The following is a 288358-nucleotide window of genomic DNA, read 5'->3' as shown; positions in this document are numbered from 1 at the left end:
GATCCCAGAGTCCTGGGATCAAGCCCCGAATCAGGCTCTCTGCTCATCAGGGAGCCTGCTTCCTCCTCTCTCTGTCTCTGCCTGCCTCTCTGCCTACTTGTCTGTCAAATAAAAAAATAAAATCTTTTTTAAAAAGAGTCTGTTACTTGGTTTGTCTTTCTCTCTCTTTTTTTTTCCTTTGCTCTTTTTTGTTGTTGTCTCTTAAATTCCATATAGGAGTGAAATCATGTGGTATTTGTCTTTCTCTGACTTATTTCACTTAGCATAATACTGTCTAGCTCCAACCGTGTCATTGCAAATGGCAAGAGTTCATTCTTTTTTATGACTCAGAAATAATCTGTTGTATATATGTGCCACTTCTTCTTTATCCATTTATCTATCGATGGCTCCTTGAGCTGCATCCATAATTTGGCTATAAATAATGATCCTATAATCATAAGGGTACACATATCCCTTTGGATTAGTATTTTTATTATTTTTGGATAAGTACCTAGTAGTGCAATTACCGGATTGTAGGGTAGTTCTGTTTTTTTTTTTTAAGATTTTTATTTATTTATTTGACAGAGAGAGATCATAAGTAGGCAGAGAGGCAGGCAGAGAGAGAGGAAGGGAAGCAGTCTCCCAGCTGAGCAGAGAGTCTGACTCGGGGCTCGATCCCAAGACCCCGGGACCATGACCTGAGCGGAAGGCAGAGGCTTAACCCACTGAGCCACCCAGGCGCCCCTAGGGTAGTTCTATTTTTAACTTTCTGAGGAAATTCCACGCTCTTTTCCACAGTGGCCACACCAGTTTGCATTCTCATTAACAGTGCACAGGGGCTCCTTTTTCTCCACACCCTTGCCAACACTTGTTTCTTGTGGTTTTGATTTTAGTCATTCTGACAGATGTGAGATGATATCTCACTATAGTTTTGATTTGCATTTCCCTGAAGACGAGTGATGTCGAGCATCTTTCCACGTATCTATTAGCCATCTGGATGTCTTCTTTGGAAAAATGTCTGCCCATTTCTTCTGGCCATTTTTAATTAGATTATTTGTTTTGGGGGGTTGTATTTGAGTTGTATCAGTTCTTTATGTATTTTGGATACTAAGCCTTTATCAGATATGTGATTTATAAATATCATCTCTCTTTCAGTAGATTGTCTTTTAGTTTTGTTGAGAGTTTCCTTCACTGTGCAAAAGCTTTTTATTTTGATGTAATCCCAATTGTTTACTTTTGCTTTTGTTTCCCTTGACTTGGGAGATATATCTAGAAAAATTTTGCTGTGGCCAATGTCAAGGAAACTACTGTCTATTCACTTCTAGGAATTTTACAGTTTCAGGTCTCACATTTAGGTCTTTAATCCATTTTGAATATATTTTTGTGTATGGTATGAGAAAGTCATCCAGTTTCATTCTTTTCCATGCTTGTTTGAATCCTTTCTCTCTCTCTCTCTGTCTCTCTCTTTAATGAGTCTGGCTAGAAGTTTATCAATTGTGTTGATCTTTTCAAGAACCAGCTCCTGGTTACATTGATCTGTTCTACTGTTTTTTGGGTTTGGTTTTTTTTTTTTTTTCGTTTCTATATCATTTATTTCTGTTCTAATCTTTATTTTCTTCCTTCTGCTAGGTTTGGGTTTTGTTTGTTTTTTTCCTAGATCCTTTAGGCATAATGTTAGGTTGTTTGAGATTTTTCTTGTTTCTCTCTCTTTTTAAAGACTAACTTATTTATTTTAAAGAGAGAGAGTAGGGGGAGGGGAACAGGGAAAGGGAGAGAGAAATTTAGCAGACTCTGCACTGAGTGCACAGCCCAGCACAGGGCTCAATCTTACAAGCCTGAGATCATGATCCGAGCTGAAACCAAGAGTTGGGTGCTTAAATGACTGTACAACCCAGGCACCCCAAGATTTTTCTTGGTTCTTACAGTACTGTATAAACCTCTCTTTTAGAACTACTTTTGCCTCATCCCAAAGATTTTGGACAACTGTGTTTTCATTTTTGTTTGTTTCCATGTGCTTCTTTATTTCTTTAATTTCTTGGTTGACCCATTCATCATTTAGTAGCATGTGATTTTACCTCCATGTATTTGTGGACTTTCCGGGTTTCTTCTTCTTCTTTTTTTTTTTTTTTTTAAGATTTTATTTATTTATTTATTTGATAGAGAGAGAGATTGCAAGTAGGCAGAGAGGCAGGCAGAGAGGGAGGGAGAAGCAGGCTCCCCGCCAAGCGGAGAGCCCCATGCGGGGCTCAATCTCAGGACCCTGAGATCATGACCTCATCCGAACGCAGAGGCTTTAACCCACTGAGCCACCCAGGCGCCCCTCCAGGTTTCTTCTTACGGTTGATTTCTGTTTCATAATGTTGTGGTTAGAAGATGAATGGTATGACTTAAATCTTTTTTAATTTATTGAGGCTTGTTTTGTGGCCTAATATGTATTCTGTTCTAGAGAATAGAATGTCTTATGTGCACTTTAAAAGAATATGTGTCCTGCTTTATTATGATGGAGTGTTCTGAATATATCTGTTAAATCCATCCGGTCCAACGTGTCCCTCCAAGTCACTGTTTTCTTGTTTATTTTCTCTTTATTTTTCTTTCTTTTTTTTTTTAATTTTTTATTTCTTTTCAGCGTAACAGTATTCATTGTTTTTGCACCACACCCAGTGCTCCATGCAATCCGTGCCCTCTCCAATACCCACCACCTGGTTCCCCCAACCCCCCATCCCCCACCCCTTCAAAACCTTCAGGTTGTTTTTCAGAGTCCATAGTCTCTCATGGTTCATTTTCTATTTGGATGATCTGTCCATCTCTGTAAGTGAGGTGTTAAAGTCCCTTACTGTTATTGTATGGGTATCGACTAGTTCTTTATGTTTGTTATCAACAGTTTCATGTATTTGGGTGCTCCCATGCTGGGTGCATATATTTTTACAATTACTGTATCTTCTGGTTGGACTATCCCCTTTATTATTATATAATGTCCTTCTTTGTCTTTTTCTACAGACTTTGTTTGAAAGTCTGTTTTGTCCCATAAAAATATTGCTATTCTGGCTTTCTTTTGACATCCATTTGCATGATAAATGTTTTTCCATCCCCTTGCTTTTAATCTGCAAATGTCTTTTGGTCTGAAATGAGTCTCATATAGACAGCATATAAATGAGTGTTGTTTTCTTATCCACTTTGTCACCCTATGTCTTTTGATTGGGACATTTAGTCCATATATATTCAAAGTATAGATATGTATTTATAGCCATTTTGTTACTTGTTCTGTGGTTGCTTTTGTAGTTTTTTTCTGATCCTTTCCTCTCTCTCTTTTTCATTTTGCTGGTTTTATTTAGTATTATACTTAGATTTCTTACTCTTTATTTTTTGCATATCTGTTACTGTGTTTTAATTTGTGTTTATATAGAACATCTTCTGCATATAGCAATCTGTATTTAACTGTTGGTCACTTAATTTTGAACTCATTCTTTACTCCTTTCCCTTCCACGTTTCAGATATTTAGTACCATATTTTACATTCTTTCATTTTGCTCTTAACTGGTTTATACAGATATGGTTTTTGTTGTTGTTGTTGTTGTTGTTTTGCTCTTGTGCTTCCTATTTTTCTTACTCTTACTTAATGCTTTTTGTTTTCCACACAGAATCCTCCTTAATGTCTCTGGTAGGGCTGGTCGAATGGTCATGAATTAATTCAGCTTTTATTTATCTGGGAAACTCTTTCTCTCTCCCTCTATTCTGAATGGTTGCCCTGCTGGATAGAGCATTCTTGGCTGCAGATCTTTCCCTTTCAGCACTTTGAATACATCATGCCACTCTCATCTAGCCTACAAAGTTTCCACTAAAAAATCAGCTAATAGCCTAATGGGGTTTCCTTTGTATGTAACTGCCTTCTTTTCTCTTGCAACCTTTAAAATTCTTTATCTCTATTTTTTTGCCATTTTAATTACTATGTGTCTTGGTGCGGACCTACTTGGGTTGAATTTGTTGGATATTCTCTGTGCCTCCTGAATCTTGATCTCTGTTTCCCTCCCCAGATTTGGGAAGTTTTCAGTTATTACTTCTTCAAACACATTTTCTGCCCCCCCTTCTCTTTCTTCTCCTTCTGGGATCCCTACAATGCAAATATTATTATGCTTGATGGAGTCACTGAGTTCTCTAAGTCTCTTCTCATTATGTAGTATTTGTTTGTCTCTCACCTGTTCAGCTTGATTGCTTACCATTATTTTATCCCGCAGGTCACCAATACATGCCTCTTCTTCCTATAGCCTGCCATTTACTCTATCTATATATTTTTAATATCATTTTTTGGGTTCTCATCTCTGATATATTATTTTTTATCTCTGTCAGTGGTGTCACTGATGTCTTCCACCCTTACTGAAGTCCAGTGGATATCTTTATAATCATTACTCTAAGTTCTGCATCAGGCGTATTATTTATTTCTCTTTTGCTTAGATCTCTCTCCTGCTCTAATTTTGTCTTGTTCTTTCATTTGAGACATATTTCTCTATCTCCTCATTTTGTCTACCTCACTGTGTTTGCTTCTGTTTGATAGGAAAGTCAGCTACCTCTACTGCTCTTAAGAGTAGTGGCTTTATGAAGAAGAGGTCCTATGGTGTCCTGCATTACAGTGGTTCCTGTTCCCCAGAACCTGGCACTTCAAGGGAGTCTCCTATGTGTGTTGCTTGTAACCTCCTGTTGTGTTTGATACGTTTTCCCTTTCTGTATAGATGTCTACACTGACTCTTTGCCTGTCATGGGCTGTGCTTGCTCTTTGTAATGTTATTGAGACCCAAGCAGTCTGGCTCTGAGGAGGGGTGACTGCAGAAGAGCTCGGTGGTGGGAAATAAATCTGTGCTGAGCCACCAGTCCTAGGCCAGATCCCCAAAAAGGCAGTGGCCACTGAGGCAATGCTTCCAGAGGCAGTGGCTGGGTGGGGCGTGCACCACATTAGCACAATATTTGCTCAGCCCAGGGCCGAGGCCAGCAGGCTTGAAGTAGGCAAGTCCTCAGTAGAACTTGTGGGTGGGACACACTGCTAGCAGGTTAGGAAGCAACTGTCTGTGAGGCACAGTCTCCTGAAGGTGACTCTGTGTTGATGCTGGGGAGCAGGGGAGGAAAATGGCAACAGCCAGCTCCTCTGTTTATGGAGAAGTCCCCCAACATACTCCAAAATCAGTATAAACAGATTTCCTTCCCATTGTGCAAGCTGTCATTTCTATGTTGCCTCTCCTTGGGTTATTGTCTTTTAAAGGGCCTGGACACAGCTATCACTAGTCCCAGAGTCAGCTTCTAAAGCTCCAGGCTGCGGGAGGCCAACCTTTGATGCCCTGCCATCTCTCCCTTGTCCCATTTGGCAACAGATACATCTATATGAGCTAATGCTCAAAAACAAATCCCTCTGGAGAAGAAAACCCTAGACTTACACCGTTACTACTCCCTGCTCCCTGTTGCAGATATTCCCAACCTCAAGAAGAATGTGATGGATTGAGCTGTGTGGGGGGTTGGTGGCAAGGAGGAAAATTACAATATAAAATTTAATATTTCTCATTACCAGTTGACAACAAATAAAGAATTCATTTACCATCCTGATAACATTAAAGAAAAACAATGACTTTTGGGATTCCAGTCAAGGGACACTTGGGTAGCTCAGTCAGTTAAGGGGCCAGCTCTTGACTTTGGCTCAAATCATGATCTCAGGGTCATGAAATTGAGCCCCATGAGGGGTCCATGCAGGAGTCTGCTTTAGATTCTCTCTCCCTCTCCCTTTGCCCTTCCCCCACTGAAATAAATTAATCTTTTTTTTTTTTTTTTTTTTTAAGATTCCAATGGACCTCTCTTCTGAGCAAAATCTGAGAGAGAGTAGTAAGATGAGGTACACTTCATTGTTGCAGCTAGTCTTTGGTCCATGGCTGATCTTCATCATTTCCCTCCTTCATTACCCATTTTAAATTTGCTTCACTCTAGCTACCACCTTTGCTAGTCTCTGTGACTTCCCTGGTGATGTGACCTAGAACCTCATCCCTGAAATACCTCAACAATGGTCACTATGCCCTTCTGAGGCCAAGGTTGCTGCACTAGTCCACTTACTATGAATTCTGATCTAGTGAATACCAGCAGGAACTCAAATGGATCACCTGATGCCAACATATTAATCTTAGCCCCAATGTGTAATTGCAACCTGCCACCACCTGAGGTTAGGGGCCAATGACCCTCCCCCCTTCTTTTTCCTGGACATCAGAAGGCCAAAGGGCTCAAGTAGTAGCCATAGTTTATAGTTCAGTGAGACTTTTCCTTGTAGACCCTTCCTAGTAGACTTGTTCCCCCTTTAGGGACCACAATCTCTAACCCTGCAGAGTCCAGATTTGTGGAGATGAGAAGCACAAATTCTCCAAGTAGTTCATTGAAAATGAAGGTAAGTGGGGTCTGCTGCCATTCTGTAGTTCTCAGTCCAGTATATTCTTCCTATTTAGGATGCAGCCACATATAAAGTTCCTTGATTCCAAATAACACATCTTGTATTCTTTGATACACTGTGTCTTGGAAGATGACACCACCCTCTAAAGTATTACCTCCAAGCTGGCACTTTAACTGTGCCTTTAGTAGTTCATTGCATTGTTCTATCGGCCCACCACAGTAGTGCAATATGTAATAAGATCAGTGAATCTTATGGTCATGGATCCTCTCCCACCCTTTCTTTGCTGAAAAGCGGGTCCCTTGATGCAATCAAACTCTTAATAAGCCCCAAAATAGCAGTTCTAGTAGAGATCCAGGAGGTAGGAAAAGCAACTCCATACCCAGAATATGTGTCTATTCCTGTATGAATCACTGAATCACTATCCCACTATAGAAGGGATCCAATGTAGTCATTTTCTCAGAAAATGGCTTATTGGTCTCCAAATGGCACCATGCATAGACTCAGTTAGCCAAAGATTCCATGCAGGGTCATGACCAAGTGTGTCTTTCACAATTATACATTCAGGGACCAGGAAAATGACCACAAGATGGATCTGCAGACCCAGTTTGCCTACTGGGGAACCAGACCCAACCTACCCACTGTGGCAAGAACTCCATGCATTTATTACCTGGTTCCAGTATGCCCACACTCTAACAGGACGCCCATGACGATGCTCAGGGGCTCCAGGTATATATGTCAACTAAGATTCTATGTCCAATAACTCTTGAAATGTTTAGGTGCCCAGTGCTTAGTTACCCAGGTAAATGATAATAGACCCCTCTAACAAAGGAATAGGAGGATCATTATTGTGTACACCTTCTGTGGTGTTACAGGATCATTCCTTCAACCAGTATATTCCAGACCCCAAAACTGGCTCAGGTCTAGAAAATGGGAAAGGGACTGTGACTTTTGTTATGAAAACTTTCCTCAGCCTTATGACCATCCTTTCTTGATTGACTACTATACCCCCAAAATTCATGCCCTCTTGGAACTTCAGAAAGTGACCTCATCTGGAAACAGGGTCTTTGTAGATGTAATCAAGTTACAATGAGATCATACTGTACCAGTGTGAGACCTTAATACAATGACTGCTGTCCTTATAAAGGGAGGGAAATTTGGACTCAGACACACATAGAGAATGCCATGTGAAAGTGGAAACATACATGGAGGAAGCCATGTGATGACAAAGGTAGATATCAAAGTGATGCATCAACAAGCCAAGGAACACCAGAGATTCTTGGAAACCACCAGTAGCTAAGAGAGAAGAATGAAAGAGTTTCTCCCTCAAAGCTTCCAGAAAGAATCAATAAACCTTGACAATATCTTGATTTCAAATTTTAAGCCTCTAGAACTTTTGAGAGAATAATTTTCTGTTGTTCTATTGTACCCAGTCTGTGGCTTAATACAGTAGTCCTAAGAAACTAACACACTATGCATCCTTGATTTATTTTGATGGTACAGATTTAGTACCCTTGTCACTGCTCATGCCCATGTCCCTAGTAATGATGTGTTCTATTAACCATACAGAACTCTCCAGATTAGCAACCCCAATCCCTTCCATACTTGCTATTCATTATAATAACTGTGTCCACCGGGCTCCTGGAGCTTAATCACTGGCACCTGGGCTCTATTGTTTTATAGTCTAAGATTTTGCAACCAAGGTGCCCCAGTTCTGTAACAGCATCTCCTACCGTCAACCCTGGCCTCCAGAGGAGAGTCATCACCAAATTTCTTGGTGATGCTTACATCCCTCCTACCAGTGAATTCTTCATGGTCTTGTTAAATACTGCTTCCTTTGAGCCTTAACATAACCATAGGGTGAGTTTTCTAACCTTTCCCAGTATATCCACCTTAGCATGCTGAATTCTCTGAGCTCTTGAACCCCTTTTTCTATTCATTGTCATGACAATTCTGACACTGCATCTTACTTAGTGTAGGTCATTGCTCATTTCATGCTTTAGGAGCCATACTAGCAATGAGTTTGCACCATCTCGTGGAGTTTGCCAAGGTGGCAAATCCTGTATCAGTAACACTCCCTCTTCCAACCTTATGTTCTTGGATCAGACATTTGGGGTGAAACAGAACTCCCTGCCTCAGGATCACCACCATCTTAGGTCCCTTCTGATAATTCCCTTGTTAAAACCCATTTCTTCTAAGTTAGCCAGAGTACTTTCTATTGTCTGCTCTGATCATTTTGCTGTTGTTGTTTTGCTTGGGATTTTTTTTTGTTTATTTTTCTTTTTTTCTTTATTTTTTGATTGATACATCTTTAACAAAGTTATATTAGAAAGGGAAGAGAAAGGAGAGACAGTAGTTGGAAAAGGGTAAGGTCAAGGAAGGGCAGAGAGTAAGGGTGTGTTCAAGGTATTTAAATACCATGGCAAGGTCCCTCACCCCACCATCAGAACAGGGGTGGGTAACTCCGTAGATGCCAGGCCACAGGGAGATCCATGTGTCTCCAGAGGAGGTCAGGGACACTCAGAGAGCATGGGAGGGGTGTGTACAAATGAGTGCTGAATTCTTTCCTATTTAACTACTGGTGTTAAAGTACTAGAAAGCCCAAGAAAAAGTACAAGAAAAACACCTGAGAACAAATATAGACTGGGGCGGGGGGGGGGGGGGGGGACTCACGTTTGGGGACTTGTTGAAAATGAAACTTTCCAAACCACTCCCCAAAGATTCTGATCCAGTAGGTCCAGAGTAAGACCCAGGAATCTCTTTTCACCAGTGCTTCAGGGGATTCTGAGAGAAGAGATCCCCAGAACATATTCTGAGAAAGACTAGTCAGAGGACAGAGAAAAAGAGGAAAGAGAACACTGTAGGAGGAGCAGAAGCAGGGTGCCAAGGCCAGAGAGTGGAGTCGGTGTGGCTCCATGACTTTCTTTCCAGGAGGAACCTGCAAACCAAGCAAAGACAAGCATGTCCTCAGTCATGGGAGTCCAGATTTGAGAATTTTCTGGAGCAGTCTCATGAAAGGAGGCAAGTAATCAGGGATTATGGAGAAAGAAAAGTTCAAGCTTCAGTCAGCTGGAGTGTCTAGACTAGGTAGGAAGGAAGAAAAGCCAGAGGGAGTCAAAAGATTGGGAGGAAATTGAGGATTCCACTCACCAGAAGTCTCTATGAGGCCAGAGTGCAGGTGTGGGAGAAGCTGGGGTGAGACAGAGAAGGGAGGAGACTGTGGTCAGCCTTGTAATGTGGAGCAGTTCTGGCTTATGATGGTCCTCAGAGTATGTTGTCCAGGAAATGAGTAGCTGAACTGGAAGAGACAGAGGAACGTGGAGATGCCAACATGCAGAAAATGCAATACTAGTGTGATGGGCTGGAAAATGGTGCCCCCGATTTATCTACGTCCTGTTCCCTAGAACCTGTCGAGGTCACCTAAAATAGCAAAAGGAGGCGATGGAGTTTTAAAGGTGTGATTAAAGCTCTTGAGATGAAGAGATTATCCTAGGTTATATGAGTGAGTCCCAAGTGGCATCACATGTGTCCTTGTCAGGGGAGGCAAAGAGATTTTACATACTCAGGAGAGGAGAAGGCAGTATGACCACAAATGTAGAGACTGGAATTATGTGGCCACAAGCCTAGGGATGCTGGCAGCCACTGGCAGCTGGAAGAGGAAAAAAACACATTCTTCCCCAAAACTTCAGGGGAAGTGTGTCCCTACCAACACACCTGCCACCTTGATTTCAGCCCAGTGATGCTGATTTCAGGCTTCTGGACTTCAGGGCTGTGAAAGAATAAATTTCTGTTATTTTAAGCCACAAAATTTGGGGTAGTATATTGCAGAGGCCACATTAATACAGCTAGGTTGCTGAGTATGTCATATGGCCATTGAAACATCATAGACTCACCATGGGTTGAGTCAGAAGTCTGATGATTCTGATGGAATAAGTAGAAAGCTCTGTAATGACATGAAGGAGAGGACAGAGTAGGTAGAATGAACCTCAAAGAGGAGGAGCTTTTAGAAGATGGCGGAAGGTAATTGTCTAGAAGTAGCAGGAGAAAGAGAGACGAATACCACCCTCCCTGGCTTCAGGATGCCAAGAAAGAGCACTGTCCCCTGCAGGCAGCTATAGGGAAAGACCAACCTAGAAACTGAACAAGTAGACTCTAGAGTTGACTTTTTTTAAGGTGTTAGGGATGTGGAGATAGGAGGATAATTTTTCTGCTGTTCTTCATTTCTAATTCTTTAGAATACCAGGTGCATTAAACATAAAAAATTTCAACTTAGGATTTAAGAGATCGAATACTGCAAGCCACATATAACTGGGACAATTATACATCTTCCCACATTGCAAACAGTGGCAAATCCAGTTTTGAGGGAATTGAGATTTTTACTGTTTGAGGAGCCTTCATTAAAAAAATTAAAAGAGGATTATCTAACATCACAAACACCATAAAATCCAGAAAAATACATATATTTTCATACTTGACTTTGTGATATACCTCCATCTTTCCTGTATATTTGTCCACATATTCTGAAAAGTTATACAATATTCATCTTAAGGCATACATAAGAAAATTAAATACATTTTTAAAATTGTCACTATATTATATTGAAGTATCATCACAAATCAATCAAATTATTCATATATCACATATGTTAAATATATGTAGTTTTTTTTTTTCTGGCTGTTTGTTGAACCAATCTTAATTTTGTGTGCCTTTTCATCTGGAACCATCAGATTTTAGTAGAGCCATGCACACTAACACCTTAAAGGTACAGTGCAACATTCCGGAATGTGCAAAGCATGCAACCTCACCTAAGATGTATGGACGGGTAGTAGTACTGCTACAGATTCTGCCCTACCATATGGTAATTCTCATAAATTTGAATCCCCATCAAAGGAGAAAATGTAATGTACAGTTTTAATTGTAACAGCATTATTAGAGAGCCATGCTGACAAGGAGAACTTCTGTTCTGACTAGGCTTTAATGAAGAACAAACTCTCCCTTCAAAATATTTTCTCATCTAGCTTTTTATTTTTTTTTTAAGATTTTATTTGTTTATTTGAGAGATAGAGACAGAGAATCTGAGCATGAGTTGGGGAGGGCGGTGGTGCAGCAGAGGGAGAAGCAGACTCCCCACTGAGCAGGGAGCCCAATGCGTGACTCAATCCCAAGACCCTGAGATCAAGATCTGAGCCAGTGACCTGAGCCAAAGGCAGACGCTTAACTGACTGAGCCACCCAGGTGCCCCTCACATCTAACATCATTAAAGACATTTCTAATCATGCTCCTTCTCCATGACCCACCTGCTATTTGTGTCAGACACTGCAGGGCACATCCACATCGTGATACTACTTCTAGCCCTGAAATGAATATTTCACAAAGTTGGGTGTGTGCCGCCCAGCGGGCAGTCAAAGTATTCCTAGAAGTCATTCTTTCACCAGACTACCTAAAAATAACTATACACAGAAGTGACTGCAAACCACACAACTCTATCCCTCTAAACCCAAAATAAATGCATCCCCAATTCACCTCCCCTTGCCAGAACCCCAAAATCCCGACAGTCATTTCAACACCCCTCAACTCAAGAGGAGGTGCAACAGGAACGAAGTCAGAGTGGAAATGGGCCATGCTATTTTATATATTTATTTATTTTTGCAAATTTTTCAAAAACCACAACCAGGTAACCACATTGCTAAGTTTTACTGGGCTTCAGAGGAAATCTGCCTCTGGTTGTAGGACTCAACATGCTCTATGAGGTCACCTTCTTGCCAGTAAACGGGCATTTGCAAAAACCTACCGTCATTCAGATTTGAGATCTGATCTACTGTAACTGAAGTATTTCTGGTTAGTCACATCCCATCCCGGCAAACTTCACAGGACAACCAGTCTTTTTGGCTGTCCTGAAATCTGGCAGGCTTTGGGGTCACTGATATACATGGGTCCTTAAATGGAACCTAGAAATGTTTGTGATTGTGAAAGCCTTGTTAGTGGTATGTGCATTGTCCTTCCAAGCTCATTTTGCATCTTTGTTTGAAGTCAGTAAGTCATGAAAACAGGAAATGGATACTGACCAGAATGAGCACCAGCTCTTTCTTTGCATCGGGTTCTTAAAAGAGTCAACTTTTGTCAATAGAAATGAAATGCATTGTATGAGAATGCAGCATGGGTGGCCAGGTAGAGTGTAGACAGTTGGCAGGAACAGATCATAATGACTTCAAAAATCATTAACTTTTGTCAATTTTGTTTCATCTTCTGTCAAATGAGAATGCCATCATGTCCTTATGGAATGCCTGTTCACAGCTGGGAGAGCAGAACCCAGAACTGCTGCTTTATAAGCCCGTAGGTGCACTTTGGGGTTAGTTAAAGTATCATATGCATCATGCGAGATTAAAAGACATGCTTCCAGTTATAAACCCAAGCCTTCTTCTTTAAAGAAAACTAAAACACTTGGGTTCTAAATGAGAAAAAAACCTAGAGTTGAAATGAATTTCCAGGGCTGGAAATGCAGGGTCTCTGGAAATAAGGGTAAGGACTGCTCAATGTCAGATATCACTATATTATTCTTTCTAAGAGAAGAAGGGACATGCTTTTTAAAATAAAAAAAAAAATGCTAGTTCATATACCACAGAGCAGGATGGGACACAAATTTCAGATTCCAGTCTTTGCAGAGAGACTGCCTTAGCTTTAAAATCAGCCTGGAAATGGCAAATCTAAAAAGATCAAAGTTTCTTATTATCAGTTTCTGTTCCTTCCAGGGATGACACTTTGTCTCCCTGCCTAGAAGCAGGAATATATGTGGTTCATATTTTTATTTTTCCAGATTTCATTTTCTCATCCTTTTAATCCTCCAAACCCTTCATTCTTCTTCAATCAAAATTTCAATGATAATTTCACTAATTCACTTTTAATGTTTCCCAGTGACCTTTGAGACATGACATAGCAAATCAGTATCCAAATGAAAGGAAATGTCCTTACTTGTATTCCAAAAGCCATACTTTGGTCCCTGGCCTCCAGAAGCTCACACTAATGGTGGAGAAAGTGAATGTGCTGGGGCAGGTGGCGGGGGGTAAGATACCACAAGAAGAACATCTATCACAGCCTGATTTGTAATAATCAAGATTGCAAACAACTTCACTGTGGAAAGTAACTTCAGAAATATGAAAATAATTAGTAAGCCATGGCATTGCCATATGGTAAAGCATCCTATAGCCCTTTAGATTAAGGTTCATGAAGAGTTTAAATAAGCTAAGAAAACGCCTATGTTTTAATATTAAGTAAAAAATGAGGACAAAATTATATTTGCAACATGGTCACATTATGTCAAAGGAAACGTAGGGCAAAACAGAACGAAATTTGATATAAACAAAATTTATTGTCTTGGGTGGTGAAATTACGGGTGACTTTCTTTTCTTTCTATTTTTCTGTATTTCAATAATTGTTATTTTTAGAATAGCGACATCTAACTTGACACTATTTTCAGTGTTTTACATATTTAATTCATTTAACCTCTCAAAATAGGTATATTGTTATGCCCTGTGTGTAAAAAAACAGACAAAAAAGCAGAATTGAAGTACATTTCCCATTATCACAGAGCTCTGAAGTAGTGGGATAGAGGTGTAGTATTTGAATTTGCCTGCAGGGCTGTATTGTCTCCCTCTAACAAATTTGTATTGCTTTCTATTGGAAGTCTTAAAATAATTTAAAAAAATAAATAGTCACATATAATTTACTGTAGAAATTCAAAGGAAGAAGGCCATCCAGCCTGGGAATCAGGGAAGTCTTAGAGAGGCCGAATGGGATTTAAATATGCACAACTTGGGGTGCCTGGGTGGGTCAGTTGGTTAAGCATCCCACTCTTGATTTTGGCTCAGGCCATGATCTCAGGGTCATAGAGAGAGCCCTACATTGGGCTCTGTGCACAGCGTGGAGTCCGCTTGAGATTCTCTCTTTTCCTCTCCCTTTGCCCCTCCCCCCTCTACGTGATCGCGCTCTCTCAAAATAAATAAATAAAATCATTAAAAATAAATAAATAGGCACTACTTAAAGGAAGGGCCTGTGGGAGGATGGAACAGTAGGAGCTAAGGCAGTCAAACTTGCCATTAGTGGCCTGCACACTATGAAGATGCACTGTTTTTATACCTAGTGTTTACCAGTGTGTCTTAGGTCACGTTCCATCTCCTGGGAGAGTTTATTCTGCTCCTGTGTAGAACCTGCTTTTTTCCCAAAGTCAAATGCCCTTTCAGAAAATGTCAACACTAGAAGGTACCATTCAAGCAAGTGTCCCTTCTGCACTACTCTTAACAGGAAACTCGCCTCTTTCCCTAAAGAACCCATTTCCCTTTCAGAAAACCATAATTAGTAGCAAGTTTTTCTTTATAGTTGGACTTACGTTTAACTCTCTACAACTTTTCCCCATTGGTCTGGTTTCCCCCCAGAAAGTATTCAAAGTAACACTAAAGGCACCTCTGTTCCAGGGTGCTCTGTTACTGGACTCGTCCTGATTTTTTCTTCTCCAAGATAAAAGTCTTCAGTTCATTCAGCAATGTGTCGTGTACTTGGTGCTCAGACTTTTCCCATATTACCCATTCTTTTCAGAAATCACTGCACTTGGCAAATGGTCCTGTTAAAATAATTGCCCAGAACTGAGCAAGACTCTCCAATGACAGAATGATGAAATGATTCCTAACTGTCACCTGGGCTTCATCTATTACTGTAAGCCAGTTTAGGAACCTCTGCACACCTTGCCTCATATTAGATGTCATCAACCAAATTTCCTGGACTTTTTCCATATAAATCTGTGTGCAAATAGGTATTCCCAAGTCTGTACTAATACAATTAATTGTTTCTCACCTAAAGAGATAATAATATGCTGGTCAGCAAACTAGAAGTTGGTCCTAGTATTTGGGTTAAAAAAAATATCCAATAATGAAATTTTATAGTTTTACTTTTCAGAATAGAATCAACACTAAATCATTTGGCATGGATCTTGAGGAAAAGATAGAGGTTGTGTCATGATGGTGCAGATACAGAGGTTGTGTGTTGGGGTGGATGAAGAATATTCTGGAGCCATATGGGAAGATTCAAGCAGATCTGCCTTTCTCTAGTAGGAGAGAGGAAAGACATACTCTTCGATCAAGAGCCTCCTGAGCCCGCAGAGAGCACTAGACTATATCCCGTTTGGTGAGGGGCAACATCTATCCCAATGTTATGTGCAAGTCACGGACACATGCTCACCAATGATGACAATGCCACCAATTCAAGGCAAAAGTAGGGGGAAGATTAGAACAATGCAATGACTTTTCATGAAGTTAGATGTAGTCAGCTTACAGGATTAGTCTTCATTCTGAGATTCTGTCCTTCTGACATGTTTGGTATTAAGTGTTCTTTCTTTTGTGAAGTCAATGGCTGAAACTTTCTTTTTTAACAAATGTAAATATTTAGCAAATGAAAAGGAAGGTAGAGCAGAGAAATAGAAAGAAAATGAAATCTTCCTGACATCAGTGTTTAGCTTTTAAGATCAGCTCGGTTGAACACCACCCCATAACCCTGCATAATCATTTTGTAAGCCCATAACTTTCCTTATTGTTTAAACCAATCTGAGTTGTATTGTCACAAGGCAATTGCAAGACAGTTGCAAGACAACTGGTACAAGACGCAGAGAAAGGGAATTCAATGATTGATTAATTAATGAATGATCTCGGCCAAGTTCTCCATGTGGCCTTTGAACACAGGCACAGTTCCCTGGCTTGTTTGGTTGGCAAAGCCCTGCACTAGTTACTTCCTTCTGCTTCCTTTTCTATGCCATCTTCCACCACCGGAGTTCTAGCCGCATTTCCTTGATTTGTAACAAACATCAGGTCTCCTATTACTTGAATAGCTTAGCCAACGTTGAAGCTCCAAACATTCATTCAGAGTCATTCATTTCTATTTTACCTTACCTGCCATCCACAGGATTCTCTTCTAGCCACAGGCTTGGAGACCGTGGGACTCCTTGTGGGACTCTCCCACAAGGTAGCAGAGACTGGCTGAACATAGCTCTCATGTTCTTCTCTTTTCTGGGCACACAGAGAACCTGTATTGTCTTGTTCCCCTTTTATTAGGGGTAAGCCTATAGTCAAGGTCTCTTAAAATATGGCTAGAAGTCTAAGGCCTTCAAGAGGTAGGGGTGTGTGTGTCCTCCACCCTCTTGGTCTCCTTCCACTGGCTGGATGCAGAAGACAGTGAGGCCACAGATGGAAGGACGTTGGGTCTTTGAATCGGCTCATGGAAGAGAGCTACCTACCAACCTGAACCATGTGGCTTGGTTTGCTGTCTGGGTGAGAACTAAACTGTCCTACCTGAGCCAACAGCCAACAGCCAACAACATCCTAACTAATAAACCTGACAGGCTCACTATCCGTCTCTGCCCACAGGCTTAGTTTAAGCTGCTCTCTCTTGGTTCTGTGTTTCCTTGGAGAAGCAACCTCTTTGATGGCCTGAGCATCCAGTTTTTCTCCCCATCAGTTCAATCAGCAGCTCCATCAATTCAATCAGTGCACCTTGCATAGGAAACTTGCCCCAAGGTAGTCCCCAGTTAATGTGTCCTCTCCCTGCTCTGTGGGGCAGAGTGGAACCTCAGAGATCAGCCAGCAAACTTCCTGAGGCTCTCTCTTCACTTCCGTGCATTCCTTCCCAAAAGCAAATGGAGTTAAAAATCAGACAGGGCTGGGAGAATTAAGAGCACCACAGCGGAGGCTCACAGAAGCCTTTCCACGGTCCTGGGCTGAGGTTTCCACAGCAGCATCGCCTGGGAAGAATTCTGTGAGACAGATATTCACACTCAGAGATTTTGATGTGATGTTTCTGAAATGGGTGGCAAAGGTCTGTATTCTTAATGTATCTTTGTGACCCTGATGCATCAGCCCTGTGCCAGACGATGGCGTGTCAGGGTGAGCAGCAGCGCTGGCCATACGAATAGCCAAGCATCCCATGATGGTCAGTAGGAGCACAGCAGGGAAGAGCTTGGGATTGGAAGTCACGTTTGGGTTTGAATCCAGGCTCTACCACTAACAAGTTACGTGACTGGTAAACTTCTTTAATGTCTGAACAGCCCTGAATTTTCAAGCAGGTTTTATAATGCCACAGTAATAAAACTTACATGAAATAATGACTATAAAGTCCCTGGCATAAAGAACAAAATAAATAATGGGGATGTAGGGTGGGTGGCTATGCATGTGTGTGAGAGAGAAACAAGTCTGTCCCTAGAGAGACGACAGGTGTGATGGCTTCCATGCCCAGAAAGAAGAACATCCTTCTCATGGATCTCCTGACCATGAACTATTTGGGGCGCTGGTTCTGTGCTGCTGCGGCTACTAGAAACAGACAACAGAGAGAGCTATTTTGCCCCTGAGATTTTGAATCTAACCAGAATTTGGGTTTTTCCCTCTCTCCTTCTTTATTTTTTTTTTTAAGACTTTATTTACTTATTCATGAGAGAAAGAGAGAGGGAGCAGGCTCCCTGTTGAGCAGAGAGCCTGATGCAGCAGGACTCGATCCCAGGACGCCAAGATCATTACCTGAGCGAAGGCAGACGTTCAACCATCTGAACCACCCAGGTGCCTATCTCCTTCTTTAAAGGAAAAGAAAGTGGAGCCCACCTCCTGCCCCAGTCTCTTCCCTGATCCCCTAAAGCATCCTTGTGCAGACAAGCCATAGGGAGGTCTCAGCACTCCCTGAGTACAAAGCAGGCCCCATTAAAGGCAGTTGGCCTCCTGCCCTCTGCTCTTCCCAGGGAGGGGTCCTCCGGCCTCCCTGCTTCTGGAAAAAGCTCTTCCCATCACCCAGGACCTCAGATACTTCTCCCTCTGGCCCATCCATTCTCACACTCAGCGCCAGGCCCTGCTCAACTGTAGAACATTCCTGGGCGCCCCACTTAACATCTGAGCCTCCATCTCCTCATGTGCCCAGCATCAGTTAATTCCCAGGCTTCTCGGGAGGAATGACGAGATGACACACGTGAAAGTGCTTATAATCGGCAAACGCCTCACAAGTGTCCCGCATTAACATTAACATCTAGCAGGAGCCCCGCCTTCTCTGCCATTCTTCGCCCCTGTCCCTCCCCACCCAAAAGAGGGTGAAGAAAGCTGAAGCATTCTTCTGCTCAGTTTAACTCGCTTACCCAAGTTTAAGTACAGGAAGCTTATGAACCCGCCTGAAAGCCCCCCAGCAGTCTGGTGAGTCCTCTCCAATGCTCAGGGAACTGGGAGAGCAGGGTTTTGCTACAAGAGGATTCATACTTATAGAAAGGGGTTAGAAAAGGGTTAGGAAAGTGATCCTAGAAGACCCTACTAGGAGTTTCCCAAACAGCTATGAGATTATGGAGAAAATGTCACCTTGGTTCTTGACCAGAGAAAAAAGCCTGGGGCTGGGGGGGGTGGGGGGAGTGGGAGCATCAGACATCACTGTGCCTCTGTTTCCTTGCCTGGAAAATACAAAGAATCCCAACCTGTCCTCCCCACTACTTCACAGGGGTTTTAGAGGGTGATACCAAATTATTACAGTCACAAAAACAACATTTAGCACTTACTATATATTAGACACTGTTTTCAATGTTTATGCTTAAATCCTCAGAACAGTTCCATGTGAGAGGTACTATTGAGCCCCATCTTACAGATAAGGAAACTAAGCATAAGGGGGCTAACGTGATGACTGTACAGTATTTGTGTGACAGCCGTGCAAGGTTCTCATGCCTCCCTCGGACTTGGGGCGGGGGGGAGGGGGGACTCTTCCTTCCCAGACCAGGCAGCAGAATGTGGGAGCCCCCCTGAGTGCTGGGAGGCCTCCCTCCAAACCCCCACTGTGCTGGGCCAAGGGCCCCCCCCCCCCCCCGCAGATGGCTAGGCTCGATGATTTCAGAAGGGAAGCACGTGTTTGTGACATTGGGAATTCTCCGAAATTATAATGAGGGCAAATCGCTTTGGATTCATTATGAGTCAGGCGCTGTGCTAAGTGCAGAACAGGCAGGGCTGGCTTTTTAAACAGTCTTGTGAGGTGAGTGCTGTTGGTATCGCCATTTTACATTGAAGGCTTAAAAAGCGTTAAGACTCCAGAGCAGCGGTCAGAGAGCAAGAGACCATGTGCCAGGCACCTGTCTCTGTAATTAAAGTTTTACTGGAAGACGGCTGTGTCCATTCATTTAAGTATCGTTTATGTTTGATTTTGCACCAGGGCGGCAGAGTCAAGTAGTTACAACAGATGCCCAGCAAGGCCTGCCAGTCTAAAATATCACTGAAGTATCACCAAATGATCACGTGGCCGGTTAAGAAAGTTACCAAATCCCCACTTTGGAACCAAACTGCCTGCCTTTCACTTCTGGCTTCGCCTCTTAGCAGCTGTGCAACCTGGAACAAGTTAGTTCACTTCTCTGAGCTCTGGCTTCCTCCATCATCTATAAATTGGGGAGAATAATAGAACCTACAGCAGAGGATTGTTGCGAGAATAGCCTTCATCGCTGGTTTGCAAACTACAGCCTCACACAGAATGGCTTGTCATCTGGGAGCTAGAAATGCAAATTCTGCTTCACCCCACACTTGCTAAACCAGAAACTCTGGGGGCCAGGCTGTGCTTTAACAAGCTCCCGGGTGATTCTGATGCCAGCTAAAGTTCCAGAACCACTGACATTGTATTGAAAGCCATTCCCCCAGTAAGTGCAAGGGTTTGCTATTATGATTTACTTTAGATTGGTATTTAATCCACCTCTGTGCATTTTGTGAGTTTGTCTTGGAAATCAGCCTTAAATTCATAAGCTCTTAGGAAGAGGAATAACATCTGACTTTTCTTTTGTATTCACCTAGTATCAAGCACACTTTGAGTGCTTATTCAACATTATTTGATTGGTCGAACAATTTCTAAAAATGGGGTTGTTTTCTGGGATCTATGAAGCTGAGGTGGCCTGGAGTACATGGGTGGCCCTCAGCAAATCTTTGTGTCCGCAGACGTTATGCACAAATGTTTGCATGGACGGGCATTTTTCTTGGTAGATGCCCTGATATTTTCGGCACATTCTCAGAGACTCCCCAGCATTTTAAATAGCACAGCTCCAGAACACAAGCAGCCACAGCTTAAGGTAAAGGACTGTAAGTGCCCTCGAGGAGCCCGAGGAACGAACACACCCTTTCCATGTAGCATGGGAGGAGCCTGAATGCAAAGATGGCTGCTTCTGTTCTTTCTCTATTTCCCTTTCTCCGCCCCTGCCCCAGCCATCTCTGCCCTCCTCCTCCTGGATTCTCTTTCTCCCTGGCATACTGCTTCTCTTCTTCCAGCTGCTAAAGAAAATGGGATAGACAGCTCTGCATCACATCATGGAGATGGCTGTTTAATTTGAGATGAGTGTTACGTTACTCATTGCTCAGGGCCCCCTTTGATCCGCCAACATTTCCTTCTTTTATCCCCATATACAGCATACATTAGTGCCCTGAATGCTTCCTGGTTTTGTTGTCTTTTAGAGGTCATCAGAGATTATTTATTTGGGAAAGCAGATGGATATCCTTTTTAATGTCAAAATAATTACTGTTTGGTTGGTCTGATAGTTTATTTACGCTTTCAATGTTTTTATGTTTACGTTGAAAGAGCATTGCGAAAATTATATTTTATCTGTTAAAGTAAACAGGATATGACAACCTTTTTAACCAATGTTTCTAGCCGAGGAGTTGGTTTATTAAAATGGTTAGAAGATAACAGAACCAATTGGGAACAGTCACTCGAGCTGAAATGCACAGCTGTATGCTTTCTATTTGTACAAAAGCAGGAAAAAGGCAGTAAACAGTGTTTTAAAGAAGGGGCAGTATAACAGAGTGGTGAAGAGTAGACTTGCGCTCTGGCTTGAAATCCCAGCAAATAATCCCAGAGAGAACGTGCCCTCTGTTTCTCTTTTCAATGAGTCACCACAGTTCATCTACCTGGAAGAGTTTCTCCAGCCACACACCTTTATCATTTGCACTTAGCAACTTTTATTGGTAAACTAGTTCTGGGCTTTACCAAAGAAGTAAAAGGGAAGAGAGCTCTCCTGGCAGGTTGCTCTAGGGATTAACCAATGGGGATTAACCAGCGGAGGCGGGCGGGACTCTTCTCGTTATTTGGACTTTACTCTTGTGCATTATATTAGTTCTTTATTTTTCATGGGACTGCAGCCTTCTGTCACAATTAACATGTATTACTACATGCTAATTCATTAATGTAGTCACTTCAGAGTGTTTCTAGCTGCTTTCCAGTTGTTTTGATAGAATACATGTGTTAGTTTAACCGCGGATCTTCTCTCTCAAATTCAAGTTATTTTCCCCTTTACTGTGGCTCATAGAGACACCTCTTTCTTCAAGATCTCATTTCTGAAAGGATTTCTCTAAACCCTTGGAGGAATGAATTTAGAAACGGTTGTATTTGTATGGTAGGTTGCCAGGTTTGGGGTTTGTTCTAAGTCTGTGAAGTCTTTGGATTTCCCTCTCCGCCATGGAGAGATGGGTAAGGTGATTAGAATCAGGCCAGGAAGAGAAGGCGGCCAGAGTCCATTATATTCCCAGAAAGTAAGACACAGTGGGGCTGCTTCTTCATTTCCCCCAAGTTCCCTGGCAGAAGCCCGGGGTCCCCAGAAAACACTTGCTGTCTTACACATGCTTGGCCCACGTGGCAAGGGATACACATCCCTACTGTGGTATGAATTCCTTGCGTGTATCTGACATTAAAGATCAGACAAAACTTATGTCTTACTATTATTACAACACCAGACATTTCAAAAATATCAACATTCAAAAGGCTGACTAAGCTGGGCACGATACTAGGCTATAATTTGTCCACCACTGATGAAATGGTAATGTAATTAGGGTAGAATAAGAGCATCCCAGTGAAATATAATCCTGTATGATGGAAATAGATACTTAGACCAAGAAAGGACCTTAAGAGGCCATTGAGGCCTCTTCTGATATTAAAAGCCTTAGAGAACTACATCAATTGAGAAAAAGGTTCACAAGTATAGGATATAGGGTACCTGGGTGGCTCAGTCATTTAAGCATCTGCCTTTGGCTTGGGTCATGATCCCAGGATTCTGGGTTTGAGCTCTGCATTAGACTCCCAGGTCAGCAGTAAACCTGCTTTTCCCTCTCCTTCTGCCCCCTTCTCCCTCTGCCTGCTGCTCCCCCTACTTGTGCACATACACTGTGTGTGTGTGTGTGTGTGTGTGTAATAAATATTTTTTTTAACTGTAGAATGTGGCAAAATAGAAGTACATGGCTGGTAGATATATAAGGCAGCCCAAACATGTTGGAGAGCAGCAAACTGGCAAAAGTCTAAAAAACGTCATGTTCCATATATTCCACTTCCAACAGATATATCTTAGGGGGAAAAAATCTCACAAAAAATCCCAAAGAGACCTGTAAGAAGATATTCATTGCCAATTGGTTTTACAGCCTAATACTGGAAACAACCTAATTTATCAAGAGAGACAAATCATGATACATGCATGCAGTATAATACTATAGAGCAGTTAAATAAACTGAGCAGTGTGAATCAACGTGAATAAATGTTGGAAACAATGCTGAGTCCAAAAAATAAGTTGCTGAAGGATGTGGGAACAGTGTGATGTCATTCTTACGGAGGTTAAGCTCTATACAGATATAGGCATACCCAGGAAAAGGATAAAGATACACAAGGGAAAAACAGACACCAACTTCACAGAAATGCTTTATCTGAAGAGGGGAACCAAATCAAAGGGGGAACAAAAAGAGATTTCAACCTCATCTGTACAAACTTAACAGCTTAAAAAAAATAGATCTGAAGCAAATATAGCAAATGCTACTGGAACAGGCACATGGATATGTTGGGTTTATTTTTTTTTAATTACTTGTGTGTTTGAATTATTTTAATTTTCTGAACTTTTGTACATATACCCTCTTCTATGGCTCTCCTAAGACAGCCTTTCCCTTGCATTCCATCGCCGTAACATCTTTTATCCTCCACTCCTGGTGTAGCTTGGATTTCAGAAGAAATACTTTTTTTCCTAATAAATACTTCCTGTACTCACATCCACTTGTTAAGGGAACCAAAAGTTATTTCCAAGATGAATTAGATCATCAGTGTCCAGAAGGAACCACTCTTCCACCAATAGGTCTCTTTCCTCTCACGAATTTTCACCATCGCAAGGACGACCTGACATCTCTCCATCTAATTTCATTAGTGAATTTATGGAGGGGCTGTTGGTCCCTCCATCTAAATCATTAATAACTCTGTCAAGTGTTTCCATCTCTTGGTTCCACCTGAGCTTAAGGAGGGAGAACTCCCTCTCTGTACAGACACTAAAGTTGCCACAATAGTTGTGTAGGATTGTCGTCCTGTTCACCCAACCTGTGCTTTCTCGAGATTAAAATGAAAACATAAAGAATATGTTGCACAGGGCGCCTGGATGGCTCAGTGGGTTAAAGCCTCTGCCTTCGGCTCAGGTCATGATCCCAGGGTCCTGGGATCAAACCCCACATCGGGCTCTCTGCTCTGCAGGGAGCCTGCTTCCTCCTCTTTCTCTCTCTCTCTCTGCCTGCCTCTCTGCCTACTTGTGATCTCTGCCTGTCAAATAAATAAAAAATAAAATCTTTTAAAAAAAAATTATATATTGGGGCGCCTGGGTGGCTCAGTGGGTTAAGCCTCTGCCTTCGGCTCAGGTCATGATCCCAGGGGCCTGGGATCGAGTCCCACATTGGGCTCTCTGCTCAGCAGGGAGCCTGCTTCTCCTCATCTCTCTCTCTGTCTGTCTCTCTGCCTATTTGTGATCTTTCTCTCTGTCAAATAAATAAATAAAATCTTTAAAAAAAAATTATATATTGCACAATGAAAATGCAACTTACCCTGGCTTACTCCAACCATGCCCTCACATCTTCTCTACAGCCAACCCCAACTCAAGAAACTTTACCTCTAATTCAAAACATCAGTTCAAGGTTAGCTGGATTTTTTAAAAAACCAACATTCAGGTTTTCTGCATAAAACCTTTAAGGACACTAAAAGGGAGAAAGGAAATAGATAAATGGGTACAGTGCTGCTAAATGGACAGAAATGAGGAAGTTTAGTGTTTGAGATGTTTACAAGTACCCATCCTTTTCTTTTTTTTTTTTTAAGACTTTATTTATTTATTTGATAGACAGAGATCACAAGTAGGCAGAGAGCAGGCAGAGAGAGGGAGGGGGAAGTAGACTCCCTGCCAAGCAGAGATCCCAGGACCCTGGGATTATGACCTGAGCCGAAGGCAGAGGCTTTAACCCACTGAGCCACCCAAGCGCCCCTATCCATCCTTTTCTATTTTCTAGTCCGTCCAAGAAGAATTGATGAGAGTGTTGAAAATTCTATGTGGGGGCAATCTGGAGTATAATGAATAATCTTAAAGATAAAAGCATAGGTCATTTAAAAGAGGGTAAGGTCAAAATTTTTGAATTAAGAAAATAAACCCCATTTCTGTTATATGCCTCCATAATTTTATAAGCACGCTCTCATTCATGATAAATTATTATTATTGTGGAGCAGATGGATGAATCTCAATCATTATACTATAATGGAAGATTAAACATTTTCTTAACTTCTATTCATCAAATTAAGTCTTTATACTCACAACAAAGGACAATGCATCAATGTTATCATTAGGGCTTTTTTAATATAACTTTAGCGTGAAGCATAAGAAGACATGATTAATGTACTGACAGAAGTAAATACTAAACAACATACATTAGTCTAGATTAGAATCGCTTTTTTAGTTCTCTTATTTTGTGGCTTCTCAGTCCTCTGAATCTTGTCAAGGAGAAACAGTCATCAAAATCATTCTACCCTTTTTTGCTAGCTGTCCTTTTTCAGCCGCATCTTTACTTGTGAAAAGTTACCTATTCCCTAAAGCTTTGGGGGGTCAGGGGGAGAGGGTTTCTGGGGAGGGAAAAGGAGATAGTATTTGTTCAGCCCCCAATAAGACAGGTTTCCCACCTGGTTGAGTTTCAGGTCACATTTAACAGACAGCAAGATCTGGGGGGGGATGGAGAGAAATCTCATGATCTATAGTCCCTCTGGTCTACCACACCCAATGTGCAAGATTGCCCAAACTACTCCTGATCCCAAAATGTATCTAGTCTTTACAACATCATCGGAAGAAGTTTCACAGTCTCCCACAAGCATGTATTCAACAGTGTGCATTTTATGAAGCACTCATTTGTAGAGATGGAGTTAAAGAATGGACAGCAGTAGTGCGGCAAAGAGCACCGACCTTGGATGGATAGGACCCAAGGTCAAAACCCTAATCTTCCACTCTGTGGACCACAGGGCTTCCCACATGTTGTTTAGTCCTTTTCTTTTTTACTTTTACTGATAACACTTATTGTTTTCTCTAACCAGATGTACATTAAACATCTTGCATCTAACACCTCATTTACTCATTAGGAAACTCCCCACTATATGTGTCTTATTATCCTCTCTTATACCTAGTGTTATTATCCTTGTTAATTTATAAAGAATTGAAATGCAATAAAATGGGAAGGCTTCAAGGAAAAAAATTGGAAGACTAGTTAACAAGCTCCATAATAGTTCAATAAAATATCAATAATTAAATATTTGATAACACAATAAACAGCATCAACTGTCAATTAGTGTATTGCCAGCACATTGTTTATTCAGCAGGGTGATCCCCAGTTGGGATATATGCTATACTTTAAACATGAAAGTAAATTTCTGTAGGAAATTGTCCCTTGAGCCCCACAACAATTTTGGAGGTAGTTTTTTCAATCAATAAAGCATAACAAAGCAGGGTGCTTTGCTTGAGGGAGAAAAACAATGTTCCAAAGAGGCTGCACAAAATAGAATACCCTGCAATGACTCTGTGGTTACTTCATCATCCAGAGAGAACTTTGTCCCACACCACAAGACACATTTCAGCCTTTCAAGAGCTGATGTAAGAAAGTTAGTGGGATGTTGTCTTTCAAGTACATGCGATACTGAAATCATTACTCCAACCTCTGACACCCAAATAACCCTAATATACATGAGTCTCTTTTTGATAAAGATCCAGAAGCCATTTTGGGTCTTGGGGCACCCTGAGTCCTCATTTCCCACATTAATTATCACTGAGCAGAACTGTGACTTCAGAAGCTATATAACCAGAGACAGAATTTTTTTTCTTAAATATTTATTTACTTATAGAGATAGAGTGAGTGGGGGGAAGGGCAGAGGAAGAGAATCTCAAGCAGACTCCCTGCTGACTATGGAGCCCAAAGTGGGGCTCAGTCTCATGAGATCATGATCCAAGCTGAAACCAAGAGTCAGCCACTTAACCGACTAAACCACCCAGGTGCCCGCCTTTTAACTTTACCTAAAAGATGAAAAATTTTGCTCAGAGATAAGATGTTATTGTAGAAAAAAAAAAAAAAACAGCCAGATCCTGGAATAAAACAGGCAAGGAAACAGGGCACCAGGTAGAGGTGGGAATCATCGCACACAACAAGTAGTTTAGTGGGGAGGCCAGTGAGCAAATTGTTGTGAAAGAAATATAGAGGTTGTTAACTGAAAGAATCTGGTTATAAAACAATATGTATAATATGATCTCTTTCTGTTAAAAACACACACATATATATACACATACATGTGTTGACCTGGAAGTACATCTGATTAAGGTGGAAACCAGAGTCACCCCTGGGTAGTGAGAACATGCTTCCATTTTCTGATTTTTTAGCCTGTATTTTCTAATTTTCTTCAATGCACAAGCACTGATTTTATAATAATTAAAAATTATGCTAAATTGATTATTTACTTGAAATGGATTGCTTTCTCTACACCTTTCATAGTCTTAGTTCACTGCTTCCCCTTCTTTCCAACATGGTCTCAACCACAGAGGAACACTAGCATTTTCCCTTTAGTTTGGCTATTGAAAGGGATCCCTGTGTTCTGTCTCTTCCCTGGCACACAAACACCCACTTCTAACTTGGACCTGAGATTGATTTTAAGCTTCGCTCTTAATGAGCTTTGTGGCCCAGACAAATGAATGAACTTCTCTTGGCCGCAGATCCTTCAACTGTGAAAGGTAGCGATCATACTTGAGGTGAATTAAGTAAGAAAATACATGTGAAAACATGGTACCCAATACTACAGTGTTTATGTAATTTCATTTTTAGCAGACACTTCTCTGCTATATTATTTAAGTATTTTAATGTGGCAGTTACATGAGGAAATTATTGCCTGTGGCTGCTGACAGGTTGAACTGCAAGTCTCCAGGACTATAGGAGCTGAAGCCTAAATATGATTTTTCACCGACAAAAACCACTGAAGCAGTTAGAGAAAAGGAAGCTGCAGTTATCCTCTTTCTTATTGTCAGGAAACAGAAATTTTTTTTTCCTGATAATCTGACAAGAATAGAGATAGGGAAGGAGATGAGAATAAAATGCCACTACCTTGGTTCACAAGTGGAGAGAGAAATACAGAAAGGTCCCAGCATTACCCTCACATATTATGGATGCTAGAAGAGATGATTGGAGAGCTCATCTGAATCTGTTGTCAGGAATCTACTGCTGTCATATACTGCCCCAGCCCTTTTCTATTGCCTCCAACGGTGTTCGCCATATCTGTGGTAGACTTGCCAAGTATATGACTTGCATAGAGAAAGTGAGAGAGAAGACACTTTTCTAGCTACTGGCCAAATGAAAGACTTGGGAAAAGAGATAAGTCTAAATGGATTTTCTTGTGAAATACTTTAGCATTGGCAATGTAAATCACATCTTCAGTCTCTCCTATGAAACCTTTAGTAAAATTTTCACAGGATGCTTTGGTGAAAATGGATCGTTTATATCAATTTAAGGAAATGCTGATTCCTGCCTTGAGTTGTCATGGGGTCATTATGGAGACCTCCTTTGGGGCCAGCCAGCATATAGCTCATTCTGCTGTGGGTGATTTTGAGGCCCTCCTTAGGGCCTCAGTCAAACCCGCCTTGGCAAATCCACACTGGTAACGATAGGATGGGAACACTTCCGTCACATGACTTTCATCATTGATTCAAGTCAGCGGGTAACCTGTTCAGTGCTGTTCAGTGATGCTACGTAGAAACTTTCAAGTTCTACCACTCATTCAGTCTGATGTGCCCCCCAGACCACACCCCTTGAACCTGAGACCTCCTGGTTCCATTCTTGCCCTTCTGCAACTGATCCATCATTACCTCCAGAACATAACTTTTTTTGTTGTTTGTTTGTTTGTTTGTTTTTTAAAGATTTTATTTATTTATTTGACAGAGAGAGATCACAAGTAGGCAGAGAGGCAGGCAGAGAGAGAGGAAGGGAAGCAGGCTCCCTGCTGAGCAGAGAGCCTGATGCGGGACTCGATCCCAGGACCCTGAGACCATGACCTGAGCCGAAGGCAGCGGCTTAACCCATTGAGCCACCCAGGCGCCCAGAACATAACGTTTTATTAAACAATACTGCCTAATCATTTGGAAATTAATTCTCCAATTGCCCTTTTTTTTAAATTTCAAGACTAACTATCACTTATGGTTCCAAACAATGCTTCTTGGGTTTCAACAAGCTACCATCTTTTTTCACAAAACTTCTTAGAGTTCACATCATTCTTCAGAACTGAATTATGTTCCATGAGTGGACTGAGCTAGCATGAGGATCAGGATTTGGTGCAATGAACTGAAACTCTTCCAAGTTTTTCAAAGAGACTTAATACAGGGACTTAGGATGTTTCGAACACTGGAAAGGTTCAAGGGGTAAAAGCCAGGGGGCCTTCACTAGACTGAGTCACAAGTTCCTGACACCATCAACATGATACAAAGATGTTTCAGCTACTGGGGCTGCCATGCTAAGTCCTCACTCTCAGAAAATGACTCCTAACTCCCAGGAAATGAATCCACATTCCCAGGAAATGAGCATCTCCACAGCAGAACATGGAGTCTAACTATTGCCTACGCTTGGCACTGGTAGAACTTTTGTCCTCCATATAGGAAGATAGCTGCCACCTAATGTCTTGTCTTCCAAATTGCATGGAAGTCCAGTTTGAAGACTGGACATAAATCACATGCAGAATCCTAGCTACAATGCAACCCACAAGACAATAGCTCTTAGCTTTCCAACTTCTTCAAATAGGAGGATAGCTAGTATAGAACATGGCTTTCAGTAAGATACAATCCAACAAATTGCTATGTTTTTCACTCAGTGAGAGATTTAATATAGGGAATTAGATTCTTTCAAACAAAAGAACATAAAGTATATTTCATTCTACCAAATATAAAATATTCATAATTATTGAAGTGAGGTTATGGGTAGACGGGGAGTTATTCTATTCTGGACTTTCACATGTGTTTGTAGGTTGATTTTCTTCTTTGTGTGTACTGGTGATTCTCCATTTGTCCCTAGTTCAGATCCACTCTCTTCCCTTCTCCACCCAGGTCTCTGCTTCAGGAAGTTGGCTTTTCTGGATGACATCACTTGGGTTCCCTTGCTGGTTATGGTTGGATTTGACCAATTTGAGTTTCCCACAAGAGGTCAGAGGGTACAAGAGGGAGTCCAGGTATTTCTTCTTTTCTCCCTCCTTCCTCTGAGTCACTTGGTGGACAGTGCCTGGGCCCTCTACTAAAATAGCTCCTATTGAGGGACTTTTAGTGGGCTCTTATAACACCCTGTCCTCCCTGTGATCATAGGGAACAATGGCTTCCTGCTGTTGCTGGTGTCTGGGACCTCAACATCCTCTGTTGCTTCCCTTATTCCTATCCCCATATTTGGAAGTTGACCTTTCATTAAAAACCATTTGAACTATCTAACTGGAGCTTTTCTGCCCCTCCATTCCCCTTAGCACTCTCCTGTCCTCTCATCTCAGATACAGCTCACCATACCCACAGGGCTCCATATCCTCCATATCCTCCTGCTCTTCACCTTTCCCTCCCCTGTCAATCCCCACACTACCAAGCGTTTGTGCATTCTGCTCAGGATCTTGCATTACACAAAATAATTGATAAATTAGTTGGTAGCATAACATTTTTTCCAAGATACCTTTCTCAATTTTAAGAAAAGGCAAATGGTATAATGCAGAAATACCAGTATTATGATAAACATTTCAGGCAAAGTTGGGAACATACTTGGAGGAAATCAGTCTATAGTGCCTAGAACCTATAAAGAGGCATGTCTATTTGTCCAGAAGCCTGGTCCTAAATAAATGATGAAATTTGATTTGGTATTAGATAAACAAAAATTCGGTGTTGTGTTTTCTTTTTTTTTTTTTTAATTTTTCAGGGTTTTTTTTTTAGATTTTATTTATTTGACAGAGAGAGAGATCACAAGCAGACAGAGAGGCAGGCAGAGAGAGAGGGGGACGCAGACTCCCCTCTGGGCAGAGAGCCCAACGTGGGGCTCGATCCCAGGACCCTGAGATCATGACCTGGGCTGAAGGCAGTGGCTTAACTCACTGAGCCACCCAGGTGCCCCACGGTGTTGTATTTTCTCATACCAAACAGATTTGGTATTAGAAAAACATTAAGATCCTTCATGGCAGAGGGTTTTTTTCTTGTTCTCCAGCACCTGCCACAGCATCTGACTCTTGGTAAAAATTGCATGTGTGAGGCACCTGGGTGGCTCAGTGGGTTAAAGCCTCTACCTTCGGCTCAGGTCATGATCCCAGGGTCCTGGGATCAAGTCCCACATCAGACTCTCTACTGGGCAGGGAGCCTGCTTCCTCTCCTCTCTCTCTGCCTGCCTCTCTGACTACTTGTGATCTCTGTCAAATAAAATTTTTTTTTTAAATTGCATGTGTGTTTAAGTGAAGCAATCAATGAGTAACCATGTAGGAGGCTGCTTGATTTCTTTGTCTTTCAGCCTCCTCATCTCCCCCACACCTGGGATTTTCTAGGGCACCATTTTATCATTGTTCAACAACACAGAACCTACATTTAGCCCTTGAAATTCTCATTGTGCTCTTGGATGTGTCTCTGCCCCATCTGGGTCTTAGTGTCCTCACTGGCAGAAAGCAGGGTCAGAGACCATCCAAATTAATGACTAAAACAATATTAAAAATGCTTTTACCACACTTTTTATTTGGTGGGTGCTTTTGCTTTGTTTGATTTTTATCAGGTTGATTGCTTTGGTAAACTGTGCGTTTGTTTTTTGGCATAAATATGGCATTTTGAGAAAGCATATGTTCCCAAGATAATGTCTCACTCATGTTGACATTAACCACTTTACAGGAATTGCCTGAGGCACCCTGCCCATGCACAAGTTTATCTTTCAGAGATATTTACCCAAAATGCACAAAAGAGTACACAAGGGAAGGCCAGCCTAAATTAGAAGCCATTTTTTTAAGTGCGGAGCAAAATGCTCAGTGACAAAATACCCTAACCAGAATCCTGGACTAGAATAGCAATTCTCGAAAACTGAGAGGCAGAGTACACTCCAGAACCATAAACAACTGCCAAGACGGAACAAAAATCTAAAACCTGAGCTTGTCAGAGTACACTGCAGTTTCTGAAAAGATAAAACAAATGTGGGAAACTATTAAAACCTCGATGAGAATATTTGTCTTTTACCATCAACTTTGTCAGAAGTAATGAAAATCCTCAAGCATCTTTAACTAGCAGTCAACAATCCATTCTCAAATAATAGAAATATTGATGTGCAAACCAATGTTATTAAAGACTAGGTTAATGCTATTAAAGACTGCCTTGGCTCAAAAAAATATAGGCATAGTAAAACTGAAAGAATAAAGTCCATATCCCCATAATAACTTTCTTTCTAAACCAGAAATAATTTGTGACCCCAAGCTAATGTATTGCATTTGAATAATTATGGCTTCTTCTAAACTTTTTAAATACTGCCCATTAAGTTGGGCAAGAAACTTAATAATAACCTCAGCTGAGCAGAGTTCTTACCTTCCTAATTCAAAGAGTTACCTCAGAAGTTATTGCTGAGTTGTGGCAAAATTAACATGAGAATATGAATGTAAGTCAAAGGTAAAATGCCATTCTTTTATTAAGAATTATGAGAATTCCTTTTGAGGAGGGAGCCATCTTGATTGGGAAAGTTTCTGCTTTGAGTAGGAGGCAGAAACGGTAATGCTTACCAACTCTGCTATGGTTTCCCTGTATTTCCTACCTCCTTACAGCTGGTGGAACCAAGTGGGGAATATTCTGACCAATGGGCTTTGGAGGTGACATCATGTGTTGTTTTGAAGTAGAAGCATATAAGAGTGCTTATGTGTTGAAATGGAGTCTCTCTCACCCTGAGTCCCTGAGAGGCTCTATGGAATAGAGCTCTTTGATGACCCATACTGAACATCAACCAAAAATGGGAAAGAAAAGTTTTGAGGTAGAAGCCTGTAATATTTTAGAGTTAATATGTCTCCTATCCTGACTAATACAGATTGGAAAACCAAATCTCAAAAAACTTAAGTGTTCACAGAACTGATCTGCATGAAGAATTTCCTTGTTAGGAAAGGAAAAAGAAAGAGTAATACAGGCAGGAAATGAAGAAAAGATGTGAATTATACATAAAATTTCCACCCTGTAACTTCCAAATCTTAAGAGAATACTACAAAACCTCACAAAATACTTGTTGTGAATGGATTACCAGTAAAGCAACTCATCTTTTCTCCAGACTGATGCAGCAATAGAATAGAGGCAAGGTACTTACTTTCAGAAACAGGATCACATCACTGGGCACACTTGTTTAATTTTCATCCTATGAAATAGGGGAATTGAGGTCCTCCTATGTCAAACTCAAGGGTCAAGGAAGCTTAAGCTTTCTTGTTTTGTTTGGACTATTGGACTAATTTCTACAGTCCTAGGAAAAGGTTTTTTACTCTAAAAAAGAATACTTTTACTAGATTCGTAAAATCCAGGCGGTCTAGTTTATGAACACAGAATCTCAGAACCCCAAGTTTGGAAAGAACTTAAAAGTCAGCTACTCTCACCCTTCCTATTCCCTCTTTCTCGGATAATCCCACCAGGTGGCTTCTGATCTCTGCTTAGACATCTCCAGTGGCAAAGATTTCACTCTCTTCTAAAGCAGCCCATTCCACCTCTGCATTGCTTTGACAGTCTCTAATTCTCCCTCACATTGATTTAGCTAACATCTCCATCCCTATAACTTTTACTCAATGGCCCAAGTTCTACCTCTTGAGGCATACAAAATAAGTATGATGTGTCTTTCATAAAATGGGTCTTCAAATGCTTGAAGGCAACAACAATCTTGTCTTCCTCCCTTTGGAAGTTATTTTTAGAAAAGCATTACCCCTACTTCTATCACCAAGCCTGGATGGAGCCTGTCCCTTTTCTTTTACTAATTACTCTGCCCTTCAGAAATGGGTTAGATGGCAGGAAGGGGGATTAAAGGGAATACAGATCATGTTAATATCATGTTAATATCAACTGAAGACCTAATTAAGCAAGATTTCTTGTCTGCTCATTACCTCCTCATGAATCTCACCTCAAGAGACCCATTAAATGGGTGAGAACCAGAGTTGCCTTTTGAGTAAATCAAATGAGAGCTGCCCTCGTGGTATAATTTGAGACTATGCCAGATTCCTCTGCCTCAAAATCCCAAACCCAATACAAAGCATTTGGTCATTATTTCGTCTTTGGATAACTGGGGTTTCCCTGATTCATCACCACATAACAGTTATGAAACAGTTTTCTCCCTGGAGCCCATTGACCAAGATTGGGCCTCCCCTTCTCTTTTGCTAATGACACTCCAAAGAGTCAAAGTCGAAACTGATATGGGTGATGCTGTACATTTGGATGGGGCTGAGATGAAGAAACATTTCTCCTCATTTACTACCTTTCTGACCTCGTTTATAACGTGAGACCCCAATAGAGAGGGCTCCACATGTCTTACTGAGTTTTCAAATGCTGCTTTCAGATTCTATTTTTAGTCCCTAATTTTCATCATTCTGGCAGAGCTGGATGATCCTAAGACACAGACATCTTGCTAACTCCTCCCCTTCAATCTCTAGGCATGTCTTTGTCCAGATTCAGGCTCCTCCTCCTCATGCAAATCAACTCTTAAAGATTAACTGACCAGGTCCTCTAGAGATGCCCGCACAAGTCTGAATTCTAGTGTAAAAGTAGCTTAGGTTCAAGTTGAGAGTTAGGACTGCGTGTTTCTGGCTCTTAAAGGTTTTTAATTTGAAGAAGATGAAATGCTAAGGCATACTAAGGCAGAGGATTCACAACAGGGTTGTTTTGCTGACAAAGCGCTTGTTCTACATAGCCCAAGGGTAAATGCCAATGCACCTTTAAAATGGAGTGGGGGAATTAGAAATAAATTTGAACATCCCTGACATAAAGCTTTTATCTCATATCCTGGCTCTTACCAGCTGAGTGACCAGGGGCAAGTTACTTAATCTCTTTGAGTCTTCATTTCCCTCATCTTAAATTGGAGACACTATCAATCCCGTTCGTATCACCTCCAGCCCCCTCACTTAAGAATTTTATGAGATAGGGGCACCTGGGTGGCTCAGTGGGTTAAAGCCTCTGCCTTTGGCTCAGGTCACCATCCCAGGGTCCTGGGATGGAGCCATTGGGCTCTCTGCTCAGCAGGGAGCCTGCTTCCCTTCCTCTCTCTCTGCCTGCCTCTCTGCCTACTTGTGATCTCTCTCTGTCAAATAAATAAATAAAATCTTTAAAAAAAAAAAGAATTTTGTGAGATAATATTTATAACTAGTACAGTGCCTGGTACAAGCTAAGGAATCAATGAATGTTAGCTCTTCTCCTTACCCTCCCCCCACCATATACACACTCATCTTCTTTCCTTTTCCTTAACCAAGAAATATAGAGACATGTAGCCTAAGAGGCTGGACCTACAACTTCAGAGGCAACAGAGGAAACAGCCAGCCTCACCCAAACAACAAGGATGGAGCCGGAAACAACAAGGATGACAGAGAGTGAGTGCCAGGCTCCAAAAGGAGTGACTACAACCACAAACCATAGGTCAGTGCTCACAAGCGCTTGGTGGGGGAGGGAGGGTGGTTCACGATTTTTTTGTTCACCCAGATGGAATGAAACACTAATAAAACATTTTTCCCCCAAAAAATAAGTTTATATCTGCGCATGTAGTATATTTACTTGCCTTTTTATTTAAAGAAATCCAGTATCTTTTACAAAATGTTAGCAAAATAATAAGAATATTCAATAGTGGGAGATACAATTAGGATCTTAGGATGGCTTCATACAAAACAATGCAACCTTAAACCAGAAGCCCTTTATCTAAATAGAAGCCAGCAAGTAATTAACCAGTAGGAATAGGAAAGGAAAAAGTTTTAATGCCATACCTTCCTTACTTGCCATTTTCCCCAGTGCGTCTTTAAAGCGGGGGGGGGAGGGGGCAAATTTTTGTTTGTTTTGTTGTTGTTGTTGTTGTTGCTGCTGTTGTTTTTAAATAAATAAAGCCAGAAGCTTCCCCCACCCACCCTGCTCTCTTGAGTGTCTTGGTAGGGAACAGAGAGGCTTTAACTCAGAGGGAAGGCTGCCACCTACTGGGCGACCACTAACATCCTCAGCATTTTCTGTGGGTTCTTTGAGGTCTCCCAACTCAAAATCCTCCCTTGGCCTGAAGCTGCTTTGTTAGTGACAGTGATAAAATCATAACCCGGGATACGACTATACAGAAACTTAAAAGCTACAGCATGAATTAATCATAGGACAACCTCCTACAAACTTCACAACAACACTTTTGCTTTAAGCATCAGAGAGCCTGCACTTTAAAGGGGGAGGGAAAAAAGCCCTTTCTCTCTGAATTTCTGTTGTGTTTTCTAAGGACCAAGTGCTTTAATAGTTGGTAAGTGCTGCTAATTGCTCCCCGGACAGCCCTAATCTGGCCATTTCCTCCCTGCCTTTTACTCCATAAATCCTTCCAAAGACTAATATATTGGTTTAGTATTCCTCAAAAGTACCCCCTTTGATTGGACTGGTTTACATGTTTACAAATAGTTTCTCTACACCTACCATTTGAAAGAGCCTGTTGTTAGAAAATCTTTTATTATTGATGCCTAGACTTATTGCAGCCCCAAGATCAACCCCCAAACCCTCTCTTTTTTCTTTTTTCTTTGCCCTCTCTCTCTTGCTTGAGAACATACCACCTTGAACTCGAAACAAGCAGAAAATCTGAGTTTTCTGCCTCCAACCAGTTCTATGCCTTAGGACAAATCACTGTGCCTCGGATTGTTCATTCACGAGACAGGAAAAAGAAACCAACCAGTAGGAATGATAATGGCTACACTTAATAGGTACGCAGCTCACAGCTGTGTCACAATGGAGCACTTTCTCCTAGAACCCCCTCCAGGAAGTAAGAATCATCACCCTAGAGAAGAGCGCAACTACCAAGGTTAACCACAGAACTGCGGAGGTAGAATTTGCACTCAGAGCTTCCAGTCTGTGGGGACTCATCCTGCTCTCTCCTGCCACTGCTCTTGAGCAAGAGAAGGGCTCGGGTAAGTGAACGCACTCAATAAGGGCAAAGCTATATGCAAATTCACATTCCAGAAAGAACAAATACTATCCTTTGAGCTGATAACTTGGAAAACCTGGCCCCTGACAAATACTCTAAGATGGAAACATTTTTGCCCGTAAGACCCGGCAAGCCAGCTGGATGGAAGGATGGACAGGTAGATAGATGCACTGATCGATGAAAAAGAGCTCTTCCATTTATGACTCCTCTTTTAGAAAGTTTGCCAGTTATTTCCAAAGGAACATGATTCTGGTTCTTTTTCATTTCCGGCTTTTTCCCCTGCATGTTTGCAGATTGCTTAATTACTTCATTGGGCTTTGGAACTCATACATTACAGATACATGATCATCTAAGTCATTACCTGCATATTTTCCCATTAAGAATAATTATAGCTCTTACCACCACTGCCCATGTACTTATGTCCTGCAGGCCTGGGCACACTGAAGTAATCATCTTTTGAAAATGATCTTGATGGGTGAGGGTTGTATGCACAATCAGTAATAAGCAAGATGAGGTGGGAAGATTTCCATCTCCTCCATTATTGAGTGGCTCAAAACATCACATTCCGCTTATGTCGTCATGGTGCCATGCAGGACGCTGGGGTGGTTTATGTTCTCCTGAAAAGTGAGTTAGCACTAAATGCAGAGACAAGACCCAGGGGATGCTGGATTGTATCTGCCTTTCCACGGATTAATTTTCTGAGCACGTACACATCACCCATTTCCTGGCTCAATTTCATTGTCTACAAAATGGGATTTATAAGATGCTTTAAAAACCTCAGATCATCAAATCTGAGATGGCACAGTCTTAGAGATGGGCGGGAGAGCTTTTTATACTGATTGAGAGCCTGTGTTGTGAAATAATGTCTCTTCCACTTTATCCACTCTGTAACTGTGGGCAGGTTCCTCAACCTCTTGGAGCCTCAGTTTCCACATCTGTAAGGAGAACACAGTTGTAGTCCGTGCCCCATCGAGATTCAGTGAGACCCCGCTAGTGAAACACTTTGCCCAGCTCAAAGGACAGGTGAAAGTCCTGTGAATGTTCGCTATGACTATTATCAGCAGGTCCACACTGAAAGAGTCTGGGGTCTGTTCAACAAAGCTCAGACAACACATCTAAATTAAAAACAATAATTGCCTGCCAGATAATACTCTGAAGACATTGTGAAGGGGTCACACACTATTTTAATCAGTGGTACATGAAGGGGTTGGATTTCAAAGGTCGGAGAGAGACAAGCTAGCAGATGTTTGAAAAACTATTAGATTATAACCAAGAAAAAGCTATTTAAATATCTGGTTAGTAAATAATCTACAACTGGTTTCTTGAAGAGCTCATTAATTATTCTTAAACTTTTTTTTTAAAAGTCTTTTGGGGTTTTTTTTGGTACAGCTGCAACGTGTATTCATTGTTATGTTTTTTACATTTTAAAGAAGCAATGAAAAGCTTCCATTAAAATTGCCTATTACCATCTAAAAAAGGTAATATTTTTGTAAATCATCCCACTAGCTCCTGCCGGTGGTCTCTCTCATATTACACTCCCCATAGCCAGTAAATACAGTGGCTCTGCATACATCCTTCTCTACATGCTGCTCTTTCTACTTAACTATGTATGGTAAAAAACTTTTTATATCACTTAATATTCTTTTCATTTTTTTAATGGTTCACTGACTCTTTATTCAGTTAATGTAATTTATTTAACCAAGCCCCAGCTTTTGATTATTTTGGTTTGTCCCCAAAAGGTTGTCATGAACAACCATGTAGCTAAGTCTTTAGATAAACTTCTAGAGGTGGGCTTGCTAAATCAATGAAAATACACTTTTTTAAAAAAAATAAACAGTTGTTTTTTTAAATTCCCATATTTTTACCTTGGTTTGTACCCATAGACACATTTTTTTTTTTTTTTTTTTTGGAAGCATGGACACAGTCCTCCACTCCAGATTATGCTGTGAGTTTCCCACAGTTGGGGAAACTGCAGAGATCAGCATCCCCTTCATGCAATGGATAAGCCTTGCCCTGGGAAAAGCACCATCGTGACGATGATATCTCCCCTGCCAGGTACATATGACACATCCTCATTGAACTAGAGTTTGTGTCCCCACTGGAAAAAATGTCTGTGTTTCTTCTGGGACAGACTGTCTTGGAAGCAGGTTCTGCTGGCCCTCCTCGGTGGTGCTATCAGTAGCAAATGGCCAAGGGTTCTGAGCACAGTGTCTCCCTGGGTCCCAGTAGACTAAACATGTCACATTTATAACCTTCTTAGCTGTGCTTCCCATAAGCTAGGGACAGCAGAAACTTGAGTGTCCCAGCCAATATGCCCAACTGAATACGATTATCTAAGTGTCCGGGTCTCTTGGTTTTCAGAGACACATTTGGTGTCACTGAAGTGAATAGGCTGCTGTTTAAAACTGTTCAGAAACTTCAACCACTTTTTTTAAAGTGATGTGAAATATAAGCTCCAATGTGCACAGAATATCTCTAGAAGGATACTCAAGCAACTGGGGACAAGGGTGGCCTCCGGCTGGGGAAAGTCAAAGGAACACAACTGGCTGAGAGACTTCTTTTGCTCTGGATTCTTTGTCCAGTTTTAATTTCTTATCACGTGCATGGATTCAAAAGGGAAATTTTTAAGCAAGAAAGATTAAGCCCAAAAGGAAGAAACAAGTATGCATGTAGATGTTTGCTCTTGGTGAGCTACCAGATTAGTAAAACATAAGCAAAACGAGGTGCATGAATGATTTTACAAAAAGGGTTATGAAGAGTTGGGTATTTAAGAATGCAAAGTCTGGAGTCAGACTGCTTGTGTCCATAATACAGCTCTGTCCCTTATGCGCTATGTGATCTTAGACAATTACTAAACCCCTCTGTACCGTGGTGTCTTCATCCATAAGATGGGGCTAAGTAAACTACCTGCTTCACAGTTACTTATATTCAATGAGTAAATATGTAAAAGCCCTCAGAACAGTAATGAGCACACGGCACCTGATCATTATGTATTAACGATCATTACTGCTCTGATTGTTGCAATTCTTCACTGGGTTTTAACCTTATTGCAGTGTTATAACAGCAATAGCAAAGAGCCCTCCCTAAGATTTGTAGACTTTGAAAATTGAAAGAGCAATTTTACTGGGGCACCTGGGTGGCTCAGTCGGTTAAGAATCAGGCTTTTGATTTCAGCTCAGGTCACGATCTCAGGGGGGTGAGATCGATCCCCATGACAGCTTTACACTGGGCATGGAGCCTGTTGGGGACTCTGTCTCTCCCTCTCCCTCTGCCCCCTCCCCCCTCCACCCTGCCAAAAAAAAGATAAGCAATTTTACTGCAAATGTCTGATTTTACGTTATTTATAACTAAGCAAATGGTCGGGGCTGGGGAGTGCACATCTTCCTTTTCATTAGTAGTGATTCTAGATTTGAGAATCACCCCCAAGTCTTTGCAAGAGTTGACCTAAACCATTTGGGGAGTTTGGTGTTTGTTTTCTTTGTGTGTCAACGTGATTTTGATTCTTTCTTCTTTTGGGCATGGGTGGGGGGGCAGGGGAGGAAGAGACAATGGTTAAACAACAAAAACTAAAGTTGCAGCCCCCATTTAACGCGATCGCCCCTTCAACAACTGTGTATTTAAGGAGCATATATTTTTTCATTTGCATTTCAGCATAATTAACATACAGTTATGTTAGTTTCAGGTGAACAATATGGTAATTCAACCATTCTGTCCCTTACTTGGTGCTTATCACAGTAAGCGTACTCTTAAGGAGGCACATGTTTTGAAATGAGTGTTTGCCTAAGGAAACCATTCACAAGATAGGAAGGCATTAAAGATTCCTGAAAACATTCTAATCCCACCCACTGTGCATAATGTGCTCAGTCATTGGAAATGTATTGCTGGCAAAGCAGATGATACGGTGACGGGGACAAGTGGACTCCGCTGTCACACAAGCCCAGATACATCCTTTTGCCCAATATCTTACTGAACATGATTCACAGAGTGCTGTTATTACGCCTGTTTTATGGGTGACCCCTGCCTCCTTATTTCAATGTTGTGCTCCCCAAGCTGCCAGCACCATGGGAGTGGGATCTCTCCTCCAGGATATAAGGTTCAGGCCATCCCAAACCCAGGTCAGATATTTAATGAGAATACAGCAGATGCTAGTTATAAGGATTCTCTTCTGAGGTCTTAGCAGATGCAGTACTGCGCCTCACGCATGAGAAGCCTTTGCTCAGCCAATCCCCAAATTCATCGTGAGGATATAAGACAGCATTGCCCCCAGAAACATAGGACTGTCTCAAACCCCTGGATCCCCCAAACCTTCAGGCATAAGAAGCCTGTGTTTTTTGGCCCCAATTCCTCTCTTCTCTCCTTCTTTGACTGCCAAAGGTGATTCAAATAAGGCCAAGGGTCGGATTTGGATCCAAACAATCAAGTCTGGATAGAAAACATTTTCTTTGCGTAAATGCAGGTTGTGTTAAGCTTAGAATTATGACTCACAGTGCTGCCTACGATGATACCTTTAAAAACAAACTGCAAATTGGCTTGTTTAATTTTACTAAATTATTCAAAATCCAAGCAGTATGAAAAATGGGTCCCATGATGAATGATCTGATAGACAGCCTAAGAACAGAGACAAATGTTGACACTAATATAACATTGTATGTTATGATACTTCCATAAAGATTACAAGTAAAAACAGAGACAAATGTCTACCCTGCTCTCCTTGGAGGACACAGACAAAATCCAGCTTCCTGGTCATTACAGTAGGAAGGAGCAAAGACTGTTCTGTATACCACAGAACCCGACCTTCCTCCTGCAGACTAGACATCTTCTTTGAACAGTGTAATAGAACTGTACAACGTAATTTTAAAGAAAAAATGTTTCAAATATTATAGACTTTTTGGGTAAAAGTGGAGCAAACTATATTTAAGCCTCCTAAATTAGAATTTGTCAAGACACTGTATCCAGACATTTCCAAAGCAATATGGGAGTGAAACACAAAGACACTGATGGATACAGATTAACTGATGGGATAATGTGCTTGTCATCAGCCACAAGTACATGGCATTACATTTCTGTCATACACCGGGAACGGCTAGGTTCGTGGGATGCAGTCTGTCTCAATGATATTAAGGCTGAGATAGCCCTCTGGGGTTTGTAAGCATTTTAATTATAGTACTTTTTTTTTTATAATTTTAACTGAGGTTATTATACAAACATTTTTAATGCATCCTCATTATTAGGCTAAGGAAAGAAATCTATTTCTGCCAACAGAGAGCAAATAAATCTTCACTATCTCTTTGGTCCACTAGTTTACATTTAGAATATCACACCTTTACGGAAAAGCTGTTGGAGACATATGCTTTCATTATTATCCTACAGTGATTTATCACTAAGCTCTGAACCAGGCGATATATCCAACTTACCCACTAACTGGTATCCTATTCCAATTACCATTCATTAACTCAAAATATGTTACTTTCACACAAACAACGCATTATTTTAAAAATCTTGTGCTCTGAACTGCCAATGAATATTTTAACATTTCTTTAGCTACTATTTATTGAAAACCTATCACATACCCAACATTGTGTTGCTCAACGGTATCTTTTAAGCTTCCCAAATATATCTCAAACTACTAAAATGAAAACTTATCCTCAAGAAAAAAAAAAAGAATTTGTGAGAAGTACCCCAGTGTCAGAATGTACAAATACAAGACTGTGGGTTTTGCTCCATGTGTGTGACCCAGAAGTCACGTGTCTCTCTGTGCCTCTGTTTCTTCACCTGCAAGAGTAGTAGAGGTTTTTCTTGACCTGATTCAGCTGTTAAGAGAAAGAGCTAATAAAAATTGTTACAAAGTACCATGAATATTGAAAAGTACATCATCACCATGATTAATAATAATGTATAAAGCTCAAATATTGAAATGACTCTCTGGCATCATTCCAAATCAAGAAATATAAGCTCTGGCCTTGCATAGTAATGAAGAGAAACAGTATGAGATAGTCTTATTGTACCAGTTCAAATGAACATAGTGATGAATATCTTTAATTACAGTGTATTCGGTAACAGTGTGTGTGTTCGTGCATGCGCACGCATAAGTGTATGTGTATGTGTGTGCGCGTGTGTGTGTGTGTGTTTTAAACTAAATGTCTTGCAGTCCTCTCCGTAATATATCTAGCATTTGAACAGAACCATTCCCAAACCAGGCAGACATTTATATATCTGTACCTAACCTTAGAATGGAATGCTCATTTTGATAGAGAAGATAAGCAGCTAGTGGTCCTCTGTTAAAGAAAGCTGGCTCTGATTTCGTAGGTCTCAAAATCTGTCATCCTAACGATAGCTGACTCCCCAGCACCTAATGAGAAAAACAAATTGCTTTTACTTTCCATGAAAGACATTTGCATTTAGAACTTTTTTTTTTTGACTCGTAGAAGGTTTATAAAGCATCCACTCAAACCGTTCTACCCAGCGTTTTTCACCTAAAAAGGTCTTTATGAAATCTTACAGTAAATTTAATAACCCTCTTCAATAAACATGAGCTTTTATGAGTATGACATATCTAAGTAGACTCAATGGTCTGGGCATAAAATCTGCATCAGTAATATTTTCAGGGCCGTAATATCCTACATATTAAGGGGGGAAGCCACATACAGAGCAGACTCCTGAGTAAGAAAAAAATTTAGTCTTCAAGTTTAAGAAGGCAACCGGTCAGTGAACATTTGGGTGACTCATTAAGTTAAATGTGAAATGTCCTGATGTGTACAATATCGAGCTTCATGATATTTGAACATTAGCATCCTTCATTTTCTTCCATTTTCAGCAAATGCCCATTATAGAAATAACTTCAGAAATGGCCTTCAGTGATCACTCATACTGGGTTTTTCAGGAGAGGACTTCACGTGAAGTGCTTCCGCATCTCCATTTCCTCTGGGGTTGAGGGGGACGAAATCTTCTGCTTGGGTGAGCCCTGACACGAACCCCATTGCCACAGGCAACTCATAGTTTTTTTCACCAGGTAAGCTACCAAATTAGGCATGAGGCTGGGGCCCTCATTTCTCCTCTTGCTGGTGTGGATCAGTAAGGAAGACAGGAAAATGCGAGTGACTTTTTTATGGCAGCTATATAACAAGAGAATGAAATGTCAAAGCCCTGGAAACTGCATCTTTCTTAGTCCTATCAAAGCTCATCTAGCTCCTGCTGATATCAAGACTTGCCCCTCACCTTCAACTTTGCCTCGTCAGCAAGTAGCAATTTGAAATTCAGCAACACAGACCAGTCCAAAAAGTCAAGACATCCTGATTAGGATTTGGTAGTTACCGAACATCTACATGAGCTAAGGGGCTTGGGCAAACCTTCAGAGCAGCCCACCGCACATACTAGCCACACTGAGGTAGCACAGTTCCCACGGTTAGAGGTACTCTTGAGAAGTTGTATGTAAATTTTTGCTTCCATAATTAATTCATACTTATAACACACCAAGGAATTGTGTTCTAAAATGCATGTTCTAAAGGGCTTGTGTTCTAAGTGAATGTTTTTAACACACTTTTTTTCAAATTCTTAAATTGTATCTTTTTCAAATCAATATTTGCAAATTTAAATTAAGGTTTCCTTAAAGTAGGATAGATTGAGATCGAGAAAACCCGAAGAAAACCACAGAATCTCAGTTTAGTCCTTATTTGTAGCTCCTCTTGTCCTCTCATTTTTTTTAACCAGAATTTCTAGACAGAACTAAATAGAGGAAAGAGGTCCAAGTGTCCGAAAAGCTCTCTTTCTTCTGTGTTTTTGTGGTCAGACTTCCTTTTTTCAAATCATTGGGGAATAAAGAATAAGGAGCAGAAAGTTTGCAGGTGGAAGAACCAGAGGTCAAATTAGACCTCCTCTGCTTTCGCCCTTGAACCACCCTTAACCGTACCTTCTCACGGCCCTGGACTCCAGAACTCAGGACACAGGAGCACTCTGAAACCAAAGAGGGACCTTCTCCTCCATACTTACTTCTTCCATCAACAACCTCAGACCAGAACCCACAGAATTGCCTGCCAACCTGCTCCTCCTGCTCAAGTTCCCCATCCTCACACGAACCTCCTCCCCAGCACTTGTCAGACATAGTGGTGACCCTTTAAGGGGCTTGGAAGGCAGGAGAACCTGGTTTGGTAGGACGCTCAGACAAAGCAGAGTTAGGCACCTTCAGAATGCGCCGGCCCTACCCCAGAATCTGTCTAGAGTCTGCACCTGAACAGGTGAAAATAAATAAAGAAACCCCCATCAAAATGGAGTCGGGAAGCCCGGAAGGGGGCGCTCTCACACACATGCCGCTCCTTACCGCAGGAATGACCTGCAGAAAGAAGAACTGTCTTGACAAGGGAGGACGTTTATTATATAGAAATTTCATCTGCTTTTAAGAATAAAAAGGAAGACCCCTCCCTGACCCCGCAACAATGGACTAAACACCGCTTGTAGCCAATGAGAAACTGCCACAGATTCAAACTCCTGTTCTCTTCAATGAACTTGTGTTCAAAGCCAGCCTCCCCAGTTTCCACTCCTCTTTAAAAGCAACTCCCTCTCCTTTGATCTCTGGGCCTGCCTATGGAGTACCTTCGTTTCCTTGCCCCAAGTTGCCCTACCTTTGTTATTTCCGAAAAAAAACTCATTTTGCTAGTAAAATAAGTATTTTCCTTTTAAAAATGACAAGAGCAGCAACAATGTAACAATTGGCCCAAAGGCTGACAAAGAAAACAGAAATAAATGAAAAAGGACTCCAGTTAATCAACAAAATTAATCAACAAAAATAGATCGTTATTCCTAAATAACCAAAAAATTAGCAAAGTGGTTCTTTTTATTAAAAAAAAAAAAGATTTATTTATTTATTTGACAGAGATCACAAGTAGGCAGAGAGGCAGGCAGGCAGAGAGAGAGAGAAGGGTAAGCAGGCTCCCCAACAAGCAGAGAGCCTGATGTGGGGCTCATTCCCAGGCCCCAGAGATCATGACCCCAGCTGAAGGCAGAGGCCCAAACCACTGAGCCACCCAGGTGCCCCAAAATTAGTGAAGTAGTTCTTAAACTTGATTGTGAAACTTGTTTGTTGGGCTTTCAGACATGCCTGCTGCCCACAGAGCACTGGAGGGTATCTGCTGGGATCCTTGCCAACCTGGACCAGGAACGCAATCTTAGTGCCAGAGAGCTCCCAATGATCATAAAGACTTTTCCTAAGGCCTGCATAGCTGTGCCTATTAAATGTTCTATTCCCAAGAATCAGTGAAGCTTACTGCTCCAAATTACTGCATTCTTAAAAGTACCAAATAAAATGAATGGGGTGATGATACAGAGAAAAGAAAACATTTAAGGGTAATGAGCAAAGAGCACTGAGCTTCATCCTAGATAGCGGAAGGTTGGGGGAAAGGTCAGTAAGTTGAACCCACAAATAATAGTCCTTGCAAATCCTCTCCTAATTAATCCTCATCCAGCCGAAATATACAAGTTTAACTTTTTCATTCTGGGTTTCTCCCCATATTTACAAGCCAGTGCCTCTCAACAGGAATGGAAAATACACCCATTCTAGAAGCTTCGGGACTGATTGTGCTCCTCAGTGTGCTCCTGCAGGACAGGGTGTGAGGGTGCTTGACAGTGTCCCTCTTCTTGCTGAGAACAATGGTGTGTGCTCATAGCACCAGAAGCCACAATCCTGAGATGCCTGGGTAGTTCAGTCGGTTAAGCATCTGCCTTTAGCTCAGGTCATAAATCCGGGGATGGAGTTCCCCATCAGGCTCCCCACTCATCAGGGAGTCTGCTTCTCCCTCTGACCCTCCCCCTTCTGTGTGCTCTCTCTCTCTCTCTGTTTCTGACAAATAAATAAATAAAATCTTAAAAAAAAAAAAAAAGTCCTATCACTTAGGACTATTGTCTGCGTTTTTGGTGCCCAAGTTACATGTATTTCATGGCAAAGCTTTCAGATTTGGTTTTGTTTTCAAATAACAGGAGTAGAATTGATCCTTCTAAAACAATGAGCTGACCTCAATTTTAAAAAAAGGTCTTACTTAGATCCTCCCCAAGAGTGTAATTGGTGATTTATTAGTAAACTTTGTCAAAAAGGAATTTAACCCAGAAGGTAAGTCCACAGCAGGGAGACGCTGAAAATAAAGAACATTCCAGAAGGCTCTCAGGCAGAACTTCCAAAGCAATATTCCAAGTGCATAATTGCTCAAGATAAGTATATTGGTAGTCAACTCAAGGCTTGGAAAACCTCAATTTGGGAACACTGCAAGGAAGTGCAGCTCATATTGCCTACCTGACACCCCTGCAGCACTGAGCTGGCCCCACCATGAACCAAATTTTCAGAAAATAAAGTAATACCTGAGCTTTTACATCACAACCCCATAATTCCAGGTCCACTCCAGCCAGCACACGCAAGATCTTTCCCTTTCAAACATTATCACATGAAGAATCAAAGATCTTTCCCTTTCAAACATTATCACATGAAGAATCAAAGAACCATGGAAAATCAGAGTGTGGGTGGCGGGTCAGTAGGAGGAGGAAGGGTTTAGACAGCAGCCAGATTATCATCACTGTGGTGTTGACCTGAAGAATTATAATAAATAACATTTATTACATGCTTTCTGTGAGTCAGACACTTTTAAGTGCATTACACTTTTAATCTATTTAACCTTCGTGTCAACCCCTCAAGGGACATGCTATTGCTAGAGCAGTATTATAGATGAGGAAACTGAGGCACAAAATGTTCCAGTAATTCTCTTAAGGTCACAGCTGGGAATCCACAGGTAGGAAGACTGTGGATTCCTCAAGAGCAGAGTCGATATTTCATTCAACACTATATCCCATGTAAAATACGAGTTTGTTGAAAAGAATCTGGCTGAATTGAATAATTCTAAGAAGGTAGAGGAGATTGCCTGGGGTTATAGACAGGAAAGGGCATCCTGGCCAACTGTGGCATGAGTAAGAACTGTGGCTACCTAATCCTAGCCAGGATTTAGGGTGGCGCATTCATTAGATAGCTTTGTGTTTAGAGTTCCAGGCCATAGGAGGTGCACATAATCTCCATCTCTTCTTGACACTGCCCTTTCTTGAATGGTGAGTAATGATTACAAGTATTAAGCAGTATGTCCAGCCACTGTGGGTTTATTTAAATTTAATTGAACAAATAGTTATTGAGCATGTGATCAAGGTGCTGCACTAGAGGCCACAGGTGACAGAACACATGCTCCTGCCTGGCCAGAGTTTAAAATAGAAGGAATAATGAACAGTTCCCACATCCAGGTGAGACCCTGAATTTGACCCCCATGTGGTAGACTGGATTCCAACCGCACTTTCCTCACACCTTCCCCTGGAGAGGAAGGAAAGTCTCCGTGTGGCAAACCTCAGCAATGGAGAAGCCGTGCTGATTCATGACAGCTGGCAAGAAGCCTGGGGTAGGGATGAAAAATGGTCCTGGTCTCCAGTGTCCCTGCTGCTAGAGCTGAAGACAGGCCTGTGTGGACTCCACTTTCTACGGTGCAAGAGGGGCTGGGGCTCATGTCAACTTTCTGGTCATGCAACAATGTGAAAGAGAGAAAACACCTCCGTGCTGAAGGCCTTTTACAACAGCACAAGCCTACAGCCATGGTTTGGAGAATTAGGCCCTGTTAGAGCAAATTGCAGCTGGGGCAATATGGCCACCCATTACTGGAAAAGCTCACACTCTTGAAGTAACCCATGAGGGCACTGAATTCTCACTTGAGGGAAGCTAATTTGAGAGGAGGAAGAGAGGCAAGGTTATCAGCTGTCCTTGGGGAACAAATCAGAGCATCAAAGCTGGAATTGGAGAACAGTTCTGATTTGAGAGGTCTCTGCCTCCTGTGGTCAGATTCTCAAAAAGCAGAGCCCTAAGAGAAAGAAAGGAGGTTCACTCATCTCTGGTAAAGGCTCCACCCTATAGAAACCAGAGGCCAGACGTGGAGCCAAGACCCACCCATGTGTCTTTAGGATGGGGTCGGGTCCCACATAGGACAGATCAGGGTCCATGACACCCTGAAGGTTGCAGGTATCCAGTGCAAAACCAGACGCACACAGGACTTCTCGGGACGGTGTAATGCAAAAACCTGCATCAGTTTTGATGGAGATGTAGAAGTCTCAGTCCCTTATGCCTCTGTCTGGAAGCCAGGGACACGGTCCATGGCCCTCTGTGAACCACTGAAGTTGTCTTCTGATGAAGGGCAGCTCATGCCTGCACATGGGGTGGAGGACACCTAGTATGTGACCCCTGACAGTGGAAGGAAAGCGACAGCCTCTCCCAATACCTGAGATGACAAGGCAGAGCCAGGAAGAAATACCCTCAAAAAGGCTCTCTAATTTTTAAAAAAGTCTTGCCCAGCCCCCTTGAAATAAAGGAAGACGAGTGAGATACGGATGCCACAAACAAATCTTGGCTTCTGTGGTACAATGGAGGAAAGATATCTGGTCTTTATCCCTGGTTTCTGGCAAAGAGTTTCTAAAATTTCTGGAATCTCTAGGGTGGGAAGAATTTCTTTCGGATGCTAAAGATTGAGTTAATCACCAGTGACCAATGATTTCATCCATCGTACCTATCTAATGAACCCTCCGTAAAAACCGCTAACCCACAGATTGGGAGGAGCTTCTGGGTTGGTGAGCACATGGAGGTGCTGGGAGGGGGCACCTGCAGAGAGGGCATAGAAGCTTCGTGCCCCTCCCTATACAACTGTCCCTACATTCCTCTTCCATCTGAATGTTCCAGAGATGTATCTTTTGCAGGAAACCAGTAACAGTAAGCAAAGCACTTTCCTGAGTTCAGACCTGAAGAGGGAGTTGTGAGAATTCCCCAATATACAGCCAGAATTCAGAAATTCAGGTGACAGCCTGGGACCAGCGACTGGCTGAGGGGGAGCAGACCGGACTGAGCCCTTAACCAGGGGGCTCTTTGCTAACTCTAGGCAGTTAGCATCAGAACTCAATCAAGTTGTAGGACCCCCGATTGGTGTCTCCAGAGACCTGGAGAATTGCTTGGTGGGGACCTCCCCCAACTTTTGTTGTCAGAAGTGATGTAAGTGCAAACTGCTCAGTTCAGGATCTCCTCTTACATATGCTTTAGGAAATTTGCATAAGAAATTAGCAAGAATGGAAATCTTTTTCTCATGGGAGAATGTAAGAGGAGAGTCAAAACGTTGTCCTCTTAGCAACAACTGAACAACTCAGAGAGAGAGGCCCCCACGTTGCAAATTTCCTGATTAGATTGTTTGGGACAGAAGCTGCTGGGCCCCCTTTCCTCCATCCCTGAGGACTCTTCTAAAAACAGAGGACACAGGTGTTGCTCAAGAGAGGTGGAGGAATGATGAGAGAAGGAAGCACAGAGGCAGTAGGGCGCTGGATGGCAGGAGGTACATTTACCCAAGTCATCAAGTGCTTTGCAAGACCCACTGATTTGGGAGAAAATTAAAGCGGCCAAGGCACTGAACCAACCAATACACTCAAATGCAAGAGGCAGAGATAGAAGGATGGAGCTAGAAAGGGATGTTTGTGGGGAAGGGTGTTCTGTAAAACACAGAAGTCCGGGGTGGGCAAAGCGGAAGTAGGCGGAGCCACAGGTATGTGAGGCCCCCAGAGCCAGGGAAGCCTCAGGCTTTCTGGGCGACCCATGCCTTTGTCCCCTCCTTGCTCACAGGGATGCTGCTCACCCCTCATCTTCCCTCTTCCCCGGTACTTCCTCTCTTTCACACTCTCCCCTCCCATTGCCTATCTCATTCCCCCAGCCAAATCAGCGCCAGTTCACAGACCTCTCATTCCCAAACATCCCTCTTTATATGGGAGGCCATTCACAGTGTCATCCAGATGTCCCACTCTTGTTGGAGAATTTCTTCATAGGCATCCAAACTGCCCATGAATGAAGTCACTCTGTTCTATTCCAACCAACTGACAATATCACACACCACACAAATAAGCTGGTCTACCATGCAACCTACCCACCTAGGGGGCTGTTCTGGGTTTCCAGTTAGTATCCATACTGCACAGAGTAATTTAAGATAAAGAATTGGATCACTACCTATCATAATTTGTCATTGTTAAAGAAGGAAAGTGATTGGATAAGTAGACAGGACAAATGCAGGCAAGATAATATTGACAGCACGTTGACTAATCAAACACCCAATCATCTTACCTGCCACTAGTGAGAATTTGGTTAAACATTTGGATGATGTACAGGCTAGCTTGCGGAGGGATTTGTTTCCAGGTAATTGGCAGGAACGGAAGCTCATTAAATTAGCTCTCATCTGACATGCCAAATGATACTCACAGTTGATCCGTTAGATCATCAGCAAGCAATTGTTTATCTCTTCCACGAGCCAGGATGACAAATAAGCAATTTTAGCCAAAAGGGTTAAGGCCAGTGCCAATCATTATTCACCCAGCAATTTAACTGATTCTGTGGCAATCAATACCATGCCTTGAAAATGCAGTGTAGCAGTTTCTTCCACACTGTGGGACCCTTTCTGTGAATATTCTGCCAGAACATAAACAAACAAAATACTAAATAAAGACAGGTCTCAAATGCAGTATTTGTCATCTGATTTTAAGGAGTGGAGAAATCAGTAGAGCTGGAGGCATTTACATTGGGCAGTTGCATAAGAGAGTTACCCCAAATTATTGGGGTAACCGATAAGAAATCATGAAAGGTGGCAGGAGAGAGATGGCAGAGGCTGGTTTAATGCCAACACCAAACTTATCAACCTAATCAGAAAGCCCAAGATAAGGATGGATAAAGCAGCTCTCAATGGCTACTTTCTGCTCTCCATTTCCATGCACTTAAGATCAAGGTGTCCACTGGAGATTAGCTTCTGGACCACACAATGTCATATTCACTTAGCTGATTGCCATGGCGGGCCCTTGTCCCATAATAGATGCTATTTCCTTTTTTGACCTTGCCTCCTCTTGCCTCAGGCTCCTGACGTTATGGCCAGAGTTGAAGCTGTTGGGACAGGACCACCCCTCATGGAACAAGTAACCAAAATAGAAAGAGTAAAAAGGAAAGCTACTACAAAGGAGGAGTTTAAAATCCCAGAACCACCGCCCAGAAACTCAGTCACCAGCATGCCACTTAGTGAGCGAGATAAACGCTAAGTGGGATAAAGGCACTGAGATGGCTCTGGCCCAAGTCTTGATTTCCCTCTCAGTGGAATAGGCAGACACGTACCTAGTTTGTGCATTATCTGGGTTTTTTGCTGCTTCTTCTCACCTTGACTGAGAGTTGTGGTCACTCAAACTACTTCATTCCATCTGGTCTGGGGCGTTCAAGAAACAGAAATGCAAGCCAATAACAGCCTCCTCGAATGTTGCCTGTGCTGATGAAATATTCAGAGGAAAAGAGGATTGAAGCTGTTGCCCAACATGAGGTTTTAGGGGCATCTCTCTCTTCCTATCCCCTGTGTTTTCCTTGGCCTCCCAATCCAGATAATCAAAATTTGATCATAAATCTCCTTGGTTAAGAGCCCTCCTTATGTATGATATGTTCCAGTAATCACTGTGCTAATCAAAATCCCTGAGGAAAAAGCAGTACGATAGGTCTTTAAAGCAATATATGTAATTAATGTGGCCATAATATTTATAATCTATATTCATAATTAAAATAATAAATACTCTACACAAAGCTCTTTCTCTGGGATCTTGTCAGATACTCAATGACAAAGGCCTTCCCTGAGTCAGTGGTAATGGAGCAATAGGAAAAAGCATGGGGACTGGCCAGATTCTCCTCACGGAGAGAGAGAGAAGACAAAGGGAGTGAGAGGGGAAAGAGTCAAGAATCATCCCAAGTCTCTGACCTAAATAACAGTAGATGAGGCATAAGTTGGTTTGAGACATGGGGTGCCTGGAAGGCTCAGTTGGTTAAGCATCAGCTTTCGACTAAATTCATAATCCCAGGATCCTGGGATGGAGCCCTGCACCGGGCTCCCAGCTCAGTGGAGAGCCTGCTTCTCCCTCTCCTCACTGCTCATGCTCTCTCTCTTTCTCTCTAATAAATAAATGGAATCTTAAAAAAAATAAAAAATAAAAAATCTGAGACAGGGGAGAGAGAGAAGTTTAGAGTATACTGAGTTTAAGATTCCAGTGGGACTTAGGTGAAGAGATCCAATAATCAGTTAAGTACTTAGGCCTGGAGTTCAAGAGAGTTGTGAGCCAGAGGATAGACTGAGAAGCTTACAGCACATGGTTAATGCTGGAACAATTATGAGTGAATGAGGGGACATATAAAGATATAACAGGGCAAAAAGCAGATCTCTACAGACACCACATTTGAGGAGCCAACCAAGGAAAATCAGTCATCCAAAGAAAGCTGAAATGGGACAAGAAACTAGTGTTGGGACAACCTCCAGAATCATCCAGAGGGGGTTCACAACTTTCTGGGGGGAAAAAAATCCCAGGCCCCCTACATTAATTAATAAACATATATCAATATCCAATATAATCAGGTCTCAACTCCCCCACCCCACCAATGGCCCCTCTTCTGCTCCTCTCTCTGTAAAAACCAAAGAAAGAGTTTCAAAAATGGATGATCACAGTCTTACTTTCTGTGAGTCAGATGAGAAGACTAAAAAGAAAAAAATTCCACTGACTTTGGGAAAAAAGGAGATTATTGGAAAATTCAAAGAATCAGTTTCCAGAAAATAATGAAAGTGAGAGCCAATTGCAACAGGCTGGGCAGTCAGAACGAGAAGAGGAGGAGAAAGCAAGTAGAGGGAGAGGGTTTTGTTCTTTTTTCTGTTTTTCTGATTAAAGACTTAAACATGTTTGCAGTCTGAGGAAGATTCAGGGGTGGGGAGGATTCTTTTAGAAATAAGTGACAGATAGATAGATGATAGAGCAAGAGGGAGAGATTGAGATTTAAAAATAAGCAATAGGGGCGCCTGGGTGGCTCAGTGGATTAAGCCGCTGCCTTCGGCTCAGGTCATGATCTCGGGGTCCTGGGATGGAGTCCCGCATCGGGCTCTCTGCTCAGCAGGGAGCCTGCTTCCCCCTCTCTCTCTGCCTGCCTCTCTGTCTACTGTGATCTCTCTCTGTCAAATAAATAAATAAAATCTTTAAAAATAATAATAATAATAATAAAAATAAGCAATAGAGGGGGAGAAAAGCAATGGATTAGCCTTGGAAGGGAAAAGGGCTCCCTCTTCCTGAGTGGCTCCAGGCGAGTAAGTATGATTGATGGAACCCTGCAGCAACAGGAGAGGGGGAGAGGGGTTGTCCGTGCTCTGAGGATTGGGAGAGAGAGAGTGGGCCTAGGAGGATACAAATATTGCCTTGTGTTTCAAAGGAGCCTGTTCATATGGGAAATCATGCATTTACAGGGACACCCATGCAGGCATCTATGTGAATACAGAAGTCTGGAATGCAGAAGCAGAGATGACCCGTGGTCCAATGGAGCCACACTGGGGGTTCACAAAGAGTATTTTGTAAAAAAAAAAAAAAAAAAAAAATCATGGCAGCGGGAACATGGAGAGTATTGGCAAGAGAGAAGTCAGCTAATATGCAGGGCTGCTGCTATCACTCTTGCTACTGCTGTTTCTACTTTGCCTGGCATGCATCCACGCAAGCTAGAACTTGCGTGAGTTCCCCTTCTCAGTAAGTTACTGCCAATGATGCTTGCCACCTGGTATGCCAACATGGTTCCCTTCTTTCCACATTCCCTCTCCACATTCTATCAACTCTCCTTTGTGTTCCAGTGGTAAGGGAGATTCTATGGGCCACCCTGGTTTTCTGACAGGCTACCAGGCTACGTCCAGCCAGGAAAAGGCTCCCCTACAGTGTAGAAATCATTGACTAGGGCACTTCCTGTGTCACACCACCAAGCATCCCTCTGCTGCAGCCACCTGGGTTTTACTGTCCAACCGTTTCAATCCCACTCTGTGTGGGCCAGGCTTACAAACAGAAGCAGACTATCAGTTGAGCCCTTAACAAATGTCTAATGGGTTATCAGCCTTACGCTAACAGTGGGATTGGCAAGGGGTCCTATAGAGACTGATTATTTCCTCCTAGGCTTGGCCATGATCCAGCCTTTACCTGACTCTCTGCTCACCCAGCAACCTTTGAATACAAATTCGGTTTCTCCAGTATCTTAATAATAAGAAAAGAATGCACTGGATAAAGAACACAGAATCAATCACTTGAAGTGCATTATGAAATATTAAATATGAAATAATGTGAAATATTAAATTATGAAATAATAAATTGGCATTCTGGCTTATACATAATTTTTTATGCATAGCATCACAAACATTTTTATAGTTCCTATGTGACACTGCATATCTGCTTTTCTCCTCCTTTCTCCCACAGGTGGACACTTGGGGGCCCAGCATCCTAGACATAAGCTGGAGATGGATATTCCAAGAGCTCCAGTAAAGGAGAGAGAAACCCCTTGTCCAAAGGCTGCATGCTTCGAAATGGTTTGAGGAGGTAATAAGGGGAGGGCATGAATTCTAAAAAGGTATATCAAGAATGATATAGCAAATGAAAAATCCAGAGAATATCCAGTGAATTCTCTATAGTTTGGCAGAGAGAGAAAATCAAGTATAAAGAAAAAGAGGCAGAATACAGGTAATCTAGACAGGAAAAGAGAATAAGAAACAAAACCTAATACATAGCCCAGAGCCAATGAAAGGACAGCTTCTGGACCTTTCCTTTCAATAAGTTACCTGTAGTTGGGGTCAGGGGATGTAAGGGTCCTGTAAAGCAAGGAGACAGCCTAGTTATCACAAACTTTATTTGTGTCTATTTTAACAATCCTAAAAGGTAAAAAAACAAAACAAAACAAAAACAACAAAAAGAAGAGAAAACAAAAAAAAAAACAAACGAACAAAACCCTTACCTATTTCCATTGTAGAAATGATAAAATTGAAGCTAAGTATTTTTTATAGATTTTTATTTATTTATTTGTCAGAGAGAGAGAGACAGAGAGAAAACAGAAACAGGCGAAGTGGCAGGCAGAAGGAGAAACAGGCTCCCCACTGAGCAAGGAGCCCAATGAAAGGCTCGATCCTAGGACCCTGGGATCATGACCTGAGCCAAAGGCAGCCGCTTAACTGACTGAGCCACCCAGGCATCCCAAAGCTAAGTAAGTGGCAGAACCATAACTCATATTACCATTATCTATCTGCCTTCAGTATTATGCTCTTACCACAATGCCAAGCTACCTAGGGCTTCCTTAAAGTACATCAACCCCCCTCAGCCTGAAAAATTCTCCATACACTGAAACCTGTCTGTATATCTGTAAACCTGAAAAGTTTAGGGCCACACCCCAGATGACTGTGATTCCATCCAGACACCCTCTCCCTATGAGGCATAGCCACATGGGGACATTTGTGCCATCAAGCAAACTCTAGGGGCTTTTCTAGGTACATTGTCATGTTTTCACTGACTACTACAAGGTACAGAAAACCTGCCTGGCCTAGGACAACATATAAATGAATTCAAAGCCCGGAGATCTCATTTAAACTATTGACTTTAATTTGATCCTTCATATAGCCTGCTTCCCTAATTCTTACTTCTTGTATACATGGTTGATAAGGTATGAATGAATCAATATCAACACATCCACCATAGTAGAAAATAAATCAAGAGAAATGTCAAATAAGCAGGGGTAGATATAATCACCTTTCTGTAGAGTAAAATACAGTACTATTATTATATATTATTATCACTGTTTTTAATATGTATTACTGCTTAATGCATTAGGGTAGAAAAGTAATCAGAGCTCATTGAAAAGTATACTGGCAAAAACCAGTAACAAAGCCTTTGTCTTTCCCTGGAGTTAACTAACAACTAATTTTGTTAAAGATCCTGGCTTTTCAATGGAAAAAAAATTGGTCTGTGAAAATTATTCTTTTTTTTTTTTTTTTTTTTTTTTAAAGATTTTATTTATTCATTTGACACAGAGAGATCACAAGTAGGCAGAGAGGCAGGCAGAGAGAGAGAGAGGAGGAAGCAGGCTCCCCGCAGAGCAGAGAACCCGATGCGGGACTCGATCCCAGGACCCTGAGATCATGACCTGAGCCGAAGGCAGCGGCTTAACCCACTGAGCCACCCAGGCGCCCTGTGAAAATTATTCTAATAAAAATTATCAAGTTAAGGAATAATTCTGCAATTCGAAACCAATAGTCAATGTTATATGTAATTGTGAAACAGTAGAGCATTTTCTGACAGCCAGTAGAGAACCACTAAAAGTTTTTTAAGAAATATGATGTGGGGATCAAAATTGATACCTTAATAATTTGAACTTTTGCGGTAGCATAAGTGTTAATAATGTGCAGTAGCATAAAAGAATGAATGAAAATGGAGAGAACGATGGAGGCAAGGATGCCAATTATGAACTTAAGTGTAGAGATTTCTGGGTAAAAAGGTGGAGCAGGTCCTACAAACACCTCTCAGCCCCATTTCACAACCTACCACTGTGACCTCAAAATATAAAACAACAGCAGATAAAATAAGAAGGGAAACTCTTTAAAAGATGTTGTTACATTCAAGATCGAGGTATATCTCTCCATGGACAAGAAACAGGAGGCAAACGAAACTCATGATGAGGTGTGAAGACAGAACAATTTCCCAGGTGCAGAAGAGGGCCAGGGCTAGAATGGGGTTGCCTCACCAGGAGCACAGCCTGAAGCCCCAGGTCTGCAGTATCTTCTCAGAACAACACCATAAGCTGCTCCTTAATGTAAGATCTGGTTACATAAACAAACACAAATAAAACCCAGAAGTTTCCACCCCAAATGGGTTTGCAAATGAAAATTTCAAAGCACATAAAGAAAACTCACCCCATCAAGAACAGTCAACAAACTCAAAGCACAAAAGAATTAACTTTTATTTTGGAAATGGAAACAATGGAACAATTAAAAAACAACAACAACAAAAAAACCCTGAAGATCCTCAGAAATGTTTTCTTCTAAACATTTTTCATCAGGATATTACAAAATAAAAACAAGAAGATATCATTCAAGTACAAAAATTTTTTTTAAAGATTTAGAAATCCTGGACAGGAACATATTTGCTCAATTTTATAATACTCCTCAGCAGATGGGTAAATGTAACTAGTCAGAGTCAAAAACAAAATCAGTGCATTTGTTGATAAAACTATGTGCAACAGCAGCTGAGGGTAGAGGTTAATAATTGCCCGGAGTGAGGTAATGATGACAGGAATGTAAAAATGAAAAAACATTCTGAAAACAGAAATAACTGGGCTACATTGCTGTGAGGTAGTAGTCATTAAGATTTAGCTCTGTCTCACCACTGAAATAGCCAAAGGTCAACTGTGATGATGACTACTCGAAATTCTTCCATTTGTGGAGCTCCGTTAATGCAGTTGGAATGTGGAAGAGGGGTGTTAAGTTTGAGGACTGGGTCCTCGGTTCTGTCCATCATCCACCATCTAAAGTAAAGTGAGTTTACAATAAAATTCTTCACCATTCAGGTCTGTAACAAAAAGAAACCTTTTATTGAAGTTTTATTTATTTAACTAATCTCTACACCCAACATGGGGCTCAAACTCATGACTCTGATATCAAGAATCATCTGCTCTTCTAATGGAGTCACCCAGGCACCCCCAAGAAATCATAAGGATCAAGTAAGTTCATCAGAACTCTCCTAATTATCAGATTGTTTTTCATTTAAGTCTGATTAAATAAATCTACAAATACATAGTTTGCCATAAATTATTTATTATATATTTATATATTTATTATATCATATGTATTTATTACATAAATATTGCTCTATTATTTTCTGTTATAAATTTTTTAAATACCCTCCATATGTCAATAGCTTGATTACAGAACAATGAGGGTCCAGACAATAAAAATTCCTTAAAAAAAAAAAAAAAAACTAACAAAATTACAGTTTATTTGAAAAGTGAAATTTTTCAGTAAGTATATGATAGAGTAAATAGATTCATAACATTTATGGTAAAACAAATTTTTAAAATAAAATTGAATTAATTACCTTGAATTAATTAATTAATGTAACATATGATCTTTAAGAGAAACATTTTTCCAGCTCTACCACTGAAAGCATCCAGGAAAGAAAGCAGTATTTTTGCCCACCAAACTCATGCACACCTGGGGGTACTCAGACTTCAGTCTCTAATATTATTGTTTACTACAAAGAACCAAAGTTCCTTTCAGGGTGATGATTCTATATTCTGAGGCAGGAGAAAATCAAGACAGGCTTGGAACATCTTATTGCTATCAGTCGGTAATTAGGGATGTTCTCAAGGACATCGGACAGTGAGTGTGCTGAAAAGATAGAAGGAACAGTTCCAAAGGCTTCCTGGCTGGTCCACCCCTGAAGGCCATCACTGGGGAGGACAGTCTGAGATGAAGGCAGAGAGAGAGCAGGAACCCAGAGGGCTCTCTGACTCTTAACAGGGAACTTTTTAGGGGGAGGTACCTGTCCGGCCTGCTGAAGAACCCCTCAAAGCATCCCACAGCACCTGCGCTACAGAACCAGCACTTGGATGGCTGATCCATCACAAAGATAGAGCAAGAACAAATGGAAAGGACGCCATCAGTCTTGAGATGGGGTTGGATGCAATTACAACAAAGACTGAGCACTGGAGTTAAAATGGTTTTGTACTCTTGTTCTTCCTTGCCCCTGCAACAGAGCACTAAGAAACAAGGAAGGGAAAGGGGTGTGTGATGGAGCAAATGAGGCAACGCAGACACAGTCGCACGCACGCGCATGCACACACGCGCTTGCTCGCGCTCGCTCGCTCTCTCTCTCTCTCTCTCTCCCCAAGCTGCTGGAGTCCCAAGGCTGATCTGTACTGAAGGAAGATGGATGCTTGAAATCAAATAGATTAAAGTTTTTAAATAAAATGGAGTAAATTTTAATAACCAAAATGAGACTCTTTTAATAATTAAAAGTGACTGAGAAGGCTGAGAATCAGTGGGAGCCGTTGTCAAGGCAGTTCACTATGCAGGAAATAGAAAGATAAAGCCCATGATAGCAGTGATTGGAGAGCAGAGCATTGTGATAGCAGTTTATAGCTCAACAAATTGAAATTCTTGAATCATACCACTTAAGTAAGATGTATAATTTGAACACTAGGAAAGTTTAAATAAAAGAGATTCACCTCCAGACCCACACACACACACATAAATCTTTGGACAGCACATAAAATATAACTCATTATTTAATAGTCTTTTATATTTAATAGTCATTTTAGACAGGTTTTTTTTTTTAATTAAAGAGGTTAATTGTGTCTACATTCCTGTACTATTTGAGATAGGTTGTTTACTATGGAAACTGCAACTGCAACTTATTTTAAAAACATATACAAAGTATCTTTGTCTAAAGATAATAAAAAGAAATTAAAGAGATACACACATATTTAGATTTTGGAATAAAAGTAACAACCATTTTCTTATGTCCATGTGTCGTTATAAGCCATCTTTTTACCCCCAACCTCAAAGTGATGAGGGCCAATAAGTTATCTTAAATATTGTCTTAAAGAGGTGCAGTTCTACTCAGCGTTGTGCCGATGGTTTCCTTTGGAACAATGGACGGACTGACACTCCTTCACATGACCTTCTTCAACAATAGAGTGTGGATAACGGGCCCCTAGTTCTATTTTAACATTGATTGCAATATTATGATTTTTCATTTGTTGCTTCCTTCCAAGGCATTTTGAGCTTTGATAAGCCATAATTGACATAAATTAACCTCATAAAATTAATGCAGATTTGCTGTCAAAAGTAAACACATAATTAAAATTTTTATACTAAATACAGATTCACTTTGTAAGCTCTTTGGAAATATATTTTAAAATGCATATTGGCAGCAGGGTTTGACTTTTACAAGTACAAATGCATCCTTTAATTATGAGAAATTGTCATGGATTTTACATATTGGATATATAATTAATAGACACATTTAAAATACTCTATTTAGAAAAAGCTTAATGCCTTGAGGGAAAAGGCAATAAAGATGGAGCTGAGAGTTGGTAGGGAAATTTGAAAAAGAATGAAGACTCCTGATTTGAGTGGCTCCCTCTACTCTGACAGAATGGCTGGGCACAGAGCCGCCAGAATCTGGTTTGACTTTTAAGTCCCTCATTTATAATGTGCAAGCCTGAGCAAGACACATATCTCCCTCAAGCTTTGGTTTCATCATCCTTTAAGTAGCCTACTTCATGGTGCTTTTATAAGGGTCAAAGAAATGACTGCACACCAGAATTATAAGAGATGATTATCATCATAATCATTGTATATAAAATATTCCCCCCTGAAATCTTAGCTACCAGAAGGTCTTTCAAGATATAGAAAACTTAAATCTGGAAAACTGTAGCCACCATTTATCAAATACTTACACATCAGGTATTGTGCTAAAAGCTGTATGGGTGTCTTCTCATTTGTGCCTTGCCACACCAGTGTTATCCCCATTTTACAGCTATGAGAAATCCAGATCCAAAGAGGGAAGTACCTTGCTTACAGTCTCCCATGGAAGCCCCACTCACCATATGCAAACTCCTCACTCATTATTAAGAACAAAATACTCAGTGAATTCTAAAGCTAGAAAGAATACAGTCTATTCAGGACATAGTCAATCCCCTTGCTATGCTACCGCCCCCCAGCAATGATGGGCAGGAAACTAGCCTGACTTTGAATTTAGGGGGGGGGGGGAAGAAGGGGAACCAGGAATCTCTCTCTCTTTTTCACCACGGAATCCCCCAGCAGACAGCAATGCTCAATTTGGTAAATATTTCATGTTATAGCCAAATTCCTGGAAAACATGTGCCACTGAAGAAAAATTCTTGTCTGGCAAGTCTTCACATTACTAACAGAGGAAGTAAAGTCTGGAAGATGAGACAGAACAGAAGGTGCTGGATCGCCCGCTAGCACAGAAGAATAGAGACATTCCCACAGCTCCTTAGTCCCAGCAGCCTGCATTTTCCATGTGAAGACACGCCAGGGGTAAGGAGGAATCAATGAAGGGCCTCTTCCTCTGGGAGCCAAGGATATGAGCTAGAGAGGGAGGAATGAGAGAATCCATTTCTCTTCTTCATCCTAAGTGACTAGTGTGGCAATAGACTCCGTGCCATGGGACACGCTGGGGAAAAATGTTCATTGCAGAACCCAGATGCCAAAGTGAGGAAGGAATAGAGCACTTGCAGCAGCCACATCTGGCTTTTTGGCCAGCTTTCCCCTCCGGGGTGCTGATTCTCCCTGCACCTGCTCCTTAATTGTTTCACTGTTACCGATGGACTAAGTTTTCCCCACTTTGACCACAAACTGCTCAGAACTTGGATAAACATGCCACTGTTACATCTCTTTCCAAGCCACTGTGAACCTTTCCATAGAAATCTATATCAAAAAAACTTTTAGCTTTGGGAGTTTAAAAAAAAGAGAGAGAGAAAGAAAAGAAAAAAGAAATTATCTATTCTGGACTACCGGCAGCTAAGTACCCCGATCACGCACACATATAATGATTTTGAAAATTGAGATAAAACTCTAACTTGTCCTAAAGTAAGCGCTCTCTTCCTGTAAGTGAGCCCAGGGTTCAAATGGTTAATCCAGTGGCTGTACAGTTAGGTAGACCCTTAGGAAATGTAACCTACAAGGAGGCTTCGTTAAAACCCTCACCTTGAGCAGAGCTTTTTGCACATCAAAAAAGTGAGATACATTTCATGGCTTTCCCTCCACACATTTTTATGCTACACCTTTCAGCAAAAGCTTTTACAATGATATTAAACATTAACTCTGTATGGGTTAATCCCAAGACACAGCATCAGCCTTAAGGTTAATAGTCCTTTTAATTAAAGGATAAGTCAGTTATTGAACACAGAAGCTAATCACAAAAGGATTACCACTGAAAATGAACATAGTCTGTGCAATTAGTCTGATAATTAAGACTTAAGTACTGGACAGAGATCAAAGTGCTTGTAATATGCAATAAAGTTCCTAGAGTTGTAAGGATATTCAAAATGTTAGCTTGTGCTTTATTGCACCTTCCATTTATCGCAGACCCATGATAGCAGCAAACACATTTCCCCAATGGATGTCAGCATGGGTAACTGTAACAGCTGTTACTACATAAGCCTGGTGTTTCTCACAATATGATTACTCTGTCAACGACGGCTGTAAAAGGTGGCATCTGCATTCATCAAACAGAGTTATCAATAAATGTAAAACCATACAACAATTAGAGATCTCAAAGGAAGAACAAATCCAACTAGAAAAAAAAATGTCAACCACACTCTTTAATTACTAAGATTGTTAATCAATAAAATGCCTTCATAACTTTTAATTAAAATTTTATTTGAGCTGGATGTTTGGAGAATCTGATTCTTTGTTTTCATTACATTTAACAGTTGCACTACAAAAATCCTAGTGGCATCTGGGAGCGGCCATCCCCTGGGGGACACTTTATATCTGTAATTGCATACTGTCACCTACAGAGGGTGTTAAGAATCCTTGTTAAAAATAAAGGAAATAGTTAGGAGACCTCTCACAGTAGCCATTATTATGGAGCAAATTATTGGTAGAGCAATCCAGAAGCTGTCAAGAAAGGCTAACAAAAAGAGGTGTGAGGAAATCAACCATTCAGCAATTCATCATGAACCAAAACTAGGTCTAAAATAAAAACTAAAAAGGTAAAAAAAAAAAAAAAAAAAAAAGGTATGGGTTTATGAAGCAAAGACATTGCCTTTGTTTAGAGCAATGAATAAAGATTAAGAGACCACTGATGAAGGATGAAAAGAAGAAATGATAAAAGAAAAATCAAGTGCTTTAATCACACTGATACTCAAACAAGATATAATGAGAACAAGTTAGAATTCCAAAGCTCTGTGCTGTATACATTACTTTATTTTTAATTTGTGTTCGTGAGAGGCTGTGTAATTTATGTATCACCAGCCCCAGAAGTTGCTTGGTGAATTCCCATACCTTCATGTCAGTCTCTTCAGGCTGAATATGAGCCTCACTGTTAATGTTTCTAAATGGTCTCCTTTTTCACTTATACAAAAAGAAAATTGATCTTGAAATTTTTCTCAATTGATTTTCCACTAGGATTTCATTTGACTCTCAGTTCCAGCTCAGGTAAGTAAATGAGGGTGACTATTGCTTATTTCATTGCTGAAATAATTAGTAATCTCTCCTTTCACACCTCTGAGTCAGCACTCAGAGAAAATATAGAATTTGGTTCTCAAAGGTTCACTCAGGGTCTTCCCTTCCTTAACCTCAGCTTGGTTTCCTAGATTCCCATATGAGTAAGAATGGTTGTGAACTATAGCCAACCATTCACCCAGTGCCCTAAAGGGCTGCCATCACCCTAATTCAGAGCCCGAGCAGATAGAATGCACTCTCTGTAGGGGTCAAGAGCAGGCTGCCCCAAGATGGGCCACTTTGGCCTGAAGATTATTTTGAGTCAAAAGCAATCAAAACCCAGCAGATTTAGGAAAAGCTCTTTACCTCCCCACCTCACCTGCCTAAATATACATTGGAAAAGAAGCCTGTACCAAAAAGAGAGCTCTTAAAAGACATTGTTTTTTACCTAAGAAACTGGTCTTTATAACAGGGCAACCTTTGTTTTCCAAACAACTCTTCTCACCTTCCTACTAATGCCCTTCCTCCCCTTTATATCCCCAAACCCCTACCTCTCTTCTTAGCTCAGGATGACATATATACCTCATTTTGCTTGTCTTTGGAGATTCATGTCTGTATGGATTTCCTGTATATGGGAAATTAAATTTTATTTTCTCCTGTCAATCTGTCTCACATAAATTTAATTCTTAGTCTAGATAGAAGAATCTTAGACAGAGTAAATTTTCTTCCTCCCCAACACCTCCATGTTTTTCTTCTCTCGGGAAAAGTTTAAGTGCAATCATCAGAGGACTGCTTGAAAGATCAAGGAACACTGTTTTCGACCAACAGGTCCCTGGTCCAATCTTTGTTCCAGCCATTGAAAAACCTTTATAACTGGGGTGCAGGGGTGCAAAAGCACATGGTTCCTGGGGTCCCAACCAGACCAAATTTGGTCACTTGCCACTGACAAGGGGTGGTGAGTGATGGTGAAACAAGAAAGGAATTTGTTTTAGCAAGACCAACACCAGTGAGACAGCAGACTAACATTCAAACACTATCTCTAAAGTGCTGAAGAAACTTCTATGTTTATATAAAGAAAAGGTGAGACATAGATTGGTGGGTACATACAGGTGGGCAGTAAAGGTCAACTCAGTCATTGTCTTGGATTCAATCATGCAGGGTCTTGCTGGCTCATCGCAGTCCTTATTGCTTGAGGAGATAGTTTTGGTTCCCATCACGGGATGCTTTGCCCACAGGGCCTTTTGCCTGAGTTAAGAGATAAGCTGGAAAGAACTTAATCATGTAGAAAGTACAGACTGAGCTCACAGTGGAGGTAGGTGAAGTCCTCTCTCAGCATGATTATACTCATGAAATCAGGGTCACATCTTAGAGAAAGAAGAGGAAAATAATAGTACTTCATACCTAAATAATGCTTACCAGATGCCAGACACTGTTCTGAGCACTTTATAGGTATTAACTCACTAAATCCTCACAGAAACCCTAGGAAATCAATTATTATTATTACACCAAGAGGTTAGGTCACTTGCCCATGTCCCATAGCACATAAGTGACAAAGCTGGAACTATGCATCCAGGCTGCCTGGTTTCAAAGATTATGTCCTTAACCCCTGTCCTATACTGCTTTTAAGAAAATAGCACTGAAAAAGATAAAAAACTAAAAGTAGTAAAATAAATAATAATAAATAATTAAAAATAAAATTTAAAATTTTTCTTAAATTACAAAATTTTTTAAAAATAAAGAAAGAAAACAGCACTTATTGGCCATCTACTTTGGGTCAAGCATATGCCAAACGTTTTATTTCTGTTTGCATAATTCCGCAAAGTGAGTTTTACAGATGAGGAAATTAACACTCAAAAAGGAGAACTAAAAATGCCTAAAGTCACACAATAAGCAGATTCAAAATCAGTTCAATTAGACTCTATAAACTCATATGACTTTATATGTTGTTTGAATAAGAAATAATCACTGGATTTTAATTCCACTAACCTTCAATGATGAATAAGCAAGAGGACTGGGGTGCCTGGCTGGCTCAGTCAGTAGAGCAAGGGACTTTTGATCTTGGTTGGGGTAGTGAGTTCAAGCCCCACATTGGGCATAGAGCTTACTTTAAAAAAATATAAATATAAAAATAAAAAAGAAAGGAAAGAAATCTTTTTAGTGAGCAGCTTTAAAGGTACCTGGATAGTTCAGTCAGTTAAGTTCCTGACTCTTGGTTTTGGCTCAAGTCATGATCTCGGAGTCGAGCATGGAGCCCCACATTTAGCTCCACACTCAGTGCAGAATCTGTTTTAGATTCTCTCTCCCTCTCCCTCTGTCCCTCCTGGTTGTGCTCGCTTGCTCGCTCGCTCTAAAATAAATCTTTGGGGGGATGGGGATGTTCCCCAGAGCATGGGGGATTGCCTTCAAACCTGACAGGAGGCCATGTTTTCACCATTCTCCTCAGGGATGAATGTTAGGGTTGTGGCATTCATGGTGATACACACTCCTCCCTACCAGATGAGTAAAATGAATTAAAATAAACAGGGAAGAAACAGGGATTTGCAAACCAGCAATTGAGCAACCCAGGATTGGGGGCGGGGGGGTTCATGAGGGTTGGTAGAGGGGGCTGCTCAAGTGAGAAAATCGGGTTCTGATACTCCTCTGTAAAACTACAATACCTTGCATAATATTAACCCTAATAATCATGTCTGGACTGGATGATAGACCTCTTCCCTCTCTCTCACAGCTTGGAGAGAGTCCTTCAAACTCTCTCTAAACCACGGTCTCAGTAGTCATTTCCAACCTGCTAGTGACTGCACTTTCCCAACTTTTTCTCCTGACGTATTTGACCTTTTTCCTGTTTTTCACTCCCTTTATTCCTAGACGTTGCTAGATTTTTCCCCCCTTATGTAGTCTGCATTTTAGGATGGGCAACAACTTTGTGTAAGTTCATGAAAATGTAAATTTCAGATACTGCAGTAGGACTCCTGTTTTCTTTCCCAAAGCTTAGTACAGCCAAGTGTGTCCTAGACAGCAGTCAAAACATCAATGGAAATGGGACATGTTTATGAAAAATGCTTTTGGCATACTTTGTATTTTGTTCATACCTACAAAGCAGGGAGATACTCAGCACAAGTAATTTTAACCACTTAATCTCATCTATTGTGTATAAATGGTAGTCATACTTAAACACCAAAGAGATGTTGCAAACCTTAAATGATATGTAAAAAGCATTGCCGACCCCCGAGTGTTATTTAATTTCTACATTTTGAGATGACTGAAAATGAACATGATTGAAATATGAAAGTCGTATTTTTTGAAACTTTCATTTTGCAAAGGTTAATTGACAAGCAGTTTGAGCAGAGGGAATGAGCTGCAAGTAAGTTTCCAATTACCAGAACTGGGACATAGACTTGGGAGAATGTATGAAATATATAAATCTTGAAATGTTAACAGAACTTCCATTTACTAGGCGGAGGAATGAGCAGCATGGATTTGAAGACATTATGGCTCACTTTATAAAGCTATAACTATCTATATAAAGATAAAATAAAATAAATATCTTGATCTAAATTTCAGAAAGAAATTCTTTAAAAATTTTCCATAGGAATCATCAACGAATAATAAAATGAGACTCCTTTTTTTTTATTAATGAAAACATTTGGGTACAGTAGCATGCCTGTGAATCTCCATATATTTATATATAGACACAGATATGTAAATTCACTGCCAAATAGATTAGCAAAATGCTAGTAGTATGGCAATCTGGGGGAGAGTCTATCTTGTTGCAATTTTTAAATTTCTCAATCCATCAGTTAAATGTAGATTCAGGGCACAGACTCATATTTCCTTGTCAAATAAATTATGTCTTACATCAAAGACCACACAGAGTCCTACTTAACAAAACAGGAGAATGTCTGAATAGACCATAAATGTGAAATATGAAAGAGAGCAAAATGAGACAGCCAATAAAATAAAAGATTTGTTAGCTAAAAACTACCTACAAAATGGTACTACCAACAATCAGAACTGGTGATTAAAAAAATATTCTTTTAAACTGATGCTAATTTTTTTTCCATGAGAAATGAGTTCTGGTGATAATGCAAAATGGTCAGATTGTTATGCATAAAAAGTTTTTAATTAGATAGCAAAGACTGAGATGGTATCTGCCTCTTTTCTGCTTGGATATCGAAACTCCATGTGCATATAATAGGAGAAAAGGACAAGAAATGTGCCTGATCTTTAAGAAATAAAAGGGTACAAAAGGATTATATCATTGTAAACTCATGGGTCAATAATATTTGTTTTATCAACTTGACATTTTTCCCTTTCCAAGTAATTTATAGCAATTAATTCTTATTTATAGATATGTTTTCTACTGTGGTTTTCTCCCACAGATGGCATAAAAAACCTACTCCCATCTAGAAGCCACTACTAAAGATGGTATTTGGTGTAATGATTTTGATAAAATAAAATTGTCATCAGTACTGAGATCGGAACTATCTTGAAATTTGACAGACTATAATGAATTATGATATAAATACATTATTTTGGGGCACCTGGATGGCTCAATTGGTTGGGTGTCTGCCTTCAGTTCAGGTCATGATCCTTGAGGCATGGGATCCAGCCCCATGTCAGACTCCCTGCTCAGTGGGGAGTCTGCTTCCCCCTCTGCCCACCCACCCATCACCCCTTCCCATGCTCTCTCATGTGCTCTCTCGCACACGGTCTCTCAAATAAATAAGTAGGTAAGATATATTATCTTTAACTTTTCTTTAAAAGAGCTTCATTATAACAAACCATAAGGGACTCTTAATCATAGGAAACAAACTGAGGGTTGCTGGAGGGGAAGAGGGGAAGGGAGTAGCTGGTGATACACTGTATGTTCATTAATTGAATTTAAATATTCTTAAAAGTTAAAAAAATTAAAAATTCATACATTAAAAAAAGAGTTTCACTACAATATTGAATTTCTTAGATATGTCTGACTACTAAAGGGTTTCAGAGGATTGGGCTTAACAGTTATACGAGATAATGCAGAGAATGTGGTACAGTACCCAGCCCATGGGAAGCACTCAAGAAAGTAGGGGGTCTATACTGATGGACTCAAAACATCTGAGAACTGAGTGTCTTTTTCGTCCAGGGCTCCATCATGTACATATTCATTTACTAGGGCTGTCATAACAAAATACCACAGAATAGGTGACTTCAGCAACAAGAATTTATTTTCTTACGTCAAAGATCTAGGCATTAGCAAGATTGGTTTCTCCTCTGTGGACTTGGCTTATAGATGGCCACTTTCTTCTTCTTCTTCTTTTTTTAAGATTTTATTGATTTATTTGACAGAGACACAACAAGAGAGGGAACACAAGCAAGGAAGAGTGGAAGAGGGAGAAGCGGGCTTCCAACCAAGCAGAGAGCCCAATGTGGGGCTCGATTCCAGGACCCTAGCATCATGACCTGAGCCAAAGGCAGACAGTTAACGACTGAGACACCCAGGTACCCAGCGCTTTCTGACCCTGTCTTCACATTATCTTTCTTCTGGCCACTGGCATCTCTGGTATCTCTGATTTTCTTTCTTCTTTTTTTTTTTTTTTTTTAAGATTCTATTTATTTATTTGACAGAGAGAGATCACAAGTACGCAGAGAGGCAGACCGAAGGAGAGGGAGAAGCAGGCTCCCCACTGATCAGAGAGTCAATGTGGGGCACAATCCCAGGACCCTGAGATTATGACCTGAGCCAAAGGCAGAGGCTTAACCACTGAGCCACCCAAGCGCCCAATTTTCTCTCCTTTTAAGGACACTAGTCAGATTGGATTCGGACTTACCCTAAAAGCCTCATTTTTCACTTAATCGCCACTTTAAAGGCACTGTCTCCCAAGGCAGTCATATTCGGAGGCGCTGAGGGCTAGGGGCTCGTTCACCTTAGGAATTCGCCAAGGATACAGTTCAGTCCGTAACAACAGAGTGAGATCAATTGTACACACCTCCCATCATGGGCAGAAGCTCTCGGGATCCATAGTGCCCAGAGATATGGCAGTTCTAGAGAGCACGTAGAGAGCAGAAGGGCTAAGGTGAGGGCATTCCAGCACCTTCTCTGGCACATTCCTCCTGTCCTGGTACCATTTGCCTTCTTTTCTGTACCAGCATCTGTGCATCTTTGCATTTTTTCTGCATCGGCATGAAAGCATCTGAGCCTTGAGTCAGATATTGATTTCCTTCAATGAATACTTTGTGAAAGTGAGTAAAATACGTAGCACTCTGAATTGCTGCCCGAGACCCCCCACTCCAGAGAACCTAGTTATGCCTAAAGAAGCTCTGGGTAATTGAATGGGGAGAGGCGGGTGAGGAGGGAAGATTCCACACCATGCTTTAAACCACCTGCTCGGGATTCTTTATTCTCCCCACTTGCTTCCTTACTTTTTTTTTTTTTTTTTTTTTTTTTAAACCAGTAGCTCTGTGCTCCTGGGAATGAAAAAAAAAAAAAAAACCCGAGTCAAGGGGTAAGGTGGGGAGGTGGCAATTCCAAACAAGGGTTGGGGGACAGTGAGATGGGGAAGTGAAATGGGGAATGGGAGAGCAGGGAGTGCCCCATATTTCAAGGGACCTGAAGAAACTCCAAAAACAGATACTTGGCTTGGCACAAGCCGTGTTCTTTTATCCTTGTCGTTTTATCCTGTGCAAAGGGTAACTGCAATTTACGAGAGGGTATTAATGTGCTCTTCAGGAAAGAGTCCTCTTTCCTTACCAGGATGTTAGTGTGAAGAAACACCGTCATAGCATAAAAATCATTTCCGTAGAATATGTAATTAGCTACAGCATGAACCTTAAGGAAAGGGAGGAAAACAGACGTCTCTTCCCTCCTTCCCTTCTCTCCGAGTTACAGGAAGCGGGGGTGGGGTGTGAATCTGCGAGTGTCTGTAATTTAAGCCCTGGCGTAATGCCTTGTGCAGTGCTCTACACTGTGTTCAATAAATAGATGTTGTCAACTGACAACCCCATTGTAGACTAACATTTGTTTCTTTAGCCAAATTCACTGTATCCGCAGAGTTCCATTGTTCTTTGGGGCTCTCTCTTCCTTAAAATGATGGATTGCCAAGTAATAAAAATGTTTTCACCTTTATCTCCCCTGCTCTCACCCCCTTAAGTTCTTCTTTTATTGCCAGGGGCCCCGGGTCAGCTGATGCATCCACTCATCTCTCATTGGCTTCCCGGTACCCAGCAGCTCAGAGCCACTCTGGTTTGAAAATATTGGCAAATCTTTCATTATAATTGTTGAGGTTTGTCGATGAGAGGAAATGTGGGCTGTGTTTTAATTGTTCAGAAATAATAGCATTCTGACTCGCATGAGCCAGAAGGATCTCCCCTGAGCAAAGACACCCCAGCTGTGGAAAATTAAGACGCAAACTCAGCATAAAACCAGGAAGCAGAGTGGTAGAACAGCTGAACCGAGGGGTTTCCATCTTTTTGCCTAAATCGAAATAAGTTATTTAGTTTTTAAAAACACCTAGAAAATTAATGGTTTGGGCAAATAACGCCTTTATCCAAAAAGGAGGTGAGTGGTTTCTCTTATCTCTCTACATACTATCAATTATCCTGGAGCTTTCTGCGACCCACATTCCTCTCCATCGACCAAACAGAACCTAAATTACACATAGCACCTGAGGAAAAGGCACTCAAAGAACCACAAGTTAGCATTTGTCTACAGGATCACAAGTAGTGTGAATATTCTTCGAGCTCGAACCAGAAAGATATTGCCCCAAAAGTTTATTGAAGAACTTTGCCCCTCAGAATCCAGTTTAATTAATTAGATGGGACCTATATGACCATTGCATACATACACCACATCTTCTCTATCCATTCATCTAGTGCTGAATATTTAGAGAGCCCTCATAAATACTTGTGGGAGTGCTGACCACACTGACTCCATGTTTGACCCTCCATCTTGGTCATGCCCCAGCAGTGACTTCTTTCAAGGCTATGCGTTCCAGGCCCCCTGGAGGTTAATGTGTGCCCTGATGGGGATGTGGAGGGCTTCTTCTGACCATCCCTAGAGTGGTGCACAGAAGGCACCGGTTTAGATAACTAGTAGAAATGACCAGCACACAGAAGGGTCTACTTTAGATAAATAGTAGAGGTCCTCTGACACACAGATGGTGTCACCTTAGCTAACTACCTTGTGACGTCACCACCATGCGCCTCAATTTATAAAACCTGATAATTAAGGTCCAGACTGGGTGGAGAGAGCCTCGGAGAATAACTGTAGGAGAACGGTTCCCACATGCCTGGATCATCGCCAGATGTGCCCCACCCTTGTCAGTAAGTTACCTCAAGTGAAACTCTGTGTAAACAATATGGAGTGGCTTGCTTCATTCTTCAGTCTAAACTGGCTTCTCAAAAATAAAAAAAAAATAAAATATAAATAAATAAAGTGGCTTCTCAGTCTGGAGGAGACTTCACTGACCCTCCTCCACCTTCTAACACTAATGGGGCAATTAACATAGGGGTGCTTGTATCTTTTCAAATTAGTGTTTTTGTTTTCTTCAGGTAAGTCCCAAAAGCAGAATTACTGAATCATACGGTATTTCTAATTTTAATTTTTTTTGAAGAAGCTCCACACAGTTTTCCAGAGTGGCCATGCCAATTTGTATTCCCACCAATCATGCACACGTATTCCCTTTTCTGTACATCCTCACCAAAACTTACTTCTTGTCTTTTTTATTTTAGCCATTTTGATAGATGTGAAGGAGTATGTGGTTTTGATGTGTGTTTCCTTGATGATGACTGAAGGTGAGCTTCTTTTCATACATCTGTTGGCCATTTCTGTGTCTTCTTCAGAAAAATGTCTAATTCAGGTCCTCTGCTCTTTTTTTAATCAGATTTTTTTTGGTGTTGAGTTGTATGAGTTTTTATATATTTTGAGTATTAGCCCCTTTTCAGAAATATTTGCAAATATCTTCTCCTATTTGGTAGGTTGTCTTTTGCTTTATTGATGCTTTCCTTCGTTGTGTTAAGGTCTTTTTACTTTGATGCAGTCTCATTATTTATTTCTGTTTTGTTTTTTTTTGTTGTTGGTGGTGGTGGTGGTGGTTTTATTTATTTATTTATTTATTTATTTATTTGCTCTATTTGTTTCCCTTGCCTGGAAAGATAAATCCCCCCCAAAGTATCGCTAAGGTTGATATTCAACATATTACTGCCTATGTTTTCTTTTAGAATTTTATGGTTTCACATCTCGTACTTAGGTCTTTAATTCATTTTGAGTTTGTTTTTGGTGTGTGAAAGTGGTCCGATTTCAGTCTTTTGCATGTAGCAGACTGGTTTTCTGACCACAATTCATTGAAAACACTGTCTTTTCCCCATGGTATATTCTTGCCTTCTATGTCATAGATTAACTGATAGTATAAATAGGAGTTTGTTTCTGGACTCTCTATTCTGTTCCATCGATTTATGTGTCTGTTTTTCTGCCAATACCATACTGTTTGGTTACCATAGCTTTGTAGTATAGATTGAAATCTGCGATTGTGATACCTCCAGCTTTGTTTTTCTTAAGATTTCTTTAGCAGTTCAGTTTTGGTGATTCCATACAAATTTAAGTATTATTCTAGTTCTGTAAGAAATACTATTGGTATAGATAAGGAGTGCATTGAATCTGTAGATTGCTTCGGGTAGTTTGGACATTTTAACAATGTTAATTTTTTCATTCCATGAGCATGGCATATTTTTCCATTTTGTGTGTGTGTGTGTGTGTGTGTGTGTGTGTTGTCTTCAATTACTTTCATCAATGTCTTATAGTTTTCGGAGTACATGCTTTTCACCTCCTTAGTTAAATTTATTCCTAGGCATTTTATTCTTCTTGTTATAATTGTAAATAGGATTTTTTAAATTTGTTTCCTACTTTGTTATTAGCATGCAAAACAGAACAGATTTCTATGTTTATTTTGTATCTTGAAACTTTACTGAATTCATTTATTCTAATACATTTTTAATGAAGTATTTAGGGTTTTCTATGTATAGTATCATGTCCTTTGCAAATAGTGAGTTTTACTTCTTCATTACCAATTTGGATGCATTTTCTGTCTGATTGTATTATTGTTGCTGGGACTTACAGTACTATGTTGACTAAAACTTGTGAAAGAAGAATAATATCTTTGTCTTACTCTTGATCTTAGAGCTAAAGTTTCAGCTTTTCACCATTGAATATGCTATAGCTATGACTTAATCATACTATTTTTTTAGCAGTAATTCTATATTAAAATAAATGAAAATTTGGGTACCTTATTTGTCAAAGTATTGAAGCCTATATTTGGAAACTCACAGGGTATAAAGAGCCCTAAAATCAATACATTATGAATATTTTGGTAGCAATATGCAATATGCAAAATATGCACCAATGTGCAAATTTTTACTTGGATTTACAATTTTATTTGAGTAAAAAACAAGGTTATGGATGATCTCTTTGTAGGATAAGACCTCACATAAATAAAACAAAATAAAAAGGTTATGGAGATTTCTTTAGAAATCTTTCTTTTAATTCACTTTAACAAAATAAGGTTTGAATATTTTGCTTTACAAGTATTTTACTAAGAAATATAATGTGCATAGTCTTTATTTCCAACAATGCATCTCCAGACCTTCCAGCATTACTTACAAAGAAAAACCACAAATACCCATTTTTTGTATGGCGTGAGTTCCACCTGTACGTACCTTGCCTTTATTTTTCAGTGGAATGAGAATGAATAATGGACTTCTTAATTTTGAAAAAGTCCAAGTCCCTTCTTAATCTGTCATAAACTAATGCAGAAACACATTTAAAACTTTTATCCCACCCCCATAGAAGAAGCCAAATGGCTGACATTACACTATCATGACAATTATCTCTGATAAAGTGTTTACGTGAGCTGAACTACTCTTTGTGTGACTTTATTTTGAAAGCTTCAACAAACACTTATTTTTGAGATAGTCAAAGCTTCAGTCAACACACGTGTAACTTGAGATGAGTTGCATTTAAAAGGATGGAGAACAGAGGGCCTGAATCAAAACCACTCACTGCAGAGTGTGAGTTTCAGAGCTGAAAGGGCTGGAGGATGTGTTTCTCCTTTTCCTGGGCTCCACCAACCCTGTGCTCGCTGGCACGTCTGTCCAAGCACACAGCTTGCTCACCCCCATCGGCATTTATTCTACTCCTAGGGGAGCTCGCTGAAGAGATGATATCTTCTTCCTTTTGTTATACAGCTGCCTAACTTTTCTTTTCAAACATGTTCAATAAATTGTGGGTGAATAAATAACATGGCTCTATCCTCTCTTGTTACAGACAATAAGAAAGAAACCAAGAGAAGGACAATGACTTGTGTTAGAGTCACACAGCTGATTGGTATGGGGACCCGATAAAACCCCAGATCTTTCACTGTTCATGCTTAGAAATCTCAGCTAGCGAGTCAAACCAAAAGTAGGACTGAAGTGCAGAAAATGGATTGAATATAGGTTGTGGCTCATGATAACTGATTTATATGGCTTTTTATGAAGATGCTGCCCTTAATATTATCAACATAATTTATTATCTTACTCCATGGAGATATCTAACATGGAAGTCTGGTGATTTAGAGCACAGTAGATTGGAATTCCAGCTGTGTGGCCTTGCTCAGTTCCTTGGTCTGATTTTCAGATCAATGTTCTCTGTAATGTGGATGGACAAGTAGCTATGCTTGGTTGTTACAAGGACCAGACAGCATAAAACACGTAAGAGCAGAGAGCTCAGGACCAGTCACATGCTTATCGACATAGCAGTCATTTAAAGTGGTCTGTAAGGATTCATTAAGCCCTCAAATGAATGAAAAAAACAGATCCCACTCAAAATTTACTTAAAACATGTAAACCTATTAATGCAGATCTTAAAACACACTCATGCAGACTTGTAGTTTTAAATACTTATATAGGTACAGTATATGTACAGACAGGGGGAAACAATTCTGGAGAAAAGTACAAAACATTAAGATGGTTGTTTCTGGATAGTGGAATTTTTATCTGTATTTGTATATTTTCTACAATAAGCATGAATAGTTTTGTAAAGTAAATTTAACATATTTTCAAACAGGAATATTGACTTTTATTTGGTTTTAAATCTTCTTTAAGGTAAATCCTAAAATTACTTTCATACACAAGCTATGGATAATGCCAAAGTTAGTGGAATTTTCCTACCAAATGCTGCTGAGGTTTTTGTTTTTCATTATTTTATAGTTATTTATTTCTTCTACATAATACCATGTGTCAGGTACTATTCCAAGTGCTTTATAAATATCAATTTAAGAAAGAGCAATAATACCCTATTTTGGGAGAAAAGTAGCTTAGGGTAGAGGCAAGACATATCTAGTTTAAAATCTTTTTGAAGGATAGTCTAAGTACTGTCTTTTAAAGGAAGATTAATGAAAAATGCAGGGCAAATGCAAAATTCCTGCAAGCTATTTTATTCATATGTACACAATGGCCACACACATAAAAAATGATCTCACTAAGTCCATTCTGCTAAGAAACAAATAATTATTTTTCTAAATAATTTGGACATGGTTTTATAAAGCATGATTTTACAAGGAAATCACCCAAAACAATGTACAGTACATGATAGGCACCTAACATATGCTCTTTTTCTCTCTAACCAAAGCTACAAATTGCTATTCTCTGAGTGAAATTCAAGTAGATAATTACAAATGTAACAAGAAGATTGGAAAGTAGTTCTCATTATCTCCCCATCTAACTCTTCTCCACACGCCCAAGGTCCCCGTGAAGCCAGCAGGCAAGAGTGGGTAGCTGTGAGGTCACAGAGGGGGCATAGCAGTGGGTAAGACTCCGGCTGGTAGTCAATATGATATACCTCTAGAATCCGTATAATCACCCTGAATAACACGGGCACATCATGGTAATATATGATGGGCTATCATTTTCCCTTGCTGTTCTTTATGTAGCTGTGATGACCATAACTCAACAACAAATTTGTCATAGAACCTTCAAAGAAGGCGGGGGGGTGGGGAATCAACGAGCTTGCATACGTCTGTTCTGGGAACATATGATTTTGTTCTAATATAAATCCAAATATATTCACAACCATATTTGCTTCATGTGTAGGAATGGCCCCTCTTAAATATCAGTGCTCCAAAGGTACCAAATTTGCCTGCTGTTCCCTGAATGTCATTCGATAGAAAGATGGCCTTAGCAGAGGAAGGCTGGAAACCTCTTGGCAACAGGGAGAACCATCATTGGTCTCCCTGAGCTGGGCACTGCAGAGAGGCTCCTGTGAGAGTCAAGGGACACCTCCCCACCTGGGAGAGACTAATCATTTTCCGACTAGCTCTAACCTTCATTTAGAAGATGTGTTCATGTTGGAAGTTTTAAACTCTAAGCATTTTTGATGAATGGAACAAGAGATTCTTGTTCTTAATTCTCCCCTTTCTGACATGAGCCTTGTCTGGGCCTGGCTAACAGCTACGCTGGTAAATATGTTCACATTGAAAAGAAGGTAGCATCCATCAGAAAGGATAAATACCCAACTTTTGTATCAGCATGGGACTGGAAGAGATTATGCTGAGTGAAATAAGTCAAGCAGAGAGAGTCAATTATCGTATGGTTTCGCTTATTTGGGGAACATAAGGAATAACACAGAGGACGTGGGGAGATGGAGAGGAGAAGGGAGTTGGGGGAGATTTGGAGGGGGAGACAAACCATGAGAAACTGGACTCTGAGAAACAAACTGAGGGTTTTGGAAGGGAGGGGGTGGAGGGTTGGGTAAACCTGGTGGTGGGTATTTAGGAGGGCACATATTGCATGGAGCACTGGCTGTGGTGCATAAACAATGAATTCTGGAACACTGAAAAGAAATTTTAAAAAATTTTTGTTAAAAGAAAAGAGGGCAGCACAGAATGATGAAACCATCTTCTGGAGGTAAAACAGAAGAGTTCTTCCAATGCCATATGAGAAAGCAGATGTCCTGAGAGAATTTTTCTTAAATTTCTTTAGAAATATCACCTACACCTGCTAGAAGGTCTGTCTAAGTTCAAAGGTTCCCTGAGCCCACAGAAGGACAATGATAAATAGAAAATAAGAGCTAAATGGGTGCTCAGAATTCACCGCACCTGATACCCACCCTCTCCACCCCATTACTAATAAGGAAACAGAGGTCCGGAAAAGGATCCCATGGCAGAGAGTGAGCTGGGCAGAGCCAGGATTGGGCACCTACTTGGCTTCTGTTGTAGCTTGCTGCTATTCCAGGACTCGACCTGCAGACTCCTACCTCAGTGCTCCTTATACAATGAGCTGTGTTACGATAGGAAACTGGGAGCCATTGAAAGTTTGTTGAGGAAAGAAATGACCTGGCCATCTCTATGTTTTAGAAGACTGATCAGGTAGTCCCATATGTAAACTGGATTAAAAGATCAGCATCAGCCCCCCGCCCCCCACCCATCACCTTAGTCCCAGGTAGATGGGAACGGGAACTGAGGGATAGAATGGAAGGGGAAAGATGTACCATCTCTGTCAAACCTGCCTGTCTTGTCTGCAGATGGCATGAGCCCAGAAGCCATCCAATGCCAGGTCCCTGATACAGTGCCTAGTGCTCTACAGAAGGGACACGGTAACTGCTGTGAAATGAACAGATGAATCAGAGGTAGAAAAAAAAAAGAACCAAGGACTGACTGGATAAAAGGAAGGCAAGGAGTAAAAGATGCCCTCTGAGTTTGTGGGCTCTATAGCTGAGCCAATGTTGGGGAAGTTGGAGGAGAAACTGGTAACGGGATCATCAGGGAGAAAAGGGAGTATTGGAGCCACCCAGGATGGACCCGGACAAAGCTTTCTTGAATCGCTGACCTCAGAGTGATTGGTGAAGCCCTAGGGTAGATGAGAATGGCCTGGAATTACAGAAACAGAAGAGGGCTGAAGCCATCAGTGGGGTTAATCCACACCTTCAGGGTACACCCGGCTGTAGCTTTTTAGACTCCTAGTTCTCTGCACAGGTTGATAGAACCACGGTGCTGGCATCTGGCAAAAACAAGAGGGCCCATCTTCAGACCCAAGTTCAGTGTCAGTGTGAGATTTTTAAACAAGAAGACCCAAATGTGTGCTTACCATATAAGTGAAAAAATTTCAACTTGAACTTTGAACTTGTCCAGAAATTTACAATCAAGAAACCTTAAAGAGTTTCTATTTTAGAATTTGTAGGAGCCCCTGGGTGTCTCAGTCGGTTAAGCATCTGCCTTTGGTTTAAGTCATAATCCCGGGGTCCTGGGATTGAGCCTGGTATCAGGCTCCCTGCTCAATGAGGAGCCTGCTTCTGTTCTCCCTCTCCCTCTGCCTCCTCCTCCTGCCTGTGCTCTCTCTAGCTGTCAAATAAATAAAATATTTGAAAAAAAATTTTTGTAAAAGTTTTGAATCGCTAGGTGAAAAAAATATTTAAATTTTGGAGTACATACTATGTTCAGGGGATGGTGGAGCATGATAATCTCTTCAGTGATTGGACCAGGTAGCAGACAAGCCCTGACGTGCCCCCTCCCCACCTCTCTGGGAGAGCTGTGTATGTTTGCATCCTTTCCGTGGGAGGCCTGGAATGTGGTCACCCACCCATGTCCCATGCGTGCTGTGCCTGCTGTGACCCCAGCAGCTTCTTCAAGTGTATCCTACAGCTTTTCTGCCACTTCCATCCACCCACCCAATGAAACAGAGGCCAGATTTTTGAAATGGACCATTTATATTAATGATTACTACTTTCAAAGTGGTATAATCCTAGAGCCATAAAAATCAAAATTCATAGACTGTTGTATCTAAACATGACCTACAAATGAGCTAGTTAAATCCCCCATGAGAACCAAGACTGATCTCCTCTCCAAGGACAGAAGGACTAGGTTTTTAGCCACAGCTGACATGCTAGGATCTGAGGCTGAAGTGAGCCTGAGCGTAGACCTGGTCTTCCTGCTGTAGAATGTGCAGTCAAGAGGATGGCACAGGGCAAAGGGGCTTGAGAGCCGCATCCTCACAGCTGTCAGACACAAGAGGACAGTTTCCAAATAGGAAGTGGGACCTGGAGAAGTGACAGAAGGTAACTGGACTGTCAGTGGGGGTATGAAGAGGTAGGTGGAGAGGTACAGACCCTTGTGGGTGGGAGCTTCTCCCCACAATAAGCCGGTTCTACCATGAGGGCTATCCCTTGAAGATCGATTTCTCCAGCCCTCTTATGGAACTAGAGGTAATTCCCATCACTGGTGAAAATAAAGAGTTTCAGCATAAAGATGAAGAATACAATAAGATCACTAGTGTTAGCTGAGCATATGGAACTCTGCGATTATTATAAAGAATAGAAATATTAATTTGCCAGAAATGAAATTGAATGTATCAGTTTGTGTTGAATATGTAAAGGTACCTAGCTCCCTTTTTTCTATTTGCTCATTGACCTCTCTACCCTCCTGTGTTTAGAAAGATCATTCACATATTCATTAGTTCACATTAACTCAGCAAATACGTATTGTTTGCCTAATGTGTGTTGGACAGTAGGTATACAATGGTTCACAAAATTGCATGGGTTTTTCAAAGAAAAATGTCAATCAACAACCAACATGAATTCAGCTCATTTCAGCATTTGCTCTTTCTTTTCCTAAAAGCAGTTCTGCTCTCATGGGAGAAGAACTCCCCCCCCCCCACCCAACCGCAAGCTCAGAGTATCTGTTTTTTTTGGAAAAAGAAGGCAAAATAAAAAGCCTTCCATTCTTGTATCATTTCCCAGATAGTCTGACTCCAAGAAAGCAAGAGTTCATAATCTGTCCCTTAGGAATATTCAAAAATAGTCCCCCTGGCTTATCTTTGCTTCCGACAGGAGCTGTTTATAATATCTCTATTTTCACTCTTCAGTTTGCTTGCATTTTGACATTATTCAGGCTTTACACTCTTAAGAGTAAGTCTTCCCAGCCTTTATCCATACCAACGTCTTTCAACACTTAGCCAACCTGTGGATGGGAATGTGACATTAACTTACTCTCCATGTGACCTCTGATATGGTGAACAGGCAGTATTTTTCTGCAAAAGGCATTTTCTCCTTACTAAAAGAAGAAAGCGAACTCCGGCTTCCTGTGGGCCAAGTCCCTTGTGAATTCTGAGAAGGAGAAAAAGGTTAATTGTGAACAGGTTCATGCATGTGTCACTTACAACTCACCACTGGATCCCTTCAGTCTCACACCCTTTCAGCAGTAGCTTTAACACACTGGGACCAGACAGAAGTTTTTATTGCTCTCTTCAATAAGACACAGGGTGAGTTTAAAGAAGGCAATCTTTAAGATTTATCCCTGTGTTCTGGAATAGGAGTTCAATAATTCCTTTAATCCATGTTGCCATCTCCTGTGGCCTTTTGCTTTGCTTTGGTCTTTTAACATCTCACCTTATTTTAATAGCAATTATCAGAACCTATATACTAATTCAACCTAACAAGAACTTTAGTAGCATGAACTTGGTATGAGCAAGGCGAGGCACTGGACCAGGCACTAATATTATACTTCATCATGATACCATATTTCACAGGCAAATGAACTGTTTTCAGTAACTACAATTTATCTTTAAAAGATCTCTGACAATAAATCAAAAGAGTTAATTGGATAAATTTTTCATAAGGCATTAGAGACTTATAACATCCCCTAACACTAGTTGAAGCAGTGGGCATGAACTTGCAAATGTAGCATAGAAATCGTGTAAATTTAGTGAACAGGATCTGTAGAGGTAAACGTCAAATTTTAAATAGAATTCATGGATGCCAAATTTCTTTAAACTACATCTATCCATCCACCCATCTGTCTATATCCACATCAGAATAGATATGTACGTACATAGACGCTTAAATACACTTTGTTCTTTCTGAGAATTGTCCTTGATTTTCTACTTCAAAAGGCACTAGACATGCTCCATTTCTAGGACATTCTGGATTAAGGCAACAGCATCACGTTTCTTGAAGTTTCACAAAATCTTTTGTACATATGCTATCTCTAGATAAACATACAAGACATCTGAACATTTCAATACTTGAAAACAATGTGACTCTTTACCATCCTCAAAGTAAGTCGACAGTAGCATTAGTCCTTTCTTCAAAAGCTTATCCAAAACCTAGGACCTCTACATTCCATGCAGTTGATCCTACATCTGAAATAATAGCCATCTTTAAAATCATACACTTAGTGTAATTTTGCAGCTCAAAGACTTCTTAGAAATCTATTAGTTTGGGGTGCCTGGGTGGCTCAGTGGGTTAAAGCCTCTGCCTTCATGATCAGGTCATGATCCCAGTGTCCTGGGATCAAGCCCCGCATCAGGGAGCCTGCTTCCCTTCCTCTCTCTCTGCCTGCCTCTCTGCCTACTTGTGATCTCTGTCTGTCAAATAAATAAATAAAATCTTTTAAATAAATAAATAAAATTGAATCCTTAAAAAAAAAAAAAAGAAATTCATTAGTTCATTATTTCTGAAACTTCCTTCCCAAAAAAAATCTATGTACTTCAACATGTTAATAGCTGTTTAGGGAAACAGTTTCTGTATTCAAATAAAGTTTGAAATGTCCCCTCTGGAGGCTCACAGTGCCCATTAGCATATAAAGTCTTGGCAGACCTATAGTAAAAAAAAAAAAAGAAAGAAACAAAGAAAAGAAAAGGGAAAAAAAATGAAAAACCTACTGGTATAAAGGAGTGGGACTTTCATATTTTATTCTCTATATATTTTTTTACTTTATACAAAAATATGTGGTATGCTAACTGAAAAAGAAATGAAGGTCTAGATCTCAGAGAAAGAAGAGAAATAAGAAAGATTTGATCCATTCCCAGTGCAGACTGCAACTGAAGGATTAAGTGGTTGTTTAAAGAGCATTTTTATAGGGTGCCTGGGTGGCTCAGTGGGTTAAGCTGCTGCCTTTGGTTCAGGTCATGATCTCAGGATCCTGGGATCGAGTCCCGCATCGGGCCCTCTGCTCAGTGGGGAGCCTGCTTCCTCTTCTCTCTCTGCCTGCCTCTCTGCCTACTTGTGATCTCTCTCTGTCAAATAAATAAATAAAATCTTTAAAAAAAAATAAAGAGCATTTTTATAAAGTTTTGTAAGGGGAGGTTCTATGTATCTCTTGCTGGTATCCTTAAGAATCACATTCCTTGTCAGGGCAAGAGAAGGTAGGAAGAAAAAAAGGAAAGAGGGAGGGTGAGAAGAAGGAAAGGAGGGACAGAAGGAGGGACAGAAGGACGGAGAAAGAGAGAAGACCTGTTGAATTTTTAAAACCTATTTCACTGTAGAATCCTTTACGCAAAGAGTTATCTACGAACATTAGTGGTGTGGTGGCAAATGTTTAACAACTTTTGGGAAAGGGAGGGGGCTGATTTGTAGCATTTACCTGTTTCCTTGGTGTAAACTCTCACCGTGGTCAATTTCAAACTGCCAACAGGGCGTCTGCTGTCTCACAAGCTTCTGGCCCTAGCATCTGACTCTAGCGTTCCTTGGAACACTTGGAAATGTGGAGCTGGCATATCTTCCTTCCCAGTTCTCTCTCCTATAAATATACATTTTAAAGATGAGCAAGCTAAGGCCTAGAGAGGTTATGTGACTGTCAGAATTATACAGTTAATCATTTTTACTGGTATCTAAACTCTAATTTCTAAATTCAATGATGATTCCTTGCTATCTAACATAAAATTTTACCTATGTGAGCAGAAAGTTAGTACTATAGAGCCCAGTAAGAAGGAAGACCCTTGCCTTAGACACAAGACTTGATATCTTTCCACTGCTCAGTTCCTCTGCCTGTAGATGGCATAATTTGGATAATACATGCATTTTACCAATATTTTTTAATAGTAATAAAACATGCAGGTTCATTTCTTCATAAATATTTTGAAATCTTAGTCAGAAGAGGCTGTATGATTTAAATGACATTCTGAAATTATTCATGTTTCATTCAAGTCTTGAAATTTTATGGATCTGAGCCTTAAACTAGAGGTTACTCTCCAAGTTCAAAGGAAATACCCTACTTAGAAAAGAAAGTCACCTCTCATTTATTTCAGCATTTTTGTTGTTCAGACTTTTCCTCTCAAACCACAATTCACTTTATATATTTCTACTTGACTCTTCATATTTTCAAAAGAAGGGTAATAAGATAAATGCTTTTAAAATATGGAATTGTTTTTTATATATATAGACACATATTTATAAATTTGATTTTGTTTGTAGAAGGTGATGCTCATTTCTTGGGCTCAAAGAATAGAATACAAATTTGCTTGTATTGAGAGTCCTTATACTTTGTAGCAGAGACATCCCTGGGAGCCCTTCTTTGAATGGATTTGTTCGGTAAATCCCAGGGTCTTCTCCGACCTGCTTTCACTGATCTTAAACAAATCTCTTAAAACTTTGATTTCCCTATTATAAAAAGAATGGAATAATAGTAATCTATGCTTCATGGGGTAGTTGGTCTCAACTACAGAGATTTTGAGAAGTGATCATTAAGTTTGTGAATTTCACTCTGACTTTGGCCATTTTACAGCATTTTGACTCTTTCACCAAAAGCTTGGTGAGAAAAAGTAAAGTAACAGTTTGTTTCCTTTAATTTATCCATAGATTGAACTCATTCAGATTCTACTTGTGTCTCGTCAGAGATGGGTGCCAAGTGTTGATGACAGTGAATAGTGATATCTTGTAAATATAATAATGAATTTGTGTTGCAACTATATTTACTTAATAAACAGCATCAATCAAAGGACAATTTTATAAACAAAGGCTTTACAAAATTCAATAAGCCACAGATATAAGATAAAAAGAAAAGAAGAAGCTTAATCAATAGTGGGAGGAATTAAAGAGTAAATGAAACTGCCTGCTGATTTGGGCACCATCCTGGGTGCCTCTGGTGGAGCCACTTTTACACCCCCAAACAATGAAATAATTAATGTTCTTCTAAGATCCCTTCCATAATGTTGCTTTCCTGATTTTTCAAAGAGTCTAATGGAATTCTGCAAACTTTCAGAGTTTTTAACTTGAAATCTTTCTCTATCTCCAAGTTTTCTTTGTGGTTGCAAAATAATAGGTTCCTTAAACAATGTGTGCACATCTTTTAGGAAGACAATGTCCTGAGAGTAACATACATTATCTATTCCTAATACCTAAGGAATATTCTGAACAAAACAGGAAACTGCGAATGCCAGTGAGGAGTCCAACGATTTGTATTCTGTGCTGCTCGTTGCTCCTTCCAAGGGAACTTAAGTAAGTTTGTCAAGCAGCTTGCAGGTGCAACTCATTTTTTTTTTTAATTTCTTTTCAGTGTTCCAGAAATCATTGTTTAGGGTGCAACTATTTTTTAAGAGATTTTGGTGAAAAGCCTGAAAATTATATGAAGTTGAAGAAAAATCATAATTAATATTTAAATAGAATTTTACTGTTTTCCTACATATAACCCTCACAACCACCATAAGGTGTATTATCCCCCATTTTATGCACAAAGAAGTTGAGAATTCAAGAATTTGCCTTATCCAGGAGAGTGGAAGCCTATGAGGGAAGTTTGGGACTCAAATACCAAATTCTGTGCACTTTCCACTACAGCACATTAACTCGTAGAAACGAGCTCTACTTTTGCTCCTACTATTCATTACTGATGTCAGTCAGTCCCCAATCCTAGTGAACCAGCAAAGGTCAAGTAAATATGTTGTCTCTGCATATTAACAATAGGGTTCTTTCCTCAACAAGGCTATATAACAGAGAGTGTGTCCTCTATAATTGGACAGTACAAGATGGGAATTCTGGCTCTGATGCTTAGTTGGGCAAGTTACCTAACATCTTCAGAGCTCAGTTTCCTCATCTGTACAATGGGGATAATGACATCACCTATTTTATACATTTGTTGTGAGGATTAAACAGGGTTAAATACAAAAAGCACTTAGCACATAGTAAGCACTATGTAAGTAAACACTAGTTTAAAAGCAATAGATTTGTGTTGCTATATGGTCGCCTTTGCTGACTAAAGGAATCCATCAGGCTAAAAACTTAGCCCATCCAGCAGAGGGAACAAATTAAATACATACGAAAATGCCATTGTCAGTCACATCTCTAACACCAAAAACATGTCTGGTAAATAGTACTGAGTATTAGAAAGTAGAGAGTATAAGTTATATGGAAATAAAAATATGTATAAACTTTAGTACTTGCAATTTGAATTTAAACATATGATCTCTAAGACTCCAGCCAAAAAATTCTATGACTGATAATTTGGTCCTAGTTACTTGAAATAATGAGTTTACCAAAGGGAATTACTTAGTTATCTCAGTATTTTCCCTTTTAATCTCTTAACATATACTGAGTCTAGTCAAGACATACACAGAATGTCCACATAAGGCCCATCACTTGGGGATTAACTGTTCACTCCTGTCTGCAGAAACGTAAAGGCCACCCCAGGCCACCAACTTAATTATATCCAGGATGCTCACCAGAGGCGAAAAGCCTCCTAGAACTGTTTTTCAATCATCATCTCTCCAACTGAGCTGGACCAGTGACACTAAAACCGGCAATTAAAAGCCTCAAGTTTAGAAATACATTCAGTTTCCCAAGTCCCCAAATGCCAAAGGTTAAGTGAATTATGTGGAGATAATTCTCCAAGGTCCCGAGGGAGAGTTCTGCTAACTTCAGATTGCTGGCCTTTCAGTCTTATTTTTCCCTTCCCAACTGATAGGCTTCTCGCAGTGGTGCTGCCAGTGTAAAGAGCAGAAAAATAAGAAAAGTTGCAGATGGAGAAAATAAAAAACTTTCAATATGTTTTCTTGGGGGAAGCCATGTGATCAGCGCGCTTAGCATTTTTGGAACACTGAAGGTTTTTTTCCTTCAGCTATTTGGGAGAATAAATGTGAGTAAATTTACACTCACCTCCTATTAAAAATACCCAAGATCTTTACTGTGTTGCTTTGCTACTTAAATTGGAGCGTGTCACCGGGCATCTTACTGTGGGAGACCGTAATGGGACCCACAACTCTCCTCCAGGCCGAATTAGAACCACCCATTACACCTCAAGTTGTGTGGTAACACCTCCACAGTGTTTCCAATTAACTTTGTAAGTTTTTAATCAGTGACAAATGCATCTTTGTAAATTCAATTTACCTTTTATTGCACTGCTATAAACCGTCTTGCAGCATTCCGGTACTTTGTGCACATTTTACTTGCTACTGACATAAGACAGCTGTTGGACCTACAACAAAGGCTAAGCTTTATGAGTTACCTGAATTAGGATGTAGGTGAAGTAATTAAACCCCAAAGAGAAAGAGGGGGGAAACAGATAGCCCTTCACCATCCACACACACCAATACACAGGCAGGAGCTCCTGAAGGAACTCAGAAGCTGAAACATTTGAGATTAAATCCCCAGAAATTCCCTCCTTTTATTGTGAATTTTAACTCCTCATATGTGGAAGGAGGTGCATAAGTGAAACGCTCGGGCACATTTTATTAATAAATCTATACCGCTATTTGTTTCTTCTTTAATCAGATTCAAATGTGTCCTGTTAAAGAGCCATGGGTGATTAGATCATAAATCTGAACGACCTTGAAGATGATGAAGGAAATGCTTCTCTGTAAAGCCATCATCATGCTGCCAGCTTCATCATTTACACATTTTTACAGGTGCAGAGAAAATGTTTAATTTCAAATAGCTTGCAAGAATCACTCAGAAGAAGATATTTTTTTATAAGCTCTGCAGATAAGAAAGCAAATGAACTAACTGCACTGCTTAAAAATATGCAATTTTTTGTTTTTGTTTTTGCTCCTAAAATAAGAAAATGGCAAAAAAAAAAAAAAATTAGGGGAAGGATTAGTATAATTACTTGACCCTAAATAGAGCTACTCTAGGATTCCAGCTTAGGTTTTGTTGTGTTTGAATATTACTAATGACACATTAACTCACTGCCCCTTGCTGCAAATTATTAACTAATTGTGAGTAATACGGTCATGAGACCTATCTTTTGTTACATATTTAATCAAAAGTCTGCATTTTTATAAAGGCAGCAGATTTATGGATGACATTTATGGTTTTCTCCTTAAGTACTGAAGAATTCCTTTGTCTTATTTTTAGATTTATCACTCAACCATGAGACATTTGACATTCAAGATGTAGATCTGCATCTTGCTATTATCACATTGAAAATACTGTAAATGTTGTAATTTGTCAGAAGTTTTTAGACGCTGACATTATTCCAATTCACTAATTGATTAATTTATTCATCAATTCATTTTTTTCATTAAGTACCTAATATCTACCTAGGACAAATAGTGACTGAAAATGTGGCCCTTACCCCTGCAGATCAAGGGTTATAAATTCAAGAAAAATTTCAGACCCATATACACTTATGTGTTATTTCTGATGTTTATTTTAACTTGATTCACTTTTCAGATGTTTTTAAAAATCAGCCATGACCTAAAATTTCTCATTGAATCTGTATGTTGTTACCATTTCTAAACCATGGGCTTGGGTTTCTTTGACCTTTACTGAAGGGCATACTCTTTAAATACGGTTTTGATTTTTCTGTATCATAGATTCTTTTGATAGCTTATGAATTCTTCATAATACATATACAAACTGGTCAAAATACAGCTTTGATTTCATGGTCCTATTTTCTCCCGTTCTTTATTACTTGCATTAAAGAAATAGCAAAACGCTTGACAGGTTACTATATAGCTGCTTTAGAATCTAGGAATTAGACATGAAAAGCACCCTTTTAAATTGCTGCAAACTGATCATTAGTTTCTCACCATTTCTTCTGGGTGCTCAAAAATATATGGCCAGATATAGAAGAGGAGTTTCAACAGATAACTATGGAGTTTATGTTCTTTACCCCACAAGGTGGGCGTCACCCAGTCAAAGTAACCCTCCAAGAGCAGAACCAGGGACAAAAGGACCCAGGATCCTGGCACAGCAGTCATTAGATGGGGAGGCCTTCAGAGGTTACTAAGCCTGCCCCATCCTCAATCCTTGGCCTACAGCTCGTGGAATCAGCCCCGGGATATTCAAAGGGGTGGAAAGAGAGCGAGATGGCTTCGAAGCTGCCACTTGTTGAGAGTCTGAAATATGCAGGCGTGGAGTTTGTCACAAGCACCCCACATGGTGGATGGGGAAGCAGAGGCTGAGGAATTGATCCAGAGCTAACAATAGCTTGGAGCTGGAATGCGCACCCATGTTGGCTGCGGATTTCTCAGGTCCGGATCATCCCGCAGCCAGTATCTTAACCACAGCACCCCTTCAAGCACCAAATGTCATACTGTCTCTGAAGCCCAAAGCCTCATTCTTTAGATTTTTAAATTCATCAATTATATCTTGAATAACAAATTTACATACCCGAAACCCATCCTAATGTGAAAACTAAATAATTATTGCTATATTTCTTTTTTTTTATTATAATGGATACCCTTTCTTTTTTTTAATTTTTTTTAAAGATCTTATTTATTTGACAGAGAGAGATCACAAGTAGGCAGAGAGGCAGGCAGAGAGAGAGAGGGAAGCAGGCAGGCTCTCTGCCTAACAGAGAGCCCGATGCAGGGCTCGATCCCAGAATCCTGGGACCAGGACCCAAGCTGAAAGCAGAGGCTTTAACCCGCTAAGCCACCCAGGCGTCCCTAATTATTGCTATATTTCAATGCTGTTTCCTTTCACTTTGTGCGGCCAAGCTATGTCTGATGGAGGCACTGTTATACATAGACATTGAAATTAAAGATCCCTTCGAGAATAGCAGAATCTGCCCTATTTTATTGCAAAACAGGCGTCTATTTTCAAAAAGTAGACTAATTGTCCTGCCCCCCCAACTGGGTTGTTTCCATTTTAAACCATCTTAGAACCAAAGCCACTTCACCATAATTTATGTTTAGCTTTTTAAAGATTTTATTTATTTTTTTGACACAGAGAGAAGGATCACAAGTAGACAGGCAGGCAGAGGGAGAGGGAGAAGCAGGCTCCCTGCTGAGCAGAGAGCCCCATGCAGGGCTCCATTCCAGACTCTGAGATCATGACCTGAGCTGAAGACAGCAGCTTAACCCACTGAGCCACCCAGGCACCCCTACGGTTAGCTTTTTAAAGAAAAGCCTTCTAACGTCTCTTGCATACAAAGAATTTTAGCATATTTTATGTGATATGCAAGCCATTTACATTAAAATTAATGTAAGACAAGATTTGTAAGTATTCCCTATTATTCAGTGATATAAAACTCCAGCTCTTGAAGTAATTAACTAGGGATCATTGGAAATTATCATTTTGGATCCTAGTCAGAGAACATTTTAGAGATCAATGAACATTGGAGGCTTCCAGACTCCACATTCCGCATTACACACTCTCCACACCCAAAAGAAAGAAAGATTAAAAACAAATTCCTCAGGTATTGTCAGTTTTTCTCAGGCATTCTTAGCACACTCATACGCGGGACCGGCCGCAACAGCTCAATCAATAGGGAAGAGTAATGTAATCATTGCCACCACGTTTTCTGTAATTCCTCATTGTGGTAGCAACAGCATTTCAATAATATTCAGAGAGACTATTTATGGTGCTTAAGGTAAGAGGTTTCTGCCATGTGTAGAATAACAAAAAATTCAGCACTAATATTTAACCCTTAGTGAGGAAAATTCTTACCATAAGTAATCTAAGCCAGACAATAGTCACAGGACACTGAACCACAAGGCTTTTGAGTGGGTAAAAGAGTACATGATGACCATTGATTAATCGAGGACCAGTTGAATACCATATGGTATACTTACACAATAAAAGATTATACAGTTGCTAAAGAAAAAAATGAGGACACATACTCATTGAAATGAGAAATGAAAATGACTACATACTCATATGAAAAGCTCTCCAAAGTATTTCATTGAGTGCACAAAGCACAACACAGGATAGTGTATATAGGAGGCTATCTATGTATAAAAGGAGAAAAATTAAGGATATACATTTATATTTATTCCTCTAGGCATAAGGAAATGGAAAGCTGTATATAAAAGAAGTAACATTTTTACCTGGGTGTGTGTGTAGTGCAGTGGCAGAACTGGGGCATTTGGGAGACATGAATGAGTCGAAGATGTTTATATATATTTATATATATAATTTTTAAACATGTGAATGTATTGCTTATTTGATCAATGAAAAGTTAAGTGATGTATGTACCATCATCAGGGAACTAGTTTAATAAATATGGTACATTCATAGAATAGAATATTATATGGCCATGAAACTGAATAAGGAAGCTTTTTATCTACCTAATTTAGAAAGATCTCTCAGATGTGTGATTGTGTTGAAAGAAAATCATGTACAGAATAATGCCCTTAATATGCTACCATTTTTGTGGAAGGAAGAGAAGTATTTGCTTGCATGTGATTAGTTAGCTCTGAAAGGACACACAGGAAATGAATAGTGGTGATTCCTTGTGTCGAGGGAAACAACTGTGTGGTGTGGCTTGCGGTTGGAAGTGAGACTCTTTGTTGAATAGCCTTTTTATGCTTTTCTCTTAACCACTTGAATGTATTATCTTTTTATAAAAAATTCAAGCATTTAATTTTTTAAAACAGCATTTAGCTCTAATGACTGCTTTTTTCCTAAAGAAAGAAAAGGATGAGTGAATAAATTGATCTTGGAATTAGAGAAAGGAAGAAAACCAAGCTGTAATTTACCAAACTACTCATTTGCCAAACTACTAATCCAACTACCGTCAAAGTACTAATATTTCTCCTCACTTCACTCTATACTAATTTGACTGGAGTGTACTGTCTTCATTTCAAACATAGCTTAATAAAATTAACTGGATTCATTTTTTTCTAGACATGTAAATAAATGTCAGGCTTGTGTCCCAACCACCACACCTCCCACTCCAGGAAGGGAAGACTAAATGGATTGAGACTGTGTAATTTAAATTTTACCTGGCTCATTATCACTTTCAAATAATTTATGCACTTTAAGCAGCTGCTTTTCTTCTCCTTATGTGTCAGTCATGCAAATTAACAACACCTCAACGAAACTGGCCTATAATAAATCAGTTTTTAAACTAAGTATTTCACAGGGTTATCTTTCCCTTTGCAGATTTTAACAGCTGTAAAGCACCCGCACTTCCAATTGGAAAGTAGTGGAAAGATCATGAGCTTATAGTTAAACAAATCTAGGGTTTAATCTTGACTCTGACATTTAGAAACTTCATATCCTTGGATAAATCATTTAACGCCTTTAATCCTCAGTCTTCCTTATAAGTAAAATGGGAATGAGAATGCCTATTCACAGCGCTGTCATTTAAAAAGACATATTAAATTGTTGAGTAGAGGGGCATCTGGGTGGCTCAGTAGTTAAGCCTCTGCCTTCAGCTCAGGTCATGATCCCAGAGTCCTGGGATCCAGCCCTGCATCAGGCTCCCTGCTCAGCAGGAAGCCTGCTTTTCCCTCTCCCACTTCCCCTGCTTGTATTCCCTCCCTTACTGTCTCTTTCTCTAGCAAATAAATAGATAATCTTAAAAAAAAAAAATTGTTGCATAGAATGCCTGATATGAGAGTGGTCAATAGTCCTGGTTTGCCTGGGACTCTTTCCTTTAGCATTGCATCCTAGTCCTACATCCTGGGAAAACCCTCAGTCTGTGGCAGATTAGCACAGCTGGTCACCCTATCCAGTGAAAAAGGAATATTTAATGTGAATTAAAACTTGGGTGCACAGACTAGGGAGGGCAGTTGCATCCATTGTAGGTTATTTTGTTTCTTGGGGGACTTCTGTGAGGAGGATACAAAAAGTCCACTCTGAAACCTTTAGACAACAGAAGCACATGATAGGCAAGGAAATGGGACTAGTGACTTGACTTGGGAAACAGACAACCTGGGTTTTAGTTCTGGTTCTGTTGAAGACCAACTGTGTGGCTTCAGTGCCAATGGGCTTTGGGTTCATTATCTATAAATGAGAGCTTTAAGCCAGCTCTTTCTTAGCTCTAAAAGTCTATTTTAAGAAGAGTCAGACATGCTCAACTTCTAGGAAAAGGTCTGATCACCACCAAAAGGAGATGAAAAAGCTCCATGTCCCTTGTCTCATCAGTCCCTCTGATGCTGTGAGCTTGCAGCAAGCATTATCTACTGACAAGAACTTTCTGCTGGATAGGAACAAGGTGAATAAGACCAGCCCATGCCCTCCACCCACATAGGACCAAGTAAGACTTACTCTTGCCTACCAGAATCTGATAAATCTCTGGCAAGAATTTGGTTACAAGGGTCTGTAAATATGAATGGAGAGTAGATGGCAACAGCCTGAATGGAAGGGAGAATGCTTGTGGTCTAGAATCCTAGGGCAGACAGACTACAGTGAGAGGTCATGAGGCTTGGTGAGAGCAGATAATAAATATTCCAGAGAGCTATTTTATTAGGGTCATTGAAATACCACCCAGACTACAAGTGGGGAAGAAAATCATGGCCTGGTGTCAGGAGGGGGAGGAGAGAGGAAAACCTGCAGTGGAACCAGATCAGGGCCAAGGAAAGACTTCTTTAGAGAAGAGGGGACATGTTTGCAAAAGTGATCATGTTTGGGAATATATGACAAATTTTCAACAAGGAGAACATACATAGAAAGTTTCACTTTGGAAAGGAGCAGGGGGGTTTCTTCTTTCCTCCCTGTGAGTATGGGAATAAAAGAAAACTTCAGAGAAGTAAGAGGTGGTAGAATTTGGGTTCCATGGTCTCAATCAACAGAATAAAATAACTTTCAATGTCACCATGCCACCCTTTTTAGTTAATTTAATTACCACCTCAATATGGTGACTTATCTTCATGTTTACATAATAAGGACAGTGATGTTCAATTAACAGGATAATTAATTTAATGTTTTGGTTAACTGAAGGTTTATTGAAGGTTTCTAACAGAAATTCTGCCTTGTTCCAACTTCTGTTTTTGGATCTTATAAAAATCTATTAATCTGCTCTCCTTTCTTGGTAATTAAAGCATAAAAATGGACTTAAAGCTAGGACCTATTGGATTTCAATTTTAAAATTTTTAATTATGAAAAATATGAAAAATAAATTATGAAGAGGAAAAATTTCCACATGTTCCCCAACCCAAATATTACTAATATTTTGGGGCCAGTAGTTCCTCCTAGTTTTTTTCCTAGGCTTTTTTATTTTATTTTATTTTTTAATTTTTTGACAGAGAGACAAAGAGAATACAAGCTGGGAAAGAGGAAGACAGAGGGGAAAAGAGGTTCCCGGATGTGGGAGCCCGATGTGGGACTTGATCCCAGTGGGATCATGACCTGAGCTGAACAAAGGCAGATGCTTTACTGACTGAACCACCCAGGCACCTCCCTTTCTAGGCATTTTTATTGTTATGGTATTATGCAAGTAATATATATCACAGTGTGTCTTTTTTCACTTAACCGTAAAAAAGTGAGAACTTTTTTCAAATTACTACAAACTCTGACAAGAATTCACTTACACTTATCACTTTAATATCTGCATTCCATGATGAGACTATACCATAAATTATTTAACTACTCCCCTATTTGGACATTTGGGTTGTTTTTAATTTTTCACTATTATATATAATGCAACAGCATGCAACTTAATAAATAAAAGGGGTTTTCCCACTTATTTAGGATTTTTTTTTATTTTGATTTCCCAGGAATAATTTTTTAACATCTTTTTATTTAGTTCACATACTATGTAATTCACTCATTTAAAGGAAACAGTTATTTTCCATATATTCACAAATCTGAGCAGCTATTACCACAGCCAGTTTTAGAGCATTTTTATTATCCCAGAAAGAAATCCTATACCCTTTATCTATCACCTCCCTACACCTCACCCAAGACCCACCTCTCACCAGCCCTAGGAAACCACTATTCCACTTTCTATCTATATAGATTTTCCTATTCTGGACGTTCTGTATGAATGGAACCAGGTAATATGTGGTCTTTTCCAACTGACTTCTTTTACTCAGCATAACGTTTTTAGGGTTCATCCATATTGCTATGGATACACGCTATACATAGCATGTATCCATATTGCTTTCCTTTTTATAGCTGAATAATACTCCATTGTAAGGATATACCATATTTTGTTTATCCATTCTTTTATTGATGGGCAATTGGGTTATTTCCTCTTTGGACTATTGTGAATAATGTTGCTATAAGCATTTTTGTACCAGTTTCTGTGTGTACATATGTTTCCATTTTTCTTGGGTATATACCTAGGAATGGAATTGCTATGTCATAGGGCTAGAGATACAAATTCCTGCTCAAAAGAGTTGAGATATTCACAAATGACAGTACAGACAAAGGGCTGATATCCAAAATCTATAAAGAACACCTCAAACTCAACACACACAAAACAGATAATCATGTGAAAAAATGGACAAAAAACATGAACAAACACTTCTCCAAAGAAGACATACAAATGGCTAGCAAACACATGAAAAAATGTTCATCATCATTAGCCATCAGGCAGATTCAAATCAAAACCATATTGAGATACCACTTTACACCAGTTAGAATGGCCAAAATTAACAAGACAGTAAACAAGTGTTGGAGAGGATGTGGAGAAAGGGGAACCCTCTTACACTGTTGGTGGGAATGCAAGTTGGTGCAGCCACTTTGGAAAACAGTGTGAAGATTCCTTAAGAAATTAAAAATAGAGCTACCCTATGACCCTGCAATTGCACTACTGGGTATTTACCCCAAAGATACAGATATAATGAAAAGAAGGGCCATCTGTACCCCAATGTTCATAGCAGCAATGGCCACAGTCGCCAAACTGTGGAAAGAGCCAAGATACCCTTCAACAGACAAATGGATAAAGAAGATATGGTCCTTATATACAATGGAGTATTATGCCTCCATCAGAAAGAATGAATACCCAACTTTTGTATCAACATGGATGGGACTGGAGGAGATTACACTGAGTGAAATAAGTCAAACACAGAGTCAATTATCACATGGTTTCACTTACTTGTGGAGCATAAGGAATAACATGGAGGACATGGGGAGATAGAGAGAAGTGAGTTGGGGGAAATTGGAGCGGGAGATGAACCTTGAGAGACTATGGACTCTGAAAAACAAATTGAGGGTTTTGGAGGGGTGTGGGTTGGGGGTTTGGGTGAGCCTGATGGTGGGTACTAAGGAAGGCACGTATTGCATGGAGCACTGGGTGTGGTGCATAAACAATGAATATTGGAACACTGAAAAAATAAAATAAATTTTTTTTAAAAATCTACTATCACACCAAAAAAAAAAGAGAGAGAAAGAGTTGAGATACATTTAAGTCTCCTAAGATGTATCTCCAAGTTGCTTTTCAAAAGGCTTTTGAATTAAGTTTTTATTCCGTTCTGTTTAATTCTTGCTGCTCCTCAGCAAGTTCAGGTCAGTTCTCAGGAGCAATGATGTCCAAAAATAACAGTGTAGGACAGTGTTGTCCAATAGAAATATCATATAACTCATTTAGGTAATTTTAAATCTTCAAGTGGACACATTTTAAAAAACTAATAAGAAACAGGGAACCCTGGGTCGTGCAGTCAATTAAGCATCCGACTCTTGGTTTCAGCTCAGGTCATGATCTCAGGGTCATGACTCGAACCCCACCTTAGGCTCTGTGCTGAGCACCAAGTCTGCTTGGGTTTCTCTCTCCCTCTCCTTCTGCCCCTCCCCTGCTCTCTCTTTCACTCTCTCTCACTCTCAGATAAATAAACAAATCTTTAAAAAGTAACAAGAAGCAAGTGAAATTAATTTTAATAATATATTTTATTGAACTCAATACACCAAACATGCAGTTTTTCAAACCATAACACATATAAAAATTATCACTAAGATATTTTATCTTCTTTATTCACATTCAGTTTCTGAAATCTAACATGTGTTTTATACTTCACATCTCCATTTGAACTAACCACATTTCAAGTGCCACGTGTGGCTTAGTGACTATCTAGGAATTTGCTTGACTCTATCTTCTTTGGAAGGTGGCACGCACTTACTTTTTAAAACATCTCCTCATTTGTGTCCCTTTCTTACCTGTATCTTTTTAATAAAAAAATGAAGCAGGAACAAAATTTAATGGACTAAAAATTCCTCCTAGATAGTGAATGGTTAACTAAATACTTACTGCTTTCACGTACCACTTCATATTTCTACCTGTTGAGTAATGAAGTGTAATGGGTCAGTGGGGGGGGGAAACAACTTTAAAAGGTCTACTCCTTCATTCCAGTTTACTTGAACAGACTCTGGAGCTATTTTTGTTTCTAGAATCTACATGATGTTGCCGAATGCTAAACACCAGTGCTAACATTCTCCCAAATTAGCAAATCATTTCTTATGCTGAGTCTTTAATGATGAAAGGAACAGGAAAGAAAAAAAAAAGGCAAGAAATAGATTTCTCTGTGCTATGCTGGTAAAAATCATGTTTTTCCATTTATTCTTTGCACAATAAAAAAATATTAGATCTGAGATCCTATATAATCCCAGGACACAACTTCCTGCCATGCATAATTATTTTCCAAAAGCATATCAGGTCAGAAATGAAGCAGAGAATGGGGGGAAAAAAGAGTCCATGGTGATCTACAGCAGATTTTTTTTTTACTGGTGCGAATCAGTTGGATAGTTATTACCACCTGGTACTGCTAATGAGCCTAGTTGGGAAAACAAAGCTGCAAACATTCCACAGCAGACTGCACTGTGGTCCAGTTCTGGGGAGCCTTTTGGGGTCTGTTGAGCATCTGAAGATATATTTGAAGGTGTTTTTGCCTATTATAAAGATTGAATTCTTTCTTCTTCAGTTTTAAAAGAAACATGTTGCTTAGAAAGAATCACCAGTTGTGATTCATCTGTGCTTCCATAACCTAAATATTTTATTGTATTCATAAAATAACTTTTATAGCTTAAATATATCTTACTCATTAAAAGCAATTTATTTTAATATTCTCGGAGGAAGTAGACCATCTTCTCCAAGAAAGTATTTCCACGACTAAATAAAATGGCCTCAAATCAACCTAAGTAAAGAGACAATATAGTGCGGTCATTCAGAGCAGGAAGTCAGAGTCCTAGATTCAAACGTGAACTCCACTTATCATCCAAGTTATTTTTCTGTGCATAAGATCCTTCTCTGAAAAAAGGAATAATGACAGCTATTATTAAGTTCAAGTGAGATAATGCATATATGGTACTTAACATAATGCCCATCGCTTTTCTTTATAGTGGGTTTTGGTGGGGGGAGGGGGTTGTTATTATTATTACATACATCTTATGGATTCCAAGATATCACAGCATAGAGAATAGCAAATACAAAGTCCAGGGAATAGCAAAGAATCAAGCACCAATTATTATACAACACAACTACTATGCTGTATCAGAAGAAAGCATGGCTAGCCCCTATGCTGTGAAAACTAGGGAAAAAAGGACTGGAGCTATGGAAAAAGGAAGCAGTGGGGAAAAATGAACGTGTTTATCAAGAAGATGCTTTACTCTCACACTCCATGTATTGTTAACTAATTCACTACATATTTATTGAGCACTAACTATATGTAAAATACTGTGGTTGCTATTGGGATTAAAAAGATGTCACCTGCCTTCATTAATCTTAAAGCCCGAAAAAGTGTTGTCTTTATCACCATATGTACCACCTGGCCTTGTAGTTCTTGGGTTACCTGTCAACCTTGGCCTCTTAATTATGAGCAGTAATGCTTCCTGATTCACATCTGTACCTCTGCATTGTGCACAGTAGCTGACTCGTAATAGCCACTCAATAAACATTTGCCAAAGTGACCTTCGTTAGCATGAGGAATGGAATCGATCATTACTGGATTTCCAACTGTAATAGATGAGCTCTCTGAAGGCAGAGATGCATACTTGTAAATGTCTTGACTCCAAGAAAGGTGGATTTTTGAGGCTAGGTTAGCATTTACACCACTACAACGGCATCATTATTAAAATGAGAGTCACTATGCCATGTCAAATTTCAGTAAGTTTCTTTAGTCACAGGTGCACAAAATACACAATTGCATTGCACTCTCATATCTAATTAAGGGAGATAAGCAATGAAAATGTCTCTCCGTTAGGTTCTTTTTCTTGAAGTTTGGAAAACTTTTTATTTTTCAAAGAGAAAACTATACATAAACTTTTTATTGAACCGTAAATGCTGGGATTTCGTCATTATTTTCCATTCATATTACCCTATTCTCTTCTTCTACTTAAAAAAAATAAAATTTTTATAATGAATTACTTTGAAAGGAAGAAAACCGATTACACCCTATGTGTGTCCATTCTAGTTCTCATGTGGAAGTAATGTGGTCAGTAAGAACAATTCATAATATTGTTGCTGTGTATTTGATGAAATTATATTTTGAGGAGTGCATCCTTTCTGATGTGAAATAAACTGTATATTGAGGTATTATTAACTTTGTTAGCTCGTGGAAATTTGCAGCTGATGCTTTGGTGGAGTGAGTGGAGGCAAGTTACAGATATTCCTAGTCTATTGAAGCTCGTTATAATTGGTAGTCTGGAATTAAATGCTCATCTACAGCCTAATCCAAGCGTGATGGCTTTCCATTAATCTGTGATGGGTTTTTATTTCTTTATTATGAGCTGAATGTGTAAATTCAAAAGGATTAACAAAGCCATCTTGGCACGATTTAATTCTCAGGCTCCCTCTGCTGGTAGTGAAAGGCGACAAATTTACAGAGAACTTATGAATGAGGGTAATATCACGATTCCCACAATTTTACCTTTTACATTAAAGCTAAATTTATTGTTGGACACTTGTGTAATAAACCCAAATTTTTTGGTTTACAGCTGGCCAGTTTTCCCACTAAAGATTAAGCGATATTTTTGTGGTTGAATTAATTAGTCTTTTCATCACAGAAAATTGCACTATTTTGTATTAAAGTAAATATTTGCCAGAGTTATACAGAGTAATTTATAACATCACTCATACAAATGATTACCAACAGCTTTCATAAGCAGAAACGGAACACTTAATAGAGACATACTAAAGATTTAGTAGCTACCCAAACTACTTTATCCTCTCCTATATAAAACCTGTACAACATAAAAACACATCCCACATACCGTCCAATAAAACAGTTACTTTCTGGGCCTTAATATCTCAACAGAATACATAAAAGTACATGACAATTTGGGAAAAATACATTCAACCTGCAATCCTTTGAGTCTGAGTATTTGTGTATATGGTGCTGTTTTAACTTTGAAAAGTACTTTCACATTTATCATCACATTTTATCCCAAAAACCCTTGAGATGGTACAAATACAATTATCCCTATTTAACAGGCAAAGTAACTGAAGTCAGAGAGGTTAAACTATTGGCCCCAAATTACACACTGGTTAGTGGAAAAGAGCCTTCAGCTCTTCCAGAAAGGTCTGCAGGCCTCTCTCTCAAGAGCTATTTAATAAAAAGGTATCAAGAAAATTATTTAAATTATGTAGTTTTTTATTAACCATGTTGTCTTGAATTATCTATCCATATTTATGCTTCACAATTCCCTATTCAGATCACCGCTTAATGAACCCAAATCTTCTGAGAGCTGTAGACAATTTTCAACTAAAGGTCCTGGCAAAGAAATAGAAGAGAGAAAAGAGAACTGTCAAAGTAGGGACCATTTAGCATTCTCCACTCTGCTGGTGCAGGAAGGGTGGTCTGTGTTCTCATGACCGAGTCCCAAGATCATTTGGGAAGTGATAAGTGTTATGCAACTGGTGCTCGCTTCGGCAGCACATATACTAAAATTGGAAGAGTTATGCGACTGTACAGAAATGTAACCTGGGTTCTAACTCGGTCAACTTCAAGATAAAAACAAATGAATACTCCAGTTCCCAGGAGTCACCCAGGCCTATAAGGCAGAGTCTTTCAAAACCAAATCACGAACTTAGCTTTTTTTTTCCATGCATAAGTGAACAACCTTTTAGCAAAATTTAATGACAGAGTTGAGGCCAAAGATTTTGGTCTAACTAACAGTCCTCAGTGAAATAGGTTTGATGGTTTCAGTTGAGTGCATATCATGAAAGCACTCTGGCACAATTGATAGGATGTTCATGAGGAGGTAATATACAGATCCACAGATTAAATTACTTTTCACCCCAAGAGATATTTATAGGGGCGATCTATCAAGGTTACAGAGAACAGCGGTGACATGACAGTGGAATGTTCCACCTAAGCTTATATGCTGAAACATAAAGACACCTGCAATTTTATCCTTGTTAACTACTGCAATTGACAACTTTTCATTTAAAAAAAATGTTTTGATACAGAAGTCAGTACTAAAGATTTATACTTGTTCTTTGAGTTGAATAAAAATGCAAAAATATCTGTTTTATTTTAGAAAATATCCTACCTGAGTCTTTAAAAAGATATGTAAAATTACTGTTTCCACAGCAAAAAAAAAAAAGCCAATTTATATTATTATAGAATAGGTGCTAGTTATATCTTAAAACAAGAAATAAAGGCCAGAAATATGAAATTATTATGTTTTCACAGCCATAAAATACATTCGATTGCAAATATGAATTTCTGAATAGAAATATTACCAAGCATTTTGCCTCTAGGAAAGCCTACCATGAAATCACCTCAATTTCAACTACATTTCAATGTTGGGTAACACAGATAGATAGAATTGTCATCTTCTACCTCACAAATTCTACTTCAATAACTCTTAATTGGAATGAAATCCGTTCCACCTGACCTTTAGATGCACACATGTACAAAATTGTCTTATTTCCTAGATCTTGTCAACAATTGAGAAAATAGACCTGTGCTTTCAAAAGTATAGTAACACTTCAACATTATCTCATTCACCTGATTACTTCATTCTTCAGGATACGGCAACCAAGGAAACAGAAGAAAAACAAAAACAACAAAAAAAAAAATCTAAGAAATAAAAATAAATCAGGCCAAAGTTGATCCACTTTATTTATGAGAAAGTTACTTGGCAACTCTTTTACAGTCTATTTACTCTTATTTTTATATATGTTCCAACAAGCTTGGTTACCTGGGAAGAAAAATATTGCTTAAAGTGGGCATATTGAAATTAAGAACAGCATTTTATGTATACCAGATACAAATCAACTGACCGCTTATGTCCAGAGAAAGGAAGAATTGTAAAATTGTAAAACACACACCCACATATACACAAATTTATGTTTAGTCAGTCATAATGTCAGAGAGAGGATTGAAATGTACCCTTTCTAGTGCATTATGAGCTAAAGCGCCTACGTTGCCTGCTAACTTACTACGTGGCTTGGATGGGGCTACCACAAACCCAGAGAGAGAGAGAGAGAGAGAGACAGTCCTGAGAAGATTTACTCCAGGGAAGGGAGTCAAGTTTCTTCCTGCACTCGTGATTGCAAACCTAAATTCAAAGGCCCAGCCAGAGTTTGTAACCAGCATCCACTTATCCATGCAGTGCCTCTTGTATAGCCTCTAATGCAGGTTCTTCTGCTCTACTTATACTTGGACACAGGAAGACTATGTCCCACCCCTCCTGAGCAGCATCCCGCAGAGTTGGGAATGAAGGAAGAGTTTCTCCTTTTGATATTGGAGCAGTCTGACTAGAGCAAGAAAAGGAGACTCAGGTTACAAGCTTGGTGACCAGCTGTCTTCCCAAAGTGATAAATCATGGTTAAAACAGAAAGCCAAATCAAATACTTCCTGTCAATCAGCCTTTCAATACTGTATAGTCCCATTTTTCTCTGTATAAGTATAAACTTGATTTGATGAAGTCACGGTTCCTGTGTTTCCTTGATTCTCTCTTGAAACATTGAGCTCAACAACAATAGAAATATTCTACAAAGACAGTGTCCTAATAGAAATTTCTAATTTTGAATGGATATCTTTGAGAATCTTTAAGCAAACATTTGAAAATGTCTAGGGAATTTAAAGCATCTCAAAGTGACCATTTGAAACCAGGTCTCAACCTTCTTAATGAAGATCCTTTGCTGCAAGTCCTTGAACTTTTAGTACCTGCTGATTAGAAAGCTACAGAGTGATGACAAACCACTGCCAGGTTAACAATTAATTGAATTTTAAATTAATCTGCATTTAATCAATCATAACATCTCCTATATTTAGAAGGTGGCAATAAAAATAGGTAAGAGACACAATGTCAAAATCCATTCACACACCTTTCACAGTAACTCTAAGGGCTCCTCAAACTAGGACCTACATGTTGGAAACAACTTCTTTAGAATAACTAAACTTATGAAAATATTAAGTAGGGCTCCTGCGTGGTTCAGTGGGTTAAAGCCTCTGCCTTCAGCTCAGGTCATGATCCCAGGGTCCTGGGATCGAGTCCCGCATTGGGCTCTCTGCTCTGCAGAGAGCCTGCTTCCTCCTCTCTCTCTGCCTGCCTCTCTGCCTACTTGTGATCTCTGTCTTCAAATAAATAAATAAATTCTTTAAAAAATATATATTAAGTAACTGAAGGAACATCTGACAATTTTGAATGTTGGCAGGTTATAATTTAGGCAAGAATCTGAAAAAATAGATCAAATTAAGTGTCCTCCCTTTTTTTAGATCAGTGCATTTTGAATATGAGTAGGATAAAGAAACGGAAAAAAAGAATACTTGACTGGCATTGAGACCAAAGTGCATTACATTTTAACACAGGAAGGGATGTCAATAAAAACCTATGCTTGTGTGAGAAAAATATTTGTTTGTTTGTTTCCTTTTTATCTTTTATTCTAGTGGGGGAAAGAGCCAGAAACTTTTAGGATAATTAAGTAGTAGAATCTTGTAGTGGCTAAGCACCCAATTTTCAGAGCTAAATAAACTGAATTTAACAGTGGGTCTCCGCCCTAACCAGCTATAGGATCTTCAGCTTCTTCACACCTATGATTCATGTGTAAAATAAGAATAGTACTACACTGGAGGAAATGGTGATAAAGGTTGAATGAAGTAACTATAAAGTACTTGGTACATAGCAATATCTCAAAAAATGGTGGCCATTATAATTCTTAGGGAATTTTACCTGTAAACAGATACACGAGTGAGCTATATTTTTAGAAAGTTATTAATCTTTTAGTATACATAAAGAACAAACTGCAAACAGGTCCTAAAGCTAGAGATCCGAAATGCCAAGAGAGTGCAGATAGGTAGGTATCCTTACTCTACTTAAGTCAATTCCAGGAGATGAGTGAAGGAGAGAAGGAATTTTTAGCACTGTTTATTTCGTGCTTGGGCTCTTTGCTAGACCACAGTTATACTAAATGGTATCTACACAGTTGGAATTATGGGGACCACATGCAGAAGAATTAAACAATTGTTTTGCTTTAAAAAAAAAAAAAAGCCCATAGACCTAAGAAAATGTCTAAGACAAGTGTAGATTATGACAGAGACATAGCATTCAGATCTTCTTACTGCTTGAGTGAAATTTATAGGTCTCATTTGTGAGAGGAAGCCAGGTTTCCATGTTTAAATAAGTGCATGTATCCCACTGCTGGGTTTAGAGATTGCTTATTATCAGAAAGGATCTCAGACGGGCTCATATGCTGATATTGCACTCTTTCTTTTTTTTCTTTTTAAGATTTTATTTATTTATTTGACAGAGAGAACACAAGTAGGCAGAGAGAGAGGGAAGCAGGCTCCCCACTGAAAAGAGAGCCCGATGCGGGGCTCAATCCCAGGACGCTGTGATCATGACCTGAGCTGAAGGCAGAAGCTTAACCCATTGAGCCACCCAGGCACCCCTTGCACTCTTTCTTTAATAGAACATTAATTGCTTTCCACCACTGCTTCAAAAAAACAAGTGGAAAAAAAAAGTGCGAATCACAAATATGTTGTGGCTCTAAGTCAGAAGACTGAATTTCCACTTCCCATTTCTGTATAAATCTGAATATTATGTATTTCTTTTACCTTGACAATAAATTGGTATAAAGATCTATTCATATTTGGCAGGGAGAGGGGGAGGATTTCTCAACTTAGAATTTCCTTTTTTCTTATAACTTATTAAAATACTTAGGAGCTAAACATTTAGCTTCCCATGAAATAAGGATTGTAACATCAAGAAAGTATCTTTGGCCCTTCAGGGATTTTCTTGAAGTCTGCAGAAAATCATTCTGATAGCACCTGAAGGATCAGGAGGGGATAGTTCAATTACAGTTGGGAAGAGCTGCAAGGAAGATCTGCACATAATTCTCTCAGTGCTCATTACCTCTGACTTTCTGCCTTAGCAACTGCCATGTACTACATCAAGCGTGTAAATGTTCTATGCAGAATGTTTTTTTGTCACAGCCTTTGGGCTCCTGGGGCACAGCCAGGCCTAAAAGAAAGTTAGCATAAGACATTTGGGACCCAGTTCCCTAACTTTTCAAAATATTGAGGTTTTAATCATAAAATGTGAATAAAATGATGAATAAAATATCTAAATGTACTACATAACAGTTAGGTAAATCAGACAGCAGTTCTACGAAGGATATAAATACTTCAACCACCTTCGTCTGGGTCGGTGTGATGGGTTGTTTCCCAGTATAAGGTTTAAGAATTCATACAGTCACCCATCAAGTTAAGCCCACATATCCTAGTCTCTCTCTGCTTTCCTGAAGACCTATAAGGTCTAGGCATTGTTCTAGCAAATTCTGTTTCCTCTTCAGGCTCCTATCTTTCTTAAGTCCTAACATAAGTATTTCCCATAAGCACTTATTGAGCTTCTACTGTATGCCAGGCACTAAGTATACATACGTATGTAGTCCCTGCCATTGGGTAGGTTACAACCTATGGGAGAGACCAAAGATAAACAAGTGGATACACAACTACAGATTGTGGTCCACGCTGTGAAGGAAAAAGTAGGAAGCAGTGACAAACAAAGAGGTCCTCTCTGGGGTAACATTCAAGCTACAGCCCGTGAGATAAGAAGTACCCAGAGTTTTCCAGGAAGTAGGAATAGTAGAAATGTGCTAAAAGGATTCGTGGATGTTCCCAGAACCCACAGAAGGCCAAAGTGGCAGAGGCAAAGCAGGTGAGGAACAGGGTGGAGGCAAGCTTGTTGGACAGGGGCTGGAGCTAGATCATGCAAGGCTTATTAATTTGGGTTTTCTGAAGTGCAATGAGAAGCCTTTGAAAGGTCTTAAGCAAGGGAGTGACATGTGTTTAGAAGACCTCAGTCTAGGGGAGCCTGGGTAGCTCAGTAGGTTCAGCATCTGCCTTCACCTCAGGTCATGATCTCAGGGTTGTGGGATGGAGGCCCTCATCTTCCCACTCAGCCGGAGTCTGCTTCTCCCTCTCCCCTCCCCCCAACTCGTGCACTCACTCTCTCAAATAAATAAATGAAATCTTTAAAATAAGAAAGACCTGTCTCCAATTGGCTGTGTGCTAAATAGACTGAAGGTTGTTAATACCGGAAGTGGAAAGACAAGTGAGAAGGCATTTGCAATTATCCATGTTTTTGGAGCAGCTCTCTTCATTTTGACTTCAAGAAAAGCTATAAATGCAGATGGAGGGTAAACTCCAAGACAAGTAAGCCCTGTGCTGCTAACCAAACTCTGTAATATTTATTTTTTTAATATTTTATTTATTTATTTGACAGACAAAGATCACAAGTAGGCAGAGAGGCAGGCAGAGAGAGGAGGAAGCAGGCTCCCCAAGGAGCAGAGAGCCCAACGCAGGGCTCGATCCCAGGAACCTGGGATCATGACCTGAGCTGAAGACAGAGGCTTTAACCCACTGAGCCACCCAGGTGCCCTGTCTGTGTAATATTTATAAATTGTATCCAACTTGTTTATTTCCTGAGCATCAGATTTTCTGGAGAAAATTGTTGACCTTAAAGAGTTATACAAAATGAGAAAATTAACAAACATGAAACACTAACATCATGCCTAGCGGAGAGTAAGTGCTCAAAAAATTATATTGTTATCGTTTTCCAAAAAATGATACCTTCTTATGACCCATAAATTCTCCATTTTTTTTCAAAGATTTTATTCATCCATTTGACAGAGAGAGGGAGACAGCACAAGTAGGGGGAGCTACAGAGAGGGAGAAGCAAACTCCCCACTGAGCAGAGAGCCCCATGTGGGTCTCGATCTCAGGACCCCGAGATCATGACCTGTGCTGAAGGCAGACACTCAACCAACTGAGCCACACAGGTGCCCTAAATTCTCCATTTTTAAAAATCATCAATACTTATATTTATAAACTTGTTAGGTCATAGAAATTACCATATTTGAATGGGTCCCTATCTTCATTTTTGCTTTTTCTGTTACATCTTGGAGTAGAGGCTGATTTGAAACAAAATGAATGGTCTATTTAATATATGAAAATCAACCAAGTCCTTAAAAATTTGAAGTATGTTCAGTTCCATCCTAGTAACAGTTTATTTCTGGTTTACATGTAAGATACATTGACATTCTCATCTTTGTATCTATACAAATGGAGAAATAATATTTCAAATGTGAATTTGTATCCTAATTTGAAACTCTATTTCTAGTTTTAATTATTCACTAAATCTGAATTATTTTTTATAAGTCAGTGTTTGTCATTTAATAACAGTATATTTGAACTTTACATAATGAAATTGTAAATTAAATATTAGGAGCCAAGTAATATTTTCACTCACTAATATTTATAATTAAGATATTGGTGTGTCTACTTTCTTACACCATACACAAAAATAAACTCAGAATGGATTAAAGACTTAAGTATGAGATCTGAAACCATAAAAATCCTAGAGAGGACACAGACTGTAATTTCTCTGAAGCCAGTCTTAGCAACATCTTTCTAGACATGTCTTCCAAGGCAAAAGAAACAAAAGCAAAAATAAACTACAGGAAAATAAAAACCTTCTGCACAGCAAAGGAAATAATGATACTGAATTGCAGGAACATAGTTGCAAATGACATACCTGACACAGGCTTAGTATGTAAAATATATAAAGAATTTATACAACTCAACACCAAAAAACCCCAAATAATCCTATTTAAAAATGAACAGAAGACATGAACAAACATTTCTCCAAAGACGACATCCAAATGGTGAAGAGATATGTGCAATACTCAAAATCATTCATCACTAGGGAAATGCAAGTCAAAACCACAATGAGATCTCACCTCACACCAGTCAGAATGGCTAACATCATAAACACAAGAAACAAAATGTGTTGGTGAAGAAGTGGAGAAAAAGGAACTCTGCTGCCGTGTTGCAAACTGGTGCAACCACTGTGATTCTTCAAAATTAAGAGTATAATCACCGTATGATCCAGTAATTGCACTACTGGGTATTTACCCAAAAACACGAAAAGACTAATTCGAAAAGATACATGCACCCCGATGTTTATTGCAACATGATCTATAATAGCCAAATTATGGAAGTAGCCCAAGTGTCCACTGATAGATGAATGGATAAAGATGTGGTATATGTATATTCCATTTGAATAATGTTCCATTATATATATATAATAATATATATATATATAATGGAATAATGGAACATTATGTTCCATTATATATATATAACATATATATATATAATGGAATAATGGAACATTATGGAATATTATATATATATAATGGATATATATATAATGGATATATATATAATGGAACATTATTCAGCCATAAAAAAGAATAAAATCATGCCATTCGCAACAACATGAATGGACCTACAGAATGTAAGGCTGAATGAATGAAGTCAGTCAGAGAAAGACAAATACCGTATGATTTTACTCATACGTGAAATTTAAGAAACAAAACAAACGAACAAAGAAAAAAGAAACAAACCAAAAAATGGACGCTTAACTCTAGAGAAAAAACTGATGATTACCAGAGAGGAAGTGGGTGACAGGATGGGTAAAATATATATAAAGGGGATTAAGAATTAAGACTAAGAGCCCTGAGTAATGTATGAAATTGTTGCATCACTGTATTGTATGTCTGAACCTACTACAACACTGTATGTTAACTATCCTAGAATTAAAATTCTTAAAATAAGTGAAATAAAACAAGCTTAGTGCCAAAAAGAGACAGATGTGTTTCTGTATCCATAAATGACTATTCTTTACAATAAAAAATATAAACAATATTCTGACTAACATTCTCTATGTTCTTTCTTAGTGCTTTAATCCATGTTCAATTTTTAGCTATATAAACAGAGTGGTATGTGACCTGATTGGGGGGTAGGGTGAAATTCTGTATTTGAGAATGTCGGAAGAACATCTGGAAAGCCCCCCAAAGTGGATTATGACCCAATCATAAGAGAAAGTCAGAAGAACCTGCAACCACACAGGACCCTAACCTGACAACACCCAATCTTTAGACTTTTCTCTGTGTCTTTTCACCCTCAACTGACCCACATGCAAAAAGAAAGGCCAATTCATAGTTGGGTAGATGTTTTAACCCAGGGCCAATAGAACCCTCTATAAATAATATGTTATTAGATTGATAGAATAGGAGTCAGATTAAGTGAAGATCTTACAATATAGAAAGATCTGGATTAAAACATTGTTGGTAATAGTCAAGCAGATTCTTGTTCTATTCCCCAGCACTAGCATGCCTGTTTAATGAAGGGCCATGTTTCTAACCCTGATTTGGGAATCAGAATGTCTCAGGTCAGCACAGAAATCCCCTTAACATCAAATAGGGATGACACATGGAATCAACAAACACTAAGAAAATAACCACAGCCTGGTTCAATCTTTCCTGGCAAACTCATGCAAAGATACTCCCTGATCTCTCCCTGCTCTATGTGATTTTCTCATGAAGAAAATATGGAAAAGCTTATATTTCTATCAGATTTGCGTAATTTGTTTACAAATTTAGGATGCAGGCTATATCTCAGAGTTCCAATAGTGAAGGCTGGGAATCACCTGATGCCACATTACCGTCTCGACCAACACCGTATATCCCAGCCTCTGGTATGCACCTAGCGCGCAGGAAGCTCTCGAGAAATAGCTGCTGAGATATTACTGCTTCTTGACATTAATGCCTCTAGGTTTCACAAGCGAAATAATCTTTCTATGAGGAATTTTTACCAACACATTCAGAGAACTAGAAACTTTGGAAGACTAAGCTGGCCCTGTCCATGACCACAAGATGATTGATCCAGGTCGTGAAAGAAAAGAGGTTGCCGAGGTGGCTCAGGCAGTTAAGCATCTGCCTTTGACTCAGGTTATGATCCTGGGGACCTGGGATGGAGCCTCGCATCCCTGCTCAGTGGAGAGCCTGCTTCTCCCTCTCCCCTCCCCACCCCCGCTTGTATGCAGGGCTCTCGTGCTCTAGCTCTCTCATTCTGTCAAATGAATAAATTTTTTTTAATATTTTATTTATTTGACAGACAGAGATCACAAGTAGGCAGAGAGGCAGGCAGAGAGAGAGGAGGAAGCAGGCTCCCTGCCGAGCAGAGAGCTTGATGCAGGGCTTGATCCCAGGACTCCGGGATCATGACCTGAGCTGAAGGCAGAGGCTTTAACCCACTGAGCCACCCAGGCGCCCCTAAATAAATATTTTTTGAAAAGAAAGAAAGAAACCAGATAACAGAAAACATGTGTCAAGAGAAAGGCTTTAAGTTTTTAGCTGACTTAATTTTTTACAGTAATTTTAGGTTCACAGCAAAATTGAACAGAGCTCTTGTTTATTGCTGGTGGGAATGCAAAACGGTATATCCTCTTTGGAGGATAGTTTGGCAGATCTGTACAAAACTAAACATATTTTTACTATATGGCAATGGCACCGCTCAGTATGTCCACACAAAGACATGCACACAGAAGTTTACAGCAGCTTTAATCACAAGCACCAAAAGTTGATCACAGCCAAAATACCCTTCTGAGGATGAATTGGACAAGTAAACTGCGGACCATCCAGACGGTAGCATATCATTCAGTGCTAGCAAGAAATGAGCTGTCAAGCCAGGAAAAGACATAGAGAAGACTTAAATGTATGATGCTGAGTAAAAGCAGCCAATCTAAAAAGGCTACATATCGTGTGATTCCCAACTACATGACATTCTGGAAAAGGCAAAACAATAGAGAGAGTAAAAAGATCAGTGATTGGCAGGACTAGGGAGAAGGGGGCATGAATAGGCAGAGCCCAAGGCTTTTTTAGGGCAGCAAAACTACTCTGTATGATACTGTCATGCTGGGCACATGTCATACGTTGTCCCAGTCCATAGAGTGTACAACACCCAGAGTGAGCCCTAAGATAAACTGTGGACTTTAGGTCATAGTGATATGTCAATGTAGGATCATCAACTGTAACAAATGTGCTTCTAGGCCAGGGGTCATGATAATGAGGATCTGTGGATGTGTGGGAACCGGGAGTATATGGGAAAGCTCTACCTTCTGCCAATTTTGCTGAAAAAGGTGATTGGATAAGTAGTTTGCTCACAGTGTCTTACCATTTGGTCATTGTTAACTTTGCTGAGTTCTTACTATGTGTCAGGCAGTTAAATAGCCTGTTATATTTAATCCTGAACACAACTCTGTAAAGTAGATATTATCATCATCATCCCTTTACAGAGGAGGAAATGAGGTTTGGAGAGACTGAGTAACTTGCCAAAGACCCCAGTGTCATAGCGGACAGAGCCTGCACTTGTCACGATGCCACGCTGTCTCAGCCACCGGCGCTCAATGCTTTGTCACAGGGACATTGGAACAGTGGGCATGACTAATAACCGTGACGGGATCGGAAGACGATGAGTGGTAATCTGGTTTGAAGCTATTTAAAGATCATATAGACTGCCGCCCAGTGAGAGATCAGGGAGTATCTTTGCATGAGTCCCTGAGCTTCCACAGTCTACACACCAAGAGACGTTCGCGTGTGTGAACGTTGAGGTGACATTTGCGATGGTCTTTCTGTCAAAGAAAAGGAGTCAAAAGTCTTCTGGTGGCAAAAACTTAAATAGATGCTAATGATTAATGCTCTGACTTTAAAAAAAGAAAGTGTTCTGCTTCTTCATGATGCCTAAAATAAAGTAAAATATGACTTTTTCACTTGTTCATGATTTATAGACTACCTCACACTGTGCCCTCACAGGGCATGTACAAAGGGAAGAATGAAATCATTAATAATGTAAACGACGCCCACATCTGGTTGATCCTCCCAGGTGAATGAAGCGAAAGCCTGATTTAACAGATGGACACTGCACTGTTTCCTGATGGTAAAATCACCAGATGTTTAGAGATTCCAGAAGTACAAAGGCAGAAGGAAGTGCGTTAATGATGAGGTTTCTGGCACACCTTTGAATTTTCTTACTTTTAACACTGCATTTGCTTGCACATAGGGTCTAGGTGCGTGAGTTGTGCCATTATTTGAATTTTAATTAAAATAGAATTTTACTCCAGAATATTTTATTCTCAAAATAGGGAACAAAGGAAATGTTCTTATATAGCGCCGCTGGACCATACCTAACGTTAGTCCAAGCTTGAAAAAAATGCAGGCGTTTTATTTATCATTGATTCTCGTTTGCAAAAGCCTTGGAAGGGGCCAAATATACCAGCCATTGTTGCAATGATTTGCCCAGTCCCTCCCTGGCTCTGCCTCCCTCGCTGCGGTCCCTGCTGCAGAGAGACAGTAGCTCGTTTGCCCCAGTACTTTACTAGGTCGTATCCATTATTTTTAAGCCTCTGACCCTAACAGGAAGGTGAGCCCACCATCACTCAAGAAAGGGAAAGTGTGGAGGTGGTCATACTGAGGAACTGGCATGAGGGTTTGGAAGTCAGCCGAGGCACAGGAGGGAGATTTTTTTTTCACGGTGGCTAAGAGCAGAAGAGCAAGGGCTGTGCAGAGAACAAGAGCTGGGCTTAAGTTCTGACGCAAACATTTCCTAACCACATGGCCTTATCTTCTGTCTTGGTTCTCAGTTTTCTCCTCCGGACAATGGGATCATAATGCACACCTCATAAAATAGTATTGATGATCAATGAGATAAAGGATGGAAACGCACTTTGCACGCCACCTGGCACAGTTAAGCTCTTCAGTAAGAAGAAACCGGAGAGGGGAAAACTGTGTATGGTGGATGGCTACGCACACTGCGTGGTAACTCATCCTTCCTCCCTTTTGCCTCAGGATATTTCCATTGTGATGCCTGGGACAAACTAGCTTCAGCTCATTTGTTCCAGACCTCTCTTGATCACTCCAGTAATCACAGCTTTGGGCCTTGCACACAGTAGAGTGAATGCGGTCAACGATGTTCTATTATCATCCTCAAACTTGCTAATTACTCCCACCATAAAGAAGAAATTATGATGGGATTGGAAGGGAGACAACCCATAAGTGACTCTTAATCTCACAAAACAAACTGAGGGTTGCTGGGGGGAGGGGGGTTGGGAGAAGGGGGGTGGGGTTATGGACACTGGGGAGGGTATGTGCTTTGGTGAGTGCTGTGAAGTGTGTAAACCTGGCGATTCACAGACCTGTACCCCTGGGGATAAAAATATATTATATGTTTATAAAAAATAAAAAATTAAAAAAAAGAAGCTGGGAAAGCAATATTAATACCAAATAAAGAACTCCAGCCATAAGATTTTAAAAAAAAGAAGAAGAAGAAGAAATTATGATTCTGGAACTACCACTTCAATAGCAAGCATATTACAATGTGTAAATGTATCAGATCAACAAGTTTATGTAATGTTATGTGTCAACTATATTTCAAGAAAGAAAGGGAAGGAAGGAAAAGGAGAAAGAAAAGGAAAAGAAAAGAAAGTTAGTTAGTTGGTTAGTTATTTAGTTAGTTGTTAGTTAATTCGTTCATGGCTCTGGACTTGCCCCACATGGGGCTTCTTCGGAATGGAGAACAGGCTGAGGGACCCCCCCAGCAAAGCTCTCCCTATGATTCCTCTTTCAGACGTTCAGAAGTTCGGCCTTCTAAGTCCACCGGAAGACAGAGACAAAGTGCAAAACAAAACCAAACAAGTAGCTTGCTCTAAGAAGCTTTGCTGTGTGCTTTCAGTGGGGCGGAGCTGCCCTGGGGTTGAGTACTAGGTTATCAAGTGATGGAAGGCAGAAGTACACCTTGGAAGAGGAAGGCCAAACCTCCCTTTTTTTCCTGTTCTCTCTCAAACTACCTGCTGGGTGACTGTTTAATTAGTGGGAAAACAGTGATTCCCAGAAATTATGGAGTCTTGCGTGTTTCACAAGGATATAGTTCCTTACATTTTTTTCCCAGCAGTATATACGACCATTTCCTACTATTAAGTACTAGGCTAATCTGAATATTAACTATCTGCCAATTTCAACACACCTCTCCTATAAACATTTCCTTCCTGGGGAGGGAGGAAACCCAAACGATGTGGTCCTGTGTAGTTCTTTAACTTTCTTTTTTTATGATTAGAGCAGAGCTTCTGATTATTTCCAGGTGTTTCAGATTTTCTCATGCTCTCCTTGTTATTTCTCCCCTCTTGGAGCTCTTTTGGCAATGAATGTGACCGTGAGGTCTAGAGCTATAAAGGATGTGTTCACCACTTCCCTCTCATGTCTGTCTCTTTATTTAACCACAAGTTCACTGTCTTTATCCATGTTAATTCCCCGAGGTATTCACACAGCATTTGTGTTGACTGCCTTAATTTTGATCTTCTCTAATCATTCCCTGCCAGATGGTAGTTAAAGTTTAATGGTCCCTATAAAAATAGTTCCCTTTCTTCTTTCATCAGTCATGTGTGTTTACTTAGCTAACTGCTGGATGTTCAGAATGAACACAAAGTGACCACCAACAAAATGAATTCAACAAACACATTGGCTTAATACTCTTCGTGGTAGCTAAAGATGTTGCCTGCCATTACCCACTCAGCCATTATCCTTACATTTTATTGTCTTTCCTCTTCTGTTTTTGTTAGTTTTCTTTCCTTTTTATCTCCCTTCTCAGGTTGTTTGATGGAAAGCCACAAGACTGTGAGGCCTGGCAGTCATCAGTAGGCAACAATTAAAGTGTGCGGACATGTCCAGCTCCAATAGCATGTAAGAGCTAGATAAATGATATCTGGCCTATCTGGAGAGTCTCCCTGGCCACACCCGTTAAGATGTGAGTGAGCATCGTTCTCTATGATTTAGATAAAGAAGCCATAACTCACAAAAGGCCACACAAGAGGCTAGGTTAGAAATTTGCCATTCTTTTTTTTTTTCTTTTAAGATTTTTATTTTTAGGTAATCTCTACACCCAACATGGGGCTCGAACTCACAACCCCGAGACCATGCATCGCACATTCCTCTAAGCTAGCTGGGTGCCCCAAACTTGGCATTCTTAAGGAATGAAACAAAAAACCAGCTAAATATAGCAAACTCATCTCTAAATAAATAGTACACCCCTTGTGTTTTTCTTGCCTCCTACTAACATTCCTGAGCTGACCAGTTCAGAAATGAGCGACTAAATAAGGATAGACGATATGCTATTTTTCAGACGAGGTAACTGAAATCAGTCTTATGACATGACCCTTGCCAGCCGACACACACATCTCTAGAAGGGTGCTGTCACTTAGATTTACATTAGATTTTTTAAAATATGTAGGAGCTATTTAAAAAATAAATAAAACTCGCCAAACAAAAGGTTAACAGCATTTTCAGAGCAAGTGTTCTGGGTGACTTTATATATTCACTCCACTTAAAGCCTATAAAATTCAGGACTCCAGGGCAGGGGTCTGCAAACTACAGCCTGAAGGCCAAATTCAGCACGCTGCCTGTTTTTGTAAATAATGTTTTATTGGAACATAGTCATGCTCATTCTTTTGCATATTGTTTATGACTGCTTTCACACTACAATGGCATTGTTGAGTGATTTTAACAGAGACGATATGAACTGCAAAGCCTAAAATATTTACTATGTGGCCTTTACAGAAAAACATGGCCAACGCCTGCTCTAGTTCTTTGAACTATGGCAATGCATGTTATTTCTACTTAAGTAATTACTTTCTTCTTATGATTCAGAAATACTATTTGGTGTTATCTTTAAATGATGCTGACTTTTTGGGTGCCTGGGTGGCTCAGTCCGTTAATCTTCTGCCTTCGGTTCAGGCCATGATCTCAGAGTCCTGGGATTGAGCCCCTCATCTGGTCCCTTGCTCAGTGGGGAACCTGCTTCTCCTTCTCCCACTCTCCCTGCTTGTGTTCCCTCTCTTGCTGTTTCTCTCTGACAAATAAATAAAATCTTTTTTTTTTAAATGATGCTCCTCCTCTCCCTCTGCCTGACTCTCTGCCTACTTGTGATCTCTGTCAAATAAATAAATAAAATCTTTAAAAAAAAAAAAAAGGGGGGGGGACACCTGGGTAGCTCAGTGGGTTAAAGTCTCTGCCTTCGGCTCAGGTCATGGTCTCAGGGTCCTAGGATCGAGTCCCGCATCTGGCCCTCTGGACAGCAGGGAGTCTGCTTCCTCCTCCCTCTGCCTGACTCTCTGCCTACTTGTGATCTCTGTCTGTCAAATAAATAAATAAAATCTTTTTTTAAAAAATGATGCTTTTATTTAGAAGATCTTATTTATTTTTGAGATAGATAAAAAACACGAGTGGGGAGAGGGGGTAGACAGGCTGTCTGCTGAGCAGGAAGCCCAATGCAGCTCCATCCCAGGACCTTAGGGTCATGGCCTGGGCCGAAGGCAACTCCTTGACCCACTGAGCCACCCAGGTGTGCCCAAATGATTCTGATTTTAAATAGCATTTCAAATGCAAAAGGATTCCAAAATGTACATTAATTGACTACCTGGAAAAGTTAAAAAGTGACAAATGTTCAACAACTTCTTGGTGATCTGAGAAGCACTTAATAACCACTATGCATTCTATAGGTGGTGGCAATCTAAAATATGAGCAAAACATATCCCAGCTATTAGTGAAGGAAAAAAATAACTGTTAGTATTTTTCCAGTTCTGCAATTTGGAGCAAGGACCATAATCTGTATCTGGGCTTTTGTTTCTTCATCTATGACTCAATGCCATGTATTAAATAATCTCTAACATCTCTGTTAGCACTAATGTTCTATTGCCCATATTCTACCAAAAGGTGTAATATATTCTACAAAGTGTAAGCGACCCTTTCCTCCCACTCCTTGCCCCCTGCCGAAAAGGAAAAAAAAAAGGTATCTAGACTCATGGGATTATAGTTAGTCCCAATTTTTTTTTTAATTTTAATTCCAATATAGTTAACCTATATTGTTGTGTTAGTTTCAGGTATACAATATAGTGATTCAACAATTCTATACATTACTCAGTGCTCATCATGATAAGTGCCCTCCTTAATCCCAATTACTTATTTCACCCATCGCTTTCCACCTCCCCATCTGTTTTCTATAGTTAAAAGTCTGTTTTTTGGTTTGTCTCTTTTTTCCTTTGTTCATTTCTTTCTTAAATTCCACATTGAGTAAAATCATGTGGTATTTGTCTTTCTCTGACTTTTTTCATTTAGCGTTATACTTTCTAGTTCTGTCCATGCTGTTGCAAATGGCAAGATTTCATTCTTTTATATGGCTGAGTAATATTTCATTGTATATATGACTATTGTAAATAATGCTGTGAGAAACATAGGAATGCATGTATCTTTTTAAATGTGTGCTTCCTTATTCTTTGGGTAAATACCCAGTAGTAAAATTACAGGGTCATATGGTGATTCTAGTCTTAATTTTGGAGGAAACTTCTTACTGTTTTCCAGAATGCTGTACCAGTTTGCATTCCTACCAACAGTGCCTGAGGGCTCCTTTTTCTCCACATCTTCGCCAACACTTGTTTCTTCTGTTTTTGATTTTAGCCATTCTGATGGGTGTGAGATGAAATCTCATTGTGGGTTTGATTTGCATTTCCCTGATGATAAATGATGTTGAACATCTTTTCATATGTCTGTTGGCCATTTATATGTCTTCTTTGGAGAAATGTCTGTCATGTCTTCTGAACATTTTTTAATTGGATTATTTGTTCTTTTGGTTGAGATCTATATAAGTTCTTTATATATTTTGGATATTAACCCTGTATTGGATGTGTCACTTGCAAATACCTTCTCCCATTCAATATGATTATTTCCTTTGCTGTGCAGAAGCTTTTTATTTTAATGTAGTCCCAATAATTTATTTTTGCTTTTGGTTTCCTTACCTAAGAAGACATATCTAGAAAGATGTTGCTACCACCAATGTCAAAAAAATAAACCACCTGTGTTCTCTTCTAGGACTTTTACAGTTTCAGGTCTCACATTTAGGTCTTTAATCCATTTTAAGTTTATTTTTGTGTATGGTGTAAGAAAATCGTTCAGTTCCATTCCTCTGCAGGTAGCTGTCCAGTTTTCCCAACAGCATTTCTTAAAGAGACTTTTTCATATGTATAGTCTTGTCTTTCTCAAAGAGCAATTGACCATTTAAACTAAGTTTATTTCTGAATTCTCATCTTTCCATTGATCTATGTGTCTGATTCTGTTTCTGTGCCCGTACCATATTGTTTTGATTAATACAGTTTTGTAATATACCTTGACATATGGATTATAATACCTCCAGTTTTGTTCTTTTTTTTTTTTTTTTCCAGTTTTGTTCTTCAAGATTGCTTTGGCTATTCAGGGTCTTTTGTGGTTCCATACAAACTTTAGGACAATTTGTTTTCATCTGTGAAAAATGCTGTTGGTATTTTGATAGATTCTGCATTGAATCTATAGATTGCTTGGATAGTATGCACATTTTAACAATATTTGTTCTTCCAATCCATGAGCATGGGATATCTTTCCATTTGTTTGTGTCATCTGCAATTCTTTCATCAGTCTTTTATAGTTTTCAGAGTATAAGTCTTTCATCGTTTTGGTTAAGTTTATTCTTAGGTATTTCATTATTTTGGTGCAATTGTAAATGGGATTCTTTTCTTAATTTTTCTTCCTGTTGATTCATGACTAGTGTTTAGAAATGCAATGGATTTCTGTATATTGATTTTATATACGGCAATCCTACTGGATTCATTCTAGTTGTTTTTTGGTGGAGTCTTTAAGGTTTTCTATATAAACAATCATGTCATCTGCAAATAGCGAAAAGTTTACTTCTTCCTTACCAATTCAAATGACTTTCATTATTTTTTCTTGGTTTGAATGTTGTGGCTAGGACTTCCAGTATAATGTTGAATAAAAGTGGTGAGAGTAGACATCCATATCTTGTTCCTGATCTTAGGAGAAAAACTCTTGAGTGTTTCATCATAAAATATGATATTAGCTGAGGGTTTTTCATATACAGCTTTATTATGTTGAGCATGTTACCTCTAAACCTACCTTGTTGAGTTTTTATCATGAATGGATGTTGTACTTTGCCAAATGCTTTTTCTGCATCTATTGAAATGATCTTATGGTTTTTATCCTTTCTCCAGTTGATGTGATATATCACACCAATTAATTTACAAATACTGAACCACACTTGCATCCCTGGGTAAATCTCCCTTGATTTTAATTAATGATTTTTTAATGTATTGTTGAATTCAGTTTGCTAATATTTTATTGTGGATTTTTTCACATATGTTCAGAGAAATTGGCCTGTAGTTGTTTTGGGGGGGTTTTGTTTGTTTGTTTGTTTTTTACAGTGTCTTTTATCTGTTTTGGATACCAGGGTAATACTGGCCTCATAGAATGAATCTGGAAGCTTTTCTTCCTCTTCTATTTTTTAAAATAGTTCAAGAAGAATAGGTATTAACTCTACTTTAAATGTTAGAACAATTCGTCTGTGAACTCATCTGGTCCTGTACTCTTATTTCTTGGAGCTTTAGGTTACTGATTCAGTTTATTGTTCAAAATCTGTTTGTTCAAATTTTCTATTTCTTCCTGACTTAGTTTTAGGAGGTAATATGTTTCTGGGAATTTATCAGTTTCTTCTAGGTTGTCTAATTTATTCACATAGAGTTTCTTATAATATTCTCTTACAATCCTTTGTATTTCTGTGGTGTTGGTTATTATTTCCCCTCTTTCATTTTTGATTTTGTTTATTTGGGTCCTCTCTCTCTCTCTCTCTTTTTTTTTCTTTTTAAGATTTTTTATTTTATTTATTTGACAGAGAGACATCACAAGTAGGCAGAGAGGCAGGCAGAGAGAGAGAGAGGAGGAAGCAGGCTCCCTGCTGAGCAGAGGGCCCAATATGGGACTCGATCCCAGGACCCCGAGATCACGACCTGTGTCGAAGGCAGCAGCTTAACCCACTGAGCCACCCAGGCGCCCCTCTCTCTCTCTCTCTTTTATGAGTCTGGGTAAAGGTTTATAAATTTTGTTGATCTTTTCGAAGAACCAGCTTTGGTTCTTTCCAAAGAACCAGCTTTTGGTTTTATCTATTCTTTTTTTTTTTTTTTTAAGTTTATATTTCACTTATTTCTACTCTGATCTTATCCTTTCCCTCCTTTTCCTGATTTGGGGTTTTGTTTGTTCTTTTTCTGGCTCCTTCGGGTGCAAGGTAGGGTAAGTTATTTATTTGAGATTTTTCTTGCTGCTTGAGGTAGGTCTGTATTGATATGAAGTTCTCTCTTAGAGCAGCTCTTGCTACTTCCCAAAGATTTGGGGCCATTGTGTTTTCATTTTCATTTGTCTCCATGTATTTTTTTATTTCCTCTTTGATTTTTTAGTAGACCCATTAGCTGTTTGTAGCATGTTATTTAAATTCCATGTATTTGTGCTCTTCAGATTTTTTCTTGTGGTTTATTTCTGGTTTCATTACATTGTGGTCAGAAAAGATACATGGTATAACTTTGATCTTTTTTAATTTGCTGAGACTTATTTTGTGGCCGAATATGTGATCTATTCTAGAGTATGTTCCATGTTCACTTGAAAAGAATATGTATTCTGCTGTTTTAGGATAGAATGTTCTGAATATATCTGTTAGGTCCATCTGATCCCTTGTGTCATTCAAAGACACTGTTTCCTTATTGGTTTTCTGTTTGGATGATCTATTCTTTGATATAATTGGGTAACGTCTACTATTATTTTAGTGCTATGGATTCCTTCCTCTATGCTTCTTATTAACTGCTTTATGTATTTAGATGCTTCCATGTTGGGTGAGCAAATATTAGTAATTGTTATATCTTCTTGTTGGTTTGTCTCCTTTATGATTATATAGTGTCCTCCTTTGTCTCTTGTTAGTCTTGTTATAAAGGTTATTTTGTCCAATATAAGTATTGCTGCTCCAGCTTTCTTTTCACTTTCACATCCATTTGCATGAGAAATGCTTTTCCATCGCTTCACTTTCAATCTGTATGTGTCTCTTTTTCTTAGATTTTAATTTATTTATTTGAGAGAGAATGTGAGAGACAGCATGAGTCAAGTGGGGGAAGGAGCAGCAGAAGAGGGAGAAACAGACTCTTCACTGAGTATGGAGCCTGATGTGGGGCTTGGCCCCAGAACCCTGAGACCATTACCTGAGCCGAAGTCAGACACAACTGACTGAGCCACCCAGGTGCCCCTCAATCTGCATATGTCTTTAAGACAAAAATGAGTTGCTGTAGGCAACATCTAAATGGGTCTTGCTTTTTCATCTATTCTATGGGCCTTTTGATTGGAGAGTTTAGTCCATTTACATTCAAAGTAATTATTGATATGTATATATTTATTACCATTTTGTTGCTTGTTTTATGGTTGTTTTATAGTTCTCTGTTCCTTTCTCCTCTTGATCTCTTCTCTCATAAGGAATTGGCTTTCTTCAGTAATATATTTAGATTCCTTTTCTCTTTATTTTTTGCATATCTCTTACTGGTTACTGATTTGTGGTTACCACCTGGGCTGTATATAGCATCTTCTGCATGCTGTGGTCTATGTTAAGTTGCTGGTCACTTAAGTTTGAGCCCATTTTTTGCTCTTCTTCTTCCCACATTTTAGGTATATGGTGTCATACTGTACATCCATTTCTTTTGTGAGTCCCTTGGCTGATTTTTACTTAGTGCAATATTTAAATAGCCCCTGCAGGAAGATTTGAATTCTAGATAATTTTGAGCTGAATTTCAAGGGGGGAGAAAGAGAAATGACACTCTGAGATAAAGAATTTCAAGTACTCTTATGCCAAATATTGCAGTTATGACTAGAAAATGGAAGACTTACACATATGTAAACATGAGGAAGTGTATCCAACACAGGGTAAATTAGGTATCAACTTTCCAAAAAGATTTTGAAGGGAAAAATGAGAAATTTAACTGATAACTTAAAAGATTCTTCTTATATTAATACCAATAAAGACATGTTGTAGAGTTGCATGCAAAAATCAGCATGAATTTTAAAAGTAAAATACAACCCTTCAAAGAAATTTTGTTCTTGAGGAAAGAGCTTTAGATTTCATGCCCAGAAACCTTCTCTCACCTTGTCCCCTCACACAAAGGGCTGCAGACTAATCATGGTCACTGGGGAAATTTAATGGAAAAGTTGGAGGGATTTTTCCTCTCAGAAAGTGAATTCTCATCTTCCAACATGAAAAAGATCATTTTTACCTTTGAGTCAGTGCACCAGAATTTATATTCAGACTTATTACTTGTACCATAACTTTTAAGTAGCTTTGAGAAGTTTATTCCATTGATACGTGTATAAGTGAACATTCAGATTTATAAATACCCAGGAGTGTGTGTATCTTGTCCTGATGTTTCAATAAATTACTATGGGTAAGCATTATACATCAACCAAATTATCTCTATGTTCCATTCCAAGCAAGGGAGGCAGTGGTAGGAGGTGAGGAGTGGAGTGGGGAATAAATAAGGAGGTTCTGCCCCTAACTTTCAGGTGACCTAAGTTAAAAACAACATTGGGCCATAGTGTCTTTATTGTGAATGAGAGGTTGGAACTAGAGGCAAGCTCACAATTTCCAAATGTGAAATTCTTAGTTAAGGTATAACTGCTATGAAAATGTCTTTTAAACTATCTTCCACTCACAAACCTATCTCTGGCTATTGTAAAAACTTACCATACCTTCTACATCTCCTAAATAGGAGTAAAAATTACTATTATTTTATAATTATACTTATTTTAATGATTCCTCATTTTAGTAAAGAGAACATTGACACCATGACCAATGCAGGTATCAGAAAAATAATTTGGAACACAGTAAGTGAAAAAAAGAAAGAGATGATTATATATCTAAAAGAGCTGCTATAATGAAACTCAAAAACAATAAGGCTTAAGAAACAAGGCAGTTTAATTCTCTCTCAGGAATTAGTCACAGGTAAGTAGGCAGCCCTGTTCCACATAACCTGACACTTTCCCAGGGGCTTCCAAGATCACTTTGGATGTTGCCATTCCAGCCACCAGGAGGACAGAGTCCAGAAGGCCAGAGCCAGGAATTTGTGAGAGACAAGTTGCTCACATGGCCTCCATCTACTTTCTGTTTGTATGAATTTCACCACATACCCACACCCAGCTACAAGACGGGGCTAGGAAATGGGAAAGCTCATGCTAGACTCATCTCCATTATTACAGAGGAAGAGGAGAGTGGATGTGAAAGGATGGATAATCCTTATGACCGCTGGAACGAAAGAAGCCTGAATGCTTCTTCAAGAGGCAAGTTAGTCTGTAGCTCAATGTATACAAAGTAGGTACAGATATATACATTTTAGTATTTAAATATTTAATATTAAAGATATGGAAAATAATCTAATAATAATAAAACAAGGTAATGATGCTCATTCCCACATTAGCAAATCTTAAAGTTTATAACTTGAAGAACCTAATTCTCTGCCCTCCTTTACCAGAGGGAACACACTTGTGAATTTAGTGGGAAGACTTCCCTTCTGGTTCTATTTTAATTTTGCTACATTTTAAATCAATAAACAATATGAAGAGCACCTGGGTGGCTCAGTGGGTTAAAGCCGCTGCCTTCAGCTCAGGTCATGGTCTCAGGGTCCTGGGATCAAGTCCCACATCGGGCTCTCTGCTCAGCAGGGAGCCTGCTTCCCTCTCTCTCTCTCTGCCTGCCTGCCTCTCCATCTATTTGTGATCTCTCTCTGTCAAATAAATAAATAAAATCTTTAAAAAAAATAAAAATAAAAAATAAAAATAAACAATATGAAGAACAACTTTGTGTTACATAAAGTGGCACCACACTGTACTATCATAATATAAATTATGGTCTTTAGATTTATCCATGTTAGTAATAAAAACTTCCTTTATTTTGACTGCTTTATGGTATTTGCATGTGTGGATATGGCATATTTCTGATTTTTTTATTATTACAAATATTGCTGCAACGAGCTTCTTTGTGTATGTGGGCATCTTTTTGTTGTTGTTGTTGTTATTCATTCTCCTTAACTAACCCACTCTTTCTTTTTTTAAAATTTAAATTCAATTAATTAACATATAATGTACTATTTATTTCAGGGGGACAGGTCTCTTAATTAATAGTAAAGCTGAGAACTAAAAAGAAGATGAAGGAGGAAGAAGATGAGGAGGAAAGGACATATACTCTAGGTAGAGAGTTTGCCTATAGCCCTATCCTTAAATAATTTTTTTCTAATTCACAACCATGAATCTTATCCAAATTTTCCTAACCAAAAACACTTGAACCTAAACAATGATAGACTATAGTTTGCAAGTCACCTGTGGATGCCCCTCTTTTTTTGCTTTGTGCTGTGTTGTGGTGTTTTGTTTTGTTTTGTTTTGTTAGAGAAAACACAAGCGGGGTGGGGAGCGGCAGGCAGAGGGGAAATCAGGGCTCCCGCTGAACGAGGAGCCCGATGCAGGACTCCATCCCAGGACCCTAGAATCATGACTGATTGAGCCATCCAGGCGTCCCAGATGCCCAGCTTTAAGTGGGTCTGCCCAACTATCTCTTATGGAACCTATTATAACACTTGTGTTAAAATGGGGACTATTCCTGTTGGGTATTACAAGATACAAAAAGGTTACACAATTGCATGATTTTGTCTAACTTTATGATGACATTTATGTGATTGCTTCTTGGCAGTGACCAAGGCCAGAGTCCCTCTGATAAATTAATTTCATTTTATACCCCCCTTAATCATTCTCTTCAGAGGCTCACGGACTTCAGAATTTACTTGTATTAATTCACCTCAATAAAAAAATCTTTCTTTTTTCTTTAGCTTCACATTTATTGTGCTTCTTAAAGTTAATTTTATCATAGGAACTTCTGAAATTACCAAAGTACAAGGATGAATGTCAGCGTGTCAGGGGTTTTTAAATGAATTCTGACAAGACAGAAAAGGTCAAAGCAGATTTCTTCAACATGTTCAAATGTGGTCCTGATTATAAAGATTTTTACAAAGAGTATTTAGGTTATTCCTTAAAATGACTGCAGTATTCTGTTATACTCGATGGATTAAATTTTGTCTGGAACACTCTTCCCTCTCAGGCCTCCAACTTCTGCCTTGCTCACTTGGTTTAGATGTCATCATTCACAAGAAGTGTTTCCAGATCAGGTCCCCAAAGATATAGTCAGTTGCCATTTTTTCTAACATCCTGTCCATACTCAGTGGTTACCTCCATTATTGCATTTATTACACTGTATTGTAATTGCCTGTTAATTTGTGCGTCTCTGTCCCTCTTCCCTAAAAGACCAGCTTCCTAGGAGCAAAGACTGAACCTAAAGTATTCCAGAGACTAGCACAGTGCCTACCAAAAAGTATCTACTATTCCTTTATTAAATTAAGGGACATTCTTCAAAACAATTGCTCTATATTCCATAAAAAAAATCATGGTCATTAAAGACTTGACAGGGGCGCCTGGGTGGCTCAGTGGGTTAAAGCCTCTGCCTTTGGCTCAGGTCATGATCTCAGGGTCCTGGGATCGAGCCCCGCATCAGGCTCTCTGCTCAGCAGGGAGCTTGCTTCCCCCTCTCTCTCTGCCTGCCTTTCTGCCTCCTTGTGATCTCTGTCTGTCAAATAAATAAATAAAATCTTTAAAAAAATAAAATAAAATAAAAGACTGAGATGCTGTCCCCAGAGCAGAGGAGATTAAGAAGGCATGACTCTGATCCTATATTGGATCCTGGACCAGAAAAATAGCCTTATTGGGACAGATGCCAAAATTTGAGTAAGTTTGCTAGGTTAGGGGCACCTGGGTGGCTCAGTCGGTTAAGCATCCCACTCTTAATTTTGGCTCAGGTCGTGACCTCAGGATCGTGGGATCGAGCCCCATCTTGAGCTATGTGTCTGACTCCATGCTCAGCAGGGAGTCTGCTTCTCTCCTTCTTCCTCTCCCTCTACCCTTCTGCCCCTGCTCTCACGTATGCTTTATCTCTTTCTCTAAATTAAAGAAATATTAAAGGACACCTGGGTGGCTCAGTGGGTTAAGCCTCTGCCTTCAGCTCAAGTCATGATCTCAGGGTCCTGGGATCAAGTCCCGCATCCGGCTCTCTGCTCAGCAGGGAGCCTGCTGCTCCCTCTCTCTGCCTGCCTCTCTGCCTACTTGTGATCTCTTGTCTGTCAAATAAATAAATAAAATCTTAAAAAAAAAGAAATTTTTTTTAAAGTTGGTAAGTTAGTTAATAGTATCATATAAAAATCAATTTCTTGGTTTTGACCACTGTACTTTGGTTTCATAAAATGTTAACTTTGGGAAGCTGGGTGCAAGGCATGAGAATTCTTTGAATGATTTTTGCAATCCTTTTTTGTAAGCTGAAATTATCTCAAAGTGGAAAGTTAAAAAAATTTTAATAGGAAAAATATGAATATGTTGACTCATAAATAAAAAGGGAGGGAGGGACTGGGGGAGGAGGAAGAAAAAGGGGATGAAAGCTAAAAGGTAGCTGGCTTTTGAAAGTATAAGCAGCGTAATAAATGAATATATTTGAAAGGTTTTATAACCGTAGGTGCATCAAACGCCATTTATTACCACACATGCTTAGCATTCTAATTGGGAGATGTTGCTCCTGATCACAACTTACACAATCCTTTCTTTGCTGTTTAATATTTTTTTTTAATATTTTACTTATTTATTTGACAGAGAGAGAGATCACAAGTAGGCAGAGAGGCAGATAGAGAGAGAGGGGGGGAAGCAGGCTCCCTGCTGAGCAGAGAGCCCGATGCGGGGCTCGATCCCAGAACCCTGAGATCATGACCTGAGCCGAAGGGAGAGGCTTTAACCCACTGAGCCACCCAGGCGTCCCTTTCTTTGTTGTTTATTCCTAAGCTTGGTTCCATATGCTTTCAATTGGATTCAGTTGGATTTAGCAAGCCCTGAGGGTCTGCTATGTGCCAGGCACAGTGATAATCACTGAGTATAGAGACATTGTGATAAGATGCCCCTGTTTCTCATCCTCAGAAAGAAACACAATCTACAGGGGAAATGGAAGCAAAAAGAAAACCGAGGGGCAATACAGTGAGACACGTACAACTATTCCCACGAGGACCAACAAGAGGCAACACCATGAGGGCATTATGCTAAGCGATATAAGTCAGGCGACTACTGTATGATCTCCTTACATGTGGAATCTAAAACGAACACATGCTTACATACAGAGAACAGACTGGTGGTTGCCAGATGCAGCAAGTAAGGAGGTGGGCAAAATGGGTGAAGGTAGTCAATAGGTACAAACCTCCAGTTATAAAATAAATAACTCCTGGGGGTGCTCTAGTTGTATATTTGAAAGTTCCTAAGAGGGGAGCCTGGGTGGCTCAGTCGGTTGAACCGTCTCATTCTTGATTTTGGCTCAGGCCATGATCTCAGGGTCATGGAACTGAGCCCCCAGTCAAGCCTTGGGTCTGACTCCATTCTCAGCAGGGAATCTGCCTGAGATTCTCTCTCTCCTTCTGCCCCTCCCCCTACTCCTGCATGCATATATGCACTCTCTCTCCCTCTCTAAAATAAATAAATCTTTTTAAAATCATTACTAAGAAAGTAAATGTTTTTTATTCCTTAAGTTTTACATAAATTCCAATTAGTTAATATACAGTGTATATTCATTACAGTGTACAATATAGTAATTCATCACTTCCATACAATACCTGCTGCTCATCACAAGTCCCCTCCTTAAACCCCATCACCTATTTCACCCACCCCCCCTCCCCCCCTCTGGGAACCATCAGTTTGTTCTCTATAGTTAAGAGTCCGTTTCTTGGATTGCCTCTCTCTCTCTCGTCCCCTTTGCTTATCTGTTGCATTTCTTAAATTCCACATATGAGTGAAATCATATGGTATTTGTCTTTTTCTGACTGACTTATTTCACTTAGCAGATAATGAGAGTAGATCTTAAAACTTATCATGAGAAAAAAATATGTAATCACAGATGATAATGGATGTTAACTAGACGTTGGGGTGATCGTTTTGGTACATATACAAATACTGAACCATTATGTTGTACCCTTGAAGCTAATATAATGTTTAATGTCAATCATATATCAATTAAAATCAGGAAGAGTCCATACAGAGAGGTGCTTACTTTCCTGGGAGGACAGATGCTACACAGAAGAGGTGATGCACAAGCTGGGTTTTGAAAAACAAATAGGGATTTGCCAGTAGATAAAATTGGAAAGAACATTCCAGACACAGCATGCCTGAGACCTCAGACTCAGAAAAGTGAGTTCAGCACAGCTAAAATGAAAGCACCCATAGAACCGGTTCTTTTTTTAGTAGCTTTATTAGGGTATAATTCACATATCATAAAATTCCCCCCTTTAAAGGGTACACTTGAGTGGGTTTTAGTACAGTCAAAAAGTTGTACAACCATCATCACTATCTAATTTTAGAACATTTCATCACCCTCCAATGAAACACCATACCCCTTAGCAGTCACTCCCCATTCCCCACACTCAGCACTAAGCAACCATTAGTCTACTTTCTGTCTCCACAGATTTGCCTATTCTGGACATTTCGTATTAAAGGAATCATAAGGTCTATGGTCTTTTGTGATTCTTTCATTTGGCCTAACATTTTCAGGGTTCACCCATTTTGTAGCATGGCTCAGTACTTCATTCCTTTTCATTGCCAAATAACATTCCAGTACGTGGATACATTGCATTTTGTTAATCTAATCAACTGTGGATGGACATTTGGGTTATTCCCACTTTGTGGCTATTATTAAGGATGCTCCTATAAACATTCACATCCAAGTGTTTTTGTGGACATAGGTTTTCGTTTCTCTTGGATACATACTTAGAAATGGAATCACTGGGTTAAACAGTAACTCTATATGGTTACGTTTTGAAGAACCATAACTGTCTTCTACAGTGTTGCTCCATTTTACATAGCCACTAGCAATATATGAGGGTTCCAGTTTCTTCCTAACTCCACAATACTTATATTGTCTATTTTTTTTTTTTATTGTAGCCATCCTAGTGAGAGTAAATGAGTATATTAACTTTCTAGGGCTGCTGCAACAAATTACCATAAACTGAGTGATCTAAAATAACATATATTTATCCTTTTCCAGCTCGGGGGGGTGGGGAGGGCTGGAAGTTTGAAGTCAAAACGTCAGCAAGGCCATGCTTTCTCTAAAAGCTTTAAGGGAAAGCTATTCCATACCTTCTCTTGGTTTCTTGTGTTGACAGCCATCCTTAGCATTACTTGACTTAATATATGCATCACTTCAATCTCTGACTCTGTCATCACATGAAATTCTCCACTGTATATCTATGTCTCTTCTCCAGTCTTATAGGAACCTACCCTAATCCAGTGTGACCTCATTCTGACTTAACTACATCTTCAAAGACTCTATTTCCAAATAAAGTCATATTCCTAGGTGTCAGAATTAAGACTTCAGCACATCTTTTAGGGGGACACAATTCAACCCATAACAAGTGGTTATCTCACTGTGGTTTGAATTCATATTGCCCTAATGGCTAATGATGTTTTGCATCTTTTCATGTGCTTATTAGTCATTTGCATATCTTCTTTGGAGAAATGTCTATTCAGATCCTTTGCCTATTCTTAATTGAACTATTTGTCTTTTTATTCTTGAGTTGTAAAAGTTCTTTATGTATATTCTGGACCCTTATCAGAGAGATAATTTGCAAATATGTTCTTCCATTCTGTGGTCTATCTTTCCACTTTTTGATAGTGCCCTTTGAAATACAAAAAAAATTTAACTTTGATAAAGTCCAATTTATCTATTTTTTTTCTTTGGTTCCTTGGGCCAGTATAATAGCTAAGAAACTGTTGACTAATTCAAAGTCATGAAGATCTATGACTATGTTTACTTCTAAGAGTTTTTAATTTTATTGCTTACATTTAGGTTTTTTATCTAATTAGAGCAAAATTGTGTGTATGGCACAAGATATGCATCCAAATTCATTCTTTTGCATGTGAATATCCAGTTGTCTCAGCACCATTTGTTGAAATAATATTCTTCCCCACTGAATTGTCTGGGCACCCTTGCCAAAACATGAAATGACCATAAGCATACAAATTTGCTTCTGAATCCTCAATTCTATTCTATTGATCTATAATCTATCCTTCTGTTAGCAATACACTGGCTTGATTGCTGTAGCTTTGAAATCAGAAAGTGTGAATTGTCCAACCTTATTCCTATTTTTAAAAATTACTTTGGTTATTCTGAGTCTCTTTCATTTTCATATATATCTTGGCATCAGATTATCAGTCACTGCAAAAAGTAGGGATTGTGTTGAATCTGGAGATTAATTTGGGGGGTATTGTCATCTTAACAATACTAAGTCTTTCAATTCATGTGTAGCATGTCTTCCTATCTATTGCAATATTCTTTCATTTCTTTCAACAATATTTTGTTGTTTTCAATGTGCAAATTTAACATTTATTTTGTTAAACTTATTTTAGGTATTTTAATTTTTGATGCCATTAAAAATGAGAATGTTGGGCACCTGGGTGGCTTAATCAGTTAAGCATCTGTCTTTGGCTCAGGTCATGATCTCAGGGTCCTGGGATGGACCCCTGCATGGCATTGGGCTCCCTGCTCAGCGGGAAGTCTGCTTCTCCGGATGCCTCTACTCCTGCCCCTTCTCCTGCTCTCACTTGCTCAGTCTCTCTCTCTCTCAAATAAATATGATTTTAAAAACATGAGGCGCCTGGGTGGCTCAGTGGGTTAAGCTTCTGCCTTCAGCTCAGGTCATGGTCTCAGGGTCCTGGGATCCAGACCTGCATCAGGCTCTCTGCTCAGCGGAGAGCCTTCTTCCCCTTCTCTGCCTAATTGTGATCTTTCTCTCTGTCAAATAAATAAATAAAATCTTTTAAAAAAAATAAAAAATAAAATGAAAAATTTTCTTAATTTTGTTTTCAGATTGTTGCTAGTATATGAAATTCAATTGATTTGTATATTAATCTTGTGTCTTGCAACTTGCTGAATTCATTTGTTAGTTCTATTACCCTTTTAGTGAATCCCATAGCATTTTCTATATACAGGTTCAAATTAAGATATTTTTGCCTTTTCCTTCCCAGACTGGATGTCTTTTATATCTTAGTCTGCCTAATTCCCTTATGTAGAGCTTCTAGTACAATGTTAAGTAGAAGTGGAAAGAGTAGACATCTTTGTTTTGTTTCTGCTCATAGGAGATAGCATTCAGTCTTTCACCAAGTGTGACATAATTGTGGATTTTTCATGGATTCCCTTTAACAGACTGAGGAAGTTTTCTTCTATTCTTAATTTGTTGAGTATTTTTATCATGAAAGATTGTCAAATTTTGTCAAATGCTTTTCTATGACTATTGAGATAGTCTTGTGGGTTTTGTCCTTTATTCTATTAATATAGTATATTACATTCATTGATTTTTCTATGTTAAGCCAACCTTGCATCCCTGGGGTGAAACCATCAAACAAGGTGACCCCACCCTCATCTACCAAAGAGATCAAGAGGAGGAGGAATAAGATCCAGACTGGGCCAATCAAGGTCCTGACTCCTGGAATATGAATCTTAAGCCATGAAATTCAAATCAGTGAGAACTGACCCGCACTTATGCCATGTCCCCAAGAAATTGTCCTCCTACCTAAAACCCAGACCTGTCCCAGTTTTTATCCAAACAGAGCCACACTGGGGCTAGAGTAAAATAAGTGAGGCACTCACCTGGTGTACAAAACTTAAGAGCATTCTAAAAGACTCAGTGATCTATTTTTAACTTTCTGTGGAGGGTCTGTACTGTTTTCCAGAGTGGCTGCACCAGTTTGCATTCTCACCAACAGTGCATGAGAGTTCCTTTTTCTCCACATCCTCACCAATACCTGCTAATTCTTCTGTTGTTGATCTTGGACATTCTGACAGGTGTGAGATGATATCTCATTGTGATTCTGATTTGCATTTCCCTGATATCAGTGATGCCGAGCATCTTTTCATGTGTCTGTTGGCCCTCTGTATGTTTTCTTTGGAAAAATGTCTATTCATGTCTTCTGACCATTTTTTAATTGGATTGTTTGTTTCTTAGATGTTGAGTTGTATATGTTCTTTATATATTTTGGATACTAACCCTTTATCAGGTATGTCATTTGCAAACATCTTCTCCCATTCAGTAAGCTGTCTTTTGGTTTTGTTGATTATTTCCTTCACTGTGCAGAAGATTTTATTTTGATGAAATCCCAATAGTTTGTTTTTGGTTTTGTTTCCCTTGACTTAGGAGACATATCTAGAAAGATGCTACTGCTGATGTCAAAGAAATTACTGCCTGTTTTCTCCTCTAGGATTTCTATGGTTTCCTTTCTCACATTTAGGTCTTTAATCCATTTTTAGTTTACTTTTGTGTGTGGTATAAGAAAGTGATCCAGTTTCATTCTTTTGCATGAGTCTGTCCAGTTTTCCCAGCACCATTTGTTGAACAGCCTGTCTTTTTCCTACTGGATACTTTTCCCTGCTTTGTCAGAGATTGATTGACCATGTAGTCATGAGTTCATTTCTGGGGCTGGGGTCTTTTGTGGTTCCATACAAATTTTAGGATTTTTTTTTCTAGCTGTGTGAAAAATGCTATTTGCATTTTTATAGGGATTGCATTAAATGTGTAGATTGCTTTGTGTAGTATAGACATTTTAACTGCACCTCTTCTTCCAATTCATGACCCTGGAATGTCTTTCCATTTCTTGGCATCATCTTCAATTTCTTTCATCAGTGTTTTGTTGTTGTTGTTGTTTGTTTATTTTTAAAGTAGGCTCCATGTCCAGCATTGGGCCCAAGATGGTGTATGAACTCATAACTCTGAGATCAAGACCTGAACTGAAATCAAGAGTTGGACACTTAACCAATTGAGCCATCCAGGTGCTCCTCATCATTGTTTCACAGTTTTCAGAGTACAGGTTTTTCACCCCTGTAGTTAGTATTATTCCTGGGTATCTTATTGGTTTTGGTGCAATTATAAATGGGGTTGATTCCTTAATTTTTCCTTCTGTTACTTCATTATTAGTGTATAGAAATGCAACAGATTTCTGTACATTGATTTTGTATCAGGAGACTTCACTGAATTCATTTATCAGTTATAGCAATTTTTTTATGGAGTTTTTTGGGTTTTCTGTATAGAGTAACGTGGTATTTACATATAATAGAGTAGTATTCAGCCATTTAAAAAAAAATGAAATCTTGCCATTTACAATGACACAGTTGGAGCTAGAGCATGTCATGCTAAGTAAAATAACTCAGAGAAAGACATATGGAAAACCATAAATCATACCACATGATTTCAGTCATTTGTGGAATTTAAGAAACAGAGCAAATGAGCAAAGGGAAAGAAGAGAGAGGGAGGCCTTCCAAGAAACAGACTCTTAACCATAGACTTTCTGTATACAAGGTCGATTTATTCAGATAATTAGAAATTGTTCCAAGAGAATGTTTCTTTAAGGTTGTCATGGAATAGTAATTTAGTCTATGAACTGCATGCTATCTTAACTGAGAAGTATATGAAAAATATACCTAGCATGCTGATTTCCTACTCATAAAACTCACGTGCAGATGATTCACAAGTTTTGAATAAATTGCCTTCCCAAGTTCTGTGTCCATTTCTGAGCTGTGTGCTGGACTCTTGGGTCACCATTTCTCAAAGGAATGATGTTATGCATGCTAGATGAGTCCATAGGCTCATTCCCCAAATCCTATTTGAAAATGGCCACAAATCTAACCTTGAAGATATAAAGAAATTAAAAAACTTTTCTTGAAAAATAATTATTACTAATAAAGTAAATAACAATTATAAAAAGTTTTTTCTTTTTCTTTTTCTTTTTAAAGATTCTTATTTATTTATTTAACAGAGAAAGAGACATAGCAAGAGATGGAACACAAGCAGGGAGAGTGGGAGGGGAGAAGCAGACTTCCCGTCAAGCAGGGAGCCCGACGCGGTACTCGATCCCAGGACCCCAGGACCATGACCTGAGCAGAAGCCAGACACCCAACAACTGAGCCACCCAGACACCTTTAATTTAATTACAAAACTTGCTTCGAGAGAAAGTATTTATATACAGAAGCTGGGGAAATGGTTGATGTGGAATTCCTTTGGAAATTGTGAAGGATACTTCTAGACACATTCAAGAGCTTTAGAGGCTATTGAGGCATTAAGCTGATTCTCTCATTTCTGAATTCACTTTTACCTGTGACTTTCTTCATCCAAGCAAGTGGAGATAACTAATAAAAATGGTTTTCCATCATCACAATTCATTATTTAGCTTTGCTTTAGCTCTTAACAGCCCCAGGTTCTTTTCCCTGGAATTTGGGTTACATAATGCTTCAGACCTCTGACTTTGCTTTTAAGCCCACTTAACACAGTATGAAATCCAGCCATAGTAAAGAGAGAAGTCTGGCTCTTCTCCTCTTTTGTTGCCTTTTCATTCTCTCAGCCATAGGTTCCCATGTCCAATCCCAGCATAATCAGTATGCTTTCTTAAAAGAAAATAATATTTTTGCAGTTCTTATAAATCAATGAGTTTCTTTCTCATGAGTCAACGGATTTCTTTTTTAGTGTTTTATTTTTTATTTTTGTTTTAAAAAGCACAAACAAAGGCTTCCTGATTGGCTTAGTTGGGTAGCATCTGCCTTCGGCTCAGGTTATGATCCCAGAGTCTGGAGTCCAGAGTCCCGGAGCCCCGGGATTGAACCCCACATCAATCCCTGCTGAGCAGAGAGCCTGCTTCTTTTCCCTCTGCCCCTCACTCTACTCATGCTTTCTCTCTCTCTCTCTCTCTCTCTCTGTCTCTCTCTCACACACAAATAAGTAAATAAAACCTTTTTTTAAAAAGCTCAATTTTTAACCTAAAAACCAACGTTTTCATCTAAAAGCACTCAAAGGTCTCATAGTCCAGGCTTGATGATGGGACGAATAAAATAATATATACACTTAGATTTAGAATCGCTGAAATTGATTTACAATGTAACTAGAATTCTATAGTAGCAACTTCCCCAATACCAACCTAACTTTTTGAGGACTCTTCTATATTTCAAAAATCAAATCAGATTCTTCAGAAAACTGGTGATTAAAGGGGAAGGGAGGGAGGAACCGAGCTCAGAAATAGTGAAAACTTAAAGAAAAATAAAGGGGGGAAAAAAACTAAAAAGAAATAAATTTAAAAAAAAAGAAAAATTTAAATAAATTAATGTAAAGACCACAAAAAAAAAAAGATCATGACATCTACAAACAAAGGCAGCTGATCCACACCTTCCGGTTGTAAAGCCCTGCATACTTAGAATCCTTATGAAAGGTTTCCAGCTCACCAAAGAGAGAGTGCCTGACTGCGAGCCAGAGTACAACGCTAAGGCCGATTGAGGGAGAAACATAAGCAACCATTTGTTGATTATTTTTTTTTTAATCATGCCCTCAAGCATCTACAGATGTAAGGAAGCATGTGGCCTCAGGCTGGAGCTGTTTGCAAACAGCAGGATTGCCTGGCCCAAGAAATGGCACTTGCTGTGGGGTAAAAGCTGCCCCCCCTACAACCGTGTTTGGTTCGCACCTATGCCCTGATGAAGTTGGCAAAGCACATTCTTCATGGGCATGCTGCCAGCCTAACAGATGGGCATGAATGTAACCCTGCCAAAAAAACAGTGTGTGCAGTGAGCTCACAACTGTGGTTAGATTCCTTTCCAAGGATGTTGCATCTACTTAAGCTGCCCAGCAAAAAAATTTACGACTTACAGGTCTTCCGATGGCATTAATGAATATGTAAATTAATTTTCCAAATTAGTAGCTCTCCAAGTGTGGTTCCCTGGACCAGCAGCGTTGGCACCATTTGGCCGACTCCTGGAAATTCAAGTTCTCGGGCTCTACCCCAGACTTGTTGAATCAGAAACTCTGGGGGTGGAACCCAGCTATCTGGGATTTAACAAGCCCCCCAGGGGATTCTAACGCACAACTCAAGTTTGAGAACTGCTGCTCTAAACCGTGTTCTCAAGTGTTTGAATTACTTGAGATATATATATATATTTTAATACCAATGCCTATGTCTTAGGCCCAGAGATTCTGATTTAATTGGGATGGGGTGAAGCCTGGGCCTCGAGAGTTTTTAAATCTCCCTCAGGTGGTTCTAATGTGCAGCAAGGTTTAAGAAGTTTCTAACCACTCAGAATACCTCACACAAGCTTTGAGGAGAAGGACTTCAGACCTTCGCAATCAGAGGTAAGTCTTTATTGAAAGAATGTTCTATATATCTCTGCTTAAATAATTCTTTGATCGGTCCCTCACTTTATTTTAAGCCCCTAGATAAAATAAAGTTTATGTAATCTGTGGTTTTAGGTAAAGCCCTATCTGCTCTGAGTCACTTTCGAGACAACCCTCCCTCACGGCACCATATTTAGTTTGCTCTGGATTTCAGATTTCAGGGCGCTCTTTCAATCTCGTTGACCTTGACATCTTCTAATGGAGTGTCTCAAAATTCTCATCTACTGGTACCTCACGCCTCTGTCTCTCTCAAATATGGAAACCTCTCCTTCTTCCGAAAGGGGAGGAGATCTGATATCCAAAAATGTAAGCTTCAGTCTACACTGAGATTTTTTTTTTAATTTTTTTTTAAAGATTTTATTTATTTATTTGACAGAGAGAGATCACAGTAGTCAGAGAGGCAGGCAGAGAGAGAGAGAGGGAAGCAGGCTCCCTGCCGAGCAGGGAGCCCGATGCGGGACCCGATCCCAGGACCCCGAGATCATGACCTGAGCCGAAGGCAGCGGCTTAACCCACTGAGCCACCCAGGCGCCCCTGCATTGAGATTTAAAAAAAAAAAAAAAAAAAAAAAAAAAGCCCCTTTAAGCTTCAAACTGACCCAGCATAACTGTAATACTGTAAGTATTTGAGTAAGAAAGGAAGAGTAGAAAAACTTGAAATATCTACCAATTGTCTATACTTTCACTCCCTGTTTCACATGAAGGTGCACACAGACACAATCATATTTGCACATCCTGGCAGGGTGAATGGGAGAGGCTGCTGACCACCTGGCCACTCTGAAGGGAGGGATCAGGATCTCACACACACCAGATTCACTGTTGGGAAGCTCTGAACTGATGACAATGTGGTGTCATCGATGAAAATGAGGCAAGTATTTGGTCTCCCTTCAATTGTTTAGCCACTAGTCTATTGTAAGGTGACGATGATGGCCCTTTACATTACTCCTGACTTTGCTGAGGTGCAACTTAACACTGAAAAGAAACAAAGGGAGGTGATAGGTTGAGGGCACTCAGCTTCCTGGGGCCGCATCTCAGTTCTGCCCCCCACCAGCTGCAGGACCTGAGCCAGTTACTCCATCATGTTGTACTTCAGTTTCCCTGCCCATCAAATGGAGAAATGGTAGTTCCTAACTCATGGGGTGGTTATGAAAATTAAATGGGCTAATGTATGAAAGCCCAGGGTAAGCTGTCATTAAGTGGTCACTATTCGTATTAAGAGTGGTTATATGTATTACAATAATGTTGTGTGGACTTATTGTGGTTATATGTATTACAATAATGTTGTGTGGACTTCAGCCTCATCTTCCTTGCCTCAGTCTCACCTAGCTCCAACAGATGGACCTAGTGAAGAACTGGCCATTCAACCATTATAGCAGAGGAGCACAACAAGGCATACCAAGTCCAGGGACATGGCGAGGTATGCTTTGCCCTCAAAGAACAAGGTTCAGGCTGGATTCAGCACAAAACCCCTGTGCTGTGGGTGGTTTTCTGACTTGGTGGTTCTTAATTCAGGTGTCTCAACAAGCTAGAAGGTGTTTGGAAGTATTTGGAAACATTTCTGGCTGTACATAGTTCAAGAATGCTACTAGCATTGGGACTTCTGGGGGCTCAGTGGGTTAAGCCTCTGCCTTTGGCTCAGGTCATGATCTCAGGGTCTTAGGATCAAGCCCCGCATTGGGCTCTCTGCTCATCAGGGAGCCTGCTTCCTCCTCTCTCTCTGCCTGTCTCTCTGTCTACTTGTGATCTTTCTCTGTGTCAAATAAATAAATAAAATCTTTAAAAAAAAAAAAAAAAAGAATGCTACTAGCATTTAGCCAGTGTTGCTACATTTCCTCAAATGAATGCAAATCAAAATGGCAGTAGCACCCACATTTAAGAAGAAAGTTAGAATAGGACCAGTTAGGCCCTGGCATGACGACTGGGCCATAAGTCATCCAGGAGACATAAGAACAAGAACTAAGAATGAGCAGGCCCATGGCATTACAAAGGGTATTACAAAGGAATACCCTTCAGATGAATATCTGTGGATGCCTTTACCATCATGACCTAGTCACCTCCTGAATACCCCCTACAGACATCAACATCTTTGGGGTTTAGGATTTCAACATATGAATTTGGGGGAGACACATTCAAACCACTGGAGATAGGAGCAAAATTAGGCAGGGATCAAGCTGCCTCAGCTGACTCTGTGGAAGCGTTGGAGCTAGAATGGTCCTTCAAAGTTGTCTCAAGTTGAGCTGAGATGTCAATGTCATTATATTCCTCATTAATCAATCACTGGACATGGGCTTCCCTGGAAAGGGTATAACCCTGGGCAAGGCCATTGTCCTTGTAAGGTTATTGCTGAAGGGGATGACAACTGAAGGTTGTCTGCTGAGGACACTCCTAACAGCTGGGCTAATAAGTTCCATTAAAAGAGGATCTGCGGGCGCCTGGGTGGCTCGGTGGGTTAAGCCTTTACCTTCGGCTCAGGTCATGATCTCAGGGTCCTGGGATAGAGCCCCGCATCAGGCTCTCTGCTCAGCAGGGAGTCTGCTTCCCCCTCTCTCTGCCTGCCTCTCTGCCTACTTGTGATCTTTCTCTCTGTCAAATAAATAAATAAAATCTTTAAAAAAAAAAAAAAAAGAGGATCTGAATGGCATGTATCAGGGATACTCCAAGTATGTAGAGTAACATGGAATCCAGCATAAGTGCCACAACACTGTCTTCCAGGTCAGCTTTCAGCCTGAGTTCCCTGAGCAAACATACATACATATAAACAAACATAGTCCCACGTTCAGTCTTGAAACAGGGGAGTTGCATTTTCTCAGAATAATGCCCACTTAGCCTTACTTGGAATGATCTGAAAGAGGGGTTTGGACAAAAAGCCATGGAACTTTTCCAGACTCTCCAGCAAAACACTGGTTGTAACATTCCCTGTTCTTGCATGCTCAAGCCCAGAGTTGGGAAGTTAGTATGTTCAACCTTCTGGCTTTGTTCCAGACCACTGGAATGCTAAAGAGAGACTAACATGGCTATGTTTAGGTGCTGCCTCTCTTTCTGCTCATCAGTCTTGCCTAAAAGGGACAAACTCAGCCTCCACATAAATTCCTGTCATAGAAATTCAGTTGGTAGAAATGGGCTTTGGACACCAGTTCTGGTTTATTCAGTGGTCCAGATCTCCCTTGAATGCATTTGTTTGGCCTGGACTCTATGAATCCACCCAGTTGTGGTCAATCTATTTTTTTCGCAGGGTCTGGACCATGTCCCTGATCCCCACATGCTCTCTGGCATCCTGTTTTCACCTGAACCAAAATTGTTTCACCCATTTGAGTTTCACCAGTATAGCTACTGCTCAGAGACTCTTACTATAGGATCCCGGCTCACCTTATCTAATGCCTTAACTTAGATTTTGTGATTTGGACTTCCAGCCCAGCTTCCTTGGAAACTGGGCAGGCCAGTCCCCCAAACCCTTAAAAGCTTAAGCTTACTCTCATCTCCTCATAGACCCACTGTTAAGGGTCCAGGATGAATGACCAGTGGCAACTTATATATTCTACAATGCTTTGAAGCCTCTTAGAAGGATGTTTCCAAAGTATTAAGTTTCAGGGGTCACAGTGCTACAATAATTCTATTTTAGCCATATGCACATGACAGAACTGAACTGACAATTGTCTTGGCTTTGTTTCTTTCCAGATCTTTGTCTTTCCCCCCACAGACAGGGTCATTTTCCTTCATATATGAAGGAAGTATTCCTCTAAACATAGCAACCCCTTTGCCAGAATATGGCAAAAGACCACAGCTCAACATCTCAGACCCCCTTGGGAACCTCCCACTCGAGTTTGTCTTCCCATCTGGTTTGTGTTCCTCAGGCTGTTGACTGATTACACACTATAAATAGTTTACACTTTCCAGGCTAGCTCTCCCAAAACTCTGGACAATCATTTTGTCATTTACAGGTTTGCTATATAAATAATATTCTAATCATTTAACACTAATACTAGTCATTCAAAAAAAAAAAAAGAACTCTGCACACATTCATACAGACAGAAGGTAGAATAGTGGCCACCAAGAGCTGCAAAGATGGGATGGTGGGCAGTTATTTTTTTAATGGATACGGGGTGCCTGGCTGGTTCAGTCAATAGAACATGGGACTCTTGATCTTAGGGTTGTGAGCTCAAGCCCCACATTGGCATAGAGCTTAGTTTAAAAAAAAAAAAATGGGTATAGAATTAGGAAGATGATAAAGTTTTCGAGATGGATAGTGGTGATAGTTGCACAACAATGCAAACGTTCTTAATTCTCCTTACTCTACACTCAAAAACGGTTAAAGCAGTAAATTTTATGTTATGTATATTTTACCACAATTTTTTAAGACTCAAAGCAGCACTATTATTCTCATATTATTCCTATTCTGGTCAGTTTGGTTGCAGGGGCACAAATATTCCCTCAAGCTTCCATAATTAATAGCTATTTACCGTAAGAGTCAGAATGGGTCCAAGATCACCGAGTAATCAGTGAACAGGGACCCGACTGGAACAGAAACCCAAGGGCCCTCAGAGGCAAGAGCTAGGACTCTTCTCTCAAGTGCTCCCTCACAAACATGCCTCAGCCTCCCCCTCCCCTGTTTCCCCTCACATGTCTTGCTACTCCTGGCACTAAAACCTGGATCCTTCTCTTTTCTACTTCTCGAGGCTGCTGCTTCATTATTGCCTCACTTTCTTCACGGTGCGCCTTCCTTCTACCCACATTTGACCTTGGCCTCTATTCTACATTATACCCCATAATCCTTTCTTATCAGTTCCTTTTGATACCCACCTCACATTTTGTTTCCCAGATGAGGTTCCCGTGAGTAAGCCTGTGATTAGTCTGATTGTTCTTCATCGGAGAGAGCTTTTTGAGCCAGGCCACCCCACAGCTGTTCTCAGTTTATAGTGGCTCTTTCCTAATACATATGGGAAACAGACTTATCTGGGACAGAACACAGCCACTTTCAACTCCCTCTTTGGCAGAGGTGATAGGCATAAAAGACACTGTGACAGCCATGTCCAGTACAACCTCATTTTCTATACTTTCTTTCGTTATGCTCTAGAGTAATAACCACTTCCAGGCTGAATCACAGCAACTGCATCTGGGTCAGTGACATCTCTGGTGTCTATTTCAGGGACATCTCTACTACGTGATGCAGCTACAGGCCACATGACTGACCTAGAGATTACATCAGCAATACCAGCAGAGGCCTCCCTTGCTCTAGAGATCACCAGTCATACCCACATCAGAGAGCCCGCCCTAGGTGAGTACACATGCAAGATCAAGTTAAAATACTTAGTTTGATTTTTGTGGCACATTTTTTTACCCCTGCTCATTATTATTATGTTCCTAATTTTGGCATAGCAATAATTCAAAAACTTTTTTAGACAAATATTTTTTAAAAAATTATAAAAACAAATAAGCTTTTTTTAAAAAACTTTTTTAGACAAAAAATTTTTTTAAAGATTTTATTTGGGGCGCCTGGGTGGCTCAGTGGGTTATAGCCTCTGCCTTCAGCTCGGGTCATGATTCCAGGGTCCTGGGATCAAGCCCCATATCAGGCTCTCTGCTCAGCAGGGAGCCTGCTTCCTCCTCTCTGCCTGCCTCTCTGCCTATTTGTAATCTCTGTCAAATAAATAAATAAAATCTTAAAAAAAAAAGGATTTTATTTATTTGACAGACAGAGATCACAAGTAGCCAGAGAGGCAGACTAAGGGGGGGCGGGGCGGGGTGGGGGTTAGCAGGCTCTCTGCTGAGCAGAGAGCCCAATGCAGGGCTCAATTCCAGGACCCTGAGATCATGACCTGAGCCCAAGACGGAGGCTAACCCGCTGAGCCACCCAGGTGCCCCAAATATATCATTTTCAATCAGCAAATTATTTTTAGTTCTTGGTTATTAAATCTTATAACCTATCTGGCACATTTGGCCTATAGCAAGTGCCCTAATTATTAATGTTTTCAATAGCACATAATCGTTTACTGTGCAGGCAACATGGTAAGTAAGATATCTCCAAACTTGGAGATAAAGAAGGCTATTTCTTGAGACATCAGATCTGGCTGGCTGAGTCCTGGAGAGCAGACGAAATTCATCAGCTGGCTCAACTCCAAGCTCTGCAGGGCTTGAAGCTTCTGGGCAGGGAAACAGGCAGAAACGCTGCATTGTGGGTGCCCCCAAGTGGGTACACTTTGATGTGCATGCTGAGGATTTTCTGGTCAGCTCCTTCCACATTAGTTTGTGACTGTGAAATATTTTTAAAGGTGAAGAAAGCTACTATTGTAGGTATGGTTTTCAGCATCCATCTCTTATTACATATTTCAGCTGCAGCAATACTTAATGATTCAGATTATCACAAATCGTTTATTTTTGAGCAAATATCTTATAGGAAAGTTTTCAAGTTATGCTGCCATTTAAAAATGTGGAACAGAAAAAGTGTGGACTTTAGTGTCAGACAAAACTTCACTTTGAACTCTTAGCCCCTAATGAATTGTGTATCATCAGCAACCCACTTCACATTTATAATCCACAATTGTCTCATTATTAAAATGGGAATTAAGAGTATTTGAGAGAGTACCTCCCTAATAAAGCTGTGTTTTAGATAAGACAATACATGTAATGTGATAAGGACAGTGTCTGGCACATTAAGTCCTTAATAAAGTATCATTTATCATTTTTTTCTTATAAACAATATTGTTTGATTTACATATGCAAAATAAAATATTTTTATTGAGATTATTTGAAATTCTAGGAGCTCCCCAATACCTTTTTGATTAAATTCATCTCTTGCTTAAAACAGTAATTTGTGACTTACGGTTGAGAACTGAACAATGTGTATGATTATGGCAGTGAAAAAGGGTGAGGTTGACCTGTATTTCTCAAAACTGTCCATGTTGTAACAGACAAAAAAGGGCTAAGGAAATGTTCTAGATTATAACAGGCTATGAGACACAACAACTAAATTCAATGTGCAATTTTGGACTGGATCCTGTATTAGAGGGAGAAAACTCTATAAAGATCTTACTAGGACAACTGATGAAATTGGTTTGAGACTGTAGATTGAATAGAAACACTTTATAAGAGTTGAAATTGGTAAATAAACTCTAATTATATAAGAGAATCTATTTTCATGGTTGTATAATTGACATATAATCTTATATTAGCTTCAGGTGTATAACATGATTCAGTATTTGTATATAGAGCATCCATCGTCTTGCTCTTAAGAAATACACATAGAGGGCGCCTGGGTGGCTCAGTGGGTTAAGCTGCTGCCTTCGGCTCAGGTCATGATCTCAGGGTCCTGGGATCGAGTCCCGCATCGGGCTCTCTGCTCAGCAGGGAGCCTGCTTCCTTCTCTCTCTGCCTGCCTCTCAGTGTACTTATAATTTCTCTCTGTCAAATAAATAAATAAAATCTTTAAAAAAAAAAAAGAAATACACATAGAAAAATTAAGGGGCATGATGCATGTAACGTGTAACCTACTCTCAAATGGTTTAGAAAAAATGTGTAATACGTCTGTGTGTATGTGTGTACAGATAGATGTCCATGAATATAGGTAGCTCTACACATAACGCTCTGCGTGTGTATGTGTGAGTATCTACAGACAGAAAAGTATAGAAAATGGTAAAAATCAGTGAATCGGGACAAAAAGTTTAAATTTAAATTTAGCTTAAAATTTTCTATATAAAATTTTGAGAAGGGGCGCCTGGGTGGCTCAGTGGGTTAAGTCGCTGCCTTCAGCTCACGTCATGATCTCAGGGTCCTGGGATCAAGTCCCACATTGGGCTCTCTGCTCAGCAAGGAGCCTGCTTCCCTCTCTCTCTCTCTGCCTGCCTCTCCAACTACTTGTGATTTCTCTCTGTCAAATAAATAAATAAAATCTTAAAAAAAAAAAGAAAATTTTTGAGAAGGGCATGTTGGTGTGGCTCAGTTGGTTAAGCTTCTGCCTTTGGTTCAGGTCATGATCCCAGGGTCCGGGGATCGAGCCCCGCATCAGGTTCCCTGCTCAATGGGGAGTCTGCTTCTCCTCCTCCCCTTATCCCCACAGCCCCCTGCTCATGTTCTCTCTTCCTCTCTCTCTCAAATAAATAAATAAAATCTTTTTTAAAATATTGAGAAGATAGTGAAGTAGTTCTCTCAAAAAATAACTGGTAGGGGCACCTGGGTGGTTCAGTCATTTAAGCATCTGACTCTTGATTTCACCTCAGGTCATGGTCTCAGGGTCATGATCTCAGGGTCATGACATTGAGCCCCAGTCAGGCTTGGTGCTGAGCATGGAGCTTGCTTAAGATTCTCTCTTTCTCCCTCTCCCCCTTCTGTCCCTCCTCTCATCCCTCTCTCTCTCTCCCTCTTGGAAAAAAAAAAAAAATCTGGTAACTATATAGTAGTTTGATACAAATCCACAAAATTATTGCAAATTATTTGGCAAATTATGCTACATGTTAAAGGAATATCTACTCTCTAAAGATCACTGGACTATATTAACTAGTTCTTTTTGAAATTGAGAATTAAGGTATAAATGTTTTACATGAGGAAGAAAAATTATGGCCTATAAGAGTTCAAAAGGACCTTGGAAATCACCTAGTCCAGACTTCTTTCAAAGACAGAAAATCATTCAAATTTCCTTAAAGACACATCACTCACTCTTAATTTACAGGATAAATCACTTGGTATTCATTTCCTGATCGTTTAAATTATATATAATTCATTATTCTGAAACCTGTAAATAAAGAGAAAGAATCAACTATTTATTCTGTCTTTTCTGTCCTAACCATGATATAAGGTGACAAAAATAGATGATATGGGAAAGTTCTTCTTTGTAGAATAATTCCAGCTACTAAATGAATAAGAAATGATAGAAAAAGATTATTGCTGTACTTCAATCCTAACAAATAACAGAGCTCAGAAATAATCATCAATGACTGCTAAAATTATCAAGTAAAAAGCTGATGGGGGGGGTGGCGCCTGGGTGGCTCAGAGGTTAAAGCCTCTGCCTTCGGCTCAGGTCATGATCCCAGGGTCCTGGAATCAAGCCCTGCATCGGGCTCTCTGCCCCATGGGGAGCCTGCTTCCTCCTCTCTCTCTTTCTCTCTTTGTCTCTCTGTTTCTATCTCCCTCTCTGCCTGCTTGTGATCTCTGTCAAATAAATAAATAAAATCTTAAAAAAAAAAAAAAAGCTGATGGGGAACTTTATAATAGATAAATCAAGCTGACCTCACTGATCAATTTTAATATCAGAAAAAAGACAGCCGATGTTTATTCTTCTGATCCAAGAGCATGAAATGTTTTTCCATCTTTTTGTGTCTTCTTTGATTTCTTTGATGAGTGCTTTGAAGTTTCTAGAGTATAGATCCTTAACCTCTTTGGGTAGGTTTATTCCAAGTTATCTTATGGGTTTTGATGCTATTATAAATGGAATTGATTCTCTAATTTCTCTTTCTACAGTTTCATTGTTAGTGTATAAGAAAGCAACTGGTTTCTGTGCATTGATTTTGTATCCTGCCACATTACTGAATTGCTGTATGAGTTCTAATAATTGCACTACTGGGTGTTTACCCCAAAGATACAGATGCAGTGAAAAGAAGGGCCATATGCACTGCAATGTTCATAGCAGCAATGTCCACAAATAGCCAAACTGTGGAAAGAGCTGAGATGCCCTTCAACACAAGAATGGGTAAAGAAAATGTGGTCTATATATACAATGGCATATTTCTCAGCCATCAGAAAGGATAAATACCCAACTTTTGCATCAACCTGAACGGGACTGGAGGAGATTATACTAAGTGAAATAAGCCAAGCCGAGAAAGTCAATTATCATAGAGTTTCACTTATTTGTGGAACATAAAGAATAGCACAGAGGACACTGGAGAATGAAGGGGAAAATGAAGTAGGGGAAACAAAAGAGGAGATGAACCATGAGAGACTATGGAGTCTGGGAAACAAACTGAGGGTTTCGGGGGTGGATATGGGTTAGCCTGGTGATGGGTATTAAGGAGGGCATGTGTTGCATGGAGCACTGGGTGTTATATGCGAACAATGAATCATGAAGCACTACATCAAAAACTAATGATGTAATGTAGGGTGACTAACATAACATAATAAAAAATTAATTAATTAATTAAAAAAGAAAAAAGACAGCCAGACATTATGTATCTCCTAAATGATGAACATAGGAAGTACCTAACACCACCTGTAAAGGCTATTTTAAGAAGAAAAAGAGCTGACCAAGCCTCTAGATACATCTACCAATTTGCAAGAAACATGCTAAATGACACTATGAGGATAAAATTAGCAAAATCCATAATGTGGAAAATTCCATGTAATAAACAACCAAGTTTCTTCAACTAATAAATTTAAAAGAAGAGAAACAGACTTAAAAGACATAGTATAGCTAATTACAATGCATAGAACTTGTATAGATTCTTCAATTAAGCCAACCAAATGTTAATATTATGAGACAATCAGGGATATCTGAACACTGACTGCGTATTTGGTGATATTAAGATATTATTGTTCAATACTTTAGGTACGATAATGGCATTGTGCCTCTATTTTTCAGGAAAGAGTCCTTATAGAAACTCATATTTAAACATTCATAATTTAAATGTTATGACTTCTGAAATTTGTTTCAAAATAACATGGAACAGATGGGGAAAGAAGTGGTTGAGAGGAAGAACAGAAGAAATGAAACTGACCATGTGCTGATAACTGTTGAAGCTGGGTGATGGGTAGGAATCAATATACCATTTTCTTTACTTAAGAATGTGTTTAAAATTTCTATTACAAAACTTTAAACATGACTTTTAAGATTGAAGTAGCTATGTGTTTACTGAAATCAAAATACTACTGATACATACATTCATCGAAAAATCAAAGTACAACCTGTTTGTTTTTTATTTTGGAAAGATATATATGTAATTTACCATTTTAATCATTTTATAAGGATTTTATTTATTTATTTGAGAGAGAGAAAGAGCACGAGTGGGGGGAGGAGGGATAGAAGAAGAGGGAGGAGCAGGCTCCCTGCTCTATCCCAGGATCCCAGGATCATGACCTGTGCCAAAGGCAGACACTTAACCGACTGAGCCACCCCTGTGCTCCTATTTTAATCATTTTTAAGTAGCTGTAAGTAGATTCACATGTGCAGCCATCATCACTATCCATTTCCAGAACTTTTTCAGCATCCCAAACAGAAACTCTGTACCCATTAAATGATAATTCCCCATTTCCCCTCCCCTCAGCTTCTGGTAGTCTCTATTCTATTTTCTGTTTCTATACATTTGTCTATACTAAATACAGTATATGGTTGCCTGGGTGGCTCAGTTGGCTAAACATCTGCCTTCAGTGCAGGTCATGATCCCAGGGTCCTGGGATTGAGCCCTGAGTCAGGCTCTCGCTCATCAGAGGGTCTGCTTCTCCCTCTCCCTCTGTGATCTCTCTCACTCTTGCTCTCTCTCTTAAACAGATAAAATGTTAAAAAAAAAAAAGCATATAAGTAGAATCATATAATATTTATCCTTTTGCATTATTTCACTTAGCATGTTTCCAAGATTCATCCATGTTATAGCATGTATCAGAATTCCATTCGGTCTTAAGCCTGAAAAATATTCCCTTGCATGTATATACTGCATTTTGCTTAACCATTCATTTATTGGTGGATATTTGCATTGTTTCCTCCTTTGGCTATGGTCAGTAATGCTTCTGTGAACACTAGTGTACAAGTCTCTGCCTGTGTCTGTACAAGTGTCTGCTGTGAACACTAGTGTACAAGTGTCTGCCTAAGTACCTTCTTTCAATTCTTTTGAGCATATACCTAGAAGTGGAATTGCTGATCATACAGTAATTCTATGTTTAACTTTTTGAGGATCCATTACACTGTCTTCAATAGTAGCTACACCAGGTGACTTTCCTACCAACAATGCGCAAGGAGTCTGGTTTTTCTACATCTTCACCAACAGTTGTTATTTTCCCTTTTTAAAATAATAGCTGTTCTAATGGGTATAAAATAGTATCTCATTTGTTTGCATTTCCCTCATGACTGGTGATGTTGCGTGTCTTTTCATGTGCTTATTGACCATTTTTATATCTTGTTTGGAGAAATGTCAATTTCTTTGTCCATTTTTTAATTGGGTTGTTCGGGTTTTTCATTGTGTAGTTGTAAGAGTTCTTTACATATTCTGGATATTAATTCCTTACCAAATGTGTGATTTGTAAATATTTTCTTCCATTCTGTGGGGTATCTTTTCACTCTCTTGACATTGTCCTTTAACGCACAAAATTTTTAATTTTGATCAAGTCCAATTTATCTATTTTTTCTTTTATTGCCTGTGCTTTTGGTGTCATATCCAAGAAATCATTGCCAAACCCAATGTCATAAAGATTTACCCTTATGTTTTCTCCTAAAAGTTTTATAGTTTTAGATCTTATATTTAGGTCTTCAATCCACTTTGAGTTAATTTTTATATATGATATAAGGTTAAGAGTCCAACTATTTTGCATGTAGTTATTCAATTTTCCTAGCACTATTTGTTAAGAACAAATCAAAACCACAATGAGATATCACCTCACACCAGTCAGAATGGCTAAAATCAACAAGTCAGGAAATGACAGATGCTGGCGAGGATGCAGAGAAAGGGGAACCCTCCTACACTGTTGGTGGGAATGCAAGCTGGTGCAACCACTCTGGAAAACAGCATGGAGGTTCCTCAAAATGTTGAAAATAGAACTGCCCTATGACCCAGCAATTGCACTACTGGGTATTTACCCTAAAGATACAAACATAGTGATCCAAAGGGGCACGTGCACCCGAATGTTTATAGCAGCAATGTCCACAATAGCCAAACTATGGAAAGAACCTAGATGTCCATCAACAGATGAATGGATAAAGAAGATGTGGTATATATACACAATGGAATACTATGCAGCCATCAAAAGAAATGAAATCTTGCCATTTGCGACAACATGGATGGAACTAGAGCGTATCATGCTTAGCGAAATAAGTCAAGCGGAGAAAGACAACTATCATATGATCTCCCTGATATGAGGAAGTGGTGATGCAACATGGGGGCTTAAGTGGGTAGGAGAAGAATCAATGAAACAAGATGGGATTGGGAGGGAGACAAACCATAAGTGACTCTTAATCTTACAAAACGAACTGAGGGTTTCTGGGGGGAGGGGGGTTGGGAGAAGGGGGGTTGGGGTTATGGACATTGGGGAGGGTATGTGCTTTGATGAGTGCTGTGAAGTGTGTAAACCTGGCGATTCACAGACCTGTACCCCTGGGGATAAAAATACATGTTTATAAAAAAATAAAAAAGTTAAAAAAAAAAAGAAAGAAGATACAAGTTTTTATTAAAGAAGATTTTAAACTATATTCATACACTTCCATGTAAAAAATGTAGTGAAAGATCTGGCAAGACATACACTATACTCTTTTTTTTTTTTTTTTTTTTTTGAAGTAGGCTCCACACCCAATGTGGGGCTCAAACTCATGACTCTCAGATCAAGAATCACATGTTCTACCAGCTGAGCCAGCCAGGCACCCCTATACTATATTGTTTGTTATGATTCCTTCTGGGAAAGAAAATAATTGGGGGAGGACAATATACAAGAGCTACAGTTTTTGCTCTATATAATTTGATATTATTTAGATTATTTATAAGCCTATATTCATATATTACTTATATAACTTTTAAAATGTAGTTCTAGTGTGGTATTTTTCCTGTGTGTCTTTAAGAGAAAGTTCATTGGATGTTGAAGCATGGGATGAGTAGGCCAAGGGTTGATATTCTGGCAAGCTAAAGATCCAAATTAAATAAAAGAACACAGAAGCAGAATTGCAACATGGGAAGGAATTAGCATACCTCGAGGGTAATGCTGTTTTGTCTGGATAATCTGGCAGTAGCAATAGCATATAGAGACAGTTAAGAAGGCTTGGTCTTAATCTTAACCTTCCACCTACCCCACAACCTCTCACCCTGATTTATTTTGTTTTTAGGCTCCAGCTGTATTTGGATAGCATATATTTTGCTGATATACATAGAATGTAAATGAAGACCTCAGAGGTCTCTGTGAGCTTTGCCAGAGCAAAGCAACCAGAGGTACAAAGAGGATTTTATGTGATGGTTTTTGAAGGCTGGGAAGTAGACAATTTGAGCCAGACCAAAGGGTTTTAGTAGCCGACTGGCAAGAAGACTGGGGAATAGGGGGGTGGAGGTGGGAGACAGGTTTTTAATTTTACATTAATTAGTATTTTATTCTAGGGTTTTCACCAAAGAAATATCTTTGGAAAACAGTCTCACAATTGTGTTTAATGAATGAATAAAATGTTTGTTGAATGAATGACACATGAATCTGAAGAAGAGATGAAGACAAGCAGACTAGATAAGAGTAGACTCATACTAGCAAGACAGTGGGGGAAGGAAAGAGAGGACTACACGTCGGCTTGCTGCTCATGAAGTTCCTGGACAAGACCCTTGAATGGTCAAGAGGTGTAAATACAGAAGTTTGTGACTTTTTCCCTCTAGGAAGCTATCAGTGAAACTAACATACAATTGGACTGACACTGCCTCCTCACATTTCCTGGCCCTCCCTCTTTTCCCGTTCTGGCCAACACCCTATCATTAATGACTCTCTTCTAGCTGCCCTCTTCCTACAGGGTTTTATATACCCTAAGAGCAACGTGGAAGCCAATCAGGAGAGAAATTCCTGGCTCTTCTAAAAGTCAGTGTGGTTTCTAAAGTGTTCTGTTACTTTATGCTCCACAGCATCTCAGCAACATTATATACCAACTTCCTTGCCTGCCTAGAGATACCAGTCTTTCATCTGATACAATTCTGTCCATTTCTTGGATACCTGGCTCTTTTCTTATCCTCCCAAATTTTGGGTGCTCAGGATGGGCCTGGTCCTATGACCTAGCCAGCTAGCTGGTATACCTTCTGTGCTCTCAGAGATCATGCCATCATCTGTCAGAGCACACCCCTTATGCTCATCTCCCTGGCCTTGTTCTAAACTAAGATCTATAATTAATGACCCTTCCCCTACAATCCCAGGCAGTTCAGCTGCCTGAATTCCAAAATTAAGTCCCCACCCCATCTTTGATTTGTCTCTCCAGAATTGATAACCTGTGCCTGGAATCAGACAAGAATCTGACTATATTAGTTTCCTACGGTTGCTGTAACAAACTACCTCTAACACTAATTAATTATTTTCTGTTTTGGAGGACAGAACTCTGAAGTGGGTCTTACCATGCTCCACAGAGTCATGATAATTCAAAAGTAAAAAGAAAATAAAGTATTACTTAGCATGGTGTACTTCTACCATGTAAGACACTATCACATGGCACTAAGGCTGGGAATATGGCCCTTAAAAACCTCACTAGGTCTAGAATAGCAGAAAAGTTTGATAAGCAAGAGTCCTCCCATTTTGTTAGTGTTGTGAAACTTCTTATCTCTCACCCATAAGCTGAATATCCAGGTCTGTTGAATATAGATGGATTTAACTTCTTGAAGGACATATAATTATAATTGATTGTCTTTAAAAATAGGGGTGAAAATGACTATGGAAAAATATTTTTTTTATTTTTTAAATTTTTATATATGATATAAGGTTAAGAGTCCAACTATTTTGCATGTAGTTATTCAATTTTCCTAGCACTATTTATTAAAAAAGAAGATACAAGTTTTTATTAAAGAAGATTTTAAACTATATTCATACACTTCCATGTAAAATAAATAAATAAATAAATAGAAATAAAATCTTTAAAAAATAAAAAAGAGGCCTTCCTGAATCCCTTACATATCTTTTTATATCTCCCTAACACTTTTAGCTACCTGCCGTTATTTGTTTGGTAAATAATTAGACTCTCTCATTAGACTGTAAGTTCATGGTGGCAAGGACTTTGTTTTGTTTATTGCTGCACACACAGAGTCTAGAATATGCTTGGCCCATTAATAGACACTCAGTAAATTCTGAGCAGAGTGGATGGAGAAGGGAGAGACTGTTAACTTTTTAGTCACATACCACTGTATTATTTGATAGGTTACCATTCGTGTGAATTACTTTAATATTTTAAAACCAGTACATTAGGAACGTTTTAATAATTCACAATCATTGATAAAATTTATACATTATCCCCTCTGTGGTACTTGAATTAATTAAGCTGAAGGGAAGCATTATTATTAATATTTTTAAAAGATTTTATTTATTCATTTGTTAGAGAGAGAGATCACACCAGCAGGGGAAGCAGCAGGCAGAGGCAGAAGCAGGTTCCTTGCCAAGCAAGGAGCCCGATGTGGTACCGGATCCCAGTACCTTGGGATCATGACCTGAACCAAAGGCGGATGCTGAACCAACGGAGGCACCCAGGTGTCCCAACATAATTACTATTTTTAAAAGATTTTATTTTTAAGTTCTCTACACTTAACATGGAACTTGAACCTACAGTCCCAAGATGAAGAGTTGTATGCTCTACTGACTGAGCCAGCCAGGTGCCCCAAGGAAGCATTATTAAATGCTGAATTTCAGTTCTCAGTGATGGGCTTGGATGTAGCCTTACATAATGCTTTTTAAAATTATACTTGAACTTTAATCTGTCTGTGGAAAGCTATCCATGTTTTATTTTTTATTTTTAAAAAGAATTTACTTACATATTTTAGAGAGAGAGTGCAAGTGTGAGTGCGGGGAGGAGTAGAGGGAGAGAATCTCAAGCAGACTTTCTGCTGAGCCCAGGGCTCAATATCCCAACCCATGAGATCATGACCAGAGCCAAAATCACCAGTTGGGCGCTTAAACAACTGAGGCGCCCAGATGCCCCAAGCTATCCTTGCTTTAAAGCACTGTGTGTGTGTGCATGTATGTATACCTTATTTATATCTTGGATGGCGTTTATTGTATGTGATTGTAAGGCATTATGTCACTTTCAGGTATTTTTTGTTTTTTTAAGGTTTTATTTATTTGACAGACAGAGATCACAAGTAGTAGGCAGAGAGGCAGGCAGAGAGAAGGGGGGAAGCAGGCTCCCTGCTGAGCAGAGAGCCTGACGCGGGGCTCTATCCCAGAACCCTGGGATCATGACCTGAGCCGAAGGCAGAGGCTTAACCCCACTGAGCCACCCAGGCACCCCAGAAGGCCTCTCTTAAGAAGATACTTGAGCAAAGATTTAAACGAAGTGCAGTTGTAACCCAAATGACTACCTAGCAGAAAGGTGGTCCAAGCTGAAGGAACAAATGTGCAGCTCTGTGAGGTGGAATATGGTTGGCATGTTGGAGGAACAGCAAAGAGACCAGTGCACATGAAGCAGGGTGATGAAGGAGCTATCTTTTTATCCACCTATAGAAAGTCTCTGAATCTACCCGGTGTAGTTATGATACCAGTAGATGCAATTAAATTCATTTGTTTCATTTACTTTCCCTTTTTAGGGATTTTTTTAAAAAAATTTTTTAAATTGCTTTCATAAATGGTTTGCATCTTTCCAAAAGTGAAGTATATTCAAAGAAGTCTAGCTTCTATTTTTATTCCCTCCAGCCTGTTTCTTTTCCCATGGGTAACAATCTATGAACCCTCTAGTTTTTAAATACAGGAAATACATTTGTAATTCCTTCCATTTCTTTTTTTTTTTTAAGATTTTATTTATTTATTTGACAGAGATCACAAGTACGCAGAAAGGCAGGCAGAGAAAGAGAGGTGGGAAGCAGGCTCCACTGCTGAACAGAAAGCCCAACACAGGGCTCGATTCCAGGACCCTGAGATCATGACCTGAGCTGAAAGCAGAGGCTTAACCCACTGAGACACTCAGGTGCCCCACCATTTTTTTTTCTTTTTTTTTTAAGATTTTATTTATTTATTTACTTGAGAGAGAGAGAGCTCAAGCAGGGGGAGGGGCAGACAGTGGGAGAAGCAGGTTCCCCGCTGAGAAAGGAGCCCGATGTGGGACTCGATCCCAAGACCCTGGAATCATGACCTGAGCTACAGGCAGACTCTTAACCAACTGAACCACCCAGGTGCCCCTCCTTCCATTTCTTAGATAGGTTAACATCCACCACCCCCACCCACCTTCGGAGGTAAATGGTAGCATAGTATAAAACTACTGAATGTCTGAGTCTGTGTGTTGGCCTTGCACAGGGACCCTGTTAATCTTCTGTTATTATAGTGCCGTTATAGAGATGTGCTGCAGAAGCAACACTAAGAGAACTCTTACATGGGTAAGAGTTCAGAAGCTGGACTCTGCTGGGAGAGAGATGGCTTCAGTAGGTGCACCATGGGGAAACATGCAGGGTCAGTAGTCACCATGAAGATACCAGGTACCTACAGAAAGAGCAAGTGGCTCAGGATGGACCAAAGGCCTTGAAAAAAGAAGTGAAAGGAGAACTGCAGACATTGCCTCCCTCACAGCTCCAACTTGGGGCTGCTCCAGTTGATGAACCTTTCCTGCAAAATTACGTTGTCTCAGAGAAGGGATCAAAAGAGGGCTCTAATGTTTTGGTTTTTCAATGAATTCATTAAGCACATGAGGGTATAAACCCAGGATCCTTCATAAGCACACAAATGTGTTTGAACAAACTCAAGTCACAAACCAAAAAATGTTCCTAATTTTCTCTTAGTTTGAATTGTGCAATACTCGAAAGAAAAAGGCATTCTAGGGGCACCTGGGTGGCTCAGTGGATTAAAGCCTCTGCCTTCAGCTCAGGTCATGATCTCAGGGTCCTGGGATCTGAGCCCCGCATCAGGCTCTCTGCTCAGCAGGGAGCCTGCTTTCTCCTCTCTCTCTGCCTGCCTCTCTGCCTACTTGTGATTTCTGTCTGTCAAATAAATAAATAAATAATAAAATCTTTAAAAAAAAAAAATGGACATTTCTTAAAAAAAAAAAGAAAGAAAAAGAAAAAGGCATTCTAGAGGTCATTCTAATTTGCCCAAAGAGCCAAAGAGAATATATCTTAGTCAAAAGAAGAGAACAAAAAAACATTGCAAATTATTTTGTATATACTGAGCCCCTTATATATTATTGAGTAAAAATATATTGAGTGACTACTATGTTTAACACTCTGTTAGGTGCTGTAGAAGACCTAAATGTGAATTAGACCTAACCCCTGAGAATCTTACCATCTGTGCCATTTATTAACTTATGACTTCTCAGCTATAAATCCATTCTTTTGCTTTGTTATTTCTAGAGCTAGACTCTGCAAGCATTTCTGCTTTGACAACTGGCAAAATGTTAGGCTTTGCCAGAAGAGGGCCATGGAAAGACCCTGTGAGACCAGAGCTGGAGGAAATGACTTTTCTTTCATTCTGTGTGGAGCCCATGGATTGGTTCCCAAGAGGAGCCTGGTTTTGTGGACCTCAGCAGTCTTCCTGGTTCACTTGTGGCTGGTGCCTCTAGCAAGTTCCTTCACCACAGGGGGACTATACAGTCCTGTGACAGCCATGCCCTCTTCTTTAAATTTCTAAGGTCTTCCTTTCTGTTCACTCATCCTTAGCCAAGGGTAGTAGCTCTTCCGACAGTTGCTACTTCTGCACCTCTTAGAAACCACTTTATTCTTCTTAATAGATACCTTTTATTGGTTAACAATCTTTAGATTTTCTTTGTTCAAATTGTTAAAATGGTTCTATCTCCTTGTTGATCCCACGGAACATGGAAAAAAGATCTAAATTAACATAAATTCTGTGGGAAGAGGGCTATTTCTGCTGTAATCACAGACCAAAGATCAAAAAGGTCAAAGATGTAGACCCTCAGTTTGTGTTGTGTTCAGCTGCATATAAAAGAAGGTTGACCTCAGTGGCTTCAGCAAATAGAAGTTTTTTTCTTGTATAACATGAAGTCCATAAATAGATAATAGCAGCTCTAGCTACTTTAAAAAAAAAAAAAAAAAGTTAAGAACTCAATCTCCTTTTCACTTCCAACTTCTCCATCCTTAACGTTCAGTTTCTGTACTCAGTGGTTGCGAGATTGTTGCTTCACCTCCAGACACTGGATCCATATTCCAAGCAGGGGGAGGGGGAACGGTGGGGGGGAAGGAAAAAAAGAAATAAGACGGTTGAATCTATATCCTTTGTATGCATTCTTAGAGCCAATACCAAGTAACTTTAACTCACATGTCACTGACCATTCTTAACTATAAGGAAACCTGGGAAGTTCAGTATTTTTTAACTCTGAACAGAGTTCTATAACTGAGAAAAAAAGGGAGAAGTTATGTTGGATAGGTAACCAGCCATATACAAATTAAGTGAAATTAAGTGAAAAATGGGTAACTTATTTACTTTTTTATCTATTATTGAAGTATGGTTGACAATGTTATATTAGTTTCAGAGGTACACCATAGTGATTCAACAAGTCCATACATTCCTTAGGACTCACCATGATAAGTGTATGTCACCATATGTTATTAAGATATTATTGACTATATTCCCTATGCTTTGCCTGATGGATAAGGGGCAAAAGATAGACCTGATCTCATATCCATATACTTTCTCATTTTCTTCCATTTTCCATATTTATACAAACTAGTCTTTCTATATTAATTATTAACTGTGCATAAAATTGTTTTCTTCCTCAATAACTAGCATATCTTACCAGGAAAAAAGGATGGAATAATATTTGTTATATTAGTATAGTGTTTTCAGGTAACTCTTCAATATAAATTTTAGCCTAGACCATCTGGACCTCTGAAAGGCCATAAAATGATACATGTACTTTTAATTCCTTACTAAATCTTTGGAGTTATTTATTTATTATTCATTTTTTAAAAGATTCTTTATTTATTTATTTGAGAGAGAAAGAAATCACAAGTAGGCAGAAGTAGGCAGACAGAGAGGGAGAAGCAGGCTCCCTAATGAGCAGCGAGCCCAATGTAGGGCTAGATCCCAGGACCCTGGGATCATGACCCAAGCCGAAGGCAGAGGTTTAACCCACTGAGCCACCCAGGTGCCCCTATTATTCATTTATTTTATTCCACTATACTAGATGGCATGAATAATAGCTAAATAGTTTGTAAAGGAGTCAAAAATGAAGATTAAGGCCAAAAATTTCTGCACTAGAAAGTGATTAGTATCCTAGAAAGACAGTGTTAGGTTTTATATAAAGGATACCAAGAAATGCTTTCTTCCTTTTTTTAATTAAAAGAAGTTATTTATTTATTTGAGAAGGAGAGAGAGCGATAGAGCATGAGTACAGAGGGTTGAGGGGGGTATAGAGGGAGAGGGTGAGGGAGAAGCAGGCTCCTCCATGTGGGGGTCAATCCCAGGAGCCTGGGATTATGACCTGAGGCAAAGGCAAATGCTCAACCAACTGAACCACCCAGGCGCCCCGCAAGAAACATTTTCTAAATGAATCAGCCCATCTCTCTCATCTGAGCTCAAGTCTATCTCAATGAGGCACTTTTTAAACAAGCCAGTCTCCGGGCACCTGGGTGGCTCAGTGGGTTAAGCCTCTGCCTTCAGTTCAAGTCATGCTCTCAGGGTCCTGGGATTGAGCCCCACATAGGGCTCTCTGCTCAGCGGGAAGCCTGATTCCCCCCTCTCTCTCTGCCTGTTGCTCTACCTACCTGTGATATCTCTATCTGTGTATCAAATAAATAAATAAAAATCTTTTAAATAAATAAAAATAAACAAGCCAGTCTCTTTTCTGAAGGTGTTTCCGTTACCACACATCATAAAATATAGTTCTAAAATTGTTACTAATTTGTGTTTTTCTCCAATTTTTTATATTTCAGTTCAATTTTTCATATACCCCAATTATAATGTAAACTCTTACATTTTCCTGTATACTCACTATGTCAAAGAGGGGACACAATATTTATTTGGAGCTCACCTTGATAGAATGATCCTATATCATTAGCATAGATTTAGACGTTCATTTTCCTAAAAAAAAGATAACTTGGTAACAAATTAAGGCCCATAATATGAAACAAAAATTTTCATAATAAAAGCAAAACAGGGCGCCTGGGTGGCTCAGTGGGTTAAGCCGCTGCCTTCGGCTCAGGTCATGATCTCAGGGTCCTGGGATCGAGTCCCGCATCGGGTTCTCTGCTCCGCGGGGAGCCTGCTTCCTCCTCTCTCTCTCTCTGCCTGCCTCTCTGCCTACTTGTGATCTCTCTGTGTCAAATGAATAAATAAAATCTTTAAAAAAAAAAAAAAGAAAAGAAAAGCAAAACAGTTTTATAACAAAGTCCAGAATATTTCTAACTTACATTTCTGGTTTTCATTTCCACAAATAATATATATATTTTTTAAATCACACTAATGTGAGAAGGCTGGTGAAAACTTTACAGACTATCGAAATGAAAACTTTCTGGGTACCTGAGTGGCTCAGTCATTGAATGTCTGCCTTCAGCTCAGGTCATGATCCCAGGGTACTGGGATTGAACCCCATGTCAGGCTCCCTGCTCAGTGAGAAGCCGGCTTCTTCCTTTTCCACTCCCCCTGCTTGTATTCCCTTTCTCACTGTCTGTCCCTCTCTGTCAAATAAACAAATATAATCTTTTTTAAAAAAATGAAAACTTCCAAAAGCAGATAATTTAAGCATCTTTCCATGTGTCCAGGTGAGGACTACCTTACATAGTTTTGTTTTGTTTTGTTTTTACCTTACATAGTTTTAACAATAACAACCCTACTTCACCCCAGAATTTCAAGGAAAGGGGAGTCAGTGTACCAGACATGCGCTTCTATCTGATTTGCTCTGAGTTATGCCTGGAATTCTGAACTCAAATTGCCCACATTAAGATGCTGCTGCCTCCTGATCACTTAAAAAAAAAAAATCTTTTTTTTTTTTTTTCTTTAAAAAGGGACACCTGGCTGGCATAGTGGGTATAGTATGCCGTTCTTAATCTCAGGGTCCTGGGTTCAAGCCCCAGTTCGGTGTAGAGATTACTTAAAAGAAAAGAAAAGAAAAAGATGCTGCTGCCCCCACATGGATTTCAAAGGAGTGCATATTTTGAAAACAGTATCCTCTGTTTCAGTTATCTCTTGCGATGTAACAAACCACCCTAAAACTTCATAGCTTCTAAGCATAACCTTTTCACTGCTCTTGATCTGTGGATCAGGAATTTAGGCAAGGCTCGTTTCTCTTCCATGTGGTTTTGGCTGGGAAGGCTTGATTCAAGCTAGAGAACCCGGGGCGCTTGGGTTATGCCTCAGTGGGTTAAGCCACTGCCTTCGGCTCAGGTCATGATCCCAGGGTCCTGGGATCAAGCCCCACATCAGGCTCTCTGCTCAGCAGAGAGCCTGCTTCCTCCTCTCTCTCTGCCTGCCTCTCTGCCTACTTGTGGTCTCTGTCAAATAAATAAATAAAATCTTAAAAAAAAAAAAAAAAGGCTAGAGAACCCAACATAGCCTCTGTCACATGTCTGGGGCACCTCAGCTCTCTTTTATGAGGCTTTTTTTCTGTCAAGAAAATTTCTTATCACTCAGTAGTCTAACCCATGTTTTCTTGATGGATGGTTGGCTTCCAAGGAGAAAATGAAAGCTGTGAGACCTCTTTCTAATCCAGGAGTTACACAGTGTCACTCTCTGGGTCAAAGCAAGTCATAAGATTAGCGCAGATTTAAGGAGAAGGAAAACAGACTCCATTGTTTGATGAGTGGCAAAGTCACATTGCAAAGGGGCACAGAGTAAAGGAGGGATTATCGCACTTACATTGGGAAAGGATTTTCTATACTTCTCTTTACCACCCCATTCCTTTCTTTCCCATGCTGTCTTCACTCAGGCATTCACATAATACCAAACTGTGATTCATTACTTAATACGATCATCTCTAGGGTGCCTGGGTGGCTGAGTTGGTTGAGCACCCAACTCTTGATTTTTGACTCAGTTTCTGATCTCAGCTCAACTTGTGATCTCAGGGTGGTGAGATCCAGCCCCCCAGTAGGCTCCCAGCTCAGTGCAGAGTCTGCTTGCCCCTCTCCTTCTGCCCTTCCCCTCACTCACCCTCCTGCTGGCATGTGTGCACATCCACTCTCTCTTTCTTTCTCGCTCTCAAATAAATTAATAAATAAAATCTTGGAAAAACAAAGAACAAAAGATGATCGTCTCCACTATTTAAGAAAAAAATACAGAGAGACTTGAATACTTCAAAAGAAGTCCCCCATGCATCTTTACAGTCTCACTTTACTCCTCTCAGAAGGCACCATTTTTCTTCAAACTTTCTCAGTGCAAATATTCATCCTCTGTCAACATGGGCTGGTATCATGAAAGACCCACTTTCTTAGACACACACACAAACACAGGTAGCACTATCTGTTCTTTGAACACCTAATATTCTTCATAAATATTTAAACTCTAACTGGTTGAACCCACCAAGGACATATTGTCTCCTCTTCTAGGCGAGTTCATCTGCTTATTGACATATTGACAGTCAGAGCCTAGACTTAGACTGAACCTCTCCCTGTCATAGGCACCTAGCCCATGTGCACCCTGGAAGTGATCCCGTTAGGGATCCCAGCTTCTCTCCTGCATCCTCTAACTCTCCAACAGTTACTGCTACTGATTTATGGCTGAAGAGACAGAACTTCCCTTAAACCATCTCTGTACACGGGTGCCTGGGTGGCTCAGTGGGTTAAGCCGCTGCCTTCAGCTCAGGTCATGATCTCAGGGTCCTGGGATCGAGTCCCGCATCGGGCTCTCTGCTCAGCAGGGAGCCTGCTTCCCTCTCTCTCTCTCTGCCTGCCTCTCCATCTACTTGTGATTTCTCTCTGTCAAATAAATAAATAAAATCTTAAAAAAAAAAATCTCTATACACAATTCCATTTATGATAGCTATTCCTTTATAAAGATCTATTATTAAAGTACAGGATATGTGATGATTAATTTTGGGTCAACTTGATGGCCATGGGGTGCCTAAATTAAATATTATTTCTGGGTGTGTCTGCGAAGGTTTTCTGGATGAGATTAGCCTTTGAATCAGCGGGCTGGTTAAAGTAGACTGTCCCGCCCCCCCAATGTGAGTGGGCATCGTCCAAACCAGTGAGAGTCTGAATAGAACAAAAAGCAAAGGAAGAATGAATTTGCCCTTTTCTCCCCATCTCACTATTGAGCTGGGACATCCCATCTCATTCAGACTGCAAATTACACTATTGGTCTCCCTGGTTCTCAGCCCTTCAGAATCAAATTGAATTAATCCACTGGCTTTCCTGGGTCTCCAGCTTGGAGACAGCAGATCATAGGACTTCTGAGCTTCCATAACCACATGCACTAATTCTTCATAATAAATAAATAGATAACTCAATAATTAATTTCCTACTGGTTCTGGAGAGTTCTCTGGAGAACTCTGATGAATGAAGAGCACTGTTTCTACTTTACACATCACAGGATACTACATACTTCAGGTAAGAACTGAGTACTTGAGAAAATAAATAAGCTCTCTTTGAACTGCACGTGTGAATTCAAATGAATTGTCTCTATTTTGTGGGCTAAAGATTGAGCCTAAACTGACTAGCTTCACGTGATTTTGAACTATTTGCATTTGAAGTTGGATCAATGACAAATTCTTTTTTTTTTTTTAAGATTTATTTGCAAGAGAGAGAATGAGAGAGAGAGAGCGAGCAAATGCGTTCACGCAAGAGTTGGGGAGGGTCAGAGAGAGAAGCAGACTTCCTACTGAACAGGGAGCCTGATGCAAAACTCAATCCTAGGACTCCAGGATCAACCTGAACTGAAAGCCATTGCTTAATCAACTGAGCCTCCCAGGTGCCCCGGATCCCTGACAGATTCTTATTCATTCTTCATGTTTCAATTCTGAGGCCTTCTCCCTAGGGTTGCCCCTAGATGATACCACACACCTTGTGCTAACTAGAAAAAGGGTGATCTTCTAGGTGGACGTCATCCCATGCCAAGACTCTAGGCTAAGTGGGTGAGATTTCAGCACCACCCCCCATCCCATCAACTGGGCATACTCCATGTTTAATCTTTTATGTTGACTTGTGTCACTTTCACTACCATGAACTACTAAGTAAAATTTACAGAGTTTGAGGATCTATCAAAAGTTAAGTAAGACTTAACTTTTTCTGAGACATTTCTATATCCATCAAAGAAAATGATTTGTCCAAAGTTACCAAAAGCAGGTGTTAAAAGTTGAGTTGGGGGGCGCCTGGGTGGCTCAGTGGGTTAAGCCACTGCTTTCGGCTCAGGTCATGGTCTCAGGGTCCTGGGATGGAGTCCTGCATCCAGCTCTCTGCTCAGCGGGGAGCCTGCTTCCCTCTCTCTCTCTGCCTGCCTCTCTGTCTGCTGTGATCTCTGTCAAATAAATAAATAAAATCTTTTAAAAAAATAAAATAAAATAAATAAAAGTTGGGTCGGTTTTTAAAATACTCAGACTTTCTTTAGTCCCATGAATTACATTACACCCTTTAATCTTTACAAGTGTAGAGCTGGAAGAAAAATTACCTTCCTCACTTCATTACCAAGACGCAACTTTGTGCCCAAAGTCACAAAACTCTTTGATCTCTTCATGTGCTCTTTCCCTTGTCCCTGTACTTCAGATCAGGTCCTCTGCCAGTCGAAGGATTAGCCATACTTCTGGAATACTTTTCCAGAGTGAATACTTTTCCAGATTCCATTAAAGAAATGTGTTCCCTTTGCTGGGGACCCTCATTTCTTCTGTCAAGCAGTGCATGAACTCCTCCCCGACGCGCACACACAGTTCTATTTCACGGAGGAGGAGAATGAACAGGAAGGGGAGTCCCTCTAGGAAGGAGACAGTAACAACGGATTAAAAGGCCAAATCTCACAAGATATCGACTGGAAGAAAAAGTCGCACTATCCTCTGACCAGCTCAGATCAAGAGAGAAGCAATCTGTTCCGCGCTCTCTGCCAGAGATAATTTCTTCTTCTTGCATCGCCCTTACCAGCCGCTGCCCGCCCGCCCACCTCGGTGTGGCTGTCGTTGTCCTTCCCAACTAGTTGCCAATAAAGTTGTTACAAAGTGACCTTGAGCGTCTTCCCTACGGCCCCCTTTTCCCCGCCTTCTCCATCCGGGTGCCGCCGCGCGAATAAGAGGCGGAACGCGCCTGCGCGACCAGCGCCACTCCTTCGACCTCTGCCGCCGTCGTTGCCGCCGCCACCTCCCGGGAAGGTAAGCGGACGGCGCGAGAGCCGGGCCTGGCCGGGGCGGAGCGGCGTGCCGCCAGGACCCATTCATTCTTCTGGCGCCTAGTTGGACGAGGGCCCAGGCCGACGGCGTGCACGGGATCCCGAGGGACCTGGGTGGGAAGGATAGGCCCCGGAGGGCACTTGACCTTAAGCCCCTTTACCTCCGCAGAAGGGAAGCGGGAGAGGAGCCCACGTCGGCCGTCACCCAGGTCTTCCAGCCGCGCCGCCCCGAAGAGTGTAAGATGTTCACCTGCGCCAAGCTCGCCTGCACCCCTGCTCTGGTGCGTAGCCCAGGCTAGGCCGGGACGCTGAGGGCGGACCTCTGGGCCTGGAGCGTCCACGTTGTTGAATGGGGCACCTCTGGGCGGGGCACACCAACCTGTGGGGACCGCTCATTCCCCACCCTCTGTGTCCTCTTCTTCCATTTCTACTAATCCTGGGGCACCTCACTCGGCCCCTCCTGTCCACGAGTGCCGTGGAGAGCAGCCGAGGCCTAGTTGTCAGGCCCCACTCGCTGTAGGTCAAACCCTCCTTGCTGCTAGTGCCGGAGCGGCCCCCTTCCCCACCTCCTCGCGTACTGTGGGGTTGGGGTCGGCGCGAAGGTTGGGGTGCTCTTAAGGATGTGGGGGGCCGCTGAGGCCTAGTTCGCCGCCGCAGCGTTCTCCCTTGCCTATCTGTAGGTCAGACTCGCTGCTGCAAAAGGAGGGACTTTGCCTCACCCTGTGTGGGCGGAGGAAGGTGGTGGAGTCGTGGAAAGTCTTTCATCCAGCCTCTGGCTGTTATTTCCATAACCATTTCGGAAGCTTTAGGTGAAGTCAGGATGTGGGGGATTTGTCTTAAAAGAATCAGGTCTTGGTTCTGAAGGGATTTTCTGTGACCTTAGTGTAGTGGACACTCCAAGGGCAGAGACGCTGGACTGCAATATGTCCGTAGGGTCGAATATTTCACCGGTTATCCTGACACTGATACAGAATTGTTTAAACTGCTGTTTTTATTTTATAATTAATGGACATACAGGAATATTTTAGAAGTTGTGGGCCTCATATTAACTTATGGGCTAATTTAAATGACAAGCGTTCTATAGTAACCCTTCATTAACTTGTTGGTACACTTCAACTTAGCAAAGAATGTGGGATGTTTATTGCTGTTTTTTTTTTTTTAATATTTTATTTATTTTACAAGTAGGCAGAGAGACAGGCAGAGAGCGAGAGAGAGAGAAGGAAGCAGGCTACCTGCTGAGCAGAGAGCCCGATGTGGGACTCGATCCCAGGACCCTGAGATCATGACCTGAGCTGAAGGCAGAGGCTTTAACCCACTGAGCCACCCAGGCGCCCTGGTTTTTTTGTTTTTTTTTTTTTTTTTTTAATCTAAATCGTGGCACTACAGTAATTGAAATTTTTAAAACAAGTGCTTTTTTTTCAAGCATGTAGAAGTTTTATTCAGACTATTACAAATAGATTATGTAGCACACTTCATACTTCAGTTAGCAACTTTAAAATAAAATTCCTTCATGGATTAAAAATAACCAAACAGCAAGATAAGAGACAACACAGAACAGTCATATGCTTTCTGATAAATTTTTGCTGATGGCTTTTTTAAAACTTAGGGTACAAGAAGGGTCATTGAAGTCTTAACCTACTCTTAACTTAATATTTGGATTTTTTTTTTTTCCTTAATAGATCCGAGCTGGATCCAGAGTTGCATACAGACCAATTTCTGCATCAGTGTTATCTCGACCAGAGGCTAGGACTGGAGAGGTAATAGCAGTAATAATAGAAATTAAGTAACCCCACCAAGTAAGTCTTATGGTTTTAATTAAAGGGGGGTTAAAAAAACCTCATTAGCGAATGGTTTGAGGGCAGTCTTTTTCCACCCTTGTATCCAAAAAATAGTGCTGAGGATAAGCCAATGAAAGAAACTTGGCTGAGTTGGCTAAGAAATAGTATGTATGTGTGTGCCTTCAGTTACCTGTATTTAAGATTATACTAGCCAGTTACTGAAAAGCCTACCCTATTAAAAAGCATATTCAAATACACTGTTTCATAATTTTCAACAACCTTACGAAGTATACTGTTATCCCTATTCCACAACATTGGAATTACTCTAAGCTCTTGATTTCCACTGTGCCACACACAATCTCCTATTCAAAAAATCACGAAGAAGTAGTTATCATTTGACAGTGTAGTCGTGAAAATAGCTAACTGTGATTACTGATTTAACCCTTGCTTTTTATTTCCTTTTCTTTAGGGCTCTACGGTATTTAATGGAGCCCAGAATGGTGTGTCTCAACTAATCCAGAGGGAGTTTCAGACCAGTGCAATAAGCAGAGACATTGATACTGCTGCCAAATTTATTGGTGCAGGTGCTGCAACAGTGGGAGTGGCTGGTTCTGGTGCTGGTATTGGAACAGTCTTTGGCAGCCTTATCATTGGTTATGCCAGGTAATTTCTATCACCAAATGAGCTACTTTAAGAGCATGCTTTACATAGTTGGAAACTTAGAAAAATAGTGAAATAGTAATAGGTACTTTGTATTAAGTGCCAACTCTGTTTTTGCCTTATATTTTGAGGGCTTTGCATGCATGATCTTACTTAACCCTCATAGTACTGCTTGGAGATACTCCAGCTTACTTACGAAGGATGAGCATTGCAGAAATACACTGATTGCCCAAGTAGCTAGTGTCAGAAATAAATTTTCATTCTGACTTCAGAGTCTGCACTCTTGATTGTTAAGCTATATTGGAACTACAGTTAATAGCACAGTCTCTTTTATATAATAAAAGTATCAATTTCCATTTTATTTAAGATCTTGTTTCTAAACTATCAGATCTTAAGACGTATAGAATATACTTTCATGGGAATAGCAAATATGTCTGAACCCCTCAAAATGGATGAAGACAAACCATTTATAGTAACATAGAGATCACTTCCTACTTTTTCTGTAAATGATTGGGATTGAGAAGAAAGAATATTGAACAAAGGCAGGGGCAAAAGAGATCTAGGCAAATACTTTTCTAGGACTTGCCAGTTTGATTCTTTGAGTTTACCAGACATACTGGAATTCAGAAAATATTTCAAAGTAACAATTATATGTGTTTTGTCTCTTTTAGAAACCCTTCGCTGAAGCAGCAGCTGTTCTCATATGCTATCCTGGGATTTGCCTTGTCTGAAGCTATGGGTCTCTTTTGTTTGATGGTTGCTTTCTTGATTTTGTTTGCCATGTAACAGAAATTACTGCTTGAAATGTTGGCATTCATATTAATTACGGATATAATTCTGTGTATCTTACTGTGACTCCGAAAACTGTAGTACTGGTGTCATGGAAATGTACATTATTTCCAAGGTCATTTCATTAAAGATGAAAACTTTAGTTTTTGCCGTGATTTGTACTGAACCTAAATTTCAATAATCACAAAGAAGAATATGCATGCAGGTAGATGCTATGCAAGTCAGGGGAAACTAAGCAGTTGCACCTTGATGAAAACGAGTCAATTTTATGAGAATTCTTTTATATGGTATTCTGCACATTGTAATTTGTAGGGCTTTCGGTTACTTGTATAAAGGAGAAATATGTGAGTGTTTTCAGCTTCTATGAGATACAATTAATTACGCTAAGATAGTAACAGGAATTACAATGCCTGGGAGCAGAATTACCTTCCAAGACTAACTTGGCTGGTCTTACACAGCTGGATCTAAAAATCAATCATGTTGGCTTTTTAGGAATTGAAGCCTTGTTAGACTAGGGTTGGGGGTGGTTTTTGCTTTTCAGTAAGTCTCATGTTAAGCAAATAAGTATCCATAACAAAGTAGAATTTCTAAGAAGAAAATCTCATTAGGAGCTGGTTTCTTGCTTCAATGAGGCTCTCTCTAGGAACCAAGTATCAAGTGGAAAAATTTTAAAGGTGGGGCACTTGGGTGGCTCGGTTGGTTGAGTGTCTGCATTCTGCTCAGGTTATGATCCCAGAGTCCTAGGATTGAACTCTGCATTGGGCTCCCCACTCACCTGAGAGCCTGCTTCTCCCTCTCCCTCTGCCATTCCCCTCCTTTATGCTCTATGGCTCTCTGTCAAATAAATAAAAATACTTTCAAAAAATTTAAAAAGGTAATGAAAACCAAGTATCAAAAAGTAAGCTTAATTGGCTTTTTTTTTTTTTTTTTTTTAAAGATTTTATTTGTTTGACAGCACAAGTAAGCAGAGTGGCAGGCAGAGGGAGAGCAAGAAGTAGGCTCTGCTGAGCAGGGACCCCAATGCGGGGCTTGATCCCAGGACCCTGGAATCAAGCATGGTCTTTGGAATCAAGGAAGGTCTGAATCTGGAATCTGGATCTCATGCCACTTAATGATTATCTGATTTGGGGAATTAACCCATCTTAAGCCTATTTTTCTGTCCATCTTTTCTTCCCAATTATGCAGGGTCGTCATGAGGACTAAATTACATAAAGCACATAAAATTCCCAGGAAAGGAAGTGGCACTTGTGTGATGCACATACCCTGTCCTTCCCCAACTGTTTCCCAAGATCTAAACATCAAAGCCTATGGATGTAAATTTTACATCTTCTAACATACTTATGTAGTATTAAACTGCTGTTGAACCAACTAGCATCCCAAGATACTAGTGATGAGCAATGCTTTGGCAATTTTTGGCTTTAACAGTATAGCCAATTCAGGGGTCCCTGGGTGGCTCAATTGGTTAAGCAGCTGGGTCTTTAGGCTAGGACATTCAAAAACAACTGTATATACAGGGAAAATCAGAAAGTAACCACTCATGCCCAAGAAAACGCACAGGCTTAGAAAAAAGCAGACAAAACATTATTTACACATCAAGCTAATCCTTGGCACAGAAACCGTATACAACAATCAAAAATAATACTAATAAAATAGCAACAATAAATCCTAGGGAAGGAGAATAATCTGATTGCCAGAGATACCACATTATTCAGATGTCCAGTTTGCAACAACAAGAACAAAAAAATCAAGGTATTCAAAAAACAGGAAAGTATGGCCCATTCAAAGGGAAAAAAAAAAAAAAATCTTGGAGCAAAAGACCTGATGGCAGATCTAGACAAAGACTAAACCATATTAAAGATGATCAAAGAACTAAGGAGGTGGAGAAAGTTTAAAAAATGATGTATGCATGAACTTACTCCAAAATTACTACCAAGCTGCAGTAATCAAAACAGTGTTAATGGTATAAAGACAGAATAGACTAATGGAATAGAAAGCCCAGAAATCCTTGCATTTATAGTCCAATAATTTTTGACAGGAGTGTCAAGACCATCCAATGGGGTAATGATAGCCATTTCAACAAATGGTGCCTGGAAAACTGGATAGTCACATGCAAAAGAATGAAGTTGGAACCTTACCTAACAACATATACAGAAATTAACTCAAAGTAGATCAAAGACTTAAACATAAGACCAAAAATTACAAAGGTCTTAGAAGAAAACTGCAAAAACTTCAGGACACCACGTTTGGCAATGATTTCTTAGATAAGACACCAAAGACACAGGCAACAAAAGAAAAAAATTAGATAAACTGAGTATCATGAAAGTTTAAACATTTTGTGCAATAGAAGACATGCTCGGGACGCCTGGGTGGTTCAGTGGGTTAAAGCCTCTGCCTTCAGCTCAGGTCATGATCCCGGGGTCCTGGGATCGAGCCCCGCATCGGGCTCTCTGCTCAGCGGGGAGACTGCTTCCTCCTCTCTCTCTGCCTGCCTCTCTGCCTACTTGTGATCTCTCTCTCTGTGAAATAAATAAAATCTTAAAAAAAAAAAAAAAAAAAAAAGACATGCTCAAAAAGACAACACACAAAATGGGAGAAAATATTTGCAAATCCTCTATCAGATAAGGGATTAATATCCACAATATGTAGAGATGTCCTAAAATTCAACAACAAAAACACAACACATTTAAAAATGGTCAAAAATGGGGGCGCCTGGGTGGCTCAGTGGATTGTGCCGCTGCCTTCGGCTCAGGTCGTGATCTCAGGGTCCTGGATTGAGTCCCGCATCGGGCTCTCTGCTCAGCAGGGAGCCTGCTTCTCTCTCTCTCTCTCTCTCTCTCTCTCTCTGCCTGCCTCTCCGTCTACTTGTGATCTCTCTCTGTCAAATAAATAAATAAAATCTTTAAAAAAAATAAATAAATAAAAATAAAAAAAAATAAAAATGGTCAAAAATGGTCAAAGGACTTAATAGACAGGCGCATGGGTGGCTCAGTGGGTTAAGCCTCTACCTTTCGCGGCTCAGGTCATCTCAGGGTCCTGGGATCGAGCCCCACGTTGGACTCCGCTCAGCGGGGAGCCTGCTTCCCTTCCTCTCTCTCTGCCTGCCTCTCTGCCCACGTGTGATTTCTGTCTGTCAAATAAATAAATAAAAATCTTATTTAAAAAAAAAAAGGACTTAATAGACCTTTCTCTGAAGGTACTCAAATGGCTGACTGAGATGAAAAGATGCTCACCATTACTAATCATTAGGGAAATGCAAATCAAAGCTACAGTGAGATACCACTTCACACCATGGTATGACAACTATAAAAACAACAAAACAAAAATGTTGGCAAGGATATGGGGGAATTGGAACACTTCTGCGCTGCTGGTAGGAATGTAAAATGGTATAGCCACTATGGAAAATAGAATAGTGGTTCCTCAAAAAGTTAAAAATAGAAGTGCCATATGATCCAACAATTCTACTTATGGGTGTATTCCCCCAAAGAATTGAAAGCAAGGTTTTGAAGAAATACTTGCATTATTCACTATTATAACTAAACTATGGAAGCAACTTAAGTGTCCATCGATGGATAAATGGTATAAGCAAAATGTGGTATATACATGCAATGGAATGTTGTTTAGCCTTAAAAAGGAAAGAAGTTCTGATAGATGCTACAATTGGATGAACCCTGAGGACATTAATGCTAAGTGAAACAAACCTGTCACGAAAAGACAAACTGCTGTTTAATTCACTTAGGTAGAGTAATCAAAATCATAGAGACAAAAAAGAATTGTTATTGCTAGGGGCTGGGGTGGGAACAATGCAGGCGTCTAGTTTAACAGGCATGGAGTTTCAGTTTTACAAAATAGACATGGATGGTAATGATGGTTGCAAAACATTATGAATACATTAAGTTTTTATTTTTAAGTAATCTCTATACCCAACGTGAAGCTCAAACTCACAACCCTGTGATCAATGTTTGCATGCTCTTCCAACTGAGCCAACCAGGCGCTCCTCATTATAGATGTATTTAATATCACTGAAATATATACTTAAAATGCTTAAGATGGTAGATGTTGTTATGTGTATTTTATGAAAATAGAACAATCAAGGGCCCAGGGAGCACAGTATGGTTCAGATCCATTTTAGTAAGAGCCAGTAAATAGACGAGAACTGTAAAGAACTTGAGAGTTCAAGCTCTAAGAGGTAAGGTACTTCCAAGGAATGATAAAAATTTGCTGAGCAGCTGAAGTTAGGTAGAAATGAATGTTACTAAAGTTAAGTTTAAAGAAGGATTATAGATAAATGGGAAATATCCTTTGAGAACCAAAAAATAAATACTCATTATTTGATAATTTTAGCCAAGTGGTTTGGTTTGGGTGTTAAGTGTTTGAAAGGAGAAAACATCAGGACTATCCTCTGCAAAGCCTTCTAAGTACATGATTTCTATACCTGAAGTTATGAGTTGTTGAAGTCTCTACATGCTAAGCATATACTAATTTGGTAATTTCACAGTATTACTCTATTGAAAATATTATGGACTTTAGATCTAAATACATAGTCCATCAATTACTTGCCAAATTCTTTACATTATTAGGACCAAAAAAATTCTTTTTCAGATCTAATACTATCATCCTCTGCCTCAACAAACATGGCAGTTGGACTTTGTCTCTGCCAAAAACATTATGCCTTGCTTTGATGTACAGATAGTTAATAAGTAGTAGTCAAAACTTATGATAGTATAGGATTTGTAAGTGGTATCACAATTTTTATAGATCTTTTGAAGGTGGGTAGCATGAGTTTATATATACTCTTCTTTTCCCTCCACCCGCCCAAATCCTACCCTCTTCTACTACACAAGCTCACCTGTGCATTCTTTCTGGTGATGTGTATATTAAAATATACTACAGCATTGCTACTCAAAGTGAGGTCCAGGGATCAGCAGTGTTGGCATCACTCCAGAACTTCTCAGAGATAGAGGTTCTAGAGCTTCACACCACACCTTCTGAATCAGAATCTGAATCTTAACAAGGATTCCAAGTGATGTGTATACACATTAAGCTTTCAGAACACTGTACTAGAATACAACAATTCTCCACATGCCTTGACTAGACTCCTTATCTTTCAAAAAGCTATCAACTCATTAATTGGGCAGGTTTTTCCCCCCCTTTTGGAATGTACTGCTAATCCAGTGATTCTCAAAGTGTGGTCTGAAAATTCTGAGGGCCCTTAGAAACTTTCAGGGGGTTCACAAGTTCTTCCTTTTTCCACTGACACAGCCATGTGAGGCTAGATTGTCATCAGAACTTCAACCAAAACAATATGATGCAGCAGATCGAATACGGAGACAGAAAAATGCAGCTACTATTAAGTGTGATGTAGTTATTTACAAAAGTGAATACAATGCCTTCCTATTTTTGTGTTGGAATATATAGTTATTTTTTAAAATGTTATTTATGTTAACATGTTGTTATGGAGTGCGGGTTCCCTAAATCAAAAATTAGAACCACTGGTATAATCTGTCAGTGAGAGAATAGGCTCCAGTATGACATTTCACTTACAACTTTATAGAAACAGTTTTGTAAATTGAGGGTAACCTTCTATCTCTAGGTCACATCTTTTTAGCTATCTGTTTATAATCTCTAAAAATTGGCCCACATTCCTTGTAAGAATCTGCGTTTCCTTCTCCTGAATGATGCAAGTAATCTATCTCCTATTAGATGTTTAGTAACTTAGAGTTTCTTTTCCAAGGGAGCTTAAATATTGAAGAGAAGAATGACTTAAGATCAATGGAGACTCATAAATCCAAGGGCTTTTGATTGTTCTACCTATTAGCATGACTAGCATCCTACAACTGATCTTGGCAGAGACTCCTGGGAGGACCCATGGTTGCTGGCAGTGGCTATTTTTCAACAAAAAGCATTTAGGCCCAGGGTTTGCTTTCTCAAATGGTTATATAGTTCGGTTGAGTCTCTCAAATGCTGGACAGCTTGGTATTATTCCTGGGGGAATAATCTATCTAATTCTATCTAAAGCACAGCTCAAAATATTTATCTACCTCTCTAGAGATATTTAAAACATCTTTAGCTCTCAAGACCCCTAAAATTGTAGCAAGGGAGTAAGCTTAGAATACTGTGTGTTATCACATTCCTGCTTTTTCTCCACAGTACTTACTACTGTTTAAAATATCATATTGTTGGGGCGCCTGGGTGGCTCAGTGGTTTAAGCCGCTGCCTTCGGCTCAGGTCATGATCTCAGGGTCCTGGGATCAAGTCCCGCATCGGGCTCTCTGCTCAGCAGGGAGCCTGCTTCCCTCTCTCTCCCTCTGCCTGCCTCTCCATCTACTTGTGATTTCTCTCTGTCAAATAAATAAATAAAATCTTTAAATAAATAAAATAAAAATAAAATAAAATAAAATATCATATTGTTTATAAATGTGTTGTGACTCACCTCCTCTCCCATGAAAGTCTCCTTAAGGGATTGTGTCTTTTTGATAGTTGTAGCTGCAGGGCCAGGAACAGTGCCTGGCATGTTCATGCTCAACAAATACTGATACTCTATTAATAGTAAACTATAGAAACAGAGTATTAGGTTGACATTTAACCCAAGAGGCTATCTCCAAGGTGAGAATGTAACTGGAAAGAGCAAGGTATTATTCTGTGGCCTGGGAAGGTCCATATGACCAGGACTTTCTTGGTTTCTGGCTTAAGGAATTCATAGCTTTGCTATTATGTGGGCCTCAGGTTGACAGTTATGGGGAGTCATAAAGGGTAAACACTGGAATGCCAGACAAAATTCTTTACCCTAGAAGTGGTTCTATCTACCTGCATTGGTAACTTAATAGTGTGTGGAAAGCTAAGAGTAATGATGATAAGCCCTCTTTTAAGCGAGTGGGATGAGAAAGTGGAAGGAGGAGGCACTGATACGAAAGATGGAAAGAGAGTCTTAAATTCCATTCTTTCTTTGGACTGGTCTCACTGAGGCTGGCATAAACTAAAGTATGATTTGAAGATAAATGCAGCCCTCTAATTTTCCCCCCACAATGCCACACACAATTAATTACAGACTCTTTTGAGACCCAAAGACTGGGGGTGGGAAGTGGACAAGGACCCTCCTTGTACTTGAAATGTTCTGAATGAAAATTCCCATAGCGAGAAACAGATTTTAGAAGGTTAACTATAACGTAGGCCATTTCAGGGATGTTCAAGAAAACCCTGGCTTGCCAGAGGGAAAGAAAAAAGATTTGCCATGAGGTAGAAGCTACAAAAAAATCAACTAAAATGTCTAGGGTCATGCTGTCCTCATCTCATCATTCTGCACTGACACCTGTGAAAATGCAGAGGCTTTCTGTGAGTCCAAGGCAGACATAAAGGATATCCTGGATACCCTGTGTTTTGTTTAGCTACAAACAGAAACTTACAAATTAAATCTTCCTTTTCACTCTAATTGTCATATATACATATCTGTGTATTTATATTTTAGTATGTTTAAATACTACATACTTGAGCAGGGTTTTAGTTGAATTCTTAAGAACCATAGCAGATTAATGGATTAACAACCACATAATAACTCTTTTGAACAAGGTAGAAATACCACGCTCTGTGGCATTTGGAAGTCTTCGAGAGCAATTAGAGGCCACCATTGCTTCTTGCAGTATGTAATAATGGGCATTTCTGTGATAGAAATAGTTTTCTTCAAATAGCCTCTTGTATCTAAGGGATACCAATTTTATTCAGAAGTCATGCCGGGTTCTTAGAGGAGGTTCACCAGACCTCACTAATTTTCTTAGGAGTAAGTGGGGGTAGATGAATGCTTGGGATGATAAGATAGGCAAAAAGGGGCTCCAGAACAAATTTCCTGCATTTGCAAAAGAGAAGACTGTAGAGACTTTTAGAGCTGTTAGGGGATATTGAGGCGTGACAAAGAGAAAAAAATTGAAGAGCAAAGTGTTTTAAGAAGATATGGATACTGAGGCAAGTTCATGAGATCAGAACTGAAAATAATTAACTACATTCATTTGTCTAAGCTGAATGTTTTCTCCATCCGTAGAAAAGTTACAGTAAAGGAACTGTTGTGGAATTACAAATATATAAAGTAACACTTTCTAACTACTAGGTTGCCAACATGGTATGGAACAAATTTGCATCCTTTCCACCTGTTTTTCCTCTGTGATCTCCTTTATTTTTTCTTATTTTAAGTTTACTTTTTAAAAAAGAAAAGTAGTTAAAACTGCAATCTCACAACAGAGTACTATTTATATTACTATAATTCTTCTCTCTTCTATGAGGACTCTTGAAAGAATTTCCTTAAAATAACATGTTCCTCTAGTGTGTTATGTAGATATTTAACTACTTGACAAAAGACTAGAGAAGTAGGATGAGGAGAAATTTAAAACCAAACCTACTGCCAATTGAAAATGAATCAAGGGCGCCTGGGTGGCTCAGTGGGTTAAGCCGCTGCCTTCGGCTCAGGTCATGATCTCGGGGTCCTGGATTCGAGTCCCTCATCGGGCTCTCTGCTCAGCAGGGAGCCTGCTTCCTCCTCTCTCTCTGCCTGCCTCTCTGCCTACTTGTGATCTCTCTCTGTCAAGTAAATAAATAAAATCTTTAAAAAAAGAAAAAAAGAAAAAAAAAGAAAATGAATCAAAACTGGAGAAAAGAATTTCTAATTTTTTATATAAGTGAGTGGAAAATAATTGCTTCGAGCAAAATCTAATTGATGCAAATTTCTTTTGCAATGCCATAACATTTATAGTTCTTTTTCTCACATTAGACATTTTGAAAGTTGGAGAGAAGAAGCACCACTTTAGTGAATACATACTTGTCCTAAAAACTTGTGATTGTCAGTTGCACATCTTGTCCATCATCCTATTCAGTATCAATAATCTGAGCTGCTGAGGTTTAACTGATAATTAGTGCTACATGACACAAACACTGCTACAGTGTCACTGATAATAGATAGGGATAGAACTTTCATTTTAACTTGAGAAGTAAACAATGTTAATATTCTGGTTTCTTTCTGGTCTCTTGAATAATGAAATTAGTTTTAAAAGTGTGAGTTGGCTCACATATATGTACACAGGCCATAAACCTGCTAAAAGGTTCAGTGCCATCAGAATTTCACTTTTATGCCAGATACCATTATTGAACTGCACATTTATTAATTTTCAAATACAACACCCACAATCTTCCAATAATTTCAGTTTCACTTTGATTTGGATGTTTGAGAGTGCATTTTATATTAATACAAAAACTTTATTCACAATTTATAGTTACATAATAGGTGAAAAAAACAATGCATGTAAATAACTGGCTTTTTAAAAAAAAAAAAAGTTAAATTTTTGCAGGAGCCCCTGATCATGCTTTTCATTGTGCATATTTACTGAACAATCAATATCCCCCACACTTAACACTGCAATATTGAAGTTATACAGAGAATCATAGAGCAACTTTAAAAAGAAGTATTTTTCAGGGCACCTGGGTGGCTCAGTGGGTTAAGCCTCTGCCTTTGGCTCAGGTCATGATCTCAGGGTCCTGGGCTCGAGTCTCTCTGCTTGGCGGGGAGCCTGCTTCCTCTTCTCTCTCTCTCTCTCTCTGCCTGCCTCTCTGCCTACTTATGATCTCTGTCAAATAAATAAATAAAATCTTTTAAAAATAAGTAAAAAATATTTTCAGCACTATTCTTCTGTGTTTTCAGGAGTATATCTGTGTCTATTGTAGAAGAGTATATATGGTCTCTCTTGTCCCTCCTGTTAATCAAATGGTCTTCCTTCTTCCTTCCATCCTTTTTTAAACAGCTACTTTCAAAGCTTGACAGACATTTGTCATTTTAGCAATCTAGTGAGCAGTAGAGTAGTAGTATGGGAAGATAGCCATCTCTATTCCATATTCTAATTTGGTGTCCTTTGGTCCTTTGTAAATGTTAATAAGGAGTTGCTGATACTTTAAAAGTTTGAAATTGTCTCTATTAAAGTTAATATATTTAAAATCTGTAACTACTAAGTAAAAGAAAATTGGTAAAATAGAAAACACCTTATTATGGAAGATTTTCTTTTATAAACAACTCGCACTGTTTTAACTTACGGTTACATAGTGGAGGGCACTGCATTTCTTTTGGTAAGTTACTTAGAACATAATTATATGCTAATATCCTACACTGTACAAGGCGTTCAGGAGACGAAAGAATCAGTTTCAGTTATAGCTTAGTTAAATTCGAACAAATGTCATCCAAACCAAAGGCTTTTCCTTTTCCTTTCAAAGTTGACTAATCTTGCTTTCCTGCTTTAAGCGCGTAGAGGCCTTGTGGGTACTTTGCTGCAAATTCCACCTCTTCCAAACCTCAGCTTAACGAAAACCCCCGATCTCAGGGTTCAGAGTACCAGTAAAGTGGGTTTAGGCGCGCGCCGGTCTAACGTTTTGTTCTCTTGACTACCCTGGTCCAGGAAGTGACAGCAACAAGGTCGGAAGACTCATTGCGCTCCTCCTCCCGCCACTCGCAAGCTTTTCCAGAGTTCACTTTACTTAACACCGCATCAAACGCTTCCCGCAACCCCAACATCCACCTGTTACAGCGTCCCACACCCCCGCCAGTCTCCAGGCCCTGCCAATCACAGGCTTCCGCGGGGGTTACGGCGACGCCTCTCTCCTGGCTCTGCGGTCCCGCCCCCTTCCAGAACTATTTCCCGCCCTCCGGGCCCTTTGTCCAATCGTCAGCTACTTAGTGTTCTTTGGTTCCCGCCCCCTCCTTCCCCGCCCTTCTGAGGTACCGCCCCCTCCCCGTTAAGGCTGACGGAATCACCTGACCCGGAGGAGCTCCGTCGGAAAGAAGGCAAGAAGGGGCGTGTGCGTGGAGGGGAGGGGCGCGAGAAGAAAGGGGGGATGCCGGGAGTGGGGCGGGGAGAAGGGGGTGGGGGGGGGTTGTCAGTCTGATCTCGCGAGAGAGGACGGAAGCCTGTGGGAGCCCGTGGCCTTTAAAGTGCGGTTCAGCCCTTTCCTCCCGGGGTAGTTTGTAAACACGGCTGAGCTCGGGCTTCCTTGGCGACCGAGAGAAGCGTGAACTAGTGTCCTGGAAAGGTGAGTAGTGTTGGGGAGGAAGCCGTAGGACTGGAGACTGTAGGGATATAGAGAAAGAAGGCACTAACATGGCGACGTCGCTCACCGTAGTCCCCACCCCCAGCTTCCCATCACCTCGGGCGCTCCTGCCTCAGTGCCTAGCCCTCGGGGCGACTGAGGCTGTACTGCCACCTCAGCGGCTCGCGCGGCGTCGGCTTCGGGAGCCCGACGGGCCGGGCGGGACCGTTAGGTAACTGGCATTCGTTGTTCCGGCCCCTCCCCGATCGCGCGCTTTCCTAACGAAGAGGAAAAAGGAATAACGGCTCCTCTTAGACCCCTCCCCCCGATTTATCTTCCCCTTCTCTGGTTAGTTCAGAGGTCTCTGGGCCCCACCTCGGATCCGGGAAGGGCGCTGGGAGACCCCCTTCAGTCCTTGGATTAGCAGGAAGAGGGCCGGCTCTGGTCTCCCCACCCAAGACTCAGTGGTTGGGGACTGTATAGGTGATGGTGGACGGGAGGAGGATCGGGAGGCGCAGCAGAAAATAGGGTCAGGGTCTCTGCCTGTGATGGAACATGATGGAACAAATGGTGTGGAGAGCCTGTGAGCTGAAAGTCTTGGCCTTTTCTGTCCTTTCTGCCCCCTCACACTCCCGCCACCCCCCACTTTTTTCCCGGTGGGGCGGGGCTGAGGTGTGGGTGCAGATTGATTCTGGTATTTTCCCCCATTTTTTTTTTTTTAACCTCCCTGAATGGACTGCAGAGCGTCTGTAGGGAAATAACCTATGCTTTTTATTGATGCCCTGGGGACTAGGGCCGAGAGATAGTGTGTATGTGTGTGTTGTGTGTATTTTCTGTGTTAGCTCGCAGGAAGAGGGAGAAGGCGGAGGAGCTGGGGACTATTTTTGTGTCCTTAGGTAGTGTAAAATTGCCTTTGCTCAATGGGGAGTTTAAAACTGGTTGAAGCCAAGAGCAAAACTCCTGTGACTATAATGGAATAAAAGGGATTACACCTCGTGGACCTTCACCTTATTGACTGATACCTATATTATATGAAAGTTATAATTTCTTAGGCATTTTAAATTATGGAGACTAACAACAATGTGCATACTTGGAAACCAAAACAAAAACTATTCCTCTGAGTGCACTTTTGGTCCTTTGTGAAGAAACCACTGCCTTACTATGTGTAATTTTTAAATAGCCATGTAACCTTGGTCTGTTGTACCAAAACTATGAAGGTGATAAGCTTGTTTAAAAGTCAGCGCTGCAGAGTTAAGTGACCTGAAAGACAAATAGAGTAGCAGTTACATCTTTTAATTAAATTTGTTACACTGACTTGAGGAATCCAGTTGTCACTTTTCAGAACTGCAGGAACATCTTTATAAAGTGTGTTTTAAAAAACAGATGCCCTTCTGCAGATAAAGAAGAGTTAAGGATGTTCTTGAATCTTTGGTCATCATAATTGAATAACAAAAATCCTAGTCTTTGTAATTTATAAGAATCTTAAAAATTTATGGTGGTTCGTATGTTGCTTTCCTAAAACCTGTTTTATCTTGTTTTGAGAGGATTACTGCTGTTAAATTTTTAATTATTTGAAATATATGGCAATTTAGAATATAGGTGTTTGTATTTGTTGAGAATGAGCTTTCAGGAACTCTGTGTTTAAGGTTCACATGCCTTCTGTAGATCTGATTGCATTTCCTGGAAATTTTTAAAAAATAACTTTATTTCATCTTTGGGTACTTTACCATAATCTGTTAAACATGTAATACAGAAATTCCTGTATTTACTTTACTTGGAGTATTTGTTTCATATATTTAAACTAAATTAACTGTAAACATTAAGGTTACTGTGTTAGCTCTGTAACAAATAATTTGGAGGAATGCTTTTTCTTGGTATTCAGGATTTGAAAGCTTCCGATATCATTTTTAAAGATGTTATGCTATACATCAGATGTCTGCAATAACTAGCATTAAGTCTCAAGAAGTAATCTGCATTTTTCCTACCTAAATATTTGTGTTTTGAAAAAGTTGAGTTTTAGTGATTTAGATGTTCTCTGCTGGTAAATTCTTAGATCATGTTAGATCAAATGAGTAGATCGTATCTGTGTCATCTTGAGCAGATAAAAAAATCTCTTTTCAAAAGCCCATTGAATAAGGGCATCTGGGTGGCTCAGTGGGTTAAAGCTTCTGCTTTCAGCTTGGGTCATGATCTCAGGGTCCTGGGATGGAGCCCCACATCAGGCTGTCTGCTCAGCAGGGAGCCTGCTTCCTCCTCTCTCTCTCTGCCTGCCTCTCTGCCTACTTGTGATCTCTATCTGTTAAATAAATTAATTAAATCTTAAAAAAAAAAACCATTGAATAACAAGAATTGGATAGTAAACTGATCTTTATAAAAAATAAATACATTAGTACTTGCTAGACTACTCACAGTAATTAAAATGTACTATAAGAAAATAATAAATCTGCATTGTTATAGTCAGTAATTTAACTTAGTATTTCTGTGTTTATCCTTTAACTCCCATCTGTTCCTTGAGACTAAGGGTCTTACCTAAAATACTGCATGTTTTCTTAATGAAATTCTTAATGAAGAGGTATTAATGTTAGTATTCACTATTTATGTCCAGGGAAAAACCCACAAAACATTTTACGTTTTTCCTGTTTCTTGAGCTCAAGATTAAAAGGAAAGAGTGAAATATAATTGCATAAAAATTTAAAGAAGTTTGTGGAACTCTCTGGCCAACAATAATTGGAATTATTTTACATATATTACTATAAACTTGTCATGTATTATATAATTATAGATACCCGTATATTCTATATACTATTTTCATTTTAACAATCTTGAAATGTATATTCATTTACATTTTTAAGTATGTTTAAGTGATGCTTTTATTTTTTTCCCTTCTTGGCATTTTGGCAGTGGTAGTAGAGTGTTAAGAAACTTTTTTTTTAACAAGAAGGAATGTAAATAGAGTGCTTTTGGGGCAAGGCTATTCACCCATGTCTGCATTGTCTATCTTAACAAAGATAGTGATTCTCATTTTTTTTCTGTCTTAATACCCAAGGAATAGAAACACCCCCAACAGTAGTAGTAGCTTATTACTACAGAGATTCTCAACAAGATAAGTAGGGAAAACAGGGTGGGAATGATTACAATTGGCAAAAAGCCAGTTGGCAAAATACCAAGTGTATTTTCGTTCTTTGGCTAGTAGTGTATATTTTTATCTATACTACTACCTTAATTTACAAATTCCCTAGATGTTCTTTAGTTTGCTTACCTGAACCTAAACTTTTGTCATTCCAGCTTCATAGTTGTTCCAATTTTATAGCTTTGTTTTTTTCTAATTCTTGGGCAGGGGGGGCTAGTGTGTTTCTTTTTATTTGAATGCTTAAAATAGTGTTACTAGAAATCAACCACAAGTTTGCCCTACTGATAAATAATTTCCGTTATTTTTGTTGCCTTCTGATTTCTGTATATATATTATAGCTTTGACAGAATTTTATCATTAGTTAACATTGTTTTATTTTTAGAGCTTTAGCGTTTCCCCATATTGCCTAACCTTCGTGATATGTAATGGTTACATGATAGTTTACCAGTTGACCATTAAAATTTTCTCTATTTTAAATGCCCAATGGAAAAATGATTGTTTTCAGTTTCTCTTTTAGCATTGAATTGAGCATCCCTATGCGTCTTTTTACTTACTTTGAATTGTTTCTGTAGGATACTAATCTCAAGTGAAATAACTAGGTCAAAGGATATATATTTAAAAAAATTTTTTTTTCTTAAAGATTTTATTTATGTATTTGAGACAGAACGAGAGTGAGAGAGTACAAGCAGGGGGAGCAGCAGGCAGGAGAAGCAGGCTCTCACCTGAGGAAGGAGCCCAATGAGGGGCTTGATCCCAGGACTCCAGGATAATGACCTTAACTGACTGAGCCGCGCAGGCGCTCCAGGTCAAAGGATATAAATGTTTCTATACTGCCAGATTTTTTCCTCTCCAAAGAGTTGATAGAGCAAGTCTACACTGTCAGGAGAATCTGAGTACACCAACTTTATCATAATTTTACCAACTTCGGAATTGTGCTGATTAATAAAGTAGGATTGCATAATTAGGAATTATTAGTGGGAATGAGTTGCATTATTTAGCAGTTTTGTTTAGTAGCCCGTATCAGTCTCAAGTTACTTGCTTACCAGTGATCTGTGTGCTGGGACAGATAATGTATATTTTATATTTTCTTCATTTCAGTATTTCTCATATAGATTACTTGACATAATGAACTTGACAGTGTAGTAACAGTAATCCTTAAATTTGATGTAGTTTTACATGGTTTGCATGTTGGGTGTTTTATGCTAGTTTACTTTGATATAAGAGCTACTTTTTAATCTGTAGGTTTATGAGTTATTGAAATTCATAATGGCATTTATTTCCAAATAAGTAATCCTTGAAATAAAGAATGTGTATGTTATAGCCTGATTGAGTTGTTTCCTTAAGTGTTGTCTTCTGGTGCATAGTATGCATATAATCAATGTTTTAGGGTACTTATTAGGAGCCAAACTGTCATGGGTCTGCCACTTATTATCTGTATCATCTTAATATCTGTATCATCTTCTCTTTGCTTCAATTTCTTTAATTTTAAAGGTAATACTTAATTCATAGCTTTGTTCAAAGAATTAGTGTATATATTGGGGCGCCTGGGTGGCTCAGTGGGTTAAAGCCTCTGCCTTTGGCTCAGGTCATGATTCCAGGGTCCTGGGATCGAGCCCCGCATCGGGCTCTCCGCTCAGCAGGGAGCCTGCTTCCCCTTCTCTCTCTGCCTGCCTCTCTGCCTACTTGTGACCTCTATCTGTCAAATAAATAAATAAAAATCTTAAAAAAAAAAAAGAATTAGTGTATATAAATGCTTAAAGCAGTGTTAATGAATACTTAGTATTCAGTTAACTAATGAATACTTAGTATATGGTGTGGTAATTATTGTTAAAGTACATTCAGAAATAATAATCATCTACCAAAGCCCCGCCAGGTATATGTGATGTAGCTTGAAGGTAGGACATTAATCATCTCTTTAGTAGCTTTGGCCATAAAGTTGAGTTTTCTATAGGAACTTACATTTTGTGGTGCAACTTACTGTGTTAGAATTTTCATAAATGCATGTGAGAGAGTGTCTCCTATTTTTTGTTCCCTTTGTCCCCAAGTCAGACTTTTCTTATATTAAACTTATATTAAACTTCTGTAGTATAGCATGCTCGTATTTTGAGATAACATTGTGACAGTATGATTTCCATAAAATCTATTTTTTTTCTATTCCACTAGAAACATTTCAGTGAAACCTTTCATTCCTCCCTCTTCGTAGTGGAAGAGATGATTAAATAAAATACATTTCTAATGTTCTTTTTTTTTTAATCTAAGTTTTTATTTTAATTCTAGTTAGTTAACCTAGTATTAGTTTCAGGTGCACAATATACACTATTCAGAACTTCCATCTATAACCCTGCACTCATCACTACAAGTGCATTCCTTAATCCCCATCACCTGTTTAGTCTATCCCCTCCACTCCTCACCTGTTCTCTGGTAACTGTCATTTTTCTGTAATTAAGAGTCTGTTTCTTGGTTTGTCTCTCTCATTTTTCCCCCCTTGTTTTGTTTCTTAAATTCCACACACAGGTAAATCATATGGTATTCATCTTTCTCTGACTTCTTTCACTTAGCATAATACTCTGTAGTTCCATCCATGTCATTGCAAATGGCAGGATTTCATTGTTTTTTATGGCTGAGTAATATTCCTGTGTGTGTGTGTGTGTGTGTGTGTGTGTGTGTATCACATAATCTTTATCCATTTATTTGCCAGTGGACACTTGGGATGCTTCCGCTTTAAATAATGCCACTATAAACATAAGGATGCACGCATCTCTTTGAATTAGTGTTCTTGTATTCTTTAGGTAAATACCCAGTAGTGCAATTGCTGGATCGTAACGTAGTTCTGTTAGCTTTTTGAGGAACCTGCATACTGGTTTCCACAGTGGCTGTACCAGTTTGCATTCCCACGAGCAATGCACAGGTGTTCTTTTTCTCCACATTCTTGCCAACACCCGTTATTTCTTGTGTTGTTGATTTTAGCCCTTCTAAAATGGGTGTGAGGTGGTACCTTGTTGTAGTTTTGATTAGCATTTGCCTGGTAAGTGATGATGAGCATCTTTTCACATGTCTGTCGGCCGTCTATATGTCTTCTTCTAATTTTTTTTTTAATTCTTTACTGATTATTCAACTAATGTAACTGTTCTCAGTCACAGTGTTGAGAGTAACTTGTGTCTTTTTATCATTTGTAAGGAAGGTTTTAATCATCGACACGATGTTGGATTGAGGGTTATTCCTTTAGTAATATCTCACTTAATTTTGATATTCTTTGAGAGGAAGAGTGAGAGACGAGTTTACTGGTGTTGAAGTAGGAATTATACATAATCTATACCCTATCTTATTTGTGCTCTCTTCATAATGAGAAATTAGTATCAATACACTTTTTTAGTATATGTGCTGCTGAAGCAAGCACTTAATATCCTCTTAATAGTAGTGATAACTAGGACTTACTGTAATTCTTGGTGAGCTGTGAATTTCTATTTTCTTTTTACCTTTATAAAAGTTTTTAGTAAGCATACAATAATAAAGATACAAGAATATAATTATAATAAAAATAATAATAGGTAAGTACATTTTTTTTTACATATACCTTTAGAAAAATAATACTGTGGGCAGTATTTTGTATAACAGATGTGATTATCAAATCTAAAAGGATGTTAGTAAAAACTTGGATCAGCACTGTTCATATTCATAACCATTAATCTGTAAGGTCTTTTTATTTGTGTGGGGATTTTTTTAGATTATTTCCTTCTTTTAAGGTTTTATTTGTCAGAGAGAGAGGGAGCATGTGCACAAGCAGGGGGAGTGATAGGCAGAGGGAGAAGCAGGTTCACTGCTGAGCAAGGACCCTGATGCAGGACTCCATCCCAGAACCCTCCTGGGATTGTGACCTGAGCTTAATGCAGACTTAACCAACTAAGCCATTCAGGTATCCCTAGATTTATTTATTTTTAGAGAGGGAGAGAGTGTATGTTTGGTAGGGGAGGGCAGGGGGGGGTGGGGAAGAGAGAATCCTCAAGCAGACTCCCTGCTGAGCGCAGAATCCGACACAGTGCGGATCCCACTACCCATGAAATCATGACCTGAGCTGAAACCAAGAATCAGACACCTAACCAACTGAGCCACCCATGTGCCCTTGTACTTGTGTATTTCTAATGTTTTGTTGTGATTTTAGGCTATAAGACTAGAACTTGCTTACCTTATATCACCTAGGGATTAGAGGTCTGGGAATAATTAAGACTCACTTTAAAAATGAAGTTTAACTTAAAGACTGATATTTTTATTAACGGATATTTTGATATATTGGGTTGGTCTCAATATTGACATATTTATACTTTCATGAATACAATATTGGGAAAAGTCTGAGGTGTTCCTTATGTGTGCCATCAACTTTGAGGAATTTCGTCAAAACGCTTATATACTCTTGGGAATTAGGGATATGTGTGAAGAACATCTGTCATGTCTGCTGCAAGTGGGGCAAAATTAAAAGCTGCTTTTCTCATTAAAGCTGGGCTTCTGTTTTTCACACTTCTGAGGTGTTTGATTTCCTTACATAGAACTAAATGTTATATATCAAATAACCTTATGGGATAACATCAAATTCATGGGTTAAAGACTTAAAGCCTTTTGTTCAAAAGTGAAACTAAACATGTAGTTCTCAGTTTGGGGCTTTAAAGAAGGTAGTAATTAGGATTGATTAAGCATTAGGAAAATTTACATTTAATGTCAAAGTAAAATACAGAATGTGTAATAAACTTAATAGATACCATGTAAGCATCATGCGCTATACTATGTATTTTGCATATATTATCTTTTTTTTTTTTTAAGATATTTATTTGACAGAGACAGACACAGCGAGAGAGGGAACACAACAAGCAGGGGGAGTGGAGAGGGAGAAGCAGGCTGCCTGCTGAGCGGGTAGCCTTATGTGGGGCTCAGTCCCAGGATGCTGGGATCATGACCTGACCTGAAGCAGACACTTAACGACTTCACCACCCAGTTGCCCCATCCTTTATTCTTTTCGACAACACTGAAAGTGGTGTATTATTTCTTACTGTTGAGGATCATAGTGAACTCATACCATTTAAAATTTTTCTAATATAGAAAGTCAGAGTTACCTTAACCTTGAAAGGGAGTAAAGTCCTACTAGCTCATAGTTAACAGGTTTTCAAACTCTTAGGTTCCAAGTTTTGTTATTATGACCATAGTGATGTTCGCAGGACCCAGGATTGCTCTAGGATCGCTTTTTGCATTTTGTGGCTCTTGACCAAGATAGAGGAAGAAAATTAAAACGCAGAGTTATGTGTGTATATAAGTTATTGCTGCCCCTGAAGCCTTGTGACACAAGCCTACCCTCCTGGGTGCCTTACTTATTAACATTTTTACTCACTCTTTTAATTTCCTCTTCCTGCATCACAAATTACCACATATTTTGCATCTTAAAACAACACAGATTTATCTCACAGTTTTTGTAGGTCAGAAGTCCAGGTGGGCTCAGCTGGGTCTTCTGCTTAGGGTCTTACAAATCCAAAATTAATTAGTTGGCTGAGCTGTATTCATGCTAGAGTGTCTGGAGGGAAAATCCACTTCCAGGTTCATTCAGATTCTTGGCTAAATGCAGACTCCTTCCTTGTGGACTGAAAACCAGAGTTGGTATTTGCTCTTAGAAGCTGAAAAGCTGGGAGTCCTGGGTTGCTCAGTGGGTTAAGCATCAGTGTTGGGCTCAGGTGGCTCAGGTACTGATCCCAGGCTCCCGGGACCGAGTACCTCATCAGGCTCCCTGCTCAGTGGGGAGCCTGCTTCTCCCTCTGCCTGCTGCTCTGCCTACTGGTGCTCCCCATCTTTCTGTCAAATAAATAGAATCTTAAAAAAAAAAAAAGCTGAAAGGCTTTCAGTCCTGTCCCCTCCAGTGATGATGGCAAGACAAGTTTTTGTGACTTATGCTACTACTAAATCTCTCAGAATTCAGACAGAGAAAGTTTTCTGTTCTTAAGGGCTCCTGGATTGGGCCACCTGAATAACCCAGAATAATCTTCCTGTTTTAGGAGTTGTTATCTTTTTGCGTTTTCAGAGTCCATTTTGTAATGTAATATAACTATTCATCGTTTCCTGGGATTTGGGTGTGGACTACTTTGTGGGACCATTCTACCTATTAGATTCATGTGCTCCTGAAAAGAAATTTGATAAACTTTGTGCCCTTGCACATTTCTAAGTTAAATCTTAAAAGTTTTCATCTTAGGTTTAAAAAGTTGAAAGAAAGCACAATTTCTGGCTTTTCTAGATACTGACACTATTTTTTGTAAGTACCTAATGTCAGTAGCGATTTGAAAAAACATTAAAAAAAAGTTTTTAAGTTTTTAAAAAACACTAGAATTAATCTTTAAAAGTTGGAAATTTTCATGATTCCTCTTATTGACCATCTATTTAACTTCCACTTCTCAACATAATTTTATTTGAATCCAGTGGATTTTAATGTTTTAAAGTATTGATACCTTTTCATACCTCTCTGCAATAAATGTAATAAATTGAACTTAGATTTTAAGTTTATTGATTTCTTTTCATGGAGCTCTCTTGGGACAGTGTATTTTTGAACAATATTTTGAGAATGGAAGAAGCAGTCATTAAATGAAAAGTTTTTATTTTCCTGTCGTCATGCTAAACAATATATATGAATTCAGAACATTCCTAAACACAGGGCAAAATGCCATTCTTAAGAACAGTGCTTTAGCAGAAATATAAGACAGGCAAAGACACAAACCTGAGGTTTAATGGTGCCTGAATTAAGGTAGGCTTTAAGACACTTTTTAAATAATCCCCTGTGGGGATTTTTCTGTGGAGGTTTTACAACCTGGGGCAATGCATGGTAATGAAATTTGGTATGGATGGGAGTGGGAGTTTCTTTTGAACTGTGGAAGGATGAGGATTTAGGGAAAGTAGATTATTTTTAGGAAGGAAAACATAGGGAAATACAGATAGGAAATTTTCTTACAATTTATCCTTCTCAGGTGTCCCTTGGAATGCATTAGTGTACCTTCAGTATTACATAAACCTGTTTGAATACTACCTTGAAAAGACTATCCTCTTCCTGCCTAGACCCTATCCTCCCACAAGGCCAGAAGCCCAGAGAGTCTTCTGAGTCCGTGTCAAGAGAGACTTCGTTCCTTTCTCACATGAATATCTACTTTTTGAACCTTGTTTTTTGACACAATATCTGCTTCCCAGAATATTTACCATTAGCAGTGTTTGCCTCCTTCAGCAGAGCCCATTCCCCTTAACCATAGGTTAATTATATCCAAATATAGGCATACCCGAGATATGGTGGGTTAGGTTCCAGACGACCACAGTAAAGCAAGTCAGATAGATTTTTTGGTTTCCTAGTGCATATAAAATTTTTGTTTTCACTATGCTGTAGTCTATTAAGTGTGTGCTAGTATTATTTTTTTTTTAATTTACATGCCTTAATTTAAAAATACTTTTTTGCTAAAAGAAAAGCCAACGATCATCTGAGCTTTCAGCCAGTTGTAATCTTTTAGCTGGTGTAGGGTTTTGCCCATGGTGGCTGTTCACTGATGAGGGGTGGTGGTTGCTGAAGGTGGGGTGGCTATAGCCATTTCTTTTTTTTTTTTTTTTTTTTAAGTTTTATTTATTTATTTGACAGAAATCACAAGTAGGCAGAGAGGCAGGCAGAGAGAGGCGGGGAGGCAGGCTCCCTGCTGAGCAGAGAGCCCGATGCGGGGCTCGATCCCAGGACCCTGAGATCATGACCCGAGCGGAAGGCAGAGGCTTTAACCCACTGAGCCACCCAGGCGCCCCTATGGCCATTTCTTTAAGTAAAACATCAATGAAGTTTACCCACGGAGGAACTTTCAAAGTTGGAGTTAGTCCTCTCAAACCCAGTCACTGCTTTTTCAACTAATTTTATGTAATACTCCAAATTCTTTGTCATCATTTCAATAATCTTCATAACGTCTTTACCAGGAGTAGATTCCATCTCAAGAAAATCACTTTCTTTGCTCATGCATAAAGAGCAGCTCCTCATTTGTTCAAGTTTTATCATGAGATTAAAACAGTTCAGTCACATCTTTAGGCTCACTTCTAGTTCTCTTGCTGTTTCCACCACATGTGTAGTTAATTCCTTCCCTGAAGTCTTGAACCCCTCAAAATCATCATGAGAGTTGGAGTCAGCTTCTTCCAAACTCCTCTGTTAATGTTGATATTTTGACCGCTTCCCATGAATCACAAATGCTGTTAATGGAATCTAGAATGGTCGGTCTTTTCTAGAAGATTTTCAATTTTCTTTGTCTAGATCCATCAGAAGAATCACTATCTCTAGTAGCTACATTTTTATAAAAAATGTATTTCTTAAATAAGACTCGAAAGAATTACTCCTTGATTCATGTGCAGCAGAACAGATATGTTTAGCAGGCAAGAAAACATTAATCTTGTTACACATCTCTTAAGCGTTTTGCGTGTCAGGTGCATTGTCAAGGAACAGTAACATTTTGAAAGGAATCTTTTTTTTGGAGCAGCAGTTCTCAACAGAGGGCTTAAAATATTCAGTAAACTATGTTGAAAACATGTGCTGTCATCCAGAATTTGTTCCATTTATAGAGCACAGGCAGAGTAGATTGAGTGTAATTGTTAAGGGCCCTAAGATTTTCAGAATGATCAGGAGCATTGGCTGCAACTTAAAGTTACCAGCTGTATTAGCCCCCAACAAGAGAGCCTGTTCTTTGAAGCTTTGAAACCAGACATGAACTTTTTTCTAGCTATAAAAGCCCTGGATGGCATTTTCTTCCAATCTAAGGCTGTTTCATCTACATTAAAAATCTTTTGTTTAGTGTAGCCCCCTTCACTAATGATCTTAGCTAGATATTCTACATAACTTGTTGCAGTTTCTGTATTTTTTTTAAAGATTTTTAAAAATTATTATTTATTCAACAGAGAGATAAAGAGCACAGGTAGGTAGAGCGGCAGGGAGAGGGAGAAGCAGACTCCCTGCTGAGCAGGGAGCCTGATGTGAGGTTTGATCCCAGGACCCTGGGATCATGACCCGAGCCAAAAGCAGCCGCTTAACTGACTGAGCCACCCAGGCGCCCCTGCAGTTTCTGTATTAGCACTTGCTCCTTCACCTTCTACTTTTTAAAGATTTTATTTATTTATTTTTCAGAGAGAGAGAGAGCGGGAGGGAGGGAGAAAACAAGCAGCAGGAGCAGCAGGCAGAGGGAGAAACAGGCTCTCTGCTGAGCAAGGAGCCTGATGCAGGACTCTAATCCCAGGACCCTGGGATCAGGACCTGAGCCAAGGCAGACACTTTAACCAGCTGAGCTACCCAGGCATCCCCACCTTCTATTTATTTATTTATTTATTTATTTATTTATTTATTTATTTATTTATTTTTTAAGATTTTATTTATTTGGCAGAGATCACAAGTAGACGGAGAGGCAGGCAGAGAGAGAGAGGGGGAAGCAGCCTCCCAGCTGAGCAGAGAACCTGATGTGGGGCTCACAGCCTGAGCCGAAGGCAGAGGCTTTAACCTACTGAGTCACCCAGGCATCCCCACCTTCTACTTTTTTTAAAATTTTTTTTTTTTTAAGATTTTATTTACTTATTTGAGAGAGAGTCAGTGAGAGAGAGCATGAGTGAGGAAAAGGTCAGAGAGAGAAGCGGACTCCCCGTGGAGCTGGGAGCCCAATGCGGGACTCGATCTGGGGACCCCGGGATCATGACCTGAGCCGAAGGCAGTCGTCCAACCAACTAAGCCACCCAGGCGTCCCCCCACCTTCTACTTTTTAAAAAAAATTTTTTTAAGTAATCTCTACACCCAGTATGGGACTCGAGCTCAAGACCCCAAGATCAAGAGTTGCATGCTCTACTGATGGAGCTAGCCAGATGCCCCCTTATCTTACTTACACTTTTATGTTCTGAAGGTGGTTCTGAAGGTAGCTTCTTTACTTATACCTCATGAACCAACTCTGCCAGCTTCCAACTTTTCTTCTGCAGTTTCCTCCTCCTCTCAGCCTTCTTAAAATTAAGGAGAGTTAGGGCCTTAGTCTGGATTAGGTTTTAGTTCAAAGGAATGTTGTAGCTAGTTTGATCTATTCAGACCACTAAAAGTTTCAGTTGTAAGGCTGTTTCATTTATCTTTTGCATGTTCGCTAAAATAGCACTTTTGATTTCCATCAAGAAGTTTACCTTTGCATTCACAGCTTGGCTACCTGTTTGGTCCAAGAGGCCTAGATTTTGGCCTGTCTCGGCTTTCAACATGCCTTCCTCACTAAACATAATCATTTCCAGTTTTTGGTTTAATGTGAGAGACGTGCCCCTCTTCCTTTCCCTTGAACATTTAGAGGCCATTGTAGGGTCATTAATTGGTCTAGTTTCAATACTCTTGTGTCTCAAGACAACACAGGGAAGCAGAAAGAGAGGGAGAGAGATGGAGGAGCTGGTAAGTGGAACAGTTAGAATTTACAGAACACTTACCAGTTAAGTTTGCTGTCTTATGTGGGTATAGTCCCTGGCACCCTGAAGCAATTGTAATAGTAACATCAAAGATCACTGATCACAAGTCACCATAACAAATATAGTAAGAGTGAAGAAGCTTGAAATGTGCAAGAATTACCAAAAGGAGACACAAAGGCATGAAGTGAGCAAATGCTGCTGGAAAAAAATGGCACCAATAGAATTGTTCCATGCAGTGAAGATTGCCAAAAACCTTCAGTTTATAAAAAATGAACTGTCTGTGAGGCATAGTAAAGTGAAGCTCAATAAAATAAGATACACCTGTATAAGAAAAACATATACAGTAACTAGGGTAGGGTTACAGTGGTAAAAGAGAGGTCTTTACATCTTTGTGTTTCAAGTTACCAAAAAAAAGTACTGTTTAATGTGTTTCAGAGTCATTAATCTTAACACTGCATGCATAAAACATAAGCTGTATAGGCCAGGCCAGGTATAGCTTGCTAGCTTAATCTTCTTGCCTTTCTCTTGAAGTGAAAACCAGAAGTCCATCTTGCTGTTTTCTAGGGTGTTAGTTCCTGGTCTTTTGTGAGCAACTGCTAAAATAAGAACACTACACTCTGTAGGAAAATCTGAAGCCCTACTTAAAAATACACATTTCCCTGAAAAACAATCACAGAAATTTATCTCTGCCTAGAAAATATGAACCTTTACACAGAGACATTTGTCCTTTGAACTGCTGCTCCATTTATAGTCCTTATTTTACATTTGTATAGCTAAATATCCCCTTCAGGTCCCTTTCCCTTAAAGGAACAGTCTGTAAAACAGAATTTTGATGCCAGCTTTGAAATGAGAGTTTTCCAGCTTCTAGTATTCTCATCAGAGTTTTAAACATAAAGACTGTTTCAGCAGCCTTATTCAAGGTAAAGTGCATTCCTTCTTTTCAGTAGTCTGCAATAGGGACATCTCCAAAGTTCATACACAGCCTAATAATGAGAGTTCAGTCCTTAAATAATGGTAGAGGAGAGTCTGCTTTCCCTTTTAATCTTGTTCCAGGATGACTGCCTTTTTCTAATGGAATTGGTAACTTGGTTTTCTGCCAGGTTTTTACCCAGACCCGCTTGGGCACTCCATTACTTACATAATGGTCCTGTGTTAATCGTTTGAGTTTTGTGGACTGCATATGTGAATTTATCCTCTCAAACTACAACTTACTTAGGTTGTTTCTTTGCTCTTGCATTGTTATTCTGGTCTTCAGATTTCTCTCTCTTTTCTTTGTCACCTACAGATTGGCCTTTTATATTTAGAGAAGTTCTTTATGAACACTGGTCTTGCTCCTTGGCCACTGGCAGGACTTTCTGCTTTTGAAAGCTCCCTTCAGTGGACTGCTAAGACATTTCTACAAGGTATCCAACCATCTTACATTTTCAGGTGAGGTGTATAATGACAGAAATGTTGACTGGTATTCATTTCCTTCTTTTTCTTTATTATAGATGCTCCAATTTTTAACTAAGCACATGACAAAATTAAGAATTTATTTCTCAGCCTGGTATAGCTGTTATATTCTGGTGTATGGAATGTAAATAAAAGTTTCCTGTGAGTTGTTGGAAATAGCAGGCTGTTGCTCATCTCATTCTCTTTCCTGCTATCTGATCAGCAGATGTTATGGTTAGACCTTAAGCACTTATTTTAAACCATGAAGGGGACACCACATATTGAGGATGGGAAAACAACAAAATAGAAGGAGCCTAATGATCATGATTTGGGATTACCTGTGCTTTTATGTGAGAGAAATTAACTTCTGAATCATTTAAGCCATTGTTTTGAGTTTTCTGTCACTCATAGCTGAACCCAGTCCAGCTGATAGAGGTATTAAAAAATCAAGCTGTTAACAAATGAAAAGCATATGAACTGGGTCCCCTGGATGGTATGCTACAGCCCTGACACAAGAAGAAATTTTTATCTCTAAATAAAAAGTGGAAGAAAAGAAAACAAATGTTATCATGTCCACTCAGAATTTTGATGATCAGATTCAGCACTGCCATTTCACCTATTATGTATGACTACCCCCTGCACCCCCATTAAAAAGTTTCATTTTTCTCCTTTCACCAAGATTCCATTGCTCTACTTCCATCTTTGAAGCTGTTACAACTCTAGGTAGCATTTTGCTAGGAGTTACAGGTGACCACAGGATAAACATCTTCCTGGAGCGTTGAAACTTTTAGAGGGAACCTTAATTTTTATATCAGAAAATAATGGCATGAAAGACAAACTTGACATACATTTTAAAGTAAATACTTAAACATTTTTGTGTCAGAGTTCAACTGCATGAGCCTATTTCCTCAGATCTCACAGAGTAAGGTGTTCAGTCTTTTTTCTGCCTCTCCTTTGTCCTAGGGATACTCAGATGGAAGCTTGAGAAGCACTGCTTACTTGATTAGAGCTAAGCGATTCCTGGCAGCGGTCAATAAAGCTCATGGCCCACCAGGTAGAAAGGTAAGATGCAAAATGCAAAAATGTTTTTTAAATTTTTTTAATTTTCCAGTTGTCTCTCAAATATTACTGAATTCAGCAGGTGCTTCCAGATTGTATCCTCAGGGTGCTAGTGTCCTACCATATTGATAGTGTTTAGTAGGAAAAAAAAAAATTGGAGGTTTAGTAAATTTGGAAATGTTCTTTTGGAGGTACAGTGCATATCCACAAAGAAAAGCACACAAAGACTTAACATTAAATTGTTTAATTTTTTTTTGAAAGATTTTATGTATTTGTTAGCATAGTAGGGAGAAAGGCAGACAGAGGGAAAAGCAGGCTCCCTACTAAGGGAGGAGCCTGATGAGGGACTCGATCCTAGGAGCTTGGAATTGTGATCTGAGCTGAAGGCAGACACTTAACTGACTGAGCTACCCAGGTGTCCCAAATTGTTTAATTTTAATTCAGAGCCTTCTAAACTTAACCTGACTAGGGAATTCTCTATAGCAAAGGGATCCCCATATGAAGGTCCCAATTCTTCTAGGATTTTATACATGATAGTAACAAGAATTACTCCTTGAGGGGCACCTGTGTGGCTCAGTGGGTTAAAGCCTCTGTCTTAGGCTCAGGTCATGATCCCAGAGTCCTGGGATCAAGCCCCGAATCAGGTTCTGCTCAGCAGGGAGCCTGCTTCCTCCTCTCTCTCTCTGCCTGCCTCTCTGCCTACTTGTGATCTCTGTCTGTCAAATAAATAAATAAAATCTTAAAAAAAAAAAAAAAAAGGATTACTCGTTGAAGTATATCCTTTCTTTCTTTTTTTTAAGTGCCCAATATGGGGCTTAAACTCAGGACCCCAAGATCTAGAGTCACGTGCTCTACCTACTGAGCCAGCCTAACGCTCCAAAGTATTTTCTGTAGTCTAAAAATATTTTGGATAAAAAGTATTGCCCATTTGAAGGCTGTACATGGTAACTGAAATATCAACATTTATTTGCTTTTGTATTGAGTTAAATCAACAAAATTTAGTTCCATGATTATTCACACTGATCAGAAATATTAATAGGAAGTTATACAGTTCTCAAGTACACCTTTATTGAAAATCTTCACAGTGTGGTGATGTTAAAGTTATAAAATGCAGTGGTTTCTCGTTCTAAGCCATTTATAGTTTGGGGATATAGCTTCTAAAAATGGAAGCCATTTATAGTTTGGGGATTTAGCTTCTAAAAATGGAAGGAAAATTTTGGTAAATTAAATGTGATCTGGCATACAAAATCTTTCAAAACATGGTAATCTAGTGATAGACTTTGTCAGATATATCAAGATATACAAGCAGATTGATTGGCCTGTGCTGTTACATCTGAATCTGAAGGTTCAGATCAAAAGAGAAACCATGTGTAAATGTACAGCTAATTTGCGCAAAATTTAGAAAATAAATATATATGTATAATGTATTTGAAAAATAATTTTTTTTAAAGTAATTTTTTTAAGATTTATTTATTTGACAGAGGGAGATCACAAGTAGGCAGAGAAGCAGACAGAGAGAGAGAAGGAAGCAGGCTCCCTGCTGAGCAGAGAGCCTGATTCGGGGCTTGATCCCAGGACTCTGGGATCATGACCTGAGCCGAAGGCAGAGGCTTTAATCCACTGAGCCACCCAGGTGCCCCTTGAAAAGGTAATTTTTAAGCAGGAAACTTTAAGGAGGAAAGTAAGGCAAACTTTTTCTTGCACACTGATATATATATAATATATATATGTTAAATAATTTTTGAGCTACTTGACCAACTTAAATGTTCAAATCCTCATTTGGTTAGAATTGATTTCCATAAAATGTAATTCCAGGGGCACCTGGGTGGCTCAGTCAGTTAAGTGGTCAACTTTTTTTTTTTTTTTTTTAAAGATTTTATTTATTTATTTGACAGAGATCACAAGTAGGCAGAGAGAGAGGAGGAAGCAGGCTCCCCGCTGAGCAGAGAGCCCGATGTGGGGCTCGATCCCAGGACCCTGGGATCATGACCTGAGCTGAAGGCAGAGGCTTTAACCCACTGAGCCACCCAGGTGCCCCAAGTGTTCAACTTTTGATTTCAGCTCAGGTCATGCTCTCAGGGTTACAAGATCGAGCCCTGTGTCAGGCTCTGCACTCAGTGGGGAGTCTGCTTCTTCCTCTTCCCCCAACCCCCCGAGACTTTTTCTTCCTCCCTCCCTCTCTCCCTGTGCCCTTCCCCCTACATGTGTGTGTTCCCACCCCCTCAAAAGTAAATAAATCTTTTTTGAAAAAATGTAGATTCCATGAGGGCAGGGACTGTGTCTGTATCATTGTACCCTTAAGTGCAGCACAATTTCTGTCTTCCTACATGTATTCAATAAATATTTATTGACTAAATGACTAAGTAAATGAGTGTTCTGAATTTCAGGGTAGAGAGAGTAGATGGAGGGTGAGCAGTTACTAAGATGGGTAGGTGGGAAATGAGCATATTCTAGACTGAGATAGAGCAGATTAAAAGTCTGTATGAAACTAGAGCCAAGGGATTAAGGAGTAGCATACGACTGGGCCAGAAGGCAAGGGTCAGTCCATATGCAATGGTCTGGAGGCAGTATTATGGATTTGAGGCCTTATCCTAAACATTTCTTTTTATAACTGATCCTTTCCTCTCATTTTGATGGGTACTGCTGGTGTGCAAGTCATCATTCTCTTTTCTGAATTTAGCAGTAGTTTGTACTGACTTTCTTATGCATAGTGTTGCCCTTTAATCCATCCTCCATACTTCTGTTAGATCTTGCAGAAATTCCCCTTTGATTATCTAGTTCATCATCATAAAATCTTTACATTTTTTTACAGCAGAATAAAGCACACTTATTCTTTAAAGGGCCAGATAATGGATATTTTAGACTTTATAGGGGTCACATATGGTCTCTGTTGCTTATTCTCCTGCCACCCCCGCCCATTTAAAAATGTGAAAAACTTGCTTAGCTCAACATTTTGGCACAGGCCTATATTTATAACCTCGGAGTGGCAGTGGGATAGGGGTGGTGAGGGTGGAATCCAAACTCCTTGCCAAGGTTTGCTTCTCTTTCTGGCCTTATCTCTGTTCCCTTCAACCTTATATACACATGCTTCAGCCATCAGAAATTCCTAAAGATCCCTCAGTGTACTCTGCTTCATTGTGATTCTACACTTTTGCTGTCTTCTCTGCTGAAAACATCATTCCTCGCTACCTGATGCCTCTACCGTTGAGACTGTACTCAGGCACTACTTCTTCAGTAGTAGCCTTCCCAGACCCACTCTCCACATTTGGCCATGTACTTTTCTTAGTTAGGGGTTAGAAACTTAGCCAAATGAATTCAGGTTGTTTTTTTTTTTTAAAAAGGGCTCATACTCAGAATACAGAAGACTTGCATGATTCAGTCACAGAAAGCATAGTCAGGCATTACAGAAACTACTTTCCTTCTTGGCTGAGGGGTTTCTCATCTCTGTTTTTCTGTGCCAGCCCTCTTCTCGGTTTCATTAATTTCCTAACAGTATGAATATGATAGTAAATGTCTACCAGTCTGGAGTATGATTTGGAATCTCTGCTGCCCACCTCTGTTTGGCTGATTTTTTTTCTTTTTACAAATTTTCTGAAGAGGTAATCTGATTGGCTTTGCTTAGGTGTCTTCCCTGGTTCACCTGAGGCAAGTATGTTAGGGTCTGGGATATTACAGGATTGCCCTTCACTGGTAATCTGGGTCTCCCAAGGAGAGTGTTGCTGAGGAGAGATGACCAGCTCCATAATCTTAATCTCCCATGTTCACATAGTGCCTGTGTATATCTTGATTATTATATGTATATCACTGAATTATACTTGTTTGTCCTTACTAATCTGATTTTGAGGGCAACACCATATCTCTTATTCTTAATATGGCATAAGGTACAAAATAGGCAGATATTTTCCAAATGCATTTTATAAAGTAGTTGTATCAGAAATTTTGGGGAATGCTATGCATTGTACCTATCATCTAGTATTATCCATATTTTAGAAACCTGCTTTGAAACTTGAGTAAATGCTTTTACAATAAGAAATTATAACATTTATAGTCCTGTGGCTAACTAGAGGATCAGTAAAATTAACATTTTAGAATCCACAGATTTTTGGGTGCCTGACTGGGCCAGTCAGAAGAGCATTCAGCTTTTGATCTTGGACTTGTGAATTCGAGCCCATGTAGGGTGTAGAGATCACTTAAATTAAAAAAATTTTAAATATTTTTTTAATTAAAAAAAGACGCTAGAAATTTTTGAACTTAATCACCAGAAATTGACTTGCTCCCTACCATTTTTTTAAGGATTTTGTTTTTAAGTAATCTCCACCTGACATGGGGCTCAGACTCACAACCCTGAGGCCAAGAGTCACATGTTCATTGACCGAGCCAGTCAAGCATCCTTCTCCTTCCCATTTTTAAAGCTTCATTTACCCACCCTATCTTCTATGAAGTAAGTTGGTTTCTTTCTTTCTTGTTTTTGATGGAGATTAAAGAAAAGCCAGGTATTTTTATCGGCTGAATCATTTGAATGATACTATTCCCATGCCATTTTGAATTCTGTTATTAATGACCTAAAGGTTTACATAAAGTTACATAAAGTTTCTATATGCTTTGACACATTTCATATTAAAAAAAAGGAACTAATACGACAGATAATTGTCTGATATCATCTGAGTTTTTATTCAGGTATGGTAATTGTTCCATCGTGGTTCTCTTTGCTCTTAACCTTGCAGTATAAAAGTGATTTTTCTACTCTTTCACATCCCATAATATGAAAGTTATAAACCAGAAACAAGCAGAGAATCGTTAGAGAATCATGTTTTGTAGTATTTTTCTCATAACTACTCCTAAACACTACATGACACTAATTATATAGTGGGTATATAGTACATTATTATAGTGCAAATAACTATAATTTAAACCCCTTCTGTAAGTTTTTCCATTTTTAATTTTTTAGTTCAGGAGCTTTTAAGAGTGAGTTGCCAGCAAGATGTCCCATTATACCAAATACTTTATTTTCTACAATAAGACATTTTCCTACACAATACAGCCCTGAGAATCAGTAAGTTAACATTGATATATTGCTATCATCTAATCTGCAAATCACATTTAATTTTTGCCAGTTGTTCCAATAATGTCCTTTTATAGCAAAAAAATTCTGTCTAGAATTCACATTGGAGTTAGTTGTCATGTCACTCATCTTTTTTAATCTGAAATAGTTCTTCAGTCTTTTCATGGGTTTGATGACTTGAGCACCTTAGAAGATGAAAGACTAGTTATTTTGAAGCGTTTACCTCAATTTGGGGTCGTGTAATATTTTACATGATTAGATTCCGGTTTTTTATGTTTTTGACATTACTTCATAGAAGTGATGCTGAGCATCCTGTTGGAGGACATGATACTGGTTTTCCTTATTTCTGATTTTGTTAACTTGAATCATTTGAGTAAGTTGATACTTGCCAGAGTTTTGTAATTAAAATATATTTTATCAGGAGATATTTTGGAGGATATAAATGTTCTGTCTTATCGAATGTTGAATTTATTCTTTTATATTGGTGTGGATTAATAGAATCCTATTTTATTCACGATATGATCCATTACTGTCATTATTTATTTTGATTCTGCAATTGTTTCAGATTTGACTACGTTATAGCCAAATTCATAACCAAGTCCTTCTTTATTTTCTTGCAAAAGATATTCAAGGTCCATCCTGTATTTGCCCTATCCTAGCCCTGGAACCAGACAATTCTTAAAGGAGCCCAGGTTCCTTTCGGTAAAGGATGGTATTTAGACATTAAGATCTGGGTGCCTTGTAGATGTATTGCTTTGAGGGTATCCATGTTCTCAGGCCCTCAGTAGACACAGCTAGGGAAATATATGATATATATGTACATATATCATCTATACCTACATATCTATACCTACACATCTATACCTACATATATATGTACATATTATCATCTATACCTTCATATCTCTGTTGCTGTACCTTTATATCTCTTTTGAAAGTTAGGAATTCAGGGCGCCTGGGTGGCTCAGTGGGTTAAGCCGCTGCCTTCGGCTCAGGTCATGATCTCAGGGTCCTGGGATCGAGTCCCGCATCGGGTTCTCTGCTCCGCGGGGAGCCTGTTTCCTCCTCTCTCTCTCTCTGCCTGCCTCTCTGCCTACTTGTGATCTCTCTGTGTCAAATGAATAAATAAAATCTTAAAAAAAAAAAAAAAAGAAAGTTAGGAATTCACACCAGTATCTCCAATTTTCATCTGATTACCAAGATTCATTCTGTATAATTACCTTCACCTCTAGTGTGAATTTACCTTTACCCATTACATCCTTGATATATCTGTGTATTCTGTCAATCTCTATGTGTGTGTATAATGAATCACCTGTTGCTACCGTGCCCACTCCTCCTCATTATGTAGATGTTCTCCATCTTGGGCCCTGGTATACTATGCTGGACTGATACCACTTCTGTCACTCACCTCATATGGTTGCCTCCTCCTACTTCCCCAGCTACTCTCTATATCCACGGACAGTTTTCTCTCTCTGCCTCAGCTATGACACTCTGGATTGTCTGCTTCCCAATAGCCTGTCTAAGCTGCTTTTCATTAGGACGTCCTTATATATGTTTTTTATGGAGGCTTGATTTTTGTATTTTAAGTTATAAGAAATGGTTTGCTAGTTAATTTCTCCCATTTTCTTCCATTCATTTTTCCTTGAAATGTTCTTCTTTACTATTTTCTTATAGGCATCTCATATGTATGATTTTATTTGATAGTAGATCCGTTGAATGGTTCTAAAAGTCCTAAAGGGTCTTTCTACACTACTTTTATTTATTTATTTATTTATTTATATTTTTTTAAAAGGTTTTTTATTTTTATTTTTATTTGACAGAGATCACAAGTAGGCAGAGAGATAGGTAGAGAGAGAGGAAGGGAAGCAGGCTCCCTGCTGGGCAGAGGGCCTGATGTGTGGGGCTCGATCCCAGCACCCTGGGATCATGACCTGAGCCAAAAGCAGAGGCTTTAACCCACTGAGCCACCCAGGTGCTCCTATTTATTTTATTTATTTATTTTAACGCTACTTTTCTTTTAGATGTGGTTTACATAAAGTTACATAAAGTTTCTATATGGTTGGTAGTCATAGAATAGCAAGTTGATATACATAGTGTATAGCAAGGCATACCAGCTGGCAGGCACAATAAAACATTAAAAATGTTCTTTTTTTTTTTTTTTTTTTTTTTATTTGACAGAGATCACAAGCAGGCAGAGAGGCAGGCAGAGAGAGAGGAGGAAGCAGGCCCCCTGCTGAGCAGAGAGCCCAGGACTCTGAGATCATGACCTGAGCCGAAGGCAGCGGCTTAACCCACTGAGCCACCCAGGCGCCCCAAAAAATGTTCTTTTTTTTTTTTTAAAGATTTTATTTATTTATTTGACAGTAGATGGAGAGGCAGGCAGAGAGAGAAAGAGAGGGAGGGAGGGAAGCAGGCTCCTTGCTGAGCAGAGAGCCCGATGCGGGACTCCATCCCGGGACCCTGAGATCATGACCTGAGCCGAAGGCAGCAGCTTAACCCACTGAGCCACCCAGGCGCCCCAACATTAAAAATGTTCTTGACCCATTTTTTTAACCTTGAGTAAGTTGCCCTTTGGTACCTCATTTGTGAAGGTTAGGTAGAAATTTTACTTCTAAGCTTATCAAAGATTATTACAAACACAAAATATTCTTTTAAAAGTGTACCAAATTAGGGGCGCCTGGGTGGCTCAGTGGGTTAAAGCCTCTGCCTTCAGCTCAGGTCATGGTCCCAGGGTCCTGGGATCGAGCCCTGCATCGGGCTCTCTGCTCAGCGGGGAGCCTGCTTCCTCCTCTCTCTCTGCCTGCCTCTCTGCCTACTTGTGATCTCTCTCTCTCTGTGTCAAATAAATAAATAAATAAAATTTAAAAAAAAAAAAGTGTACCAAATTAAAGCCACATCATCAAAGTAAAATGGTTGTGACATTAGAATTTATTTAGGTTGGGGTACCTGGGTGGCACAGTTGGTTAAGCGTCCAACTCTTAATTTCTGCTCAGGTCATGATCACAGGGTGGTGGAATCTGTGCTCAGCATAGAGTGCCTGAGATTCTCCCTCCCTTTTCTGCCCTTCCCACTTTTGGGTTCTCTCTCTCTCTCAAATAAATAAATAACTTTTTTTAAAGTTCATTTAGGTCATAGTATTTTCACATTTAATTTTTAATCATTTGCAATGTTCTGAAAATCACATTTAAACATGTTTTTAAAGATACGAAATAATGTAGTATATTTATTTTTTTAAAGTACAATCACAGCTATAAAGTAGGGAAATTTAAAGAAGACAAAGACCAAATCTGTTTGTACACAGGATTGGGCATTCTAATACACAATATGACATGAATCTTCCAAACAAGTTGCTAAGAAACAGCTCCCATGTTTAGTGTTAAAAATAAAGCAGTCTTAATTGTACTACTGGGTATTTACCCCAAAGATACAGATGTCGTGAAAAGAAGGGCCATCTGTACCCCAATGTTTATAGCAGCAATGGCCACGGTCGCCAAACTATGGAAAGAACCAAGATGCCCTTCAACGGACGAATGGATAAGGAAGATGTGGTCCATAAACACTATGGAGTATTATGCCTCCATCAGAAAGGATGAATACCCAACTTTTGTAGCAACATGGACAGGAATGGAAGAGATTATGCTGAGTGAAATAAGTCAAGCAGAGAGAGTCAATTATCATATGGTTTCACTTATTTGTGTAGCATAACAAATAACATGGAGGATATAGGGAGATGGAGAGGAGACGGGAGTTGAGGGAAATTGGAAGGGGAGGTGAACCATGAGAGACTATGGATTCTTGAAAAACAGTCTTAAGGTTTTGAAGAGGCGGGGGGTGGGAGGTTGGGGGAGCCAGGTGGTGGCTATTATGGAGGGCATATACGGCATGGAGCACTGGATGTGGTGCATAAACAATGAATTCTCTTACGCTGAAAAGAAATTTAAAAAGAAATCTAATTATAATCTGGACTATAAATCAAAGAATGGAGAGCAAAGAATGAAATTTAAAATATAAAACAGAAAAATAAAAAAATAAAGCAGTCTTCTCATTTAGAAAAATCAAGACAGCATTTGATTAATAAAGCCTATTTTTTTTTATAAGATTTTATTATTTGAGGAAGAGAGAGTGGAGTAAGTGAGAACACAAGTCGGGGAGTGGGGGAGCAGCAGAGGGAGAGGGAGAAGTAGACTGCCTGCTGAAGAGAGAGCCTGATGTGAGACTCAGTCTTAGGCCCCCAGGATCATGAGCTGAAGGCAGACGCTTAACTGACTGAGCCACCCAGGTGCCCCAATAAAGCCTGTTCTTCCCTCAGTTTTAAAATGCTTGTTGCTTGTCTTCCAGTTATCATAAGATCTCTCTGATATGAGAAATTTGAGAGGGAGGGTGGGGGGGGGTTGCGGGAGGTTGTGGGGAGCAGGGAAGGGAAAAATGAAACAGGATGGGATCGGGAGGGAGACAGACGGTAAGAGACTCAATCTCACAAAACAAACTGAGCCTTGCTGGGGTGGGGGGGCGTAGGGATAGGGTGTTTGGGTTGTGGACACTGGGGAGGGTTATGTGTTGTGGTGAGTGCTATGCAATGTGTAAGCCTGATGATTCATAGATCTGTACCCCTGGAGGAAATAATACATTATATGTTAATAATAAAAAACTAAAAAAATAAAAAATAAAATGCTTGTCTTCATTCAGAAACTGTAAATTCATGAGAAAAATTTATTTTTCTGTGGTATAGAAATACCTGGAACAACAAATTACAAAATACTCCATTTTTTAATGAACAAAAGTGTTTTCCCTCCCAAAATGTAAAAATCTAGCAAATAAAACAAACATTGTGTTTCAGATAGAGAAACACTAGTAATTTGCTTATGGAAGATTTGGTGGTAACATTTTGTTATTTTTGTGATTTGGTATTTGGTGGTAACATTTTTGTCTGTCCTAAGTATAAAAGCACTTCAACAAAAGAACCAGGCCATTATTATTTAAGGTCTATTCCTCCACCCAGTTTCCTTATCTGAATAGAAACTCACCGGTTTCTGTAGAATTTTGGCTATAGGAATAGACCACAGGAAAAGTCTGAAATATCTAAAAGTCATTTATTTGGCTGGAGAAAAGTGTTTTCTTAAAATTTGAAAGTAGTCATTCATCACTTTGTACTTAAATGCATTCCTCAGCAAACATCTTCCCTACAAGCCTTTAGAATAAAGCATGGGGTGGGGCGCCTGGGTGGCTCAGTGGGTTAAAGCCTCTGCCGTCGGCTCAGTCATGATTCCAGGGTCCTGGGGTCGAGCCCCACATTGGGCTCTCTGCTCAGCGGGGAGCCTGCCTCCTCCTTTCTCTGCCTGCCTCTCTGCCTACTTGTGATCTCTGTCAAATAAATAAAATATTAAAAAAAAATAAAGCACGGGATCGGGCTTCTGGAAAGGGTTGCTTCTAGCTGGAGCACCTACAAGCAGGATATTCTTGCAGGCATTCTGCATGCAGTACTGCTAAAGCTCCACAGACACCTGGGATACCTTGGTCCTCTCCATGCCTGCCTCCAGCTTGACCTGTTCCATTGAGCCACTGCTGCAGACATTTACACTGGCTCTAGAAAACATGGCAGAGGTGCTGGGCTCCTTGACCTAGTAATTTCATTTCATTTCTAGAAATTCCTTTTATGAATTTTTTTTTTTTTTTTAAGATTTTATTTATTCAGGGGCATCTGGGCAGCTTAGTGGGTTAAAGCCTCTGCCTTCAGCTCAGGTCATGATCCCAGGGTCCTAGGATCAAGCCCCACATCTGGCTCTCTGCTCAGTGGGGAGCCTGCTTCCCCCCCGCCCCCGCCTGCTGCTCTGCATACTTGTGATCTCTCTCTGTCAAATAAATAACTAAAAATAAAAGAGAAAAAAGTTTTATTCATTTAATAGGGGGAGATCACAAATAGGCAGAAAGGCAGGCAGAGAGGGGGAAGCAGGCTCCCTGCTGAGCAGAGAGCCTGATACGGGGCTCGATCCCAGGACCCTGAGGTCATGACCTGAGCTGAAGGGAGAGCCTTAACCCACTGAGCCACCCAGGCGCTCTGCCTCCTGTGAAAATTATTATAGGTATTGCGCATAGATTCATTATCAAGAATATTAGCTGATGATAAAAATCTAATAATAGTGGTTTAAGCAAAAAAAAAAAAATCCACTAATAAAGAATTAGTGAAAATATGCCATAACCTATATGATGGAATACTATATAGCCATTAAAAATTACATCTAATGTTTAATAATATTACTATTTAATAATGTGGCAGAATTTAGGTAATTGTATTTTAAAGAAGGCTGTAACCCTGCCTTTACAATTTGTAAAGCTGTGTATCCCTGTACATTAGTAAGACTGGAATATGTACTCTGTGGATTGCTGAACAGTAAGTGGTGATATTTTAGGTGAATTTTATTTTTTCTTTTTGCTTTTCTGTATTTTTATGGGAGCAAATTTAAAGTTCCTTACTATGTCTTAGTTCAGTAGATAAAGTTCAGTTCGTATTAGCAAATAACGGTGACCTTCTTCTGAACCCCAGGCTTCTACCTTAAAGGTTTTTTAGAATTATGTAAGACTCATAATTTATGTGGGATACCTAATAGTGGAAATTGCTGTGGCTATGTTGTAACAAAATTCAAAGTATACCAACTTTCAAAGTATACCTTAAGTTTGGGGTTCAAAAGTAAAATTCATAAGAGCAATGAAATAGAGAAACATTTTGGCGGGACCATGTACATGTTTATACATGCAGTTGTCATAGTAACCTGGAAAGAAGTCTGCACTGCATGTTTGATTAGCTTATGTGAACTCCCTCACAATCCTGAAAGCTTCTTGAAAGCAGGTACCTATCTTAGTTCACCACTACATCCCTGGCATCTGGCAAAGTGCCAGACCCAAAGTATACACTCAAATATTTGTTGGTTGAAAGAAAAAAAGAGGTAACTCTGATGGCACTGTATCATGGGGTCTAGAAAGATAAAGGACTATTAAAAGAAGAGTTAAAACTGAGATTAGAGAAACAAAAGGACGTTTAAATTTTGTCTAGAATCCTGTTGTGTATTCTTTATGACAGTGATTCTCCTACCAGTGTAGGTTTGGATGTTTGCTAGAGAATGGTGTGGTATATTAACAATTCTCTATAGTCATCAAATTCTCCAATAACTTAGAGTTTAACAAAGCCTCCTTTCCCCTATGAGCATATTTCCAGCTTTGCTGTAAAAGGGAGATGATCCTCCAGATACCTGGGTGGTTCAGTCGGTTAAGCATCTGCCTTTAGTTCAGGTCATGATCCCAGGAGACTGGGATCAAGCCCTGCATCAGGCTGCCTGCTCAGCAGGGAGTCTGCTTCTCCTCCCTCCGCCCTCCCCGACTTGTGCTCTCTCTCAAATAAATAAAATCTATATTTAAAAAAGAGATAAGCCTAGCTGTAGAGGCTTGAGATTCAGTTTAAGGAAGAGAGAGTATTTAGGCCTCCTAAAACACCATCATTTATGTCTCAGGGTCCTTCAACTGTTGTATTGATAACTACTTCAGCTAGGTTTTAGAAAATAATAAGGAATAGGAATTTTTGTTGGTTGGCTAGGAAATAGGCTGATATGTAGGTAAGGAACTTCTTTTGTAATGAAAGGGGGCAGTTGTAATGGTGAGGAGTAGAAAAGATGAGAGAGAAAATGGTACCGCGGGCTCATTCCCTTAGAAAGCATTTCTGGAACTCTCAGTTTAGTTCCTGCACTACCTGTGTATTCTCATAGTGTGTTAACTTTTATTCTTACCAAAGGAATTGAAACTATATTTTCATAGTCCTCTTTTCTTCTGCTAGATTAAAAGTCTCTCAAGTACAGAAACTCTTTTTCCATCTTTGTGTCTTAGGATATATTTGGTGTTTAAATGTTTCTTCAACTTAACTGAATTTAAATTTTGCTTTGAATTTTCATAGCAATGTAAACTGTATTTTATTAGTTTTAGAAGAGTTTTTTGAGGTAGACTAAACTTATTTGAGTTCATATCATATGGCTATTTATTCATTCCTTAATATTTAATGAGTAAATGGTGCTGTGAGGTAGGCACTGTTTTAGGTAATTAACCCAAAGATAAATTCCTTGCCCTCATTAAGCTCACATTCTATAGGTAATGACAGAAACATAACTTTTATAGATTCCCTTTGGATTATTTTAGTGTTCTTTTCCCTCTTCTCACAGACAGCATGCTAAATTTGGATGTGAATGGAGGAACAGAACCCTACCAGATACGAATTTTGCCTGGAAACCAAGGAAAAAACTTCCTTCTTCTATCTGCTATACCAAATCACCCATAACTCAAATACTCAGAACTGTGGCTATTTATGCGTTCTTCCACAGGAATTGTCCAGTTTTTCTGAACAATACATTCTTGAAAACCACATTTACAAGCAAAATTATGAAAAATAATTTTTTTCTCTATTCATCAGTGTCTTATTTGAATAAGCATATAGTTACTCTTCACCACTGGATGGAGTTTCAGTGAATGTTAAGATGAGGTATTTGCAGAATTATTTATTATTACTATTTTTTCAGCAATCTCCATACCCAGCGTAGGTTTAGAAGTTGTAACCCTGAGATCAAGAATCGCATGCTCTTCCAGCTGATCCAACCAGGCCCCCCAAGCAGAGTTTTTAAAGTGGGCCACTGACCTGGATAGTTTCAACATGTTGTACTTGTTCTTAAACTAATACCAGAGATGCACGGGTAGTGAAAGTCAGTTAAGCATCCGACTTGGTTTTGGCTCAGCTCCTGATCTCATCGGTCATGAGATCAGGCCCCATGTCGACCCTGCACTCAGAGGGCGTCTGCTTGGATATTGTCTCCCTCTGCACCTTCTCTCTCTTTCTCTCAAGTCTTTTGTAAAAACCTTAATATCAAGTAAATAAGTTATAATACTGTGGAAGAGGGAGATGCTTACATAGATGAACTATATTATGGGACAAATAGAATTTTGATGAATTAGGCTGAGAACTTGATGATCACTAAGACTGTATTTTAAGAAGTTAAAAACTTTCCAAATAGATATTTTAAAATGCTACATCTCCTCTTTCTCATCAAATTTCCAAAGTCAGGAGTTTTACTCTTTCAGTAGCTGCCTTTCAACCACTACCCTAAGGACTGAATTAAATGTTTTTTCTCCTTTTATTCTCTGTGATGGAGTTGGATATATACATACCTATGTTTAAGGCATTAATATGGATATTCATATTGTAGGAGCAGTATTCTTTACCTCTTAGAAAAATTCTTAAGAGTGACAGGATTTGGGACGCCTGGGTGGCTCAGTTGGCTAAGTGGCTGCCTTCGGCTCAGGTCATGATCGCGTCCTGGGATCGAGTCCCACATTGGACTCCTTGCTCAGCGGGGAGCCTGCTTCTCCCTCTGCCTCTGCTCGCTCTCTCTCCCTCTCTCTCTGACAAACAAATAAAATCTTTAACAAAAAAAAAAAGAGTGACGGGATTTGGGGGCACCTGGGTGGCTCAGTCGGTTAAGCATCTGCATTCAGCTCAGGTCATGATCTCAGAGTCCTGGGATCAAGCTCTGCATTGGGCTCCCTGTTTGTCAGGAAGCCTGCTTTTTTTCCCTCTCCCACCGCTTGTGTTTCCTCTCTTGCTGTATGTCTCTGTCAAATAAATAAAATTTTTTTTTTTTTAAGTGACAAGGTTTGGGGTTGAAGTAGTCCAAAGAATAAAATTATTCAGGTGTTTTTATTTCCTGTGTTTCAAGCAGTGTTTAGAAAACTATTTTTAACAGAGTGAAACCACTTTGTTTTTGTTTTGTTTTTTCAGTATCTTTGCCATGAAAAAGAGGACGTGATAAGTTGTTCAACTTATGAAATTCAAGTTACACGTGAATTCTGCCAGGTATGTATGCAGTATTTGGTATTTTTACCAATTTTTCATATTTTAGATCATAAAAATTTTTATAGTCATTTCTTGATAAATATTTCAGTATTTCTTCTGATAATTAAAAAGAACCCCACTTATCCAGAATATTAGTTTAGCAGCTAGTCCTATTATGTCTTTTTTTTTTTTTAAAGGTTTTATTTATTCATTTGAGAGAGCACAAACAGGGGAAGGGGCAAAGGGAGAGGGAGAAGCAGACCCCCTGCCGAGCAAGGAGGCCTATGCGGGGCTCAATCCCAGGACCCCAAGATGATGACCTAAAGGTGACACTTAACCGACTGATCTACCCAGGCGCCCACTATTATGTCTTTAAATTATCAAACAGAACATCAAGATGTGCCTAACTATGACAAACATAAACATATTTTAGGGTTTGATTTCTAGAGTTTCAAATAATACTAGTTCCATGGGATGTTCTATGAAAAAGCATTTTGAATTGCAAATGGATGTGGCTAAAATGCCATATTCTAGGTGCTTCTCTAGTCATTTCACTTGAATATATTAAAGTCTCTGAAAATTCCTACGAAAGAAAAAGTACTCCAGCATTTCCCAAATCTGTTGGTTACATATGTTTTTTCTATAATAGCTATTGTCATCCCTGTTGAAAATGCTTTGGGAAACATTGCTTTGAATGGTTAACAAGCTAATGTTGAAAAAGGAATAATGTTTCCAGATTTTTAATTGAGTCAAATACAAGACAAAATTTAAAACCTACAAGTTGTTGGAAAAAATAATTGGGAACTTTAAGTCTAAATCAGATATAGGAAAATAATCTTTACTCAAAAATTTCTTTTTACAGTTATTTTTGTCCAAATCAGGATTCAAAAAGGATTTACATTTGATTAGTTTATTTCTTTTTTTTTTTTTTAAAGATTTTATTTATTTATTTGAGAGAGAGTGAGCACATGAGCGGCAGGAATAGGCAAAGGGGAGGGAGAGCAGACGTCTCTGCTGAGCAGGGAGCCAGTGTTAAGGCTCAATCCTAGGACCCTAGAATCATGACCTGAGCCCAAGGTCGCCCTTTAACCAACTGAGCCACACAAGCACCCCTTGCTAGCATATTTATTAAATCTTCTTTAATCTATAGCGGTTTCCCCCTACCTCCTCTCTTTCGTTCTCCATCACATTTATTTGTTGAAGTGACCAGTTCTTTGTCCTATAGAATTTGGCTGACTGCATCCAGATAGTGTTGACAGGTTTCTCCTGTATTCCCTGTATTTCCTGTGGCAAATCTAGAGATGCTTGATTAAATTCAGGTTTGAGGGGCGCCTGGGTGGCTCAGTGGGTTAAGCCGCTGCCTTCGGCTCAGGTCATGATCTCAGAGTCCTGGGATCGAGTCCTGCATCGGGCTCTCTGCTCAGCAGAGAGCCTGCTTCCCTCTTCTCTCTCTCTGGCTGCCTCTCCGTCTACTTGTGATTTCTCTCTGTCAAATTAATAAATAAAATCTTTAAAAAAAAAAAAAAATAAATTCAGGTTTGACTCCCCATACTGTCCACACACACACACACACACACACGCATACGCATGCACACCACCCCCCACCCCTGCCCAAGAACACTTTCATGCTCTCTATTGTATCATGTCAGGAGGCACATAATTTCTAATAGTCCCACTCTTAGTGATGTTATTTTAAGAATGACCTGTGAGTTCATTATCAAGTTCCTGTCACCTTTTTTCCTAATGGTTATATGATGTGGCCTAGATCCATTATTTCATTGGGTATTAAAGTGGTGATTTTCTATAATTATTTCATTTTTTCTTCACTTAAACTGTCGAACAGGAAAGAATTAGCCTGATAGACCAAAGTTCCAAACCTTTTTTTTTCTATAGTGTAAAATGCATGTTACATGTATTTGCCTACTCGTTATAAAAAGATGGAAGGGAACTAGGGCTAAAAGATCAGTAAAAGTATTTTATTTCACATGAAAATAGAAAAGGAAGTAAGCTTAGTGAAAAGCATATAATATTACATTTAAAATTATTCTTTATTTAAAAATATGCACTGTATGGGCGCCTGAGTAGCTCAGTTGGTTAATCTTCTGCCTTTGTCTCAGGTCATGATCCCAGGGTCCTGGGATCAATTCCACATCTGGCTTCCTGCTCATTGGGGAATCTGCTTCTCTTTCTGCCCTTCCCTTGCTTGTGCAAGGCTCGAGTGCCCTCTCTCAAAAAAACAAATAAATAAAATAAAAATCTATACTGTAAAACACTAAGCCATTTCTTAATGTTTATTATAGGCAATACAAGGACCTGTGGAATATGAGTGATGACAAACCCTTTCTATGCACTGCCCCTGGATGTGGCCAGGTAATATATAAATTACTTTAAAGCATTTTGTATGTTCATATTTACTAAAACACTGATGAAAGTTTATGTTACCATTAAAGGGAATCTCCTACAATTTTTGTAAAATTCTGGAGTTAGAATGTAAATTACCCAGAAAAGTTTTGTTAAGAAATTTTTTCTTCAATAGTACAGTTTTTAAAAACAATCTAATATGGAAAGAAAAAGTTAGAAGTCTTAAATGGAAAGGTGGATACCTATCCACCTTTCACCTACTATTAATCCAGGGCTTAATAGTATCTTTTACTATTTGACTGTTGATGATTTGACCCTTTACCATTTGACCATTACTGGTTGAAAATAATTGTAAATTGCTTAATTGGAAATAAAGATATTTACTTTGAAGAAATTGCCAAACTGTTTTCCAAATTCTTATTTGAAAATTATTTTGCTTGCTGAACTCTTAACAATATTAACTAATATTTACCTCTGACAGTGTTACTAATGCATTAATATTCTTAATCTAAGTTTCACATCTTCACCTAAGTCTCACATCTTCAGAGCATGTATGAAAGCTTTTTCAGAAAATAATCTTTCCATATTCTATCAAAAAGTAGTATTTCAGTGTTTTTAACAAACCATTAATTATTGATCTATTGCTGTTATAATAATTCTAACTTTAAAATAACATAGGCACCAAGAAATGAAAGAATAAATTTAATGTGTAGCCAGATTACTGAGTACTTAAATATACAAACCGTAAATCATAAAAAAGCATTAGTGTTTCATTGGTTCTTACTTGTTTTCTTTAGTTGATGTTTTAAATTGACATATAATTGATGTACAATAAACTGCACGTACTCACAAAGTTTCGTGTTTTAATGTATATATGCTCATGAAATCATCACCATAATTAAGATAGAGAACATACCCATCACCCCAAAAGTTTTGTCATTCCCAGTTGTTACTGCTTCTGCCTTTGTAAAACACTACTCTGCCATATGTCCCTATTGATTAGTTTGCGTTTTCTAGAATTTTATGTAAATAGTCATACAGTATGTACTTTTTGTCTGGCATCTTTTATTCCTTATAATTAATTTGCAGTTTCCCCATGTTATGTGAGCAATAGTTAATTCCTTTTTGTTGAGGAGTAATATTTCATTATTACACAATTGTGGACATTAGACTTATTTCCAGTTTTTACTTATTACAAATAAAGGCAGTATAATTATTTGTGTACAAGTCTTTGGTCTGAATGCAAGCTTTCTTTTCTCTTGGGTAAATGTGTAGAAATGAAATGTGGGATCATATGTTAGATATTTACTTTGAAGAAATTGCCAAACTGTTTTCCAAAATGAACGCACCACTTCACATTTCCACCAAGAGTGTATAAGAGTCTTGTGCCATTTCTTTGCCTACATTTGGTGTTGTCTTCTAATTTTAACCATTTTTCACTGTTGTATACTGATGTATCATGTGGTTTTAATTTGCATTTCTTTGATGAGAAGATGAGGAGCACTTGTTCATGTGCTTATTGGTCATTTGCATTATTTTTTGTGATATATCTTTTCAAATCTTTTGCTGTTTTTAAAAGTCAGGTTGTCTTTTAATTGCTAACTTGTAGTTCTTATATATCCTGGATACCAGTCCATCGTCAAGTTTCTCCAAGTCTTTTGTTTGCATCTGAATTTTCATGACAAAAGCTTTTGCTCAACCGGTCTTTCTAATTTTAATGAAGTCTAATGTGTTAATTTTTTCTCTTTTTATGGCTGTTGCTTTCTGTGACTTATCTAAGAAATCTTTGCCTACCTTTAAGTCACAAAGGCATTCTCCTTTGTTCTTTCTGAAAGCTTGTTTTTTCATATAGGCCTGTGTTTCCATCTTGAATTATTTCTTGCATATGTATATACTGGTATGAAGTAGGATTTGAAGCTCACTTTTTTTTCCCATGTGGTTTTTCAGATATTCCAGCATCATTTGTTGAAAAGACTTTTCTTTCTCCATTAATTTGCTTCAGCTCCTTTATTGAAAATCAAAATGTGGTGTAAATGCAGGTCTCTTTCTGAGCTTTCTACTCTGTTCCCTCCATCAGTCTGTCAGCTTTTATGCTAGTACCACAATGTCTTGATTACTCTAGCTTTACAATAATGCTTCCAGTCAGGTAAGGTAAGTCCACCAATTTAGTTCTTCTTGAGATTTTTCTGGATAGTCTTTTAATTTTAGTCATTACTTGTGAGGGTATAGTGGTATCTCATTATGATCTTAATTTTCATGATACATCTAAAGATGTTGAACCAGGGTAAAGATAGGAGGTTAACCAGGGTTAATGCTGCTTAGATCGGTTTATCAGGGAATGCCCTCTGATAAGATGACATTTGAATTAAGACACGAAAATGTAGGAGCAGACCTCTGGAGGAAGTTTTTTAAACTGAAGGTACAGCAAATACAAAGTTTCGAAGGAGGGGATGGGTTTGGGTCTGTTTAGAAGGACGATTGTTGTAGCTAGAGTGTGTAGTGACCCACAAGGATAAGAGTAAAAGATTTTGTCAGGTAGAATAAGAGTCCATATCCAAGAGGGCCTTGTAGACTGTGATAAAGTGTTTGGGCTTTATTCACAGAGCAATGAAAAGCCATTACTGAGCTAAGAGTGGATACAGGGAGTAGAGACTGAGATCTGTCAGGTGAGAGATAATGGTAGGTTTGTCTAGGTGCTAATAGTGGGCAATATAGGGAAATAGACTGATTTGACATGTATTTTGGAGCTATATTAGATACTCATTTTTTTCTATAAATTTAAGAAAGCTAAAAAAACTGTATTTCCCAGAATTTTTTGTGAATAGTATTTCCTAGGAAATCGACAGTTTAAAAAAAAATTGATTTTAGAGGGGCACCTGGGTGGCTCAGTGGGTTAAGCCTCTGCCTTTGGCTCAGGTCATAATATCAGGGTCCTGGGATCAAGCCCTGCACCAGGCTCTCTGTTCAGCTGGAAGCCTGCTTCCCCCTCTCCCTCTGCCTGCCTTTCTGCTTACTTGTAATCTCTCTCTCTCTCAAATAAAATCTTAAAAAAAAAAAAAAAAGAATTGCTTTTAGAAGCACCAATTTGGTGGCGGTATTTTTTTGTCATAAGTATTGCTATTATTCCAAATTTGAACTTTACCTTTAATGCACTTAAATTTAAATTTCCTAATTTTAAATTTAAATTCCAAATTTTAAATTTTAATTTCTAAATTTTAAATTTTTTAAAAAACATGTTTTGTTAGTGTTATTTTGGAGAGAGACCTATAAAATTAGTGCAAAGAATTTTAACTGTTTTTTTCTTGCTATTAAAAGTGTTTTTAGGGCGCCTGGGTGCCTCCTCAATGGGTTAAAGCCTCTGCCTTTGGCCCAGGTCATAATCCCAGGGTCCTGGGATTGAGCCCTGCATCTGGCTCTCTGCTCAGCAGGGAGTCAGCTTCCTCCTCTATCTCTCTGCCTACTTGTGATCTCTGTCTGTCAAATAAAATAAATAAAATCTTTTAAAAAAATGTTTTTATATGCCTCAGTCGCTATTAGGTATTTCACAGAAAGAGTTCTATTGTATTGTTTTAAAGTAATGTTCCATTGAATTTGATAAAAGAGACAAAGTGAGGGGCGCCTGGGTGGCTCAGTTGGTTAAGCAACTGCCTTCAGCTCAGGTCACGGTCCCGGAGTCCCGGGATCGAGTCCCGCATCAGGCTCCCAACTCCATGGGGAGTCTGTTTCTCTCTCTGACGTTCTCGCCTCTCATGCTCTCTCTCACTGTCTCTCTCTCAAATAAATAAATAAATTCTTTAAAAAAAAAAAAAAAGAGACAAAGTGAGATAATTTAGTGAAAGATTAATTTGACATTGTAACGCTTCTGTTTTATTAGTATCTTTGCTTTTGGTGATGTCTTTCTTTGAAAATTATTTCTTAGGTAGAATGTTTATGCATTATAAGCTGTTTTACAAAGGAGTTAAAGATTCATTTTATTTAGGCAAAGTTTCACCAAAGGTGTGTAAATTGTCTGTGTGTGTGTGTGTGTGTGTGTGTGTGTGTGTAGCTTCCTGATGTTGAACAGATTCCTTTAAACTAGTAAAAGAAGCAGTAAAATGAGCTGCTGGCCTTACAGCTTTACAACCTAGTTGTACCTATTTTGTTAAATAGGAAAAAAATTTGTATCATGGATGTGAATGCATGTATTAAATGCAGAATGACTGACTTCTTAGGAAGTTAGTTCTGGTGAGTGTTCAAGCCCTAAAAACAGATTTCTCAGATATCAGAGCTTAAATTCATTATAAAATTTAAGCTCCCTTCCATCTGTCAGGTTACCCTTTCTTTTTAACTTTATAAGAGGGATGGTTATCCATCCTACTAGACTGTCTTTCCCATTGTTTATTCAGCTGTATGCTCAAAGTCTTGTTGTTTAACAAAATACTGTGTATTTTGCATTGGAGTTGTGCTGTAAATTGCCTGGAAGAAAGAAATTATGAAATATTTAATATATTATTACTAGTAGCAGCATTATAATTTTTCTACAAAAACTCAGAAAGCAATTCGCATAGATTCTGCAAAAATTTTATCTTAACATGTAGTAGTAGCTATTTTATAAACATTTGTTGAAAAATTTATTTCATTCATATATATATATATTTATATGTGACTCTTTTCCTCATGACTGCCTTTGGACATGATGGCCTTTGACTATTTTTTTTTTAAGTTCCTTGTTAGAGGTAAATCAGTTATTTCAGGTGATAGCTAAGGTTAAACTCCTCTTATCAAGTTCCAGTTTCAGTGTATTTTATCCATGTACATCAATAATATCATATGACCCTGAATTTTTTTTTAGGGCCCTTTTAGCTATACCTTTTCACTCAGGATCAGTCTTAGTACCATTTTCATCTTTTGTACAATTCTATATGTGATTGCTCTATGATTTGGATATTTGTGGTCAAACCGATGCCATGCGGGGCTCCATACCAGGACCCTGGGATCATGACCCGAACCGAAGGCAGAGGCTTTAACCCACTGAGCCACCCAGGCACCCCCATTATTAGGTTCTTTGGGCATAAAGTGAATCTTGATTTAAGATACTTTCAGTGTAGGGGCGCCTGGGTGGCTCAGTGGGTTAAGCCGCTGCCTTCGGCTCAGGTCATGATCTCAGGGTCCTGGGATCGAGTCCCGCATCGGGCTCTCTGCTCAGCAGGGAGCCTGCTTCCTTCTCTCTCTCCTCTGCCTGCCTCTCAGTATACTTGTAATTTCTCTCTGTCAAATAAATAAATAAAATCTTTAAAAAAAAAAAAAAAAAAAAAAAAAAAGATACTTTCAGTGTAGAATGTAATACATGTATATTTAAAACTCTAATGGAAAATAATGAAATGCCTACATTATTCTGTAAACTCTACACATATGTTCATTCTCTAAGAGTTGTTATTTAACACTCTATTTTTAAAAGACAACTACTTCTTCTTACAAATTGGGGAAGGATTCTTATAATGATAAAACAAAGGAAGATAGTACTTGGGAGGGAAAGAGCTGGATTATTTTAAGATAAACTGCTTTGTTATCATATAGGTTGTTCTTTCTTTGTTGGATTATAAGCAGCATTTTTTTTTAATTTGGTAACTAAAGAACCTGATTTACTTCATTTGTCTAGGAGTAATATTTCCATAAGATAAGGAATCTGTTAGGTGTTTTTTTAAATATTATATATTTTAAAGTGCACACACAAGCTGGGAGAGGGGTGGGGGAGAGGAAGGGGAGAGAGAGAATCTCAAATGGATTCCTCACTGAGCATGAGCCCCTGCACCCTGACAGCAACACTGGGCTCAATCTCACGACCCTGAAATGATGACCTGAGCTGAAATCAAGATTCAGATGCTTAACTGACTGAGCCACCCAGGCACCCTAGGAGTCCCATTTGATAGTTTAAGGGAACCAGGTTCAAATATATGTAATTTTAACATCCCCATTTATAAGGATGTAGGGCAGAGAATTTATGTTTCTTAATTTGGCCTTTTATAATTATTGCTCTGAAATAACAAAATGTAAGTGCTCCTTATTTTCAGTTATAATTGTTGCTTGATAAGGAGCATCTTCATAAAGGTTGATATCAGACATTTAAAAATGAACTGCTTTGTTATTGGTTGCTATTTCTTTACTGGATTATAAAAAAAGCATTCTTTTTTAACGTAACATAAAGAACCTGATTTACTACTTAATTTGTCAAGAGTAATATTTTTATAAGAATTCTTGTTTTAAAAGTGGTAAGTAATCTGAAGTCTGTGTAAAACAGTACTTCCTTCAAAAGTCACTGAACCATAGAATACATATTTCTACTATAATATGGCAAAAAAAATGAATAGTTGTCTATTTTTAGTGTCCAAATGAAATTTATATTAAGTTTCTTTGCCTCAGGTTTTATTTTTAAACGCTCTCAAATGATTTATGTGACTTAATACATCAGTATTGCTTATTCTTGGGTAATGGGTTTTCTATGAGTATTTGAAGTCTTGTATGTTTATCTATACTAACAATAGATTCTTTTATAGTTAACAAACTATTTCATTGTTAATGGTGGTTTTACATGTTGTGGAAATGAATTTCCTTATCATTTTACTTATTTGATCAAATTGAAAATCTTAACTATATTTTAAAACTTTTTGCCACAGCGTTTTACCAACGAGGATCATTTGGCTGTCCATAAACATAAACATGAGATGACACTGAAATTTGGTCCAGCACGTAATGACAGTGTCATTGTGGCTGGTTAGTATATGCTTTTATTAATAGCTTATATACATATTTCACCTGGAATGTGCACAATTTTTGTGTATTCTCTGTAAATAATATAGTCTGGTGATACTCCAATTACTTCATTTACAGTAAATGTTGGCAACATGTATTTTACCCATTACATTTCCATGTTTCCTTCTGACCATTCATTTCACTTTTCCGTGTGGTTTTCCAATGTAGATTTCAATGTATTGTGGAAATTAATTAGAACCCTAGGAGCATTTATTGCATCTCCAAAGTTTACATTTAATTGATAATTGAACTAATGTGATGTTTAGTCAATGTTTCTTTTAGCTTTGTACAACCTGGTTTGAAATGCTGTGGGAAGGTGGGAAATGGTCAAGCTCCTCCTATTGGAGAAAGATCACTTAGCAGACTTGTTCATTAGAATTTTGTTTATACTTCTTTTGGGACTAAAACATCTGTGTTAGTAAAAATACTCTCAAGGGACCTAAATTCGGTCAGTGCCTCTTTTGTGTGTTTTGATCCTGTGAAGATACAGTATCATATAAGCAGATGATTATCTTTCACAATATGTGAAAAGAGAAAATTCATGCATTGTTTTAATTATCCTTTCATGCTGTGTTAGCTGCACCTTTTTTGGTATTTAAATATATATGTACACACATTTATGTATATGGACTCACACATAATATGCATAGTTCTGCATTTTGTATATTTTAAAACAGTTTTATATAAAATGTAATATATTTATATAAATTTCAGACCCTTTTGTATCATAACCACAGAGTCACATAAGTATTCAAAAATCAACCGTAAATTATTCTTTTGTCCTTTGAAGTTTGGGTTATACTATTTATCTGGAGTTAATCCTGAAATCTGAATATTATTAGTATTTTGAAATGATTACCCAACATAAAGGTTGAATTATCATATGCAAGGCTTTGCAGAGATAATGAGGCAGATGGTTTTTCCTGTACTTTCAGTATCATGATTTTTATAATGAAAAAGTTTGAGTTAACAAAGTTGGTAATTTTTCAAAAACTATTTAGGAAAAATGAAAGAGCATGTTGAGCATTTCTTTAGTTCCATAAGTAAAAGGAAGCAGAGAAGAGTGAGTTAGGCACTTCTTTAGAATATTGTACATCAGATATTAGGAGCTGGAACCTAAAAAAGTAGTCAAACAAAATAGCAACAGTCTAGGGAGTTCACCCTCCTAGGCATGAAAGGTCTTTGCTTGTCTGAAATTTATTGCACTAGACCAGTATCTGTAACTTTTCAACTCAAAAATGTTTTGAGATTGGTTTCTAGAAATTTCCTATTGATTTACCTTTATTACAGTAGAAGAATAGAACACATTAAAACACAGCACTTGACCTTTTTTTTTTTTTTTTTTTACGAACATGTTGAAATTAGTAGTTTAGCATTACTGTGTAAGTGTAATGCATGATGTGTGTGGTATATATTTGATGATCAATATCCATAAGCCACTGCATGTTTAAACAGTTGTGCCTGTGTTGACTTTTCTTTTCTCACACCTAATCATTCTAGTAGTCACTGATAACAATGGTTTATGCGTATATTTTATTTGTACGACTTTTCGCTTCCTTTACCACACATTAGGAGCCTTTTGTTGAGCTGAGATAGACGAGCCCTTTGTCTATGAACAGAGGAGACAAATTTCTATTCAGTTTACTAATTCACCTGTAAAGGACTTAAGCTGATATGTGTACTCTGAGCCCTTGCTGTAATACAATTTCAGGAGTCTTTTTAGGGTTAGTGGGTATGTATGTTGTAGACGAATAGGTAAAATGATGCCTTTAGTAATTTTAGATAATACTAGTAGTGTTTGAGGTAGGCTTACATTATATCTAATATGTATGACATTATAATGTTAAATATATTTATATGTAGTAAGCATGTTATATTCTAGATACATGTGGGGCAAAGATGAAATAATACTGATTACTGCCAATTCTGGGGATATAATATTTAACAAATATGAATTTAATTTTATATAAAATCTTAAATTAGGAGTCATTATACTTTTATTTAGCTTAGACTAGATTCCTGATAAAACCTGTAACTTGATGCCCTGTGCCACCAGCTTTTATCAGTATGAATAAATAGCCTGGAAGATAATAAGACAAATAGACAAAATCCATATAAAAATACTATTTTTTTTTCAACATGGACCCTAACTAGTATTTATTCCATAACCAGTACATGTGTTAATGTATATAACATGAGTACATATTCAAGTATAGTTAAAATGTTTTACATTGTGAGAAAGTAGAGTTGACTATTCCTCTATTGCCTAGAAATTAAAGTAGAACATTCCATAAATAAGTAACTCTTATATAGCCCATAGTTCAAAGCTTGAAAAATTCATTAAAATAGAAAACTGGCTTCTGTGGATAGTGATAAAAGAGGTTTTGTTTTGGTTTGTTTTTGTTTTAGGGCTCTTGCTTTAACCTTCTTTTTCTTCCTTGTAGTATTTTGGTCTACCTCCTAAAATTCTGTTTTATCTTAAGCTTGCTTTCCTAATAGATTATGAACACTAGTGGAAGGTCTAAGCTAGAGTGAATGAATATACATGCTCTTGCCCTAGTTTTCCCCAAACTGCATGTATTTTAAACAGTCATAATTTTTAATAATATAAATTTTAAAAAATTCTTCCTGCCTTAAATAATGATAGTAGTTGATCTCTGAGTAGAAGATACTTATGTCATTCTACTAAAAGAGAAGGTCTGGACTAAGGACGAGAAGGACTTTTTCATACTTTTATGGTTCATAAAGTTGGAGGAAATATCTTGAACTGCAATAAAAACTTAACCAAATTTTGTTTGCTTTAAAGGAAGAGGTCTTTCCAAAGAGAATTAACAGCTGACTGAACCAGTCCTGCTAATTTGTTAAGTTACTAGCTATATTTTAAGGTCCTATATGATATTTAAATCTATGTGGTTGCTTCTTGACATTTATTTCAGATCAGACCCCAACACCAACAAGATTTTTGAAAAACTGTGAAGAAGTGGGTTTATTTAATGAACTGGCAAGTCCATTTGAGAATGAATTCAAGAAAGCCTCTGAAGACGACATTAAAAAAGTATGTTGTTAATCATGAAATTAGAAGAGTACTTCTAACAAAACAATTGTCCTAGCTTACACTTCTTGCTTTCTTATTTTACATACACTGACGGGCATTTATTGAACTTCTGACATTTTCTTTAATGTTTATATTTTAGATGCCTCTAGATTTATCCCCTCTTGCAACACCCATCATAAGAAGCAAAATTGAGGAGCCCTCAGTTGTAGAAACAACTCACCAGGATAGTCCTTTACCTCACCCAGAGTCTACTACCAGTGATGAAAAGGTTAGAAATTTATATTTTTGGTAGAAACACAAACGTGGTGTATAAAAACTATCCCAAGTAAAGTTAAATATTTGATTTACCTAAAATGTTAATATAATAAGTTGTACATAATTGAGTATCGGGTTATAGTAGTCTTATGTGAAAGCCTGTGAATACTCATAGAAACTTCAGGGAAAGAAAATGTCACCTTTATAGATAATTGGTGTTTTATTACACACAGAAAAATTATAGGGGAGAGCAGCAGTTATTTTAGATAAGTTATTTTTTTAAGGCTACAAGAATTTATAAAGTGAATTTAGTTTTTGGGTTTTGCTGTTTTATTCTTCACCACTTTTATATAGTGACAGCTTTTTCTTTATAACTAAAAATTGCTTGAACCAGGGTTGTTTAGGCTTTTTAAGGGCTAAACAAATAGTTACTCATTATCAGCAATGGGTCTTTGGTATTACCAACTAAGATGATGATACTGTCTCAGTATAAGCCTTTTGTAGGTGGTTTAGGGCCTCATTCCTAGATCTTGAATACCTTGGTAACTTGGGACCTCTGGGCTATAGTGTGTGTTGAGTAATCATTATTGTGGTTCGTTCTTTTTTTTTTTTTTTTTTTTTTTTTAAAGAGATGGGAAGAGGGAGAGGAGTGGGTAAGGGCTGAAGGAGAAGGAGAGAGAGAATCTTCAGCAGGCTCCATGCCCAGCACAGAGCCTGACAACAGGCTCAGTTTCAAAACCCTGAGGATCATGACCTGAGCTGAAATCTAAGAGTTGGGCACTTAACCAACTGAGTCACCCAGGTGCCCCATGGGTATTTCTTGATCACTTCTTATTCATAAACACTTACAGTGAACTCATGGGGCACTGTGTGTGGCACAATGAAGAGGCAGTGACAGTGTCTTTTTCTAGATGATGATATTCTAAAACCATAAATGAATTAACGGACTTCTGTCATAGCAAGGAATCTAGAAGTAAGGCAGAAAAAGCATTTAAGGATCTACTTAGGAATAAATGCTTTGACCTTAGATGTTTTGTGGGGTTTTTTGCCTCATTTCCTAATTATAGAAGTGAGTCTCATTATAAAAACTTTAAGAATACAGAAAAAATATGAGGAAGAAAAGCAAAATCACCTGTTAGCCCATAATTGAGTGATACAAATTACTAATATTTTGAAACATTTTTCCATAGATATATGCATGCATTTTCATTAGAAGGATAGATGGATACAAAGAAAAACTCAAAGATCCTAGTTTACTTTTTAATTTTTTTAAAGATTTTATTTATTTATTTTTTGGAGAGCGAGAAAGCTAGAGACAGAGCACAAGTGGAGGGCAAGGGAGAAGCAGACTCTCTGCTGAGCAGGGAGCCAATGTGGGGCTCGATCCTAGAACCTCAAGATCATGACCTGAGCCAAAGGCAGACCCTTAACAACTGAGCCACGCAGGCACCCCTATTTTTTAATTTAAAACAAAAATAAAAATTTTTTTTTTAAGTAAGTGGCATACCCAATGTGGGGCTTGAACTTATGACCCCAAGATCAAGAGTCACATACTCTACAAAGTGAACCAGCCAGGCAGGCTAATCCTAGTTTACTTTTATATTGTGCTTTAGACATTCAGCATTAATGAACACTTTCCCATGTCCTTAGAAAATTTCCAAAGTACTAAGTTTTAATTTTCTTTTTAATTGTTTTAATTGATATATTATCTTAATGTATCAAATTATCCTGTTCTTTTTGGATATAAAGATTGTTTCTGTGTTATCACAGTTACAGGAAATGCTGTTAACTCTGTGATAGAAGTATCTTTTTTTCTAAAGAGCTTTCTAGTCCCTTCACACTCAACAGTTTTTCCCTCTTCGTTGTTGTTTTAGCATATTTCAAGGATAATTCTTCTTTCTGCATTCGTGTCTCTAGCCTCCCCCTGGGCAAGGCATAGTCTGTTTGGGCCTCCTTCACTACTCTTTCTCACTTTTCTTCTTAGGTGGTCTCTAATACATTCATAACTTATAAAAACAACTACATGCTGATGGTTCTCAAAGTTATATCAACCAAGGTATCTCCTGGATTTCCATATTCATCTCTGACTCCCACTGTGACATTTCCCTTTCTATGTCTAATAACCATCTTAATATTTCTAAGTCAGAGCTCTTGATTCTTTCTCTGACTCAGTAAATTTTCTCTCCATCCCATCTAGTTGCTCAAGCCAAGAATCCTTAATTCCTTTCCTCTTTCTTTTTTTAAAGATTTTATTTCCTTGAGAGAGAGAGATCACAACTGGGGGTAGCAGAGGGAGAGGAACAATCAGACTCCCCACTGAATGGGGAGCTTGATGTCGGGACCCTGAGATCATGACCTAAGCCAAAGTCAGACGCTTAACTCACTGAGCCACCCAGGTGCCCCTCTTTTTCGTCACATCAAAGCAACAGCAAATCTTATCAGACATACCCCCTGAATTATCCTTAATTTATCTTCTTCAGTCTTCAGTGTCACCACTTTACTCCATACCATCATCATCTTTTATGTGGATTATTAACAGTTATCTTCTAACTGGAGTTTCTACTTCCATCTCTGATTTTCTATAGATTGCTTTATTTATTTTCATTTATTTATTTTAAAGGTTTTATTTATTTATTTGACAGAGAGACAGTGAGTAGTGGGAGATGGTAGCTACCTGAGATTAGTAAACATTTGTACTGTGTTAAAACTTTTTTAACCATTTCTGTTACTGAATTTGTATCAACCATAAACCCAGTCTCTCTGGACCTGTTTCCTCTTTTTACAGTATAATGATGGAGTAGGACTAGGTAATCTCTCCTAAATTTTGAGCTCTATAATTCTCTGAGACTGAATTATATTTTTACTTTTTACAGAAGTTCTCATGGAATCAGAGCCAAGTCGCCCAGCCTATTTCTGGATTGATAGGAAAACAAGTTGTACTGGGGAGGGTGGGGTACTCTGATGTTTTTAAATTAAAATATTGAACATTGCATTTGAAACTTTATAGCCACTTCCAAAATTTACTTTGGGGGAGGATATTCTGTCGATGCTTTTAGAAGTATGTTACATTCTGTTCACTCTAAGTTACATGGATTGTCTTATATTTTTAAATACCACCCTTTCTCTGTCTTATTATTAAATAGGAGATACCATTGGCACAAACTGCACAGCCCACATCAGCTATTGTTCGTCCAGCATCATTACAGGTTCCCAATGTGCTGCTTACAAGTTCTGACTCAAGTGTAATTATTCAGCAAGCAGTACCTTCACCAACCTCAAGTACTGTAATCACCCAGGCACCATCCTCTAACAGGCCAATCGTGTAAGTGATGATTTGGGCCAGTCATTGAACTATTTATGAATTTTTGTCAGAATTTTTCTTCAGGCATTTAATTATTCAAATGTGGCCTTAGTTGTGTGTGTGTGTGTGTGTGTCTGTGTCTGTGTGAATCTGCATGCTTTGAAAAAGTACTGGGTTGGGTTTTTTTTCCCTAATATTGTAGATTAGAAAATAAATATCTGAAATTTAATTTGGGTGGGGGGCAGAGGGAGAGGAAGAGAGAATCTTAAGCAGGGTTCGTGTTTAGCATGAGGTTTGATCTTAAAGCCCTGAAGTCATGACCTGAATCAAAATCTAAGAGTCATACACTTAACCAACTGAACCACCTAGGCACCCCAACTAAAATTTAATTTTAAAAACAAATCAACATTGAATGTGATTTTAAGGTGGTCTCTTATTTTCCTGCTGTTTCACACAAAATACAAAAATTACTCCATCAGGTGACATTTCTTTCTGTTCTTAAACATATCTCTCAAGCTTTTTTTTTCTTATGATTTTACTTTTAAATAATTTCTACACCCAGTGTGGGACTCATACTCATAACCCCATGATCAAGTGTCGCATGCTCCACAGACTGAGCCAGTCAGATGCTCCTCAGGAGCTTCTGATAAAAATTTTTCTCATTAAAAAAAAAAAAAAAAAATTTCTCATTTAACATTAGAGATTGTCCCAAGTAAATCCATAACTTTTCCTGTTTTTTTCCCTCTTGTTTTTTTCATACTGCTTTATACATTATACATTTAAGATGCAATTTAAAATAGTAAAATTTATAGTTTGCTTTGCAGTGGCTAGGAAATGTATTTTAAAATGATATGATAATAGAAGTAAAAATGCTCTTGTATTTTTATAGATGACTGATAAGGATTTCTTTTCTTTAATTTTCCTTCTCCTATTTTTCTTAGTCCTGTACCAGGCCCATTTCCTCTTCTGTTGCATCTTCCTAATGGACAGACCATGCCTGTTGCTATTCCTGCATCAATTACAAGTTCTAATGTGCATGTTCCAGCTGCAGTCCCAGTAAGTTTGAGATTCAGACTCTTTAAATCTTTTCTTCATACCAAAACTGACATTTGTAATCACAAAATACACCTAGGGCTGCTTGATTGGTTTATGAAACTGAATCCAACAAAAAACTTACTAGTGGTTAGTAGTATTTACTCGTTTTTATAGTAGAATTTACTTACCTCTTTATTAAAGACAAACGTAATTGGTTAGGAAATGTTTTTCCATCCTCCAAAAATTTTGTTTTCCTTGTATTATTAATATTAAGAAATTTAGTTCTTACTTAATACATTTTAATTTGACTAGATTTGTAGAATTCAAATATTAATACAAATTTTTGCCCTTTAGGAAAGTATTTATTCTAGAATACATGTCCAGTATCTCCATATTTTGATTATTGTAGGAATTGTTTATAAGAACACTCTTGTGAGCTTTTATGGTCAGGTTGGGTTTACAGCATTCCTTTGCTAGCCCAGGCATGTGAAAATCTAAACACTCTAAAACAGTAGATAGTCCTTCACTTTGCTAATACAAATGTTTCTGAGAAATTGACCATTTTGAAAGATAAATCAAGATGTAAGATCCAAAAGAAAAGTTTCTTGAGGAACATGTTAAATATATAAATTTGAAAGTATCTAATACCTGAGTCCTTATAAAGACACTCAAGGCATTTTAAACAGCAAAGTTCTGTCTGAAGGTGATACATTATGGTTGAAGTCACAGACAAGTTAAACATCTACTTGTAATACTTAATAATTCAGTGAATATTTAAAAGCACATTCTTTTGATTAAGTTAGAAATAATACTTTTTTACCTTATTTTTCATAAAACAGTTTTATTCAGACTCTTCAAACGTGTCTTCATTGTTCAGGTTTTTATCATTAGGATCACTTATTAAAACATCTAGCACAATTTTCCAAAATACGTTATTTTTATTTTCACCTGAGTAATTTCAGTGTAACACTTCCTGAGTCTGTCTTCCTAGAATATTCACCCAAGCCTTGATACTCATTCATGTAATAAAAAAAAGTTTCTTTATTTACCTTATACATAGATATTTCTGATTCATACAATATAATCATTTATTGTATCACTCTTAAAAATTGTTTTTAAAAGTCTGCCTCTAATAACTTCCAAGAATTTGAGGTTATATCCCCATACAAATTATTAAAATTAATGTGAAATATTTACTTTCTTATTAACACATTCTTCCAAGTAACCTAAGGTTTGAAAATTAGATTGGTTGAAGTAATTATAAAATAATGTATCATCTTCAGACAGAACTTTGCTGTTTAAAATGCCTTGAGTGTCTTTATAAGGACTCAGGTATTAGGTGACCACTTCCTCTTTTTTAGGATATTTTTGAAGAGGGAAGCATTCTTGCCCTTGTATTTGAGATTATATGATTATTCTGTTAAATGTAAATGTGATGAAAAAAACTCAAAGTGGAGAGATAATTTAGCTATATAATAATTAATTACTCAATGTTAATATTAGTTTTTTTAAAAAATGAAGAAGTCTGTTCCAGACTGTTATTTTTAGAGAAATTATTAAAGGTAACCAGGTTCTTTCTTTATCATTATATAGTATATTAATACATCAATTAACCATGATTTATATATTTTAGAAATTACATATATACTTTTTAGAAGAGCAAAATTCATGGTGATGTTATTTGTAAGCCTCATTGTCACAAGTTTTGATGTTTTTTCCTTTCATATCCAAATGGCAGTGTGACAGATCTTTGGGAGATTTTGCATCAATTACTTTGAATATTATGAGTCCTATGTAAGAAGAAACCATTTAAAATTTGTGAAAATTAAAGATTAGAGAAGTGTCTCAGAAATTGACAAGTTTTAAAGGATAAATCAGGACAGAAGATCAATAGGGATTTAAGATTTTCTTGTTCTGAACTCTCAGGTTTTTACAGCCATTGTGCAGATACAGCACATCATTTTGAATATATTCTCTAGCAATTATTTTTTAATATGTTTTGTATAGCTTGTTCGACCAGTCACCATGGTGCCTAGTGTCCCAGGAATTCCAGGTCCTTCCTCCCCTCAACCAGTACAGTCAGAAGCAAAAATGGTAAGCAAGATTTTACTTGTTCTGCACATTTCTTGAGCCCTTTTTGAACTGGTTTGTCCATTAAAGCCTACTTCAGATGTACTATATAGATCACATTTTATAAAATTTTAGAAAGTATCACACTGTAGAAGAACTAGAAAATTTGGAGAAGTTTCCATTAGCTGGTGACTAGTTAGTGGTACTTTAAAATAATGGATGGATTTGGAAGTTAAGTTCTAATTCTTGTCATTGGTTTGTCTGTAGCTTTTTTTTTTTTTTTTTTTTTGGCTGTAGCTTTTGAAACAAAATCTCCTCCTGGTGGTGGCTAGGAATATTACAGCTGAAACTAGATGTAATCATCTGAAGGCAGTACAGAGGATTTTACGGTGACAGAAATTAGTTTAACAGTGTTAATAAGAATTCTGAAATCATATACAAGTTAGCAATTGTTACACATAATGTATAAAGAAAAACTACATTTTTGAGTTGTGTTTTGACACTAAGAAATTAGTGTTGATGGGCGCCTGGGTGGCTCAGTGGGTTAAAGCCTCTGCCTTTGGCTCAAGTCGTAATCCCAGAGTACTAGGATCGAGCCTCACATCAGACTATCTTCTCAGCAAGGAGCCTGCCTCCTCCTCTCTTTACCTGCTTCTCTGTCTACTTGTGATTTCTGTCTGTCAAATGAATAAATAAAATCTTTTTTAAAAAGAAAAGAAATTAGTATTGTTTAAGGGATGAGCTATAGATAAGAAGACAGGAGACATGTGTTTTAATTTTAATCCTAACTCTGCTATTCACTACTCTTAATCAAACCACTTTAACTTTGAGGAGATTCAGTTTCCTTATTTGTAAAATAAAAAGATTAAACTTTTATTTCTAGAGTTTCTCTTAGCCCAGATTCCATAAACCTGCCAAATTCCTTAGTAAAAAAACCTAAAACTGCTGCTGCTTTTTTCTTTTTTTTTTTTTCCTCCTTAATCCATGTAATTCTCCCTTCTATAGCCTCACACACTTCAGGGCTTCTTAACATCAGCTGATGACTGCATCCTTAGAAAAATCAATATATAGTTATTATACAGCTGTTATTCAAGTTCAGTCCTAGGCGCTTTATTACCAATATAAATTTGTATAAAAACTATTATATATTGCAAAGCTTTAAGTTTTTTTACCTCTGTTCTCCATTATAGCAAATAATCAATCTAAAATTGGCATGTGATGACTTTAACAATAAAATTTAATATACCATCTGAATGAACAATGGTTGAGGAGTATAAAAATTAGCTGGTTATTGATTGTGGGGAGAGAACTCTTTGAAAACCCAAGGCAGAATTTTTTTCACGTAACAACATGTTTAGCTCAAAGCTTTGGAAATACTAAGATGAATCCTCTTCAGTTAATAGCAGAAAAGCTTCATTGGGAATGTTTTTTATACTTACTACTTTAAACATACTGTACTAGTGAAAAATTAGTTGTACACTGCATCTAAAAATACATCTATATATTCAGTGGATTTTTTTTCCTAACAAATCTGATTTGTTCCTTTTGAATTAAAGAAATACTTTGGGCTGTAAGAAGAGTAGGCCATATTTGTAGAAACTATTAAACTTAATACTTACTTCAGTAATTTTTCCTTTTAGGTCACCAGGAAATTAACAAGAATAAAAGTGTTTTGTGTGCTTTTATATTAGAAAAAAAATCAAAGCTATAACTTTAAAAATAAATTTATATAGAGAGAACCATCATTGGTTGGAGGCATGGGGAGTCATAGATTGCCCCACTTAAATTTAACAGTCCAATTAAATTTATTATTAGAATTTTGCTAATGTAAAATAACCATATTTAGGTGATTGCCTATTTTAATTGGGGTAGTAAATAAGATTGTCCTGTTTTAATTAAATAAAAAGACTCAGAAATTAGTCTATTTCCTTTTTTTCTTTAACTTTTCATTATGGGAAATCTCAAACATATACAGAGTAAACAGTTATGGTATAATGAACCCCCATGTACCCATCAACAGCTTCAATTATTAGCAATATAACTGCCATTCTTGTTTTATCTATCCCTCAGACCATTCCCTACCCAATTCAATTATTTTTTAATAGGCCCTTCTTAATGTAAAATTTATATACATTGAAATGAACCAATCTTAACTTGAATATATAAGTGTATTAATGTAACTCACACTGTTCTCATGGTATTGAATGTTAATATCTACCCAGAAAGTTTATTTCCCTCTCCAGTCAATACACCTTCCCAGCTCTTCTGATCTTTGTCACCAGCAATTGGTCCTAGAATTTCATACAAATGGAATCAATATATATTCTTGAGTCCAGCCAACCATATGTCTGTGAGATTTATCCATGTTGTTGAGTATATCATAATTTGCCTCTTTTTATTGCTGAGTAATACTCCATTGTACAAATTACCACAGTTTCTTTATCCATTCTCTTGTTCGTGGATACCTGAATGGTTTTCAGCGTTGAGCTTTGTGAATAAAGATGCTGTGCACATTTTTATATAACTCTTTTTATGAATGTTTACTTTCAGTTGGTCTGTCTACTGAAGAGTAGAATTGCTGAGTAAGAAAGTAATTATACACTTAACTTTGTAAGACACTGCCAGACCTTTTGCCAGAGATATGCATTTTCACAGGCAGAGTATGGGAATTCTAGTTGTTTCCACATTTTTGCCAGCCTTTAGTGTTGTCTGTATTTTCATTGTAGATATTTCTAGGAGTTTGTAGGAATATCTCATGGTTTCAATTGCATTTCTGATTTTGCCAGATGCTTTTTGTGGTATGTTCTGCTGATTTTTTAAATTGGGTTTTCTCTTATTATTATGTTATAGGAATTCTTTAGATACAATAAATACAAAATTTTTGTTACATGTATCTTACAAATCTGTAAGATTTGTCTTAGTCTGTAGCTTGCCTTTATTTTTTTTATGGTGTATTTGTACTATCATTGATTGTTACTTTTATCTTCAGTACTTACTTCCTTCTGGTTAATTGGGTTTAATTTGCCTGTGTTTTTTCGGCGAAAGTGGAAGCTTAGATTATTGATTAAGTCATTTTACCTTTCCCATATAGGCATTTAAAACTATAAATTTCTTCTTGTTCACAAGTTTTGATATGCTAGATTTTCATTAGCATTTATCTTCTAATTTCCTTTGTGATTTCTTCTTTCAGCTGTGGGTTATTTAAAAGTATATAATTTCCTAAATATCTGGAAGCTTTCTTTTTATCTTACTGATTTCTATTTTAATGACATTGTGGTTTGGGAACTTACCACCTTTGGTATATTGATTGTCCTGTGTTTCCATTTTCTAATACATCATACTTATTGGACTCTTTTGTGAAAATAGACTTTGCCATTCTATCCAGGTAACATGAACTGGTAACAAAATAACAATTGCCTAGAATGCTGAGGGAGTTCTGATTAATTGGGTTTTTTTTGTTGTTGTGGTACAGAAATTATTTCACATCTCACCATTGGCATCGTGTTTGTGTGGGTATGTATTTTTAAATATTTCACACAGGGAGAGCAGGAGGGAGAGGGAGAAACAGGCCCCTTGCTGAGCAGGGAGCCCAGACTCCGCTGGGATCATGACTGAGCCTAAGGCCGATGCTTAGCCAGCCGAGCCAGCCAGGCACCCTGGTTTTATATTTTTATCAAATATTACTAGTCTGTTTCCCCTATCTTAATAACATAAAATGAACATGTTGACTATCTGTTAGAATTTTCAGTGTTTACATGTCATCATCAACTGTACTTACATATTGCTCTAAGTACAAAACCAATCTACCAACATTAGTAAATAACCTGAAAATAGTTCAGTTTTTGTAGTTTGATTCATCTTCATATATTTTGTCCCTAGTCTCATTTAACAATTATTTCTTTCGATTGTTACTTATTTAATGAACATTTCTTAGGTACTAAGAAATTAAGCAGATATGGTCTTAAATCTTGAGATTTTTCTTGCACATAGTTCTGGTGATCATCAAAATTCTTTTTACCTTTTTGGGGCGCCTGGGTGGCTCAGTGGGTTAAAGCCTCTGCCTTCGGCTCAGGTCATGATCCCAGGATCCTTGGATCGGGTCCCACATCGGGCTCTCAGCTCAGCAGGGAGCCTGCTTCCTCCTCTCTCTCTGCCTGACTCTGCCTACTTGTGATCTCTGTCAAATAAATTAATAAAATCTTTAAAAAAAAAAAATTCTTTTTACCTTTTTAAGGCCATTAGTCATGTTTTTCAGCAGTTAGAATTATATCAGTGATTTTTGTTTTTTTGGTTTTTGGAGCCCTTGATAACTTTTGTGCACAAAAACAATTATTCAGGGACTATTTTTTAAAAATACTAGATTTATTAAAGCTACCAATTCAAAAAATTCTTCCTTGAATTCTCAAGGCCAATTTACAAATCCAGTTATATAATGATTATTTTTAAAGGTCTTCAAATATAATTAATCTTAAACATGCTAAACTTAATTTTAAACTTAATATATCCCATTTTCTTTTTTTTTAAAGATTTTATTTATTTATTTGTCAGAGAGAGAGCGAGAGCGAGCACAGGCAGACAGAGTGGAAGGCAGAGTCAGAGGGAGAAGCAGGCTCCCTGCGGAGCAAGGAGCCTGATGTGGGACTCGATCCCAGGACGCTGGGATCATGACCTGAGCCAAAGGCAGCTGCTTAACCAGCTGAGCCACCCAGGCGTCCCTATATCCCATTTTCTTTATAGGCCCCTCAATTATCTTACAAACTTCCCTAAAAAGTTTAATAACTTTAAACTTCGAGTGGGGTTTGGTTTCTTAACAGTCTAGTATTAAGAGGATTGGTTAGACTATCTTTGCTCTTCCAACTGAAGTCATAGACTAAATTGATCTCTTAAACATTTTAAATTGAAATTCAATGGTAACCTGTTACTCTGTGGCAAGTTATTCTAATTAATTCTAGGACATAAAATACAATTTAACTACATATTTTTGCTAAGTCTGAATTAAAATGTCAGTGTCCTTAATTTACCTTAATAAGTTCCAAGGAGCTTAAAAAAAAAAGCTTAGCAAATGAGGAAATAATTATATCATCCCAACTAAAGAAATTGAGACTGGGCTCATATCCCAGTGTGTGTATGTAGGTTTCTTAATGACCAGAAAAATGATCACAGGACTTGACTCTTCTCCATCAGTGATAGGACTCCAAATCCATGCTCTCCAGATGAGTGATTCCCAGATCATCTCCCTTAGATTCATGTTACACATTAAATAATTTTTCTGTTTGCCAGTCTGCTATCCATACCATTCTTCTTTCATGCTTGAGTTGGATTTTGCTTTGTTGTTGTTTTCAACTCTTTAAAAATATTAAAACGTCCTCCCTATTTGATTCTTCATCTCTCCTAAGGATTTATTTGACCAATATCATCATAATCTCTTAATGACATACATACATACATAAATAGTGTAGTAGTGATTCTGCTAAAATGACATGCGGTTCAGAAGATGTTATATACAAACCTAATGGTAACCACAAATCAAAAACCAATAGTAGATATGCAAAAAAAGAGAGAAAGAAATCCAAGTATATCATAAAGAAAGCCAACTTACAGTGAGAGAACAAGGGAAGAAAGAAACAAAAGATCTACAAAAACAAAACAAATGACAGAATGCCAGGAAATACATATCTATCAGTTAATATTCTGAATGTAAATGGACTAAATGCTCCAATCAAAGAAATAGGGTGACAGAATGGATTTAAAAAACAAGACCAATCTATATGCTGCCTACAAGAGACTCACTTCAGACCTAAAGACATGCAGTTTGGAAGGGAGGAGATGCAGAAACATTTATCATGCAAATGGATGTGAAAAGAATGCTGGGGTAGCAATACTTATATCAGACAAAATAGACTTTAAAAAAAAGACTATAGCAAGAGATAGGGATGTTATATAATCATTAAAGGAACGATTCAACAAGAAGACATAACAATTATAAATACTTATGCACCCAGCATAGGAGCACTCGAATACATAAAATGATTAATAACAAATATAAAGGAACTAATTGATAGTAATACAGTGATAGTAGGGAACTCTAACACCCCACTTACATTGATGGACAGATCATCTAAACTAAAAATCAGGAAACTGGCTTTGAATGATGCATTGGACCAGATGTTTTAATAGACATATTCAAAATATTCCATCATAAAATAGAATACACATTCTTTTCAAGTGCACTGGAACAGAATAGATCATATATTAGGCTACAAAATATGTCTGAAATTCAAAAATATCAGAGTTACACCATTAGTCTTTTCCAACAATGTAATGAAACTGGGAATCAACCACAAGAAAAAATCAGAAAAGAACACAATTATAACGTGTTTCTAAACAACAAATGGGTCAACCAACAAATCAAAGAGGAAGTTAAAAAAAAAAAAAAGTACATGGAGACAAATGAAAATGTAGTGGTCCAAAATCTTTGGGAAGCAGCAAAAGCAGTTCTAAGAGGAAAGTTTATAGCAATATTGACCTATTTAGAAGCAAAAAAAATCTCAGATAACCTAACCTTACTCCTACAGAAGCTAAAAAACAAAGAACAAACAAAACCCAAACCCAGCAGAAAAAAGGAAGATAAAAAGATTAGAGCTGAAATAAGTGATATAGAGACTATTTTAAAAAAAAATGAATGAAATCAGGAACTGGTTCTTTGAGAAGATCAACAAAGTTAATAAATCTAGCCAGACTCATCAAAAAGGGAAAGGGGAGACTCAAAATCAGGAACAAAAGAGAAATAACAACTGACACCACAGAAATACAACGGATTGTAAGAACATTATGAAAAATTGTATGTCAACAAACTGGGCAACCTAGAAGAAATGGATAAGTTCCTAGAAATATAACTTCCCCCAAATCAGAAAGCAACAGAAAATTTGAACAGACTGATTACGAGCAATGAAATTGAATCAGTAATGAAATAACTCCCAACAAACAAGTCCAGGACCACACAGCTTCACAGATGAGTTCTACCAAACATTTAAAGAAGAGTTAAAACCTTTTCTTCTCAAACTTCTCCAAAAAATAAAAGAGGAAGGAAAACAATCCCATTTACAATTACTCCAAAAATAATAAAATACCAAGGAATAAATTTAGCCAAAGTGGTGAAAGACCTGTACTTTGAAAACTAGAAAGCACTGAAGAAATTGAAGATGATGCAAACAAACAGAAAGACATTCCATGTTCGGGACGCCTGGGTGGCTCAGTTGGTTGGACGACTGCCTACGGCTCAGGTCATGATCCTGGAGTCCCGGGATCGAGTCCCGCATCGGGCTCCCAGCTCCATGGGGAGTCTGCTTCTCTCTCTGACCTTCTCCTCGCTCATGTTCTCTCTCACTGTCTCTCTCTCAAGTAAATAAATAAAATCTTTAAAAAAAAAAAAAAAAGACATTCCATGTTCATGCAATGATTGGAAAAACAATTTACAGTTAAAATGTCTATACTGCCCAAAGCAATATGCAGATTTAATTCAATCCCTGTCAAAATACCAGCAACATTTTTCATGGAACTACAACAAAACAATCCTAAAATTTGTATGGAGTCACAAAAGACCCCAATAGCCAAAGCAGTTTGTTTGTTTGTTTGCTTTAAAGATTGTATTTATTTACTTGAGAGAGAGAGAGCATGAGAGGGGAGAGGGTCAGGGGGAGAAACAGACTCCATGCTGAGCAGCGAGCCTGATGTGGGACTCAATCCCAGGACTCCAGGATCATGACCTGAACTGCAGGCAGTTCGCAAAAAACCAACTGAGCCACCCAGGTGCCCCAAAGCGTGCACATATATATAATTTAAAAAAAAAAATACATATGTATTTATTTGTCAGAGAAAGAGAGTACACAAGCAGGGGGAGCAACAGGCAGAGGGAAAAGCAGGCTTCCCACTGAGCAGGGAGCCCTATTGAGCCACCCAGGCATTCTGCCAACGCAGTTTTTAAAAAGAACAAAACTGAAGGTGGTGCGATTCCAGACTTGAAGTTATATAACGAAGCTATAGTAATCAGAAGGTATGGTCTGGCACAGAAATAGGTAAACAGATCAATGGAACAGAATGGAGAGCCCAGAAATAAACCCACAGTTATATGGTCAATTAATCTTCAACAAAGGAGGCAAGAATATGTATTGGGGAGATGTCTCTTCAACAAATGATACTGGCAAAACTGGACCAGTTTCTTTCATCATACATAAAAATAATCTCAAAATGGATTAAGGACCTCATTGTGAGAGTTGAAGCCATAAAAATCCTAGAAGAGAGCACAGGCAGTGATTTCTAGGACATTAACTGTAAGGACATCTTTCTAAAGTTTCCTGAGGCTAGAGAAAACAAAAGCAAAAGTTAAGTATTGGAACTACATCAAAATTAAACCTTCTGCACACCAAAGAAAACCAACAAAACAAAAAGCCAACTGATTGGGAGAAAATATTTGCAAGTGACAAATCTGATAAAGGCTTGGCATCCAGAATATATCAAGAACCTACACAACACCAAAAAAAGACAAATAATCAATAATCCAGCTTAAAAATGGGCAGAAGATGTGAACAGACATTTCTCTGAAGAAGACATACAGCTGACCAAGAGACACGTGAAAAGATACTCAATGTCACTCATCATCAGGGAAATGCAAATCAAAACCCAAACGAGATACCACCTTACACCTGTCAGAAGGTCTAAAACCCAAAACTCAAGAAACAAGTTGGCAAGAATGTAGGGAAAAGGGCAACCTCATGCATTGTTGGCAGGAATGCAAACTGGGTAGAAACCAGTATGGAGGTTCCTCAAAAAATTAAAAATAGTACTACCCTTTGATCCAGTAGTCTCACTACTGAGCATTTACCCCGAAAAATACAGAAACCCTAATTGAAAGGGATATATGCACCCCTTTGTTTATTGCAGCATTATTGTTACAAGAGCCAAATTATGGAAGCAGCCTAAGTACCCATCAGTAGATGAATGGATAAAGAAATGGTATGTATATACAATGGAATATTACTCGGCCATATAAAGAATGAAATCTTACCTTTTCCAACAGTATGAAAGATCTAGAGGATATAATGCTAAGCAGTATAAGACAGTCAGAGAAAGACAAACACTCTATGATTTCACTCATATGTGGAATTTAAGAAACAAAACAAATGAATAAAGAAAAAGGACAAACCCAAAAACAGATTCTTAACTACAAAGAACAAACTAATGGTTACCAGTGAGAAGGGGCAGAGGGTGAAATAGGTGAAGGCTATTGAGAGTACACTTATCTAGAAGAACACGGAGAAAAAATGGAATTGTTGAATCACTGTATTGTACACCTGAAATGAATATATTACTGTCTGTTAACTACACTGGAATTAAAATTAAATACAGTGAAAGATACATTAAAAAATAAGTCATGTGGGAGAAATGGCATTAGAATACAAGAATGACTAGCACACTATAGCTGAAGAGAAACTTACTTGTATCCTAAGGACCCTGATTTTCAGATGTCTAGTACTTATAGGTAGACAAATATGCATTGTTTGTGTCTACTATAGATAATGAAATGGGTCCTTTTATTGCTAAAGAAATTTCTTCAGAGCAGGTTTTTTTGGTTAGAACTTTTAAGTCTTTGGAAAAGTGAGAATGTGGTAAGAAAAAGAAGTATAGGTGAGGATCCATGAATACAAGATTATGTAGTATTTGTTAATACTACAGAAAAATTCCTAGCATCTACTTACTGTCTTCCAAAGAATTGCCATGGACCTCACCAAATTTAGGTTTAGGAGTTTTGTCATTAAGCATGTAAACAATAGATAGTTTCCATCTGTGTTACTCTTGTAATGTAACAACTTTCTTATGTAGTATTTGTAACCAAAAAGCAACTTGTCTGAATAAGAAAATATTAACCATCTAGGAGTTTTGTTAAGATTTAATAAAGTATTTTGGTAGCATTCTTCACAGTCGTTCCTTTAAGTCTTGTGTGACAAACTGAGAAATACCTTTGCACACAGTGGGTAGCCAGTAGGTTTTCTGCAGGGGGTTTCTACTGAGAGCTGACAGAGGGCATCTTGGCAACTGTTCAGAAACCTACATTAACTTAGTTGGGCCCTGCATGGAACCTCATGTTCAGCAGAATTCTTCTGACCTGCCTCTGCATGCCAGGCTAATCAGCAAACACCTAATGAGCCCACTCCAAAGAAACAGACTCTCTCACAACCTACTTCATTTTCATATGTTCTCTGGGGGTGGGGAGACAAGGCTTCATGAGGACTGATGATGCTGCAAAGACCACAATAATGATAATTAACTTGCTGAATTTAGAAGATTATGCTGTTAATTAGTTGCAAAATAAAGATAAGTAATAGAGCAGCAGATGGTAGGATAACACCCAGGAGAAGGAGGGTTATTACTCTGATGAGCTTTTGTGGCACATATGAAATATGGATCTGACTTTTTCATAAATTGTTTCTAGAGAACATTATGTTTTTTCTTTGAACTATGATGGAGTAGTTTGTTCCTACTAAGTTCTGACAGATGTGATAAAATTTGTTTTCAGGAGTGTGAAATATAATCTAGAGTTTGAATAGCAATTTACTTTTAGCAGATTACTTCTTAAAATGAGGAAGTAGTATTGGTCAGCACAATGAACTATTCATTTTCTGACATAGTTTATATCTAAGAAAAAAGTTTTCAATGTAGTAGTTGAATTTTACGTTGCTAAAAGTTAATTCCAAACATTAAAACACTAGTCTGCTTAGAAATATAGTAATAACAATATTTTAGTTTTCTTTCCAATAATGTCTGTAGTTTAAAATTAAAATTATGCTTAAGCTTTATTGTACATATTGGGAATACAGACATTTTGGATCTCAATCTTTTTATTATATTAAATTTCTGTATGAAGAGAAGTATCTTATTGACTGCTGATCTACTTAGAATACTTCATATAGGCAAAAACTCTAGTTTGGCAAAACTTCAAAGATGTGTTCAATGAATTAGGAGTTAGCAGAATATCTGATCCTTGCTCTGCTTCTAACTTACTCTTTGATTCTGGGAAGTAACTTCATTCACTCTTTGGACCTTAGTATGTCTGTCTGTAAGCTGCTGATTGGACTAATTGATCATCAATATATCTTCTAGTTCCAAAATTCTGCTGGGAAAAAATATCCATGGTATTTATATATGTTTTCATTGATATTTTTGAACCACACTATTTGTTGTTCTTTAAACTGTCTTTGACAAATATATATGGGTGGATTGTAGATATCCTTTTATTATAAAATTTTCATGAATCCTCATATTTAGTGACATCTTTTTTTCACCTAACCCATTCTAAATTTTTTAGTGTATGTCTATTTTTTTACTGCTTTTTAAAATACATATATATGTGCAGTTCAGAACAGGGTAAATTAACCCTTGAAAATCTTTTTCTTAAATTTTGTACCCAGTGGCACACTTTCTAAGTCAGACCCATTGTAATCAATGTAACAGCATGGAGCAAACATTAGAGCTTCCTCACTGGGTGAGTACTGTATACACTAGGGCAGTCAAGAGAGGATAATGAATGAATACTGATGCTGCTTTTTAAGTGCTCTATAAGGTAGTAACTTGCCCTACTAAAGATTATTCAAGAGAGTGATGTTTATGTACTTCAGACTCCCCTATGTGCAGTTACTGTATTTCATTAATTCTAAGAGTTAAGCTCTTCACTATAAAACTTTAAATGCTCTTCAGTTCTATGTTTTCTACCTAAGGACTTAAAAATGTTTTATCAACACATAATTTACCAAGCTTCACATCTCAACTGCTACTTACATTTATACACATTTTATATCCAGAAGTGAAAACCCTGTAACCTAACACTATAAACTGGATGCTGTTTACTGTATTTTGATGTGTAACATGCTGTTTTTAAAAGATTTAATTATGCAGGCTGACCACCTCCCCTGATTTTCCTCCTTTGTTCTGTTTATAATGATCTGCACTTTCAAACTCTATTTTGAGTTCTTTGACCACTTTGCCTAAGTAGTAGTTCTGGTTGCAGCCAACTACTCCTTTATTCCATTATCTAACTTTAGTTTAATCCACACATGTCCATATTATCCCATCAGTTATAAGTGTCTCAGTTTTCTTCGTCTTAGCTATTTCTGTGACCTTGGGCAAAAGATCTCTGGTTTCTTAATCTCTAAAGTAGGGGCACTGTCCTAGTAGAAACTCATTGAAAAAATACTGATAACAAGGATGAATTTCAAGTGCATTATGCTAAAAGGAAGAAGCCAAATTCAAAAGGCTGTTAACATTGTATAATTCCATTTATATTACATTTTAGAAAAGGCAAAACTTTGGGGATCAGAAAACAGATTAGTGGTTTCTAGGGGCTGGGGCGGGGCTGAGAGGAAAGAAGTGTAAGGGAATTCGGGGGAATAGTAGTACTGTTCTGTATCCTGATTGTAGGGTGGTTACACAACACAATGCACTTGTTAAAATTCTAGAGCTATGCACAAAAAAGACTTCTTACTTACATGTAACTTACACCTCAGTAAATTTTTTTTTTTTAAGATTTTATTATTAGAGAGCGGGAACATGGGGTGGGGAGGGCAGGCTCCCCGCTGAGCAGGGAGCCCAGTGCAAGTCCTCTGTACCAGAATTCTGGAATCATGACCTGGGCTGAAAGCAGATACTTAACTGACTGAGCCACCCAGGCACCCCAATAAACTTGTTTTTTAAACTACTGACTGACGTGTTTTTAAAATGATACCCAGAATCTACAGTGAATAGCAGTAGAGAGAAAATGTCCAGTAATACTTGTCTAGGTATAATTACTGCCTTGGGAAATGTTAGTGACCTTTTCATGTATGCTTTAGTTTTTCAGAGGTCTGGATCACTTAAAGATGGTAAGGAGATATACATAAATGAAATCAAAGAAATTATAAATTTGGGGATAGTTGTACAATTTTCTAAGTTGTTTTTAGTTGAAGTAAGTGAAAGCAGTTGTACTAATGTCATCTGGGGGCCTCTTTCAGAAGCTCTTCTCTCTTTCCTACCTGTATCAAATTTTGTGATGAAACTTTATTTTGGGCTTAAGGACTACATCTCATTTATTAAAAACAATATCAGCAATAATAGTCCCAGGTCTTTCAGGTCCCTTTCATTTCTAAGATATTACAGTATGATTATCTTATGCTAATTATTACATATTTATATATTTTTTAACAATAAAACTACCCCACATATCACTTGTGCCATTTTCACCAAAGAATCCAATTTCTGTCAGTTAACAAATACATGTGTTGTTCAGTTATGTAGCAGATCAGTTTATCAGTTGCTTAAAAATGGTGCAGAGAAAGATAAGGCGATCTCTGTTTTGAAAGAGCTTACTAACTCAAAATCTTACCTCCCCTCACCCCAAAAAAGAAAGAGCTTACTGTCTGGTTGAGGAGATAAGTTATTCACATATAATGCCTTTTTGCTAGTAGAATAATAAGCTTTATGCAAATTGCATCTTTATTAAGAGAAAGCCCATAAATGTTTAGGGCCTCCTAACACTAGGTTGTTCATACTCTGACAGTGGATCAGGAACAATTCAGTTAACTGGCACATGGAACATAGTAGAGGGGGTAGACTAAATCATCTTACTGGAGACAGGGAAGACATAATGGAGGCAAACCTAACTGTAGGTTCTAGGAGGAGGTTCAGTCTGACAGTTAATATAGTGGCCTAATAAAAATGCAACATCACGTTGTTGACCAAACAGGCAATCAGACTATCAAGCAGAGATCAGTTAGGTGCAAATTTGGAAGAGGTTTAGGTTTAAGATGTAGACGGAGCCTGGGAAGATGGAGATATAAGAATGAAGTAGGAGAAAATAGGTGAAAGTGTATGTAATTAACTTGTGTGCTTATTTTAGTTAAGCAGAGCTAAATATTTTCAGTCAACAGTGTTTTTATTTTTCACTCTTTTCTCGGAATTTGTTAGCGAACAAGAAAGTGTAAAATCCTCTAGTAGTGCCAGACAGACTCAGGAAAGCTTCTCAAAGTGTTTATCTTACTATTTGTAATGATAAAACTAATTTTAAAACCAAATATATTCTTGCATTCCGTAACAAATATTTTGTTGTTGTTAAACAAAGAATATTGGGAGTTGGAATTGAGTGGAAAGCAGCGAACTTTTCTTTTAATTGGTGTTTGCATTTCAGAGATTAAAAGCTGCTTTGACCCAGCAACATCCTCCAGTTACCAATGGTGATACTGTCAAAGGTCATGGTAGCGGATTGGTTAGAACTCAGTCAGAGGAATCAAGACCACAGTCATTACAACAGCCAGCTACATCCACTACAGAAACTCCGGTATGTGTGTTGTTTTTATCATTAGTACTTTATCATCCTTTAAGAAACAAATACAGTATAATTTAAATGACCATTATATATACTTTGAAAAAAATTATTTCTGGTCATAATTCCAAAATATACCAGAAACCTTGGGAAAAGGTAGTTCAATGTAAAAGTATTGTTACCTCAAAATAAATAAGTAAATAAATAAGATAGACAGTTGTTACTGATCAAGATACCGTGTAAATGCTTCTGTGGGTGTCTGTGTTTCTTGGCCTGACATGGCATTAATATCCATTGATACTTTTTAAATCATTTTTTGTTGATTGTATTCAGCAAATAATGTGTGCATGTGTGTGTGTTTATTACATTACTAACATAAATCAAATGATTCTTGGATTTAAATCTGAGAAACATTGCCAAAGGAGCGGATATATATACCTTATGGAAACTGTTTATGCTGGAGGTCCTTTTCATTTATTTCCAGTTTGTGACTGCATATTAGATAGCTGATGTCTATAGTCCATGTCTGTTATGTCTGTAATGCATTTCTACATGGAATGATTACTGTATTTCTGCTAAATGTTTTAGAAATCTAGAACTTTTAAGATAAAAGGTACTTAGAGATACATAATACTAGCATTGGCATTAAAAAGCAAAACTTTGCAATTAAAGAAACAGGTAAATGGCAAGTTTTAGGTTGCCTCATAATGTAACTTTTTAGATAATTGTATTTTATCTTCACAAAACTTAGAATAAAGTGGAATGTAGGCACGCCTGGGTGGCTTAGTTGTTAGGTGTCTGCCTTTGGCCCAGGTCATGATCCCAGGAGTCCCACATCGGGCTCCCTGCTCAGCGGGGAAGCCTGCTTCTCCCTCTCCCACTCTCCTGCTTATGTTCCCTCTCTCACTATGTCTCTCTGTCAAATAAATAAATAAAATCTTTAAAGAAATAAATAATAAAGTGGAATGTAGTTGTGGTAGTCATCCATTAAACAACTTGGAGCAAGAGAGAAGGAAAATAAGTATGTTTTAATGTCATAATTCAGAGATTAGCAATCTGACTCAGGGCCCAAATCCAGGCCATGGGTGTTTTTTCCTATGGTCTGTGAGCTATGTGTGGTTTTTATATCTTTAAAATTTATTTAAAAGAAATGAATATATTATTTATTTATAGTAACTAAAGTTCACCTGGATCTAATTTTTATTTATATCCTTGTATTGGATGAGAGCTTCTTGAAGGCGGGACTTTATCTGTTTGTTTACTGTTGTATCACTCCTTTCTGGGTACTCCCTGTGTTCTTTTTAATAATGAGGAATGAATGAATCAATGGAAAGAGGGAGAGGAGGAAGAATACATGTTTTTTAAGTGGCCCTAAATTCTTGTTAGGTGTAAAAATATACAAACATAACTGTATTAGTTTCGCTTATAATACTTGTGATTAGTATTTGTGTAATAACTGAGTTGTCAATTAAAAAAAACAAACCTGTTCTTTTCTATTCAGCCAAATGAGTAAAAGAAAAAAAAAACTGCTATTATCAATAAGTTAAGAGGATGAAGAAAAGAGAATATTTCAAGGTTGCCATTCTTAAAGCAAGCCATAGAAATACTTTTCTAAAAGATTAACTTACAATTATGTACGTAAAAGAAATGATCTAATTTAATACTTAATCTTTATTACAATTAAAATACAGTATAAATTAAATTGCCCTGAGAATTTTTAATCCTAGTTATTTGGAAAAGGAATTAAATGATAACGTATGTTTTTTGGAGTTTGTAGAGTGAGAAGTAGTTTGGTGATTTCCCTGCAGAACTTGCATTGAGCTTATATATAAGATTTTTGTGTATTATGTAGATAAGGAGAAGATAGAAGTTTTGTTTATTCACACCATTTTGGAATATACTTATAGGTAAAAGATTGTTTTCAGGCTTCCTTGGGTCATGTGCCTGTGGTCACAAAGTGCCATTTCCTTTGCAGTATTTCCAAGGGTTTATTTCCTGTCTCCCAAGTTCAAGTGTTCTGTGGCACAATTTTGGGATTTGAGAGAGGCTTGGACATACTGTTTGTTCTATAATCTCAGATGCTAGACAGTATCACTAGTGACTGGAAACTGTCTTTGGCTGATCTGAAATAACTAAGCTGATGTGTTGAGGGGCAAGGGGAACCAATAAAAATTAAAATCTGGACTCCTGTGGAATTCTGCCAACCAGGAGAATGAACATCAATAAACACATGAAGCTGACCCTAAATCTCAAAAACGGAAGAAAAGCTGAGTATACCAAAATATGTACATGTGGTAATTCCTTCTTACCTGCAGTTTAGCTCCCAAGGTTTCAGTTTTTCATGGTCAGCCATAGTCCAGAAGTAGATGATCCTCCTTCTGACAGATTGTTAGAAGGGTGATTAGTAGCCTAGCACTGCCGTAATGCCTTTATCGTTCACCTCACTTCACATCCTAACATAGGCATTTTTTTAAATTAACATATAATGTATTATTTGCCCCAGGGGTACAAGTCTGTGAATCCTCAAGCTTACACACTTCACAGCACTCATCATGACATAGGCATTTTATCTCGTATCACAAGAAGAAGGGTGTGAGTATAGTACAATATTTTAAAAGTGAGAAAGACCAGGTCATTCACATAACTTATTACAGTATATTGTTATAATTGTTCTATTTTATTATTAGTTATTGTTGATCTCTTACTATACTTAATTTATAAATTAAGCTTTGTAATAGGTATCTATGCATAGGAAAAAACATTGGGTTCAGTACTGTCCATGGTTTCAGGCATCCACAGGAGTCCTAGAACATATCCCCTACTGATAAGGGGGCACTACTGTACTTTTACTCTTCAACTTTTTACTCAATTTTAAAGAAACCAGTTTTTAAGAGAAAATTTTACTGTTTTTTATTTTTAAATTTGTATTTAAAAAATAGCAAGTAAATGGTTTTTCATTGTGAATTAAGTAAATTATTAAATTTTTTTACTTTAGTACTTTATAATTTTTCAAAGGACTGTATTATACCATAATGTTAAAAGTACACTTGGAAAAATATAAGATCTATACATGTTCATTTGTATTGCATTTTCAACTTCTTCATTTTATTTCTTTCTCTTTTTTTTTTTTTAAAAGATTTTATTTATTTATTTCCCAGAGAGAGAGAGTTCACAAGCAGGCATAGAGGCAGGCAGAGAGAGGTGGGTAAGAGGCTCCCCGCCGAGCAGAGCGCCCGATGCCGGGCTTGATCCCCGGACCCTGAGCTCATGACCCGAGCCGAAGGCAGAGGCTTAACCCACTGAGCCACCCAGGAGCCCCTTCATTTTATTTCTGTATAAATGAAATGCTACACAAACTTGAAATATATTCACTGTGATAATGAATTAATGAGAATCATATTTTAGCAGTACTTATTTATTTCAAAGAATTTGTTAAAGCACAGGGTGATATTTCATGTCATCTCAAAATATTGATATATACAGTGAGACTTAGAAAACAAAATTAGTAGATCTTCCTCGTCTGCCACTCTTTACTACCCATGTTCTCACTCATTATATACAAACATAAAAAGCTTCCACTTATGTTTATTACAGGCTTCTCCAGCTCACACAACTCCACAGACCCAGAATACGAGTGGTCGTCGAAGAAGAGCAGCTAATGAAGATCCTGATGAAAAAAGGAGGAAATTTCTAGAGCGAAATAGAGCAGCCGCTTCACGATGCCGACAAAAAAGGAAAGTCTGGGTTCAGTCTTTAGAGAAGAAAGCAGAAGACTTGAGTTCATTAAATGGTCAACTGCAGGTATGGTGCATAAATGTAAATTTGGTCTTATTTTTAATCATTGTGAACTTAGTTCTTCCTGTTTTTTCCAGTTAGCCATCCAGACATTTTAACACACAGTATTGGGTGTCTGTGGAATCTACAGTAAAGCATAGTTCTGTAAACCTATTTGAATAATAAGATGAAGTAATACAAAACTTGCAACACTGACACAATAAGGAAATGTTAGATGTAAGTTTTTAAGCCAGTTATCTGGCTTAAACTTTGTAAAGTTGTGGTATATAAAATTCAAAGAATCTTAAAATTTAAACTGTCACTGGTATTTCACTTTTCTAGTTTTTTTGGTTTGTATCACAACTGTGAAGTTGCTTCAGTAATATTTTTAAGTTATTTGGTTCTTTGAATTATAAATTTTGTTTATTTAGAGTGAATGTAGTGCTTAGAAAAAATGTCAGATTGACAGCTTTGGAAACTGAAGGGCTCTAATTTTCCACAGAACAGATACAGTATGGCCAGTGGCAGTAAAAAAATCACTTCATACTCCCTGCCATTGTGCCCCAGATGGGTTTCTTAGGAGCCTCATGGGATAAAAAGGTTTTAAGACTCCTTTTTCAGTCTTATGCTAAGATTTCTGTTAATGGTGTCAGAGAGCACTAAGATTATTTCCTTCATTCTGCTTTTTCTTTCTTCCTTTCTTCCTTTTATTTTTGTTTTGTTTAAAGATTTATTTATTTATTCATTCATTCGTTTTAGCAAGGAGGGGTGGAGAGAAAGAGAACTAGGGGAGGAGCAGCAAGAGAGGGAGGAGACAAGAACCTGAGTGACTCTCCACTAAGCTCGGTGAGATAGGGCTGGATCTCAGGACTCTGAGATCATGACCTGAGCTGAAATCAGGAGTGAAAGGCTTAACTTAATGAGCCACCCAGGTGCTCCCCGCTTTTGTTTTGTTTTAATGTTGTGAATATTCTCCAGGAAAATCTTGTAAACTACCAGTTGATGAGCATCAGCTAGAAAACGGATGTTAATAGTTGTAGTCATTACTGGTCAGTCTTCTGAATTATCCATTCCCAGTGAAAAATGAATCTTTCCATGTAATCATAATTGATGTTGAGACTTGCTGATTTGTTAAATCTATCTTTAAGGATGTCACCAATATAAACATCTGTCTAAATGCTTAGGAAAAAGTTTTTAACATCAGATAGCACTTACTAAGGTAAATTTTATAAAAATTGTTTTATATGTGAGGCAGTCATCTTTTAAAATTCTATATTGTGCTTTAGATCTTGAAGCATAAGCTCTAGAACAAGTAAATTGTCTTGCAAAAATTTATTTTTAGCCATTTTATTTTAACCGTTTAGAAAAAATTTAAACATGATTTATCACAGCACAGATATATATATATGTATATATATATATATATATACACACACACACACACACACACTAGGGTATTTTTTAAAATATTGTCTTACCATCATCTGATAAATTCTTTTTTTTTTTTTTTAAAGATTTTATTTGTTTATTTGACAGAGATCACAAGCAGGCAGAGAGGCAGGCAGAGAGAGAGAGAGGAGGAAGCAGGCTCCCCGCTGAGCAGAGAGCCCGATGTGGGACTCGATCCCAGGACCCTGAGATCATGACCTGAGCCGAAGGCAGAGGCTTAACCCTCTGAGCCACCCAGGCGCCCCTCATCTGATAAATTCTTATTCAAGAACTATTTTCATAACTTCTTAGGAAAAAAACTTCTGATATTTTCCCTCTTAAACAAAATGAAACAGATTATAAGTACTACTTTATTTATGCTCAAAAAACGGCTGTTCTTTGCCAGGTATCTCTTAGATTATGAATTACTAGTGTAAATTTTCAGATACCCATGTTACATTAACAATGATTTAGATGCATTTTTTTTTTTTTCTTTTGTGTTCTTAACACAATTACTCTTCTGAATGATTTGGCTATTTTTTAGTTGTCATTCTTAGCCTCAATTGCTTTACCCATAGAATAGAGATAAGTAGCTGTTGATTCTATTTCCCTGAGGATTTTTTGCATAATTCAGTTGAGTTAAAATGAATGCAAGTATTTTTAAATACATAAATTTTGAATCTTAAATTTATCAATATTTTCCTTTGTAATTTGACTTATTGTCCTTTTTAAGAAGTAAAAATATTTGAAAACTGTTCTGTACAGGGGTATAGAAATACATAGTATCATTTACAGGATATTCCTCAACTTTAGGTGGGCCAGTTTTCTGCTTTGACCCAAGTCATGGCAATATTAACAGCTTTCATGAGATAACTGCTATTTCCGTAATTGTATTACAACCCTGGTCATCATTACTAATAGCAGCAGTGCTTTGTTATTTCAGAAAACCTTGAAAAATTCAGTATTCAGGATAAATATAATCTTTGTTTCATTCATCTCCTGTTTTTTCCACCATACAAACTACGATTAAATGTTACTATTGTAAAATATATTTTTGTATTTAATCTTGGTAGACATTTCTTGATTGGAGGAATAAAGGCAGGATTTATCATCTAGGTAAAAGTTACCAACACACCATTTCCAACATGAAACTTTTAAATAGAAGTCAAATTCAAGAAATTCCTAAATTAAGCTCTATAGTTGAATATAACATTAGTTAATACCTCAAATTACAAACAGAAAAGTAAAATCTGTATCTTTAATCATTGAAAACTAAGTGATGATGGAATCATGGTAAGATAAAGTGTTCTTAATTTTAGAAATGCATATCAGAACTTTAGTATATGAAATGATGTTATCTTTTTTTTTTTTTTAAGATTTTATTTATTTATTTGAGAGAGAGAGCATGGAGGTAGGTGCAGAGGGAAAGAGACAAAGAGACTCCACAGTGAGCACAGATCCTGATGGAGAGCTCAATCCCAGGACTCTGAGATCATGACCTGAGCAGAAATCAAGAGTCGGATGCTTAACTGAGCCCACGCAGCATCCCCTAAGATATGCTCTTTAAAATACTTTTGTGAAAGAAGAAAATGAAGTTCATATGTATGTGTTAACCTGGAAAATTAGAATATATTGTTAGGGATAAAAAGAAAATTGTTGAAAACAACCCAAATGTCCATCAGTAGATGAATAGATAAATTATGGTATGTATATACAATAGAATATTATTTAGCCATAAAAAGGAGTGAATGTGGATGAACATGCTAAAATGTGGATGAACTCAGAACAATTTTTCCTTAAGTGAAAGAAGCCAGAAACAAAGCCACCCATGACTCTGTTTATATAAAATATCTAGAAGGGGGTGCCTGGGTGGCTCAGTTAAGTGCAGACTCTTGATTTGGGCTCAGATCATGATCTGAGGGTAGTGAGATCGAGCCCCACATCATTTTCCATGTGGGTTTCGTGTCTGCTTGAGATTCTCTCTCTTTCTGTGTGAAAAAAAAAGGAAAATATCAAGAGAGAAATTCGTAGAGATAAATGCAGATTGATGGTTGCCAGGAATGGGGGCAGGAGGAAGGGTGGTAGAAAATAGAAACTGGTAAATGGGTAAGAAGTTTTAATCTGAACTGACAGAAGTGTTTTATAATCATTTTGAGGGAGGTGGCTGCACAACACTGTAAACGTACTGAATACCGCTAAATTGTTCAGTTTAAAATAGTTAATTTTAGGGGCGCCTGAGTGGCTTATTTGGTTGGGTGTCTGCTTCTGCTTGGGTCATGCTTGGGTCATGGTCTCAGGGTCTAGGGATCGAATTCCGCATCGGGCTCCTTACTCAGTGGCAAATCTGCTTCTTTCTCTGCCTGACGCTACCCCTGCTTGTGCTTGCTCTCTCTCTGACAAATAAATAACAAATCTTTTAAAAAAATAAAATGGTTAATTCTAGCTCATGGGAATGTCAGCTCAGTATTCAAAAAAATAGTGTACACTAAAATAGCACAACTCTGTTTCATTAATAAAAGGTTTATAGTTAGATGGACAAATGTGTAGATAAGGAAATTGGTATAGGAATGAATCCCTAAATTATAAGTAGAATTTTAGGAATGACATGTACCAGTAATAAGTTGTGAAGAGGCTATTGAGAACATGAATGATTTGGTAAGAAAGGTCCTTCAATTATGACTTTCTCTGTTGTTTCAAGTGGATAAGTGATTTTTATTTTTTGTTGCTTTTTAGTTATCAAACAAAAACAATTTTAAAAAGTGACAGATTCTGGTTTTCAGAATATTAAGAGTTAATAACATGCTTATGACAGATTCAGGCAGAAAAAATTTCAGTCTACCAGCCAACAACAAAACCGTTAACTGTGAAGAACAGAATGACTCGTAAAGAAAATTGAATGTCAGAGAAATAATTAAACTCTACTTTATGTGAAAACATTCATCAGTTCTACATTTCCTTAATAATCCTTCACGTGACATACAGGCTTAGCTGATCAGTATAGTGGGCAATAATGACCCATGGTTACTTATATATTACAAATACATTTTAATGAGTGTTGAGGTGTGACTGTACATATTTTTACCAAATACATATTAGGTTTTAAAGAACATTAATTATTCAACTCTCTTGCTCCCCTCACTGAATTTAATTATATTTTAGCTTTCTTTTTTTTTTTTTTAAAGATTTTATTTATTTATGTATTTGTCATAAAGAGAGAGAGAGCACACAAGTAGTCAGAGAGGCAGGCAGAGGCGGAGAGGAAAGCAGGCTCTCTGCTGAGCAAGGAGCCCGATGCAGGACTCGATCCTAGGACCCTGGGATCGTGACCTGAGCCAAAGGCAGCAGCCTAACCCACTGAGCCACCCAGGCGTCCCTATATTTTAGCTTTCTAAAATTGTTGCTAAAAAGACAATTTCATCAAATTGTATTAGAGACATGGCAGTCTAGACCAAAACTTGGATACTGTTGATTATCAATCATTAGGTTTTTAAAGACAATATATGACTGGGGCGCCTGGGTGGCTCAGTGGGTTAAAGCCTCTGCCTTCAGCTCAGGTCATGATCCTGGGATCAAGCCCCACATCGGGCTCTCTGCTCCGCAGGGAGCCTGCTTCCTCCTCTCTCTCTGCCTGCCTCTCTGCCTACTTGTGATCTCTGTCAAATAAATAAATAAAATAAATAAATTTTTAAAATCTTTAAAAAAAATAATATATGATTTTATTATCTTGAAAGAGTTTTCACCTTTTTGTGGTTTTTTCAGTTACACTGATTTTTGAATTGTGTTTTCAGCTTACAAATTCAGCATGTTTCCTTTGTGAACAAAGGCAGATTCTTTATTAATAGTAGCTCCTTAACAGTTACTCTTTGTATAAAACTTGGGAGTTTTCATTGTGGATTTTGCTTTTAAAACAGTTATTGCACAATGTGTGTGGAGTAGAAGCTCAATAAATTGGGGGAAAAAAAAAAAGCATTCTTCCATAGCCGGATATGTGAGGAGTTTTCACTGATAAGTTAATGATAACAGAAGAGGTTTTGTTATTGCTCTATTGACTTAAAAGGGATCCAAAAAAAAAAAAAAAAAGAATAACTCTTTTATTGCTGATACCCACCCAAATAGTATTTTATTTATCGCTTGAAATATAAAGGAATGGTGACAATTGGAAGATGCTAAACCTGTTTGTTTTAATTCCTGAAAAAAAAATAGTGTTCTATGTTATCACTGCCTTTCTTCTTTTCCCCTGAGTTTTAACCAGGTTCTAGAGAGGGAGAAGGTAACAGTGATGCCACTACTACTTCATGCATTTTATTTTGAGCCTGAGACCTAGTACTTCTTTTCACTAGGCCTTACTAAAAATCCTTGAGCCTTTACTTCCCTATCTGTCATACTCAAAGAATAAGTACTGTTATGAAGATCAAATGAGAGAGAGGGTATAGCGAAATCTGTTACAACTACAGTATGCAAATGCTAGTTATTGATTATTCATTCTGTCATTAAACATCTATTGTGTGCAGGGCATGTTATTAGACGTAGGAGATAAAACAGTGAAAAAGACATTGTCCTTACGCTTACAGAATTTGTGGTTTAGCAGAGGAGACAGGCACAAAACAAAGTATGAGAAAACTCTGAAGGAAAATAAGAGAAGGGTCATTCCCATTCATTTTGCAAGGTATTTCCAAAGTATTAAGAAACCTGTCATTTTTTTTTTCTGTTGTTACAGACCTATGTTCTCCATTGTAAGGTTTTACATCCATGAGGGTCCTTGGAACTGTGTGATGGGAATCTTGATACTTAATCTTTGAGTTTTGTGAAGACTAAACATGAAGAAAATCGTATCTTTAGCAATGAGAAACTCTCCAAAGAAGAAACTGTCTAATATTATTTCTTTAATTTTGGGGATAGTGGCTGAACTAGAAAGTCAAAGATCATAAATTAATGGAATACTAGGTCCTCAGTCTATGGCCAGGTATCAGTGAAAAGCTGTGATAGATTAATCAGTTGGCTGATTTGGTCTGTCATGATTTCATCAGTCTAATCTGCTTCATTCATATAAACTGTTAAAAACAATTTTTTTTGTTCATAGTATATAATTAACCTTTGAGTAGCTATAGGTGCAATGGAGCAGTGGTACAGACAATGCCAAAGTAATTTACATTTTATTTTAGATCAGAATAACAATTTTTCCCAGCATCTGCTTTATCTTACCAAAAATGTTTACCTTGACCAAAAAAATCATAATATGGTTTATGCTGAATGTCTCTGTAGGATATTTAGAAGAGAGGGCATTTGTGATTTTTTAAAAATTCTGTAATTGAGATGACACTGTAAAATATGCCAATTATCATTTTATTCTGAGAAAATTAACAGTGCGGATACATTGGTGAAGTTGTTGGTATAAATAATGAAATTAGGACCTCTGACCATTTTTGTATTATTTAAGCAACTTCATATCACCTTTCTTTGGAAATTTTTTTCCTCCCCCTGAACATAGAATTACTCATAGTTCTAAAATGTAACCATGTACTTAGTCTTTAGTAGGCTGTGTGCTGTACTCTGGGGATACAAAAAGCAAAGATAATCCCTACCCTTGAGAAATTCCCAATCCAACAGAGGTGGCAAACAAGTAAACCAAAAATGAACAATCCTGCGTAGTAAATACTATGTAAATGTACACATGTATGTGCATACGTGTCTGCGAGCACAGAAATGGACTTCTTTTCCTATCTGAACTTATACTGTACTTATTTCACTCTTAAAGATGAATGAAAAAATTAGCAAGGCAAGAAAAAGGAGAGGAAAGCTTTTGTAGGTAGAGACAACATTGTGTATTTTCAAAATTTCTATTTGTATAGGTCAAAACGGTTAAATATTTTTTTTCCCCCATAGGGTCAAACTAATATGAAAGGGGGGGGTCACAGGCACCAGATTATTAAGAGATTATATGTTGTGAACTAAAAATACATATCCAGGGATACCTAGGTGGTTCAGTCCGTTAAGCATCTGCCTTTAGCTCAGGTCACGATCCCTGGGTCATGGGGTTGAGTCCCACATCGGGCTCCTTGCTCAGCAGGGATCCTGCTTCTCTCTCTGTCTGCCACTCCCCCTGCTTGTGCTCTCTCTTTCTGTCTCGGCCAAATAAATAAAATCTTAAAAATAAATAAATAAATAAAATAATAAAAATACACATCAGCCCTCTTTCATATTACAGAAGTTAAAAGGAGAAACCTGTTAGGAGTCTCAAGTTCAAGCTGACACAGCAGAGAGGGAAAGATTTGGGGTATTATGTATTAGATTATTCATAACCTGGTTTCTCATTTTTGGTGTCATTAATAAAGAGCCATAAAATTAGTATATTGACATTGACTGCAGTATTCCATAGAAATGAGTTTTCTAAACAACTTATTTTTTTAAAAGCAAAATTCTAAACTCTAAAAATTCCCCTTTTGTATTTTTGATCATTGCACACCCATTCTTATCTCAGATACAATTTTGTAAACACGGTTTAACCTTTATTTAATGTTTAGCTTTACTGTAAGCATCAGTTTTTGTTCTGTACTTTAATGTATTGTTGCAGTTTGTTGTTATAGGGGTGTGAGAAACTAACCAACAGACTTGCTTAACTTTTATTCTTTGAATTTTTATGTTTCTGTCATTGATCACTTGAGGAAAGCTAATGAGTCTAATCTGCTAAATTATCTTACATTCCTCTTTCTGGTTAGGAGACCAAGGGATGGAAAACAAAGTGCCTGAGCTTTTAGGAAAGTACACATGCTTCTTTTATTTTTTTAATTTGGGGTTCATAGATGAAATCTGAATACTTAAGGTTAATATAAGTTCAAATAAGTAGTTTAGCAGTGTTTCTAAATTAAGAATTCCTTACCATTTTATTAAATCCACATTGTTCTAACTCCTGATTATTGGTAATTATCACTAATTTATGCATCTTTAATATCTGAGGGTGACCAAAAGGAATTAAATGGAACCTCTTAATTTGGAAGTTTTATATAGAATTTACCAGATTAATGCATCCAAAACAACAGCTGAAGTGCTCATTTATTTTAATTAACATATAATGTATTATATGGCCCAGGGGTATAGGTCTGTGAATCATCAGGCTTACACATTTCATTGAAGTGCTCATTTTTTAATGAGGACTACACCAGGGGTGCTTGGGTGGCTCAGTCAGTTAGACATCCAAATCTCAGGTCATGATCTTGGGCATCATGGATCAAGCCCCACATCAAGCTCAGCTTAGAGTCTGCTTGGGATTCCTTCCCTCTCCTTCCTCTGCTCCTACCCTCACTTGTGTCCTCCTTTTCTCTAAAATAAATGAATAAATAAAATCGATTAAAAAAAATAAGGACTAGGACAATCCACCATTAATTTGCCAGATTTAAATTTAGATGTATACAAATTATCTAGATTGAGGGGAAGCTAATCTGTTTAGATAATTTTATCTGTTTTCATTGTTTCCATGTCCAGCACAGTTCCTTGCTCCATTTTAAGTATCCATGATTCTTTGGTTATTGTGGTTTCCCCTGTGGAGCTCTTCATAGTTTCTGGAAAACTAGAAACTTGCCTAATTGAGTTTCCAGGATAAATTTTTCATTTTCAAGTGCAGAATCAGTGAAATTCATTCTGACTCCCTTGATGTTTCTAATTTTTCAAATAATCAAAAGAATATGCAACATAAGTAAAAAATAACCTTCTATGAGTAACCTGTAATACATAAGCAGTCCCAAGGCAAATAATAATATAAAAACTTCGAAATATGTTCTCCAGTCATGTCATTATCTTGTTTAAATTTTTATACAAGTTGCAGTCTTTGTACAAATGCTAAAATATGCAAACTGATGTGTACTGATTAAACCTATTTAAGCAGTATATTTTGTATATTCCTTGATACTCTGTTAAAGATAACCGATATTCTTGATTTTCACTTGTTATAAATAGTAAGAAATGTTTAGTCTGATGCTGTTAAGGTACATAAGTTGTTTCTTCTCCAGAGTGAAGTCACCCTGCTGAGAAATGAAGTGGCACAGCTGAAACAGCTTCTTCTGGCTCATAAAGATTGCCCTGTAACTGCCATGCAGAAGAAATCTGGCTATCATAGTGAGTAATGTTCCATTACCTATAGCCTTAGGCAACATTAGTGAAATACTGCAAGAGCGAACCGAGCTGCCATTAAAAAAAAAAAAAAAAAAAAAAAAAAAAACCAAGAGACTGCAGTTCTAATATTTAATATTAAATATCAGAACTTCTGCAAGGTTATTATGGAATGGGGAATATACTTTATAGAATTAAGAATTTTTGAATTTTCCTATTTCTAGCTTTTTTCCTAGGGATTATTATACACCAACAAAACAAGTTAATAATTTAAAATACACTGTAAGTACTGATGATATTTTGGCTTCCCAGATTAGCATTTTGTCTTAGAATGACAGTGAAATACTACTTCTTTTCCAGCCCTCCATTCAGTAATTTTTTTTTAAATTAACTGTCTTCACTTAACAATATAGAGTACCCGTTTACAGTATTGGGTCCTTTTGTTCTTTATTAAATATCAGCACTGTGCAATTTTTATATTGTTTCAGATCTTTATATTGAGTCTTTTAGTCATAAAAATGCTAAAACAGAACACTATTTAAATTATCTGCTTTTAAGTTTTCTCTTACATGTTTTCCTCAAAATGAGATTCTTCTTTTTTCAGCATTTTAAAGGTTAATTGTGCTTTTTCCTTCTTGTAATGTCCTTCTTTTTTGATAAGATGCACAATATTGGAGCCAGCTGTTACTCTTGAATAAATGGCCAATTTTGTCCATCGTACACAAATTTGTAACAAATAACAGAGCTGGGGATGCATTAGGCAACTTCATAATATATAACCCACAGCTTTCCCTTTCATGATTTAGTGATATTTCAGGATATTTGTAAATGTGAAGATTGTTTCAACCATATGTATCCACTTCATTTTAATTTGCCAGTGTCAGTAATTCAAAAGAAAGAAACATTTTGTATTGGATGCAAACAGTTCCTCAGGTGCTCACGATAAAACTTAATGGCCACCATCTTTACTTGTAGTCATTGTAAGCAGTTTCATCAGAATAGGCAATATTTTTTAATTTAAAAGATTCAGTAGATTTAGCAACTCTCTACTGCCATATATATTTAGAACATTGATTTTTGTCAGTTTTGAGCAAATAAATCTCAGCCCTTTGATATCTAGTCATTTTCACAGAATGGTGAAACACATTGTGGAGTAAATTGGACCCATATAGAAATATGTTTGGGGTTTGTATTAACAATGATTGCTGCAGGGATGAGACCATTATGGCTCCCATATGACTTAACAACATAATTTCCTATAGAAGCTACTGAGTTCAGCATTATGCATATATGATTTTCTTAACAAGAGAGCGCTCTTGAATTTTGATAGTTCAAAAAGAAGTATAAAAATTATTCTACAAAATTAGAAGGAAAATGAATTTTTCAGTTACAGCCAATTAAAAATTTATCTCATCTGCTATTTTTTAATCTTAGATAATCTCTTAGATAATCTCAACAGTTTTATCTCTATAATCAAGGCATCATATGCTGAGTAAAGGCAAGCCGTTTTTCATTTTAAGCAATAACTTATAAAGATGTTTTTATAAAGATTATAGATGTACGAGTTTATATGCCACACATACCCTTAAATAAACTGAAAGTCTGTATTAAGTTTTGGGTTTGTTTGTTTGTTTGTTTTTAAGATTTATTTATTTATTTGACAGAGATCACAAGTAGGCAGAGAGGCAGGCAGAGGGAGAGGGGAAGCAGGCTCCCCGCTGAGCAGAGAGCCCAATGTGGGGCTCAATTCCAGGACCCTGGCACCATGATCTGAGCCAAAGGCAGAGGCTTAACCCACTGACACCCAGGCACCCGTAGATTAATAACTTTTTAGGGAATATGCATTATGCTAGGTTGTATAGACTGTAAGAAATGAATAAGACATTTTTGATGTTTGGAGTTATTCCAAAGTCAGAATGGAGTCAGAATGAATTTTCCTGTCTAGTCATCTAGATAATCAGACCAAAGTAAAACTTTAGTTTTAGCATAGAATTAGTTCCCTTCAGCTCTTGGGAGGTAACTGAGTTTTGTAGAAATTTTAAAGTAATTTCTCTTTTCAAACTTGAAGTCTTAGGGGAAAAAATGATTTCTCTGTTGTTTAGTAGTCAAGGTATTTAGATTGACTACTTAAATCTCAGAGAAAATGTGGGGAAATCAGATACCTAACACTGTTCATGTTGTAGCACACAGCTCTTGCTAATGGTGGTGAATTGTAATAGTTAACACTTTCAAAACATTTGTGAAATTAAAGTTTAACAGAAACTAAAGAATATTACAAAGTCTTTCAGGTAAAGGTCACAGTATAAATGCACACACCGTAGAGTTTCTCAGTTCTAAGGCTCCCCACTCAGTTCTCAGGACTGAGTTCTAAGTTCTAAGGACTCAGTTCTAAGTCCCCACCTTGTAGGATGAAATCCCTCAGTCATGGGAAAGCCCTGACAATTGGGGTCACATTAACAGTCAAATGGTATAAAACGTGAATGAATATATGAGTACATTTTTAATGTTTGGATTCTATGAAGAACAAAACATGAGTGGATCTTACTACCATTAATTCATATTTTCTAGATCTCTAGGCATAATTAAAATGGTATTTTACTTGTTTCCATAATCCTAAGTGGGAAAGAAAGCTTCTTGGGCCCTAAGTATAATTGAGAGCTTATATTTTCATTGATGAAAATATATATGAACATAGGTGGAAAACTTCATAGTGTGAATTGTCAAACAGCTGGGGGTTTTGTAGCTTTCGAGCTGAAAATGGCTCTTGTAGTGCAGTAAGATTTCATTCTTTCTAGTGCTTGTGATTATACTAATGATTTTTCTCTCACCTTCTAGAATTGGACAGGTTTTTACATTATAAAGATACTTTATGTATGTAAAATTTATAATTATGTCCTTTATAAAGGGAGTACCTGATGCTTTGTGCAGCCTAAGGATTTGCTTTACCTAGTTCTGAAAGTCTGGAGATAGGCACTTGTCCTTACAGTTTACTAGTTAATTTTGAGTCCTTTCACTGCATATTTATATTTCCTTATACTGTTCATCACAGATCAGCCTCTTTAGGTTTGAAAGAAGGCATATCCCTAGAATTTAACCTTGAGAGAAAGGTCAGTTTGTTTTCCTGTTGAAGAAGAGAGGTGAAATAAAGAGAACTTTTTAGTGTTCTTTTCAGTTAAAGTGTCATTGCCAGAGTTTGGGTTTTTCTGAACACATATATAACTGTTGTATTGGCTCTTTAACTGAATTATAAATATTTTATAACATTTGTTATTGCTTCACCAGAAAAGTGTCCTTTCTGCTTTATGTAATTTTAAAAGGATTATGGATTTTTTTTAATTGTATCTGGAGGTCAAATTTTTATCTTGAGGTGTGATTTTGCATTTCTAGCAGATTTATAGAGAAGATGGCATTCTGTCTAATTAATACATTTTAAAATCTGCTTTCTAAAATTGCGTGGATTTGAGGTAAACTTGTCAAAATTCTGAAAGTACTGTATTTAGAAGATTCTCAAAATGATGAATTTTATTTGAACTGAAGTCTAGCTGGCCAGGTTCCTTCTCTTCTGTCTTCTGTATCACAAATGATGGGATAAGTCCTGTTTTAAGGGTCCAGAGGCTTTTAATAACTGACTTTCAGAATAGGCACCTGGCCATTATCAAGCAGGCCAGTTTGCATTGTCAGATTTGATGGAAAGCCTTCTTGTTATTTTTAAGCACTAAATAAAAAATTATTTTAATGCCAAGTGAAAAGTACAAAAGAATACATCCAGTATGATACTGTTTTCAGGATGTTCAAATATAAACAAAGCTAAGTAATACTGTAGATAGATACCTATTTGGTAAAGCTTCAAACAAAAAACAAGGGAATGGTTAAAGAACCATCAGAATGGTGATTACCTTTAATGAGGAGTCTCCAGGAAGCATCACTGTTACTGGCAGTGTTCTCTTAAGTTTGGGATGAGGATCACAGTTCCTGGTTCACGTTATCATTGTATCTCCTAAGTTACATACACTATAATTGCTTGTGTGTTGTGCATATCAAATTTTTCACTAACTGAAATTATTAGAATCTATCCTCTTAAAATGAGAAAGGTGTAGGAGATTCATTGTTCAGGCCTAAAAGTTGGTAGCTTTTCATAAAAACTTAGAAAGCCCCTTTCTGAATATCTTTTCCATTGCAGTGTCTAGAGTTTTATATAATGTTTTATTTGAACCCCAATTAATTCATGCAGCTATAACAGCTGGTGGCATTTAGAGTCTAAATACTGCTTATTCTCAGGTGGATGCATCATTAGAATCAGGTGTTGTAATCACCCATCGCTGCAGTAGATGGAAAGTCAGCCAGAATAAATATAGTTCTGGAGCGTGCAGAGGGAATAATTTGAAAATGTAATTTGTATGTAAGAATTCATTTTGTTTATGCATGTGGTTATAATTTTTCTTTTCTTTTTTTTTTTTTAATAAGAATGGCAGGTAGGCAAACAGACTGGTTTTGTTAAATGTGTTACTTCGTGTTTGGTTATATCTCTAAGTACAAGGCTCTCTCCCAAATTCCTGCCTGATTGCTTAACACTGTTTAGCAAATACCTTAACTCTGTTCTGTGAGGCACACAGAGGCTTCCCCATGCCTGATTGTACCTTCATCTGACCTGCTGTGGTAAAATGGCCTGCTTCGAGCTTAGAGCCACATTTCATTTATTCAGGCCCAGTCATACCAACTTAGCTCAGTAACCAACTTTATAAAAGCCTGACTTTTCACTCTGTATATTGACAAATGACTGATACATTCTTCCAGATGTCTTTAAGAAACAGTAACTTTTGTTTTTTCCACCCAGCCGCTGATAAAGATGATAGTTCAGAAGACCTGTCAGTGCCAAGTAGTCCACATACGGAAGCTATACAGCATAGTTCTGTCAGCACATCCAATGGAGTCAGTTCAACCTCCAAGGCCGAAGCAGTGGCCACCTCAGTCCTCACGCAGATGGCGGACCAGAGTACAGAGCCTGCGCTTTCGCAGATTGTTATGGCTCCTGCCTCCCAGTCACAGCCCTCAGGAAGTTGATTAAAAACCTGCAGTGCAGCAGTTTTAGATACTCATTAGTGACTTCAAAGGGAAATCAAGGAAAGACCAATTTCCATTTATGCGAAATCTGTGGTTGTAAATTTTTTTTTTTACTTGAAATTAAATTTGGCTCTAAAGTTGGTGTAGCAGCAGTTGATGATCAGACTGAACAACAGATTTTAGTCTCTGGAAAAAGACTGATTTTGCTTTTTTTATAAATATTGTTAGATTTATTAATTTTCTGTGCTCAATGTGTAAATTGTATTATAATTCATTGTGGTTTATTTCATTTTTAATTTGGTGGTGTTTTAATAAATGGGGGTGTTACTGAATCTCTTCCCACTTCCATTTCTTTTGACCACCTCTTAATCCTCAACTGTGATGGTAGTATTGTTTATCATTTATACCAAAGTTCTGCATAGTCCCTGTTGACTTTGTAATATTAACAAGGTCATAAAGCACTAGCAAGAGAGAGATAGAGATTTGCTTTTAATCTTTTTGCCTTTTATTTTGCACATTATGCAAAAGGAAAAACATTAGAGAACACTTTTTAAGTGAGTGAAACATGGTAAGAGACATACGATGCTTTTATGCACACTCTGAAACTAAATCAAGATCATTAATCGTGTGTTTTCTTTAAGATTTTAAGTAGACATGAATTTTGGAATCCTTTATCATTTCAAAATGACTATTTTTTGAGTCTTAAATTCAGTATTTTAAACCCTATGTTTTGAGGCTGTTAAAAATATGAAATTATATAATCTATGATACAGGGTTATCCAATATCTTAACAACTTTTTGAAATTAGGTTTTGGTTTTGGTTTTTTGCAGATTTCAGGTTACAAACTAAGAAGTTTATGCATAATCAAGTATGGTATGGTTGCCAGAAAAAGTCTAAAAATTACTTAGAAAATTTAAGACTGTTTACCCCCATTGTCTTGTACTTGCAAGCTAAGTTGTACTTATTCTTGTGAAAGCACTGTCATCTTTTAGTAGCAAATTTTGATAACGTTTCTCGTGGGAAAAAAAATCAGTATCTATCTTTAGAACAATGTAATTATAATGTGGGAAGCAAGAGTGGATGAGAGAGAGTGTGTGTATGTGTATGTATGTGTGTATGTTTCTTTCAATAGTTTATGCCAGCAGTCTTTGCTTGAATGTTTAACGATGCCTTCAGTGTGATGCTGGCCAATAGATGATTGCAATTTAAAATGTCTTTACTGTGCAGGCTTGGATAACTAACATTCCATGATGTAGTTTGTTTCTGATGAGATGATTGTAGGTACACTTTTCTCATTATCCAATCATCTGTGGGATACTGAGTTTTCTAATGTGCCATTATCTATTTTTATTCTGCAGTTATGTTCAAAATACAGTACAATATTTTAAAATAGACTAAATTGTTAAAAATAAAGTAGTAGATGTGTGTAAGACAACTTTGTAAAATAGTTATGAGTCCTACCCAGTAGCAACTTCTGGCATTCAAGCAGGATTCCATTATGTAAATATCTGTAATGCATTTATAATAAGTTGTGTAGTTTGTTCTGCATCTATACTACACTATTTACAAACGTCTCAGTGCCATCTCCTAATGAGACTGACATTTAAAAAACCTATATCAAATATCCTTGATAATTCAAGGAAATATCCCACCTGCCTAAGTTCCAAACTGGGAAACATTCAAATCATACAAATGACATTTCAGGACTTTTAGGTATGAAGATAATAAGATTTTTATTGTTTGGCTTATTAAAAGTGAGCATTTTTAGTTGATAATCCTACTTCTAAATTTTTTTTTTATTTTTAACTGATTTTATAATTTTAAAGTAATGAATTTCTAATCGTGACTTTGCCATAGTTATGCTAAGGAGTTGATCTCAAAGGCACAAAATATGAATTCTGCAAGAACGCTATTTTTTATTGTAGTTTGGATGGGTTAGAAAAAGCCTCAATTTTTTCACTCTCCTAAGTCCTTCAGTATATTTTTCTTTTATTATTTATGCAAGTTAAAGTTTTTTGGTAACAGGAATTCTTGCAACTGTAAAATAAAACTACATAGATGTAAGAAGTCATGTAAACGGTTAATGAACTTACCAAGGTTAGCAAAACTTTCATTGTAAATCAGTCTGTACTCAGCAAATAAAAAACCATTATTAGTTGTATAAACACAAATTCCATTTTGACTTTCAGGATGTCACACTACTTCTGTACCTAGCATTTTGAGTCCTTATATTTGCAATGTTACACAAACTGTACTACTTTCTTTTATGTGCAGTTTGCATGAGTAAACCATCAGAGAATAAATTCTATCTTTAAATTATGTTCATAATTTGCTTGTCCTTATCTATCTTTCATAAAGTAAGATCACCTGATAATGATATGGGTTTTTGTTTTGTTTTGTTTTGTTTTTCCTGCAGGACATTTATTATCTGAAAAGAACCAGGTAGTCTTTCTATTTATATGATAAAAATTTATTCCTTCTGAAAGACTTTTCAACTGTAGCGTGCTCAGGCCTTGTTCTTCTCTGCATTCATTAAACCCCATTTGTATACAGTGAACCTTTAATCTTCCCCAACCCGGAACATTCCCCCAACCACAGGCACACACAGATCTACCAGCCTTTGGCATTTCTTGGCGACTGCCTAACAAAACATCTTGAACATGACGTGTCCAAAATTGCGTCTCAACTGTAGTTCAGTGTGACATGTCCAGCACTGGCTCTTCATCATCTCCCACCTTCCCTGCAAGTGTGCTTCTCCAACAGTCTTTCATAAGGCACTGATGACACCTCCATCCTTCCAGTTGCTTAAGCCGGGACAACTCTGTTGTTACCTTTGATTCCTCTTTTCTCACAGCCCACCTCCAAACTATTAGGAAACGCTGTTGGCTTTTCCTTCAGAACAATCGAGAATTCAGCCACTTCTCACCCTGTTCCTTGCTATCGTCCTGATCCGTGCCCTCATTTTTTCTCACCCAGGTTACTGCATTTGCCTTGTAACTGCCTCCTTGCTTCCACCCTGCCTCCTGTAGCCCATCCTCAGTATAAAAGCTGGAGTCGTCCTTTCCACATGTGAATCCGCTTCTAGCATTTCCCTACTCCAAATTCTGGCGCCCACTCCTCACTGCACTCAGAGCTAGAGTCCTTAAAGTGCCCTGCAAGATGATTTTCTCCCCCACCCCCATGTTGTTACATCACTGAACACATGTACAACTTCGTTTTATTTGGTGAATGACTGCTTAACTAGGTGTGTCGGTCATTGTTCTGGGCACTTGGAATCCACCAGTAGCCCAAACAAAAATCCCTGACTTTGTGGAGCTACATTCTAAAGAGGAGGGTGGGCAGGAAGGTGTTGGGGAAAAAGGGTTAACATACTAAATACATTGTATATTGTATTAGAAGTGGCCAGGGCTAAGTGGAGAGCATGTAAAGTGGTATTTCAGTCTTCTCTTTCAGTTCGAGCCAGTCTGAAGAGATGCAGAAAATCACGTGGCCAATTTTTACATTAAGGTACACATTCTAACAAATGTACTTAATCTGAATTACATGATTTTAGATGAAAGATTTCATGAAGACAAGGTGATGTTCTCTAACAAAATCTGATGAAATACTAAAAGGTCAAATTCACGTTGGCATTGATTTGTCTCAGAGGACAGGAAAATAATCTTGTCTCTGGCATGTATTTAATGTTAAATATAGTTTATTAAATCTACATCTCAGACTGTTTAGCAATTAATGCTTGACACTTAAGAATTTACTTGTGAGAGTGGAACTATGAGGGAATCCTATTTACTTCTAGGCCTTCATTTATACACAGGCACAGACAGAAAAAAAATTCCTAGAAGAAAAACATTTTAAATCTGACATTTCTAGAGTATCTTTTTTTTTTTTAAGATTATTTATTTATTTGACAGAAATCACAAGTAGGCAGAGAGAGAGGAGGAAGCAGGCTCCCTGCTGAGCAGAGAGCCCAATGGGGACTCCATCCCATGACCCTGAGATCATGACCTGAGCTGAAGGCAGAGGCTTAACCCACTGAGCCACCCAGGTGCCCCATTTCTAGAGTATCTTGATCATAGGATAATGATTACTTTTGAAGGAAAGTTACACCATTTTATGTCTGATGTAGTTATGAAAAATAATTTCTTTAAACTATTAATAAATACGGATTTATTCTTTAATTCTCACATGGTTTAAAAAAAAAATAAAGATCTTTTCCAGACAGTAGACTGAGACATGGTCATTCATTGAGGCAATTTAGGATCTTAATAGATCCTTAAAAGTTAATATCCTTCTGTGCGGAGAAAAATGCACATAAAATTTAGAACAAAGACCTTTCTGGAAAAAGCTTCCTACCATTTTTTTTTTTAAGATTTTATTAATCCATTTGACTGAGATCACAGGTAGGCAGAGAGGCAGGCAGAGAGAGAGAGGAGGAAGCAGGCTCCCTGCTGAGCAGAGAGCTCGATACGGGGCTAAGTCCCCGGATCCTGGGACCATGACCCGAGGTGAAGGCAGAGGCTTTAACCCACTGAGCCACCCAGGCGCCCCAGCTTCCTACCATTTAAATTAATGGTGAGCTCCCATAGGAAAAGCACCATCATGAAAATGTTTCAAAACTAAAGGATTAGTTCTGAAATAACAAAGGCCTTGTAGATTGGAACCTACAATAAAAGAAAAAAGATACATAGTTTTATTCTATTGTAGCAGTCCAAAACATCAAATCAGATGTTAATTATAAAATTACCAAATCTGTCATGGCACTCTAAAAGGGTTTTGTTATTCAGCAGTGGGCCAGTGAGTTCCATCTTTCTTCCTCAAGTATACATGAAAATTTTTCCAGTGGCTTTCAGAGAAGAGGAAAACATTGATACAACCTGGTCATGGTCACAATGCCTTCCCTTGCTTCTTTATTTTGCATTAAGTTTTACATTCCTTGAGCTAGAATTCCTTGACCATTCCTTAAGCTAGAATTTGTTTAACAAAATAGTTGCTGTGGCTCTATCATGCATTACCTCAATTATTTGGGAAAGTATTTGAGTCTGAATCTCATTTTTAACTGTCAGTTAAAATGAGGTTAGTTTACTATGAAGTTTACAAATGAAGGTTAGTTTACTTATATTAGATTTCATTTTCTGTGAAAGTAGACCACCACCACCACCAAAAAAAGAATATTCTCCCAAAAGAGGACATTTTAAAATTATTTTTTGCTAATTGTTTAAAAGCATGCACATTATGAGGAGATGTGGTTTTCTATAGCCTGACAGAAAAATTAAGCAATAATTATTTAATGGGGTTTACCTAGCAGAATTTAAGATAATAGTCTATTGTAAGTTTCTCAGAATTGGGAAAAAATGCATTGTTTATGAAGAAATAAAATTTGCCAATACATTTGCCTTCAAAAGTAAACCCTTTTGCATTATCCATTATTACTGTTTGATTTTTTTCTACCAATTTTTTTTTTTTAATTTAAACATGTAGTTTAAATATGTAACTAATGTTCTTCTGTCCATTTTGGGAATTGTGCTTGTTAAAATTGTCAGAGGGTCTAATTAAATAACATCAGTGAAAAATAAAAGGTAATATAACTATCCTAGCATTAATTAATTTGGACGTTTAAGAAATCAATCAGGTAATTAATTGACTTTCCCCAACTGCCAAATTTTTAGGAAAGTACTTCTTTTACATCTCAATTTATTCAGCTCAACTAATGGTTTCTGAGGTGACTTCCATCACCATGAGTCAGTCTGCTAAAGCATAAACATCCTTGTCAATAGCTGAAGTTACATTGCAAACAAAGCTCTAAAGTTCTTCCCGTGATAGTAAAGGTAAGTAAAACTGGCTGTAATTCTTTTTTTATGGACTAGAGTGTATTTGTGACAAAGTAACATTAGATGACAATTTTGAAGATAAGTTTCCAGTATCACTTTCATTAATGTGTTTTTTTTTTTTAAGATTTTATTTATTTATTTGACAGATCACAAGTAGGCAGAGAGGCAGGCAGAGAGGGGGGAAGCAGACTCACTGCTGAGCAGAGAGCCCGATGCGGGGCTCGATCCCAGGACCCTGAGATCATGACCTGAGCCGAGGGCAGAGGCTTAAACCACTGAGCCACCCAGGCGCCCCTCATTAATGTGTTTTATTTGTAGATCCTTTATGAGTACTTCAAAAGTAGTGTGCTATTGTTGAAATGACATTGTTCTATGAGAACTTGCATAAAAGACATCTGTATGCCTGCTATGACTAGTAGTCTAGATTATAGAAGGCCCTTAAGGTTGACTGGGGCTACTAAACCTAGCAAACCATTGACTTTCAGAAAAGGGACATTAGGAAAGTGTTTTAAGGAACAGACAATAGTAGGAAGGTTGGCCCACATGGAAACCGGCTACCAAGTTGCAGTAATTCAGGCATGAGGGAAGAAGGGAAGAAGGGCCAATAAGTAGCAAAAGGAATAAGTGTAGGAAATATTTTGCCAGAAGTACCTACGGAATTAATCAACTAAAAGGGAGATGATGAAAAGCAAAGTAAGAAGACTCCATTTCTCAGGCTTGAAAAGACTAGTGGTGTCACTTACAAGAATAAGTAAGTTGGGAAAGGGAGCTAATGGGTGTTTAGTATTTTGGAGATTAAATGTCCAGACTACACCAAAAAACTGCTAGAAGCTGTGAGTGAATTCAGTAAAGTCACAGGATACAAAATCAACATACAGAAATCTGTTGCATTTCTATACACTAACGAAGTAGCTGAAAGAGAAATTAAATAAACAATTTCATTTCTTACTGCATCAAAAAGAGTAAAGTACCTAGGAATAAACTTAACCGAGGAGGTGGAAGATCTGTACTCTGGAAACTATAAAACATCAGTGAGAGTAACTGAAGATGACACAAACAATTGGAAAGATATTCCATGCTTATGGATTGGGAGAACAAATATTGTTAACATACTACCCAAAACAATCTATAGATCTAATGCAATCCCTATCAAAATACCATCAACATTGTTCATGGAACTAGAACAAATACGAAAATTTGTATGGAACACAAAAGACCCGAAATAGCTTTTTTTCGTGGTGCCTCGGAGGCAGTAGGCTGCTTCAGGATGAAGCTGAACATCTCTTTCCCAGCTACTGGTTGCCAGAAACTCATTGAAGTGGACGATGAACGCAAACTTCGTACCTTTTATGAGAAGGGTATGGCCACAGAAGTTGCTGCGGACGCCCTCGGTGAAGAATGGAAGGGTTATGTGGTCCGAATCGGTGGTGGCAATGACAAGGCTTTCCCATGAAGCAGGGTGTCTTGACCTATGGCCGTGTCCGCCTGATGCTGAGTAAGGGGCATTCCTGCTTCAGACCAAGGAGGACGGGAGAGAGAAAGCGCAAATCTGTTCGGGGTTGCTTCGTGGATGCCAATCTCAGTGTTATCAACTTGGTCATTGTAAAGAAAGGGGAGAAGGGTATTCCTGGACTCACTGATACTACTGTGCCTTGACGCCTGGGCCCCAAAAGAGCCAGCAGAATCCACAAACTCTTCAATCTCTCTAAAGAAGATGATGCCCACCAGTATGTTGTGAGAAAGCCCTTAAACAAAGAAGGTAAGAAACCGAGAACCAAAGCGCCCAAGATACAGCATCTTGTTACTCCATGTGTCCTTCAACAGAAACATCGGCGTATTGCTTTGAAGAAACAGCACACTAAGAAAAACAAGGAAGAGGCTGCAGGATATGCTAAACTTTTGGCCAAGAGAATGAAGGGGGGCCAAAGAAAAACGCCAGGAACAGATTGCCAAGAGACAGAGGCTGTCCTCTCTGAGAGCTTCTACCTCTATGTCTGAGTCCATTCAAAAATAAGATTTTCTAAGAGTGACAAATAAGATCACACATTAAATCCCCCCTCCTCCCCCCAAAAAGACCCCAAAATAGCCAAAACAATCTTGAAAAAACAAAACGAAGTATCACAATCCCAAGATTTCAAGAAATACTACAAGGCTATAGTAATCAAAACAATATGGAATGGTACAAAAATAGACATAGCTCAAAAGGACAGAATAGAGAGCCCAGGAATAAGCCCACAATTACATGGTTAATCAATAACAAAAAAAGGCAAGGATATACAATGGGGCAGAAGACAGTCTCTTCAAATGATATTTGGAAAATTGGATAGTTGCATGCAAAAAAAGGAAACTGGATCACTTTCTTACACTTATACACAAAAATAAACTCAAAATGAATTAAAGCTCTAAATGAGTGACCTTAAACCATAAAAATCCTGGAAGAGAGCATAGGCAGTATTTCTCTGACATGAGCCATAGTGACATTTTTCTAGATTCGTCTTCTAAGGCAAGGGAATCAAAAGCAAAAGTAAACTATTGGGACTACATCAAAATAAGAAAGCTTCTGCACAGCAAACTATCAACAAAACAAAAAACCTACAGAATGGGAGAAGGTATTTGCAAATGATATATCTGATAAGGGAACAGTATCAAAAATATATAAAGAATTTACACAATACCCAAAAGCAAATAATCCAGTTTAAAAATGGGCAGAAGATGGGGCCCCTGGGTGGCTCAGTGGGTTGAGCGTCTGCCTTCAGCTCAGGTCATGATCTCAGAGTCCTGGGATCAAGCCTCACATCGAACTTGCTGCTTGGCGGGGAGCCTGTTTCCCCCTCTGCCTGCTTCTCTGCCTACTTGTGAGCTCCTCAATCTGTCAAAAAATAAATAAAATCTTAAAAAAAAAAATGGGCAGAAGACATGAACAGACATTTCTCCAGAGAAGATATACAGATGGCCAACAGACATATAAGAAGACTCTCAGCATCACTCATCATCAGGGAAATGCAAATCAAAACCACAAGAATCAAAACAAGTGTTGGCAAGGATATGGAAGAAAAGGAACCCTTTTGTACTTGGTGGGAATGCAAACTGGTGCAGCTACTGTGGAAAAGAGTATGGAGTTTCCTCAAAAAGTTAAAAATAGAAATACCATATGATCCAGTAATTCCATTGCTGGGTACTTACCCAAAGAATACAAAAACACGAATTCAAGAAGATACATGCATCCGGATGTTTATTGCAGCATTATTTACAATAGCCAAATCATGGAAGCAAACCAAGTCCATTGATAGGTGAATGGATAAAGAAGTGGTATATGGGAGGGGGGGTCCCCCGTGGAATATTACCCTACCATTAAAAAAAAAAAATGAAATCTTGCCATTTGCAACAACTTGGATGGATCTAGAGGGCATAATGCTAACTGAAATTTAAAAAAAATACCATATGATTTCACTCGTGGAATTTGAGAAAACAAATGAACAAGGAAAATAGAACCAAACAAACAAACAAACAAAACACTCAAATATAGAGAACTGGTGGTTACCAGAGAAGAGGTGAGGGGCAGTGGTTCAAAGTATAGAATTGTTGAACAACTATATTGCACAACTAAAACTAATATTATGCTGGAATTTTAAAAAATGTAAATATCCAGTAAGCACATAAAAATGTAATAACAGTCGCTATTGAGTATATTGTTTAATAGGGTACCTCCATTTATCTCATTCAGGCATCATCAAAACCCTATGATGGTACTGTTGTTTTAGTAAGAAAAAATAATTGACAACAGATTTAAAAGTTGATAATTAAAATCCTGAGACTGAATTAATTACCTTGAATTATTTGAAAGACAAGATGTAATGGAAGACAGGCAGAAGATCAAGTCTTGAATATTACCATATAATGGGAGAGAAAAGGCAGAGTGGTCAGAAGAGAACTAAGATAGTATAATTCATTTCTGTGGTGCTCTATAATATATTTAGTACTTTTATAGATACTAATTTATTAGAACCTCTGAATTGTGAAGATAGCATTACCTCATTTTTTAAAGTTTTTTATTTAAAAAAATTTTTTTTTAATTTATTTGACAGAGATCACAAGTAGGCAGAGAGGCAGGCAGAGAGAGAGGAAGGAAAGCAGACTCCCTGCTGAGCAGAGAGCCCGATGCGGGGCTCGATCCCAGGACCCTGGGATCATGACCTGAGCCGAAAGCAGAGGCTTTAACCCACTGAGCCACCCAGGCGCCCCACCTCATTTTTTTTTTTTTAAGATTTATTTATTCATGCCGGAGAGAAAGAGTGTGTGCATGGGAGAGGGGCTGAGGGAGAGAGAGATTCCCAAGCAGACTCCACACTCAGTAGGGAGTCCAACGTGGAGTTCAATCCAACAACCCTGAGATCATGACTTGAGCCAAAGTCAAGAGTCACATGCTCAAGCAACTGAGCCACCCAGGCTCCCCTATCCTCATTTTAAGTAAGAAATCAACCTCAGGGAACACCTGGGTGGCCCAGTCATTAAGTGGCTGCCTTTGGCTCAGGTCATGATCATAGAGTCCTGGGATCAAGTCCCATGTTGGGCTCCATGCTCGGCCGGGATTCTGCTTCTCCTTCTCGCTTTCCCTACCACTCTGCCTGATTGTGCTTGTTCTCTTTCTCTCTCTCTCTTTTCCTCTCTCCCTCTGTCAAATAAATCTTTTAAAATCTTTTAAAAAATTAAAAGGTCAGTGTATGTTAACTGTAGACTAGAAGCAGAGAATAGTAAACTCAAATTAGACCTGAAGAAATTATACAGTGTATCAAGAGCATAGGAAATAGGAGAGGTTGTGAGACAGTAGAATAAGAAGCTGCTACATGAGTCTAATAGGAATTCCAGAAGAAAAGAATTAAAAGAATGGGAGAGATTATATTCAAAGAGATAATGACAATATTACCTACAATACATTAAAGACATGAATCCTCAAAGTCAAGAAACAGTTTACATAAATTTAAATCTCTTCTGGTCACATCACGTTAATACTTTAGAACACCAAAGACAAAGAAATCTTAAAAGCAGAGGAAAGATACTGTCCCACAGAGGAATAAGAACCAAAAAATGACAATGGACTTAAAACAGAGATCAGAGGAAAAGGGAATAATATCTTCAAAGTGCTAAAGAATCCTTGCTAATTTCTAATACAATAGTATTATTTCTCTACTTGGTGTTTTTGAATTTTTCCCAGAAAAAGCTTATTTTAAAAATTGAAAAACACTGAGAAATAAATGACAGTCAACCCAGAATTCTGTTATTTAACTGTTACTTAAGAGTGAAGGCAAAGATAAAAGATTGAAAACCCAACATGTCAAAACCTGTGGCTTCCTGCTAAATTAGTACATACAGTGCATAGATGGAAGGAAAAGAAGAAAGGCTAAAAATGGGCTAACAATCTAACTTAATTTATGAAAATAATAACAAAGAATACTTAAAAAATAATTTTTAAAGGACAATACCAGTGGAAGTGTATATTTAAAAAATGAAAGGAGTAACAACACCCAAAGTTGGCTTTGAGGAAGGAAGGAAGGGAGGAAAAGACAAAACCCTGGGTAAGAAATAGTTTAAAAACTGAAAGAAAGGATTATGGCTGGTGTACTTTTCTGTTTATAATGTTCTACTTGAATAAACAGGTAAACAATGTTAGGGAGGAAAGGGGATTAAATTCAGCAGAGAGATAAAATAGTAGAATAACAACTCCATTGAAATAACTTAAGAACTTGATAAAGAGATAATTTTTTTAGAAAATGGAATTCTAAAATTCAAAACTATGTGGAGAATAAACAACATGGCACCAAAACCAGACAGGGGTGTCACAAGAAAATACAGGTCCCTGTGCCTTATGAACATAGATACAGAAATCTTCAACAAAATATTAGCCCACCAAATTCAACAAGACATTAAAAGAATCATAGAGGGGCATCTGGTGACTCAGTCGGTTAAGCATCTGACTCTTGGTTTCAGCTCAGGTCATGATCTCAGGGTCCTGAGATCTAGCCCCATGCTGGGCTCCACACTCAGTGTGGATTTTGCTTGTCTCTCTCCCTCTGCATTCACATTCGCTTTATGTTTCTCTCTCTCTCTCTCATAAATAAAAATAAAGTCTTAAAAAAAAAAGAATCATATTTCATGATTAAGTGGGATTTATTCCAGGCATGCAAGTCAATGTGATAGGCCACATTAAAAAATGAATAGTAAAAATCACATGATTATCCCAAAAGATGCTGGGAAAAGCATTTGACAAAATTCAACATCCATTTATGATAAAACCTCTCAAAGTGAGTATACAAGAAAAACTACCTGAACATAATAAAGGTCATATCTGACAAGCCCACAACTAACATCATACTCAGGAGTGAAAAGCTGGAAGTTTTTTCTGTAAGATTAGGAACAAGGTAAAGATGCCAGTCTGCTCTTTTATTCAACATAGTACTGGAATTCCTAACCAGAGCAACTAGGCAAGACAAAGAAAAGGCATCCAGATTGCAAAGGAAGATGTGAAATTGCCACGACATACAGATGACATAATATACAAAACCCAACCCTAAGACTCAACCAAAAAAAAAAAAAAAACCTTTGCGAGCTAATAATTGAAATCAGTAAAGTTGCAGCTTACAAAATGAATACACAAAGATCTGTTGCATTTCTATACACTAACAATGAAGAAAGAAATTAAGAAAGCCATCACATTTATAGTTGCATCAAAAAGAATAAAATACCTGGGAATAAACTTAACCAAGGAGGCAAAAAATCTATATGCTGAAAACTATACGATGTTGATGAAAGAAATCGAAGAAGACACAAATAAATGGAAAGATATTCTGTGCTCACAAACTGGAGGAATAAAGATTGTTAAAATGTCCATACTACCCAAAGCAATCTATAGACTGAATGCAATCCCTACAAAATTTCACAGAAGTAGAAAACACAATTCTAAAATTTGTGTGGAAACACAAAAGACCCCAAATAGCTAAAACAATCTTGAGAAAGAAGAGCAAAGCTGAGGCATCATTCTCCTTGATTTCAAATTACATTACAAAGCTATAATTGAAACAGTATGATATGTCATAAAAACAGACACATCAATGGAACAGAATTGAGAGCCCAGAAGTACGGTCATGCACATAAGATCAATTAATTTACAGCAAGGAAGCCAAGAATATACAATGGGGAAAGGACAATAATTTCTTCAAGAAATGGTGTTGGGAGAACTGGAGGGTCACAAGCAAGAGAGTGAAATGACCACTATCTTAAACCATACAGTAAAACTCATAAAATTCTTAGAAGAAAACGTAGGCAGTAAGCTCTCAACATCAGTGTTGATGATGAGTTTTTGGATTTGACATCAAAGGCAAAGACAGCAAAAGCGAAAATAAACGAGTGCTGGGTTGCCTAGGTGGCTCAGTTGGTTGGGCTACAGCCTCTCACTCAGGTCGTGATTGTGGAGTCCTGGGATCGAGTCCTGCATCGGGCTCCCTGCTCAGCAGGGAGTCTGCTTCTCCCTCTGATCCTCTCCCTTCTCATGCTCTCTCTCTCTCTCCTTTAAAGAAATAAAATCTTTAAAAAATAAAATAAAATAATAAACCAGTGGGACTACATCAAACTGAAAGGTTTCTCTCAGCAAAGAAAACCATCAACAAAATGAAAAGTCAGTCTGTAGAATGGGAAAAAGATATTTGCAAATCATATGTCTGATCAGGAGAAATATCCAAAATATATCAGGAACTCATACAAAGCAAGTATAAGAACTCCTACTCAACAGTGAAAACCCAAAATCTGATAGAAAAATAGCAGAAGAACCAAATAGACATTTTTTCAGAGAAGACATAAAGATGGCCAATATCACAAATCATCAAGGAAATGCAAATTAAAACCATGATGAGATAGCACTTTTGAATGGCTATTATCAGAAGGAAATAATGGGCAGAATGTGGAGAAATGTGAGAATGTGGAGAAAAAGGGAACCCTTGTGCACTGTTGGGAATGTACATTGGTGTGGCCATTGTGGAGAACTATATCGGGGTTCCTCAAAAAAAAAAAAAGAGAGAGAGAGAGAAATACCATATGGTCCACAACTCTACTTCTGGGTATTTATCCAAAGAAAATTAAAACACTGACTTGAAAAAAATAGATGTACCCTCATGTTCATTACAGCATTGCTTAAAGTAGCCAGTCTATGGAGATAACCTTAGTGTTCTTAGATGGATGAATGTGTGTATACATTCAGTGTGTATATATACACACAATGGAGTACTATAAAAAAGTGAAGAAAATCTTGCTATTTGTGACAACATGGATTATGCTAAATGAAATAAGTCAGACCTAGACAAATACTGTACGATCTCCTTTATGTGGAATCTTCATAAAATAAAAACATACCCTGAGCTCATAGATACAGAGAACAGAGTGATAGTTGCCAGACGGTCAAAATGGGTACAAGGGGTCAAAATGTACAAACTTGCAATCCAGTGGGGATATAATATACAGCATGGTGACTATTAGTTAATAATATTACAATGCATATATGAAAGGTGCTAAGGGAATAAATATTAAAAGTTCTTATCCTAAGAAAAAGATGTGATAACTATGTATGGTGATGGATATTAACTAGACTTACTGTGGTGATCATTTTGCAGTATGTACAAATATTAAATCGTTATGTTGTACACCTGAAACTAATTTCATGTTAAATGTCAATGATAACTCAATAAAACAAAAAGCATTGGGTAAAAGATGCATTCATTTTCTTTTTTTTTTAATATTTTATTTATTTATTTGAGAGAGAGAGCATGAGTGAGGAGAAGGTCAGAGGGAGAAGTAGACTCCCTGTGGAGCTGGGAGCCTGATGCGGGACTCAATCCTGGACCCCAGGATCATGACCTGAGCCGAAGGCAGTCGCCCAACCGAGCCACCCAGGCACCCCAGATGCATTCATTTTCTATTTGTACAATAAATTACCACAAACTTATCACCTCACAACAATACCTATTTATTATCTCGGTTTTTTAGAAGTCTGGGCATAGCAGCACTGGCTTCTGCTTTAAGTCTCACAGGCTGAAATCAAGCTATTGGCTGGGCCTGTAATCCCACTGGAGGCTTCATATCCTCGTCCCAACTCACTGCTATTTACAGAATTCAGTTTCCTAGAGTTGTAGGGCTGAGGTCACTCAAGCAGCATGACCAAATTCCTGTCCCCTTATGTTACTTCTTATGAGGCTATTCATACTCTTAAATAATTGCAAATAATTGTAGCAAGAGCAGATTTAGTTGATTAGTATTTGAGATAAATGGCCAGGGATTTGATGCCCTAAAATGTCATTGTGGACCGGTTTCTCTAACATTCATCATGCTTCTGAGATCCACTCTTTCATTTGAGTTAAATATTAAAAGTAAAATTTAGGGGCGCCTGGGTGACTCAGTGGGTTAAAGCCTCTGCCTTCGGCTCAGGTCATGATTCCAGGGTCCTGGGATCGAGCCCCACGTCGGGCTCTCTGCTCAGCGGGGAGCCTGCTTCCCTTCCTCTCTCTCTGCCTGCCTCTCTGCTTACTTGTGATCTCTCTCTCTGTGTCAAATAAATAAATAATCTTGAAAAAAAAGAGTAAAATTTAATTTATTTTTTAAAATTTATTAGAATTTATTTAAAATTTTTTTATTAAAAGTTAAAAGTAAAAAAAAAATACTCCTTTGGACAGAGGAAAGGTGTCAATCTAGCACTACATTGTACTCCTTCAAGACAAACCAAAATGGACCCAATTTAAGCAACTCCTTTCAAAGTATAGAACTTCTTTCTAAAACTTACAAGAACAACTCTTGTATCTTCCTAAGTGGAAAGTCTACTACAAAAATTGTATTTAGAAGGAGAGTCATAGTTAGGAATTTTTAAATAATTTCAAGATCTTAAGATCAGATCTAACTGTAAATTAGATTATGTTCTACTTGATGAACAACACACTGAAGCTACTAAGAAATTCACTGCAAAAGCATTGCCTGGAAACCGAGTGAATATTAAACAAGAATTAAAATAATTTATGTTCTAATCATAACCATGTAAAAAGAGATGAATAGGGTAAGGTGAAATAAATATATATATATTTTTAAAGATTTTATTTATTTATTTGAGAGAGAGACAGTGAGAGAGAGCATGAGCGAGGAGAAGGTCAGAGGGAGAAGCAGACTCCCCATGGAGCTGGGAGCCTGATGTGGGACGCGATCCCGGGACTCCGGGATCATGACCTGAGCCGAAGGCAGTCGTCCAACCAACTGAGCCACCCAGGCGTCCCATGAAATAAATATATTTTAAAGGAAAATAAAACTAGTGCTTTCCCAATTAACTTTTTTTTTTTTTTAATTTTGGAATTCTATGTTTGTTATTGTTGGAGAGAACTTCAGGATGGCAGGTACAGCTAACGTAGAACAAAACCCTATCTCTTCCCCATACGTAAAAATAGATATATAATATGTGAATTTTTTTTTTTTTTTTTGAGAGTGTGCAGCAGGGAGAAGGGGCAGAGGGAGAGAGAGAATTTCAAGCAGGCTCCACACCCGGCATGAACCCAACATGGGGCTCAATCTCACAACCCTGAGATCATGACCTAAGCTGAAATCAAGAGTTGGACGCTTAACCCGCTGAGCCACCCAAGCACCCCAATATTTGAAATATGTTAATACCTAGTGGAGCTATAAAGACCAGTGCCATGAATAAAGAAGACTCCCATTCCCACAGCCGACAGTTGGATTTGAAGTTAGATGTCCTTTGGAGCTCTCCTGACATTATATGGCAGACTTCCAGTATACCTGCCAGTCAGAAGGGCTGGTGTGGGGGATTGCGCAGCCTGAGAACACAGCCCCACACAGCAGGCTGACGTGGCCAGTGACCATCAGAAAGTCCTTGTGGCCTCTTAGCTCTCGCTTCGTCTTGAGCTCTCTTTGGACTCTGTAACCAGATGCCATTGCCACAGGCAGTCAGCTGGGCCGGTGTGCTCTGGGTCACCTAACATCACCTGCCATCACCCTCACCAAAGAGGCTCCAGGCCTAGGACCTTCTCACCAGCCTGCCTCCTGCTACAAGAGGAAGCGGCCCAGGCACAATGTGCACAGCCTGGGGCTGGGGCTTCTCCAATAGACAGATTTTGGTTCTTTGCCCATCTGGGCAGCCAGGGGAGGAAGGCGATGTATCTAATCACTGATTTAGAAGAGCTCTTTCAACTGTGTAAAAGTAGGTTTGGGTACACTGGAAGGAAAGCCCCAAGTCCACCAAGCTGGGGCTTGGGGTAGAGTCCTGGGGTAAATGTGTGGTTCTCAAAAGTCCTCAAAGTTGGTTTGTTTCTTGCCAATGGCCCTGACCCTGCACACTCCTCCAGCATCTGCTGTAGGGTCCCAGGGGCATCTTTGTCAGTGAGGTTAGGGGAGGAGTTAGCATAAATGTGGAATATATTGGGTGATTTCAGGACTTTGCTGAGCCTGTTTGTTTCCCCGAGGGTCATAAGATCAGGTGATTTTGTTTCATGGAAGTCTAGAAGGGATGGGGGAAAGCAGACTGAGCTGTCGTGGGTGCTCCAGTCTGAGAAACAGGAGATGCTGGGGAGTGGGGGAGTTGGATGACATGAGATGACAGAGAATTGGGCTCATTTGAAAGGGGAACAGGCTTTGGGTGGCAGTAAAGATGGCTGGAGTTGGGGGAAGTTATGGGGTCCTTGCCCATGTCACCCCCACTCCTCAACAAAGTCAAAGAACATCACAAAATGGTGAAAGTGCTGGGAGTTCTTAGGACAATGGAGAAGGGATGGAGCCTCACCCGGGGGTCTGATCTGCACCTGAACCAAGCAGAAGGGGGAAAGCAAATGAGAGAGCCTACACAGCTCCTCTATGTTAGGTAGCATTTTCAAGCAGAATTAGCACTGATTCTAAAAGAAAAAATGCGCTTGAACTTAATATCTGCTATTTATCAAGCATTCTGTACCAAAACCTTCCCAACATTAAAAAAATATTTTGTTCACCCTAACGGTCTCGGGAGACGGATATTGGCATTATGGGCAGAAGAGCCTCGGTTTAGAGTGGGAGAGGCTTGTCTAAGGTCATGGAGCTGGTAATCAGCAGACTTCGGGTTGCAACTCAGGTTGGACACAGAGGGAAAGGAAGTCTTTGGGTTCTTACATAAAATCCTATTTTGCTATTTTTAATGAGAGAAAATGTATTTATTTTACCTAAATAGTTACTCTAGCTGGGAGTACTTTCATAAGAGATCCATAATGTTGGTTTCATAAAGTTAGGTTTGTTTTCTTTGTTTTTAAGATTTATTTATGAGAGAGAGAGCTTGCACGGGAGTTGTGTGGAGGGGCAAAAACAGATGGAGAGAGAGAATCCCAGGCAGACTCCATGCTGTGGGGGAAGCCAATGTGGGGCTCCACCTCAGGGCTCTGAGACCATCACCTGAGCTGAAAGTAGGAGCAGAATGCCTAACTGACTAAGCCACCCAGGTGCCTGGTTTTAGTTAAGTAATGAATTTGTTGCAGACTTAGTACGTTTACCTTAGGAGTGGTAGGCACTTTTAATAATAAGGAGGTTTAAAAAAAGCACTTTTAAATAAGGAGGTTAAAAAAAAAACCAGTCAATATTTTTCATTTAAAAGGGAATTTGATTTTTTTTAAAATTGTATTTATTTAAGTTGACAGAGCACAAGCAGAGGGAACAGCAGACAGAGGGAGAGGGAGAAGTAGGCTCCCCGCAGATGTAGGACTCAATCCCCGGACTCTGGGACCATGACCTGAGCTGAAGGCAGACGCTTAACCGACTGAGCCACCCAGGCGCCCCAAAGGGATTTTGATGTTTTATTTTTTTTTAATTTTATTTATTTATTTGACAGAGAGAGAGAGAGATCAAGATCACAAGTAGGCAGAGAGGCAGGCAGAGAGAGGGGGAAGCAGGCTCCCCGCTGAGCAGAGAGCCCGATGCAGGGCTCGATCCCAGGACTCTCAGATCATGACCTGAGCCGAAGGCAGAGGCTTAACCCACTGAGCCACCCAGGCGCCCTGGGATTTTGATGTTTTAAATACAAAATTTTCATTTTATAAGAATCGTATAAGCATTGTAAACACAAAGTGGTCTCTCAGGAAACATTCATGCTTCTCTTCCTCAGAGGGCCTGCCTCCTGCATCATGCCATTTCCTGGGTCCTTTAGAGGGGAGAAAAAAAGAGACCTACTCATTTCCACTCTATTTAAAGACAGATGGAACAGTGTGCAGCACTTAGGGAAAGGGCAGTTTTCATTTATACCAACACTAGTCTAGAAAATTGGAGTTAGTCGGAAAGTAGGTATTAGGATTGAAATGCAGGTGGTATCATGTTTACTTTTCAGTACATTTTCCTTCTGAAAGGAATCAAGTGAAAATTTTACTTTTGAATTAATTGAACAAAACACCACCTAGTGGTAGATGGATGTATTTTGGAAGTCGAGGGAACATCAGTTTCTTGTAGAAAATCTGGGATCCATTCACTCAGTTTGTTGTTGCTTTTTTTTTGTTTTTTTAACCAGGTAACTTTAGTTTAATATTAAAACATTAAAGAGCTTACATAATTGGGGTTTGGGGAGGGCTTACGGCTGCAAAAACCTGGGTAGATAAAATCCTGTTGCGCCAAATGTCATGGAACACTCCTTGCTTTATGCATGTGTTCCAATGTAGTGCTTATAGCCAGTGGGATAAATACTGTCTCCACTGTGAAGACCCCCAAAATATCCTTCCCACATTTCAAGTTTTTCATTTTCAAAGCAGCATGTGATGATAGTTTGCCTTCTTAGATAGATCAGTGAGAGCCGCAGTGCACCTTCTCAGTGGACACCCAACCATCTGCCCTGTGTCACCTCCGGCCCTTTATACACATCCCATCTCTCTGAAGGAGACGGCCCTGCCTGTGACTTCACAGAAGAGAATCCAGCAGCTGGGAATGTACCCAGCTTCCCGCCACCAATTTTACACACTTACGAACAACCGCCTCCGCTCTGTCTCCTTCCCTCTTGCTGAGGGAGCTCCAGACTAATGCTCCCATCTGAATCTGGGCGTCTCTCCTCAGGCCACCTCAAGATGGTCTCCCCTCTGCCTTCTCCAGTTCCTTCCCCGTCGACTCCTCAGACTCTGGCTCTGTGAGGATGGGATGTTTCTCCCACCCTAAGAGCAGACACACCTCAGACTTACTCAGTGACCACCTCTGTCTTCAGCCTCTTTTCCTTCTTTACAGGCTGTTGGCACTTGTGGCCCCCAATGCTTCACCTGCCTTCACTCCTTAGCCAGGGGGGATGCGGGCCCAGAAGGCCTCTCTGGAGCGTTTGCTCAAGGGGTCATTCCTTCCTTCCTGGAGGGATTTCATGCTTTGACTGCTCTCATGTCACACTCCCCTGCCTTCCCCCACCCCGGTCATCTCAAAGGTTACTCTTCATTTTGCTCCCCCTATGAACAATGCTGTGCCTTGGAGATGGCCTTCAACTCTTCAAGTACATTTCCCTGGGTGTTGAATCCACTCCACTGGCCTAACTGGTGGACTGAAGGAGTCTGCAACCTGTTAGTACTTGTCACGGAGACAAACCCCTCGTCGTCGTTGCACATCTGTACTATGTTCCCTTCATTGTTCACTGACACTCTGCCTTGTCACAAAATGGAATTGAGGGGTAAGTACGCACACGCGCGTGTGTGTGCCACGTATTACACCAAGCACTTTTTTAAAAAAAGATTTTATTTATTTGACAGAGATCACAAGTAGGCAGAGAGGCAGGCAGAGAGAGAGGAGGAAGCAGGCTCCCCGCTGAGCAGAGAGCCCGATGCGGGGCTCCATGCCAGGACCCTGAGATCATGACCTGAGCTGAAGGGAGAGGCTTTAAACCACTGAGCCACCCAGGTGCCCCTACACCAAGCACTTTAAATGAATGATCTCATTTCATCCTCACCACAAACTCATGAATAAAGTCCTATTCATTTTCTCTAATTTACAAATTATAACTGAGTCTCTAGGCAGATAAATAATTTTCCCAAGTTCACACAATTAGAAAGGAACAGAGCTAGAATTTGGTGATGGGGTAATGTTTAATAATAAATCACATGCTTTTCATCTCTTCCCCTAGCCCTCTCCCCCAACCGTCAAGCAGCATAGTTCTCTAAGTGCCCTACAGAGGGATGATGGATCCAGTTTAGAGCAAAGAAGTTCTAGCTCAATTTTGACTTTCAAAAGAGACATTTTAGAGCCTGATGGAGAAAAGGTAGTAGTGAGAGGCCTGGCTTTCCACTGCAAGAATGAAGCACTTGAATGAGACAGGGATTCTCGCGATGCCTCCAAACACTGAGAATTACACAGAGAAAATTAATTATAGAGCATCCGAAGAGCCGCTGAGAAGAGCAGCTGCAGGATGGGACATACAGGACATACAGTCATGCCTTCCAGGTTAGGAAGGGGCGTGGAGAGATTTGGGGGCTGGTGAGTACCCAACACGTGTGAGGGTCTGTTCCTTGACCCCCACTTTGGGGCCAACATTCTGATGTACAGGAGTGACGATGTCCAGCAGATAGAAACTCAGAGCACGTGGGCTTGTTTCCTGCTTTCCTGGGCAGGGCAAAGGCAGCTGCAACCCTCCTAGCGTTGGCTGTGTTGAGGATGGTGCCAGAACACCGCCATCTCAGGAAACAGCCCAGCAGCGGATGAGAGGACTGTTTGCATCCATGTGCCCCGGGGCAGCGTCTCAGGGGCCCAAACCCTTTAGAATAGAACAAGGAATACAGCCAGAAGGTCTTGGACTCCGAAGAAGGGGCACAGAGATGCTGAGAGACTCGAGAGCCTGAAAAAGTGGTTGGGTCAAGACAATGGGAGGCAAGACTCACCAATGTCTGTGGATTCTGGCACAAGGCCAGGGAGCTCCAGCCCATAAGAGAGACAAGACCTCGGGATATCAACAAACACAAGATGACAGGGACTGGGCCATCCTTCCTCACTGCCATTATGAAATTTGAGGTTCATCCTGAGCCAAAATGTCACTTGGGGAGAGCAAGAGGAAGGAAGGCAAATCCCTTGAAAGATGGAACACTCATGCCAAAGAAAACTAGAAACATAGCAGAGACTGGTGCTTAGGAGAGAGGAATTTAGGCGAGAGTGATACAAGAATTCTAGGCGGGGGAGGGGGGACGCCTGGGTGGCTCAGTGGGTTAAAGCCTCTGCCCTCGGCTTGGGTCATAATGCCAGGGTCCTGGGATGGAGCCCTGCACCAGGCTCTCTGCTCAGCAGGGAGCCTGCTTCACTTCCTCTCTCTCTGTCTGCCTCTCTGCCTACTTGTGATCTGTCTGTCAAATAAATAAATAAAATCTTAAAAAAAAAAAAAAAAAGAAAGAATTCTAGACACGGAACTGTCAGGTTATGAAAAACTCCCTCATGTCACATGTCTTCTGGAGCTGTCTTTGTTCCTTGCAGTGACCATCACACGAAGGCTGATGGCCAATGGTCCTGTACAGTGGCTGGAGTGGGATTCTCACCACTGCCGCTTGTATTAAATTTGCTTTTTCCTCATTTTATTCTTTGTTTGGAAGATTGGGGGTCAAGAATACTTTTGGGGTATTAAGAAATAAAATTTAAAAGCTAATTAATCTGGAACATGGGTTGTGAGAGTGTGTCTTTGTTATTTCTGGATATAATCAAACAGCTCATGTGAAGGTCCAAGTAACTAGCTCCTCTTAGTGTTCTTTCCTGAAGCCCTAAGTCTCTCTTCTAGCCTATGTTCTGGGGTATCTTAACTCAATTTTTTATCAGTGTAAGTAATCCGTGTGTGTGTGTGTGTGTGTGTGTGTGTGTGTTCCTCAAGACCCAAAGGAACATAAGTGAATAGACCACTACCAAACCCAGCACACTGAGCAAGTCCTAAGTAATAGAGTCCCAGGTAGGAAAGCAGACTTCATGGATGTCTGCCCACCAGCACGCAGCCCTCTTCTCTGTCCATTGAGTCCTGCCTTTGCTGGGGAATCAGCCCTCAATGTGCTTCACGAAACTCTGGCCCCTACCCAAAGCAATCATTGCAACCCCAGGCCCTCTGGCAGTGGTTACTTTAGGGATGGCCTCATTTCTGTTCAATAATATGTAAAGCAATGGCTTCTGGGGGATGTGGGGATCCTGGGAGAGTTTGGGGGATCTGGGGAAAGGAGCCCAAGTCTCACAGAAGGGAGGAGTGTACAGCAAGCACTAAAGTGGCCCGAGGAGACTAGGAAGAGAAACTAGTCCTGACTAGTTAGCTGACAAGTTCACACGCGGGCACAGCGCCCTGTAGTCCCTCATCTCTGCATTTTTGCTGAAGTTTAAGTCGCAGGTGGCAGCATCCCCTTGGCTGAGGCCAGGTCCCCAGCTTCTCATGCCAACTCGCAGGGGACCGGAGGGAGGGGTTCCCTGTCCACTTCGGGTTCTGTAGCGGGAGGGAGCCGTTCCCCACCAACACCTGAGACAACGAAAGAGTCACCCGACATAGAAAGAAAGGGTGGACGCTGGGTAGCCAACGGAACCCACAAGCATCCACCACAGTGAAACCAGAGCAATCGAAGCCTCAGAAACAAAACTGCTTGGGCGCTGGAGCCTGTAGGGCCTGGGCGACCTGCTTCCCAGGCTGAAATGCCCCGCGAAATACAGGGAATTTAGATGCCACTGACTTTACATTTGTATCTATTTCAACCGGGCATGCAAAAAGTTACGTTTGACGCAACTCAAGAGGCTCGGAAACAGATCGCGGGGGCAGATGGCACGCGGGGAGACCGGGGTTGGCGGCGGGGACCCCGGCCGGCTGGGAGAGGCGCGGACCGGTGGCCGCGCATGAGCACAGCATCGCCGGGACTCTGGCTCCACCTGCTGGTGCAGTTTTCCTCCGCGGTTGTTCTCGCGGGGCGTTCCCGGCGCGAGGCTCGCGCGGCGCCGCAGGGCGAGGCTTAGCCCAGGTGCGCCCCCCTGCAGCGTGGGGCGAGGATTCCCGGAGTAAGAATGGAGGAGGGGTGGCTGATCGAGTAGGCTGTGCTTGGTGGGACGGGATGGGCGCTGGGAGCAGGGTGTTCTCGTTTCCATGTCAGGACGCACGAGGAACCCAGGGCTGAGGCGGAGGATTTCTGCGTTCTCGGGGTCCCGGGGGAGGGCTGGGGCGGGGTGCTCTGCGCCTCGCTCTCACAGCGTGGACAGAGGGCGGATGCTCCCCTCCTCCTCCTTTCTCAGCCCCTCGAGGGCTGTGCCAGCAGCAGAGGTTGCCTCGGCAGGTCCGTTCCCCTTGCGTGTGTGACTCACGGCCGTGGCTTCCCTCTTGCCCAAGACTTGTGCGCGCGGCCCACATCAGCTGGGGTTTATCGCAGCTTCCTGGGTTTCTCTCCCTTCTCTTCTGCAGCTCGAGACCGCTACTCTTCCTACCTGCTGCCAGGTGTCACACGAGGGCTTTCTGTGTTTGTGGTTCACGTCTGGGAGGCGGACCCGCGGTGCCACTGAACAAGCTGAGGCCACTGCCTGGGGACTAACTCTCCGCTACACGACGTCAGTGACCCACTGCGAGCCTGCTGTCCACAGACCTCTTTCGCTCTCAGTGCTGTGGAATGGCCCACCATGGCCAAGTTAGGGTACAGGGCCACTGTAGCCGAGGTTCCTGGGTCTGACGACCCCCATTCACAGGGACAAGCCCAGCCCTAACCAGCTTTCTTAGAAATACAGTTTGTGTTTGTTTGTTTTTTTAATTGAAGTTTGATTAAATCAAGTAAAATGGATAGATCTTCAGTGTAGAGCTTAGAGAGTTTTTATGGATTATGGTCACCACAACCCTCGTCCAGATACACACGTGATTGGAGTTGAGTATGTTGAGTCAATTAGAGCAAATTCCTCTCCGCGCTGGGACGGGGTGGGGGAGGGGCGTGGGGGGCGGTACCTAAGGCCGAGGTTCTCAAATGTTATCAGCATCAGAATCACCTGGAGGGCCTTGTTAAAACTCAGATTGCTGGGCTTCATCCCAGAGCTTCTGATTCAGTAGGTGTGGGGTGGGCTGAGAAGTTGCAGTTCTGACAAATTCCAGGTGATTTGCCGGTGATGCTTTCCTTGGGGGCCACACTTCGAGAACTCCTGGGCTCAGGAATTGCCAGTAAAAGTTAGTTAAGCTGCCTGATATTTATAACCATACAAAGAAGGAAAAGCCGTTAGCAGAATATCTTTAATTAAAATGTGTCAGCCAGGTATTTGACTGATGATCTTTGGGGGCTGAGCTTCTCTTGCCTGCCCCAGAGCTCTTTGGTGATCCTGTCCGCTTCTAGCAAAGGGATCCACAAAGTTTCAAGCATGCATTGGGTCAGTACAAACTCTACGAGCTCAAAAGGATCCGTATGCTTTTAAAAACTAGAAGACCCATTTTACCTTTTTAGAGTCAGAGGACTGGTATTTGTAAATTGTTTCAAGATCCTCAGAAGTAGGTTAATCTGTCCGCACCTATTGCTAGGGCATTTTAAACATTTTTAAAAGGAGGACTAATAAGTATATATTTAGTTTTTGTTCCCGGTTTCTGACACACACCTCCTACAATCCTTAGAATCTCTAAAGAACAGTAAGTGTCTTGTGTATGCTCATGAGATGTCTGCTATGGGGTGGGGGTGTGTGTGGCTAGACAGCTTCAGGATGAAGGTTGAACCAAGACAGAATTCGGGGTTGAGAACTTATAGTTCCAACAGTCCACCCCCATCCCTGCCCTCCTGGAAGGGGAGACGGACTGGAGATTGAGTTCAGTCAGTAATGGCCCATGATTGCATCAATCATGCCTACCTACTTAAACCTCCATAAAACCTCCTAAACCATGGAGGTTCAGAGAGCTTCCAGGTTGGCGAACACATCAAGGTGCTGGGAGGGTGGCCTTCCAGAGAAGGCATGGAAGCCCCTTTCCACATATCTTTCCCTGTACATCTCTTCTAGCTGGCTAGCCTTGAAGTGTGTCCTTTATGATAAACTAGTAATAGTAAGCAAAGTGCTTTTCTGAGTTCTGTGAGCCACTCTACCAAATTATTGAACCTGAGGAGGAGGGGATCAAGGGAACCCCCGATTGACAGTCGGTTGGTTGGTCAGAAGTATGGGTGACCATCTCGGACTTTTGGCTGGGCGGTCCTGCCAGGTCTGTGTTAACTCCTGGAAGTCCGCGTCAGAGCTGAACTGTAGGACATCTAGATGTTGTCTAGAGAGTCGGAGGATCAACTGATGTGCGGAAAAAACCCAACACCTTCAGTGTCAGAAGTGTTATGAGTAAAAACAACTCAGGCACTTTAATAATTGTAAAATCAACCACCTAAAATGTGCACTTTTAACTTTTATATTCACTTTCTGAATCCAGAATCTTTTTTCATAACTTTCTTTCCAAATATTCTAGATTTTTTTTAGCAAGGATTGTATATTACTTTAATCAGAAGAATCAGAAAAAAAACAAGCACCAACACAAAAAATTTCTAAGAAAGGCAACAATAGAGGTCTGAGAAGTTGAAATTGTTACCGCTATTTTGATAAACAGCTGTGTTTAATTAAGAATTTCTGTATTGCAAGATATTTGCTTTTCTCTATTTATCTATATCTATCTATCTATCTCACAGTGTCCATAGGCTATCTCAAAGGACCCTAGGTTTATAATCTTCTTTAATTGACACTATTGCCAGCAACTCAGTCTAATCTTTGGAAGTGTTACGATAACCTTGCCTTTCTACTCGCTCCACATGAACCAGCAGTCAGCTAACCGGCCACTCCCTGAACTCAGGAGCCTTATTACATGAACTTCTGTTAAACCACCTTATGTTCAATTATTTGAGCCAGAACATGGGTCTTTATATGCACTTGGCTGTTTCTCATTGCTGTTTGGTCAATAATGTACAAGAAGTAGATTCCTTTTAAAAAAAAAATAGACTTTTAAACAAGAGTTTTAGTATACTACCTTCCTTTTTTTTTTTTTTTTTTTTAAAGCAGCATGGAGAGGTTGAACCACTGTTTGGAGAAGGATAGGAAGGAAGGTTTTTTTAAAAGAAAAAGTAAGCGACTTTCACTGTGGAGCAAATGGATTAATTCTGGTCCTCCTCAATTTATTTTAATTCCTATATTATGTTTCCTTAGTGTGGGCTCCACTAGCCATTGGTTGTTCTGCGAGCAAACATTCTGGAAACTCTTTTTGCGGAAAAGAATGTACTGGCAGACAAGATTTGAACATCAACCCTGTCTTCTGTGCTTCCAGGGCTGAGAGGAAAGGGACCAAATTGAAAAACTACCATTAGATAGATTCACAAGGCTTCATCTCAGCATCACATCAGGACAGAACCAGTGTTTGGTTCTTCGGAGGCCATGGCCACAGGTAAAAGCAATAGTGAAAGTAGGCTCAACTCTAACTGCTTGGGCACAAGCCTAAAGACAGGACCAGCTGGGGACAATCTGCCCTGGGGGGAGAGGGAGTGGCAGCCGTGGCTCTTCCACTCTGATGCCACCTTTCAGGCGAAAGCCAACAAATATATGTAGCTGTTGCTACTTTCCAAAAGAGGCAGCTCATTGGTCAAGTATTTGATTAACCCCTTTTGAATCTAAAATACAAACCCAAAACTCAAAACAGAGTCATGTATCTTTTTTTCTTAATTTTTAAAAAGATTTTATTTTTTTTTATTTGCTAGAGAGAGGGAGCCCAAGTAGGCAGAATGGCAGGCAGAGGGAGAGGGAATAGCAGGCTCCCCGCTGAGCAAGGAGCCTGCCTATGCTGGACTCGATCCCACTGGGATCGTAACCTGAGCCAAAGGCAGCGGCTTAACTGACTGAGCCACCCAGGCATCCCAGGAGTCCTATCGTTTTAGAATCTGGAATGAAACCGAGCAGTCCTGGGTGATCCATCCTTCCCACAATTCTTTGCTAATGGGTCCCTAAGCTCCTATTCACCCTGCACCTCTCAGGCTCAGGGGCTTGCAGGTTTGCAGGGCAGCCCTCGCCATCACCAGACCGCTCTGCTCTACAGGGCAAAGAGAACATCCTCCCGCTGAGCTAGGGTTTGCCCCCTGCAGCCTTCCACGCTGGGCTTCTGGAGCATTCAGAAAAAGGCCTCCCCGGGCCGGTATCTGAAGTGTCTGAAGTCTGCAGTGTCATCTTCTCTGAGTCTCCTGTCATTCAGAGCAAGCATTCTAAAGGCTCTCATCTGTTCTTCAGATTATAGGTTTGCCATCTCCCTCCCTCTCCCTCTCCACGAGGCTCTCTAACCTGGCCAAGCGCTAAATATGTGGTCTCTACGGGATGAGCATGAGCGGAGGACCCAAGGGTTATAATCTTCTTTAATTGACACTATTGCCAGCAACTCAGTCTAATCTTTGGAAGTTTTATGATAACC

The 288358-nt window shown here is 38.8% G+C and overlaps 2 protein-coding genes, 1 long non-coding RNA gene, 1 other non-coding gene and 1 pseudogene across 8 annotated transcripts; 3 read left to right on the top strand and 2 right to left on the bottom strand.

The window, feature by feature from the left end:
- Positions 1-38746: 38746 nt before the first annotated feature.
- On the bottom strand, positions 38747-38902 carry LOC116598026. The gene has a single exon (XR_004288936.1). It is a non-coding gene; the product is annotated as a U1 spliceosomal RNA (small nuclear RNA).
- Positions 38903-155184: 116282 nt separating this feature from the next.
- LOC116597805 lies at positions 155185-173934 on the bottom strand. Of its 2 annotated transcripts, none has more exons than XR_004288789.1 (3): positions 172964-173934; positions 158034-158083; positions 155185-156194 (listed from the first exon to the last, which is right to left on the bottom strand). It is a non-coding gene; the product is annotated as an uncharacterized LOC116597805 (long non-coding RNA). The 2 variants fall into 2 exon arrangements; XR_004288790.1 differs by lacking the exon at positions 172964-173934 and adding an exon at positions 162602-163100.
- On the top strand, positions 163166-166675 carry ATP5MC3 (ATP synthase membrane subunit c locus 3). The gene is made up of 5 exons (XM_032356007.1): positions 163166-163289; positions 163476-163587; positions 164986-165063; positions 165554-165747; positions 166416-166675. The coding sequence occupies exons 2-5, from the start codon at positions 163549-163551 to the stop codon at positions 166528-166530; spliced, it is 426 nt and encodes a 141-aa protein (XP_032211898.1). The 5' UTR covers positions 163166-163289; positions 163476-163548; the 3' UTR covers positions 166531-166675.
- A 3490-nt stretch (positions 173935-177424) lies between the features above and the next one.
- On the top strand, positions 177425-268707 carry ATF2 (activating transcription factor 2). Of its 4 annotated transcripts, none has more exons than XR_004288788.1 (15): positions 177425-177585; positions 192444-192586; positions 193553-193651; positions 208519-208593; positions 210873-210942; positions 217587-217683; positions 220659-220777; positions 220917-221045; positions 224176-224354; positions 225275-225389; positions 227376-227462; positions 241651-241800; positions 245380-245586; positions 251705-252504; positions 268693-268707. XR_004288788.1 is itself a non-coding variant. In XM_032356005.1 (15 exons), the coding sequence occupies exons 4-15, from the start codon at positions 208562-208564 to the stop codon at positions 260149-260151; spliced, it is 1518 nt and encodes a 505-aa protein (XP_032211896.1). In that variant the 5' UTR covers positions 177425-177585; positions 192444-192561; positions 193553-193651; positions 208519-208561; the 3' UTR covers positions 260152-262477. The 4 variants fall into 4 exon arrangements, 3 of the variants coding, with proteins under 3 accessions (XP_032211896.1, XP_032211895.1, XP_032211897.1); XM_032356005.1 differs by lacking the exons at positions 251705-252504; positions 268693-268707 and adding exons at positions 254991-255096; positions 259925-262477 and having other exon boundaries at positions 192444-192561; XM_032356004.1 differs by lacking the exons at positions 251705-252504; positions 268693-268707 and adding exons at positions 254991-255096; positions 259925-262477.
- LOC116597803 lies at positions 267193-268048 on the top strand (annotated as a pseudogene).
- Positions 268708-288358: the final 19651 nt, after the last annotated feature.

Source organism: Mustela erminea, chromosome 8 (genome assembly GCF_009829155.1).
Source record: "Mustela erminea isolate mMusErm1 chromosome 8, mMusErm1.Pri, whole genome shotgun sequence".
Taxonomy (NCBI): domain Eukaryota; kingdom Metazoa; phylum Chordata; class Mammalia; order Carnivora; family Mustelidae; genus Mustela; species Mustela erminea.
The sequence above is the reverse complement of the archived record's forward strand: the minus strand, read 5'-3'. Positions and strand labels throughout refer to the sequence as shown.

Bases quoted from the DNA above. Each gene is read 5' to 3' on its own strand.
- ATP5MC3 (XM_032356007.1), top strand. From the start codon at position 163,549: ATGTTCACCTGCGCCAAGCTCGCCTGCACCCCTGCTCTG. The intron at 163,588-164,985 runs GTGCGTAGCCCA...TTTCCTTAATAG, and splicing joins TCGCCTGCACCCCTGCTCTG to ATCCGAGCTGGATCCAGAGT. The intron at 165,748-166,415 runs GTAATTTCTATC...TGTCTCTTTTAG, and splicing joins CTTATCATTGGTTATGCCAG to AAACCCTTCGCTGAAGCAGC.
- ATF2 (XM_032356005.1), top strand. From the start codon at position 208,562: ATGAAATTCAAGTTACACGTGAATTCTGCCAG. The intron at 210,943-217,586 runs GTAATATATAAA...TTTTTGCCACAG, and splicing joins CTGCCCCTGGATGTGGCCAG to CGTTTTACCAACGAGGATCA. The intron at 221,046-224,175 runs GTTAGAAATTTA...ATTATTAAATAG, and splicing joins CTACTACCAGTGATGAAAAG to GAGATACCATTGGCACAAAC.